Genomic DNA, 241,843 nt, shown 5'->3' with positions numbered 1-241,843 from the left:
GGGGGGGGGGAGAAAGAGAGAGAAAAGCACTTCTGAGATCGTGGAAAATTGTAAAACAGGCATGCATGACGACGTGCTGCGACAAATTCGTGGAAACATCATGCGCTGGCGATACGCGGCATTTTCTTTTTCGGGAAAGGTACTCTCGAGATCTCCTCGGACGGTAGCTATCCGGATGTTGGCGCCTCGGTTACGGTTGCTTTATAACTTTTTTCCCCCGTCTTTCTCTCTGAGAGTCTGTCTGTCACCGTCTGCACCGGGAGCGCAATAAAATTTCGTTTGTCTCAAGTTCCCCGAGGAGGCTTGATTACACGGCTGTCGGCGGAAGGTTCATTGTCAGTTACGTAAAGCGGCTCGTGTGTTGATCACGAGAGTAGAAAGTGCGGTCTGCATATGCACATGTTCGCGTGAACCGATCGCCACCGTAAGAACGTAACGCGCTGCTCTGTTATCGCGAAAGTGATCAATTTTGTGCGATAATCTGGAAGTATCGGTATTACGCAAATGAACTCGTGGAAATTTTACGAGGCTGTAATGTAAACGGCCTTTGAAATAAAATATGTTGTATACTTTCGACGTGTACATAGACGATGATAATTTCACCGGCGCGTTCACGCGTTCTAACATAAGACGTTCTAACATGTGACTTCTTAGCGAAAGTTAAAGTTAAGTTAAATTGTCGGACGTCGTAATTTCAATTTCTACCTATATTCGTGATATATTGCACAGACAGAAAGAGCCATAAAGCCACCGTAGAATTGTTTCGAGCCGTACAGTTACGGCTGCATTTTGGCGATGGAATTCTCAACAATGGCGTAACGCGTCTGGCTGATTGATGGGTAATCTGGCTTTAAGAATAATGACTCGTTGTGGCGCCGTTATGACAGCCGCGAGATCAAAACACCGAAAGAGATTACCCAATGCAAGTCCTTTTTCCGCGTAGCATTTGGAAATAATCTCCGCAACAATGAGACACGAAATTGCCGATGCAACTTTTTATTGCCTACCGCGCGGTAACTTGATAATTGCCTAAGTTTCGTTTATTCTCGTCGTATATTTCGCGATCGCGTTGCTTAACGCAGTTATTTCTGTCGGCGCGCGTAAAACTGTCGCTCTGACTTTTATGTACCTATATCCCAAAACTTTTTCGCGCTTGACAGACACGTGTGGCGTGCGACTGTAAAGCTGGCACATATTTAATCGCTCTAAAACTAAACGCTCCAAAAATTTCTCCACGTTTATGTAGTGACATCGTTTTCTTTAGACATCTCATTCCTTGCATATCCAAGCGATAAGCAAGTCATTAATAGAGTCAGGGATAAAAAAAATTGCTTCCGACAATTAGCATCGCTTTCTAAGTATAATTACGGATGCGCGACTCGGTTTGTTTAAAGAGCCGCTATCACATACGCTCGGACCGGACCAGACCGGATCGGCGCGCGGCGGCGCGACGCGAAGATGCTCCCGCCGGGTGTCACGTGTCACGCGGCTGTGTGATTGCAAGTTTCGCAAGTTTCGCCGCGGCGCGAAATAGGACGACGCGGCCAATTGGCCATTGGTGCATCCGTCGACGTTATTACTGCGGATATCGATAATGCGGACGCAGCTCGTGACCGGAAATCATTGTAAATCCGCGCACCGCGAATGTGACTTTGCAACCCGCGGGCTGCCCGTGCTGCAGCTGCATGCTTTCATCGGGCCGGCCACTTCAGCTTCCCAAGCCTTTCTCACTTTCTAAATCGCGGACGGACGGCCCCGATAATGATACCATAGACCGCGGCGACATTATTAGTTAATCATGATTGATTATGTCGCTTATGTAAAATAATTTGTGGATGTACTTCTCATTCTTTTAGTTTTCAATCCCATTACGCGGTATATTATACAGATACATAGTTTGAATAGAAACGCGTAATACTATTTTAGAATACAGATATGTATTAAACTGCGGGTTTTCGTATAACACAGAAAAAATTTGCGTGAAAAATCGAAAGCGCTTAAATTATAAGCACGTAATATATATTTTATCTATCTTAATTTACTATAGGCGTAAAGAAATTTGTTTATAGCTCTATTATGTAGAGAAAATATTTAATCCTAAAAATAAATATTAATGAAAAATTTATAACAATATAAAAGTAAAAAGAGTAGGCACAATGCGCGTGTATAGAATTTATATAGAGAAATCAAAATAACATTCTTGATTGCGGAAAATTCTTTTTAAAACAAATTTTATGGAAACAATCGCATTTTCATTCTTTTTCTCTTTCTTTCTTGCTCTCTCTTTATTTTAAACTCAAGAAATTCCGTTCAAAGTTTATGTTAATACTTCAGCGCGACTTGTTTGCACGACTTCACTGTTAATTCTCTTCTGAATTTCTTGCTGAGTGTCATCTTCAAAATAGTAGCGGCCAAATTTCATTTCCGTAATGCAGTATTCGCAGGAAGCATATGAAGTAAAGACTCGAGAGTTGTTGTAAGGTGTCAGGAAGTTTACTAAATCAAACGCTGTAAACTAGGTCAAAGCGCTTGGATCGATTGTAAAATTGCAAGAGTTTCATAAAATGATGAATTCTTTGATAACCAATAATTATGCATGTAACATAAATACTTTAAATTTTATTGATCCAAAAATATATTTCCCTAATTGATTACGGTTCTTCATTGTATCAAAAATGTTGTCCAAGATTTTTTTTTTATTTTGCTAACTTATTTATATTTTGTAATTATACTTTCTATTCTCTTTCTCTTTTTTCTTCAATTTTTATTAAAGTAACAATACATTTTTGTCAAAGTTTTTGATCCAAAATAAAATTAGAAATAAAGAACTTAAATTATTTTTCAAACAAGATACAACTAGATAAGATTTATACTGTTGTTATATTTTTGTATTATAAAAATTATCAGTGTAAAAACATTCCATTCTCGGGAAGTGTTGAAGCGATTTCGACTTTTATATTTCAATCAACCAGTTACTTACTTTTCGCCGCCCAGAGTTTCCCATCTCTCAATGCACTGAGAAATCTTTCCATATCCCTTCGACATTCATCCTGAAGTTCTCCAGGTACTCTGGCCCACCTGAGAGGATCGTAAAGATCAGCGAGCCATTGTATACTGTTGGCCGTTCTTTCGAGTTTCTCCTTCATAAAATCGACGTCAAGATCCCGATGTTCTTCCTCGTTTCCGTCGAACATCTTCAAGTAATTCTTCCAGTCCAACTCCGGGTTATTCTTGCTGAAGGCAATTAGAGACGACTGTTTGCCGGATTTATTCTTCTCTTTTGTGTATTCCGTTACGTTAAAGTTTGTCGTTTTTGTCCCGTTCGAAGCAACCTTCTGCAATCTGCTCAGCCTGAGGATGTTCGATTCTTTTTCCGCGCTCATTTCGTAAGCGATGCATACGATCACGAGAAGGTAACTCAACGGACGTGCCATGTTGTTTATTATTAAAGAATCCACCTCGCAGAATTCACTCGTGCTTTGGGAAATGATCGACTAGATTTTTTTTGTCTAACGGAGGAGATCGAGCTCACCGATTTCCGTCATTAAGGTCTCCAGATCCCGTCATCTTAGCTTTCGATGAAATTCCTCGTAGGAAGTCGTTGTAATGCCGTTGTAATGAGTGTTTACTCGACCAGACTCTCGAGCATGCCTGAAGAGATACGTGAATGCGGGAAATGCCGTTTCAGTGTTCAGAATTCGGGGAATTACGCTTAATCGTGGTGCTTAAAGTGCTGATTTTGGCGAACAAACGCGTGCGAATTTGCTACAGACTGCAATGATTTGAATACACGTCGCATTGATTGTCGTAATTAATCAATGGTTGCTTGCAATAGCAGTAATGATCGTTATTTTAGTTGCATGGAATATACGTATACATTTTTTAATTAACAGGCAACTTTTAACGAAAAGATCGCCATTATTTAAAATATAATATTTCAATGAAGCAATAATCCTTTTTATATCAAAAACTTTTTCGCTCTCGATAAATCCCGATGTCAAATTATGTTTATCAATCGCAACGTGTGTTTTCAAGTTTCACTGATTAAATTTTCGGTGAAGGATAACGCGAATCGCATGGGGAAAGTCTATTCGATCTTGGCGCACTTTGCGATTCGCACACGTTTTTTCACTTGATTAGAGAGGCGAACACATGGAAAAAAGTTACAGGAGATTCCTCCAGAGTAATGAGGAAGGTGCCCGCACATATGACAGACTAAGGATCACGCACTGAATGAAGCGAATAAAGTCTGCAGCAACGTTCACCCGCGAGTAGTGGGTTCCCCTTTCTCTTACAACGATGCACTTTACCGCCGTAAACGCATTTCCTTCTCCAGGTCGCGAAGAAATGTCGTGGCTTAGCCGGTTTTTCCACTGCTCATGGTAGAAAGACGTGTCGGATCGAATAACCACGTTAATATTAATAAAATGTTAACAAAAGGTTTGAGAATACCAACTGTTGTCCGGTTATTAATATTTATTATTAATAATTACGTTAATAACATTATTAATAAGATATTTGAATCTCGACTATTATTCCGTTTTATTAATATTTATTATCTTATATTTTATTACAAAACACTTTGGTACAAATTATTTTTTGAATTTCTAACGAAATTTCTAACGAAAGCGACATTTTGCACTCGTAATATCATCGCAGTTTCTACGGAAGAATGCACCCATATTGTCGGACATGCTCCATTTCTGATTATTAATCGACTGTTTGCGGTAATGACAAAGGATTGCTTTACATAATTGCAATAATGTGACGAGCCACTGTGAGACATTGCAACGTCAACGTAAAAGATTGCTTATATAAATAACAACTATCAAATTTTTCATGCAAAAATTTTAGTCGCATATGCCTCGTGTGTAACATATAACAACAATTATTTATAGCATCATATAGATATAGAGAATGAAAAATATGAGAGATACCGTTTGCTTCATACTAAAAATGCATAAAATAGAGATTAACTTGTTTTTAAAAAATCTAAGCGAGAACTTGTACTGCTAAAACACAATGTTAAAAACATGCATGTTTTGAATAAATAATTTTAAAATGCAAGGCTAAAAAAATGTATATTTTAAATGAATATTTTAAAATGCAATGCTAAAAAAATATATTTTTGAAATGGATGTTTTAAAATGCAAGAAAAAAGCGTATGCCAATAATTTAATTATGCTAATATTATGATTAAAGTAACTACTGTAATTATATATAAAATATTTTGTCTTATAAGACAAATTTTAGTATTTTCCTATGCTAATAAAATTTGTTGATGTAAATTTTATTATAACTAACAGTTTTTAAAATTTATATTAAGCGTCATTTTTTTAATTTTTACACTACAACATCATTTATTAAATAGATGAATAGTAGTATGTATTTTCTTGCATAGCCTTGCATAGTCTCAAAATTAAATATTACATAAACGTTACGAAATGAACTATGTTCACAAACATTGTTCATATATTTATACCGCTTATACTACCGCGTAAATAAAGTATTCCGAGATAGTTGTATATTAAGAAAATTATATACGAAGAGTGTGCTATTGCCATAATCTGATGGAGAAAGTATGTATTCAAAATTCGATTAATTTAAAGGGAGAATTCTTGTTTCTTTTTTTTATAACAATGCAGTTTAACAATTATTTATTATTGAGAAATAGGACATCAATTCTTTTATATTAAATTAAATCATTAATAAAATAAAATAATATTCTCGTATATTTTTTATTTGAAACAATAGCAACTGTAAAGTTTTAATTGATGTGCGTCGGCACTCTAGTTGAGAGAACTATAATTCAAGCGTCTAATTCTGAAAATGTTATTGTACTATTCTCGTCAAGCATGTAAATCAGAGGAATGGTTAATTAGTAAAAGGATCATATGGATTTCATTCCTGAGGCATGCGGTGGCTTAGAAGCCATTTACGTTACAATGCAAACACCCGTTTGTTAACCTATTGCGTAGAGAGCATTTGAACGATCCAATTATAGTTAATCCAATAATGTTGTTATTAATGGTATTAATTAGTATTAATTGCTCCTTTACGTCCTATGCTATTTGAGGACATTTATTTCTAGCGAGTAGGTGTCTTTGTGATAACAGTGTTAAATTTTCATTAGATGTGTCATGTACCAAAGCCGAAATTATTCATTATTAATGTTGGTTGGTTTAGCAACAAACAATTCACATTCGATAAACGAAGGGTAATATCCGCGAATAAACAAAAGTAAACGCGGAAACTGAGAAAATCCCTTTTCAATTTTACGAAGATGGAAAGATTCAACATTCTTATCAATGATAGGTTTACGTATATCCTCAGTTCACACACAAGAAGGGTCGGTTTCTGTCACCTAAAATAATAAAGTAAGCAGAGGAGATATAGGATGATTGATCTCGGTTGAGATTGGCAGCGAATAAGAGGTCGTGTCGAATAAAGGCGGAAATCGACGAGGCAAACATTTTTCCGGATAGCGTAGCCTGGAAAATGGTGAGAAAGGGGGCCCGAGGCGGAGGGAATTTTCCTCTTGAGAAGCATCTGGCTTATTCGGCTGTAAACAGAAGAAATATGAGTCTTGTATCTGAAAACAAGTGTAAGCTTTTTCTCACTGACGACGACACGAATACGAGGACAATACCGACAACGATGACGAAATGCCTCTTGTGCGAATGACACTATGACGACATTTGAATTTTTCTCTTTGTTCAATACAAAAGTCAAAAATCTTAATCATCTCTATTTTATTCATACATACAAAATTTTCATTATGCTATTAAAATGGAGATATATTAGAGAGGTAATATTAACCGCAAAATTCTATGCCCCGGTTTTCCATGAACTTTCCCTGTACACTTATACTTTTTATCTTCCCGTATTGTAGTGAGAGAATATTGAGGATCTAAGTTCTTGTCTCGGATGCAGCAACCGTAAAAATGCATGACAGTTTACAAATCGATTTTCGCATAAATGGACCGTTTCTTCCGATCGTTTTTTTTTTCAATTTAGGAGATCTATCAAATCTTCATGAACGATCTCATACTAGAGTAAGCAGGTGGAAAATGCAATGACCTGACAACGTTCACGATAATGCGCTAAGAGAGTATACACGTACGGTCGAGAAAAGTTTTTACAAAAATTAATCCCCCGGTATACATATAGTTGAAAATACTTTTGTTCCTTTGTTACATATCCTGCTGTGTTACTTAATGTTTCTCATATTTCACAAACTCGTAATGGACATTTCCTTTTTCGTTAAATCTCCAAGCGAGGAGGAAGTAATAATAACGTGCGAGTACCAAGCGAATCCAGGATCTTCGGCGAAAATTGAATAATCGAATGGTCTTATGCAGCGTTTTCACTTTTATTTAATGTTTACATAAGGTCAATGCACGTTAAATTGTTACAAACAACTTTCAGCGACTCTCACTGGCCACGACATTCTCGGTGCAACTTTGATAGTTTTCGAAGTTTCTCCAAATTTCCCAATCTATCCCTCTTCATCATCCGCACCGACGTTGCTCTCATCTCCTTCCCTTTCTCGGAAACAACGTCTGGCGAGATCCGGTTGTGGCTTATGCAACCGAGCTTTCTACGTGATCGACTGCATGCATGCGTGGTTCCGAACCAGTCCTTGGCCAGGAAGCGGGAGATCGGTTTCGAATCTTTGCTCTTGTTTTCGATGCATCGCGAAAGTATTCGTATTACGTATACCGGCGTTGAATCTTTCTCTTTTAAGTCACACCGATGCCCTCGGCACTTTATAACCAGTGGTTATCATTAAGGCTGGCGATTTGGCACGTTAACTCGAAGCTTAATTTTAATTTTATATCTCTCTGATCGCGATTTATGTAGCTTATATAAATGCAGACGTGGGTAATAAAAGAAACTTGTACATTTAATATTTATGTGAGATGATGAGAAATAATATATCGTTGTTCTTTTCGAAAGAATTTCTAAAGAAAGAAGGGATTATGTTTTCATAAAAAGGAGCTCCGGTGCCATATATATATATACATACTTAATGTTCCTTGAGCAAGGCAATATAACGTTGTAAAGGCTTGCGAAATATATGACGGTCGCAATTTCGAAGAATCGCGTATAGTCGAGGAATATTATGTATCAAGCGGAACCTACGCGACATTTCGAAAATAAATAACGTTCAGGGAACGATGCTATATTTAGATAAATATGCATATTTAGATTGATTACAAGGTCGACAACTCCCCTTAAGGACGATAGTCATGCTTAGTTAAATCGCCTAAGTATCGGAAAATAAATTATTTGCCTGACGGCAAAAATTACAAAACTAATTTAGCTTTTGCTAATTGTCGTGTTGAAGACTTAAAACAATCATCTTACTTGTAACGTTGTATACACTTGCTTATGTGGAAATCAAAAATTTGTTAAACATTACCGTATTTTTCCGATCGCTATATTCCAGGCAACAGAGCCTACGTCTGACATAATCAATTCTACAGATGAAAAAAAATTAAAAAAAAAGTAATTATCTATGGCGTTCTAAGCCGGTGCGAATGGAAGAGAATGTTTAGCAAATCGGTCACATGTTGGTAGAAGTGTTACGCGCTAACGATGCGGAACGCACGTGGGGTATGTCAGCCTTCACACGCGGAAGTGAAAGTCAATATAACGCGGGATAAGCTTTTTCCTCATTGATTCTCCCAAGTGGGTCTTCCACAAGATTTTCTTTTGACCGACTCGACTGAGGATCGTGTATCTGCAGTCGGTGAAGCCATTTTCATCTTAGGCAGCTATACCTGTTCATTGATATATCATACACACGATCAATTGTAATAAGAATTCAGCAAAGCAGCGCTATTAATGTTTTAAAATATATCACTTGTATTAAGCTGTTAATTATTAGAATGAGATTAACTATTAGAGAGAGAAGTCTGAGAAGACGTACTCGCGTTTTAGATGACAGCCCTTTACTGACGCATATCTTTATGAACAAAATCGTGCACGTTAAACTATGTATAAGTCATAGATAATTTCGGCGGGTGTAATATATTCTCAATCTTTGATTTTGCTCTGTATCACGTTGTTTGACTTTTTTCCAACCAAATCCAGAATGTGTTACCCGCCGAAAATATACGTGGCTACATAGTTCAATGTGCACGCCTTGTACACATAGAGGCGCCAGTACACGAGTTCCATTTAAAACGCGGGCACATCCACACTCTTAGGCTTCTGTCTGGTTTTATAATATCACTTATTATAAGCTGAAGCTAATATTAACCATACAGCTAGTTTGACCTCATGAATACATAGTGCTCATCATTTATGTATTATATTATCATATTCTTTCTCTTAAGTATTATATTTCTCGAGAATTCTTTTTTGGTATAAATTTCTACATACACATGCAATATTCATCAATATTGACGTAAAATATAATTATCAGCAAATTATAATATAATTAAATTATTAGTGATATTTATAATTGTTGCTCCAAATTCCTGAAAATTTTTAATGCATTAATGAATATTTCACACATTGTCTATTTATTTATTAATGTTGTTTTTATATAATAACGTGTTATAATAACAATTTATTAATTTTAAATAAATATTCTATAATTAGAATTTTGATAGATTACTTCTACACTTTTTACGAACTCGGCTTTAAAGTCAGGATGGCCGAGCGGTCTAAGGCGCTGCGTTCAGGTCGCAGTCCACTTCTGTGGGCGTGGGTTCGAATCCCACTTCTGACAAATTTTTTTTATATTATAACATAGAGAGCAATAATCATTTTGCAAATGTTATTTATAATAAAATATTTCGTATTACTTATCTGTAGTAATTCGCAGGTAAATCAAAACAAAAAATTTCTTCTTTAATTATTTTGCGTCAATAAACAAACTCATAATTTAATCTGTACATATTTATTATAGTTAGTTCTACAATTCTACTGGGGTCATCGTATAATTTTAAATTTTACATTAGTTAAAACATTTGCGATTTACTCCAATTCTCTTGACGATGATTAATTAATTTTACGATCGTTGCTGCGGTTGTTCGTGTTATGGTCTTTATCGAATTTATCGAGCATGTCGAGACGTAAGAAAGAGCCAACGATAGATCGAGCCGTGGACGCAGCTCTGCCAAGTCCACCCTCCACGGAGCTTGCGCTGCTGTTGCTGCTCTTGATTTGAACGGGTTTCGTTTCTGCAAAGATGTTCACCGCGAATTTCAACTCGGCAACTAGCGCTTCCCACGGCGTGATCTGTACGAAAGGTGGTAATTAAGTTTCCCTTTAGCATATCACAGTGATAATGATGCGCTGTGTATAACTGACGTATGAAATTTAACGCTGGCATATAACAGATATAGTAAAATAAAAATTCGCGTAGCGTGTATTTTGTTTTACAATTTAATTTATGATAAAAAGAAAGAAGTGGAAATTTTATTACATTAAGACTAAACGATTTTTTTGTTAAAAAGAACAAGATTAATTTATTTTATTTATATTATTTATTACAAAATTGATAAGGGACAATAAGATAAAGTAAAGCTTTTACCTTCTCTCTTACAGCGACTGTGCGTATATTCCATAGAAATTCGCAAATTGCGATAAAGAACGACAAGCCGCAACCGCACATTAAAAGAACGAACACACCACCGACGTTAGCCAATCCCAATTCATTTGTGCTCACACTTTTTTCTCCTTCATCCTTTTTGCATAAACCTCCTCCTATTTCTACCCACCACTTCTTTTTCAATTGTTGTAATACACCTTTCTCTCCTAGCGTGAGGATCGCTCTGTTAATCGGTGTTCTATATGGAGAATCTGCGGAAGATGTTGAAAAAAAGAGCAGTTTATATAAAGATACGAAAAAAGGGAAAATATTAGAAGTGTGAAGAAATTATATTATTACTGCGCGGCATAGCAATGCCATATCCTTTGTTGTCGATAAGGCCTCCTATTTTGACTAAGTCACAATTACGTTCCATTTTATACTCAATGCTGACTGATTCCATTAGAAAAGCATATTGTCGTTTGCCCTTGATAACTCGTTCGATACCTAGAACATATTGCGATAGAAAGTCAATATATCTCTAAAAAATAGACTCTTTGGGAGGAAAAATTTTTCTGAATAATATAACTTTTTTCTTTTTGAAAAATTTTTATGTACACACGTTTGATTTTGAAATTGCCCACCTTCATCATTACTGCCCGTAAATACGCTTGGCCTCCAGTCCGACATTGCAGCCCACATTCGCTTGTACGTGGAATAATTTGAATTCTGCGATTAATAATAGATAATATTGAATCATATCTACATGGAGAGAATTTTTTTTTAATTTACCATGCAAATCATGTTAATTGTGAGATAATATAGTATTTAGGCAAATTTTACTGTGCACTACAATAAATTTTACTGTAAAATACTTATTGTACTATAGTGCACAGTAAAATTTGCCTAAATACTATATTGTCCCACAATTAACATGATTTGCAGGGTAAATTTTTAATTGCAGGGAAAAAAAATTCTCTCCGCGTATGACAGTTTGGTATTTTTATATCGAGCTAAATATGTAAGTAAATAAACTGCTAACGTACTTTAAAAAATGTGGATGTCGAACCATCCTTGAGTGCGCCGTATTTGATTTTTGTTTGCTTAGCGAGATCCTCAACTCCTTTAATAGGCGCATCCATTTGGGCCACAGTAAGAAAGGCGGCTAGATTCGCTGTATATGAGCTGATCATTATTAACGTGAAGAACCACCACATACTCGTTAACATACGAATACTGGGTGCTCTGAAAGTAATTATTTTATGCGTTGTAATACATTAGTTTCAAAAGATGGAGAGAGAGAGAGAGAGAGAGAGAGAGAGAGAGAGAGAGAGAGAATATAAAATCTGTAATTATATCTCATAATTAGCAGTAAAATATATAAATTCAATTTGGATCACTTGCAAAATATTCATATTGCAGAGTGTATTTTAATTATATTTTAAATAATGTATTTAAAATGACTTAGTTAAACTCCTATTAAGCTGGACCCCTTACCATCGCAAATTCAGTTCTGATCATTATTTTTTTTTTGCAAATTGATTGGAGCAAAAAATCAGGATTTGCGCGATTAATTAATGAGTAAACAGAAGATAATTTCTACTTAAGTCTTATTTGATTGTGCTGAAGTGGCTGCGGGAACTATCATCTCAAAGCTAGCGCAGTCATTGTTTTTTCCGAAACGGCTGGAGCAAAATAATAGGAGTTTTAGTTGAAATAATGATAAGGAATTGTGTGTGTTTGTGTGTGTGTGTATATATACATACTAACCGAAAATAACATAAATCATATTGCTATAAGCATGCATAAGAATGACGCAAATCCTTGATTAGCAAAAAGATAATTTTAACACAAAAATTTGCTTAATGTTTAAAATATATTTATTAATAATAATATATGATATCAAACTTACTTGGGCATTATGTCTGAACCCTGCTGCATAAGAGAACCAACAGTGATCCAGAACGAATTTTTGAAATTTAAATTATTTTCAAGTTCTTCAGGATCAGCATTGCATGGATGCGGATTGTCCCACTCTCCAGGCGCCATTCTAAATTTACGAAACGCAAATCATATTTTTAACAACGGTTTTTTTCACTATTAATTTCAGAATTAATTAAGGAAGGATAATTCTTATTATATTTTTATATATTTTTATCAAATTTACAATATTTATATAAAAAACTGACCTTGCCTGAAGAAATAACATTATTGATACGATGAGATACGCAGTTGCCATGTAAAACCATACCTCTGTCGATAGTGGCGATAAGAAAGAGAAAAAGTCTGGTGGTTTGTCTTCTGGTTTTGTGAAGACAATGCTGATACCTAATTTAAAATAAAATTGAAATACTGTCGTAAATTGTTATGTAATATAATTATTATATTTTTTGCTTTTTATTCTTTTTAGTATTGAGTATTAAGACTTTTAGTATTATTACCGAGATTCATGAAGGGCATACTGAAATCCACAGCAGATTTGCGTTCATATGTTATCGTTAGATCGCAAATAGCAAGATCGACTTCCTAAAATAATTTTTAATATATAGATAATAATTTAGATTCTGAAAAGGTAAAGCAAAATCGAATAGCTGTACTTTTATTTATTTTCATGATAAATAGGGAAATGCGGTAAAATTGGGTAATAAATAATTGTTCTTGATGGATCTCGTGGATTTTAGATAAATTGATTTTTGTGTTTTTAAAAATACTATTACTAATTTTTAGTATGAAAACAGACAATTCAATTGCTTTACACGTTTTTGTTCTACCTTTTCATAAAAGGTAATTTTTTTACTTAAATTAATTGGCAAAATAAGATAAAAATAAATTTAGAGAACAAATCTCCTTTCAAGTAAAGTTTCTGTGAAAATACAGAATTACTTTAACTTACATGATCTAGAACGCGCTTGATAAGTCCATTCCATGACTTGGTTTGTGGATCATATCTGCCATACTGTTCATCAGGTACGATTTCGTAAACAACGTCTTTGAAATTTAGATCCTTGGCGATAAGATCAATCAAATCGATGCAGTAGCCTTCGTAACGTTTTGTACCAATTAGCACTCCGTGCATTGAATTATCAGTGACCTCCATAATGTAGGGTGCACCCTAAATCGGACCAAGTTATTATATGTCTCATATTTTCAGCCATATTTGTATAATTTGTAATAAATTATATCATGATTTTACAAAATATCAAATTTTTTTTCGATATCTGATGGATAATCACATGTGATCTTGATATAAAGACTAATTAACTAGATAATGTTAAATAGTAATACCTACTATTCTTAAACTAATCTTGAATACCTTCTCCGAGATGGATTTGTACACATAGAGATCTAATTCTTTTTGAGTCCGTATGAGCTGTACACCGGTTTTGTTCCAAAAACCCGTTTGTATCATACCCGATTGTCGAAAACTCAAAATTTTTATGTTAAAATCGTGCCGATGACCGTTTTTGTCAATCTTCATTGTGCCCGTAATCTTTCCCATTGTTGACAACTATGTAACAAAAGTTTCATTTTGTTATAAGTAAATAATGAAAATTTAGGATTTGGCTTGAAGCTAAAAATTACCATTTTCCTACTGCAGAAATGATAAGAAAGATAAAGGTAGATTCCTTACCTCCCGCATAACGCTAATAATATTCGATCCTACTTGATACTTTCTAGTACTATTACAATAAAGTGGTACAGGATCAATAGACATATATTCCTCGTTGTTAATATTTCTCGCATTTCTTGCATTTAGGGTCTCTAGTGCTTTGTTCAACAAAAATACTGCATCATAAAGGACCGCCGAATCTAGCTATAATAAAGTCACGAATAGTTTAAGTAGTCAATTTAATTCTATATAAATTTTGTATTCTAAATTCTTAATATAAAACATCTATCTAATTCATTTTGAAATGTACAATGTAAATGTAAAATGTAAATGTAAATGAAAAAACGTTAATTAGATGTTGATCTGTTTGCTAAAGAAAATAAAACTTTCTTTTCTTAAGTGCTCGCGGGATAAAGAATTGACAGATATATTTCAGTCATTTTTTACATACTCGTCGATAATTATATAAAATAATATTTTTTTATTATAATTTTTTACTACTGCGAATTGTTCATTTGTTCGCGTTTGCTTGGTCTGGATTCGACGAGTACTTAAGAATTGTAATATGCAAAAAAAAAATGAATTTTTGAGATTATGTCATGATCAATATAACATTTACATTATATGCTTCTCTTCCTATCTATAGTCGTTAACCCGATCCGGGTATAGTGACCCCCTCAACGTAATTCTGTGATGTACGCTACTTACAATTTACACGCGGGACCTACAGTTTTAACGCTGGTTCCGAACGGTTTAATTAAAGGAGTTTTCATGGTAAGATATGCTTATTGCTGCTAATTAAAAGATTCTTGAATAAATACCCAATTAACGTCTTCTATGTCATTCTCTCTCAAACTGAGTCCGGTGATATTGACTGTACCATTTCGTATCTCGAGAATACGTAGCTTGGATGAATCCTATGATTTCAGTGAAAAGATTATTTCAGAAATTGTTTATGCTATTTGTTTTTTGGTAATCTGAGAAACCCAGGAATAATGTACAATATTTTATGCTTTATTATATTATTATATTCAAATTTTATTATTTTCTAATTATTTAATATATAGTTTTTTAAACAATAATTTTTTGGGACCTGAAATATGTAAAATATGTCGCATTCGGAAGTATCGTTTTACTATCGAAATTAAGTAATATACGTTATGTTACCAGATATGTTATGACGAAATGACAGTAATCTGCTAACAATTTGACATCCTTTGCTTGAGAAAGAACTTTTTTGATATTCTCCGGCTTGACATCAATAATTATGTTGCACACTGACAAAGAGCGTATCTCTTTGAGCATCGGGCGATAATCCGTCCCTTCGTTCAGCTGACGTACCGTATGTACAATCGGATTATTTTTGTCTCCTTTTAGAGTCAAGGTCTTCTGAAGGCGCGACAGTCCTTCGTCAGTTTCATAAATTGCTGCGAAATTTTGCCAGTGCATTGAATCAATGACATCGGCGATAGCCTGTATAATTTTATCGATCAAAAATAACATTACAAAAATAATAATTATATTTTAAATGCAACGTAATATCAAAATTACGATTGAACTAGTATCTCAAAGTCGCAGACTACGTTCGTTTCGATTAATTTTATGCATCTAGAAATCATTAAGTATAAACCAATAATAAATTGAATTATTACTTGCGCTGTTAAATTCTTTCAAAATTCTATGATTTTAACTTATTGTTAGTGTAAATTTTGTTATAGTGTTATCTATAAAATCGAATTTTTGGCTGCAAAATATTATTTTTTTTTTTTATACCGACTGACCTGGCTGACTTGCTCACTAGCAGGAAATATGTTTATGGTCATTGATGGAGGAGTCTCCATTTCCTCTTCTAATGGCTCGTTTTTTTCTCCTAATCCCTCGTTTTCTCGCCAGACATACTCGATGTGCGGTATATCAAATCGTGCAGCAATGCTCGCAACTATACCACGAGTATGCCGGCTTGCAGGCCCGAAAATAGCTGCCACACCTTCCTCAAGAAGCTCGCAAGCTATATGAAAACAATACAATGTTGAACAAGTAAATTAACAAATATGGCTCAAATTAGAAAAAATATGCCATGTAAAGCCTTCTTTATAAACTTTTTTCCAGTCACGTATTTGTGACTGTAAAAAAGATAATTCTCTTGTTCTCTTTAAATTGTAGTCATGTCGAATCATGATGCTTTGATAACATCTTATATTACGATGAATATTATACATATAATTGTAAAACTACTCTAAAACAATTTTCAAATTTCTATTCTTGGAATTAAATTAGAATAAGTATATATTATGAAGGAAAATATTGCTTTATAATTAATTATTAATTAGGAAACGAACTTGTTAATATTATGAAATAATCGTCATTCGAATTGGTTTTTTTTAATTTGCGTACTCACCAGCTAGACCAGTCTTAAAGCTATCAGTATTAACATTGATGCATTTATAAACAGGGACAAGTTCGAATGCGGGTGCAAAATTTTCGCGTTCTGTTTCAGAGATTGCCTTTTGGAATGTAGACATAAGATCTTCATCGCCATTATGATAGATAAATCCTAAAAAATATATTAATAAATAAATAATTAATAAAAGAATCCGGCGACGGTAGATTAATTAATGTATAACGAATTAAAATATAGTAGAAAGATGAAGGAATATGTACAAAAATATAATAAACACAAAAATAATTTTAAAATAAGAGAGTTTTAGAAATAAAAAATTAGATGTACTTTTTAAATAAATTATTAAAAAATGATATTTTTTAAGAATAAATATAAAATATGGCATGTAATTATGATGAAAAATCTGATTAACAAATATACTTAATTATTAATAAATAGATTTGTGTAGTCAATGATAATGATTAATTGAAGTAAAAAGATTAATATATAATATATAATTAATTTTCTAATCTGTGAATAATTATTATATAATTTACTTGAATAATAGCTGATATATTTGAATACTGGTTATTCTCTCTCTCTCTGACTATGCATGTATTCGTAATGTACGCGTTATGCGTGTCGGATCAATATTAAGTAACACGCGCATGTGAACATCGTTAAAAATGTTTCTCTTGCGTGACTTTGTGAACATATATTGATATTACTATGTGCAAAATTTATTAATACGAAATTGTAATTCTAAAGTTATTTTATCTCCGTTATAAATATATTTTTACTTTCATCGTATTGAAACCTTTTTTTATGTTAAATATGCTCTTTCCATTTTAATTTGGTTATGAATTCATTTATCGTATTATTTTTATGACGTAATATTTATCTTTTTTTTTTCAACAAAGTATTACGTCATAAAAATAATAAATATTTAATACATAGATAAAGATACGTAATAAATGGATTTTTAATCTAATTAAAATGGGCAAAGCGTGTTTAAAACATAAAAAAGTATTTCGATATGATGAAAGTAAAAATATATTTTATGTGTAACAAAAATAGATTATTATATTAAAAAGCTTTTCACATCCGTAAAATAAATTTAAAATTATTATAGCGATTTTAATCAACAATCTTTGCTAGTTCTGTCGTTAAACAATTTTTTTTAACGTAAACAAGTTTTCCATATATAGCAGTATATTTTTTAAAATTTATTAGTTTTCCAAGATGATCACTACTTACCGATTTTTATTGGTCGCTGGCCATGGGTGCGTGTTATCAGTACTAATAAAATTAATGCAATTGAAAACAGACACTGTCGTGGATCCATTTTAATAAATAGCCTGCAAAATAGTAGTGAATTTACTCAGCGTGAGATATGTTGCGCGTGCTAATTAAGACATAAATGTAATACAACGCGATATCAAATATTCGTGTATTCGTACGCCATGCAACTACGTACTGGAGTAATTAACGTATAAGAGCTAGGAATATATAGGATGGATTAGTTTCGGATTACTTATCGTGCGCAGGTAATCCATGTTTTTTTTCCTTCGGATGACATACACACTAATTTTTCGTTAGTTTTTTTAAGCTTTAACAATTATCAGATTTCTTCTTTTTGTGTATATTTTAGCTATCTCATTTGAATAGCAAAGTGTAGATATTAAATGTAGATTTTAATTAAGATTAAATTTTTTTCTTAAAATGCTTATTAACGACTGTTTAATAACTTCAATTTAGTGCTTTTGGATAATATATGATCGATCATGATTTAATTAAATTCTTTCTTAAATTCTTTATATTATAATTATAGATTTCAACGAATTAAAACGAGATCAGAATTAAATTATATACCGTTCTATACTATAAAGCTGTACTATCTTGTACTAAGAATTTTACCAGTTTTACCTTTCAATGTTTGTGTGTCAGCAATTGTATTCTCCCATTGTTTCGACGCAATTTTCTCAATTGGAATGAACTAAGATCTTTGTGTGTTCGATAGAAACTTCTCGAAATTTCAATAGAATGATAAAGAGAAAACCAACGGATCGAGGAACTGTATTCGAAGTTTCGTGTTCGATGTTGTCCTACCATACACTGATCTAAATTTGGATCTGTACCGTCCTATATACGTTTGGCGTCTGTTTTGAGAATCGTGTCGTACTACGTCACACATTTTTCCAGTAATGATATTCTATATTTATATACTTAAAAAAATTTGCTCAAGTAAACGCATTATTAAAATTACACAGATACTACTTATGCCGGGCATTATATTTGTTTAAGCAAATAAATTAAGAGAATTTTTTTCATTGCAATCTAATAAGTTGAGAAAAAGTTAAATTTAAATTGTAATAAATGCAAACAATTAATTTTCTGTTATTACTATTCGAACTGTCTTTATTGCAAAATATTTCGTAAATTTGTGATTCAGACATCTTTTATTTTATAAATGAGATTTAAAAAATATATTGTTAATTATGTAGCAAAAGAATTAGTGCACAAATCAGTGAATTGAAGAACATTTAAGCGTTACTTCATATGGTTATTACACGAAAAAATTTAGAGTATAAGTTAAGTTTCTACATTTTTATTGCGATCATATTGAATTATATAATATCAAAACGAATAATTATTTAGATACTTACAAAATGCTTTTAAAATATGTCAAGTTTTATTCATAAAAATGAAAATTAGTGACAAGAAGTTCGTCGACTCGGTTAAAGTCTGCATATCTACAGTCGATGAAGCAAATCCCATTTCTGTTTGTCCGTAAACTGTACTTGTACGGACTGTTGTAAAAGATTTTACAAGGTGGCACCGTTAATAACATTTTAAAATAATCATTGCAAAAGCTATCCACAGAATAAATGATTCACACATTCATTTGGATTTAATTAGCAAACTTATGGACCTGAGCTCAATATACTGAGAATCTTTATATACATCTATACATCACATATTCGTATGTATACTTTAAAATATTAATATTAAAAACTAGTTAAAAATTATAGATGCAAAAGTTGAAAGCACAAAAAGATAAAAATAAGACTTTGTTTAATCTAAATCCAAATCTATATGTAGAGTTGAATAGAATAGCACTAAACTCATTTTTATATTTTTATTTATTATAAACTAGAAATTCAACATTAAAGATTTAAATTAATTATATAACATAATTATATAATAAACTAATTTTATCTATAAAAAGTTGACTGAAATAATTATATTTTTGCTTGTAATGAAAAAATCTTATATATATATATTTATATTGACAATTTAGACTTAGCTTTAATCTCTATTTTTTAAATAAAGAAGCTAAGCAATAAAACATACGTCTCTAGTGATACTTTCACGAAACAATACGCACTGCGTCGCTTCAGTTAATGTTTCAATTGTTTACCGAGTATACAAACGTCGCGGTATATACAAATGTATGTAGGGTGTACCACTTGTCTCGGTAGCTAAGCAAGCACGACGACGTCGTTGGACGCCGACGTCTTCGAGCGGAACGACGTTCGCGGTTGTGGGCAGGGGATACCGTTGGTGTCGCCTGTCCACGGACGGATTCCATCTAGCTCCTCGACGATGGAGAGGAGATACATTATACGTGGTCTTTAAACGGCAACCATACGAGTGGGCAATTGGACAGTTGGGTAGAGTGAGCAAACGAGCGGCATCATTCAGCGCGCATTAAGCAGCGAATAATGCGGGCCGATATAATCTGAAGTCCGCAAGATTCACCTTCCTATATATATTTATACGCGATGTTCTCTTATTTATGCGCGAAGGGATTGGGGAAGTTTTACAAACGAAGCCGAGGAAGAATTCGCTCCATGTTAGGACATCCTGTTTTCTTGTTAATGTCTAACATATATTACTTTTTTTTTGTTTCTTATTACTGACAAGGACAAAGGTACAGGTTTTAGACCTTCTTTTAATATTGTGAAGACTTTTTACATATACATATTTAACGATGACACATTTTGACGTACCGAGATGGAATGTAAAATAAGCGGAAGTGGAAGGATGGGATGGTCACACGCGCGAATAGAACGGACGCAAGTAGTCTCTCCAAATAAGGAAAACCATATAACAGTAGTTTACTGCTGAAAATAGAAAATCATCAATCTAAAATTTGTACAATTAATGTAATATGTCGTAATTCATATGCAATTTACGTTTATTACTATTTCTTACAATTAGATTACTTGTGCAATTAAAACTGACGCCGACGTTGATAGAGTAATTTTGTTTTTGTAGTGTCTGAAAGAATGCGGTACATCATTATCGTACATTATACTTCGCGATTTTGCTGCGAAATACAATTTAATCATGCACTTCCTAGGTCGCGCGGGCGTCCGCATCGTAAATAATTATCGCAATAAATAGCTTCTTCCACATATCATTGCTTTTTATTCGCAGAGGAGAAGGGGCAGAGGCTTAATATTTACGATTTTATATTGATTTACTACACGGCGCTGGTTGCAACGCGCGCAAAGTTAGCACTGTGCCTAGGTTAGCGGAAATTGTTAATTCTTAGTACCGACCGACCCCGTATTAGCATTGATTACAGTAGTTTCAGTAATAACTAAGCTTAGAGATAGGAGCACACCAACGAACACATGGCCGATGCGATGCGTCGCGTCTATATGAACGATATTTAAATAAAAATTGAAAAAAAGATCTTTATTTTTTTCTAACGGTACGCGCCATTTTCTATCGTGATATATTAAAGATATAAAAATCGAGGAAAACCAGTTTTGCTAAGCAATAGTTCATTCAGCAAACGGCAAAAAGTCCGTGGATGAAAAGCAGTGCAAGAAGCAAAGAAAAATGTTATATCATGAGAAGCAAACGTGTGAAGCATGAATCGAAGGAGAGAAAAATCTATGAGGAAGGAAATGCGAGCAGATGCGAGAAAATAGCACGAAACACAGGATGGCAAGAAGGCCGCGCGAAAACGCTTAGGTGGTGAATCGCGACGGGGAATCGCGACGTTTCATGGTGAATTCATCCGTTGAGATTGAATCTCGCCTCGATTCCAGGTTCGTCTTACTTCGTCCGATTTCTTATTCGCTCGTGATCATCGTCGTTCCACTTCCACTTATTTTACGTTACATCTCGGCACATCGAAACGCGTCGCCGTTCCAACAATCGACACCCTTCGATAGGAAAATATTTTCAACAAAAACGTCAGGTAGTTGTGAGAATGAGAAAGAGATACGATCACGTCGAATCGCGATCGTGAGATTGAGATATCGCACGCATATCGTAACATCAATTTTTTTAATTGGCACAAATGTCGTTTCGTGACAGAATTTTAATTCTTAATAATCAGCGTCATTTCGTGCAATAAAATCAAATCGATCATTTAGCTGGAATCTTATTTAGGCAAGCAAATTCGAAGCATAATAGATTGCATCTTGATTGTATATTTGACATACTTATACAAGAAGATTAGCCGCCATTGATGTCTGACATATGGCTTTTTTCATCGTTTGTCGCATTTATTGACGATTTTGCGAATGTCATGGTGTCCACGCACACACTGTAATAAAATATCTACGCGGTATTGCTTAGTGCGCATACAAAAGTCGTTTTGTAGGTAGCAACATCTGCGTTCTAGATAAATTCAGCCGCTGGATGGTTCGTTTAAACGAGGCATAAAGTATCGGGACAACGTGAACTCGTAACCATTTACGGTGGTCATTTTATTTATTGCCTCGTCATTTATTGGGTATGAATTTGTGAATTCTAAAGTAGCACTGAACTCAAAAGTTGTGCGACAGTTGGTTTTTAGATGCTCCGTTTGCCTAATATCTTCCTAATATGGCGACATCCTGAATTCCTACTTACCAGCTCTTTCATTTCTTCGCTACACGTACTTTGTCTCACATCGATGTTGCACGCTAATTTATATATCTAGGATACGATATACAAAACCAGGCGGTTTTAATCGAATAATTTGATGGATAAATTCTATATGACACCGCATCAATTTGTGTTTTTGCGCCCCTCACTGCTTTAGCCTAGAAATATTTATCGACGCGCATTCACAGCGCGGCCCCGTTTTCATCCTCGTTTCACGCACGCCGCAAGGATGTGCTCTGCTCGTGTCAAGGTAACTGTACTGCAGTATCGCAATCGTTCCACATAACGACGCAGCGCCGGCCGCACGATCGGTGCCCCGATAGATCCTTGCTGATCGTTTTGTCCCGCGGTGCAGGCCGCGATTACGAGGATTAGGTGCATCGGCAGTGGTGATTGCTGCTCGCATATTCGCCGGTGATAGCACCGATTTCGAACCAACAGGATAAGAATTTTACGACACGCCAGATAAGAGCACCATGCCGGAGTCAGGGAGGTTTGTAAATTCCTCTCGCAGATCCCAAGCACTTTGCCTATTAGTGGATAAGAGCAGTCTGGTCAGAGGAGCAGCGCGATAAAGTGACCCTTATCTCGAAGGACAAAATAAATCGAAGTAGCGAAATGTACGGCTACGAATTACCGCACGAATTATGTAATCGAGCCTCGTACATGTTATTCAATTGATCGGGTGTAATGCGCGCTTAAGTGGATCTTGGCGCGATAAATAAGACAAAACATTACTGCACGATTCCAGCTGCGAGCGAGCGTTAGATCGTTCTTTAGTCGATTTGTCTCGGAACGTTATTTAATACTGTACCGTTTTAATGGCAGTTGGACTTGCAACGCATTAGTTGCGATTTCACGTAAGAGAGGCGTTTACGATTTATCTCATTATAGCGTGCGTAGCATGCAGCATCGAATCGGCACGCACAATATTTATGCCATAAACGTCTTTGTAACGAATTTTCTAAATTAAATGAAAATTCCGAAGCATTTTATTCAGGCCCATTATATTCTAACTTAATTCATTCTTTTTCAAACAAAAAACTAATTAAGAGAATTTTATACTAAATCAGCTTTTTCCTCTATCCAATCTAATGTAATGTAATGTAATCTATAATCTAATTTAACGGAAGATTTAGCATTTTTATATATATAACTAAATAAAGAAATCAAAATTAGTTACACGCGTTAATTTATCGCTGAGAGTATAATGCGCTTTCAAGTTTATACATATAATGGCAATTTAGCTAACTGATTCTTATTAAAGGTGTAATGCCACGCTTCATGCAAATCGCCACTCTCGCTGAAATCTCTTTTGCCGTTTGATGTTTCAAGCGCTTTTTTTGCTATAGCAGAGTGAGAGCTAGTAATTAGATTTCAGTTGATTAACAAAACATCTCGTTCGCAAAACTACATCGAAATACCGTCTTCGGTATCCCGGTTAAACCGTTAATGGCGCCTGTAATAACGGTTACCATAAAGCGCACGTTCGACGTCTAATTCATGAATGGTCATAGGGGTCGTGCCTAATCACGTACTCGTCAAGAATCTATAACACGCTCCGTCGCGACTAACGTTCCAAATGATTAATGACCGTTTAATTAGAACAGTGCGAGCGGACAAACCGATCGCGTTTTCGATTACCCCCTTACACCGCGTGAATGCGGAATGATGAATGACTGTGCCGTCAAATAAAGATAACACTGTAAATATTTGGTCAGTGTCACGCTTGGATCCTTTTTGGGTCGTTTAAGGATGATATTGTATTATTGCCTGCAAAATTTTGTAGCAAATTTAATCTGTCCATTTTTCGATGGCTCATTTTAATAATTATAATCCTCGACGTGAATATTGCAGAAAATTTATTCGCATTAAGTTGCCCTCATTACACGCTGTCGGTGACATTTTGTCTGGCTGTATAAAAGTACGGGACGCCATCGAGGGCGCAATATTATAAAGTATTAATATCATCATCATGTCCGTCTCTGACGGACGAGAGCCACATAATCGATGGAGTAAATTTTTTTTGCATCCATCAGACGAGCTTTCAATCGTTCGATATCGGTTAATTTTGTGCCGGAGGCGGGCGTATGTATGTCGTATTACGATGATCGAAAGCGATTACGGAGGGTGCGCGTTGCTGCCGTTATCCGCGAGATTCGTCCCTTTTATCCGCCTCTTGTTACACGAGCGAATTACCCTGCGCGGTAAGGGGGCATCTTAATGGCGTACGTGTGGATGGCCTTAATGGTTGTGGCACGTCCCTAGCGATTTGCGACGGTTCGTATTCCCGTCGCTCCTGATTGCCAATAAAACCCTCTTCGGAATAGGGCCACGTTTTAGGGCCGAATTATACAGTTTCAACGGAGAATCTAAAATAATGAGCGTTGCCTTCGTAAAGCGGACAGTCTTCACTGATTCGCGACTTAATATTGAAAATCCTATTCCGCTGCATAATTTCATTCTACCGTACAGACACGTTTGAAAAGATGCTAATAATAATAATAATGTACGTGATGCTACCACGTAATATCACTCTTTCAATTTTATTCGTGGGTATACGAGGTCCTCCAAATTAAAATTAATGCAAGAAGATGCTTGGCATTGAGCGGTACGCAGATGCACGACGCGCACGAGCGAGATTAATCGTCGGTAAAAGTTAATCGTCGTGCTTGGAAAAGACCGCGGTGGAAACGAATTTATGACGTAAGTAAGCGTTCATTAGCATTACATCGCGCGTGCTTTCGCCTCGGTGTAATTCCGATCCGCGACCGGACCGTGTCCTGGCCTCGATCTCCGTCGGCGATTAGTCAAGAAGGACTCGCGCGCATACGGCCGCACTTCCGCGGATGCGTACGTACTGGGTCGATACACGCTTCTACACGCGCGTACACGCTCGTGAATATATCCTCCGGTACCTCGAAGGACACGCGCGAAAGAAGGGGGTCGCCGCTGAGAAGGTCCACAGGACTGCATCCTATTCGTTAGACCGAGTTTATGTCCGAGGCTTGAATTAAATTATTGCGCCCTCACGCGACCCTGCGAAGGATACAAAGGGAGGTTACGACGCAGGACCCGCGGAAAGTTATGCGCGCACCTAGAGCCCCGAGTAAGCGACCGGCTAATGGACAGATGCATAATTTCATGTAGATTTTTTATTTCCGCTGCATGCACGGTGGTCTGGCGCGCAGATTCGACTTCCTCTCCGCCGGGGAAGAGAGACAGAGAGAGAGAGAGAGAGAGAGAGAGAGAGAGAGAGAGAGACAGATCTTTGATTTCAAATTAAATTACCGCTGGCCCCGCGGCGATTTGCAAACACATTCGATGGATGTTTCTCGCTTGCATGTACATACGTGCCGCGCCGGCACGTATAGGGACTCTGGTGCGGGAATATTCGCGACGATGGTAATTTCAACGTTGCGAGCCGACGCTCGAATGAATTAGAGACGCGGCGACTGAAAATCCCGCATACCTATACTCTCCTCGCGAGGAGAGACTCTGCAGCGGGTACAGCTCTTTATCCCTCGGCTTTTCTGCCCCGAGGTGTTAATTACGGGCGTGACCACCCGCCGATTAATGCAAGTCTCGTTGTACGCGGCGGCGTTAATTTTTTCATCGCCGCTTTGCTTTACAATATGGGAAGATGGCATTTTCTCAAAGCGCCCATTATACGCGTTCGTAGATTATTAGCGAGCGGGCAGAGCATTATTAGCCGGCTATCTGCTCGAGCATCTATGCCGCCACGAACATCTTCAGCGGGACCTGTCAATTACACAGATTTATGATCTCTCCTCCTCCCACTCATTTCGTCTCGCTCGCTCTTATTGCAGGCCCTCCCCGACCCCGTGCGGCCATCCTCTGTGCGTTCCTGGCGCATTCGCACTACGCTCATTAATACGCCGGCGAGGGTTTCGCGTATCCGCCTGAAATAGCAAATAATTTTTGATCGATGATCGCCTTTAATTGCGACCGACTTAATTACAGGTAAATACCTTCGCGTCGATTTATCCCGGCGCTTTGAGGTTCGTACGCCTATCAATCCCTGCATCCTGATTAACCCTTGGAGATCCCACGGTACCATACGGCACCGTTTCGTAGCATGAACTTTGCCCGTATCGATACTTTTTTCCTTTCGGACGCACAATAGTACTGTTAGACTCTCGGCTCGCGCTATAGCCAATATTCATTCACCGATTTCCTAACGTTTATTGCTCCCTGTTCACGTTGCACGAAATTCAACCCGCCCCCTCGTTTCTTCCTCATTCGCGAGTCATAATCGTGACTCTTCCGCTCAGGACGAGGCTGATGTAAAATTTTTTTCTAAGCTCGGCTGTGTATTCTAAAAGGGTTAATTACGCATGTCATGAAAAATTGAGAAGTTAATCAATAAATTAATATTCTAATGGATGTTGTTGTACATCCATCGTATGATCGACACGCGCGTCTAACAAACGAGCGTAACGTTACTTGTCGGTGATGATAATTAGCGCTCTTCCCTCATTTCTATCGATCTCTCGCCAGATACGGCTAGAACAGATAGTCGAGCTGCGCGAGGGCATGCAGTCGATATTTTTTCGCGTATTCTCGCGATCGGACGTAATCGGAGACGGATGAATATGCTGTCGATGCGCTTGCAAATTAAATCGCGATTCGCGCACACTTCCCAGATCTCGGGTGATCGCGGGTCAGCGATCATCCTGTTGAATTAACCCGCACGTAGGGCCGCCGTCATAGATCGCGCGTCGTACCCACGGCTCGTAACTGTACTCGGGTTGGCAGCGATACGGCGATTTGCATAAGTGCGTTTGCGTAAGAGTGGCGTGCACGACGCGTACACCGGTAATTACGGTAATTAACGGAATCGCCGAAACGCGGCGATTAAACGGTGTCTAATGAAGCGCGTGCCACTGTGCGGGAAGTGTGCACATTCTAATATGAAAAATTAAGAGTTCGCTATGCAAACGACGTTAATGATTTCTTTGGTGAAAATGTCTCTTTTTATCTATTTGCGCGAATAAATCGTGACCGCGAAATAAATATTTTATAGAATTTTATAAATTTTATATAGAATTAATTTCTTTTTGCTCTTAGTTGTTTGATCGTAAATTATTTTGAGCTTAACAAAGTTTCACGTTAAAGCAAAGTTTCTCGTGTTAAAACGTAGTCGCGCGATCTGCTGATGATTTAAGCTTACAGCTGGTTGATTACAATCGCGTGTTTCTCGGCACTGAAATTGGTACTTGAAATGCAATAAAGTATAATCCAATGGTTCGAAAGGTGTGAAAATAACGATGAATAAAAGTGATGACACAGTTACATGCGCTCTGGCAATAAATCGCTCTCCGTCAAAGATGAATCGTGTGAATCCGTTTCGTACTGATTTATATGTACAAGCCACTTTTCGGCGATAACAGTTCATTAATAATCGGTCGACAGTATTGTACCGCGATGCTGCGTGTTCCGGTAGATCAGTTTAATGAAGGGACGTGCATCGAGAGAAAAAGAGAGAAAAAGAGGAATACGAGTAGCACGGGTGTTGCCGATTTTTATCAACCGATGACAAATCGATAATGCTCACGCCATCTTGGCATTTAGACCGGTTCCGTGGGGCCGGGCAGACCTTTCCGTACCTTCGTAGTCCGCCTGCTTTTAATTAATTCCCCATGGCTCGATCGACCCGATGCGAACGCGAAAAATATCGAGCCGCAAAGGGAGACGGAAAGAGAATAAATGTTCTGATCATCGGATGCATCACGAGGAAATCTCTGTTAGTTTTCACTTCAATGCGGGTATATCCCGAGGAAGGGAGAAGAAAAATCTATGATCGAACATACAAGCGATTCCTGTACATCGAGGAATTCGATGATCATTCGCGTATTTTAATAATCGCGAAACCGGTCGGCGGTCTTATCAAATTGATATTGCTGAATTACGAAACTTCGTTAAGCTAACCGTTTACGCGCATACTGCGTGCGCGTTGGATTTTATTCGCGTAATTCGATGACCGGTATTAATGCGGGGAACCGTCGGAATAAGTTACTGACTGAGTTCTCCGTAAGCCGCGCGCGTTTCACGAGCCAGGCTTCAGGATCGTCTATTCGACGTCGCGAATCCGTCGTTGTCCCGGAACGCAGAGTTTGCCCATCGCGATAGCCGCTTAAGAGTAGGTGACCTTAAAGGATGTCGATCTTTCAGTTGGAATAACTGTATCGACGTTCTCGAAGGCGTCCAAAGGCGAGGCTGCATATTTGTTAACAGGTGTTGGATGCTCCGTGTCGCCTCCGTGTCGCCTGTTATCCTTTCAACTGCACATCCCGAGCACAAATGTCTCTCTTTAAGAGAAAGAGAGACATACACGTCGATGACGTCGCGTTTTCTTTCCCTTCTAATTAACCATTGCGCCAGCTGGTTTTCATCGGATATCTAACTGCTTCGCGATCGATTGGACGTCGCGAATTGTTTATCTTGCCTTTAGGCGATGTTGCGTAACGTTGTTATCTTATTGTTGGATATCCTAATTGCAGATAGTTCTGTTGAAGCCAAGACAAGATTACCTTAACTGAATAACATTTTTTCGATACATTATTAATTTTATAATTGAATGAACGGGACACGTGATTTTTGTCGTCTATAGAATTCCAGGCTTTTTTACCGTGTTTTGATTTATCGTACTTTTTGCGCCGTGACTTCAATTCCTCTTTTTTTCGATCTTACGCGGCTCCGTCTGTGTACGAGCAGCTTGTCTAACGACGACGATACGCGTCGGATCGTCGGGCGTAAAAGTGCGTCCCTCTCTGTTTGCGAGCTTTACGGCGCTCATAGTTATAGTTCCGAGCGAAACCTTGTACGGCGAGTATGTACCTGCACCGAGTTTTGTGGCCGGTCTTTACGCGGCTCTCCGGCGCGGTATAGCGAGCACAAGAAGCACGGGAGACCACCGTGAAAAAGGAGGAAACGCCGGGGATGCGCCGGGGGATGATGTACCAACCGAGGGGGCCGTAATCGCGAGTAGGTACGCGCCGGCCGGTCTCTCGCCGCTCGTTTTACGACGCGATTTAATACCGCGCTCCGCCGGCGCACGTCGATCCTGATTAATCGCGATACGTCAAAACGCCGTCAGCTGTTCGAGGACGTAAAAGTACCGCGCGTCTCGTATTTTACGTTTCCCGACGTGCGTATAAACGTTTGCTCAACGCGGACGTCTTGCAAGAACCAAAGTGAAGCTCTTAACGCAATAAACTGCGATACCATTCGTGACGTGAGCCTAATTTGCATTCAGCGATATTTTAATTTGAATTAACAAAGAACGCGAGGAGGAGTCCGCGATCGCAATTATCACATTTGCATTGCAGCTTGACGTTGCAGCAAACTTCCCCCGCAGTAGCAGGTCTCTTTTACGCTATATTCGTGAAATGTACATATCCTCTCCCTTTGCAATATCAACGTTGTTTCGCGCATCGTGGCATATTTTGCATAACGAAGAGTAGCTCGACGTAGTTTTGTTATAAACCCGATATACTATTACGCCGCGAGGCAGGCGTGTTGCAAAGATAAACGGCTTAATATATTTTTTCCGCTCTCAGCCCTGAACTTGGCACGGCCGTGTATTCCCATAGGCGATGCACATCCAGACTTGCATCCGCGTTTACTTGGCATTTACATACGTAGATAAACACGTATACGGCGTATGAGGTAAGGTAGCCACGAAGCTGATCGGAGCCGTTCCAACTAGAGCCGAGTACTTTCCTCTGCGTATCTACGAAGGTCTACGCGAATGTAACGAGCCCTTCTCGTCGACGTAACCGTCGATGCACGTAAGAGAAATACCTGGAATGTACCCACGTAGTGCAATTTCGAATATATATATATATATATGGCTGCAACCCAGCGAGAGCAGCAACCTTTTTACCATAACGAGTACATCCTAACAAGTAGTCGCGAGAGATACCATCTCTCTGGTTCGTAATTAATACCGTAGTTATAATGTTTCTAGCTAATAGAAATTTAATTCTTCCGAAATAAGAGCACGTTTAAAGATGAAACGGGATTCATCGCGCGAACAGCTCGGTAAGGAAACTCTCGGAAGCATTCGCCGCAACTTTTACCCGGTACACCGCGGTGCAATTAGCGTTATCTCATCTTGATAATGCGCCAATACAAATCACCGGCGATTTAATCAGGTGTGTTTCCGCGAAAGCGTCACGGCGTTCTTTTGCACGCGTCCAGTCCATGAAGAGAAGTCCAGTATCGGAACCCCTCGGGTTCGTAATCGGGAAGGTGCGATCGTGTGTGCGTGTCGTCGCGGTCGCGTATAACACCATGTAGATCGGCTTTCCAATCACGTCGAAGACGCGCATGCAACGCGGAATGACGCGTGACCGCGTAAAACTTGCGTATGGTGTCGCGCGCACTGAATACACACCGTACCGCGTTTATCTTTCCGCGTAGCGGGTGGCTGGATCCGCGGAATGTTTCTCACGAAGACGTTATCGTCTCATCGGAACGCGCGCCGAGTGCCCCGTGCCGTTAATGTTTCTCGCACGGTCTTAACAATACGATTAATATAAATCCGACGCGCTTCCTGATGCGCCACTCGTGCGGCTTATATTGCATACGTGGCGTAACAGCGGTCACGTGTTTATGTGAAGAATATCAATTTTCTTGCGTGAATGTGGAAAGTTCAAAGTGCCGACCGCAAACACCCGTGATGGATCAAGTAATTAACGTCTTCTTGAGATCGAAACATTTAATTTACATCCTCTTGTGTCTTGTAGTAAAGTCAATATTTACCAATATGGAACTATGAAGTTACAATGCGTAAACGCGATGGTTTATCTAAATATAGCCTCGGCCGTCCATATAGAGGTATTTTTTTTTTCCATTAAATTCAAACGTAAAACGCCCGTTGTATTTTTACGTGTATTTATGCGCATGATATGGCCGCTTTAATTCATGCATCGTTTATTGTGTATACTTGCGGAATTTGCATACGCGGGCACACGCGTATTTATACTGCCCGTGTGCGCCAATAATAAAGTCGGGGCCTGCGCGGAGTTTTATAATCGCAACACACCCGACGTCGTGCCACCTGTTTCATATCGTAGACATAAATAACATACGCTAAAATGCATCGCACGCGAATACACCGCTCGTAAAGATCCTTATGAATCTTTTTCCCATGAAAATGCAAGGCATACATATTTAAAATTACTAAATCTTTCTCGCAAGTTGACCTTATACGTGTGCATGCGTGGGTACGCGCGAGCGCGCGCACAAAGGAATTCTTTTTTCAAATTCTCGCCGTTTTCGTATGCCGCCCATATCGGTGTGCAGCGACGCGCCAGAGAGTTCGAAAGAGATCTTGAAAGTCTTCACGCCATGCAGTTCTCCTCATTGATAGTCGCGACGCGCGACATTTCCCGAGAGCGCACCGGGAAGCGTTCAAGGCGCGCGTGAAAACAACGCGCGGCTCGCTTAAACTTGACCCGCTAATGAATAATAAGAAACGGCTGCTAGCGTCGTTACATGCCGCTGAGTGCGGAACGGTAAAGGCTTAAAGTGAATGGCTGAAACTTAAGCGATGTGCACGCCGGTCTAAATGACTAAGCAGCCGGTGCGTACGGCGCTTTGAAGGATCGCCGTACATTCCAGCCTGAGCCACTTTTTTGCCGACTTTAATGGCTCCACTTAGACTACTGAAAAGTGTAGATGTTTCCGGCGGTTCAGTTAGAACGTGACTACACGTTCTATTATCCCGGCGGTACTTTGAAGGATTAGCAATTTCTAAACGACCTAATCAAGCCGAAAATGGTCGCGCGAACGTGGATTGCAAATGTGAATTGTTCCGTGACATGTATAATTACGAGACTACAAACATCTTATACGATACAATATGGTTCATTATACAGCCTATCTAGAGAGTATACGATACAACATAAAATAAATAACAAAATTCTGAAGTTTAAGAAGACATAAATTATGGTAAAAAGCAGTAGCGTTAATTTAACGATAAAAATTATGTTATCTAAAAAAAAAGTTGAAAACATTATCGTTATCTCGAAAAGAATGTTGTATACAGGAATAGAATACGGATAAAAAAAACGTAGACTATTTTAAAAACGTTCCCGACTAACTGTATCTATATAGTGTTGCGAAATAGCTAGTAGAAGCGATATCTTATCTCGTAAATTTCGCACGCCACGTGTTTTTCCGACAGTTTAGTAATCATCAGGTTGAGTAGAAGCGATCATTAAATCGGAATGACGGCGATAGGCGCAAAACAGAAAAAGTATTGACGGTACGTGACGATGAAATATCGTTACCTCTTAATTGAGTAGAAAAGTGCAATGCACCTGTAAATTCAATTTGCAGCTCGCTTTCGCTCCGTTATTCATTACGTTGAAAATGGGAATGCCACTTTTTGAATGATGTTACGTATTGGCTATCAGGTGTGCGAGTTAAATAAATTTTTTAAATATGTTGACTGCAAATGAAACAGTTAATGAATTCTAATAATTGCTTATACATATCAGGCACACGTAAGAGAACAAAGTCGCTGTAACTTTACTTAATCCAGTTTGTTAAATATTGCGAGATAAGGTGAAATCGATAGTGCAGATATCATATAACATCGGTGAACTGGAAAGGGGAACGATCGCGAAACCGACATCAGAAATTAAGTAGAAATTAAAAGACTTGTCAGAACTAACATGACACGCTCCGTATATTTCCAAAAAAACTAACATAAGTCTATACCGATCCACTGTTTTGCACTCTGCAGGAAGATACATTGCAGCTGTTACATATTTGACAGCAACGAGGTGTAAATCGAATGCAGTCTTGCACATCGTTTCCTCTGCTTTACTATATTTTATTTTAATTGTTCGGCGCCACCGCATGATATAATTACCGTATAATTTTGCTCACTCGCGTTTCTACGACTCGAAGCCATCCATCTTGGGTTTATTAATATGCTAACGCTGATAGATTCGTGTCCGCCGACATGAAATTACATGGTCTCATCGTAGCCAGCAAAATAGAGTTTTTTGCACTTCAAGTTTCTGATGATGTCAGTCCATACCGACAGAGAGAGTATTAATGCGTTGAATGCTATGCTAGTCACCGGTGATTAACGCTTGAACTTTCAGTAGTCTTGTGCCGACTACTTATAGTTGACTGGCGCTAACCGGCGCTAAACATAAAACTTAAACATAAAACTTGTAAAAAATAATATTTATAATTCTATAAATATAATTAATATTGAGATAATAGTCTAAAATAACAAACGTGATGTACATGATAATTTTGCAAAATAGAATTATATAATATTTTATCAAATTATGGATCCAACACTGAAAATTTTACTCCATCATTGCTAGAGAGATAAGCGAATTAAGTTCGGTATTCAACATGTTAATTAATAAATAAAGAATATCTCGTGAATTTTTGACAAAGGTTGGTGAATCATATTTTATTGAACAGTTATACGTGATAAATAACTCCTATTTCTTTGTATCCTAAACATTTTAATCGATAATACATTTGATTTTCTTATGTATAATTCATGCCGCTCGCATTAGCCATTCATGTCACAACCGACGTCTAAATATTTCACATTTTCTGAGAATGCTGTCAAGCATGCGATAATTAATAGTGAATAAATCTTTACAATTGCGATGCGATATTCCGTCGACTTGTCATGTCAATCGTTAACAGTTAGGTCTTCGACATATTCCTTCCTCTCTTCGTGAACGTATCAAACATCTGTATAACACTTTGTACCCACGCGCGATACATACCACGCTATGTAGGTTCAGGTATGAGCGCTCATTAGTATGAGACTACTGCCGTGTTCGCACCGCGGAAGATAAAGCAAAGTTAAAATGCGGGGACAAAGAAGTGGAATGCTAGCTACGTGTCACAGGGTAAAAATTAGAATACTCGCTCATGGGAAACAGACGAGCGACGTGAATTTCGCGCACGAACCGCCGCGTCGAGAATTTCTGCAGGACTTGATGTGCAACGCGACATGTAACAGGTTCCACATTTCAATTACGTTTACATTTCAGAGTAAAATTTTAATTTTAAGGCAGCAATTTTTTTATTCAGATTATATTGGTTTAGGATTTTATGATCAAAAAGGATCAAAGTAATGTGCGTTATAGATATTTAGATATTATTATTATAGACATTTTATTGTTAAGAAAACTTTACAGAAAATTGAACACATATAGTAAGGTCCAAAAATTTTCGGTCTAAGGATATAAAAAAAGATGTTATAAAAAAGATGTTATAAATAAAACAATTATTTTTATTCTTCTATATATATAATTATAGAGACTCGGGAACTTTTGGATCTAAATAATTGCTTGTCAAAATTATTCAATTACAACTGCGAGATTGAATACAAATTACTGGTTTCATCACGCATTACGTCCAACGACTCCGAGCCAACCTACAAATTTTCATTATTACCTGTGCAGTAGGGAAGTCGTTATTATACCGCGAACGTGGGCGGTTTTTGTCTCCGCGTAATTTAACGCTTATTATCTAACTACTGTACTTAAAAAGCGTCTTCTCGCGCCATTACGGTAATGACGGCGAATTTTAACCTTTGCTCTCGACGAAATTGGTGAAGCTGGTGTTCCTTGAAACTTAAAACAGCATCCGAACTTGAGCTACGTGACCCGTAATGGACCCGTAGCCGCGGGATGTCAGGGCTCCACGGGATATTTTTGACGTTTCCGCATAGCTCGCATCTTAACTTCGACAGGATAATGCGTCTTACTCATCCTGTGCAAATTCTATACAGAGTGTTCATTTACTTATCTATATATTTCATGTCACGCGAGATTAAAATAATTCGTTTTTTAAAAACTTCCAAATATGTACCGGATGCGAGAGATCAGTACTTACAGCGTCAAGTTTTATTTGTTGTATCGATCGTCTTTGCTTTGAAAATTTACGCGTTTAGATCGTGATTTCTCCGTTATTCATATTTAAAAAAAAAGCGCATTTAAATCAAATATATTTACATCAAATATCGGAAGAATTCCCCGTAGGAAAGGCTCCGAGGGAATTCGAATTCTGCGCGGTCGTTGGCGTTCGTCGCGAGAAAAGAGGAGCGAAGAATATCGTGTAAAGGGAACCACGGAACCGTTGCGGCACGCAGCTGCCGGGGCTGTCGGAATGTTTTACGAGATTTGCGGAATCTCGAGATCGCCTGGAAAAGAACGCACTGCGTTCCAAACTACGTCGAAGGCGAGATAACTGTATACGCCTCCGAAACTTGGATAAATATGGGCCAGCACGGTTGCCGGCCGAGGAACGTGATTTTGCGGTACATTTTCCGGGTCTCCACACCTACGCGAGCCGTTTAACTTTTGTCATTATTCACGTCTAGACTGGTTGACTTAACCGTACTTCGAGTGTTTCTCCTGCCTCTCCTTCTGGATTATAATGACCGTTCTCAAATGAATAGCAAAGGTTTAATTAACCCTGATTAGCGCTGGTAGATGTTGGCGATATTGCCGCTGTTATCTTGGCGTTTAACACTTACGGTACGCGCTGCATTCTGTTATCGTTATGAATCGTGGCCACGAATTTATTCGTCTTTTATAATCTTAGCTTGAACATTGCGCAATTACACGTTGAGAAGTCATTTTAGCCGCCGTATGCTGCTCGAAATATTTAGATAAACATCGGAAATTCATGACGCAGACATACACAGATAAATGGGTTAAAACGGATTCCACTTTCTATTACCATGTCATTTCCGTTGAAAATTAAAATAATGATTATTTATAAGACTTGTTACTAGAAAATGAAATTTTAATTACTTTCTTTCTTTGGAAGATAATAATTTTTATTTTATTAAGATTTTTGATTTATACTTAAAGGCATATAATTTCAATTCTCTCAAGATATTAAAGTGGCATTAAGCGGTAGTAATAATAAATAAATTCCATAAATAATTCCATAATTTTACGGTAAGTTACGTCTACTCATTAAAAAAATATCAGATTGAATGTACAGCTATGATATAGGCATGCATCGAAATTAATCAAAAATGTAAAAAATGGATATTCGATATGAATTTATTATAATACGTTGTATAGTACGTTGAAGAATATAGAATTGCAATCAATATTTATTTTTTTAATATGTTGTTTTTTATACCTTGCTTTAATGTGGATCTTTTATTTGTGTTACAGTATCAACGTAGTCGACAACTCCGTTGTTGCGCATCGGTCGGTGAGTGAGAAAATTTTTTTATTGAGGTAAAGGATCTCAAATATATTTATAAGTTTGAAAAAAATGTATAAAAACCATGTTCTAATTTGTAAACACTTGATTACATTTTCCGAATGTTAGAAATTTCTGTATATATTAATTTCCACAAAACAAATAGAAACCTAATAGTAATAATAATTTTTTTAATAGCATCAATATAGCAAAAACTTTAATAATGTTTATTTATAAATCGCGGTAAAAATTGCTACACACGAATCGAAAAAAGCTAAGGTCCACATCTTTGTCGATTTATCGATTCGAACTAATTTCAATCAAATAAGAAATTCAGAAATGAGATCCAAATAAGATGATAAATTTTCCATATATATAATTCTCATGTAAATTCATTATTCATGTTTACCTTTAACATATTAATTTAAATATTTTATTACTATATTGTATATACTGTTAAAAAATTATTTTTCATATATATTAAAAATATATACTATATCCAAAATTATTATTTATTAATATAAAATCGTGATTAATTCTAAAATAATCTATTCAAAAATTTCTTTTGTTTCATGATGGAATATTTATTGGATCTCAAATCATTTTATTTTACCTATAATAAGGCCCAGTATAATAAAGCCCAGTTATTAATCAATACAAATGGATAAATTACACAAAAATTTACGTTACAATTAGCGCGTTATATAAGAGTAAATATTTTTACTCACATTGTCTGTACAATTAACACAATTTTATATCATGTCTACTGCTATCTCAATACGATTATTGATGCAATATCCGCTAAATTTCACATTATGGAAGCTTTATTCTCTAAAGATATCGCGATTACAGCTCGTTCTCGACGAAACTGCCATTTGCATCAAAGACTCGTAATTAACGTTATGGGATAAACACGAGGTGGACGGATGCCGCGTGCTGCTAAAGATCGTCGCCACGCTAACGCGCGCACGGCGGGGAGTAATCATCGCCATAATCCGAGCCGGTCCGCAAACATTACGGCATTTTCAGTGCGCGCCGGAGTGTCTCATAAAATAAAACTGTGAGTTGCCGCGAGTTTACGATCCGCAGCACTTTAACGGGGCGTAATCTTCGGGATAAGGTGTCGCAATTCGACGATGAGCAATTATTTCGGAATCGCCAGACATTTTTCGTCGCGCGCCTGCATTCTTCGTCGCGTGAATAGAATACCGCCGGGATCATCCAAGATGGCAATTACTTCCGAATATAAATCTCGTGTAACTTTATCGACCATGCTGAGACATACTTTGCTTACAATTTAAGTAACAGATTTTATTTCGGATCTTCGAAAACTCGTCAAAGTATTATATAGCAATAAAGTAAAATCTTAAAACGAATACAAGAATTAATGTAAATTTTCTTTAGATATTTACAGTTGCAAGTATCTGCATACAAGTAACATGTGAAATTTAAAGAGCTTTCCCTGAATAAATACAGATCTGATGTTGAAAGAGCTAACCGATCACTGTTATTTTCGTAAAACCGATCGTCTTTACAATCGCTCGCGCATAGAGACGCGTTGCAAAATGCCATCGGTGTTAATAAGGTATGTGCATACATGACCTAAGACTCCATATGTTTTGTAGCGCCTTATGCGTAGCGGCGAAATGTTTAAGTGAACGACTATACGATGCTTGCGTACGTTAAATGTCATAATTAGTTTCAAGTAGGCAGGTATGACAGGGAAGAAACGTGCCTGCGTATATTACGTCAACGCGGCAATGGCTAACGGTAATAATCTGGAAGGTTGCAATGACGACCATGGGCTCCAAGTCAAGTTCAAGATCCCAAGGTTTCGCTCGCGTACGAACGGGAAGTTGATGGTCGCGAGTCTTGAGCGTAGGCAAGAATGACCAAAATAAACTGTGACTATACTGCCGAAACGACGCGCGTTATATAATCGTGCGATCATTTCGAGATTCTATTTGTAAAATCTGTGGATACGTTATTCTAAAAAGAATACCGATAATCTTACAACATATTCTAATTAATCTAATTGATGATAGAACTTATAAAAATCATGAATTATTATTAGTATTTAATATCGAAGTAAAATATACGTGTGATTTTCTTATAGAGATCAACGACCGAGCGTGAAACTGTCGCGCGTTTTGCAATGGTGACATAAGCGTATTTGTATGCGAGTCGAGTGGCAGTCCACGCTGTGTCGCTAAACACTGTTATGTAGTGTGAATCACGCATTATATATATGTTCTTACATATATATGCTCCGTCACGATAAAATATTCAGATATTCAGGCCACCCACATTTTAAGTAAGACGCTAACTGTTCAATGACATTTTTGACATGCTTATTGCCACCATGAAATTTAAAAAAAAACACCTGCCTTTTATTTCCGGAATGTATTATATATAATAAAGTGGATAACTTCTTATAGTCGTACTAAAAATGACAGAAGTTTTAAAATGATTACCTCTGTCATAGCCATATGGTTACGTATAAATTATGAAATTAAATATTACACACACACACACACACACACACACACACACAACTACGATCTATATTTTTATATCTGTGAATATAATATAGACATTAGTAGTTCCTTATAGTCTCATACAGGTGGCTGATTTTATTCGTATAAATAACACGTAAAAGAGTTAATAAAAGGGTTAAAATAAGATTCATGTTCGCAACAATGCATTCGTCATTAAAAAAATTAAACGCCAACGGCAATTTCCGGTTCAGAACCTTATAACGTACCGATAACATTGTCCGATTATCGGCTTTCTGTGATACGATAATCTAAGTAAATCACAGAGGGGGAATATTTCTCCATTTCCTTCCTCGTTTGCGCGAAGGATGGTAGCCAGGGACGCGAAACAAAAAGTCGCGCACTATCGATTTCGAGGTATCGAGAGAAAAGACGACGCGGCCGTTTGCTAGTGCAACGTCCTAGCTAACCATGGTGTTTGAGGTGCACGCTTGATAATGACAGGGCTTGCCAGTACGATAACTGGAAGAAGGAAGGAATTATAGGCTATGGGCATCTCGTAAATATAAGCCGTATAGCTAAAGCTACACTTTAACGTCATCGCTTCTTCCTGGGAACTTCGTGATTTTCGCTTACGCGCGTATTTGTTGAGAGAGGCAATTCAGCCCGCGAGAAGACTCGACGATTGTTTTTCCGGAAGATGATACGCGATAAATTCATATTTGTATTTGTCTTTTATCCTCTCGGGAATTGATTGACAAGCTTTCTGAACGTGATGATCTTTGAATATTATCTTGATTACATTAAAGTCTTTGAAATATATTATTAATTAAAAAATCTATTTTGCAACAAATTATAAAATATAAAATATAGTTCTCTTTATACAAATGATAACGAACAAGTTTTTATTTGAACTCTTGAATGATGCAAGCAGAAATCTCTTTCTCTTCTTATCTATTCGATTATAATTTATCGCGAATAGAAATTTTAATATTGTACGGCTAATATATAGTATGTTTATCGTTTCAATAATATACTGAAAAAAGTTCCAAGGCAGAAAAATTCTGTTAGAGATATTTTGATCATCGTCACGTTGACTTTAATAGCGGAAGAATTAAAAGCGATATCCCAGCTCACTTCTTACAAACCTGCAATGCATTATGTATGTAATGTAGCGTAACCTGTAAGGCGATTTTTCAACACACGAAGGATGTAATTTTACGGTTGGCTATCATCGCCTTTTGTAGCGGAAGGATTAAAAGCGATATTCGCGTACAATATTGTAGCACACCTGACCTTGCCTTATATCAATTTTGAATTAAATTTCTTCCTGCATGAAATTTAGCCGCGTATACACGCTTTATCCTTTGCGTCATTTTGTTCATGAAGCAATTCAAGCTATAGAACGTTTTTATTTCTTTGAGTACAGTTGTGAAATTCAAAGCTCGGTCAAAAAATTGAAAAGATCATTAATCAGCCGTTTTTTTGAACTCGGTTGTGTCAAGCCGAAGAGAAACGCTAATGAAATTTAACAGCACGCATGCATGCGTGTCAGTGACAAATCTACTTCATCTTTTGTAGGATCATTTCCGCGTGGCCGTTTTACTATTGTCTATTATTGTCACCTCGAAAAGAATCCTAACAATTATTCGTCCCACAGGACTGGACCGATCCACATAGGATTATTTGGGCATAGAGAACTCACGGACTCGAGCTCATTGTACAATGGACATTCACATACATTTACACATCAAAACTATATTCTACTACATGCACTTTTGCGAATGATAATGTAGTGCATAGTTAAGCAAAAAGAGAAGTAAAAGATAATTTAAACTAAGAGGAAAAGGAATAAGAGTAGATTGCTTAGATGTATATTTGTTAGGAAACTTTATTAACTTGGAAACGCTACAGGCCTAAAGAAAGACAATCATCCACGAGGGTCTACGTCATGGGTGAGATTCCTACTCCGAGTGCCATACGGTTTATCAAGATTCCAACACGTTTTCAAGCACGGGGATTACCTTTCAGCAAGTTGCTTAAGGAGCTGTTGGCGGACCGCGCAATCGTGGGCGGATGATTTATATCGCGGGTATGTATATGAATAAAATAAATTTACTGTCAGCGCACCGCTATAATATGATTTTCGACACGAGTAAGTTTCAAACCCAGGTAAATTCCATCCGTCGTCGTCGCAACATCGAAATAAGAACGAGCGAACTGGCTTGCGTCGCCAGTTTCGCCACATAAATTTCGTACGCCATTGCCAATTCGCGCGCCCCGTGCGAAATTTACGACATAATTTCGAGAAACGCGCGTTCTCTTCTCGTCGCTATAATTTTCGCTTCCACGTGCTCACAATAGCAAACTTAGACGTGTTAATTAATGGGTTATTAATCATTATATTCGCAGCTATTATTTGCGCCCTGCACATACTGTACACATTCACGCTTTCCAATTGAAAAGATTACAGTACAGCTCCGAGATCGCACATCGTAATGATTGAAATCATTAGAACCACGATCACGCGCGTTCGTCTTACCGTGGTGGTTAATTCGACGGCGCGCCGCGATAAATCCTACAAATCGTTACAACGGTAACGGCCAGGTAAAAAATCGCCGTCGTGATGATCGCTCGTATCCGAAAGCAACGAGTACCTACTCAGCCAGCGAGGAAATCTAACGTTAATTCCTCGTGATCGAGCCGCGCTTAATCGCGTTTGAACTTCCTTGGGTCCTTGACCATCCTCAACGGTACATTACAAGGTCACACGATGCGAATTTATCCGAGCGTCCGCAGCTGGTTAACCAGTCGGCAAACATGTGTGCACGGTTTCCGTAAAACTCACCGTGTGATTTGTAACACTTATATATATACACTTTATCGGGCGATATATCGCGCGCTCTTGCATAAACCTTAAAATAAATGTACATGAAACATTGCGTTTCAATGACCCTTTCTGACCGTGAGAGAGGCGTATGGATAAATTAATTATTTCGGCTATATTCTCACGGCTCTTTTCACGAGACGACGCGGCGTCGCGACAGCATCTCACAATCAGAAAGTCAGTCCCTTGGAAATGAAATCTCTTCGGCGAGCTGAAGACGCACGTGCGCTAGTCTACCGAAGTCCCGGATGCTGCTTGAGGGGCACGCGAGAGGGAGAGAGAGAAAGAGAGCGGCGGTGGACCGGTACACCTATCCCCGCCGTGGCATGTACCAGATGACTCTATAACACGCGAAGGCAATGTACCATTTAATAGCGCATACACGATCCTCGGCTTATTCCTCTCGCGTGCCACTCGCGCCTTCTTGCGCCGAGCGCCGCCGCCGGCCGACCGGCCGCGGCCGACCGGCGCCGCTGATTGCTCTATCGGCCGATATCGATTTCGCCGCGGTAGCTTTTTGCACCGCGCCGGGAAATATGCGAACCGTCTGCAAATGAGCCGCGCCGCTCGAAGGGCCCGGCTGATTGTTGAAGCGTTTCTGATTTAAGCCGAGCCGTCTCTCGGGGGATATACGAGGATTACATTTTAATTGCGCGCCCCGGCCGCGTTCGTCCCTCGCGTGCCTTCCTACCTATTTTTTTTCACTTTCTTCGGGTCGTTCTTAGAGACGCGAGAGATGAGTTTGCCGGAAAACGTCGATCGACGTACGCGGCCTGCAGTAATATGCCCGTAGACATGTATAGTAGGATATAGGGAAGTTGGTTCATTAAAGGGGCAATTATGCCCGCTTTTTCATCGGTGTCGGTTGCATAATTTACGGATGTTACGCAAACACGCTTTTTCCCGCGTTTCGCTATGGATCTTATTTTATTGTGCTCGACGGCACTATAAAATCTCAGGAATACGCGCACGTTTTTATTCGTATCGAGGCGAATGCCGGAGGTACAGCACCGCTATTTCTGCAACGTGCGCGCGTAGCAGATGGTGCGGATCTCGCGGCGGTATGCAACGCGAGCATGTAAACAATTCGAGTTTACAATGTCACGTATCCGCCTTGAAGCCTTGAACGGTGCATTTCAGGGCGGCGGCCTCTCGCATGTTATCGTGGATTCTATTGACAATAAACGCCGCGCGCGCGCGGTTACACAATACGCGCCCACGTAACTGTACACTACAGCAATAGCGCAGCGGACAATAGCGCTACGTAGGAAAGATATTCATATAATCCGCGAATACCACTCGCGTTTCCCGCAGCCAAATGCTGCGTCACGAATAAATCACGAAATAAGCTGGACTCGTCTTTCGCGCCGTTCACGTGAGAATTCGTCCGCGATATTTTTATACGATCTTACAAAAACCGTGATATAATAATGGTATCCTCTAAGTATCTCATCCTGCCTTCCTCATTGTGCGATCGTTAATAAGGTTCCTTAGCAATTTAAATACAACGCACAACTAATTGCGGAAGGTGGTACTATTACATTTATTACCATCCTCGTGTAAACTTGAATTTTTATCATTAAATATGCAAGTCGTATTATCATTAAAATTAAAAATTATAATCAATTGTCCGGAGATGTGTGACAGTATAAACATCGTCGCCGCGTAAAACGACATATCGCGATTTATAGAACAATGGCAGCGCCGTATTTCGTTTGATAGTCCATGCGAGATAAATAATATGACTTACACGCGCATCACATTGCCGGCTTTACACGCCTCAGGAATTAATTCGAGCGTACGGGAGCAATAAAACGAACGACACAGCTCCCGCAAACCGTAACGAGACAATGACGGTGGTACCGCGTATCCCTGTGTGCAAATTTAATCGCGCAACGGTAAAGGATTTGCACGAGCAAAACGTCTCCGGGATTTCTCCTTTTCCTCCCGGGATTGTTTTATTATCGTATTATTATGACCGAGTTTTACAGATCGTCAGACTCACGTGCTCTCCGTTAATTTGGTCCACGCGTGGTCGGCCTAATGACGTTTAAATGGCGAAATACAGCGAATCGTTTTTGCGAAAGTCATACCTGTCCTCCTTTTTTTTTCCTAACGCGAACGTATTATCTCCTGTTTATAAATGTTGTCACTTATTTACAGATTTAACTTCTTGTACTATCATGTTCTGCAAATCGCTTTCGAAACAGTCGCTGCAGTCACACATGTACCTGCGTGTCTCGGAGTTAATACGCGTAACCAGCGCATTTTTCCAGGTGCGTACGAGCCACGTCACATCCCGACGTAACGCTATCCACAATTGAATGAGATATGAGCGACACGCAACTGCCATGTGCGTGAATCTACACGCGTTTAGGACGCGCGCGCACTCACGCACACGCAGACGTCCTGTTCATCCTGCGAGCGTCTCCGCTCGTCGTCCTCTTCCCGTTTCGTCCCCCTCGGCGATGTACATTCATCTGCCTTAATAGCTGTTCGCGTACCGGAAGGTCGGCGGATAATGCTCCATAAATTGCCGGAGATTAATCCGACTTTACGGCTGCCCTCTCGTCCGGCATCCGCGTCGATTTAAGCTCCCAGGACCAAGTGCCAGGTGCAATGTAAGTACCTCGGCTCCCTTTCTTCCGGATGATCCGGAGATAATTCGATCATGAGCGGCGATTGCAAACGTACAATGTCTCGGAAATTCCTCGGGCATTGCCGCAGAAATGTCAGAAGTTTTCGCTTTGATATAAGACGGGATAAAACAATAGAAAATAATAGACAACCGCTGGACGCGGGGGAGTAAAAATTCGAAAATTATTATTGCTTAGGTCGATTTCGTTTTCTTCTGTTTGAATGCACACGAACAACTGCGGTAGTTGAATTGTATAACGGTCCGTGATAGTTGTGAGATAAAGAGAGAGACGAGAGAATACATATGTATGTGTTTTTTATATCACTTTAGACCTTTGCCAATTTGGGGGAGGCATTCCTGTGATTCATAAAAGATTTTCCTGCGCCGCGCCACGAGCGGGCATAGAAAATTGTGCTAGCTGACGCGATTGTAACGGTATACGACTCGTTTGTACGCGAATACCATTTGATTTGACATCAGAGACCCGGTGTATGGAAAGGCAATTTTATCCGTATTCATCGCGATGAACTATAATAAAGTCTCATTTGAATCGTGCATACAACGTGACTCCATTTTACGGCGATTTCATTTTCTTCCAGGTAACTGTATTCTGTTTAACTATTTAGAAATGCGTACATTCTTAACCATTAAATGAATAAAAATGCGTACACCACGCGTCGAGTTATATATATTGGCCGGCGATTACTGTCGAGATTGGCAGCGATGTTTCGTGTTTGCCGCTTTTTTTTTTTATTAATGGGAGGATCCACTCAAGTCTAACGAGAACTCACAGCAGTTTTCCTGAGCGATGATGCCTGAATTATTCGATGAGGATTCTAACTGTGAAGTGTCCGTGGAAATTCCTGTTTAAATAGTTGGTCTACATCAGTGTGAAAAAATTTCTCGGATAATTATCATACTCGCGAAGGCAATTATCCGAGCTGTGATGTGCCCCGTGCAATGAGGGCACGGCTTGTGGCGCGTCCCCCAAACGCGGTATGCATTTCAATCTGAGTTGTGGAGAAACTGATTAAAGAAATATTCTTTTATTCGTATTACCGTTATCGAAACGCGGAATATATATTCGCTTTACTCTCGGAAGACACGCCGCTGAAGAGGTTCACTGAATTTTCTATGCCGGTCGGTCTTCATGTATCAAAAGGAGATGCTTCGCAATGCGACCCGTCACGTGCCGGTAGTATCTTCCTAGTAGTTCGTGCTTAGAAACAGCCGTCCGAACGTTTCGCGATGCGGACCGCGCGGAATGCACAAACGCGAGGTGACAGCAATTATCGATCCGGCGGAAACGTCAGTCGCGAGGAAACTTCTGAAAGCGCGGCCGCCTCTTAAGAACAATTGACCCCTGCCCCCTGAAATTTTTTATTTACCGGCTGGACAGACGCGTGGCTCGTCGCGAGCAGCCTCAAACGATAAGGGAATAATTACGGTCCAATCTCTAATTGAGACGCCAGCGTGAAGGTACTTCGACAATCTTTGACAAGCAATATAAATTAGATGAACGAAATTATAGTAATCGCATCTTGTCACGATGAAAGGTGATTAATTTTGACAATTATCCTTCGCATAAGTAAACATGATAGAGATGATGCATCTTTAGTCAAATTAGGGATTTATCTACAATTTATTATAATAACCGAATAATTTTCTAAATAAATAAGAAGTTTTAGACGGAGCGCGGAATATTATATATAGGTATATATAGCTTCATAACGTGAGACATCATTTTTAATTTTTAATCTCTCGTAAAAATATTTTTATATAACAATCAATGCTTGTTTGTCTTTTGATTTTCTAAACCAGCACTATAACTCGTTCATTAAATAGTATACGGTACTTATGCATAATTATTGTCACTTGTTGCAAAGGGATTTTCGACCTCGCGGAGCACAAAGTTCCGTTCCTATAATATTCAGATGATATTTTACGGCTTAGCGTTCTAGCGGTATTCTTAAGTGCTTTGAAGTATTTTTAGGACGATTCTTTTCGGCCTTCGTTCTTTCCGTTGAACGGTATCTCATTGTAGCCATGAGTCAATATATATACATATACATACATCATTCTTCTGAAGTTTTGTATTTGTTCCGTTAAAACTTTCGATTATACGTACAAAGAATATTAGCTATTTTATGAATTTCCGAGCATCTATGAGATGTAATATACTCATAAGATAATCAAGACATAAAATTTCATAATCGCTGTTCAGTTTTAGAAGATAGATTGTATCATAGATTGTGTAGTGAAACATTATGTACGGCCTATCATGCGCTAATTTAACATCCTACTTGTTTTTTTCTTATTTACACCCATTTTCTTCATTACCTTATGTTAATGGGGTTACATCAACAAGGAAGGAAGTTTCTGATTCCGACGGCACTTATCCACCATAATCCATGTAGAACGGCAAGATCATTTGCATAGCATCCTATTTGCAAGATCGTAGTTCGTTAACTGACATCTCGCGATCTAAAACACGAACGGGGCGTGCGACCAGAAAGCAATTATTTACATCGTTAAGATTGCGAAACAATCGAATAATTTGCCGGTGAAAAAAAACGAGGATATGCCGCGCGGAAGCCTTCCGTGCGAAAATTGCAAATTTCTTTTCATCTTTCCGACAATAAATCCGAACTGTCGGATGTATTATGAAATAAATGTATTGTTATAGTTCTCATTATAAATACAAATACTCTCAAATTTCGTGTATCAAAAGACAAGTAGGAATAATTGAATCTTTAAAAATGCAATTAAAAGAAAGGATATATGCTGACTTTTATACAGTAAATATGAATTAAAATTATGCCATCTTTCCGGATCAAAGTACTGTTTTAAAAAATAACTACGAATTTTAACTATGCGATTATACACCGAACGAATACAGGAAGGTAAGAAGGATGTGCTACCATAATGAATGAGACGCCATAATGCGTTTTATCGCAGGGTGATTCTTTTGTTCCATATAATCGCGGCTTACAAATTGAACCTTGAACTCAAATTGACTGTTAAAGGCGATGAGTTAATTTTCCCTTTATGAAGCAAATCATTAGATATCTGATACGTTCATTCTATTAAAACTAGCTATCGTAGAAATCTTAATCTGGTTTATCGTAATGGTTTTTTTTTTATTACAGAAATGTTTGAGTGACCTACCGTTTTCTAATTGTTATTCCACGCAATTTTAAACATAGAATAAAATATTTTTCCTGCGGTATAAATTTTTCATATAGACGTTTTGTCCTTTGTTCCATTCGTGAAGCTGTACGCTACCGTTCAACACATCGCGGGGGCAATTAAGAGCAAGCTGCGATCATGAGGTTTATCTTGATTGCAAGCGAGCGACGTCGCCCAGAAAATAATTGCGGGTTTTACGTTGAATGTTTGATTGTCACCGGTGCGGCGGTGCGCGTGAGCCCGCGACAAGTGTGACCACGACGAATCGAGTACCGTAATCGTCTTTTGTTACGGTGGGACGCGTGGCTTCGATAAGTATACACGTTACATTGTCCGCGAGCGTGTGCTCGCGGTCGGAGTAGTACGCACACGCGGGGCCCCCTCAATTAATAAAAGTACTGTAAAAAAACGGGATCGCGATTGTAATTAAAGCGCGATACGGAAGCTACTGCTCCGCCGAGCCGCTGCGCAGAGCGGTGAGGAGAACGCGAGAGAGGTGATTCGCAGCGAGAGATGGAGAGAGAGAGAGAGAAAGATAGATGGGAAAAAGAAAGCAGAAAGAGAGAGAATAAAGGATGAACGAGGAGGAAAAAGAAGAGGAAGAGAAGAGTGGACACCGGTCACGCTTCATGCCAATTTAACTCAGCCTGGATGCACGACGACGACGGGAGACGACGGGAACGAGAATGAAGAGAAGAGAAAAAAAAGGAAAGGGAAAGAAGTATAAGAGAATGGAGAGAAATGGTCGCGCGTCGCGAATGACGATTTATGAACCCTGTGCGCAGTGACGTAACTCTTACTCACGTCGCGTTAACACCTCTCACGGCAATGTGTTTATTATCGATTGATTATAATTTACTGTTTCGTATTGACACGAAGGGAAAGATTTCTGGAAGGTTCTTCGCGCGACTGTAGAAAATTGCAGGAGCACATGAGAATTGTATAGAATGTAGACAATAGAGAATTTAATTCTAATTGAACTTTATTTAGACGGAGATCCAATTTACAACTTAATTGTTAAGCTATTTTGTAAACGCGGTAGACATGCCGTATCATCATGTGCTGTACGTATATTACATACTGAATATCATTCTAACGGGGGGGTCGCACACGCGGAAGCGACAAGTGCAAATCGGCGATGGAAGAATGACACGGAAAGTTGGAAACAAACAGGAAGAGGAGCGGAAGGTATATACGGAAAGGTAACGAGCGACGAGCGTGCGAGAGTAAACCGGATGGCGAAACGACTTTTTGAGCGAGTAAACACTCATACATGACACTCGAGCACAAAACGGTACCGTTTTTTCCTCGCCTCCTGCGTGCTACTCATTTAAATAAGATTTATCTTCGCGCACGTCAGATGAAAGATTGCATGACGCGGCGACGCGGTCCCGCCATTAATTGACACGATGATTATTTTCCCCGGGCGGCAGTGTAAATTTCTTTTGACGTAAAAAACAAATCTTGGGGACACGTGTATAAGAGAACAGGAAAAAAGGACGTCGTCGTAAACGAAAGTTATTAGGCACATTAAAATGTGCGGAATAATCAGATCGGATTAACTTCATTTGCATCCTAATGCTTTTAATATTCTGAATATTTATTTTATGCATATTTTTGCCTTGATGTACTCTGTGGAAACGCCTCATGTGGAGTGCCTCCGTAATTAACACCTGAGAAATATATAAAGCACGAGTTTCTAACGGGTTAATTTATCAGTAGTACGGTATTGTCAATGAAATATCACATAGTTTCGATCCCTTTCGTGAGCGCCGAATGCAATTAGCATCGTGTAGCCGGCGACCATTTCCGGAGCCGATGTAAATTGATGACACTACAGAACGGGCTTAGTGAACCATGGAAGATTATCGCCAAGTGTCGTGATATTACATCTGGGGACCCCGTCGACTGCTTGGACATCCCCCGGTGTAATTTATACGAGGAAGCGAGGAGATTTATGCTACCCACAGGAAGCTGCGTAGCAACGTCGCGGACGATTACGCGAGAAGTGTCGTTTTCGAGGAGGTGCTTTATAACGAGGGGAAGTTAGGTTCGCCGATCGAACACACCGCAAGATCCATTACGAATCTCTATCGCCTTTCTCAGTTATCTCTTTAGACTAGCATCTAACCGCGATGATCTGTACGATCAATTTATAGTTTTTCTTCGCGCATATCTTGTTCGCATGATAAGGCGTCATACTTATCGCGAGGACGTATACAGATTAGTGAAAGAAAGTCTGTCGTTAAGAAATAACGTACGAGAAGCGGGACGGCGTGATCTCGGGTGTCGGTAAGACGTCCTGGAAATCTCTTTCGTACATTTTTGATTGAAGGCATCGTGTATGGATTTACGACGCGCTCATTACCCTTTCTCAGAACACCCGCGAGACTCCGAAGCGCATCTCCACGGCAATTTCGCGCGATAAGGTACGACGATAAACCGTCGCGATAAGTGTCACTCGCGTGGAGTTGTGCCTCGCTCTCAAACACAGTCGTACGTGTCGAGGAGCGAGACCAGGCCGGTGCGGTAAAACGTGACAGCGATGTAATAACTCGAACCCGTATACGCGCATTTATTCCGCGGCTCTATTCCGGTAGTTTTCACGTAAGCGCAACTTCATTATCCCAATCTTGCCGCGCGATCGCGGTCAATCTATACGCCGGGGGGCCTCCCGTATAATGCGTAAGACGACATTGCACAACGGCGAAACGATCCTCTACGTTGCCATACGCTGTCCGGAGATGGAATCGCCTCGCGCCGCTACGTAATTCGAAATGATTTTCTCGCGACGACGCCTCCTCCTCTTCTATACTCCTTCTCTCGCACCGGTGCGCCGTGTCGGCCGTGACACACGCTCGACCAGATTCCATCCCGCCGAGAGACTCTTCTTGAGGGCCCCCTTACGGTGCCCGCTCGTGCGTGAATCGTACCTCGGCATAATACATCGGAGAGGATCGGCCGTTTTATATTATTAGTCAGCAGGCCGAGGGAATATCTCTTGGTTGAGAAGCCGAGCCGCGAGGAGAAGAACCGGGACGGACGGGAAAAAGCCGGGGCGCGGCACAAGAAAGGGATGACAAGGATCGAGGGAGGAGAGAGAAAAAAGGAAGAAATTTCCGTGCACTCGTGCGATTATAATTAGCACGCGAAATTGCCGCGTACACAATTATAACGCAGATTGCGATACATGCGAGTCATCCCGCGAGCTGGGGCCATGGACAGCTGCGTGACAAGTGTTAATCCTGAAAAGGAAAGGCCGATGAATTGATGAAAACTTGTAGACGCTATTAAGCGTATAATTTGCACGATATTGGATGACGTAAGAAGAGCTCTGCAATTACAAAATATTAGGATCCGGCTGATTCGCACGACCCTTAGGACGGGAGAGAAGAAGCCCGGAAGAATATCATGGGCAGGCGTGTAACGGCAGGACGACCGGAAACGGGCGAGCCGCATGAAGAAGTGTTCGAGAGGAGCCGAAGAAAAATGGACGACGGGGCGGAGCGACAAAGAAGCAAGTCGAGAGCAGTCCTTCGATTTTATCGTCATTACACCGCGCGCTCGTATTTGTCGGCGGAATAAAAAGGGAACGACTAGACGGGATGTGCCCAGGAGATGCACGGAGTAGTGCAACTTGGTGCAACTGTGGCACCGGCGAGGAAGAGAGATAAAGGAAAGTAATAATGCAGGCCTTGCGTTTTCTCGCAACACATCCGCTCTCGACTCGCCTTCTTTTCAACGGCCACGCCGCGCCGAAGGTCGGAGGGGATCAGTTTGTTACGAGCGTTTCTCGAGTCCAAGAACCTCGGGAACGACCTTGGACGACCTTGAACGACGCACCGAGAGTGGCGGTAGCCACCGTGTGACTTCTCGCGCTTTGAGGACGCGCTGATTCCGGTTCGCCAGCCTGTCGTTTATTCCGAGAACTGCGCTTTCCGTGACAAATTATACGTTTATAGAATATCCTCTTTTGAATAAACGAGAAACTGTAAATTCTTTTTTTTATCTCATAGAAAAGGAAGGCACACTAGACATTCCATCTACGTAACAGCACTCTACTTTATTGCACAATATTTGTAAATATTAATGGCGCGAATTTAACGCGCCCTGTATCTCTCTTTCTTGCTTTCAGCAGCTGTGCATATACAAACATAATTGCCCTATTATTGGATTCTTGCTCTCGAGAAGCACGTTAGAAAACACATTTGAATGCTCTCGAATGCACGGAGAGTTTCCTTTTCGTAGCCGTATTCCCGGGATTTGCAACTAAGAAACGTAGATTCCGTGTTCTCGGGCTATTGAATGCAAGAAGAATTTGCTTTATGTACCGCGTCGTGAAGATCGGATTGTACTTCAATATTAAACGGAACTTCTGGTTACCTTCGTCCGGCTTGTTTCGTTGTTAAATGGATTGCGTCGAATGCGGGAAAGCGTTCCCTGCTCTCTCTCTCTCTCTTTCTCTCTCTCTCTCGTAGCGTGAGATGATCGCACGAGGTCGGTAACTCGCCCGGGTCTAGCAAAACCGTGTCCAATCTCCACAATCGTGTATCTCCATTAGGTGTACAGTTATGATATATACCGGGCTGGTATCACGTAACTGTACCGCATTAAAGTACTTACGGTCTTGACAACGAGTCTTTAAACGTATATGACGATAAATCAATGTTCGGAGCCGATGTTTTGAGAAATTGTAGGTCGGATGTGGGTACTTGTCCTTGTTTGTTGAGACTTCTTTAACGAGGAATTCCTTTTCTTGTTCGTTGTCGAGTTACCGTGATACTACTAAAACATCAGACTGTAAATCATTAAACTAGACCACTAATGATTCATGCAGGTCAGTTGGCCTCGTACAGCATTCCCGTACGAGAATATGTGCCATGCGTATACGTGAAATTTCGCTTGAATTTCTTTACTTATTTTAATAAACACAATGATTTTTTTAATTTGCCCATTGATTCATATATTGTCACAATGATTGAAAAATATTGAGTAAACGTTTCTTTTTCTTATTTCTTTATAACAGATTTTATGAAAATGTTTGAATTGTTTACGCATACAATTTTGCGAATAACTAATCTATTATGTAACTCGATAAAGCTACGGAACATGCAAGTGACAGGATCATAATTTGCAATCGCGACCAAATGCGGCTCCGCGCATTCATCTTCCAATTCCAATTTTCCGTAATCGATCGACATAGTCCATCCATTAGCGGGTCCATCATACGCATCGAACGTCGTAGCGAGTATAATGACAGTGCACGTATTAGCCCGACCCACGCGAGAGTCTCCCGAGTTAAATTTCCCGTTTCCCACAGTCGCCGCCGTCGCATACAGAATTCCATGAACCAACGACGTCGCCTAGGTTTTCAATCTTTGGGGTCTACGGAGTCCCTACGGGCGTATTCGACGCCTTCCGTGTTCCAGCCGTGGACGAGGATTTGAGGACGACGCAGCGCATTAGAGACGATTAGACGTCGTAATGTCGTAGATTACATTGCCGACTTAACGAGCCTCGACCTCTCGACCGGCGCTGCAAGGTAGTAGATATGCCCCGAGTCAGGGTCCGACCAACCCCGCTATATTCAGTCAAGCATCGACAATTTTTGCAGTTTGCACAGCCATATTTACAAGTATTAACGTTCGCTCGCGAGAACATTCGCAGTGAAGCTGAGTATCTTTGCGACCAGTCGAGGTACCCTTTTATTCCGTAGACACGCCTTTCATGATCTTAAGATCTCATGACTTTATGCACTTCTTCCGCGTATAAAATTCGCATCTTGTAAAAGAACATATGGAAACTTCGAGAGCATCTACTTTGGTATTTGAGAAAAATCTTCCGCTGTGCGTGTAAAAGCTCTTTACTTCTCGGAATCTTCTATATTCTATAACGTAGTTTCCGTGTCCCGGAGATGTCGGAAGATGATGCTGCGCATTAAAGGACGATTGCACATTGGTAACATCGTAGGCAACATTAACAAACTAATGAGCTCCGGCCTGCTAATGGCAGATCCGAACTAATTACCGGGTTATGATAATCCTACCATAATTGATAGGAAATGATCTTTTAAGTGCGCCTCATACGAATTAGAATTCAAAGCTTTGACGAGAAATGCATAACGGGATCTCGTGATAATCGTATCTCATATTTGCATTTCCATAAACAACGTTTCATGAAAAATTAAATTCCATAATTCCTTGAACAATTATATTATGTGAATTTCTCTGTAATCGATTGAATCAGACGTACATTATATATTATCGCAATTTTCACATAGCTGAATCGATTTCGTTCCTTCCCACGTTCGTATCTCGCCATCGAATCTCGCGAAAAAAAATTGTAGATTATCAACGATTTAATGCCTTGACGATTCGACCTTTTCTCCTTTTTCTACTGATGGGATTTACATTTCTTCTTGCGTCGCAGTTGCGGAGGTCGGCGACCTCCCGGATCCAAGCGTTGTAGGTCTTAATCTAAATACACGCGCGCGAATGCGCGAACGCACATGGCACGTGTTAGTTCGCGGCGAATGTTCTGTCAGGTCTAACCCCGACCGTGCAACATTCACGAAGCGTGTCGTCCCGTTCGCGATACGCCTGACGTGGACCAGCCGCTGGTGACATCCGAGGCTCGCTTGTCGCTTCCTCCTCCTCGTAATTTCCTCATTCCATCGCGAGAAGAATTCCTGTTCTCCCTCTGTTCCACCGAGCGTGCTTCTGTTTCTTCTGCGTCTCTCTTTCCCTCTTCTTTTTCCTCCCTTTCCTCCCATTTTCTTTCAGATCCGTTAGTTACTTTTCTTCAGCGATCTGGAAATAATCTGCTGTTTTCTAACGATAGATGTTTCGCGTACACGGCATTGCGGCATTATCGCCGTGACTTATTTCGGTTTCGATTTTATCTCGTGCAATCGCATTCTTTCGATTTCTTCCCCATATGATCAGCGACTTTCATACGCATATGCCGCCGGAACCCTCGCGTCCATGTGTTCTCTGTCATAATATTTGCCGCGTACTCATTGAGATACCGTACGGTTGACGGCGCAAGTCCGCGTTTTTCTTCCGGTGTGCTTCTGTTTTTTTTCCACGCGTTGTCTTTAACTTGATTCCGCTTCGACTAGTATGACGTGGGCGCCCGGACGTTGACCACCCGACGAGTTTACTTTCCACCGTTGCTTGCCATCCACATCGGTGGTCGGGAACTTTGGAAAAAGATCCTCCTCGAAGTACACGGGTGATGTTACAAGTGCGCAATCTATCTTCGATATTAATAGTCTGCTGTCAGTGGAAATCATTCGACAGCCGTAAATTGCCGTGATGCTATATTAACTAAGAATACATACGGTCGTGCGCTCAATCATTTCTATTACGCGTCGCGTTTAGCTGTTTATTGAACGTAACAATCGAGCCGATTAATAATAAGACAGCTGCGTAGCCTGCGGAGTCTACGGTTCGCAATTAAAATTTAGATTCTTAGAACGTTATTTTAAGCGTCAGGTATCACGGTACCATTGATCGATAGCTATTTACTTTTCCATATATTACAGAATACTCATAGACATTTCTCGATATAACAAAATTATGAGAGAAATTACTTGCGAGAAAAACAAGTAGGTCAGATTTGCCATTTTTAATCAAGGTCACGAAATTTTATAAGATCATGCATTTCTTTCATTCGGGATACATAAATATTTCTTCCGCGCGGCTTACTGTCGACAGCCAACAATGTGGCGGCGTGAAAAATGACGATTTCGCTTAATCGAAAGAGCGGTTGCGTTCGTTGTCCCTTTCTCGTGCCGCGACTATGAATCCACAACGAGCCAATTATTTCCAGGATTTCGCGAGCACCGTTATTGGCGATTCTCGTCACGCGTATGTCTCGTCGACGCGAGACGTACGCGAGGAGCACGTCGTTCCAATTTAGAGACAAGGAAAGTTGTACAGAAGAGAAGATCTATCGTCATAGGGACGCGAATCAGTGACCGTACTGACCGTGCTCCCCTCGTTCCCTCGCATCTTTATGGGGAGAAGAATAGAGACACAGCGAGAACGCAGAAATTAACGACTGAAAGGCTGGACGAGCGAAATTAGTAGTCCCGCGAGCGATCGTTTTTCTGTGCCTTGTATTTTTTCCCCTCTTCTCAAAGATTATTCTTGACAACGATATTGGGTGAAATTTATGGCATGTTGTCGCGTATCTTTCTTGGTGAATTTGTTATACACAGTGCTTTTTGTTTCGCTATTCTATTCTTTTTACTCTCGATCCTTATATAGAATTGGCATTGATATTTTATTTCGATCATGGAAGTTAGTTATTATTTATTTCCATGATATCATGGATATAAATTTATGTCCCGGTTCTCTTCGCTCGAGACAAAAGAACATTTTGTTGAATTCGCTTCTCGTTATAAAGATTGACGACAGTTGTCAATTGGAAAAGTGAAACGAGGTAAGTTAGCAGCTTGAAATGGACACGACACAGAATTGTTAGGATAGTCAGACAAGTGTCTTCGTTAGTTCGACTTTTTCTGTAGATTGTTCCCTTGAAATTGCTTCGAAGGTAAACGTGTATAGCGAAAGAAGCAACAGGAATTAACGAGAAGGCGACAATACGCTAGTTGAGATAATTGAATGAAACTTTTTATTACGTTAGAATTCCGCCAATTACTACCAATTACAGATCAAGGCAATTTAGAACAAAAAATCTGTAGAGTTCAATCTTCGAAGGAGTTAACACATTCAAGAAAGACGTGCAAGACTTGATCGAAAATCGCGACAGATGGTTTAAGTAAAATTAGTGACTTCTGACAAATTAAGCTAATCAGATTTTTCCAGTAAATAATTATCTATAATGCATGGCTTATTTATGTGGTGTTCTGTGTGCGTCTCGAAGATGGTTACTGAATTAAGCCTCATCAGTCATCATTAGAAATGGTCGCTATAACTTTCTTCGCAAGAAACAATTACACAGCTGATATCGCCGCGCGTCCAGGAAGATTTATGAAGATAGCCATGGCTGCTTACGCCCCTCTGTACTTTTCCCTTCGTTACGCCGAGGCTAATGAAGGGAGAATGCGGTTGAAAAGCAATCTTCTTCTAGGAGGGCCAAGGGAGGCTATCCGGGAACGAAACCACGGTAAACCGCTATCGTGAAACGTTGAAAAGAGCAACTTATCGACTAATCGTGTAAGGCCGATAAATGATTCGATAAACTTAATACTCGCGTTTCATGCCCGCTAATTGCCAGGCGACTACTAAGAAGCTACCGTGCAGCTGCTTCTTTTCGATACGCGTCATCGAAGGAAAGAGGAGCTTCTGACACGAAGATGAAAAAGGAAAGAGAGAGAAAAGTAACTAGTCGGATCGTTTTACGTGCAGGATATTGAGACGAGTTCATGCTACTGATCAAATAGCAAGCTGTATAAACAAGTTCTCTCTCTCTCTCTCTCTCTCTCTCTCTCTCTTTCTCTCGTTGACACTTTAATAGATTTGAAATCTATCGCTCAGGATACTAAATACATTAATTAAATTTATTAAAATCGTGTCTTTATGAGGTAACAAGGAATTCAATTTGCTTTTTTTTTAAAGCGAGATTTTCTTCTGACTCTCTTTGAATATCGCGCTTAATTCCCTATGACAATAATTTACTAAGAAAATTTACTTCTCACGATATATCATTTTACCAATCTCCACAGAATTATTCTCAACCACGACTATGAATCATTTTAATTTCTTCATTTTATGATCTCTTACCCGGTGCAAATGAGTCATACGGTAATAATCAACCCACCGTCTCTTCATTGAGACTGTTTCAATTTTTAGTTTTCAGTCTTCAGATCTCAATTGTTGCAACTGTAAATAATAAATTCTTACATTTTATTAAACTGATACAAGAGGATTTGGATTCTCTGAAATGTTTTTTATGTGTTGTAAAGATAAGCGTTTATGATCGGTGGAAAAATGTTAAGATCCAATAACACGCGGTGGCGGAAGAGAGAGAGAGAGAGAGGAAAGAAATGCACTTATTTACTCGCCGTTTCCTGCGGTGCCTTATTACAAAGGTGTTTTGCGTCTTTATAAAACAATGTACTCCCGCGTTGACGCGTGTCATTGCTTGCTGGAATCGATTGGGTGGATTTCAGGCGGAGAAGGGAAACCGGTGATCTGCGGTCTACCGTGACAAGAGGAGTTGCGACCAGCTGCGTCAGACGTGCCGGTATTCAACGTGACGGCTGCGACGTGATGTTTAAAGGCTCGAGCAAATCATCGGATCTCTCGATCTTCGTTCGAACGGATGATCGAGAATAGTCGGAGGATAGTTTTAGCGGGTGATATCGACGCGTCCGACGCGGAACCGTGAAATTCGAAACGACAGCGAGCGCGAGGCGAAATGATACGTCTGAGATATTGCAGATATGACCAATACGCACGTACGCGCAGATCGATTTATGTGACGCATGCCGTCGTTATAGATCATAGAAAGTTTGCACACTTTCGCATATCTTGATGTATCGTGCTCTTCGATACTTGAATAATTTGTTGTACAGAAGTTACTGATAAATCAGGGTAACTCCCCTTCTCACTTAATTCAATTAACGTCGTTATCTTGTATTAAGCTGGATTCTAGCTACTATTAAACGATTAATTAACTATTGCAAATGATCTCTTCGGTGGACAGTAGTATCCTGTGCGCAGAGATTGCGCAAGTTAATCCGCGAGCGGAAGACGTCATTAGAAATAAACCAATCGCGGAAGGTAACGACGTCCAGCGGTTTGCACTGATAGCGTCCGCGGGACGCGTTACGCGCAATAATCACGACGACGTAAATTAAATATCGTGGATGTTAACTCGTGTAATATTAGCATATATACGGCGCAACGGAGTAGAGTGTCCGCGTGAATTTTTGCGCGAGGAGGCGGCGCGCGAGTCGTGCATTTTCATTAATCAAAACGCGTAATTTGCAAAACCCGTAATCTTCGCGAGACGCTTACGCGAGCGAGCGAGCGAGCGAGCGAGAAACGGATAGCTAAAACTTTTCGCATTTGTTAGCCGGTGGCAACCAACCCGACAGGATATCGCGCTCCTCTCGGAATCGGGCATTACAAACGAGCGTTTCCTTTCGCGGAGCGGAGAGGCACGTAAGCGGGACTCGATGAAGTGGAGAGTGCATACCAACCGGAGCTTCCGGGCCGTGATAGAACGCAACAAAGTTATTGCGCATTACCCAGAAGCGCTCTTACGATGCCGCGCGACGTTTTATACTGGAGTATTTGCCGTTGCTACTGACTGCCGCATGCGCGCGCGCGCCAGCCACGTGTGCATGTACGCGTTGCACGCGTTGCAAACCGTACAGAATCGCTGAATAACAAAGTGCACCTGAGAGGCTCCCGAGAGTTTGCTTTGCGTCACGTTACGTAATGTCAGAAGTCGCGAAGGTACACGGTGGAGTGCAAGGTGGATTATGGGGCCTCGGAAGCGGTGCCCGGACAAGTTTGCTTTAAGTTTTTACGCTCAGCGCTGTGTAAACACCATTTTCTCGCATGAGTCGTAGAGCTGAAGCAACAACCTTTTAAACAGCAATAATTTTGAGTAATGGCAGTCGTACGTTATCGCAACGCCTCTCGTCTCTTCCGTATATTCCTGCGGCGTTCATCATACCCTTTTCGTAATAATCTCGTGCAATTTGCCACAAAGTAGATCGCGACGTATCAGCGGCGAATCGTAAATCCCACCAAGCCATTGTAATCATAAATCCTTACCATGCGCACCAAGCTGTAAGCTTGAAGGCGCGCGCTATCAGTGGAATCTAAAACGGAAGTCCTTCTCTGCCATCCTCGCGGCTACTGACAATAACTCTATTGAGCGTTCTCGCGTTGGAAAAAAAATGCCACCGTTGCTCCACACAGAAGGATACAATCTGAGCCGCCGCGCGATTGGCGCAGGAACAGTCGAGGTAGGGCATTCTCTCGCTAAAACTCCGCATTCATCACTCCGCACTGGCAACTCGCACTGGCGCATTCGCGTGGACAGGTTATCGTGTTTCTTCTTCCTTTGAATCGAAAGGAGCATTTTCCTTCGTGGAACGGATTGGCGCATAGAGAAGCGATTTCGTAGCTTCTCGGGCGAGCGCATAACCGATTTCCGCGCTCGTCCGGAATGCACCAGCATCATCCTCTTTCCTAGCTCGTCCTAGCCTTTGCCGAGCCGCCGCGACGACGGCGGTCGTCGGTTTTTTAAGACAGCTCTTCCGGGTCATTTTCATGCTCGGTTTATGCTACCTATGCGTAACAACGGCAGCGCTCGATCGCCCGTATCGTCTAAAACGCTGCCGCGCGTATGGCGGAACGGCCCTCTCTGCCTATGGAGGAACGGATAGAAGCTGCAGCCGCGATGCTGCAGCCGCGTCCTATAAATAGACTCGTTCCGCGGCGGTAGACTGCGTGACCTTGGCGAGGAAATCACCTTTAGACCCGCCGTAGAAAAGCGAGCGACGCGAGGGGTGGACGGGGGAGCAGGGGGGGGGGGGGGTAGAGGAACATCGTGCGTGAAAATGAGGCAGTTCGATGCGGACGACGGTTCGATGAAAAGGGAGAAAGACCAGAATGACCGCCACGTTTCTTGCGAGCCTGTTATTACGTGCTCATATGAGATGCTCGGTGCATGTCACACGCTTCCCCGAGTGAGTGCATGTGGACGTGTGCAGGTGCCAACGAATCATGCGGAATGCGGAGCAATTATCGTCTAGTTCGACGTGGTGACCTCATGGAGGGGGTTTTATTTATGGGGGTAACGCACAAACGACTCTCGGGACGTATGAAAAAACGTGGGCAGTACGCCGGAGATAATAATGAATCGTCGATGGCGCGATGAAATTGCCATGAAGGCGGATTTATCGAGCTTTGAGGGAGCTTCGATTGGATATATAGCTCTCTCAGGCGTTTACCGAGCGACAGCCGGAAAATAATCAATTATTTCCACTCAGCTTGGGCCGCGAGATTACAAATAATTTGCACACCCATCTTGTGAATGTGCCATTGTATAAAATCAATTTTTTTGTCATCACCCTGACGCGAAATTAGTAAGTGAAAAAAGGTCAGTAATGACACGGAACCAATCAAGCTGGCTTATTCCCGTCACACGTTGCAGTCATTTTCGTCGTCGATGAAGTGAAGAAGGCGTTAAGTACATAGGACGCGTAGTTTCTCGCGGCGTACCTACACAATAATTACACCGATATATGATACGCGGCTACGTTACTTCACAGATGCGATGAGATAAGAACGGATATGCTAAACGCGAGAGTGCCGTAGCGGGGGGAAGGAAAACTTGTTGAACGGTCGTCGCCCCGCGTGTTCGATGAATCGATCTTCGGTGTTTATTGCGTGCAGCGAGGCGCTACGAAAGACTAACGTTAGAATGTGAGAACGATGGGGACAGAGCGGAAGTCATTGGGAAGATTAGTGCGGGAGATAATTGTAATGAAACTAGATAAGAGAGCGACGTGCTTTAAAGTCTTTATCGCATCCGCGCGCGGCGCGGCCGCGGCCGCGACGACGGAAAGAACGAGCACCGGCAAAAATAGCAACCGAAAAAGAGAAAAATAATTGTCGGTCGAAAGAAAGATTTGCCCTTCACCGTTCGACGAAACCCAAGGATCCCCCGGAGGGATACGATCTGCGGGAAAATAATGAGGGGGAAGCCCCCATCTTCCGCGTCCTTCGCGGTCACTGCTTGCTCGTGACCATCGCCTCCGTCTCGGGCAAAAACGGAACCTTCATTTGAACCTACAACGGACTTAATAACTAAGCGCCGTCCGCATCCACCGTAACCGGAATAATCCGCCGGCAGAATCGGATCCTTCCAGGATTCGCGGTGATATCGATGGTGTTTTTGCACCGAATTACGGCATTGTGCGCCACAGTAACGTCCATGGGCTGGCAAGTGTCAGTAAAGTTGCTTACTGCTCGGTAATTCACGGTATAATGAGTAATAATGAGTAATGACCGTAATTATCGCTGGTGACGACCTTCGCGAAATATTGAGCGTCAAGCTCGTCGGTTAGCGAAAATGACAGGGTGATCTAGATGGTCGCAAACCTCCCTTTCTGAAGCCTTCTCTTCGCGCCTTGTAACCTGCGCCAACGTAGTGCCAACATTGCGCGCGAGTCCTTGACCGGCCCTGAACCCAGAAGAGTGGAAAGCCGCCTGGTACTCCATTGGCTGCCGCACGGGAAGAGTCAATGCCTTTCGAACGGACGCGAACTAAAATATAGTGATTGCGAGCGGGGGTGGGTGTGGGAGGACGAAGCGGAGGAGGAAACTTATGCGAAGGAACTAAGAAATCGTGAGGAACGACTAGCTGAAGGAGAATCGGCGGGGAATATCTAAATGGGTTGTTCCTTTCGCCGGCGGTCCCTGTCGGCTCATGCCATTTCCGTCATGACGAAGGGAATTGATGATAAGTCGCCGGGGTATGCAGGAACGATGATATCATCTGATAGAGATGATATCAAGAAAATAATTTGTTACTCTGAATTTTTCATCAAATTCTCGTTACATTATTTAACCCCCTAACCGTGAAAACAGCATTATACACATATGAGTATATAGTATACGAAAAGTTTATAAAAATAAATTTTTATTCGCGCATTGATAGCCTATTGAATAAAATTTAATTGATTTATTAAATGTAATTGCAATTATACTTCTTGAATAACATTATAATACATATTAATATTTTATTATATGTAGAAATATTTTTAATTTTACTAACGAATGATTCCAAAATAGTTCTTTCATTTCTGTTGATTTTTGACTTAATTATTATTTTTTTTTTGTATTATTAAATCAGTCTTTCAACATATTTCAATAAATTGAAATTCTCACCTGATTTAATATTGCAACTTTTACATTTTACTCTTTTTTAAGATATCTATGTATCAGAACATGATTTTCGATAACGACATAACTCCCATCTGACGATCGCAGAACTTGCCTAGTCACTTTCTGGTCGCATCTATCTCTGACGTTAAATTATTAATGTTCGATCGATGTATATTCCTATCTCAGACATTTTGCGCCCAAGAAATACGAATGATTCCGACTCTAATCTACGATCTTCTAATCTTTATCGATAGTAATAGTACATAGCCATTGGTTTAGAGTCTACATGTAGTAGTTTCACGCTCCTTAGCGGACCGCTGGTGACAATAAACCGCGGAACAAAGTTGCAGAACAGCTACCTCCATAATATCATATACGCGAATTATATATATAAGCACACAGCGAATTCTACCTTATTCTTTTTAATTTTACTTCCTTTACCTCGCCAGAATCCCACACTCATCACGGGGAGATTCCCGTTGCGGAGGCCTTTCGTCTCTACGATTTCGTGAGGTGTCTCTGTTTTCTAACGGTATCGGGACACATCGAGCGATCATCTAATCATAAAACCGATACGGTGGCCCGTTCCGAAAACGCCGCGGTTACCCGTCGACAATCTCATCCCAATTTCATAGCCACAAAGAAGGATCGATCGATCGAATCAGTTCGCTTCACGAACCGATCGCTCGTGCCGATTCGTACGGGGAGACGGCATTCTTTTTCTGGGCGTCCTGAAACGACAGGCATGAAGCGCGATTCGCGGCGCGGAACGAATTGTCTTGACTGGACGACAAAAAGTCTCCTCGCCGCGATAGGAAGCGCGCCGTCGTCGCTCCTTTCGATTATTCGCGGCTCCCCGTTCGCGAAAGAACGCAGCGTTCTATCCCAACGTCCTTCTCGTCCATGTGCTAGGTGCGCGAGCGTGAGAATTCAGGCTCTCGGCAGGTGGGTACGGCTTAACGGTGATCGATTGTTATCGGGCCGCGATGGTATATTCGATTACCCGATTACGCGCCCAAAGCATCTGGCTCTCGCAACACTTCCGGGACTTCTTGCAGCAACATTCCTTTCCGTTCTGTTCCACAAACGGCGATGTGGCTTCGTGAGTCGCGAGTTTGCGCCGCGCGGAAATAAAGATCCCGAATATGATGCGTTAATCGCGAGTAACGTTTCGCAAAACCAGTTTGCGTACGCAAATTAAGAGACCTCCGCGGCGCGGATGCAACCAGCCAAATGTGGATAGGCGTTGTAAATTCAATTACCATCGCGTTACCGCATCTCCGTTCCCGCGGGCTCTCGGCAACAACAGCGTTGTTGCCGACAATATATGTATGATCTAAAGATGCTCTCTAATAATTCCAAACGTGAACCCGGGGCGCGATAAATTGTATTAGTTAGACTCATTCCAAGACCGGGCGACTTTATTGCATCGCCAGGCACTCCAGTTAATCAGCCATAACTCTCGTTGATCAGACCATGTGCTCATCTATTCTATTATAGACGCCAAGACAGGAAGACGTAGAAGGTATTCGAATGAAGGTATTCGACGGACTCCTCATCACGCTAGAGACGTCTCATTAGATTAGATTGTCCTTTTTCAGCAAACCGTGATAAATTTAGTTAGCTCGATCTCTTCTTATTCATCGTTGATGCTGGGGATAAAGCGTCAAGCTCTTTCCAAGTTTTACTTTTTACAGTTAGAAATAAATCAAATGCGTGAGATTATAGTATTAGATTAAACCTATTCAAGCTAAACCTATATTGTTTAATTAATTGATTTTAATTAATTGCTAATACCTAGTTCAAACACTTTATCTAACTCAAATTCGAATTATATCCTCACTTCCGATATCGTTAAACTACACCGGTATTGCCGGTAAGAAGTAACAACATAAATTGAAAGGAAATGGCGATAAGAAGCGGATAAATAGACGCTACGTAATAACCTGAGATCATATTCGCGTAACTAGCTGAAATATTACAAGTGAATCCCGCGCCTCGGTGCGTGAGTATTTGAAGATTAAAGCGTCTCTCTCGCGGATCGCAGAACCGTGACTGAAAGGTCTCGCTATTTCTTCTGACACACTCGCTTCCTCGACGTTGCACGTCGGCCGCGTAACGAACGATCGAGCGAATCAAATGTGTTGCCGGAGTTCTACAACAATGGTGTAACGTCCGATCTTAACGAGCGTGGCGGGATCGGCTGTTGCACTCGCGCTACGTTGCACCCGCTCAAGGTGACGCTTCGCAAGTATTACAGTTTTTGCCGTAACGTCTAACGACTCGGTGCGCCGTGACGAGAAGAGCGCGTCTTTAATATCTCTCAACGTTAACAATGCATAAACAATGTTTTGCTCTTTTTTTTTTTTAAAGCGGATGCACGTGCAAGGAAGATGCGGACGCAACGGCCTAGTTCTATCGCTCTCGTAATTACGCATTATCGTAATGATCCGAGGATCGAGAAACTCCGTAAGGGAATCTTCCGCCGCGGGAAGGTCGCCTCACTCTGCGCCAAGTGCGGTCGTTTATCCGCCACGCAACGCGAGTCGCGCGACGCAGACAAACGATCGTAAAATCTTGAGGGGCACCACAGTTAGGCAGTTGACCCCGCAATAACCCCTGCGCCACCACACACGCTCCTTTCGTGATCCCCGCACGCCTGATCAGCCGCATTTTCCACGCCCACGCACACGGCCGCGTGCGCAACAAGCTCGTAAAGTACCGAAATGCCACAGTTAGACGCCTCGGCCTACCGATCATCGTCGGAATAACTTCGCACGATCGACACCGCGCGAGAGAATGATGCTGAGAAAGACGTAACACGGCCGCCTGATCCCTTTCGCCGAAGTAAATGCGCGTAACACTTTCGCGCGGGATATAATGGTCGCGTGCAGGTAAACGCGCCCGTATATCCGTATATATACGGCCGTTTTAAGGATGCATTTATACAATGAGCTATTAATATAGTTTATCGTGCCGGTCGAAGAATCTTGCACGCCATCGCACGAGGATTGAGAAATAAAATTTATTCCAAGTGTCTATACAAGTGAGAGAGAGAGAGAGAGCGGTAATCTACAAAAGAAAATTCTCCGAGTGTTTCCCTTGGTATAACGCCTGACCCACAACCCTCATCCTGCACACCTTCGACACGGATCTTACGCGGATCTTACGTGGTTATAAATATATAAGAAAACCGCAAATTCAAGAATTGCTTACGCAGATTTTGTAAAAGGGTAATTTCGCTCTACGCTCTAGCGGTCGTACTTTCTTGTCCGTTCGAGTCAAACGCCCCTACGACAAACCACGCATTCATTATATTGTTAACAACAGTGTTATACATCTTCTTTGTACCGTTGCAATATTTACGGCGTAAGCTCGTGAAAACGGTAGTCGTAGTTTATTGCATCCCGTAGTTCCGTCGTGATTTCACGCTCTTCTTCGGCATTGTCCGACCGTACGTGGGGCTAAAACCGCGCGGAAGTTTTATGATCGCGAAAATTATAATAAAAAGGAAACGGGCGTGCCTGCCTTCGCGTCGCCAAAACGCGTCGAGGATAGTTAAGCCGCTTGTACGATTATTGTCGCAATAAAAAAAGGGCTCGGGCAAATGGCTTGCACGAGATGATCCACATCGACATTTACGTCAGATAAATGTTAAGAGATAAAAACGTATTCCGCGCGGCATGTACGTCGCCGCGTCTGAACGCGGAAACGGTCGTGCGCATTTTAGAGCGGGACTAGCAAACCATAAAACTCTACAGTTAGACACCTAACTTGATTTATAGGAACGCCCATTTGCATAGTACCACATGGACACCGCCGCTAATGCGCGCATTAGATCACCGAGCATAAAATTCTACAGTTAGGCACTTAGACTGACCAACCTCGCTGATTTCGGTTGGTCCGTGTGCTACGGTTCTGTTCATGGTCGATGCTCACGTTGGCGACCGTCGTAAACTCGTCCTAGGTCGCGTAATAATCTAGCTGTGCCATCAAGGTAGCGATTTATGTTACCAAAAAGTTTTGCAAAGCTTTGTCAAATTTATTAGCTCCGTGTTAAGTGTAAAGTTAATTAATTAATTTTCAAATAAAAATCTTTCTTATTGAAGTCATTTAAATTCGGAACATAACCATATGATTTTATCATTTGTATAACAAATTATTTTTTGGCAATTCTCCTTTCCGACATTTAAGTACGTCTCGGGTATCATCTTTGTTGAGAATCGCCGCAAAGACTCGTTAACGAAGAGAGCCGAGTACGAATACCTGAGAAGAAGAGAAAGGGAATAATACGAAAATCACTACTAGGAAGGGATCAGCCGTAAAGGGATCCTGCCTCTAATGGTTACACAGTCAGCACAGCGTCTACTATTATATACCTAGGCCAAAGAGAAAAGAGTGAAGATAAAACAAAAGAGAGAAGAGACGGACACAGGACCTTCTAAGTTAGAAAGGAAGGTGAGGGGGGGGGAGGGAGGGGGACATACGAAGAGCCTAGTGACGGCGCGCAAGACAGAGACCCGTTGAATAATCAACGATGGTAGCTATCCAAGGTTAGCGGTAACTCTCGGTTAAATCTTGGCTCTTCGTCATTGTCGTAACCCGATTTGTTCCCGACGAAAGTGCCATTCACTTCTTTTTCGCGTTTACCTTTCTTTTTATGAATGATCAACTTTACACAGATCTCTGATGCAGGCTTCATTAAATTGCTCTTACTCTTTGCAGACTCATTCCGTACCCGCGATATGATATTTCTCCGCGGGGAGTAAAAGTGAATTGATATTCATCTGTTTCGCATCCGTGAGAGCTTTTCTTAAATCCGCGTCATTAGCCTTCTGTCCTGTTTAAGCAATTAGAATGGTGAATATGGCCGACCTCCCGTGGAAACGTAGATGAACCCGCGTTTCCCTCGGAGATTTTCCTTTGACAATTCCCGCGCGAGCCGGTAACGATGCTTGCGTGTGTATAACGACTGGTATTAAAGCGAGAATCTTCAATTTGCTCCTCGAGTTTTTCTTAGAAAAAAAAATTCTGTGGGCAACGGGGTAACGAGTCAGCAATATTGTTCACAGGGTTTCCTTGCTCTTTTGCAACTCTTAACGACATCCTCAAAGCGCACCGCTCCGCAATATCGCAAGACTATATTTAGCTTCGTCAAACGTGTCATAATTTAATCGTTCGTCCAATTAATCGTAACACACTGTAAGTGAAAATTATCCAATATACATATACATATGAAAGTATGTATATACATATACGTGAGCGTTATTTTCATTAAAACGTAAACATTAAACGCAGGCTCTTTGGATTTCATTGCAGAGATTGGAACTCAAATCTTTTACGTGCACTCTAAGATGCATTCACGATTGCAACATTCGTGAAAGATAATGAGAGAGAGAAAGAGAAAGAGGCCTCAGTTTCAATTAAATTTTCCCCAGGTTTAATCTTAGTCGCAATGTTGAGCAATAACATGTGGCATAATTTTACGGCTGTATTAGCGGCGAGTGCTTTCTCTGATTGGTACAAATCTTCACAGTTATTTCGAGCATGAAATCGACCGCTTTTAACAGCGAGTCCGTTCGAACGGTTGCGAGAACGCGGCGAGGCGATACGATGCGATAAAATGATGCTTCCTTTTATTCAAATAAAAATCAACCCCTTGCGTTGATTGATATGGCTCATAATGTTTGCAATTCTAGCGACGATATAAATATCCGGTTAACGATCGGTTCGTATGCCTAACGATTAAAGTGGTGTACGTTCTGGTAAACCAGATACGCTGCTCAACGACAGCTCGTAAATTCAGATCGTCCCGCTATTAATCGGACCAGTAGCATAAGCGAGAATCAATCTGTTAACGAAGGACAAACTTAATCTCGACATATAAATGTATAACACGGTTCTGTCTCTTTTTCCAAAAATAATTTACGGGATTTTCCATGAATAATTGACGTTTAAAATTATATTCTGAAATTCTAGTAATATGTTTTACGTGAGTATAAGTACACACATGCAATTCTATACCGAGCTTGAGATAAATCACAAGACAATTTCCTGAGGGGTTATATATTTCCTAGATGGCATCCCGGAGACCGAGATGCCGTACAGCCTAGAGTTTGAAAAGTTTGTTAGCGAAAATTACGTCGACCCCGAAACTCGGAGAGAAAGGATCGTTATTTCGGTCGATTGTTGGCATTCCATCGCGTCTGAATCTATCGACTCCTTCGCACCGTTCAAGTTCGTGAATAACAGTTTCACGGCTGACGGTTCGCGACTGCCATTACGTTTACGGTGCCGCATAGATGCCGAAGTTACGAGGCATCTCTTCTCTCGTGATGCCTCGCAAAAGTCGTTGGTTACACTTCGTGCTGTTTGTGAACTCTGTGTCGCTTTTTAGCTCGTAGCCTGAAATTATACGTTTGCGGCACCGATGGTGGCCTACCGGGCACGTTTACATTTGTTTAGCGTCAGGTTTACATTAATGCAAATCGTTTCTTATACACTGCATGTCGCAATCGAAAATGATGTACAGTATAAGCTATCCGTCGTGTTAAACGTCGCGTTAATGAGCAATAAAATATTATTAGCATAATTATTCGCGTCAAATGCCGTAAGGCTGATCAGTATGTATATTCAAGTCTGAAACTTGTTCCGTGTGGCATGTTCTAATATTGCAATTCCTTTTAAATAATAAATTATTAATTAATATAATTAATGCATTAACTTACTTTAAATAATTCTTGGTTTATTAAAGTTTATTTTATTTTTCTTTATTACCTTGAAAAAAGTATTAAGAACAGTTTACCGATATCATAATTTAAAATCGACTTCTTTTTATTTTGTGCCACACTTCCACTGTTATTATACTTAATCCATATGCCTGACGCGCGCGGTCTAATTTTTCTTTCTTGACGTATCGGTCGATCGATAATACGATCGAGGAGGCCTTAAACACGGAACAGGACAGAAAGAGAGGGAAAAACGGTAAAATGTCACTGTTCCCTAATTACGCCGGGTAACTAGCCGGGCCGTAGGAAGAGAGACGCATGGAAACATCGCGGCTCCGCGGAGGCAGTCGATCCCCCAGGATGGAGTCTCGCGGTACCGCTAGATTTACGGGCCAATCCGTGGACGCCTTTAAGCGGCGTTCTCCAATCGTTCTCCAGTTATAGCCGGCAACCAGCCGCGACCCACCACTCGACCCACTCGGTTTATAAAGTCAGGCGGATGCGCTGCCTCGAAGACAGAGCCGTGCCGACAGTCCAGCTAACAGGAGCGTCTTTTTTTTTTCTTACGTCGAGAGAGCGATCGGACGTCAAGTGTTCAAGTCGCGTGTGATCGGCGCGGTGTCGAAAAATTTTGGCGGAGAGATCACCATCGAAGTACGCCGATATCTCCGCCACCCTCGCTCGAAAGACAGAGACATTCCGGGCTTGACAAAGTTTGGGGGAAAAAAAACCGGTTCCAGTGATTAGAACTAATCAAGTGATTAGAGACCGGGGTGAAACCTAGGATCTGGGATCGCGGTATCAGTGGATAGCCGGCTAAGGTACGTGGGATTTTGGTGCTAACACTAGTGCGAAAAGTGTCGCGTTCGTTCTCGCGCGGAAGGCACGGCCGACAGGGTACTCCGACGTGATAAAAAGTGTCAACGACCAAACGGGTTCGTTGGGTGCGAGACGTCTGCGGATGGAAGATCGCTTAACCGCGATTCCGCGGATCTCGGTTCCGCGAGATCTCGAGAAGTGATTGCGCGTGGAAAACGTGCAGAAGTTCACGGCGAAGGTCCCGGCTCGTCGGCGGTGCCTTGGGTGAACGTTCGTCGAGTCGATCGACCTCGAATTGCGCGATGCAGCGTACCGATATATCCCGTGTAGCAGTGAGGATTTTATTATCACAGTGCTCCAAAAGAGAAAGAAAGTGGATATATGATACATAATAATTTGCGTTCGACGAAAATAGGATTAAATCCTTTTTTTTTTTTAATAAATCGGAAGCAAATTTTGAATAATGTCGAGAATATAAATCTTATCTATGTAAAATATAAGTTCGTCGATCGCACCGGCACTTCTCGCGGCCGCCATTCCCACGGTGAGAGCTCGGTTCAAAGTCAGGGCCGTAGCTGTTGAGCAACCGCGCGGTAATAGCACGCGGACGTTACAAAAGCGCATAAGCTACGCCCAGGGAGAAGGTCTCTCGTGTCTCTCAAGGATGAGGTGATTAATCCCCTTGTATTCCGCCGAGATGCATCCTATCGCGGGCCTCATATATCTCAATAATAACGCAATGTTGAAATCTCTTTCAATATTCGATAATGCGCGCCGTGTTCCCCGATTTTATACTTATATCTCGGAGAAAAGAAATACTGTTAATTTTTATTAGTATTTCATGTAGGCGTCTACAAGATACGGTTGTACGTTGTGACTACAGCGCTTCAAAGGGTTATTGTTACATACCAATGGCTACGTACGCAAGAGTACGGGATTTTTTTTTAATGCGAGACAAGTGTGCGGAGGCTGTAACCGAGGGCGCGAAAACGAAACTCATTTCTCTTAAGCGGCGTGTGACGCGTACGCGCCGCTCGATTCTCGGTCTCGTTCACGGCGTTGATTTGCTTCGCGCGTTCATGGATTAACCCTGCACGCGTGTAACGAATGGGAGAGAGCTCGAATAGAATAGCTCTTCAAGGTCGAAGAGATTATTCTTAGTTGAACGCGAGAAAATGGACGTCTATAACAGAGACTTTGATGCCGCAATATTGCCATTTCTATGTTGAGCTTCATCCGTATGATTTATTCAATAATTTTCAATGATTTTTCGAACTTTAGTCCAATGAAGCTGTACAATGTCTATGAAATGCCTGTATAGCTCAGCGAGAAAGAAGCGTTGTTTTAAAAAACGAGTTAAGCGTCCAATTTCGTATATTCGTTTTACGTGTCCCGAATATTCATGCTGGTACCTCTGGTTGCTCGTGTATCGCCAGTCCATCGACCCGCTCAACTTATGAGTCAGAAGACAGACACTTGTTTGCGAAATTGATAAATGTTATATTTTCTAAGTAGAGTATGAAATTAAAGAGAATACCGCGCGAGATACTCAAAACATTAGTTAAAATAAATTTCAGACTTGTGATCGAGAAAGTAAAATGTATAAGTAAATTATTCCTATTCAGATATTATGACTATAGATATTATAACAGTAAATTAAAATCTATTCGGATGCTATTTATTTGCTGAGCAATTGTGCCGCGAGAGTTTTATGAAGCTACCAGCTGGTAGCTTTCAGCGATGGAACAGTTCTCGATCTGGAGAGTTCAACGCCAGGGAAGCGTAACGTCTTCCGATACTGTTCGCGCTACAAAGAGATTCTTCCACGAAATTTATGAATCATTTGCCTCTAAAAGTAGCACAGCTCTTTTTAGTATATGTGTATATAATATTTTTTAATGAATGCAGTTCCTTTTATAATTGTAAATGCGAATTGAATATGTCATATTAATTTCATTTTATCAATTTAGTATTGCCAAAGAAAAGAATATTGCGAGGCTATAAAGGCAACACTTGTCATAATACGTAGGTTGAACATTTACTACTTTCAAAGTAGATGTAATGTCCGCCCAAGAATCACACACGTGGGATGGGAATTCGATGAATTATGCAGACGTTTATGTTACACGTGTGCGAGCGACGTGACGAGAGTTTTGAAATTTTGCTGCTTTGCACAGTTCGGGCATTCCGTGTGAAGAAAAAAAATTTAGGTTTCTTTTGATTTGCTTAAGCTTTATAACAGTTAATAGGAATATCTTGCTTATACAAAATTAACAAGATTGAGTTTATTCATTTTTATTTTTTCATATAATTCGTTATATATATGACAGCTTTATGATAGATAATATTCAGCAAAAAGATTTTGTTAGGACAATCTGAGATCAAAATTATATGCAATAGAACTATGTGCGAACTTAAGTCACGTATAATTATAAATTTACTCTCATTATGTAGTTGTAACTACTTATGAAATGTGCTTTAATTACGAATTGCGTTTTAATTATCTACGCATAGTATATTGTAGCTTGCACGATCTTGATTAAATCTCAAACGAGATGAAAATTGCTAGACACATTTTCCTACGATTCTCGTTACGCGTAGCAATTCTGACCGCGTACTACATTCACTTCTCACATTTTGCTGTTAGGTTATGATCAAAAACTTTGCAAGTTACTGATTTAAAAACTGCTATTATGCTGATAATTACTAGTCTCTACTAATGAGTATCTTTTTACAACGCATGTTTTTCTTATATAATTTAGATTCTGGTAACTCCAACCATAAAATTCAGCGATGCTTAACTGCTCAGCGCGAAATATCACATACAAAATTAAAAAATGGACGATGTAAAAGATAAATATCTAGTTGTACTCGCTAATTCATTTCTGTCTATTATATACTGTAAATTAATGTCTATCATTGTCCAGATTTTTATCATTAGACTCTTTTAAAACGTAACAATATTTTTATTATTATATCACATATATTTTATAAATTGATCCGGTTCGCTCTTTGATTATTAACTCATTGTAATTCTATAACTGCTACCTCTTATGATATTCCGCAATCATCTTATGTGATACTTACATCTTTCGCATTGTTTCTGTTTTTTTTTTTGGCTACCGTATGCTTATTAGTTACACCTCAATTTACTTTGGTTATTACGTTTCCTCCACGATCGTATAATGTCTTTAGAAAACCTCATTGCGCACGATCGCTGTAAAGCGCTCGGTTTTATTGGCCGACTGCCCCGAATGATTCCCTGCAATTCCGTCATGTTGCACCGAGCGACCTTCGCTTATAGTGTATGCTTGAGCGATGCGCTGCTCGATCATTGGCACGGTATCTTGGTTTCTCGTAATTGCCCTACCTCCACGTGGGGCACCCGATATGAAAATTCCATTAGCGTATAGACGAGATTGGAGATCGCGACAATAGACAATTTAAACGAGGAAAGGGAGGAACCGGACACAAAATACTTTATCCCCAGGTGCAAAATCACCGCGGCGTGACCGGCTCGCTTCTCTTCGTCATCTTCGTCATCGACGTCGCTTCAATCAGAGCACCAACCACGATCAGTTTTTGCCTTATCGCCGCGGTGAGATTCATGACGTTGGACCTAAGTAAGAGAGACGAGATATCTTTAATCTGTGCGTTTTGTCGCCCTTTGATGACGCTCACAAATGAGATTTTTTTAATTTTACGATGAGTCGACGTATCGTTCGTTTAATGAAGTTGCATCTTTATGAGATGGTACAGGCCGTGGAAGAGGAAACATTATTCTTGCGATTAAAACTATAAGATGTCATTATGCCGAGAATGAAGCAGATTAAATGAAAGGGAATCGAATGCACGCGATAACGTGAATTTTCTGAGACATTTATTGCGAGTTTGCATATCAATTTTTAAATATAAAATAGCATTAACGGAAAGAAATAATATTCTCAAATGAGGTACACGGAAATGCACATAAATGCGACAATAATAATGTAAAAATCTCTGCGTCGGGATGTAAGTGCTTCTCGGAGACCATTATGACACGTTGATGGCAGCTGCGTCGGCGTGAGATTAATTTCGAGGCTTTGCTTAAGCCGTGCTTAAAGTCTATTCGCAAATCGTTTACCTCGTCAGAAAGGATTTTGCATCGGGCTGCCGAGATATCGCGGTATCTAAGGGGCGTAAGAACGGTTTCTCGCGCGGCGCGCATCCGAGTCCGCGAGTGTGTTTTTCGCGTTCTCCTCCTCTACCTTCGTTTTCCTTTTTCCCTGACGTCGTTGCAAGCGCGACCTGCCCCACTATCTTGCGCTCTCGAGCGACGGAGGATCTTGCAGGCGCCGCCTGGCCGTTGACCCCGAGCTGCCAACGGCCCTGACCAAGACTCCGTTTAGCTTGCACGCTCCTTCCATCTCCATCGACTACTCTCGTACAAACAGGCCGATACGTGCCGAGTACGCCGTGTGTGAATACGCACGATCCTCCCCTTCGAGCTGGAAAGAAGTCAAAGCCATGCTCCACCTGTAGCGTGATCGGCGGCGATTCCGAACTCTTGCTCAAAAAGACGACTTTGCGTTATCGGCGGAAGGAAATCGCCGTTTATTTCTTGTTACATCTTGTTACCTTCATATCTTGAAGAAGAGATATCCTGTCTTATTAAGGAAATTATAGGTACGCGCCTCTTTATTCGCGGCGGAGTTTTAAGATTCCCTGGCGCGGCGTACGTTTAATATTTTTGATTTCTCTGACAAAGACGAGGGGATCGCTTTCTCATACGCGCTCCCGTCACACCGGCCACTCTTACGTGCTTGAAGCAAGTAGAGGAATGAGACCAATAATCGTAAAAAGAAACGCCCAGAAGATACCGCGGGATGTTCGAACAGGTTGTATCTCGGTTGACTACCCGTTTCTATACAGGTGCTCGTCCATCTGGCTCTGCAGGAAGTATCACATAGACCGAACGTAGCTTGAAATTAACTCCCCGCGAGTGGCACGCGAAACGTATCTGGAATAATAAAGTATCGGGAATGATGGCTATACGTTTCCGAACGAGTAATTCCGACAAAAGTATATAGAGCGATAACTAAATTCAATTCACTGCGATAATCTTCAGCATGTGTGTTACTTTTACCGGCACGTATAGGAGACCTCGATTTTCCGCGCGACGAAAGCATCATTAGAATTCCGCAGATTGTAACTCTACCGCGATCCACGTCAGCCTATGAGAATGGACGGATCTGCAATCCGTAAATTGCTCTGCCTACTTCTACCTTACATAAAATTTCAATCTTGAAGACAATCGTTGACACTCGAGACAATTGCTAATCTTAACACCGTTAATCTTAATCGGCTTAAACGCTCGTTCGCATTCTCCGACGTCGGAGGCAAATATGTCACCTGTCCGGGATGATGCATAGCGAGGTCCAGCTCGCGCCGGCTTTTTCTAAAGAATGGCATAACGGTCGGCGCGCTTGCTTGCAAATGAATTCGCAAGTGAATTCCCATCCGCTAACAATAACGTGCGGCGCGTATAATCCCGGGATCGTGAACCGACATATGTGAGCGCTCTATTCATCGGTCGGCGCGTCGAGTGTCGGGTCAAGGCTCCCGTACGCGCAAACGCGTGTAAGACGGTGCGTAAAGGGCGAACGAACCTGTGTGGAGAACGGCGACAGTTCGACGCTCGTTATTAAAGCGCTTAGCACGTTTCAAAGTCGCTTCCTGGCGATACTCGACGCCATGCAGGCAACGCAACGCAACGCAGGGCAATGCAACGTAACGCAACGCAACGCATTGCACGCGCGCGATTACATAAGTGCAGTAGTAGTGCCTTGTAGAATGAACCTCGGACCGTAATAATTTCGTGTTATCTCTGGTGTTTCTTCCCCGATGCGTTTTTCGCTTGAATATACTAATTGCCCTCGCGCATTTAAAAATAACACAATATGCGCGGCTGCCTCGCGTGCTACGTCGCGCTTTGACGTGCGCACAAAGTGCAATTGGACGCCGATGCTGAAAACGGAAATGGATACGCACGAGAACCTTGTCCGATGTCTACTTCTTGCGAGTCGTCGTTCAATACGTTCCCGGAATCTCGCAGCTAAACGCGAATACTAATTTATCTGGTTAATTCATCCCGGCTATTTCTTCGCTATTCATATTATTCCTCTGAAACGAATTACTTTACGCGTAACTCTTAAAACTCCTTCGTGTCCATTGTCCATATCTCCGGTGTTACGGTCCTCTATCGCTCCACCAGTCTGTAAAATGCTTACCTCACACAAGTAAACACAAATCACACCATACATACACACATCATGCGCGCGGAAGATGCATATGGCACACCACGCAGCCGGTGGAAACGTCATTTGGTCGACTCGCTAAAGAAACTAATCGCCGCTGCGCTTCGTAGCGGATAATAAACCGTGCTAGTGGGTCATCAATATCGAACCCTCGCTCGCTCGGGGCTATTAGGCGGACACGTAATAATCAGTGGGCCCCGTACGCCGCGCGGGATCAGGTCGTGCAATCTGCAAAGCCGGCAACGTGCCTGGCTACACGGCAAAAGGCAAGAGGCGCCGATCGAAACGTGCGCTTTGCAAATTGATCGATTAACGGTACGGGGCAACGAGACACGGCGTGAAAGGGGGTCATCGACGCCGCGGTGAAGATATATTATCGGGACGCGTGAAACGCGGGGGGGACGGCCGCGTGCGACAGCGCGAAAGGAATCTCTCGTTCCAAATAGTTTGTTCGGCTCGACTGATTTTTGAGGACTGCAAATAAAGAGGAGACAGCGTTGAAACAGATTGACACACGCATTCCTGAGAGTACAGAGATGTCATAATAAATGGAGGACGTTTAACGTGTATCCGGGACCGTTATTAAACTAATCCGCACTGACAGTCGCACGACAGAGCAACTATAAATTATCGGCGAGCTTCGCTCATCGCGAATCCTGATATCTGAAATGATTGGAGATAAATCTGCGTTTACGGCTCGTCGGAGATAATCGATTCCGGCAACTGTGAATACGCGCGACTCATGTTATATGTGAGCATGCCGGTGTGATAAAGATATCTGATACGCGATCGGTACGATGACACCGGAAAAGTGGAATAATCCGCTTGCTGGTGATATTACACACCGCGCGAGGATCGGCGTTTATTTATATTACATGCCTTTGACCTGGTTAGACGGCAATCTCTCGAGCAATTTCCAACCGAATAACTGCCCACACACACGCTCATCCGCCTTGTGCTTAGCGGTCCTCGAGACCACAGAATCTTTTTTCCATTTTGAATCACGCGAGTCGTTTGCTCGACGGAACTGCTCGTCCCTCGTCACCGTCGTGACGATTTAGCCCATCCGCCGCGACCCAGGTGGAGGAATTCCGCTGCGTCTTATTGATATCTCGAGATGCCGGACGCGCGGCGTACTGCGGCATTCCTCTCCTCGGTGAGAATAATGAACGCGGAAGATGGAGAACAGCTGGGCGTTGTGAATAGATTATGGCCGAGACTCGCTCGGTGACAAAGATGATTCGCGTTCGAACTACGGTCTCGCGATCGACCGCAAATATCGGTCCATCCTCTTAATCGTTACCCCGATCGCCGATATTCGAGACGCGGAAGCACAGTCGCCTGGGGTTATCGTTCCGAAAGAATTCGTAAATAGGATTTTACTGTGTTTATTTCATAGAACACATATCTTTTGAATGCTTCTGCAAGAATGACTGATTCGTTGTCACTTGAGCTTAGCGCACTTACAAAGCCAAGCTCTATTAATACTCATGTTATATAGATACATCATATTCATTCACATGTTTTTGTGAAAATAATACTGTAATAGCTATTTAAAAAAAAGTGGAAGCAGTCTACATAATTTAATTAAAAAATAATAGATAAGAATAAGAATAACGATAAAAACTAGACCCACTTATGTTTAATACTCACAGAATAGCGAAAGTTAAAGCTCATTTTTTATTTATAAATCTTAATTGAAAAGAAAAAGAGTTTCTTGGATGGAGATATGAGATCAACGATGTTCATACAAACGCGTCAATTTTGCAAATATAGTAAATTATAATAAATTGTGATAATAAATTATAATAAAAGTGATAATAGCTTCAGATTGAGATCCTTCAAATACGTTTACGAAATTTTGATACCGTTATAAAAATTCACGCGGAGATCCCTTGCATCTGATATCTCCTGTCTGTGAATCTCTCAACGTGCTCACTCCAATTAGAAAATTGCTACGGTCTCGTCGAGCATTCGTGTCACGTCTATGATTTTATTGAAATAAGTGACTCATCGTCGTTTCATTTTCTAACTCCGACCACAGCAGGTAGTTTAATTTGAAACGTTGATTTGCGTCAGGCCTCTGCTGCGAGATGAGTGCTTCACGCTACTTGATATCCGCGTCGATAATCGCATACGTGACTCGTGGTGTTAATCGGTATTCGTACGATCGCTTAAGTTAGATATCAGAGACCAGAAATAACGGGAGAAATAGTCTTAGATAACAGCGCTATTCACGGTTGATCCACGGTCAAATTGCGGCGCGAGCCGCTAAACGGTAATTCGAACTTTCTCTTTGAGTTTCGAGATGAGCTTGTGCGGGTGAATGTAAAAAGCGTGTCTTCTCTCGAGCCGGACGCCGCCATTCATTTTCGACACGTCGTGCGAGTTAACGGCTTTAGGATCCACGTTAAGTAGCGTTATCACATAGGGGCGATGCCACGCGAGATAATACGTTGCACCGTGGAGAATCCGAGTGAGAAATATATCCCTTTCTCGGAATTTGTGGCACGGCCAACGGTATTCGCGTCCGCTGATGAATAGAGAGAGAGAATGTTCCCGAATCCATTCGGGGGCGGTCTCTGCGAGGCTCGGTTTACGCTCCTATCTCGTAACTTGCGGGCTGTGTACGCGTGTATCGCCCCGTTGAATCCAGACATCATTATGCGCGGTCCGATATAATGAAAGAGCTATATCCGAAGAAGAAGAGGAGGAGGAATGCCGAGTTGTATAAGCGTATGCAAACGTGTCACGTGTGTGTTTTATGTGCAATACCTTTGCAGATTGTAACTCGCGAAACGATCGTTACATCCTTAGAGCGAACCATATGGTGATACGTATGGGATTATCGAGGCTTTTTTTTCATTGTACGGATTCTCTATTGAAAATGTCCTTATTTCCGCCGTATTGCGCAACTTAGCCCAATTAATAGCGAGCATTCATCTCGAATTGCGCCACGGTCTCTTATAATAGAAATTCTGTTATATGACCCGGCGTGCCTCTATTATTCCGACGAATGGAGCTTTACTGTACTTCTCGTGATGAGCAGTCGTACGAGCTATATTCAGATCATCAGTCGTTCGTGTGCGGTCACGATGCGCGTAACGAAGGCGGACAGACAAAGGAACGAGAACAGGCGATGGAAAGCAAACAGCGGCACACGACTCCGCCGCGACGTGGTGCATGGAGATATCTGCCGGGCCCCCGAGAGTTTGTGGATCGCGCAACGGTAACCGCTCGTCTTCGATTCTCGCTGCTGCATTCGAAGACCGTTACACTCTCCAGTCAGTCGTCACCGTTGGAGGTCCACGGCTCGCCGATCCGCGCTTTACTTTCCGGACGAATCGGAGACGCTGCTCTTGGCGCGCTGCTCCGTTCGGCCACTTTGTCGGAAAACTGTGCTTTACTCAGATTAAGATGGACGCCGAACGTAGACACTAGATAATGAATATATTACAAACAGCAATTACCATCGCATTTAACGGGACGACGCGTCTATAACGAGCGTCCGAGACTGGTTTCAGCTCCGATTAAAATACGCGTCCATTACGATAACTGTTTGCTCTTAATCCTGTATTTGCACTTAATGCGTATCAAGTCGAATTAAAACTCGGAGATATTAAGTCTCCACGTAAACCGTTACAGTCGCAATCGCAATCTCTGTTCATTTCCGCGGGAGTTAGTGTAATTCCGCATCGCTCAGGCGCGTTATAATGGACAGCTGATGAATGCGATTCTGCAGAGATGCCGTGCTTTACTCGCTGCCTACAGCCATCACTTTCAATTAAATTGCTCAGCCCGTCGCCGATAAAAAATTCAGGGATTAAGTGCGCGAACGCGCCGAACGTTGGCGCGCAAAAAGCATTTCGCGAGTAATTCAATCGAATTGACACGTTTTTTTTTCAAACCGGTCGGTTTATGTCCGCAAAGTGCTTCCTGGACGGGAGGGGGGGTCGCCTCGAGGATAAAAACCGCTCGTTTCAATCCACTCCAATTAGCATCATCATCGATACGACGAGCAAGCGCCCATTTTAGTCTCTCGTCGAAGAAGCAGAAACCGCTAGTCACGATTTTAATGGTAACGTCCGCGAGTCTCGTTATTCCAGCTGTCGGAGGGACAGGACGAGAAACCATCTCCGGTAGTCTCGCGCACGCGAGCTGGTAGTCCTTATTCCGAATGATATCATCACAGCTGGACGCCAATTTAGCGACGCGCGAGATTGCGAGATGTCGAAACCCGCGACGAATAAGAGAGACGGGGTAGAGGAAGGGAAGGGGTAGGGAGAAAGAGAGGAAGACGTAGATGCCCCAACCGGATGACATGGAATTTCCGTGAAACCTAGACGATCTGCGAAACGCATCGAATAGGACGTAACATTGCCGTAATTTGCGATCCCGATATTCGCGTATGAATTTTATCGCCCCTAAATCGAGCGAGAGTCCAGTTAATGACGGATCGTGGCGCATCATAACGAGCACGAGAATGGCTCGTCGGACTTTTATCGCTTCCTCAATCCGCCGTGAATCCTCGAAACGCGGTTTCGGCGGCCGCGGTTCGCGATTATCGTTCGTGAGATACATTTTGCACGGCGGCCACGACGCTTCCTGCTTCACATGGCGATCCCACCGGCCGTCTTCAGTACCCGAACGACCTTGTTCTTCATGCCTCTTTAGGAGGATCGTTACGCGCCGCTACATATTGCATTAAACTTCCCGGTGAAACGGAACTCTGCGAGATACGCAAAAGAATGCTAATTCTAGAAAGACACTATTACCGCTTGATGAATTGAATTGATGAGTAAATTTAGACGCGCAATATAGTTAGCACAGCAGTTATGGGTAATAAATAAATTGTGCAGATCGTTCTCATCGATAATGTGGAATCTGGACCGATTAATCATTCTTAATCCCGCAATCATCATGACCAATTACGGTTTCAGAAGGATGTTTCGATTTAAAAGAATAATGTCTGCGACACACGCGAGGTACTTATTTATGTACGCGGTCAAACTAGATCAGCGTTATTTACATAGTGCACGAACGGCATCATTAAGCAATTAATTCAAACCGCGGCTTGTCCGACGAACGGGAAGCTTAAAGGATTATATCGGCGAGCGGGACGGTCGAACGGTGATGCTCGAATTTACTGATACGACCGGTCGATGACGCTCAACGATCACGATGTTGGAAAACACTCTGTCGTTTTGCAGCGTAGTCGAGTGGACGACCAGGTTTAGCTAAGTCCGCTGTAACGGCGATTCACTCGAGGCGTTGCCGACTTCCTGGACGTTTCGCGAAAGCTTCCTGGTCTGGATTCCAGGGCGGTGGAACGTGGAAATATAAATAATATGGGCGCGGCATCTCCCGGGTTTTTCCTGGCCGATACGTGATAATCCAACGCGAAATTGCCGACGAGAGGTGGGTACGAGCTAAACATGCGTGATCTTGCGTTACGCGTGAGCGCCGCCTAAGATCGCACACCCGAGTGGGAGCGCGCCGGGTACTGCATGGCAACTCCGACTCTTATTAAATTAATTAACCGGCACTGATACTCATTATCACGTTTGTTTATAGTTTAAACGCGCAAACCTCCTGGTTTTATTTGAAAATGTAGCAAATTGCCGCAATTTATGTTACGGCCTACTTTGTAGGAAAAAGCTTAATGAAATACGAAAACCTTTTTCTTCTTCGCATAAACTGACACAAATTCTGAGATTTCTCAAAGTTTATTAAATCGATTGCTTTTGCGTGAAATGATCCTGCATTAAATGCTTACACAAAAATAAGCTTTAATGAGCGCGCTGTCAATGTAGAGAGAGAAAATGCAGATCGTAGTAATGATATCCCGGCGCGACGGCAGTCAATGCCGGGAGCAATTCGTAATTTACGTTTACGTGCGAGACCGTTATCGTCATTTCCGCGATGAGTTTTACACTGAGATCGGCGATTTAACGCAGCAGGCGGGCCAGGTGAGAATCGGCGATCTGGATTCCGCACAATGTGTATGTAGGTAACTGTAAGTCGTAACTGCGGAAAGCGAACAATCGGTGCTAAGTTTAACGCGACTTTAACGACGACGACGCCCCGGCAACGTTAATAACCAGCGCGCGGTTGAGGTTTCCTGAGAATCGCGCTCTCAGAATCCATTGTTTCTCCGGCAACTCGTATCAGCGATAATGAATTCAATGAGCACGTACTTTTTTCAATTGTTCATCCGCATCTCTAAAAAAATCCGCGTGATTACATGAAGCGTACAAGCGTTGCTATGAAATTTGCAAGATTCTCTTGTGTGATTTACTGTCTTATTGGTCGGCACATTCAGAACCCTTCCTTCCTCTCGCCGCGGGCCTCCCGAAGGTTTAGGCATTTTTCAATTTCTTTTTCTTCGCCTCTTGCTTGTGCCGTCCGTCCGTCGGCTTCAGCCTCTTTATCTTCTCTCCCTTATTACTTATAATTCTTATTTTCATTAGCTACGAAGAACGATGGACCCCCGACATCGAAGGGTATAATTTAAGGACGATTGAATTTGCAGAACATAGGCCGTTGCGTGCCGCGCGTTTCGAAAATATTTTTCTCGTGCGTTTTGTCGGTAAATTATTTTTACCTGTCGCCCGTGGACACGTGTTTTAACAGCGTAAATTTTTTCGTTACAAAATTCCGCAAAATTAACTTGTGAATTATAAGTAAATGGATCATGATTAATGCATGCAACATACTGCTTGTCGTTGCATGAAGTTAAGTATTTCAAGTATTGCCTAAATATACTCGCTTACTTGAGTGCTCGAAGTCACGAACTAATTTTTCAAATATTCAAAGCGTAATACAGTACCTGTCTAATCAAGAAGGTTAAACGAATTTAAAAATAATAGAAAATAATGGTAAAAATATTGGTTTTTACACATTTTCTCGAAAGATAAAAAAATTATAAAGATTGGTGCACAAGAATAAGAGCATAAATTATTACAATTTTATTCTTCTTTAACATAGAATTTCTCAATTCTTGGGAGTTGTATCAACTGTTATACTCGACCCCTCAATTGCACTAGAGATAATGATAATTTTAAACCGACAAGGACTTCCTCGATAGTTACATTCGTTGCATTCTACCATCGCATGTTATCGAGTTCACGCATGAATTCCATAACAAGCGTTGACCATAAAAGCGCCGATAGCGCGGTACACGAAACGACCGTAAATGCTGTAGGTAAGCTGTGCATGTGGTAACTCTACAAAAAAAGAAATTATCTAATCCCGTTAAACCCGAGCATATACTTTTGATTCCGCATTCTCATTTTTTTCTATGAATCGAGCACAAGAAAGGATTTTGATATATGAACTAAATTAAAGAATTGATCATTATATTATATTTATACACACAATTGCTATTGTAATCTTTGACAATTTGAAATTCTATAAAAAAAAATCCAATTAGCGCATACGTACACGCGAACCTTTCGGAAAGGATTGATCGAGAGGAACGGCAGACCAATCCTAGCCGATCGTCCCATATCAACGTCTGCTCTCAGCCACCAAGCACGTCTGCGATTAAATAAGCATAGCGACGTAATAGCTACCTTCGCGAGTCACGATATACTTGCGCGTGACGGCACGTCAGTCGCACCGGAATTCTCATCGCAGAACGATTCATTAATTGCCGGGTTATTTTGCATTCAGGTGATATGCACCGGGATCGACGAGAGATGATCGTCGACACTTTTGACAGGTTTCATCGTATTGCTTCCCAGATTGGCACACGCACGAGCAGAGATTTTTTTTTCAGTCGAGTACGCTTAACACATTTCACGGTGTTTGCGTACGATGAAATAAAATGAGGACGATTATTCATTCCTCTTAAGCTTTTTTCGCCCAAATATTTAAATTATCAGTATTGATGGCATGTTAAATATTAATATCTTGAAGAAAACAATTTTTCACGTCTGTAAGTGCTGTTTTCTCAACTCAACCTGCTCTTTTTAACGCAATAAAAATACTCCGTGTCAACGGTATCATACGTCATTGCTAATCTCGTAAAAAAACAAACGTCGCGGCAATTTTGCAACAGGCGCAACGTGCCTCGATATGCGGTATTTCCACCTCGGAATGCGATTCAGCATAATCCGACGGTTGGCTACAAGACAAAAAAAGGGACATTTCGCGCCGTAAGTCGTAGTTATGAAGTATCTGGGCGGTGGTTCCGGAATCGTGAGGAATTTTTTCGACGTCGAAAGCCGCAGAAAGTTGCGACTGCGAGAAGTCTCGTCGTGATGAACCGTTCTCCGTAACCATCAAGTAGGCGGACAAAGCGTAGGAGGAGGAAAAGAGAAGAAAGAGGAGAAGAAAGAGAGGGAGGAGGAGGAGGAGGAAGAGGAGGAGAGTTAAATAAAGAAAAAAACGATCTGAAGGAGAAAGAGGTGCGCTCGCGCGCGGGTCTACCGTTTTTCCTCCTCCTTTTCGCGGTCGTCCTCTTGCGTAACGGTACCTTCGCTTCGTGAGTTGAGGCGAAATCTGACGTTCAAAAACTCACAGTCGCGCAACCTGGGAGTCGTTGATTAATTGTTCGGTGAACACCCAGCCGTCACAAGGAGAGAGCGCTTAGGCCGGCCGTTTCGGCCCTTTGCGTACCGTTACAATCACGCACTGGGACGCCTCGCGGTCTTTTTGTTTTCGAGGCCCGTAAGTAAGGGCCAGTAATTTATATCTCCCGTGCAGTCTCTTCATTCAGTCGCTTAAGAAACGGCAGTTAGCAGATCACCCTTTGCATGAGATGTCCGAGAAGGCAATTCGCGTGTGACTGGCGATTATTCATAAGTAATTATTCATAGAGAACGCAAGTGTGTGGCGTTAAAGCCAATTATCGAGTGTTGCAATACAGCGGAAAAATAGGAGCATCGCTCTCGATGAAATGCGGTTCACGCCCGTGAACCGCTACCTAAGAAAGCGTTACTTAGGTATGTCGTTAGTCGTGCGAGGCTGGCAAGAAGCACGCAGTCATCTCGCGGATTGATTGCATGCTATTGCGAGCCTACATCGCGCCGCGTCCGTCCGCATCCGTCTTGGGAAATATATGGCCCTAGATTGCTTTTAATCCGCCTTTTTTCGCGGTATACGTTGCCCCCTGACGGTGTAACGTTTATACACTGTGTGTGAGATATACATACCGTAAGAGCATCCGGCATAGTTGCTATGGGCAAGAGGTAGGTAGCAGGCGCCGTTCTCACAGAAAGTACAGGGATCTCGCCTACTTTAATTTACCGCAGGCGGTTATTAGCTCTGACAAGGGAATTGCCCATTAAGATAATTAGAATAGTATTCCAATAATTACGTAATTGGATAATTGGAATAATATGATAGTAATTCGAAATCAAGAAACTCTGATACATCACTAGTCGAAAGAAGGAGAAGAAGAAGATACAACATAGAATGAAGAATTCGTCGAGGCAATCGTGACGAAGGTCGCCCGAAAATGAACATCTGCGTCTATATTGCCTTCTTTAATTAACTATTAACTGAAGCTGTAAACCTTCCGTCTCGAGATGGGCAGTGGAATAATCCTTCTGCGAATTGTAGGATGAATAGCTTTACCATAGCCGGAATTCCATTAATTTTTGTTTATAATTTTTTGCTATTTTTGTTCGTATTTATAAAAATTACGTAAAAAAAGGTGGGAAAAGACAAAGAGAAGCAATTTTATTAAGTCTTCGAAAATTTTACTTGAAAATTTAATTCTAATCTTATTTATGTGATTAAGTATTAATTTGCTATTATTTCTCCCTTTTTTTTCTCTTTCTTTTTCTCTATCTTTCTATCGCTACATTTCCTGACGATATTTCTGACAATATCGTCGCGCCGGAGGCTATTAGTTACAGCGAATCGGGAAGCGCGCCTACGGACTGATTACACAGTGTGCAGCTCTTGTTGATGCAGCCGGTGCATCCGGCGCAATGACGACGTGGCGGGTACAATGAATGCAATTCCGGAGGATAGCAGTCGTGCCGACGGCAAGGCGAATTGTGTACAGGAAGGCGCAATATCCTCTCTCTTCCCTCTACACGGAAAACTTATTCCAAAAGGACTTTTCCGGCCTTGCCCACGCCGATTTCTCGCCGACGCGTCTGTAATTCCGCCGTTGATACTGGCTATCACGGCGGACACGCATAGGTCAATTCAATTCTGTTCGTGAGATAGTACCGCCGTGGCGGGGTAAAATTCAAGATCAAAATCAATCAAATAAGAAATGAACGTCAGTCCATAGGTTGGCAAATTGATTCGAAGCTACAATGTATTATTCAGCGCCTCTGGCTGAATGATATAACCGACTCGCTTGCGCGGAGTTTCCTCGATGTGTTGATCGACCGTGTAATCCTTAACTCTCCCCCTGGGTTCATTTTACATCATTATCTTTACGTTACGTCCGTATAAGACGCCCGCCGTGCTTTGTACCGCGAATTGAATTGCGTTGATTACGGGTTCGTTGATTGTATATCACGGTTGTTTTGATACATCAACGATAGATGCGGAAGATGCGGAATAAAACGCGGCACGTTATTATAACAATTTCTTTTTCTAACTAAACAAGTATCGCTCCGCGATAAAAAGCTGAAAAAGTATGTTTCTTACTTTAACGAGGTGTTGTTCAGAAAACGCATTACGTTCTCCGCATTGTGTAGTTTTATTGCGCGTCTATTCGATACGATGCGAAACGAACGAGTACACGCGCGTTTCACGATGTGCTGCCATCAGCCTTAACTCGCGCACTCGAATTAAAATAAGGGAGGCACGCAAAAAAGCTCACACGTCCAATTATCTCGCGAATGTAATCGCGAGACCCCCGACTTTGCGGGATGCCCCGTAAAAACGTGGCCGTCACTTTCGCCCGTTACCAGTAGCCGGCGAATCAGCCAAAACCGGTCACAGGTGAGCATCGGTGAGCAGCTCGGTGCCCAAGGTCGTTCGCGCTCGCGCGTCTCGAGTGGCCGCACCGCGTACGTACACGCGCCGCAGATCTTCTTCGTGCCGCACGAAGACGCTACTCATCTCCCCGGAACGACACTCGCCGCCCATCGCATCTGCATTCGCGCCTCGGCGGCCGCAAACACTTGATTTCGTTACGTGCATGCGTCACGCCGACTCCACGGTAACTGGCCTCGCGCGCTCTCGCGCGCACTCGCTCGCGCACGTTCGTCAACCGAGTAACTCATTAACTCGAGATCATTTCTCATTACGCGCTGCGGCTGAGCGGCGTACGACGGTTCGTTTCGCTCACCGCGGGCGGCTCGCATAATCGCGCGTCCCGATTACGCCCGCCGCGCTATTTCTTTTCTTATTCCGACGGTTCGTTTCCCTCCGCGGAGACGAGACCGCTTGTCGGAGCTTGAACGTCGAAGGTCGGGGTCTCGTCCGTGAGCTCCGTGCAAGGGACTTCGAACCTCCTGAGCTCTTACGTGGCAACTCTAGATAGATGATTCGCATACTGAGACACGAATGCCATTGTTCTCTCGCGGCTATTGCATCACGTAAGCGGGATAATCAAGATTACCTCGAACTTGAGTAAGCATAGTGAAAGTCTCTCCACCCGCCGCGATACTGACCCGCATTTTAAATGATCGCGAATCACCGCCGTGTGACGTTTTGTTATACATAAATATCCCGTGTCGAAATTAACAAATTGTATACGCGCGGTTCGATGTTTCTCATGTCGTCGTTTTTTTCTCAGATCAAGCCCGTAATTGCGGGATACATGCATAGGTGTTCCTGTGAGCAAGACGTCGCGGTATCAAGTGCGCTTGCTTCGAGAGCACGCGTGATTATTATTCGTTCCATTAACATGCAAATTACGTACACGCGGGTCGAACGTCCGGCCTGAACGTCCAGCGTAAATCGCAATTGCAATTGCATCGTTCATAATTAGATTCATCGTCTAATCCTCGGATAATTTATTATTTAGCGCACGATCGCCAGCGGCGCGACCGGCCGTGATAGAAAAATATCTAACCGGACAGGATCATGCCGATTGAACCTGATCGCTTTTCCCTGTCTAGGCACGAGCCTATTACTCTAGGCTCGGAGCCTGTTACGCGCTTTCCCGCGATGCAAATCGCGATAGGCGCGAGCCACGAAAAGTGCGCGCTGCGCCGCGGGTAGGGTAGGGTAGTCGAGCGGGACGCTAAATCACGCCTGGTCCGTTCTAAATAGCCATTAGTCGCCCGGCGAATCCGTAATTACCGAGTATGAGAGACTAGCGTCTGCAAAGTGGGGAGAATCGTAGACGCGCAATTTATCGACCGGTTCGTTGAACCCCGGGCCGAGAGCGCCGGTCGTTTGCGTCAAGGAAAGCGATGCATCCCAGAAGGAAGAGCAGGGGCCCATCCGTCGCGCTCGATACGAGCTGCCGGCTGACATTACCGCGGTCCAGCGTGCCGTAAGTTAAGGGGGAAAAAAAGATCCGGTTGAGTATTAATTTCGAAAAAGGGAAGGTAGAGATCACGGCGCGCGGATAGGAGCGTAGATTAGTAGCTCCGGCGCGGCGGCCAGAAGAATCGTCCCTTTGCGAGACGATTAACGCGGAATTAAGTGGAACTACCGATTCGCCGGTACGATGAAGGCTCGCGCAGATATTTATTATGCTTAACCTTCTGCAGTGCGCGAGCGTAAATGCGTTTCGCAATCGCGAAACCGCGCTTCACCGGGAGCGCAGCTCGAACCGGTGATGCCGACTAGAGGGACACGGGATGGAAAATTATCCTAAGTGTTGCCGTCGGCGAAGCCGCCCCCAAGAGCATTAATTTATCGCATCTGCACCGCGATCCCAAGAGACGATAGAGAACCTCCTCCTCGTTCTCCTCTCTTCGCTCGTTCTCAACTGTCGCTGGGCCGCGTATTCTGTTCTAGGATCGGTAGACCTCCGAGCTTCTCCGCCGCGGTTAATCGAGAAAAATTCTGCGAACAAGCGGTTTCGTGTAACCATGGGACGTGCACCAGGATCCGCGAATATTCCTCTCCTCGGCCCCTCCTAGTCATAGACTTCTTCTCTTTTTCTTCTTCTTCTCCTCCTACCGTTTCTTCTATCGCTTGTCACGGAGCCTGCTTTCGAGGTGGATCGTGTCCTTGAGCGGTACAGCGGATCCCTCCTGGAGATCGTTTTGTCTCGCCGTCCTGCCTCGCTGGTTTTGCTCCGAGCTCCTATTCCCGGTCATTCCATTTGCATCGACCAACCGGAGGAGCCGGACGAGCATGATGAGGAGATAGAGAGAGGGAAAGAGAGAGAAAAGACAGTACGGCGAGGGAGATTAGCTTGGGATGCCGGACGCAAAAATCGCGGAACACGCCGGGCTGCAACGGCGCCCGACGAGGGGACAAAATGTCGTCTCCGTCGCTACTCGAGATCTTGCATGAGCACGACCGCGTAATGTCCTCGGCGACGACGGTAGGATCGGCTACCGGTAGCGTGTATCGTTTGCCGGCAGTTGTCGTGTCGGCAGTTTGCAAACCGGTGTTTCCAGCGTAATTAAATTTATATGATACCGCGACACGAGACCGCGGTGCCGAGTCGCGGTTCGCTAAGTGGGTTAGAAGTTCATTGAATTTAAAATTGCTCTGCGATGCGTTTCTTTTTCCTCCTTCATCGTTTTGAAAATTAAGTTTTCGAACGGCGATTTTATTTTCGCTAGAAGTAAGAGTGAAATAATTATAAATTTTGTTTAAAAAAATATAGATAATATATTGGATGTACGTATATGTTTTTACATGTGTTTTGAGTCTCGCACTTTGTCGCATTCTTCAAGATTCTTTTCTCGAGGGCTGCACTGCACATGTACGCATGATACTGCACCCACTCTCGTTCATCAGCGAACGTGATCCCGAGGCAATTTCAACATGCGACTCACGTTCGTAAGTTACGTTAGATCGCTGGCGTACGTCGGCAACGGTAACGGTCGACGCGGTACCACCTTGGCTCTGTATCTCTGACATTATTCTCGACCCTTCTTCTTTCTCAGGATAAATTTCTTGCGACTCTTTATGGCGAGCATATCACCGGGAAATGCCGTGGTAGGATTAAATCCGCTATGACAGCGACTTAACTGTAAATGCGAGGACGCGCACCGGACCCTGGCATCCTTCAGTGCTGTCTTCAAGTTTCGCACTTTGTCTCATTATAATACGGAGTAACGGCACAGTGGACCGTCATCGCGGTTAATTAAATCAATCTTGCCCTCGAGAAATGTAAACTTGCCCTCGCGTTTTCACCACTCTCTCCATATTCAGACTTGGGTAATTAAGTCGATACTTTTTATGTAAGTACCAGAACAAAATTCTGACTACTGCAGAACAGTCAAGTATTTATCGAATCAAAAAATGACGTCAAGAGTATTAAAATAATAAAACATTTATCTGTTTATCTATTTATATATTCTATTCTATATCTCTAAAGAAAATGTATTTGACACCGCTCAAAGTAACTAGTTATCGTTATCGGTTGAACTCTTAAGATTATTAACGGAATCATTAAGTTGCCGATGTCAGGTCTACTTTTCCAACCAGGAAAGGACTGTTGCCTCAAGGCCGTTTTTCTCGAAACATCTGTAAAGTAGCTTATTACGTGATCGTCCGCCGTATAGGATTGAGATAGAGGTAACGGTCGCTTAATTATCAGTCCGGTCTTCCAGATGTGAGAATTTCCTCATCGGCGGCTTCTACTTTTCAAGTTGGTGATATCTTCAAGGTCGCCGCTTCCGTGTTGCTTGTAAGACAAGTTCCTGACAAATTCTTTCCACCCGTAAACCGGAGAGCGATGTAACGGAACATTCCCTCCGCGCAATGCGACTGGTTAATTAACCAAACGATTCATTATGTTCGCTCAACGCGGCTGCAAGTTTTTTTATTAATAGTCGGCGTTCCTTACTCTTATGCGTCGATGAGGAAAGTCGCGAAGATTCCGACGAAAATGCTCGTTTTTTCCGCGTGAGTCTAGTTTTCGAAGGGTTCGGGATTGCGTTATCGTTCCATCATCGCGATACAGCTGCTTCCTTCCCTTGCTCGCTACGGATATTAAGATTATCTCGTGCAAATGGAGCGAGGAGTAGCCGCGGGCCACTTTGTTTTACGGAGAAGATAAGCGCGGCCTCGTTGCGGAAGGACTTCTCGTTCTCTTTTTCCTATCCCCGCTAGTTTTCTTCTGCTTCTCCTCCTTCTCTTTTTTTTACCGTATTTTCCTCTTTCCGCGAGCTAAATACTGTTATCGAGAGCACGATAATTCATGCATATCCGCCAAGCTAACATCAAACTGATAAAACTGATATTTACTTCCTGAAATCCATTCGCTCGGTTTTATTTCCTGTCAGTAACATCGGAGGGCTTGCCATAGATTTAATATTTCATTCTGACCTGATGCTGACAAGATGCTGTCTAATAGCTCAAGCGTTTATCGATCCTTCGTACGGAATGTTCCCTTTAATACCCTAGGCGATCGTGAGGGAAAGATAACTTTATTATTAATTTACAGTTATCGTTTCACAATCTTGTACTACCTTTATTTTAATCGCTTTAAAATATTATACCTTGATTGTACCACACGTATAATTATTTTTTAATCTGCTATTTCTACTTTTTAAGTCGTTAAGTTTATCTTGCCGGCGGTGGTTTAACGTGTTCGCATCGAGATATGACTGCATATCTTTTTGTTAAGCCTGGCTTGTGCATTTCTTCGGTAGTCCGCGAGCATTTAGTATAATCGTTGTCCACTCTCAGGACAGGAATGATTTACACGTGCAATCCGATTTGTGGCCACAGAAAAGTAATCTCTCTCTTTCGTGTCTCTTACCTCGCCGCAGATATTATCCTTCACTGTCTCACGCGAGTTGACGTTTACTTATTCCGGTTTACGTGCAAACCGCCACTTTTAAATACGGGACACATCCGTGCGCTCTCTCTTTCTCTCTCTCTCTCTCTCTCTCTTTTTCTCTCCCACCGTAATTCGCCACGAGGTTAATTTCATCGAGGACGAAGAAATCCGGGCCGTGCCTGATGCGACATGATGAAGTTGTCTGCTCGGTAACTTCTTCAACCACGCGAAACCCTCAATCTAAGATAAACGTGGACATCCTTCCTGACCGTCGCGTCGCCTTTCCTGCGCCTTCTTTAGTAATTAATTCGTCTTACTTAAACGTACGGCATTACCATTGTCGATGCATCACGATGCCGTCGACCTGCTCGCCACGAAGGACGGAGCAATCTCGTTTGAATAATGCGCAAGATCGTCAATCATGAAATGCTCCTAATGTGAAATGTCGGTGGAAGAGCAAGAAGTGTCGATCCGAAGGCTACAGGTGGCATGACTTGAAGGTCATCATATCTTCTCCCTTTTCCGTTCCTACTCTATGAAAAACGAATGAAAATTCTCTGAAGTGAAATCAGACTTCTATGTTGAAATCTTCGTTTTGAGAAATCTGTTTGCTACATGATTGTGCCCATGTTGGAATTCTAGTTGCGAGGAAACCCGAAAACTTTTGTCAAGGACCCGCTTGTTAATACGCTCAAGAATATACAAGATTCTTTGAAAACAGCAATTTATCTTGTTAACGTTTCTGCAATGCTTACAAGAGGCGAGCTTCGCCAATCGTTCGCTTTACGCACGATAGAACCTCGAATAATCTCCGCGGAAAATGAAGACGAAGATGAAGATGCGAGTTGAAAGGCCGTTTATGAGCTTCGTATGATTACTGCTTCCCTGATATGAAACCTTAAAGTACAGCCGTAGATTTCTGTGTACGCGTCTATCTTCGGTCTTCGCTTGAATGTTTCTTCCCATCGTTAAATGTCAGAGTTTTCCATGATAACGTGGCTTCTAGCGGAATACACGTCTGCAAAAGTTTCGCCTCTATCCTCTTAAGTATCAACAGGATGTGATCTCTTCATAGCTTCAAGAGCCAACCGCCTTCGTAAGATAACATTTCCCACTTCTCTTACTTAGCGTGCCTCGCTGTTGCGCGTAAACTTGACGCGAGACACGACCGTGTCTCTTAATTTTTCGCACAATTCACAAAAGAACGAGAGGAAGCCGTCCTCAGTATAAGCGTTATTTCAGACCACTGATTTATAGAACTCGTTACAGCGACGATACATCATTTTAATATTCGCCGTTGTGGGGGACAAGTCTCGCCGCGTCGGAATAGTACATTTACGGCATCTACCTCGGATAATATCCCGGATGGATGGAGATGAGAACTCGAAAGGTCGGCCTTCTCTCTCGCCTCCTTGATTATTATTCCCGCGCTGTGATAGCGCGAAGAGGGAAAGGGCTCCTACGCCGCGCAGGTCGTTGCACCAGGACGAAGTCTTCCGCCGCGGGGGAGCATAGCAGCGTAATCATATTTTTCTTTTTTTTTACTTCGCTTGTTCCGTCTTCGGTTCGTCTGTCTTCGCCCGTCTTCTGCATGGTACACCGACGACGATCTAGCTGCTAATTACTTGGAGGATTTATCGAGATCGCTTGGTGTGCATTCCAATGTACGATCCGTTGGTTCGATCGATCGATCGATCGATCGGCCGATCCCAAGTTATCATTCGCCTTGATCGCTGAAAGGCAATGGATCCTCGGGTTCCTGCGCCCATCACGCTTCTCACGGACTCGTCGCGGTCGCGGCGAGTCCCACGCTATCTAGAATTGCAGAGGCACACACAACGTGACATACTTTTTTATATCTAAAATCAACGTGCCTTTTGATCAATTATAAAGAATTCGTTTCAGAAATTTCTCGTGCCATTATATTGTGGTGTAAATTTACCGACTCTTTTCTCACGGAAGAAAGAGGCGAATTCCACGTCAATTTCACGGTCCATACGACGGATAAAATATCGGAAAAGAAATTGAGCATCCGCGAAAATCTTTCTGAAGATCCCAGCTGCTCTCAACGAGAAACTTACTTAAGCGCGATTTACGTGCCTTCATTGTTTATGAATCCGTCTTTTCACGCTGGTTTTCGCCTCACTTCTTCTTTCCTATCATTCTTCTGCTTCCTTCCTCCTATTCTCGCGTTCCTGCGAACTCATTATTTATGAATCCACACTGGTGCTACGTCGTGGGGATACCTACGTAGTTCATCGAGTTCATCGCGGTAACCCGGTGTTGCGCGCAAATATTTAACGACTCGTGAGCTGCAGATACATGTGACAAAAGGAATCAATTCCCAGAAAACCAAGTTTTCTTTCAGTCAATTTATTTTCGATTCTAATCTCCCATATTTCTCTACTTTGAAATAAAATAACATACGGATAATTTAAAGATATATATATATATATATATATATATATATAATTTATATATTTATACATTTATATAATTGTCCAAGAGTTTTCTAATTACTCACAAACGCCGTGTATCGCATTACCTCGTGCATCGCTATTTACTCGGGCGAGCTTCACATTTCTCGTGTGCCATGCGCTCACACGAAAGTCTGCTTTTCGCTTTCATGTAAATTCCAGTCGTAAGCAGACTGATTCATCACGAAAGCGGATGTAGTATCGTGACGGGAAGCGCTTCGCGCCGAGAGGGTGTGAAGCGACCCTAGACGAAGGAATGATTCCTCTCCTCGGAACGCCGAGGAACGTTGGCGCTCGCCCTATCGCAGCATCATTCGGGAGAGAAAGAGCGAGGTATACATAAGACGAGCCGACGGTATATACGTGAGAGTGCAACGTGTGCGATATATGTGCTCTTAGCAGAAATAACAATCCTGCCTTTCCGTAAAACTTTTCCCCTTTCCCTTTCGCCGACGTCGGGGATGCAGCAGCGAGTAAACAATTTTCTCCACCGTCTAATCAGTTCCACCTAGGTAACCACGTAGGTCGGAACTGGCGAATGTTGACGGAACGTCGATTCACATTCAGTTGATGCCTTAATCGAGATAATAGTACTTCATTCACAATGTTTTTTTTTTACCGAGCAATTATTATCAAGCTTCGTACACGCACTTATGAGAAATTATTCTGCGAAATACTAGACATTTAACCGCCGACGTGTTTTCTTCTGTTGCGATTCTCCACAAATATAGGAAATAATAGAAAGAGCAAGCCGGCGCGCCGCCATCGTCTCTAGTATTCTGAGAGATTCCTTGGTGAAGCCATTAATTCGAAAGGCATTGACGTTGCATGGGACATAAATCTGCATGTTTCAGTAGCCGAAGGCTGTGTTCAAGCGCGTCTTCCTGGCGCATAACACAACGATTACGATCCTACTTCTAGGCAGTTTATCTTACGTTGCAAATCGTCTACGACGTTCTCTAAGAAATCTCCAAGAAGTTTTTTTATAAGAAAACGGACGTTATATACAATGTAAATTGTTTTATTATTTTTCTGAAAGCAGTAAAATAAAGTTAAATAAAATAGTAGGATGGTTTAGTGCATTTTCCTGCAGTTCACGGTAATGCATCTCTTTAATGTACGCAGAACGGATTTGCAAGAATCATAAACGACCCTATAAACGCCCGATCCGTTCTCGAAAAGACAGCTTAACTCGTGACGCCGTAATTGAATCTTCATGGACTCTCGAGAGCCTGTCATAATTATGTAGTACAAGACCTCCACGACGTTACATTATCCAAGGATGGCGATCGTGACTCGGTAATTAACTGTCTACGAGGATTTCTGGATTCTGATAAACGTTACGGGCATACATCTAACCGTAATAATCATTAATATAAAATTACTTAATTGTTTGTCATGCGATTAAACATTATGTATGTTGAAAAATGTTCAGTGATATTTTTTTCACTCGACTTCTCGTTTAATCTGTAAATGTGCCGTTTTACGACATCGAAAGCAAACAATACACGATCGTCAAACCTATAAAAATCCCATTTTTCCTCTTCGCTAATCGCTGGACTGTTCTAACAATCTCTTATAATTGATACTTAATCATGTATCCATATATCATAATGATTATCATCGGCGGTATCGTGGCGGGAAGTAATCAAATCCTTTGCTATTGGGGAACGCATTTCTGAAAAAAGGCGACTCGTCAAGTACGGTAGGCGTGCGGTTCGCACGGGCGCATCGACGATTACCGGAAGTGTCGATCTCGCGTGGCGAACGCGCCTTGGGCGCCTGCGGAACATCACCAGCATGCGAACTCGTCGACCAGGTCTCGCGCGAGACGGGACCGGTTGTGACGTAAAGGTCAGGGGCATCGTGCGTACGCGGAATAATTTTTTCCCGCGCCTACGACGGCCGGAGACACGATGTGCACCGTGAGATCGTTAAGGTCGTTGGTGCTACCACATTGCATATCTTAATCGCCGCTCGATATAAATCGACGCGAATTGGAGCACGAGAATATGTCGTAATTGTAGCTAGAGATAACGAGGAGTTCGTTTATCCTTGCCTAAGCCGCTCGATTTCGAGCTTGCGAACTTCAAAGCGAGATGTGTAACTGAAACAGTGCTAATTTCACTAAATTTTGAAATTTTTTATGCCCTTTATGCGCGGATATAAAGGTTAGGTATCGCGAAATCCCGGAAATCCGAGTTTCTCAGGTAACTCGTGACCTCGCGGAAGACGAAGAAGAAATCCGCGCTTCTTCCGCGCGCGCGCGCACGCATTTCTTTCACCTCGGTAGTCGCATTAATCTTCGTAACAGTGCATCAACCTGCCTACCGAGCGCGCCTAAGCGCATTCCTCATTGTTAGCGCGCGACTTTGCCACGACGTGCATCTCGTGGGTGCGGGATCGCGAAGAGAGGCTACGGGGCCGCAGATGGGAGAGGGGAGGATGAACCTTTGGCCTCGGTGCAGGCCACGATGTGGCTCTCCTTCCCCCTGGCGATCTCCAATGGAGCTCTATTATACTCGGTGACCTCGAACTCCACGAAACTACGTGGCTGATCTCGAGCCCGTTCGGGTATGATGTTCACATCTGCATTCTTGTTATCGCATTATCGTAATGTAGGCTGGCAAATCAGACGTGCATGCGAACGGGAAGAAAGTTGGTCAGCATAGCTGACTCTTGTTGTGAAATCGGGTGAGCTACAGTTGCGCGAAGATTTACGTAATAATGGCATTGCTCAGAGTCTTAGAGCATCCGCGAAGAGTATATTCAGTGCCAAAGAGACAAAAGAGGTCCATGGAATTTTATTGTCTTGTAGAAGCATATTATTAGGACAACTTTATTAGACAGGTAGATGAATGAATATCGATATGTAGAACATTTTACGATTTGCAGACATTAGATTCTTATTTATTACTAACATTGCGCGCACATTGTATATAGAGAAATTAAGGGCGATAACGAAAATGCGGTCGTGTCTCAGAAATTACCTGCATTAGCGTGACATGTCCGCCACGGGCGAAGGAAAGATTGATTGTGAGGTAACGGAAAGACGCACGTTCTATTTTCGATGCTCACGCATGTCGGTCGAATTATTTCTTGTGCGCGGCGCTGTTATTACCGCGAGATAAATTATTCGAGATACCAAAGAGAGAGCGTAAACGTAAAGCCGATCTCAGGAGGCCAGGGGATGGAACTTGTCCCGGCAAGGATCGAGACGCATGACATTGACGAGTACGGAGAGAAGGGCGTCTCCCGCATAACCAGATGCGGGAAAGGTACGGAAAGAAAAACGGGAGAAAACTAGGAAGCGGTCTTGTGAAACACAAGCAAAACGTAGTCCTGTGCGGTGAGCGAGAAGTTGCAGCATTCGCACGCTCCTAACTAGCGCGCGAACAGATTACAAGAATACAACTCGGCAGAATGGCGAACACGATGCGATTTTCTTCGACTGTATCTCGGCGGAATTGTCTTTTCGAGCTTTTGATGAGTTGCTAAACTCTCGTTCAGCAAACGGCAATCACGTCTCTTAGCAGACTCTCCACGCGTGATGAGGCGTGTAACCAGGGTGATTAACTCTAACCTTTCATTCTCGGAATCTCCGTCTGATCAAGAATTATGCCGGATTAACGTGTATTCGATCACTTGGAAGCGTAATTTGCCGGATTAGCGTGCGAGCGACCGTTTGCATTAGTATTCAGGTATTTGCTTCGTTGGAGAAGCAATGCTACGCGTATTCTTTGTAGTGCGTTTACTATATACATTCGTGTTTTTTTTTTATTTAAATTATTATTTAACGTACGTATGTGGGGCAAAAATTATTCCTCGTGTTAGCACCGCGCCAACTCGAGGAACAATACTCGGTCAGGCTGTGATTCTAATTGCGGCTTCTGTAACTCAAGTTTCCTCATTCTCATTGCAGATGGGCTCGTTTGCGATCGGAACGGTAGCAGCCACGGCCGCGAGCCTGATATTCATGGCGCTGTTGGCGAGCGGCAACGCTGCGTTGGGTAAGTTTTTTCTAAAATTAGTCGAGGCTTTCGTCATTACATTCTGATGGGAATTTGCGTTGAATAGAATTCTATAAGAATCTTCCAATTGCTCATGTAATGGAAGTAACTACTGGGGATGCAGTCTGTAGAGGCAAAATTGCTTCCACGTTTCAGCCAGAACGGCGTTCGAGAAGCTCACCGACTACGATTACCGCGGCACTACCTATTACAGCGTGAGGAATCTGTCGTTGTACGAGTGCCAAGGATGGTGCAGGGAGGAGACGGAATGTCAGGCCGCCGCGTTCTCGTTCGTCGTGAATCCCTTGGCGCCGATGCAGGACACCCTCTGCCAGCTGCAGAACGAAACGGCCGCCACGAATCCGGCCGCGCAGCCCCAAAGGGCCGCCAATATGTACTACATGACGAAATTGCAGATAAGATCCGGTGAGAATTGGTGCATCCATCAAGCATTAACACTTGCATTCACTTTTGACACCTACATTCGTTTCGCGTCTGATACTTGAACGTTCCTTAGATAAAAAAAAACACATTGCTTTTGTTAATACTCGTTAATGTCAACCCAGTACCTAAGAAGCGGCGGATGAAAGCGTAGTAGACGGAAAAAGAAAAATAGCAAATAAAAAAATAATAATTTACGCAAGACTGAAATTTTTACGATGGGAAAGACCGTTACGATATTTATGTGCGCGGCAAAATAATACGAAGAATAGACCGTGAAATACGATAATCTGAGTTTTAAACTCAAAGCGGGCGGATATGCCGGCATATCGCAGCATAGCCGCTCTCACAAAGCGAATGCTAGCTAATGGCATTTCGTCGAATAGAAAAAAGGGTCACCCGAACAAACAATACAACTGTCAAGTGCGGCTAGCGAAAAGAACTTAGCGATTCGATTTGCTTCGAAGTAGGTACAATAAACGTCACGTATCTTCACAATTAAGATACATTTAACAATAAGTCGGACATCTAATGCAGGAAATATTATTATATTATTTATAATATATTAAACGATAATCAAGCAAATATTTTATTACTTAATCCATGATAATTAAAAATTATGTATATATTAATATTGTAGATAATTTTTAATTATCTATAATAAGAGAAAATATATAACGTAATATATTATCGATATATACTGATAAAAATGACCAAGGAACTTATGTTGGAAATAATATTTTAAAATTAATTTTACTTTAAACAATTATATTACAGTAATTATTATAGTAATTATTACAGCAAACGTTGTAGTATCAGGTTTAAATGAAATATTAGCACTTTTCAATTTTTTTTCTTTAAGGAAATGTACAAGACACTTCTCACAGGTGACCAGGTAGTCAGTTCTTTGTCCATTTTTCGACCCTTCGTATTCATGCAAAATAGATTTTGCATGAATATTTTTCGGTAGGTTTTCTCATCATAGAATCGAACCGTTTGTAACAAGTAATGTGCTGGTTCTGTGGAACTGTGCCGGATACATTTAAACAGAATAGCTGTCACGAGTTCAGCTACCTGCAGGACCACAAAAGTTCTTCAAAATTCCTGAAATTTCAAAGAAACTCTAATATTAGTTTAAGCCTGTTCAATGTCTTTAGATGTGTACCGCACAGTTAGTTATTTACAGAAACGTTTTATCAAGTTGGACCACTAACCGAAGGAGTTTTAAAGAATCTCTCTGTTTCTGCGAAATTCATGATAAGTTTCATATATGAACATATGCGTCGATATGAAATTTAATCGCATTGAACGTTCAATGATATCCGAAGGGAATATATTTCCAGTTATTTCTTCTGAAAAAAGCTGCTCTACTGTACATATACGCAGACACTGGCCTTCGAGAAGCTTATTTATTTTAGTTAATTTATTGGAGTACATTTTTTCATTTTTCTATAAATTAGTTGCATATTTTTAATGATTAAGCATCTTCATGAAATTCTTTTATACTTTAAACATTGGCAATGCCGGATTTTATTCAGGATTTTGACACGCGAGGATAACCCAAGCGGGAATTTCCGGAGGAAAATTTCTTGCGCTTCAAGAAATTGCGTGTTGTCTATTTAACGAGTAGGGCGATTTTCTTGGCGAGTTGTTCCGCGTCGTGAGGCACTTAGTTGTTCGTCATAAAACCGCTTGCTACTTACTTCGAGTTACGAACAAGACGAACGAAAATTTCGAGAAAGAACGGGCTTTGTTTCGCTGATCGTTACAAATCAGCTTGTTGTGCAAATCACAAATTGTGCAAAAGAATTTTACGTAAGCTTTACTTTTCTTCAGTTTTCGTGGAAAGAAGAAACTTCATTCACTAGTTGAATTCGCCCTTGTGCTTTATCCCCGATCGTAAAATATATGACAAAGAACCCCGCACAATTCTTGAGAAGACAGAATGGAATCGGGTGAATTTGAAATATTTAAAACGTGTTTCCAAAAATATTAGTATTTTTCCAATGGGAGCACGTTTTAGGAACGAAGGATTTCCCTTTTCACGGGACGTTTATTTATACATACATAAGAAATAATAATTAAATAGCTAGCATTTGTGAACTTTGACCGTTTGTAGAAAATGAATTTATTTACAGAGAATGTGGCGATGTTCGTTTTTGATCAATATTAATTATAAAATTGCAAAATCAATTTTATTATTTTCAATAAAAATGATGCGAGGTGTTTTAAAATTAAATATAGTAAATATTTAATGATTAATGCAATAATCGTCGCCTGATTAGCCTGACGAAGCTTCGTTCAGGACGATTTGTCAACGGCCGTGGCCAGAAATTTACACGACTGGCGGTGATTCATCCGTGAAGTAGTCACGCGTCGCAGCGGTTCGTTGGCATCGCTTCCGCCATCGGCGGTAACTCTAGCGCCGGTTTTGAGGGCGGAACAAAAGAAATTGGAACGCCGAACGGGCTCGGCCGAAATACATTCCCAGGCCCTTGTGCCAAAGAGCGTAGTTACGTGCGTCATCGTCGACATCAGATCGTGATGCCAAGTCACATGCTAGCATCTTATGATTTTTCAGTGCAGAATCTTCAACGGTGGCTTGACAATTCCCGCCTTTTATTACGCATGCTAAGCATTTCATCGTTTCAAAGAAGAAAACAGTTAGTTAAAGAGTAAATTATTAATAGTGTCTTTATATAGTTAATGATTTAATCTTTTATCTGATTATTTTTAATATTGTAACCTCGAATGTAAACTATAAATTTATTTGAATTAAGACTATAATTTTCCTGGTTTTCATCCGAAGATTTAGTTTTTTCTTTAATTTTTAAGGACGAAATTTAAAAAAATCGGTAGGTTAAATATGCCTAATATCATACATGATGCAAAAGAGAAGTAAAATTATTTCTATAGATATATATTATATATATATATATTATTTTAGAGAACGTTTGTTTGCGACCTTGGGCCTTCGAGCGCATCCCGAACAAGATGATTCGCGGATTGGACAACGCATTAATTTACACATCCACAAAGGAAGCTTGTCTCGCGGCTTGCTTAAACGAGCATCGCTTCACCTGTCGTTCCGTGGAGTATAATTACGTGACGCTCCAGTGTCATCTGAGCGATTCAGATCGTCGAACGACGGGTCAATACGTTCAATTCGTAGAGGCGCAAGGAGTAGATTACTTCGAAAATTTATGTTTAAAAGGTAAACGGTCGTGAAGAAAATGTTGGAAAAATAATTCTAGATAATCTCGAAGAAAACAGAAAAATAAATAAAAACTGTCTATTTACTCGGGCGCTGACAGGAAAGGAGGCCTGTAAGGCTCAAAGGATCTTCCAAATGCCCCGAATCGGCGTGGCGGACGATAAGGTTGCACAATACGCGGGCCTGCACTATTACACCGATAAGGAGATGCAAGTCCAAAGCGAGTCCGCTTGCCGATTAGCCTGCGAAATCGAGAACGAGTTTCTTTGCAGATCCTTCCTTTACCGTGGCGCACCTCAAGGGTCAGCTTACAATTGTCAGCTTTTCCATTTGGATCACTGGACTCTCCCGGACGGACCTTCGACATATCTTAACGCGGAGAGACCTTTGATCGATAATGGAGAACGAGTTGGCACCTACTTTGAGAATTTCTGTGAAAGTAAGGGATGTCTTAAAAAGAGTTGAAAAGTGTATGCACGATATATAACATGTATGTTATTTCAGAGGGTACCGGCCCAATATCAGACCCGTTGCCGGTTGTTTTCGAGACCACGGAAGATTCTACGATAAACAATCTCACTCGAAACGACATTAATTGTGACAAGACCGGAACTTGCTACGATGGTACGGAATTAATATCTTCTCTAATAACGGAATATCTTATATAAAAATGTAAATATCTTAATGATTAAAATTCCAGTGTCGGTCGACTGCAAAGATACTCGTATTGCCGTCCAAGTTCGTACAAATAAGCCTTTCAATGGGCGTATTTACGCTCTCGGACGATCTGAGACGTGTAATATTGATGTTATTAATAGCGATCTCTTCAGGCTCGATCTGACGATGAGCGGACAAGATTGTAACACTCAGAGCGTGGTAAGTATCATATGAAATGATGATAGTAATATTGAAAAATATTGTAAGTGCATTTTTTACCATTTTTTTAGTTACAGTTATTTTTTCAGATTTTTGATTTATATTTTTCTAAGTTCTTGTACGTGATAAAGATTACAGATTTGCAATTACAATATTTTTTATTGTTTTCGAAATATGCCTGTTTAGAAGTAATTAAATTAAGCAATTAGCACTCTCGAAATGCAAACACTTTATCATATGTCCAATATTCTTATATCCTCGATCTATTACGTTTTTTTTTATCGTTGACTAACACTGCACAATTGTATATCATGCAATACACAACTTCAAAAAATCTTTTATCACATCTATTTATCTTTTATAAAGTCGATAAAGAATTTACAATGACGCACATCCCTCTTTCCTTGAGTGCATAATCTCTGTTTGTACTTTCTTTTCATCATGGCAGCGTGACGGTTTTCAGACTGGAATATATTCGAACACGGTTGTACTGCAACATCATTCCGTGGTAATGACAAAGGCCGACAAAATCTACAAAGTTAAATGTACATACGACATGTCCTCGAAGAATATTACATTCGGCATGATGCCGATCAGGGATCCGGAAATGATAAGTATCACTAGCGCACCGGAAGCACCTCCACCGAGGATTCGCATCCTCGACAGCCGATCGCGAGAAGTTGAAACTGTACGCATTGGTGACAAATTGACGTTTAGAATCGAAATCCCGGAAGACAGTAAGTTTACACTTTCAACAAATTCATTATTTAAAAAAAAAACATCAATTATCTCAACAACGATACGATTGATTCATGACAATTCACAAGAATTAATATTGATATTTTGCAGCTCCTTACGGCATTTTCGCTCGCAGTTGCGTAGCTATGGCAAAGGATTCGAAAAGCACATTTCAAATTATCGATGACGAAGGGTAGGTCGACTGTATTCTGTTTAACGTTTCCCGATTATGCTGGGCAAAAAAATAAAAAGCTAACAAAATTTTAAACATTTAAATTTTCAGATGTCCCGTCGATCCTTCCATCTTCCCCAGTTTCACTCCCGATAATAACGCTTTGCAGTCTGTATACGAGGCCTTTAGGTTCACCGAATCTTACGGCGTGATTTTCCAGTGTAACGTGAAGTACTGTCTAGGACCTTGCGACCCGGTAATTAATTACTTCTTCTCGTTTCTCTTATTATAGAAAAAGAAAGTGTTCAACAATCTCTTTCATTTCAGGCCGTTTGCGAGTGGGGACGTGAATCCGTGGAATCGTGGGGCAAGAGACGCAGAAGAAGTATTGCGAACTCGACAGAGGAGAAAACCGAAGACATGACTCTGTCTCAAGAGATCTTGGTGCTTGACTTTGGCGATGAGAAGCAGTCCGATTTTCTGAAGAGTGATGCCAGCATAGACTTCAACGAAGCAGGTAAAATCGCGAAAGAAGCCTCACCTCTAAGCCCTGAGGAAAATGTGACTCGCTACAAACTGAACGCGACATTTTATTTCCAGATAAAACAGTGACCATCGTAGAGCCATGTCCAACGAAAACCTCAGTGCTGGCGCTCGGGGTAACGTGCGCTCTTCTGGTGCTCATTTATATCTCCACGATCTTCTGTTACTATATGAAGAAGTGGCTGACACCTCGCAAAATGATGCCTTAAAAAATGCAAAGGATTCGTTCGCGGAGCGCATTTGCAAAAGTAAATGGAAAAAAAAAACGATGGGAGAGTGCGAGAGTTCACACATACATTCACACGCACATACACGCATACTCATGTCGTAAGTTATCAAAGGATTCATACTTCGCCCTTTCATACCTTATTGTATGTTCATTTTCATTATATCTACAATGGATAAAGCGCACGCATAAGAAGATGGAAGATAAAAGATCACTATCCGAAAGAGGTAATCATATTATCGTAACGCGTATCGAAACTGCCCTTAATGCATTTAATATTCTATGCAACATCATTGATAATGATTATAGAAATCGATTATATGATGTCCGAGTGAATACTGATATTATCAGTAACACTGATGCTCATTAGTATAGACCGACATTTTTAAAGAATTATTTAAAGCTATCAATAATAGAACGCGCGAAAATAAGTCTGCATAAATATTAAAAATTACTTTGACTGACGCGATGAAGATTATACGAATTTCTTGTACTATACATATATTGAAATGCAAACACCTACGCGAGCTCGGGACTTTCGAACGAAGAGGATGACTCGACTCTTCTAAGCTGAAGTAATATTTAGCAAGGCTTACACAGCTCACGAATATCATAACTTTTACGAAGGTGGCCGTATTTTAAGACGGTCACAGATTATATAAGAAAATGCATAAATTGTAACAGTGCAATATTACATTTTCGTTTAATTCTAAATATATTAGATGACTGCCAGGCTTTAATATACATATTCACTTCGTGTGGACGTGTGTATTTAACAAACTACTTATTTTTGGCCACCAAAATGTGCCGAAATATTGTTGAGATAGCAATCGCGACTGGATTTTGCTGACGCGATTTATCTTTGACGTATGAGGAAAGCACAATGCTACATCAGCGACTGTGATTGAAATTTGAATGATGGTTTGCGCATGTCGGACTTTGAAGGTGTTTGTCGAAAAGTTGGCGACCGACTCTTTCCGCACACATACATACAGACACACGTATACGTACACATACGACATACTTCGCGGAGCTCACTCGCGACTAAGACCACCTTGAAAATGCAATCAGTAGACTTTATTTAAGAGAATATTCTTAGAAACAGCTAACTGTGTCCTCTAGTGGCTACTTCTGATCGGGGTGCAAGGAGAACAGGAGCGAGCGACGAATTTATTTTTCGTCTTGCTCAAAGTAAAATTTTCGGCATTGTCCGAACGATTGACGCAGTCCCGGGTTTTAGTTAACGGAGATCGATTTGTAACCCGCATCAAGACTAGCGGTATTTAAAGGTTCACGCTTCACTAACGTCTTTAATGATACAAGTAGCGTTAAGATAGTGATTAAGCATAGACGAAAGAAGGGAAAAAAAATAACCGAGAAAATATTTTCTTGGATTTAGCGGATTCTTGAAGCTGTTCGTACTTTTTACTAAAAAATTCCTTTCGATGAAACTTTAGTTTTTGAAAAAAAAAAAAAAAAAAAAAAATTACGATAAACTTTATTCACGCGTGCACAAATTTTATTTTCCAGTACAAACGTCAATATTATAACGATTAATTAGTGTTAGCTGAATCGAAGGAAATGTCTGAAAGTATGAACCTCTTACGAGAAGCCGCTGAAGCTCTTTCAAGACTTACAAGCGAGAGTACCTCTACTCGTGAAACTCGTACTGATACTGGAACTGATGAGAGAAGAGAAGCACTCGATCATTCGGTTACTGAAGTGTAGATAGTCTTCTGCGTGTTTCCGAAGCTCGAGGGCCATCGAAATTTTAGCTGTGCGTGTTCAGAGTGTTAAAACAAAAAATACTCGAGGTACAATGTACTATCGGCGGGATAAGTGGCTGAATAATTCTATAAGGACAATGATATTTTCTCCCAGTTTATCTCAACTCCACTCAATTAATTAATTCGCTGAATATCTTGCTAAATACTCTTTTCGTTTCTTCAAATACTGCCATGAATGAATGTGAGTACGCAAGTATCTATTTTGAAAATAGAATCTTTATTTGTTTTTAAAATAGATATGTAAATAAATACTTCAATATATTGTATTTTGTTAATTTATGGCGTAAATGTTGAGACGGGAGAAAAACACATTAACATTTGTAACAGCATAAAAATATTTGGTTCCAAAATATTCTTTCTGTAAGAATAAATTTTGCAATTATTTTATTTCCATTAATTATTAAGTAATTTAAAAACACATATTCATTTGAAATATAATACATTTCAATTTGGTATTAGGGACGGATTTTTTCCACTCTACAGATATTATATAATTCATAAACAGCACAAATTGAGTGGAGTAAATTAAGACTTCCGGTTAAGGTGCTTGCTCTAGAAGGGTCACAAAAAATTTTTTAATCGAAAGGACGAGGGAAGATTAAGAAAAGTAGCTTCATTAATAATTGAATTATATGAAAATTTTCTTAAACTTACAGGATATTTTAACGAGATGATAGAGAAACGAATTGAAGTAAGTTCTTATTAGAATTTAAATTCTTATCAGATTTATATTGTGTTAAACAATGTTTATTTATTTGAAGAAACACTTACGTGACTCCTTATGGTATACAAAACAATTTACAAAATGTATATATATTTATATATATATATATAGATATATATATGATATACATATATATATTATTAAGTCGGACTGTGCAGTAGACATTCAGAAATGAACACACATACGCATCTCAATACGCATCAATCTCACATATATTTGTACCCTATTTATATACGCGAATGTTTCAATAATTAAACTCAGATCAGTTTTGACAGAATCTTTTTTTTTTCTTTTGTTACCATTTATTTACAGCTGCTTGTCAGAAATGGTATAGTGCCTGCAGGATTACCAAATTGATTTTTGGCGAATAAAAAATAAAATAAGATTCGTTTCCCTGTAAAAGAATCAGTAAGAATCGTAAGTAAAAATGTTATTTACGAAAACTTTGAAGCTACAGAAAATATGTCAAGGATCGTTTGTTTCAGAAATTAACCCGTTAAATTAAGGTAGATCCGATTGTCGATCGGATAACTGGTATTTTACAACTTCTCCTATGTAAATAAATCATCGCGCGGCCTGGCCGTGCGCCAACAAACCGTCACGTCGAACTAGTGACTAATCGATCTGAAAATAGAAACATATATATCGATGGTGCACATGTATGGTACGTTCATTTTTGCGATGAATAATTATAGACTGATATCATTTGACATGCTTAAAGATAGAGCAATTGCATTTGTTTAAATAACACCTAAAAAAAAACGCAAATCCCTATAAATAATTTTTCAAACCCCGATAACGTTTGCCTTCCATATAATGCAGATTTCATGCAAACGCAAAAAAAAAGATTTATATACTTTTATAAGTTAACATTTATTTTTTTATGAATATTTTGTTATGAAGAAATTCTTTTTATTCACGCTGTTCGGGCTCTTGTAACATTCTTGTTACGGCTATCTCGCAAGAGAGTATCGATCGACCAAACCATCGATAACACGTTCCACGGATAAAACAGCATCTTTTTACTGCGCGTATCATTTTTTTTTAATTGCTCGGCCGATAAAGCGAATCGCCGTCCGAGGGGGTTTGCAGCGCGTTTCGCGCCGTCGTGAACCACCCGCGATCGAAATTGTGGGGTGATGTGTTTCACCCTCGTGGAATTCTACTTTCTCGGTAGGATAAGGAAAAGAGAGACAGAGAGGAAGCGAGAGCGTTGGTCAACGCGCATTAAATCGTCGAGTCTTGATACTACAGCAAACAACCAGTCAACCTCGATTCGCCTTCGCCAATGATAAGATAAAGGTTAGTGCGTGTGCGTGCACATGTATGTGTCAAGCTCGTCGTAAAAAAAAATACGATCATCGACGTTGCACCGCGATTCCCTCATGTGTGCGTACGTGTGTCACGTCGGTGTTGAATGTCCACACTCGCGTGATAAAATCTCACCGCGTTTGCGGAATTCTTCCGCAATCGCATCGACCGTTCTTCCGTCCATGCATTCGTGTATATGTCTTTCCGGCCGTGCGTCTGTCTGTCGATTCGCTCATCGGGTTTTTTCGCTCTTGGTTCGCTCATCCGCTCGTTCACTTCTCAATTGTCCGCTTTCGCAGTGGCTGGCTCTCGGCTACCGGCTGCGCGCGACGAACGGATACGCATAGAGACAGGCGTATCTCTCTCGTGACGCACGGACGGAGGAATCTCGGTGAAACGAGAGTTTCGTGAGCCGTTGCGGAGAGCGGCTCCGCCTGAGGTTAGCCTGTTCGGGGGCTGCAGGTAGGTAGGTATGCGCACGAGTAGGCGCCATCGCTCGACCGCCTACGGAAAAGGTATATTTCTACACATTGGCGCATTCAACTACGCAGGCTGAACTCGAACGAACACGCAGCATTTAACATATGCGCGTTGCATAATCAGGGACGCTAGTTCAATGAATTTATGAATTGGATAAATTTATTCATCCGTTGCTTTTGAGTTTGAAAAAAACGATCATCCTCGACTATAGAACAAATATAAGTACATATTATTGTGAAAATATAATGCAGAGTTAATAGAAAGCTGGCGAATTGTTAATTGTTTTATTCGTAACGAAACAAAAATTGATAAGTAATCATTATTACCATGCTGCTAATTCTCTTATTAACATTTACATCCTAAAATATTCCCTCCATTCAGATCAGTGGAATATAAATCTTAATTTAATTTAAAAAATATATGAACATTTCGATTAGTCGATCCGTCCCTGTTATATGATTAGATTCGATGCTATGCACACATACACGACATGTAATGTACGTTGCATGTATGCACTCACACATTAACGCAACTGTATGCGTATGATGTACGTATATTGCTCTCCCAGTTAGTATACACATAAATAAGTAGTTTAGCTTATAAACTGTATGATTACGATTTCAACGAGTGCCGCTCTTTATTCTGGATAAAAGATGAGTATGCGCATATACAAGTTGTTTCCCAATGACCATGGTCGCTTATCGCACTTACATTCGCAACGTGTGTCATAGTTCACGAATTCTTTCCGCAACCAATCCGCTGTTATCGAGCGATTGTACTCTGGAATTATATACACGATATCAACTCAAAATGCAAATATTCGTAAAACTATAAATACAAAGCGTAATATGCGGAAACCTTGCACAGTTATGAAAAACATAACAGAGCCCCAGTACTAGATATCAGTTATTAAATTAAAAATGCAGCATGTCTACTTTACAATCTGTATTATACATACTTTGACAAACAATATATTCATAGCTAACATTATGAAATAAGAAGAATTAACAACATATATTAGAAATAGAATTTGATGTGGGGAATGAAAGTCTAAATGTGCGAAACAAATTTTGGCAACAACGATCAGTACGAAATATACAAAATAGAATAACACAAATTTTTGAACGATGGCCAACATCACAGATCACTAAAACTTAACACGATTCTGAGATCAGATTTAATCTATCGCCCACATGAAGTTGAGCATTTGTAGGCGAGCACCTGTCTCATTTTTGCCATCAAACTTGATCCTTTCATCTCAAACGAGAAAGTTGAAAATCTATCTAATGTGATTTTCGTTGCAAATCACCAAACTTATTCTTCATTTATTTCGTATTTTCTATGCAACTAATTCTCGTTGTTCAAGTAAGACACGTATGGCCACACGAGTATTGGATTAAAGGCAAAGTATCTCGTACAGGACATTGGTAAATAGAGACTTGGCTCATCTATCTTTTTCTTCTCGTTGTTCTTTATCATTCCTATAGAACCTCCTTTCCGCCAGCCGTGCTTGTGCATAAGTACGTGGAAGGAGAGCGCGGAAAGCGAAGGCTATAACAGCCGCGTGAGCGAGCGCAAGGAAAGAAGAGAGACAGAAATGGTCGACGTACATCATTTGGGCGCCGAGAAGTCTGGCGCGACCATGCCAGGCCAGAGGCGCGTCTTTGGTTACGCGACTATTTGGGGCGCCAAGCTGGTGGCCGCGGCTGGTAAACGGGGGATCATGGAAAGACGGCGGGGCAAGGAGAGGGTGTAGGTAGGCGTCCGAGCAACGTCCACTGCGTTGAGAGACTTGCAGGGCCGGCGAATGAGGAGAAAAGGGGGAGGTTGCCGGAGGGGGCTCCGCAGGCCACATTCCAGAAGAACGCGAGTTTTCAAACATGCCTGGCCTGCGTGAATGTAGGTCCATGACCGATCCTATAATACGCACACAACGATCTCTTACAGGCTGCGTGTTGTGTTCGTCCCTCGTCTCGTCTCTCCTACGTCCACCGCTCGAACGATTCCCCCCATAGCGCGTCTCTTCCCTCTTAGTGCTGCTCTATCGCACACAGACGTGTATACATATACGTAAACTCTCCCTTCTTCCTTCTTCGTCATGCTCTCCCTTTCCTCGTCCCTCGCGCTAACCCGGACGACCAGGCCGACCGAGCTGGCGACACCCTGTCTGGCAAGACCGGCCGGCGGACAAAAGAGGGGGCGCCTGCTGTGTTGCCACGTCCTCTGTCTTCGTGCTGCGCCTACCTTCGGCCCCAAGGACAAATCCGACGAGCCGTGCCAGCCATCGTGCCGCACTAGGCGACTGCCGGTCTGCTGCTGCCTCGATGTTTTCCTTATGATACTTGTCGCCAATATTATTATCAGCGAATACTTTCATTTGCTCGCTAGAAACGCGAAAGACAGGATATGTAGAATGGATGGATAATAAATGAAATAGATGGATAAGAGTAGTATGTAAAGAAGTTGCATGTACATCGCTTTAGTCAAGCATAGCATAAAACAAATAAAAAATTTAGACAAATTATTTGATAGAACGGCTAACATATTGCCGTACAATTGATATTATTATCAATTGCTTACATAGCATACTGGCGGGAAGACGATTTCTCGGTTTCATGGACGCAGGTAGTGGAATACTTGAGCGATGAGTCGTGCCTATATAACTACACGAAGGCCGATCTACGCGAGAAGGCAGGTGCCTTCTTGCTGCACGGCGGACGTGTTCAAAAGCAGGCCTCATCGTGATCAGCGGGCACAAGAATAGCCGCCGTGATTCTTGGAAATAGAGTAGGGTGCCTCTTCAGAGAACTGCGAGAGGATTCGTCGGCATCCTTGGTTTCTGCTGGTGGCGCGAATCGTGGAAATTTACGAGGCCTCGTCCGCTTCTTTTTATCGGTCTATCTTGCTCACGCGCTCGTTCATCGAAGTATATGCGAGCGTACGGCTTGCGTCATTGCCTCGCGGGTCTCTCCGCGCGTTCGTATGCGTTGCGGCCTACGTGTGGCTAAGAAGAGACATGGCAACGGTGCGTGAAGCTAAACATATTAACTGTCGGCTCACGCCACAAAAACAACATGATCTCATTCCACGGCGCATATGCAAGAGGCTATCGTATACCTCAAAATTTCATTCAAAAACAACTCCAACAGCATGAAAGGAAAGAAACGAAAGAAAGGAAAAGGAGAAAATAAAAGCGGGATTCCTTTCATTAATAAAAGATTATATAAGTACGAATGTATTGATAATAACGATACTTAATGATAAAATTGAAGGGCCACTAGTTTCAACTAGAGGAAATTATTCCAATTCTACTTTATCGTAGAGTTATAAGACAGGCGATTTCTAATTCAATAAGCCTAACATTAGCTGTAAGCCATAAGCGTTTTTCCTGGAAGGCAAAATCCCCTCACCCACTAGCCGCTTTACCTGACTAAAAGTTCCTGTGTTATCGCCAAGTTGGACATGCACACGATATATATATACCCATAATGTTCATATCTTGACATACGTTAGCGACCTGATCTAAATTACATATCTAGTTTTTCGAGGAATAGATTTTGAGATTGATTGTAATCCGTTTAAATTTTATGCGATAATACTATTTCCATTTTTTTAAATCTACGGACGCTGTATATAATGCCATATAATGAATTATAAAAAAGCTCGGAATGTTACATTCCGTGCGTGTTCGACCTCGTGTTTTGAGAAGTCGAACGGAGACAGGATCAGCTTGAAGAGAAAGGCGAGCAAAAATCGGGGCTCCATGCTGGCTGCTACGGCGAACTGCTAAGCGGCACGCAAGCAGGCAGTCAGACGTTCGCAGACAACATGGCGCCGAGAGCGTCGTCGTCACGCCGGCGTGACGTTTCCCGCGCGCGTCATTAACGGAAGTAAGCCTACAAAATGGCGGAGTTTTACGGCGCTGAGGTGTGAAAGGGAAGAGAGAAAGGAGAGGACGTGGAGGGTGTCTATGCTTGCGGGCAGTTAGGTAGGCGATCGAGGCAGAATGACGAGAGATCCCGTAGAAAGAGAGGAGGTTAGGTCGGTGGCATAGAGAAAGAAGAATGACTAGTAGCCGCCTTCAGCGGTAGACTAGCATGCTGTACGAATGGGGCAACGATGTGTCGAGGGGGCGACCATTAGATAGAAAGAGGGAAAACGATGCAAGCGATACGTTGAACGCAGATAGCGCTAAACGAAGTGACGAGCGAGTGGGGGTACGTAGAGGAGAGGCAGGGAGTGCAAGGAGAGAAGCTCGAGGGAACGAGAGAGCAAGAGATGGCGATAGAGCGGAGGGGAAAGACCAGTGAGAAGCAGCGGCAGACTCGCCGGTGGGGATGAAAAATTAGTTACGGCATCCAAGACCTAAAAGGAACTCCGGCGCCGCACGGTCAGATCGCATCGTGCAATGTTAAGCGTTAAGGTAGTCTCGTGCGTCTTTGACAGTGCCGGTTTCGAAATTAGCTACTACCTGCATCGTCATTATACTTGGACTCGTGGTCGACGTGACAGCCATTGCTATAAGTGCGACAAAGTTATGTGTGTGTAATATTTTAAATAAAAACTCTATAACGTGAGTGAGATGCTCAGTGAGGATAACTCAGTGAAAATGATTCATTCGAAGCACCAACAATCAGTGCATCAACAACATCAGCAGCAGAATATGCGAAAATCTGTGGGCGTTATGGGTACCAGACGTATTTTTACAACAGCTTTTAAAATCAAGGTTTTGGATTCCTATAGAAACGACAAGGATTGCCGGCAGAATCAGCGTGCAACTGCAAGAAAATACGGCATTCATCGTCGTCAAATACAAAAATGGCTGCAATGTGAGGAGCAACTCAGAAATAGCATCGAAAATGGGAATACTGGGACCGTCTCATCGACAACTGCCTCTCCTACGAGTGTTTCTAAATCGGATACTGTGACGGAAGTTACAGGGAGTACCGTGACTCCAGTAACGCCGGCCTTGAACCTCAACCTCGCCAGACAGCACGGCGACGAGCTGACTACACAGCAAGGGCCCCCACCTTCTCATCCTCCGCATGGCAGTGCACCCTCCTCGCCCCAATATAGCCTTCAGACTACTACCACCGGCACAATTTTGCCCTTATGTCTAGGGACATCTCGTTATCCAGGATATTCATCGGAAGGTCTTCGTTTATACGAAGAACTCGAAGATAGAGTTCACATACCAGAGGTTCATGGATACTCAAACACGCAGTCGGATCAGGACCGCAATTACTACGTATTAAACGGAGACGGACAGCAAGATGCAGAAGCAGCTTCAGCTAACTTTGATGGCAGAAACGAGATGAAGATATATCAAACTTTGACGAGTTACCATTCACCACATCGAGAGCATCGATACAACGTAAATGATATCAATAATAGCGCGCGTAATAATCATTCGCCGAATCATCATCCTCAGCAGCGAGAGCAGAGTTATGGGAATGTCGATTCATTCGACGGGAAATCGTATAGCCTGCTACTAGCGCCGTCGATGATAAAGACAGAGCCAGCAAGTCCAGACACAGCGGCGACGTCAGGGCCGTACGAACCGATGGACTCTCCCGGTGGCCCACGGGCCCCACTCTCGTCCCCAGTATCGCATCGAGGGGCTGATAGCGGTGGCTCTTCGTCGTCCGTTCACTTCGTTGATTCTTCACGAGCTCCTGCGAGCCCGTACTTGCACGTGCACGCGCATGAGCACGCACACACGTGCCCACCGTTGGATTCCGAGAAGCCGATCCCATCGCTCTTGCACGAGCAAGAGAGAGAGTCAGAGGAGACAACGCAGCATACCGAAGAGAAGAGAGAGGAAGAAATGCAGAAGACAGAATATTGCAGAACGTTGATTAAAGAAGAAGTGCACTTGGATGAGGAAGAAGCGTACGATGAAGGGGAAGAAGTAACTGCGTCCTCGTGCGTTGACTATCAACGACCACCTGTTGGTGGATCGTCACTAGTCACAGATAGTTCAGGATCAGTAAGCCTTATATACGATCGCAATAGTTACTCCTTGCCTTCGAGTCCTCATGATTGTGCTAACGCTGGAAGATCCAGAGTGGAAGGTCCAGGGGGAAGAAGCAGCTGGTCGGATAGTGAAGTGGATAGTGATCACCTCATTTCCACCAACAGCTTAAATTCATCCGGCAGTTTTACTCGCAGACGATCTTTTTCTCTGTGCTTTAAACTCAATGTTCTTGATGCTTACCATCGAGATAAGGAAGTAAGAAAAAATCAACGAGCTACCGCGAGAAAATTTGGCATAAATCGTCGCCAGGTACAGAAATGGCTGGATCAAGAGAAATATCTCAGACATGAAATCGCTCTTCGAGGAGATTTGCGTCAACGATTAGGTCCTATCCAGGGTGACTCACCATTGGATTTGACAACGACAAATTACGCTCCGTTGCGACAAGTGACGAATTGTGTTTCGTTGTTACGTGACCGACTTGAGATTGAACATGAACGATTGCCAACGCACATTCTTGGCGATGGTTTTATTTCTTCTCAACATCCCTTAAATTATCAACAGTGCACCGCAATAGAACCATCCTCTGAGATAGAATCCGTAGCGCCCTGCAATCTATCTTGTTCCATAGACAGTCATACTACGATGTCGACGACATCTTCTTATCAAGATCTGTCTTTAAGAGAATCCTGTTACACAGAGTCTTCGATTAAAACATATTGTTATTCTCCCAGAGCAAATTCCGTGATTTCCAATTTTTCTGAGGGATGCGAGCAAAGATTTTCACCTCTGAAGAGACAACATTGTATGCTTGCTGGCTGCTACGATGCGATGCCGTCACCGAAAAGATCTTGCGAAAGGTACCCAGATATGGACGACTCCTACGACGTACCTCCTCAAGATACACCTCTTTGTCTCGTAAAACCAAAATCCGCACAGGAATTCTCTCGAACGGAACTGATTACAAAATCAATCAATACTGTATCGACTTCGAATAATCCTGATGCCATCACTTTCAAACCTTACTTAGATAATCCCGTGAGCAAACCCGTGAAGAAATGCATCGTCCAGCGCGATTTATCTCCTATTAGTTATAATATCAACAATAATAACAACAATAACAGTAATTGTCAGATAATTTGTAATTTCAACGAGGGTCAAAATCTATCTCACAATTATGATTTTGAGCTTAATCTACGAGTGCCCTGGAGACCTGATTTAGACCTGTATAGACCGGGATTCCCGCAGAGGAGTGCGTTTGTTAGCGTGTCCTCACTCTACATGTAATTTCTTTTCGAGCTCCCATTTTTTAATGATCTAACATTGACAACAGAAAACTATAGGCTCATGAAACAATTATCCTTCAGGTCTATATTTCTTTTGTCCCATCTTATATAGACATTTTCTTTAAACGTAGAAAAAACACGATAACGATCGAATTGCATTAATTCAATTAGTTTGGGAGTGTAAAAATCGGACTCGCAGGTTTCTCAGATGAGAATGTACCGGCGAAAGATCGATTGGTGCGTGATCTACTACACGTAGCGCACCACGTAAGCACTTATCGTTTCCACGGATCGTTGGTACCGCGCTATACATCGCGATAAAGTCTTAATCGGCCATTGGACGACCAGAGGCGTGGAAGGAGATTATACATGGTCGCGTCCTCGGCTGGCATCTTCTTCTAACTTCATCAGACCTGCTCGACTCTCCCCTCCGCCATCCGCTTGCTCCTCTCGAAAAATTGTATAGATATCCTAGCAGATCTTTTTCCACCACTTTATCGTCGAGATTAGAGACCGGTGGTTATCGGCTAGGCCGTTTAGAGGTCGAATTCGTTTGCTATAATTACAGAATTATGTCAGAAAGCATCCATTGCGTCGCATTAAAAGAAAGTTCGCAGAAAGAAATGTTTGAGCCAAAATACCATGAAATATCATAAAATGTAATAAATTTGTTTTTACAGTATGATATGTAAAATAAGTAAAAATAATTTTATATGCATACGATCTTTTTTGCTTATCTAATCAAATTTTCATTTCGATTTTTTATAACGACATTGCGTATTGTGCTATACAGATGCATTGCATCAGACAAAACAATTTTCAGGTCACGTTTCTTTCATTTTGTCTATTTTCTACGGAAAGCTATCCGCCGACGGGCGTTGATCGCACGATTTCTTGGTAGCACGCCACCCATAGCTTTCTGCGAACTGGTCGCGCGATCGCATTCATCACTGATCGTGAATATGCATTCGATCTGCAGAAATCACTTAATTGCTCAAACAATTTCTTCCATGTGCGCACATATATCACACGCGTACACCACATTATATAATACAACTTTGTCATTTCTCTTCTCATTGTTTGACAGTTGTTGTCTATATTTTTCTTGCTTTCGTGTTTCCATTGTTCTCTCTTTAAATGGAGATCCTGTCTGTAAATATATAAATATATAAATATGTAAATATTGAAAAAAATTAGTAAGAATGTGACATTGAATTCCCGCATCAAAGACTATGATGCATTCAGAGGATATATGTATTATAGTGTTATTTGAAAATGTTTAGAGTTTAATCGATTCTTCCATTTGGGAGAAATAATCTATTTTTGTATGATTCCGTTTGAAAAAAATGAAAAAGGTAAAAAAACTATAAAAGGAGATAAGAATTCGAAACAATGAAAATGAACCACTTCCGCAGAGACCACTTCTCGTGCCTTCTTTTTGTCGATGTAAGGCAATCATTTTTCATACTAAAGATGTATATATTTATGTGCTTGTAATATCGCATATATTAATATTTTTAGAAGATAATGGATACGGTAGAAAGTGCGAACGGATTCACTCGTTGTTCACGTTGCTGTTTGCGAATTAATTTACTAAATAATGACAAAGGTATCATGAGATTAAACATATTAGTGACAGGAAGCATATTATTGCATATTTGTCGAATGCAAAACGATGGTGATTAATTTGCGAGTTGATAGTAAAATCGGACAAGGTGAACAAAAAGAAATAAAAAGACACACGAGAACGGCTCTGAAAGAAAATTATGTGCCTTATGTAATATATTTATATCTTAATTGTATAATTGCGCGTACGAGACATCGTGCACGATAAGACAAACCGATATGCATCAATTATATAATGTTAAATATATAGAATAATATTATATATGAGATAGAATTAGTATTTAGCATAGATCAACTTAGAAGTGATTGTTGATTATTCATATCATCTACAACTCATATTCAAATTATATAAGTTTTCTTTGCCTCATTCAACGCCGATAATTTAGACTAAAAGGAAGCTACATATCGGCATCGAATCAACTCCGCTGTTAAATAATATGTGAACAATAATGAGTATGATTAGTACTGTCGGTTGAAATATCAAAGTATCTGTATTTTGACAATCAACGATGATGCTTCTGTTCAACTGTCTCTTTATAGAAACTGTTCATGAATCTTTAAATAAAATTAAAAATTAATATAATTATTTAATTCTTAAACTTTACTCTTTATTCTAACTGGCCTTTGGTCAAAGACAAAAAATATTCAAATAGTAAGATACTCTTTATTCTTTTACGTAATTAACTTTTAACGAATGAATTTTTGAAATATACATATATTCTTCTTTGTATAATTATCTCTAGGTAATTATACGAACTTTCAAGATTTTTTTATCTATTTTATATTTTTTTATTTTATAAAGTTAGAGAATTCAGATTTCTAATTCTAAAGTTTTAATTTTGTTTATTCTTTCATGATGGGAAACAATTGAACAGAGAAATGTAATAATTATAGATAAATGTCTTTCGTAAAATGAATGAACTCTCGTTCCCAATACATTGAAATTGAGATGCATTACGATCCTCGAGTAGATAAGCGACTTCTTTCATGTTTGACTTTGCTGGCGAATTATCGGAGGGAAACTTTTGTGAATCATCATTAGTTGATCGTGAGGAAACTCGTATTAGATTGCAAGAGATATCTTTCTTAGACTGGAAAAAACCTTGTGATATCGATTAGTGTAATGTGGGTTTTCCTCAATTTCCTCGTATCAATCGATCAAATTCTGAAACAATCACGTCGCATTTAAAATAAATTGTTAAAAGCAGAAGTCATGGTAATTGAGATCATGCTTTATCGAGATCATTAATATTTTAATTATCAAAGTCAAGGAAATTGATATTGAGTGAATTTCTAAACAATCAAGCGGTTGCCAGGCGACAGGCAAGAAGGGCAATTTTGTAAATCACTGCTGCAGACAGGGCAGTTACGTTAATGTTTCAATATTCACGCTTAATCGAGCTTATTCATGGTGCGGCATTATCCAACATGATTGCCTGCGCGATCGCTTCGTACCGAGCTCTAATTTATCGTCTCACAAGTAAATTCACGACATGATAATTACAACAATTACAATCCTGCGGAACGATATATCATATCATATAATCAAAAATATTTCTTTTTTTTTCAACCAGAGAAAAATTTTACTTAACCTTATTTTACTTAATATTTTATGCTTCGAAAAGTGCATAATAAAAATTTTCAATTTGTTCATTTATTATTGTGCACAAAGGGGAAATATATCTCTTTCTTGTTGTAGAACAATTCGCCGACCAAGTCCGAGGATCAAAAGATAGAACAAGGGAAATAGATTTGTGCCTTGCCCGCGATCGTGGTAATAGTGGTCAAGGCGGCAGTGTACAATAAAAAAAATTTAGCGTAATCATAAGCCATAATAAATTATATAATGCCATAATACATTTTATATATGTAATAAGGGGCTGTATGACTGATAACAAAAATTTTGATCGCGCGAAAAATAAGTCGTCACGCCAGAGAGTGTCTTGTGTGCGTGTGTATTCGAGTGCATTCGAATGCGTCTGTATTTGTGTGTTGTAGTACGTATGTCACGTACACACCGTAGCCCACAAGAGTCTGTTAACGAGAGGCATAAAGCGTATACAAGCAATATTTTTTAAGTGTATAAAAGGGGGAATCTCGTGGGCGAGCCCCCGTGTTTTATAGTCCGTACAACACACAAGTAAATATGTTGTATGCATAATGTTATGTATTGTACGTGTACAAAAAATTTATATATATATACATATACATGCGTATATGTATATTTAAATAATAAATTTAAAGTGGATACACACATTATATACACAAATACATATATATGTATATATGTATACATACATATAGCCATATATATAATATATATCATGTGTATGTAGATTATATATATATATATATCGAAAATTATATTTTGATATGATCAACTTACAACGATAAATGCGCCTCTAAATTCGTCAGGTGCCTTCGAATTGCTCGTGCCTTACGGTTCTAGCGTGAGGAGGAATCGAGAACCAAAAGCATCGCCAAGTATCCTTCGCCGATGAGCGTACGTATTTATTGTAATGTATTTGTGCGGAAAAATAATGTATACCAGTGCCCTCCTCACGCGCAATATCAGTATTTTAACTATTCCTTATTTATTATTCTATTGTAACGCAATGACATGAAGATTCACCGATCTCACAACGAGACTTGGTTGGTAGATTTGGTGTAACTTCGTGTGCGCCGTCATCTCTATGCCTTCCCGATCACATATTTCGCAGAAATGTTGAGTTTCTCTTGTCACACTCTTGCGTGCAATAGGTGTGCAAGTATTATTCGGTTGTGTTGCTTATCGATGTATTATCTTGCGTTTATTGGCACGTATGTACGTGGTTAACGCCGAGAAAGAAAAAAAAAGAAAGCACGCAGTTTTTTCGACGTGTGGCAGCAGAAACGCGATAGTCGTAGAATCAAACGATTTATCAGCGTTTTCATATTGCAAACGATTACGATAATATTATTAATTCTGTATTTTATTATACGCTTTTTTTCTCATCGAATTTTGTCTGAATCGACCACATCCGTCATTGTGATTTATCGAGAGGAAACGAACGGGAGAAAAACAGAGAGAAAGAAAGAGCGTATGTGTGTATGTGTGGGTGAGTGTATGTACCACTGTGAGTATCGGAGAACGAGAGTGAAAATGTATAATCTTAGTGTCCGAGGAGTGCAAGAGAAAGGCATTGAGATACCAATCCTTTTTTTGTACGATAAGAAACGTAAGAATTATTGTATTAAATATATATTGTATCATATACACATACACATGCCTATAGATTGTATGAAGCGCGCCAAACAACACAAATATGTCCATTTTTTGGCACTCACAACGTTTTGACACGCTTTATATGATATAGAATCTTTACCGAATTTGAGAAAAAATATAAGAGATTATTTTAAAATAATTCCTTCTATTATTATATATTATTCTATTATTATTGTCCCTACTTATCAAATTTATTTTATAAAGTTGTTCACGCAACTGTCATCAGCTACGAATCTATTTTAGAATATTGTCTATCGCAGAGAAATGTAAATTAAAGCAATATTCTTATCTCATGATGATACGACCATTAATATACATAAAAAAATCAAAGTATAATTTATATGAATAATGAGGTACGTTTAACTCTCCAAACTTTACCTGAAAAAGTAAATCAAATTGATCGTTTTGAATTTATTTTATAAATATAAATTGACATGGTAATGTTGATCAATGATGGAAGCTATGCTAAAAGTTTTAAAATCAAATATTTCGTAATAGTATTACTTGTCACATTTTGTACAAAATTATTGATCATCATCGGCGATGCGATACTATCTGTCATATCTACGCGACATTTATTAATCTTTCCTATGACTCCGAAAAGTCATATGTATTTTTTTTTATCTGAAAAGACACGATTTTATCGAATGGCTCGAAGAAAGCATATTGCATTAGCGCATTTGACGCAATAGCTCTTTCTTTTACTGATATGATTCACGAGGTCTCTCTTATTCGATTCTACAAATCATACAAACATTTATCTTCCTGCCGAGCATTTCAGTAGTTACGCGCGTGACGCAGTATGAGAGAGAAAAGTTCCATTCTCTCGTTATATCGATTCATGATCCAGTATTTCCGCTTGGATCATGAAACAACGAGGAATGACAAGTCGAAAAATTTCATAATATTATAATTTACATTTTGTCATTATCGTCACTTTAACCTTTCGCACTTGAAATTATTTTTATCGTAATATTGATAAACAATTACGTCAATTTCTATCTCGTATTATCAAGGTCATCTGTGAATCTATTCAGTTAAATTAATTTTATTTTACAAACGTTTCAATTTCCGTCCAACGTTTTTTAATCAACAATGATTAAATTGTGCGATAAAGGAAGATCATTATTTTTATATTTTTAATTATATTTTTTTGTTTACATTTCAGAGAATTTTGCGTTTCTATAGCGATAGTGCAATTGCTTCTTGGTCTCAAAAGGATTGATAGAGGAAATCAGTTCTTAAGTAAGATATATCAAGTTGTGGAACTGCGCTCCTCTCGCAATTAGCGATTTACGTAATTTCGCGCACGATCTGCGCGGACTGCGCGGAGTAACTTGCGAGTTGCGGCGACTGCATTGCCGAAGAGGAACGCGCTCGCTCGTCTCGATATCTCGCCTCGGCTCTCCGTCTCGCCGCGCGGATTAGAGGCGCGATGGAGATAAGCGCGAGCCAAGTCATGGAGGCTCACGCACATCGGCTCGGTCTCCGTGCACCGATACCCTGCGCCGATGCACCGATTGCATTGTTTCCATTATCGCGCCCGATTGGATTGGCAGCTCGCGCAACCACGGCCTCACGCGTTCGGCTCTCCAGGCACGCATCGGCCGCTCGAATTCGCGTAACGCGGCGGCACGCACGCACACGCGCGCACGTTGCACGTGTTAGGCTTGCGGAGAACGCTCCTCGCTCACATTTACTTTGTTTCTCGTACAGTTCCCGATCTTCAAAGTCACACTATCGTTTAAATCCTGTAGATCTTCCGTGATCTTTAATTTTACGAATAATTTTAATTTCTTTTTTTTTTTAATTTATAATATGTGCACAGATTTATAATGTGCTTATATAGTTCGTATTATAGCTGTCTCGTACGCAGAAGTTCAAGTATCTCACAGGTAACGATGTAGAATGCATACCGCACCGTGAATTCCTGCTATGTAAATGCATGATTTATTGCCGATGTTTATCGTTGCGAGTCCGGTAACAGGGAATAAAACGCTCGCCATTAAAAGGAAAGGAAAATATAGACTGAATGACACACACATTTCCATACCCGCGCGCCGACTTTCTGCAGCTAATGGTAATAATGATTAACCAGTAAATGTCATTTATCCAATAAGTAATAAAACATTAACAAATTTATTTTCTAATTATCCAGTAAGAAAGTGCAAAACGTTAATGAACGTATTTTCTAATCACTAGTTATATCCGCAGATTTTTATTTGTATTATAGTTTGTATACAGTGATATGATAACGAATTTGAGCATATTAAATTGTTTTAATGAAAAAATATACCTCAACATTTACGTATAACAAAACTTGCATGAGCTAGCGAATATAAGAATAAACAATCTCTTGCTTTGTGTCGCAATATAAATGACTAGGTGCCAATGCACCTGAGCGAGTTGAGCAACTGTTACCTCATGCAGCAGCGGAAAGAATGAAGTTCAGTTTCACAGATCGCTACTTTAACGTCAGTGGGACAATTGATCTTAGTTATATATATTTTGAAATTTTCATCATGTAATAAAGTAGAGTCTTTTATAAAAATATTAACGAAATATTCATAAATGTCATTTTGAAACTAAGTTAATTTCTTCGATTAAATGAAAGAAATGAAGAAGTGAAGAAATGCGCATTATTGCAATATATATTAATTGGCGATATAAAATATTATTTGAGGAAAAAAATTAACAGCTAGTACATTCTTTGGGAGAATCTATCCACTAAAGTTTCACGGTTAAATCGCGATTATAATAACATTACCCATTTTTATTACGGCTACCGCGTGCGCGCTGAGCGGACCTTGAATCGAAGCATGACTGTTGCAACGCGCCAATCAACGCCAATAAATGTCACTGGCTGGTGCAACGCAATTAGGAAGGGTGCAGTGGCACGATAAAAAAAAATGACTGCGATGGAATGTAACATTCCGTGCATATAATATTATGAAGATTAAATCGCCGACGGTGTCGATCTCCGCTTTCCCTCGCCAACTTAACGGTTTCTTTGTACCTAAACTGCTCGACATCTAAATGGTTTGAATCCAAGTCATCCATTCGCAGGCATTATACGTGTCTCGAAAAGCGTTAAGAACACAATAACGAGCCGTGTAGCATTTAGGTACTCCGCCGTGCTCCCGGAATACCTTTCGGTCCGTTTTCCAACCGGAAATACAAAAGCACACTGAAAAGACTCTGGCGTTGCTCCAACGTCGTCCGAGCCGATGTGGCTCTCTGATTCTGTTTGCGGAACAGGCAAACAGTGCAGCGAGCAGACAAAAGTTTCGGCGATTATTTCTTCGGCACATCTCGTGCGGTCCGTTGATTTTTCTAGGACGATTCTTCAAGAACGCGCTGTGGCCGAGGTAGTAAACCGGCAAAGGGAAGTGTGTCAAAATGAGAAATCGGCATATTTTCGCGTCAATATAGCGATGTCAATATAGCGATCCTGGTAAAATAACGCGCTATTTGTCAAATACTATTATTACTCGTGAATCTTTTAGCAATCGCGATACCCCACGGCCACGGTTTCTATGTCCCACATAAAATATTCCTTCTCTCTCTCTCTTTGCGATCGTAGATTAAAGATATAACTTAAACGATATATTAAAGCTTCCTTTAACACCATTTCGATATATACGCTTTCAACTTTATTGACAAGCTGTGCAAAATAAATTTTCAACATTTGTGGATTTCGTGCATGCTATCGTTCCTCATCGTATGAAGATATTTTTTTAAATGAAATTCGTCGATATAGATGCGGTGTCGATTTTTTGAGCTCGAAATTGAAACGTCATCGCGATTACGTTAGACTCAACTATGATGATTGAGGGTTGAGATACGTAACGTAATCGCAAATCGATACGCGCGATGATACACAAATTGAGACAGAGTACTAAAGAGACAAGAATAATCTTTAACGTGACATCGAAACGAGTGTCACAGTTGAATAGTAATTCGGTCTGAGAGATCTTCAGGCACATAACACTCGAGCGGGAGAGATGCTCATTTTCACGATGGTGGCTAATTATAAAGCGCACTCCGAAAGTCTGTCTCTACGGTACACGTGTCTCGATGTCGTACAGCGCAAAAAAGAAAAAGGAAAGGAAGTCTCACGGAGTCGTTCGTCGTAATTCCTGTAACGGCGAGAAAATCACCGTTTGCGAAAGGCTAGCTTATGCATATTTTTATCTCGGCGAGAGCTCTCCACCTTCTTTTTCTCTTCAAGTTCCTTCGTCGTGTTTTGTCTTCATCGCTATCACTCTTATATATTAAATATTGAATTTATCTCTCGAGAGAGAAAGAGACTTATATATTTTTTATCTCTATTAACACTATCCGCATTTAAAAATATTTATATCTTAGTAAATGAATATCGGATTCGAGAAACTGCTACTAACCGGATTTATAATTACAGGTACGAAGAAGGCGATGTAAGCGTCGTCGTGGAGAAAGTACACGATAAATGTGCGAGCAAAATTATACGGAATATATATAAATGACTGCGTGTTATGAATCTCCAGAGGTGACCATTGTCTTGAGCAAGGAAGAGATTCATAAGAGATACCAAGATACCGCGATGATTATATTCAAAGTAAAAAAAAGATCGAATAAATTTAAATTAAACGAAATAATTAAACAAAAGTTTTTAATCGAGAATTTTTTTTATTGCAGGAAGAACAAGGCAGAAAGAAGGAAATTGTCAGTTACCTTAGCTTCGGAAACAGTCGTAGGACAATGGAATATAGTAACAACGGAAATCATCCCGTTATCATACGCAAACCTGCAGAGTCTGTGATTACGCGGAATGCTCACTTATCATCGCGGATATCAATAGAAAAAAACAAACCGGATGAGAGATGCGCGATAACTTAACGAATAGAAAATGTTATAACTATTTATTCAATAAATTTAGTTTCCATTAACATTACAGTATCGAGATTTCAGGTAAATATATTTTTTTCCCTTTACATCACCCTTGGTAGGCCAATTGATTTTGTTACAGGTGGAATTTTTATGGGAAGTTTTTTTTATGAAATAAATACATAAAATAATAAAAACAGTACATGATAAATCACAGAAAAATTATTTTATCACTGATAATAAAATTATCTGTTTTTCAATAGATATTATGATGTGACTACGATTAAATGTAGAAAATTATCTGGGTAACTTAAATGTTCCGACATCCATTGAAGCGGCGTTTCTAATGGTGGTACAATGCCATGAGTGCGCACTGTAACTATAAAATAAAATTAATAAGTATAAATTTAATTAAATAAATAAATATATATATATATATATGCACAATAGCATCTACAAGAGACACATTACGACACTGTTCAGAAAATCGATTTGATTCTCCTTAAAATATTGTAGTAAACAAAAATGTAAGAAATACGTTTTTTTTTTATATAAACAGTTGTGACATGTCTCTTATTAGAGTAACTTGTATAATAATACCATTTTCCTGATCTGGGAACACTTCATTTAACAAATGCTTTAAAGTTTTTCTTTGGCCTTCTTCATTCATTGGTTTTACAAGTCTTTGTATATATTTATCTTCACTTGTATAACAACGGAATGGAATATATTTAAATCCCTCTTCAGTACTGGCTTCCATAAGCCTACCATTCACAGACCAGAACTGATCGAATTTATCATTCATAATGCCATTCCATAACTGTGTGTGGTCTTTTTTTTGCATACTAGAAACAATTTGGCCTCTATGCTTCAAAACATCAGCTTCTTTTATACATGAGAGAAAATGTGCCTCTACAACTTCCCTAAAATTATATTTATATCGCATAACTATCAAATGAGCGAACAGAGCGAACAAATCGTGTTAATGTTACATAAAACTGTACTTTAAGCAAAATAGAATTTTCGGCAGAATGGCAGTAGATTTGCTCAGACATGTCAGAAAAACTGATATCAATTACGTCTGCATTTTTATATAGACTTTGATTTTGCAGAGAGTTCGACATAAATTTGACATGCGAGAAACGGACATTTCCTAATGGCAGTTTTGTAATATTCAGTGGCGCAGATTCTGCTCAATTTCTATTGTCAATCTGCCATCAGGTTCTGCTTGATTTGATTACTACCAATTTGCTGACATAAAATTATTACGTACTTGTTTTGACAGTGCATTAGAACATTCTCTGGAAATTTATCAAAGTGGACGACAATGTTCCAAGGTAATTGAACGTCATTGAAATAAATGTCCAATAAAACACCGATTGGATAGTGCCACTTCAACGGTATTCCATTAAATTCCAGCCACATCTCGTGCTCTTGTTTACTGTCGCTTTGTATATGCCGTATGAAATGTTTCCGGACCTAAAATAACATTCAATATTACAGATAAAATTATTCAGTCAGTCACGTACATTCGTAGAGAGTTATATGCCAATAATAAAATTCTTATAAACTGTGCTGCAAAGATCTCTTACCTTTTCTGTACACAGTGGAAAATAACTTAATCTAGATACCATCAAGTAAAAGGGATCTGGCCCTTGTAAGTCGCAAATTTCCTCAGAGTTGAGAGTAAAACAGATTGGAATCTTGCCATCCCATATTTCCCGAAGTACCTCCCGATCATTTGCCATTGTGTTAAGAATATTGCGTTTACTCTAACACAGCGTTTGTTAAATAAAATAAACTGTTTAATGACAGTGGAAGTTAGGTTATATTTTTGTCATAAGCCACACACATGAAGTAGAGGGGAATGTTCAACAAGGATGAAATTGCCATCTAGCGACAAATGTTGCAATTATAAAATTTTCTTGAAGACTATATGTAGCTTTTTTCTGTTATAATAAGTAAAAAATGAAGTCTGTATATGTCTATATATATATAAACTTATTTTTAAATATATCTACTTATTAAAAAATTTTTGAAAAAGATAATGGTTACAATATAACGCCATTGATTCGTTTTAATCAATAAATGTTGCAGTCGATAATTAAACGGCTTTATTATATTTTACAGCTTGAAAAAATAATTTACTATTTTAAAAATTCAAGTTAAATAATGAGGACATTGAAATTGAAAATCATGATAATTTATATTTCTATGCAATTTGCTATATTCTCGCTAATGAACTAATATTCTCGTTTTTATCGGTTAATTTTTTATTTTTTATGTTTTAAATACAGTCAATATTTTATATCCCTAAAATTCTTTTTGCAAACATTTTTTATTAATTTCATGCATAGTAACTTTATAAAAATTTTACAAGTATCTTTTTTTATAATATTATCGTATGCATTTTATTTACATTAATTATATTACAAGTAGCTATGAATAATTACGCAAATAATTTACCGCGAAGGAAAGGAAAAGAACAACACATAAATAATGTTCTTTTTTTATTTAATTCACATCGTTAAACGCGTTCTGCTAGTAGAGAAAGACACCTCAGACAAACACATGTGTTTAAAAAAACTTTCTGAAAAGACGTCTGTATATTATTTTTTATAAGACATTTTTTAGAGCATGTGCAATTATTTACATTGCTGTTATAACGTTTATTAATTAAATAGACATGGCCAATCTCAATATAATATAATTTATAAAAATGTAAATTTAAACCTGGCGTTCTAATATTTTGTATTATTCGGTGACATAAGGCGAAGCTTTTCGAAAAAGCTAAAAAAGAAAACGTTAACAAGAAGAAGAACACGAGAAAGATCTCGGAACTTGATAAGTGTATCAATGATTTAATATTTACATAATTTTATCGATAAAAATTTATATCTATTATAATATATATATCTTTATATATATATTTTAATAAATACATAGTATAATTAATACGTATATATGTATGTATATTGTATGTTAATACGATATACATACATTTATATATATATTTGTATATAAAATAAGAGATAGATTGTTAACAAAATTATGTATGTAAATATTAAATTATTGATAAACCAACGCTATTTTTTCATTTATATATTTTTTCTTATTAAAGTATTTCCGCATCACTAATGTTTACTTCGCAATATGTCTACAAATAAAAATAAGATATCTTAAAGCATTTTAAAACAATATTTCAAAGACGTGACATAAGACGTCTTAAAGATGTCAAATTCCTCTTTTTGACAATTTTATAGGACGCCTAAAAAATTTTAGGAAGTCTTTTAGATATCCTATAAGATGTCTTAATGTTCTCTGGGTACTTTACTCCATGTTACTTCATTTATCAATTGACTCGCCACACATACATATACATACATATAAATTTCTATATACATATGATACATATGTTTTGTTTACATAGAGTACTGATTATTAAGCGTCTTACATTATAAAAACTAACTCTTGAAATTCAATTCTAACAGAAATTAAATTACTGGGCAAGAGCCAATTATTTCACATTTTTGTGCGTACTTTTCAGATATATTTACAGCCTTATAATAAGTTCCCAATTTAACTTTTATTATTGTTTCAGCTACCTATCTGTATTAGTATCTTATCCAATTTTAGTAGCCAATTCGAAAGCGGGAACATTGTAAGTAATTACTCCAAGTAATTGATTAAAATTGTCGAGTTGCACTTATAGCTAGTCCGATTATTTTTCCGATTAACGGTTCGATTAGTGCAACTATTTCTAGACAGCTGCGGATTGAGCAAATTCTTGTCCAATCTTGGATTGTTTTCATTTTGTCATTTTTTTTCACATTATAAGGTATTAAAATATATTTGGTTTCGCAATACAATCGAAACTTTTCATTTCAATAATGCAGTAATTTTTCTTTGTTGATCAATTAAATTATACTGATTGACTGCGTTTAAAATCATGGCGTTTCGTTTAATTCGTATTTTGTCAAATGATAAAGATAAAATTCGTATTGACGACTACGAGCTTTTTGGTATGTTGATAGCTAATTGTTCGTTATTTGTTGATCGTCAAGTCCAGTGGCAGGTCTTGTTCCATCTCAGTGACGTTCTCGATTTTTACTCTGAGGTCTTTTACTCTGAGGTCTTGGCCGCATGTGTTACTAGTATCTACCATGTTGCTCCACATATTCTCCAGCCCATACTGCAAATCCACCGAGCCCAATAGATGCCGAAAGAGCGGATTCTGCGACTTGAGAATGAGATCTGAAAGGATTTTTGTTTTTTGTAGGATGCTGTCATTGCTGTGCACGCAACATTTGTGCCGACAACAACAGTCGCCGCTGGTGTCCTTCGATTCCTCTTTGAGTAGCGTCTGCTCGACCTCCATCTTCAGATCCTCCGCCCGCTTGATTACAGAGTGCCTCACGGGATCGCAACTGACCGTGTTTTCCTTCTTGCAGGGCGTACTATTGACGATCGATTCGATGTTCCTATAATCCACCGTGGTGGCCTTGGTAACGCTGTACTCCATGGGTTCCTCGGTCTTGATAGGCGTTGACTGCATCCCAATACGCGGCATCGAATCGGACACTCGACCGGGACTCGTATGAGGCGACGAGGAAGCTACAGAGCAGTCCTTGATGATGGTGCTACTGGAAGCGTACATGGGATTCACTTGAATCCTGTCCGGTATAATGTAACTGTCATCGTACATCCTAGGATAGATCTTCACATCCTGCTCGTACGGCTTGGGCGGGGTGACTTGCTCCTGTTCTTTCCGCTGTTCCTGAAGATTGTACATGTTGTTCCACTCGACAAAGTTTCTTTGCTCCTCGAAGCTGCTGGTCTTTGGACTGCAACCCGATACGCTTTCGATACTCGAGTCCTTTTTGTCCGATTCGGAATGCGCGCTGCTGCTCTGCTTGTCGGGCGAAGCATCGAATCTCGTTTTCTCCTGGATGTTGCTATCGTCATAGGTCTTCTCTTGGATCTTGTCGTTGTTGTTCACGTAGTGGCGGTAGGTCTTGACGTGCTTCCTTAAGGACGATGGATCGGTGTACCTCTTGGGGCAACCCGGCACCTTGCAATAATATGGCTTATCCACAGAATGAGTTCTAGTATGCTTGAATCTATCCGAAGAATTCGAGTAAGCTTTGTTGCAACCCTCGACGGGACAGACATAAGGACGTTCGCCGGTGTGAGAACGCGCGTGAATTTTCAGGTTCTCCGCTCTGCTGAAACTCTTGTCACATTGGAAGCAATGATGCGGCTTCTCATTCGTGTGTGTCCGTACATGGACCAGCATCTTGTACCTGCACGAGAGGAACGCAAAGTGTTCGTTAAGAATGCAAAAGTGATTTCTGTGTTACGCGCGCATAATATTATACAGCTGAAAAAATTTTACCTCGCGTTAAACCCACGCTCGCCTCTTGCGCATCCTTCCCATCCGCAATAAAACAGACCCCGCACACCGGGCGCTGCGTGCAATCTCCCAACGTGTCCTGCAAGTTGCTCCAGGGACGTGAACCATCGGCCACAGTCTTGCCATCTGTAAGAGAGAAATATTACAATTTAATTCTTTTAACACAGGATAAAGAATGTAACGTCAAGAACAACGTAATTTTATTATCTGTTTTTTAAATTAGTTACCACTTTGCGAAATCACGAATTGAGATTAATCAAGGATGATACGTAAATATAGCTGCTCGACGCTACTCTGAAGTATCGAAATGTAATTTGCGTCATATGAATGTTCGCTGGCTCGTCCAATTGATACCAATTGCGGCCATTTTGCAATTGCTGCCGTTTGACGCGCGCGCGCGCGCGAGAGAGAGAGAGAGAGAGAGAGAGAGAGAGACTCGAGTGCGGAGAGACTATTCCAATCAACGACGATTTTTTTTCAATTAAGAGGCACAGGGATATGTCCACAGAAGGATCATGGTAATCCTGATTTGATTAACCTGATTTGATTAGTCAAACATCCTTACCAATTATTTGATTCACAAATAGTAGGAATTATACAAACTACAATGTATCTTCAGGACAGATAATATTATAGATTAACTTTACATTATTACCTAACATGACCTTAAAATAATATGTATATAAAAGTCTCTAATCAACGATATTTTCCATTAAGATAGATTGCGTACATTAGTAAAAGATGCTATATTTAAAAATATATGGTTGATGTAATAAGCAAGTGTCTTGATAGGAAAGAATGATATTCTCTATGATCACAGCGAGCGCTCCGGCTTTCACGTGCCCACCGCGTGAAAGAAGTAATTTCTTCGTGATAATCGCGTCCACCAAAACTCCGCGATAGTACGAAGACCCTTTTTAATTTTTTATTTGCGTCGTGATAACACAAGGCAGAATCGATGTATCGTGCATATGAAAGATAAATTAACTTTAATGAAAACTATATATGGTACTATCTACACATGTGTTTAAACACGTACCATCCAGCAGTCAATGATTCATTGCTTTACAAAATCAACAGTTTCCTTCTTTCATTCGTTATCCGAAGGCAAAATCGCTATCGTTTCGCCTTGTGTTGAGTCTAAATTTTATCGAGAGAGCGCGTAGACTTTGAATATATAAATCGAGCCGGTCGCAAACCTGTTTACCATTAGAGATACCAATCCTCTTCCCGCGAGGGTAAGCTGTCCCCGGACAGAGCGTCGGATAGATCTGAATTCCGCGAAAAGGCGCGAGGAAGAAAACGAGTCCGCAAGTCGAGCTCTTAATCTCGTACGTTCCGAGACGGTAGATGCACTTGTCGAGATGAATTACAGAATTTTCTCCGAGTATCTGAGAAGCAGTAAAGACCTCCGCGCGATATCAGCCGAGATACGGAAAACTGGTTGTAACCGGTATGTAACCGGCACGTGTAAGCGCGTATGGACATGTGGCATCTATATCGAGAGAGATAAATTAGCGCCGTTTAAGAGGAACACAATGTCTACGACAAAGTGCAAAGTGAAGCGAGACGTCGACATTTGATCGCCTTGATTGCACTACTTGTTGCAATTTCTTGAGACGCGAAGGATAAGATGCGTGAAACGCATTATTTTGTCGTTTCATTTTATAATAGATTTATCAGATAAAAGTCGTTAGAAAAGCGTACGTGGAAAAATGTTAAGGTACAAAGGTAGAAAAAAGATAAGATAACAGGTGGAAAAAATGCATGCGCGCGGATTAAGATAAAATAATTGATTTGGATAAATTCGAACGGAAGAAAACGAGGAGAGATAAATAGAAGTGCTTAATAGGATTATATTGCTTGTCTTGCGATAAGAGAAAACGACGTCAATCAGGATTCAAGTATACCGACCGATACAAGAAATCTGTGTTGCATTTAGATAACGCGATTTCATATATCTCAAAAAACCGGAGTGGGAAACTATCTGTATCATACATTCTAAAACCGTAAACAAGTGCTAAACTAATGCTAAGTTTGATGTGATTTGAATAATCTAACTAAAAGCAGAAGTATTGACTTTTCCTGATGACGTTTAACGACGATACTGAATTTCTTTAAAATAACACGATGTCGCGACTTTATCTTTCTCACTCCTATCTTAATTGGTCTTTTAATAACAATAATATTGAGCGCAGTGTACTCGTTGAAAAGTAATGCCCGAGCCAATTAATCGATCCAGCGATCTGTTTCTTGGATATATTTAAAAATATATAATTTTAGCTACGTTAATCCAGTATATATAATTTGTAATTTATAATATATATTAAAATTTTTATATATCACATATATTTAAATTATTATATGTATAATTTTTTACTTTTTTGTATACTTTTTTTCTATTCGATTTATCTCGTGATTTTTATGTTACGTTTTATTACGAAAGTACAATAATGTAAACGTTTAATGTTTTTTTTGGTTTTTTACCTGCATTTTAATTGGGCGTTTTCGCCGGTCCTGATGGTACCTAGTTCCAAGCTCGAACTAGACGCGTCCGAGTCGCTGTGCGCCGGACTCGGGGGACCGCCGTTGCCAAGGGCGCTCGGAGACACCCCGAGGCCGGTCAAACCGGCGGCCGGCGAGGCTCCTAGTTCCTCCTCGGCCGGCATCCTCCGCGGCCAAACCGGAAGGTCCAGCGGTGGTTGATGCTGGAGGCTCCCGTAGTAGCTCGAGACCGGGCTGGTGGAGTAGCCGGAAACCGGGCTGTAAAAACCCGGGACAGCTCCTAGCAGGGTGCCCGGGTAACGAGCGGCGCCGTAGGGACCAACGTGAGTTGGCATTCTGCCCGGAACATAAACGATCATTTTTCTCATTAACTTTTGCCTTTGACTTTAATCAATTTCACCGATTTGCCAAAGACGTGCAGATTTCGCTCGATCGTCGCTTTAATTAGTGATTTCGTTTAATTCGCGTTTTATGCAGGCCTGATTACGCGCACCTGATGATGTGCGTATCGTGCAAATGTATACACGTGAATGTGCACGTGACGGTTGTCGCGTTTAGTGCCTCTTTCAAAGGAATTTCCGAGTGATTTCTCAACTTTGATCGTGCCGCTCGATTTTCGCTCTAATAATGATCTTTCACAAGCTGACATACAAGCGTATTATCCTCGAGCGATGTCGTTACTCTAGATAAATCCGTCCCTCAAAGGGAGTCTCCTCAGAACTTTATCGTCTCGCTAATGACTAATATTCGATTTATTTTTCTGTTTGAAACTTCCCTCAACAATAAAATTATCAACTGCCACAGCCTTTCACGGCTTGATAAAATTTTATAAGTCTTGATTGTCAATCTTAATTTTTTTGCTCAAGACTTTTTTTGTTAATAAAATAATTCGTCGTTATCAGTCAGATTTTTTTCGCTATATCGCTTTCTTGGCAAGCTTATTCCAAAAATTGTGATACTTTATTTCTTGTTAAAAATTTCCTCGACGATGAAGTATCTCATCAATCGTCATTACCAATTCAGTTTGTTCCGCAAACGATTTTTTTTTCCTCTAAGCTCCCGTGTGCCCCTTGCTCTCGAAAGATTCGCCTCACTAGCGATTTTCGATGACGCCAGTTTTCTGTCGCGTCGTCGTAGTCCGACGTACTTCCTCAAGCTCGCATCGCCGTGCAAGCCGATTCGGCCATTGGACTCTACAAGACTTTCCAGGTCTTGTCGGGGCACCCTCGTCTCTGCTTTCCTGAGCACCGTAGGTACAAGTCGCCCGTAGTACAATACACACACACCACCTTGCGCGCACCCTCTACCACGTAGTCCGAGTCCGTATCGTCAGATATATTTGAACCGGTTGGACTTGAGTATACGGTAGCTCAGGAATTGCTTGCTGTACTTGATCGAGAACATAACTGGGCTGGACAATCGCGGCGAACGAATCATAAAATACTGCCGTCGCACTTCCGGAGACAGTCTTCGCGCGTGTTATTTTCACCGAATATATACAACAACGATTGAAAGTAGCTGAGGTCCGATTAGCTGAATTCGATTCAGAGGACAGCGAACGATTTAATCGATGGTAATCGCGAGAACGGCTCAGTCGATGCTAAGAGAGTCCCATCTTTTCTGAGCGCGTATGGCTTGCCGCGCTTACTGACGATGGAAACGCTGCGTCGAAGAGAAAGAGAAGAAAGACGTAAAAATGGTCAGAGAATTCGAGGATGAAGAGCAATGAATCTTTGCCAATTGAGCTGTAGTTGCGCCGTCGCCTTGGCTGGTCCCTTTATAGCACACTGGAGGATCTGCAGCTATTTATTTACCGTACTTCTTTTTCTTTTTAATTATTTTCGCTCGAATGCTCGAGATGAAAGCTCGACGTGATCAGAATATCACACAAATGATACTGCAGCAAAACGAAACGGAAATATCAAACTGATGGCAGAGACGAATGTGCAAGCTTATATATTGTCGCGCTATCGCTTGCCCCTCCATGAGTATCACTAGCACAGAGAAGAAGACTGATAACAGTTTGTCGCGTATTAGCCAGCTTCGTAACAGTAACGCCTTAGCAGACGAGTTAATATCAACTCGATTCGACGTGGAACTAATTGAACAGCGATTTGTTATAAAATATATGTAGCCGATTGTAGATATTACATTGCGAAAGTAGAACTCATATGTTAAGAATTATTTTAATAATATAAAGACTAATAGTCTGTAACTAATGATTTTCTTAGATTAATTTTTAGAAATAATTTGGATGTTCTAGAAAAATCATAATGACAAAAGTAAGCGAAATGATATTATTAATAAATCATTTAAAGCTTTAAAATGGAATTATATGTTATTGTACGCATGAGCAAAAATTATAAATCTTTCTCGCTGACATCCTGTTGACAAAATGAAAATTGATTCGTGTTCCACGAAAAAAAGGAGGATAGATACATTTATCTCGTGAACAATGAGATAAGGACGCTCGGTTACCCCCCGCATGGTAATCACGACCCGCCGAAATTGACGTGGCCCCTATCGTTGATTTCGCCTCATGCGACGCGCTGCTGATCATCGCGGGTGGGAACAAAGTCCGCGCGTATCTTTCACAACGTGGCGATGTATTATCTGCCGTATTAACGCGTCGGTGTGAATGGGCGGGCTGCAAGCTGAGTCAACAGACTCGGTCGCCGTCGTTGGCCCGGTAATTTCTTCCCGGCGGCGGAGAATCACGCGCTCGCGAAAATGACGGCAGCGATCGACCCTGGACGACGGCCGTGGCCGCCGCGCCGCGCCGCGCCGCGCCGGGGGCACCTTCGATCCGGGGGGGCCTTCGTCATCAGGAAGTGGCCGCTTGTCGTCGTTTCGAAAGGCGATCCGGTGAAGGTCGCCGCGGTCTTGCCGGAGAACACGTTTCTGGCCCGATGACGTAATTGATAACGGACAGGAGAGGCGATTTGCGTCTTCGTGCGGCGCTTAAAAGGAACGATGATTAAAAGCGTCGGCGAGACGATCGGAGCGGAGATATTGGAGTGGATAAAGAATTAAACGACATCTGACCGTAGGCGTGAGCTTTCATAATTGGACGAGCACGCGCCGATGATGATGATGATCACGATGATCTCCGTGCGGTATGACCTCGGAGAAATCAACAGGATCGTTAGGCAATGCCGATGCCGCTCGGTAGTTATGCTCAGTGTCAGCCCGCATGGTATACTCTCAATTACGCCTATACGCAGGACTCCTGACGCACGGTACGGAGTCCAACATAAATTCGCGATATGGAAAAAGGGGGATCGACGCATCCGCTATCATCGAGCCGCGACGCGTTCCACGGCGCGTCACGACATAGAGTATCGCACGCGTAGCAGAGGAAAAATTCCACGTTACATAATCCGATTTGCCACGAATCATTTGTCGCGACAACATTTGCACCGAGCAATCATGCGATTGGCTCTCGGTAAACTTTCGTAAACATCGGCCAATTCCAGACCTTATCTAAATACTCGGAATTAACACGCTAATTAAGGGGGAGGGGGAGGAGGGACGATGACGTTTCCTTTGACCGACTAATCTCTCGAAGGCGCAACGCCATTAATCACTGGGACAAATGGTCAAGGTGATATTATTTTCATTCTCGGCGGCATGTTAGAATTATTCCACGTTATCTATCCACATTGGGATGTCGAGTTCACGTTCTCCGGATGTTGTTTCCGAATGCTCCGCTATTCAAACGCGCCACGTCTTTCCTCGGGGACATTTTGAAATTGAAATATTTCACGCGATATGAAGTTCAATGTCATTCTACTATATTTAGAAAATGAAGAGCACTTAATTTTCTCTTTCATTTCGTTTGTTTGTCACGTTATATCGCAACGGGCCGTAAACGCGTACGTAAATAATTAACGGCGCCATTAATCGAGATGCTTAACTCCCTGTTGTAAATCGTAACGCCAAAAGCGATTTACAAAGGCCACTTCGTTCCCGAGTGGAAAATACGCTTCTCGTAGACACAACAGATGTCGTAAACGCGCACCACACGCGCGTGAGATAATGGGTCCATTCTCCACGGATGAAAAGTCAGACAAGCCTCGTCCCGTTTTTCCATCCCGTGGAGGATGATCGCGCCGATCGGCGACGCGTCGCGAACAAAACCCGGGAAACCCGTCGACTTTCTTCGATCACACAAAGGGAAGATGGACCCGATGATCCGTGAGAAATCCTCCCTTTATCGCGCTATGCAAGCCGTGGCCTTTGTTCGGCCGTTGATCATCTGATTTATAGCGCAATCGCGTTGTGCGACGAGGCATCAGTACCGCATTTTTCTCTCTTCTATTTACCCATTTCTTTCTTTTCATTTAAATAACTCTATGATATTCAAAGATTTTTAGAACGCGAGACTTTTTCTCTATTGCGATTTATTTGCATTTATAAGCATCATCGAGAGCGAAATGCCGTCTGGTGACGCTTCTTCGTCGGGGTGCTAATTGAACGGCAATCTAATCTCGTCGCGACTCGTACGTCTGGCAATTCGAAGTAAACAAGTTCAAGCTTGTCGAGATCAAGATCCACCTGTTGCTATCAGCGCGAGCGGTTCTCAAGTTCGTGGAAAGGTTGTTCAACGTCTAACCGTACCGTAATTGAAGAAGACGCGACAACATCCAATTACTTGCGCCTTCCGTCACACGTACGCGTTATAAATTTATCCATAACGTAAGCGATTATTTACAGTCTGCGCCATCCTTTTTTTTTTCCAAGAAAGACGAAGGAATGGGTTTGCAAAAGCGCGAGGATACGTGAGCGTGCGCACACACTCGCATTATCGCGCCGCTGACTTGGCGATAACACCACTGAGGGGGTCTTCTTGCATTAACTGCTGATAACTGAATAAACACAAAATTAATGACATCCATCCATTACTTCAGTATCGCGGCTTAATATCGCGTATTTACCGTTATTTCTTACTGCTGCTTCGTCATATCTCGCAGAAATATTTTTTATCGAGGCTTAATATCACATATATCTCTTAAGATTCTCCAAAATAATTTCAGAATAAAGAAGCACGGTTCATTAAATTTTCTAAAAAAATTCTAGTATATTTTGAAAAAAATGATCGTTAAATTGATTGGACGATTCGTTTGACTAGGCAAAAGATGAGGATGGAGTCATATAATCTTTCTCGACGACAAGCCAGATGCCAGACGGTCGATAGCCGTTGAAAAAAAATGCAGGATTGACCGTGGAACACGAACGCTATTGTCCCGCGATCTTAACTTCGAAAATGATCCTCGCTGGAGCGTTGTGTTCGTCCTAAACGTATCATATCGTATCATCCATCTCGGATGTGTTTTATAAATTTTTATGGCGTGTCGCTTACAATCTCATTGTCAGGATAGCGAAGAGTTGGCGGACAGAACTGTAATACGCTATAGAAAACATTCATTTGAACAATATCGCAAAAGATAATTTTTTTATGCCAAGTCATTTATAATACATCGCTTGCTTTTGCGCATAAGTCGTCATTCAAGAATCGGCCTCATTTCCCGAAGGACTTTTAGCTCTTTTACGTGATGTCGTTATGGGGTCAGGCAACGGATTTTCTCCCCTCCCCCCCTCCGATCGATTTCACAGGCATGCTATGATTTATACCGCCACGCCGGCGATACTCAATTCTCGATTCATCCTCCAGAGAAATACCCCCAGCGACCTTACCTCGGCGCATTAATGAATATTGTATGGCCACCTTTCCCTGGGTGCCCTATCCGGCCCTTCCCCTCCTGACCCTTCCTGCAACCGCTCGTTCCCACCCTTCATCTCGGATGACACCCCACGGACCGGGCTGCTGGCGTCGGCGTGCTTTGATCTCGGGGGAACGCGGCGAACAGGTAGAAGAAATCGAGAGGAGGACGGGGAGAGAGAAAGAGAGGCGGAAGAGAGAAGGGAAAGAAGGAAGGATCCCGGCCCCGATGGACGTAGATTCCACGGCGACCAATGGTGGAGCCGGGCCTGACTCTAAACTCGAGAAAATATGTTCGGAGTCTTTAGATTGAGATCCGGGAGAGATAGCCCTACAACTCCCCCTCCCCCCTCTGCCCTCTTTCCTTCGCCTCCTACCTATCTTCGCCTTCGCTACTTATGATGCGTCCGAGGAACGCCGAAAGAGATTTTTATTTCTCCTCACCCCTCCCCCACAGATCTTTCATTTAGATTTAATTCCCGTGCTTTCCCTTGGGGATACTCATCGGGCCCCGGGATCTCTCGGAGACCCCCGGTTTACCAGCGAGGCGACCATTTCGGTAGCTGTTACGTCCTTTGGATCCTGTTTACGACGATTGTGAAAAATTGAACCGCCTCTTGCCGATACAAGCTTCTTTCGGCGGCACGGCGGTTTCGTGCTTAACGCCGCCGCAGCTAATAATTTGCTTTCGACATTCCGAATGCCTCCTTAATTAAAGTTACGTCGCAGGCGCGCGGTAGTAAAATTTGGCAGTACAAGCGCATCGTTATTTAGCGTTGAATTTTCTTAATTAATTAATTTTCTTAAGAGGATGCTCAGACGCGCTCGAATTTAATTAGTAAGAATTAAAAATAGATAGATCAGTTTCTTTCTATCGACTTCGATAGAATATTGATGAGACGAAATAGCCCGCTGCCTTCGCCGGCGAATATAGTTCTTCCGTTGAATTCATTCATTAACCTTAGAGCTTCCCATCTCGATGGGAAGAAAGCCCTACGGGAAGCCCGCTTTCGAGGGAGAAGCCTTGAGGAGAAAATTGGATCGCCCCATGCTCAGCGAGAGACCACTTTCAGCCGCGACGAGGTGGGAAACCGAGGTATATAGATCGCGTGGCGCTTTGCGTGTGGTTCACGTCATAAAAATACGTCGAAGGGAAGGAAGGAAGGGGGTGCCGCGATCTCTTCCCGTGACACAGCCGCCGTGGCACCACCGTGGCTCACACAGCGGGGGCTGAAATTCCCGCGGTCCATGAAGCAGCCGCCGCCGAGTCGCGCACGGTGCTTCTCGCCGTACTTTTTATTTAGTCACGCTGCGTCGAGGAGGGGGTGCAGGGGGTCTCTCTGTCGAGAAGACTTTGCCTTTTTTTTTTATCTTCCACTCTTTCGAAATCCCGCTGGCGGCGCGGAGCCGGCGGCCGATAGTCGCGCGGGTCTCTCGAGTGCCGTGAGAGAAACATATGGAAGAACGAGAGTCTCGGGTTTGTCCTTTATGAAAACTCCTTCAAAATTCTGAAGCGCGATTCTTGTCGATTTCCGTCGAATGAGCGACGATATGATCGGACGCATATTATTCGCTTCGCGCCATGTGTTGCGCATACCTCTTCATCTACCGTGCGAAAATTACCTTCATCCGTCGTGCGACTTGATTCTTTCGATATATATGAAAATAAGGGGCGTGGGATGTACGAGCAAAAGAGGCTGGCGGCGCGGGAATTTTCCTTCCGGGCGATCCCCGGCACGGTAGTAACCCGAAACCATGGACGGAGGTCAGCAAGCGGAGTCGGGGATGAACGACGTATTCCCCGTTGATTTACCGTGCTTAAAGACGGAATATTAATATCGCAATGGCGTGCGCCGATCCCGGATTCACCGGAGTGTGCATCCCACGGACGTGAGTCGCGCATGCACTCACACACACGTATATGTAACGCGTATTACGTACGGGACAGGAGGATGGCTACCGGTCGCAGCGGGAGAGCACGGCGGGGGTCCTCTACCTCCGCACCGACTCGAAACCTTGCTACCGAGGAAGAAGTGAACTTTCATCTCGCTCCGGCACCATCTTCCTTCACCATCACCTCCTCCTCCTCCTCCTCCTCTTCCTCCTTCTCTTCATGTATCTCCTCTGTTTTTCTTTCTTTCTCCCCTTACAAGTATACATATATCCATCGGTCTCTCTTTCTTTCTTCCGCGAGGTTTCCCCCTCGTGCTGGCGGCAACCTTCCGCCGATCTTTGTGGCGCTACCACGCGTTGATTCGTCGATCCTGCTCAGTCACGTGACCGGTTTATAAGGCCAGCAGCAGCAGACGGTGCGCCACTTGTTTGCCGCGCCTCGCCTCGCGAGCTGCACCGCACTTCCGTTTTTTTTGTGGGGTACCCCAAACCGAAATTCGGGGTACTGGTGCAACGCGGGCGTAACACAGTCGCCGCGCTGTAGGATGTAATAATTATGTCGACCCGTCACACGGCCACAAAAATGGAGACAATGAGATAGCATCTGTGCGTCAACGTAATTTTACGTAAATCATAAAAGAGCGGAACGAGAAGGACGCAATTATGCCGGGAGAGATTTGAAGAAATTACGCACAACATCACGCATGTCACGCATGTCTGCTCGAAAGCTATAATCGCGTCATCGATCCCGTGATTTCGGTCGAAAAAAAATCGCTTGTATGTGGAAACGCGATGCGTTTCTCTTCTTACAGGGTAATTTTATAATTCGTCTCATTGTCAGTCGTATTAAATGGAAAGGGCGAGCGATAAGATTGCCAATTATCTCGCTTATCTCTTAAAGATTGCGACTCGCATTCGTGTGAGAATATGAAGACATTATGGCGATACGAACGAAGGCGAAGGACAACAGAAGTCTGACCGATGTCGTGTAAACACTATGGGGGTCTGACGAAGCCCCCTGGGCCCGACGGCGGCGCGCAGCGCCGCACGGTCCGCTCGCTCGGCGCCAGGGGCCTATTAAAAATGATGCTTAAAGAACGAATTATGGAAATGAGCCGTTATTCCAGCTCCAGGCTCCCATATTACCGACGACTTAGTCCGTTCGCGTTGAAATTACAGGTTGCGAGCTCCTAGCCCCCCCCCCCTTCTCTTGTCCCCCTCCCCCCTCATTCTCTTACCTACTCGTCCACTCTCTAAGCCGGACAAGAGGGACCACCTCCTTCGGGGTGGAATACATTACGTTGATTTTCGGAATTGAAGATTAAATCCTCCCGCCTTGGGGTCTCCTGTGATCTCTCGTTCTTCCTGCATTCTCCTCGCGAAGCCGATCTCGTACACGTGCGCGCGATACACGATGTTCGCCAATTAAATAATTTTGCGATTACACCCGTATATCTTGCGGCGATCTTACATCGTTGATGTTATTATTGTAGTGATACTGTCTTGTCTTAGAAACGCATCGCAGAGTGACATCAAATCTACGATCAAGGATTTCAACGTTCCGATAAAATTCCCACGATAAGAAATGATAAATTTTTATAAGTAGAATATATTATCTTATATACTATTCTGAGACATGTTTTGATACACATTATTTATATTTGTCATAAAATTAGAAAGATTAATTGTTCTGCTCCTTTTGCTTAGCACAACTGATAAGAGTCTGTAGAAATAGATTCGAAGTTTGCATAATTTTATAGCGCTGTCGTTGTGCAATCAGATATTTTTATTGCTGTAGAAAAAGTATCTCTTTCAGTTTTAACTATCTTAATCAAACGATACAATGTTTGTATATATTTTTTTAATTTTTCGATTTATCTATTTAATTATAATACGATATTAATATACTTAAATCTTTTCTATCCGGAAATATTTTTATTCTATATAAATCTTTATTTCTATTGGATTTTATAAGCAGGTTTGTGAGATATGGTGACATTGTAAAATTAAAGTACAACTTTTTAGTAGACAATAGATGAATAGTAGAATTGCTTTGAACTAAAAAAATATTTTTTTCCCCTTTATTAAATTATTTAAATTACCAAATATATATTACAAATATTTCTTTATTTTCCGAACAATTAACAAAATTTAACAGCTGGCAAGGCCTTATTTCTTCACAAAGAATATTGTTCGATCGTAGCGTTAGCCTGTTTAAAGGGATTCACAGGAAATTCATAGTGCAAGTGTACCTTTACCTAGTCCCGGAAAATCTGAGTCTAAGGGTCTACGAGGTCAAAAATAAATAGAACAATGCACAGATACGTAGTATCCACAAAGGTCTCTTTTTGGTCATGCCGCGTTGTATAAATGCTCAACCATCGGGAGAAGATCGGAAATCTCACCTTCGCACATTTCTCAGTTTCTGAAAAGAGCGTGCTGCGTGCGGTAACATAGGAAGAAAAATATTTGCCAACTCCCCCCTGTTTGTACGACGCGCAGGAATGTCTCGGCGAATGGCTACACGGGAGGTTGAAGGAATATTTTTGCAAACACGACCACGTCAGGCTACGAAAGCTGCGCATTCTTCTTCAGAGAATGCATCGCCTTCGGAGATTTAGTTACGATTTTTGTGCAGTATTTTTTTAGAAGCATTAATGTCGAATGCTAATAATGGAAGAAAATAATTGTAATTTCTGTCGTGAAACTTTACTTTTAAGTTTGCCGTCGTTATTCTCAAATTGCGTGCGATAAACGGTGAATGACCACGTAAGGAGTAACGTGATCTTCCCTAGAAACCCACAGAAAATCACGATTCTCAACCCGCCTACGAAAACCGATAATTAATCACGAATTTCACACCTTCGGTAGACCGCAAGAAAGAAAACCATTTCAAAAGGACGCGGAAGGACCCCACTCTGTAGATCTCGGACCTCGGAAGGGGATCCGGAATGAAAAGAATCGAGGATCAGGGGGGATATCTCTAGACCGTGCCAACACCCATGGTATCGCTGTAGGACTTCTGTGTTGGTGAAACGAATTGCTAAACTGGACTGCATTGACAAATGATTCGAACATTTCGGTGTGAGGGAAACCATAGGACCTCCCACATTGAAACGCTGCCGTTGTACGTTTTCGTAGCTCTCTTCTTCCATCCTTCATTTCTTTTTTTACATTTTCTGTCGTTCCAAGGTTAAGGCCGTGCTGAGATGACACTATCAAAAATAGACGCTGTCCTTTCTTGCGTAAAATTTTTATTTCCATTGTTTTCTTTTCGACTGTTATGAGCGATTAAAAGTACTGCTATTCTTGCTTCATTAAAACGATATTTTTCTCTATCTTTGCTGTATCGAACATTTAACAATAATCTTTGCACTTAAGCATACATATTGCATTAATTAATAATTAATGATATTTATGTTGAATTACAAATTTTTATCGGTAATGAGAAAATGAATGCATTTTACTGGGTTTTTTAATGACAGCATATAATGGCATATACTCTTTAAAGTTAACACGGTAATATACAAATACGAGAATAAAGAAAGTCGTGACAAAAGTGATGGCATTGTTATGTAATATCTCTTAAGTATGTCTCAATGAGACTATCGTCCTCCTAACAATAATACAAACACTGCGCCCGCATTATGCTCGGCAGTTGAGCAATACGTAATGTCACCTGTTAGAAAACTAATGGATTCATAAAAGCGATTAATCAACTAATTCAATGGCCAACATAAAAAATCTGAATAAAATTATGTACTTATATAGAACTCTACTGAACAAAGGATAAGAAGAAATATTTCTAGAATCGTGAGCATGCATTTAGTTTCTCTAAATACAATTCTCAATTGAATTTACAAGAGAAAAGATCAAGGAATTCGTATAACGATATATACGTATTCGAGTCTGAGAATCCGAGAAATTCTTTGCGTCCCTCAAAAGTTTCGTATTATCAGCGTGAAACGTATGATCGCTTAGACAAATGTGAAAGAGTGCCTCGTAAAGAGAACCACTCTAACTTGAGGTTGGTCAAGTTTCATTTATGACACACGTTTAGGCAACGCACTAAATTCCAGATGTCAAGAGTGGTCACGACATTCAGATGATATCTGAATGAATAAGCAAAAAACGGGGAATGCGTGGTCCATGGGGTCCTCCAGTATCTCTCTAGGGGGTTTCGCATAGAACGTACGCGAGTCTCATCGTTCCGCGCGTTGTGTCTCGCATGTGTACGGAACCCTTCTCGGGCCTCCTCGTCCTTATGGCGTTTCGCATGAGACGTCTCGACGCGATGTAAGACACCGAGGCATACCACACACAAGGCGACACCTCGGCCGACCGAGTTGACCGAGGACTCCGGCAGGACCACACACGAAGGATCGTCCCTTCCCTCGTCGTTTTCCCTCTTTCTCTTCGCCACTTGCCTCCACGCGTTCTTCCTTGTTCCTCGGGAAAAATAAAAAGACGGGGGTAAGCAGCACCGGTGGAAGAACGCGGTGGCGGGCGCGCGCGGAGGAGAAAACCGAGAGGAGTCACTTAACCGTCGTGCCATTAACCACGCTCGAAAAGAGGCCTTAAAAAAAAACAGCTCCAGCAACCGTCCGTAACGCCTTGTTACGGAATCGGCATCGAAAGTCGCGAGTCGTACATAACTAAAGAGGTACTTGCCGTTTGAAATTAATAAGGACGATGCCGCAATTATCGGTTGTTCTGGAAAGGTCAGATAATACGGCACGTAATTTGAAACTCTTATGACTTTTTGGACGCATTAAATTTAGTTAATTATTCATTTGTTCGTTCGGTCATTCGGAACTGGATTTTTGTCGGTTACCGAGAGTAGAATATTTTTCTGAAATCTCTTCGATTATATGACGGCCGATGTTAACAAAGTAGACTGTGGTTTGATCGTACGATAATAGGATAAAAGTGACAAAGAGCAACCGTGGCGGGATTGCCTAGACAGAAGCTACATGCGGGCTAAAAAGAAGACCGTCTGATACATGCTTGGCGGGGGGCTTCCCGCATTGTTATTAATTGAATGTCTCTAAACGCTGGTGGACCATTGTCCCCTTTAAATTCAATGTGACAGCGAAATCTTACCGCTAACCACCTACGAGCAGAACTAAAAATATTGGTCAAAGGTTATCTCACAAAAGAACTACCTCGTCTACGATTACGGTTACGGGAACGAACAGTTTTTCGAACAGGTTGAGAAAAGAGTAAAGGTTGACCAGCCAACCAAAACATTTCATTGTTCCGTTTATGGCATGTTTTGAGTATCCATGCGATCATCTCGCTTATATGAAGGTTTATACCTACGAAAAGCAACGTGTCTCTCCCTTATGCCGTACGAGTGCACTGAAACGAGATGCTACCGGCGCAGACAGTCCGCAAAAACTCGTTGCAATGCAGGATGCAACGGGCGCAATCGTGATTTCCTATCAAACGTATCTGGCCGAAAATAGGGCGATTCCGGTTGTCGGTATCATTAATGCGCCGCGATACGGAACGCCGAAGGACGGAAAAAAATTATCCGACTGTCGCGCTCGTTCCGATACACCAGGAATGCATAATCGAGATAATTAAATTACTCGTGGTGACACTGTTTTTCAGTAACTGCCTCGCCATGCTCCCAAATTCCATTATTCGTATAATGAATATGTATAGATAATAATAATGTTATGTGCGCAATACGTGCAATTGCAGCTACGACAGTCTCCGCCAACTCGCAGCTCGCGTAGCACCAGAACAAATTCTTCCACGACAAAAGAAACCGTTAAGAGCGCGTCACTCTCTGGGCGACTTACCGGGGCACCGGTTGCCCAGAAGCCCGTGGATTCCCACGTGGGCCGGGCGTCGAAGGATGCGGGCCGAAAATATGCAAATTTATATGCGTATCCCAGCGCGCGATTCCTCATCTCCTGCCTGACTGCCCGGTTTACCCACTTGCGACCGGAGCCCCGTGAAGACCTATGGGAGCCGTGCCACTCTCTCTTTCTCCTTCTCCGAGAATCATTACCATACGTGACCATAAATGAAACCTGTCTCGCCTATCCCGCGTAACAATAGGACAATCGCTTCGCGCTAGACGCAAAGGCGTCATACGTGCGCATACATATGCACCCTCCCGTAGGTCCCGCCAACTTTCCTCGAACTCCCTCTGCGTGCCCCCGTTATCCTTCTTCCCTCCCCGTGCCCTCCTTCCGCGAGGTGTCCCGGAGATGCCAACGGTCCTGCGACAGGATACCGGTTCCAGCGCGCATCCTGAAGCGGGACGTTTCGTCCTGTTGCCAGCCGTGCGTCGCCGCGCTATTGTCTAGTCGAGATTAGGCGAATTCGAAAAATGACTCGGGCGAAGCTGGAAACCGTGTAACGGTCGCCGGTAAGTTCATAGGTGATCGTCTTTCTGGATTCCCTTTGAGCGAGTCTCGGTCAACGGCCGCACGAGGCGGAGATTTCTAGGGACTGGATTCGATCGGGGATCCTTCCACGAGCACGTCGGATGATTCGTTACGACGAGAGACTGAGCTTTTTTTTTTGACAACATATTTAACCAACCAATGCGCTCTCTTTGCGAAATGAAACTTGAGTAATGCATCAAAGAATGTAATATGACAATTGAATTCTAGTTTTAGAATTTTTTATTTCAGGACTAGATAACGAATTCTCTGATGTCAGCTCAGTTTCGCGTAAATAAATTCGTGTAGAATATTCTTTATTATAGATATACTTAATAGATTTAATTAATAGATTCGCAGCGATACGTCAAGCAAAAGTATAACGAAATTATGTTAGCGTACTTTATTCTTTGCATTAAAGCTATTTCATATTTTCGTAAGAGGATCTTTCTGCGCAGACTCCCACACTTTGAATGAGCTGCACGTATTTTTACGCAATTTCATTGAACCCGCAGTGGGTCACATTGTTGCTGGGGCACGATGCGTCCGGAGAATCTCGATTCTCGTACCTGACCTGAGATAATCTCATCCCGGTACCCATGTGCGTTTTATCCCAGGGAATCTGTTGCCCCTTCTCCTCCTTCACGTCTCTCCCGCAGATCCGAAAATTCCTATAGGGGTCCTGCACGAAAGTACCCCATTCTGGCTCCGCTTTTTCCTTTTATCTGTCATTTCTCCCCTCGGCCTGTCACACTATGGCGAATCTCGTAGCAGCAACGATCATGTTTGTCACCCCCTATTTTTGTCATTCGAAAATTCTAGGAAAAATTTTGCGTTTGCCTTCAGATTTGAAAAATAGATCATTCCACGATCTAAAGTCGATATTTCCCAAGGATTTTAGTTGCGTCGGAAATGTCAGCAAGGAACGCATGCATGTCAGATAAAACCAAGAACATTTTTCAAGCAAAATGTTGAAAATGTCGGACCAATTTCGAAATTCCAATTGATTGTCGAATTTAATGATGCGTTATGTTTTTTTAAATGTAAATATCGAGAGGTGTCTGAAATTAAAAAACGTCGGAAGGCGAACGAGTATTATAATCTGCACGTCTTTGGTCGGTTTTGCAAAACTGTAAAGGCGATTCGTCCTTCGCAACCTTTCTCACGTCCGCGAGCTTAGGAAACTGGTTTCAAAGGCCTTTCAGTGCTGTCGTTTCGTGGAATCTCTGGGAGATCGATAGCTCTCCTCGAAAATTTGATCACGATAAATCGTGGATCGATTTCAGTACGTCAAGAGAAAAACAAAAAAAATTATCTCTCGTACGGATGGCGCGAGATGACAGTCCTGAAAATCTCGTTCGACCAGTCGAATCCCGATGTGGTTTCTTCGTAATACGTATGTAAAATAAATTTAGACGAATTTGAAATTTGATCTTTAATATAAAAACATATTTAAGCTTTCTGTTTTGTCTTTAGCCTCGTATTACGTATATATAAATTGCTAAAATCACATTTTTCAATTTTATTCTCACCGTTTATTTTGTTGTATTTTAATATTACTAATTTTGCATAAAATCATATAAAATGAATATTGTATAATAATATAGAGAAGATAGAATCTGACTTTTTCAATGCATCTATATGTATAAGAAATCAAGACATGATTTGGATATCAAATTTAAACCGCTTAAATTTGACCGGTTTTTAATATCATTTAAATCACGGTAATATAATTAATATATACTAATTTATGATTTCCGTATGACAATCAAGAAATTGAGAAAAATCGAATCAAGAAAATTTATGGAAAATTTATATTTATCAAAGTAGCGAAGTAATACATACTGACTGACAGAAACAATTACAAGGAATTTACGGAATGTGCGAAAGATTGTCAAGGTAAACGTACAGAGCTCACAAATCGAAAACAAAACTTACTACTGGGTGTTCAAATCAAATTTATTACAAGTTCATTCGAGCATTTGAAAAAATAAAAGCTGTTTTTCTTCTCTTTCTTTTTTCAACACTGATGTCGAGGAATTTTTTTCAACAGCATTGATTAAAAAATGTTATTATACAAAAATAATGTAAGGATTTATGTATTTTCGATTATTATTACGACGGAAAAGAATTATGAGAGACAAAATTTTATTTTCAAAAGAGACCTACGAAGAAATTACATTGATTCTCGGTCGGGAAAGAACATATTTTGTAAAAATAATTTGTAACTCACCAACGATAGATTAACCGATTTTGTTGATCCTCTTTCCGATCATCGAAATCCAAGACTCGCGGGAAAAAAATCCCTCGAACGTCTTCACAGTGTCTTCACCGCACAAGGAAGAGAAATATCGAAGATTCTCGTTTCACTTGCCACGGAGTATTATTGTCTAGCGCGATTAACCTAGCGTCTAGTGTGTCTAGCGCACACGTTTCGTGTGCTACGCACACCGGTACAGAGTGACCGCAAGCAGATCAGTGAAAATCTCCTCCACGTGGTCGGACACAAGTAGTATGATATTTATGTCACGTGACGCTAAATCTCTATGACGTGAATGTTTCGCGGTTGCGATTTCATGCTTTTCTCGAAGACACGTGCGAGCACTAGGAGGTAGGAGAGGAAGAAAAAGATGACGGAGAAGAAAGAACAAGAAAGCGGGGAAAAAGGGGAAGAAGAGGATACGTAGAGAGTAAGGCACGACGATGAGGTTGAAGACTGGAATTGAACCGCCGGTTTCCAAGGATGCTCGGTTTGAACTGAGAGCACGAAGAGGTCCCTCAAGAGTCCCCGACTCGGGTGTGGGTTTTCGGTTCGTTTTTCCCTTTTTTTTCCTCTCCATCACTCTCGCTCTCGCGATCGGCCCTCTCCCTCGATCCCGCCTAGTGCCTCTTTCTTTCTCGCTACATGGGTTTGGTCTCTTGGTCTCCGTTCACTGGTTCGCTCACTTGCTCCTTTCCTTTCTGACTGACTTTCTCTCTTATTCCTTCGTCAGGGCCGACATTGCTGCGTTTGTGGGCCCCCCGGGCCCCTGAGAAGCGGTCGTCCTGCCATCAAGAGAGGGGGGGCTCTAACCTAACTTAACCCGGTCGAAACACTCCCCACCATGTGTTACCCTCAACCCCTACCTCTGCTGTGTTCCATCGCGGAACCCAACGAAGGAACGGAGGTGTTCGCCAGCTCGCCGGTGGTAGATACGTGACGAACCACGTGCGTTGTGTGTATATAGTATTTAAATACTAACTCTAGATATAACATATATGTAGTAATCTTCAATGTAATACATTAAGCATATACCATCTAATAATAATGAGACCATTTACTGAGAAATTGACGAAGACATTGAACAAATAAAATTAGACGGAACGTATTTCACTCATAAATAGAATATCTATTTCTCGACTATCGAGGTCAGAATAGAGCAACAGTCGCTATTTGCCCAAGCTGACCGCCAAAAATAATCCGGAGCTGCTGCGAATATCCCGCAGATTATAAATTTATCTCGCGAAATATTTATTCTATTTCTTTATCCACTTATTTGTGCTTATTCCATCTTTAGATCAAAACGTCGTTTGCGACACGCCTGTATGTACGAACGCAGCCAGGCTCGGCGGATGATGGGCACGGAAGGGATAAGAAAGCTGCAAAGACTCCCACAGGGCGACCCACACGCGTATACGCTGCACACATACACGCGCGCGCGCATACGCTCTCAAAGGGACATCGGCTTCCCGCGCTCGAGCTCCCGTGCATACACGCGCGAGTCCCTGTGCGTAACGCACACGCGTGCATCGCGCAAGCAAGGAGAAGAATCATCCTAATATACCCTGAGAAGACGTAGGCAGACCCTGCCCCCCCGCTTCGAATGCGTTTCACTCGTGGTGCGTGTAATGCGCCCGCTGCTGGGCGCGTGCATTCACGATGCGTTCGCCGTGAGATCCGTGAGTCAGTCCGAAGATTTAAGGTAGCCGAAAAAGATTTGTTGCGCAATTTAAAATTAAATCGCCACGCGAGAGCGCCCTTTGCGCGCGATCATGCGGATTAATTGTATCTCACGGAAAATGTGCTGCAATTGTTTTAGAACAGCTAAACGCTCGAAATATTTTTTTTTTAACGCGTAAACGAAACGAACCACGTCTCGTTTACACAGTGATTTCTATAACAATTCGTGATTTCGGGATTATCGAAGAATTATCGATGAAATTCAAAATCGGAATATCTCTTTCTTCCCGAAAGCAAATAACGTTAAAATTGAATGATACATTGAATGAATGTGTTTGCCAAAACATTAGAAGACCTACCGCAGTAAATCGGGTTAATTACGTGGGCGGTGGCATGCTGCGATTGGTCAATGAGGGGCCACGAGCACGGTGGTCCCAATTAGGTCACCCGGGATGCCGAAAAAGAGCTCGCATTACCGTCCTCCGGGACTGTGATGAACCAGCTGACGATCTGTGACAATCTCAGACAATCATATTTCTAACTAGTCATACAAAGGAGTTACGGTTCGATCGTTTCTTACAAAAAAAAGATTCCAAAATTTTCTTAAAAAAATAACTGACTGTCTACAATTAATTTTAAGATTTATATCAGAGACTTATGAGAGACTTATGAAACATCGGATTTCTGTTATCTAAGATCGATTTTGTGCTCTTTTCTAGGGCGATAAAGATTCAATGGCTCTTAGACTATAACAATTATGATATCTTCGAATTTTTGATAACACCAATGTTTTTTATATTCCAAAATTTTCCTACACTTCAATAAATGCGAGATAGATTTGATATCAGAACAAGTACCGATATCGCTCGAGCTTAAATCTTACACACTTGTGTATATATTTTCATACAAATATTGATTATTATTTAACTATTATATATTTAATATTTTAATTTAACAAAGTTATATAAGAATATGAAGAAATTCTTAAAATATTCGAAAAATATTACGTTTCATTTATCGAATTTTATCAATGATTTTTTTTATTAATTATATATATATTCGCAATATTACGAATTTTCTCAAGTTACATCAATTTTATTTAGAAGAATTATTGTGGAACTTGCATTGAGTATATTATATTTTAGTGTAGGAGAAGGAGAAAAGGAACATGTGTGCTCCAGGCTTTGCTGGGGGTGAATTCTTGATTTCTTCATTTATAAATAGAGAATTTATAATTAACGACATTACAATAAAATAAGAAGGATTAAATTTGTTAGTTATCTTTTTAGACACCTTTAAAGTTTTATCTTTTTTTTTGCTATGATAAAGTTTATTCTGAAATTATTTCGATCTTAATACTAGCAATAAATAATTTTTGGTATTATATAAAAACTGAAGTACAATTTACAGAAACGTTTATCTCTTTATTCGCAAGCACTTTGGGAAAAAATCTGTTGAGAGTCCCTATGGAACTCCGACGGAGCGAAGCATATCCTGGCGTGGGACAGGACGAGCCACGGATGCTGCGTTCTCTGCTGGGGGCGGCTCGACGCTATTCTTTTTTCTCCCTCTCTTCCCTCACTCTTCCCTCCATCTATCTCTTCAGCAATCCTCTTTTTGTCCGCCTCATCCTTCTCTGTCTTTCCCTTCTTCTGTTTCTCCTTTTCTTGTTTCTTTCTTCTTACACGCAGTGTGTACCTCTCATCTCTGTCCTTCTCTGAGCTCTTCCTTTCATTCCATCTTCCCCTCTCATCCCCTCGTCATCCTCACGATCCTAGGACTCGTCGTGCCTTCAGGAAACGGCTGTCCCACGTACATGCAGGCGTGTGCGTCGAGCGCACGCATATGCGTGGGCCTTTACTGCATGCGGTGGAAGACAAGGAGGGGCAACAGGTGGATGCGTACATACGTGTCTTGAATAATACGGGTATATGTATAATATGTACGTATGTGCGCGGTGTACGTGCGTGTACGTGCCGTCCGCCCGTCGAAGTTTTCCGTGCAAGATAAAGACCGACCGTTTTATCGTAATTATTGTTACCCACGCGGATCCTCTAATCTGCGTGTCGTTAATTCGCCGCTAATGTACGATTCCGCGCGATTCAATCTCGCATGCGAATGCGTCTGGATGCGCAGGTATCAATACATCGTGCAAATGATACGAATAGAGGGAAATACTCGGCTGTTATTACGGGATCCATGTCTTTTCTTCTCCTTTCTCATTGCCGTTATTTTCTTTTTCTTCTCTTTTTTTATTAGCTTTCTCTCTCTCTCTCTCTCTCTCTCTCTCTCTCTCTCTCTTTCTGCAATCCGTGTCGCTGTCGTATATGTAAGAGGATGTGAATACGCGCCGCATATAGGCAACGCACGATCACGCAGGCAGGCACTTATCCTTTCCGAGATTCTATTCAAGGAAGCCGATCCTGAATAGGGGATCCCAAGGGCGCCTACGTAATCCCCCCCGCCATTGTGAGGACACCAACCAGTTTTCTTTCCGAGGCTCTTTTTCACGCTCTTTCCACCGAGCTGGCACAAAACGCAAGGAGCGCAGGAGGACCCACGCGTGTACGCACCGAGCGCATATGCACTCGTATGCAACCATTGTCGTTCGTACGAATGGCCATAATTCCCTCCTTCCCCATCTTCTTTCCATCTTTTCCCTGATTTCCGATTTACTACTCTCTCGTAGGGGTACACGAAATTGAAAAGAACTACAGTTTTCTTTGGTAAAGCTTAAGAGATACGGAGAGAAAGACAGATTTTTTTTGTAAATAATTTAAAGGGAAGAAACGTCCCTACTTCTTTTTCTTTAGTAAAAGTTCGCGGATTAAATGTATAATCCGCGCTATCTCTATTTATTAATTTGTAATTTAACTCATTAATTTGCGATTATCACTGTCGGTCGAAAAAATGATAACCTGAAAGTCCGGTATCGTACTGGGTCACGACAATTCGACTAGCTGCTCCGGTTTCTCAATCGTCTTCATCCGCGATCGTCGCGATGACGTATCATGTTTTTTTCAAATCGCGATCTAGAATGTTCGCTTTCGTCTTAAGGACATTAAGCTGGTCAAAAACAAATAATTCTATCTCCAAAAGAGTTTCAAATTGCAAGGAATTCTTTAAACTAGGAAAAGAGATTATATCGTCTGTTAGAGGGATTAAGATAGATCTATATATCTTTATTTGTTGTCTTTTATTTGCGGAAATCCCTCATAAAATCATCACTGCTTCGCAACTGACGCAAACGGATCTCCGGTTTTAACAATGCAAGAGAACGTAATTGAACGTCAAAACAATACCTGGAAGTACCTGGGAGTATACTTTGAAATATGGCCTGCTCGCGGTCGGCAATTATCAAAGGGTATCCCGAAGACCCGAGCCCTTTACGAGTCACGCTGAAGACAGGAGCCATCGTAGATCGTATCGCGCGCGCATCCCTCCCCTTTATCTCTCCCTTTTCTTCTTCCTCTACATTTATCTCGGTAGTTCCTACCCCGTTTGTTCGTCATCCTCTTTCCACAGGCCTTGTGTCTTCGGTTTTTTTCACCACGTTATTTTATTCCATGGATTTATCTCATTCTTAGATCGTAATTTTGAAAGGAGTCTTTTACTCCTTTTACTCATGACAGAAATCCCGACGTTTTTAAATTTATCAGTTTTCTATTTATTATTTTAGATATTGATTAATGTCTGAAACAACAGTTTACGAACGTACATTGTGCAGAAAGTTTAAATACACTTTAAATAGCCTTGCTTATCAGTGCGTACAGGTCGACGTAAATTAATTTGTTAACTTGCTTATCTTATTTCGCAAAGATAAAGTATACGAAAGAAAAATGCGTAAAGTTATTAGCATGATTGTAAAATATAAACGATCACATACTGCGTGTAATATCTCAGTACTATGAGATAATCCGAGATCTCTTCGTATATTGAAAATAATTAACATTCCTAAAAGTTAATATCTTAAATTACTTTTTGTTACGTACAGTTTACAGCACACATCGCACATGCGCATTTTATTTTGTTTGCATAATTTGTGCTGCTTTAAAAATGACTAAATATACATGTGATCAGTCACGCGTATATATACATACATATGTTGATAAAAATAATCGACGAATGTAGGAACGAAAGAAAGTTCGAAGTGCAACGATTCGAGAAACACTCAAACAGAGACGGACGCGTAGCTCAAGTGGAAGTCGATGGAATTGCAGAGTTTAGCATTCATTATCGCATTTTATTGCGTAGACTTATTTGCGTATAGATCTGTGTGGAAATTAATTGCATAATATTCGGTCGAATAAAACCCCCTTGCATAAGTGAGCCTGACATCGTCGATTTCTCCGTTTGATATGAATATGGCATACATGGTTCTTCTCTCATATTTAACGTGAATTCCATATGAATGACTTGCAATTTTCTTTAGACTTTTTCGTCGAATTATTCAAATAAACGAGTCTTAAATTTAAAATATACAAAATTCTTTAATTGATAACTTTATCATTGGGCATTTCATTGATATAATTAATTATAGATAATGATTTCATACTTTGATTGATAATAGACATAACTATAGACACAACAATATGTCTGCGAATATTTCTCGTGATACGATCTTTAATATTTCACCTTTAAGCAGATAGAAAATCATCTTTATCGCTTTAATTTAGATTCCCGTGAGCGATACTCGCGCTATCGTTCGTCAGAAAGTGTCGTCCCAGCCGGTTTTATTATTAATGTTATATTTCATATACATACGGTGCAAAGTGCACTGTCAGATCTGTTATTATTGTCGATCGGCCGGTCGATACGAGATAAAACAGACTCTCGATTCTCCAACGTGCTTATCGTTTACTTTGACTTTCGAAAAAAAAAGCCGAATGACTCAGTAATAATAATCCGTTGCCGATCGGATTGTTAAGAGACATTCAAAAATTCTTGCCCCCCGGCAGAACATTCTGTCATTAACAGCATGCAAATTGCTCGTCTCCGATAAGACCTCCACGTGTCTCTTACATCGTTACAGTTGTTGCGTATTGCATGACGTTGATCTTGCAGAGCTCGTCGAGATAACGACAGTGTGAGGCGTGAGAGTGTAACACTGTATCACTCTCAAATGATCAATGTAATAATTGGATTTTAATTGTTTTATATTAATTTTATCCTTACGCGTTGCGTGTACGTATATATAATTAGTTGAGAGAACGCAAAACTTCGCTTTCCCTGTATCGTTACCATGAGGTCATTGGGGAATTCGACAAATTTAACGGCTGAAAACGGGCGTGACAAGTGCGTGCACTGCGTCTGGGAAGGCGCAGGGAAGGGAGGTCTCGCGAGGTTTCTCCTCGTCATGCATGTTGCAAGGTGTTTGCGTTGGTAGTGGTAATGACGGTGGTAGTAGTGGCGGTGGTTCCTTCGCGGCCATCGAATTAATAGGCCATCTGCTTCCCTGCGCCTCCTTCAAGGAAGTCAATGTTTAGGAAGTCCATGGGAAGTGGCGACAACGGAAAGCCCCATAAAGCGAGAACCAGGGAGAAGACATGGGAACGGACCTTCGTAAGGAAGTCGAAACGGTCCTACATGGTGTACCGTCCCTCTTCTGCCCGCAAAGTGGACGCGGGGGTGTGCGTGTGAAGTCGTCCTTGTCGTCGACGTGCTCGAACGATCGCGGTTAAATTGCATAATAATGATATTTACAAGTACTGAATACTGCACCCTGCGCAAATCTTAGTACCGAATTCTGCATTTAAAAAAAATAATTTTATAATTCATGAATTATTGATACGAGTATCAGCTTGTCAAATTAGTCTGATTATGAGCGTCGTTGATGGAATTAAATATTGTATTCTACCGATAGAGAAATAAATTGATATCTTATACTCAATGTTTGAAATATTTTTTCTCTTTGCTAAGATGTTTCTCTTTCTGTAGGATATGACTGGTAAGATTCGGCAAGAAGCGACATTATTCGTCGGTATAATGAAGGCAAATGCATGCGTTTTCGTGTGCGTGCAACCGCAACGAAGATATACGGAATGAAGAGCTTGTTTGTATATTCTGATCTCATTGCGTGGCTTCTTCATCCTCGGTACCCTCCACGGAGTATTCGATATAGGAAAGAATGTCGTCCATCAGGTATATACGCACGCGATGATGAACGGATACAGGGATACTTTGTTGGCGAGAAATTAACCGTAAACTTCTACGACAGCCATTACCGTCGCGACTAATATCACAACGCATTACAGAAGTTTTACGTTTTTTTCTTTTACGTCGAACGTTGGATAATGTCTGGAAATAGATCAATTAGATCTGAAGTACACGATAATTTGCTCTAATTTATTCAAGTGATATCGCAGGATATATGTAATATTTGTAGAGTGTTCAGTGCGTCTCTCATTTTTAAATACGAATATAATAAAATTCCAATATTGCAGATTTTTTATTATTGATCTGTAGACTTAAATCTATTAAAGAATTTTTTCTGTATTGTCTTCTCAGCTGTAAAAATATTTATTAAAGATATCATTTGTCATAATCGCGTATTAAGTCTTGCGGAACAGACATTGATCAAGGGGATCATTTGCATTCCCTGTCTTAGAAACAGTTTGATTCTTTGAAATCACGAAACTTATAATTATTATGTACATAGTAAAGATCCACATCTGTCGTGATCAAATAATACGGAGGATGATAAGATATCGTTGCGCAGATGATTGTAATTAGAGATCTCGCAATTCTTGCCCGCGTGCTTGATGATTTTAAAATCGAGAATTTTGAAATTCGAGCATATGTACGGAGGAATTCGTCGCGGAAGGCACCTTTTTTGGTCTATCAGTCGTACAGCGACGGGCATGGGACCATGTTGCTGGCAGAACAAGATTAATAAATCCAAGGGGCTGCCGCTCGCCTGGTAACAATAACGAAACACCTTTTATGCACGCGTGGATTCCACCTCTTCCTCCTCCACGGCCGCTACCACAACCGCCATCTTCTTCCCGTCTCGCTTCATCCACGTGAAGCTTCTTCACATTCACCTGCTGCTATTCCGAAGATCAGCTGCCCTAACCGCCACCTTGGCAGCACCTTGCCCACCTCACTGTCCTCCTTCAACTCCACCGCCACAGACGGACTCTTCCTTCGAATCTTCTTATCCTTCTTCCGCTGCCTCTGATCTTTCCTCCACCTTTCCCTCTTCTTTCTCCATTCGCGCCTTGCCTTCATTCTTCATCGAGGCCGTTTTCCTTCGTCTTCTCATTTGCCTCGTTCTATTCCCCGTCTTCGCAGACTTTATCCTGCCAGTGCTTCGGCTTCTTCTTCTTCTTCTTCTTCTTCTTCTTCATGGCTGTCTCCCTGGGGCAACCGCATGCCCGCCGCTCGCTTGGGATTTTTTCCAAAAAATCCAGCTGCGCCGATCTTTTATGGGGGTCCGGCCGCTGCTCCCGCAAGTGCGCGTCGCTGCAGCTTGCGTACTTGTGACACGCATATTCCATTTTCGAAGCGAGACGGTTGTCAGATGGCCGCGGCCTTGCTCGTAATTAATCGCTCTACAGTATACCCTAGGTAACGAGGTTTTGTATTATGTGTACAGGGTAATCGGTCACTCGGTTATCGTTAATTTATTATCACCACGTTCTCCAACAAGTGCTCACACTGGCATTATATTCGCGACTGCGCTTTCTACTCATTTTCGCTGTTTGCTCTACACTTTACGCGCCGCGACTCTCGAGTAGACCGTTATTGAGAGAAAGTAAGTGTCAATTCGCGAGCGTTAGCGCCTCGCCGCGCCTCCGGCTCTTTCTTCTTTTTTCACGGGCATTGGACGCACGGTGCAAATTGCGTTACGTAACGCAACGATAATGTCAACGCGCGACGACACGGATAAGTAACATGCTTTGACAGAATTTATGCGTTATTCAGCAGGTGAGACGAGCCGATCGGGAACATGGAAGACCTACGAGGGATTACTCATCTGCGGCGCCATGAGCGTTCGGCGCGCGCGAATGTGCGTGTTTCGCGTAATTTAGATAATAATGCCTGGGTACGGGAATACGGTGTTACTTTCTTCGTGCCGCAAGTTACTTTGTAACACGCGCGCCCATCGGCGATAAGGGGGAATCGTGTCTGAATCGCTTCGCGCGCATAAACGTTGCTTAATTCCGTAGCACAAAACAGGCTGTTCAAAATCAGTTGGTAAATGTTCGTGAATAGCATTAAAAATTATAGATCACTAAATTGAAATTGACCTGAATTAACGGTGAAATTAGCAGCATAACACACAATGACGAAAACTTTTTTTGCTTTGGAGCGAAATTCGAGTGAACATAAAAAGAGTAAAAACGTATTCACGTATGATGATGTAACTAATGCGTGCGTTATGTTAAAAAGGTACGATGCGTAAAAATATAAATCCTACGATGATATAAGAACGATAAATCAGTCGGAACAGTGTATACATTTCTTGCGAATCGCGATTTTTAATGTCACGCATTTTTAATATGCGTTTATTCTTACTCTCGGCATTTAAAGTCACTATTCGCGGAATGCACGCAAGAAATCCAGTTTGCGGCGCGTTCCTGGTCGCTTCGACGGACACGGCAGTCAAGCAGAACAAATCCCGACGTGGCGTCGGGTCGTTTAATGAAATTCAAACAGGGTCCTGCCGAGCGTATCGGTTACGTTTCCACCCCCAAGCCGTCTTGCATGGCGTCTCGAAAAAAGGGTTGGCGCCCCATTTCTTTCCCACGCGTCAACGAGAATCTCGATTATGGGCGGCCTACAAGGCGGCATCGTTTTAAGATCAAAAGCGCTTTTGTAGATTTGTGAAAGTAAAACATTCATAAAATAGAAATAAAATTAACGCACAGAAAAGCAGAAAAGATTTTTATCTTATTAAAAAATTTATGATAAATTTGCGATGCATTTGACTTCGACAAAACAAAATTACATCTCGTTAGAATGTCCAATTGTATTAAATCTGTAATGTATACAGTATTTTTTTTCTTTATTTTCTTGCATCTGTATTTTTACGAAATAAAACAGAGGCCGGTGAGGATGTGTTCCAATTGGGAATTTGGAGAGCGAGATGAATCGATAATGATTAGATAATCATTAGGCACGGGCGGGCGCATTTGGCACAGCCATTACCTATTGATCCTTTCTTCCCAGCGAGTCCCGGGTCGGCGAAAAAGCCCTCCTTCGCGTTCCCCTCTGCGTGGAAAAAAGAGGAGTCCACCACTGTGGGAGATCGCGTACGCAGGGTGCAGGCCAGCCGTGAGGAGTCGTGAGAGGAAGCCTGCGCGCGGCGTGCGAGAAGGACGAGGAGAATCACCTGCGGTGCACCTGCTGTGCAGGGGGCTCCTTTGGTCCCGTATTAAAAGTGTATCAGACGCTCCTCGATTCCCTTCGTCCCTCCGTTCGCCGTACCTCCATTGCTCCTCCGCGTCCTCCTCCATCTATACACTCCTCCACACGCTACAGAGAATACCTGATGGCCCTTCGCACGATAATTGCCCTTCAACCGTCTTTCGTCTTTCGTCTTTCGCCTTTGGTGGAAACGATCCGGCTGCGCGTGTGCGCGCGATCGGGTCCGTTCCTGCAAATTGCGAGCCGTTAGCGATCGTCCTGCTGATCCGCGAGACATTGTTGAAGCGCGAAACGTGTAATCCTATAAATAATATAAAATAACAGCAATTATAAATATATCTTTTATGCGCCAATATTAATATACTTCTTCTCACGCTATAATAAAATACTGTTATATATTTTTGGCGCGAATACGAAAGAATTCCGCGACAATAGGGATCGCAGCAGCAAAGTATTATTTTTAAAGTGTGAAAGACGAAGGGTTTAAGAATTTTCAATGGGCAGTAGTATGTAGGTAACGCGCGTGCTTCTCCCGATCACCCTTTTCTTCGTTCGCTTCAATGCCTTTGCTACCGATGCGAGGTGGCCATTGGCCCGTTTGAAAATTGCCCTCGCAACCGATGTTGCCTGAGCGCGTGCTGGATCAGGCTGTGGAGGAGGCTAATAGCGTATGATTGCCAAGCTTTTGCCTGCTGAAAGAAACAATTTTGCCGCGTCGTCTTTTGAATGACTCTGACGGCATAACATTCTCGTTTGGCAAAACGTTCCTCACAAAAGCCTGTGATTCTGCGTTTAAGAAAGAATTCGCCAATTGAAATTTGCGCGCAAAAGAATGTTATTCAATGGAAGAAAAAGAACTCGCGACAATCTTCTTTAAGATATTCCTTTCTGTTCGAAAAACTTTTGATGTAAGCCCTTAAACATGCTTTTCTAACCGTGTAAATGAAAATGGTAGCTCCAAAATGATTATCCATCGATATTCGACTCGTTCTTTATTTTTATTAGCATATTCCTCCTTTTCTCCTGCCCTTTACCACTTCCTGTTACAACCGTAACTCCTAAAGAGATCGCATCAATTACTTTTTTTTTCTAACGGTCTCGAAGAGATACGTTTCCCGCACACGTACCGCGCGGCCGCACTCGCTCGCGACGGACAGCAGGAGTAGCGACCAACGGCCAACAGGTGTATAGCAGGTGCACACCCCGAGTGCCTTGAAGAGCGCTGCGGAGAGCTAAAAAGTTTCACGTCTACCTGAAGGTCCCACGCGAGAGGACGACGCTACTTTCAACCGTCGTTTTCGGCGGAACGCCATCACCCTTCAGCGTTCCCACCCCACGAAGGTATCGCACTTACGAAACAACGACGAAAGACGACGAAACTGTCTTTTTGTCTCGACGAAGTCGCGCTGTGGTCTCGAGAGGAAATACGGGAAATATGTCGCGATCTACAATTATAGGATAATAATTGCTTATTATATAGACTGTATCGGACAATAAATAAAGCGAAAGGGCTTTATCATTTTTGTTAGCAAATGGGTGTATGCAACGAAACTGTTAATAAATCGTCTCTATTGGAGCTCCCGCGAAATATAAAGTTTGACATAACAGAATCGTAATGCTACATTAAACGAAACGACGTTCGTACGCCGAGAGGCATGCAACGTAATAAACATCGCGCAGAATGGAGCGGCGAAGAAAAAAAAACCAATTGACGAGATCGCGATGATGAACGAAGAGATGGGGGGATAGTAATGAAAATGCGAATGGGTCAGTAAGAGAAAAGGAAGAGGAGAAACGCGGCGGAGGCGGGAGGAGAAGCTTAAAGAGATCACCGCATCGGTAAAAGAATGCTACAATGCAATGAGGCGAAAACGGTTCGAATCGAAACAAGAGAGGCGAAGCGGAAAAACGGCGAGAAGCAAGAGAAGCGGAACAAGGGGAAGAAGAGAACGAAATAGAGGAAGAAAAAGAAGATGAAGAGGAGGAAGAGCTCGAAACGGAACGCGCGGTAGAGGAAACGAGTGGGAACAATACGTAGCGTGGAAGAAGCACCTGCGTCTTATTATCGATCATCTATCGATCCGCTCGTCCCTATGCTCGCAGCTTACCCTTCGGAATCACTATATGCGGCGGCGCGTTGTGTTTTCGACCGTTAAAAACCCACCCTGTCGTGGAGGAGCCGTCAGGTGCTTCTTCCTGGACGGCAAGTGCAGGCGGCACAAGTGCCTTTTCGATTTAATGACACGTTGTCTCACACGAGCGCGGGCAGCCACGCATACACGCGAGCACCTTTCGCCTTCCTTGAGGTCCTTTCGAGTTTCCGTTGGCCGTGCCACCGGGCCGTATGTGGCGCTTCTAATTCTCCTAAGAAAAAGGGAGAATGAAAAAACCGAGAAACGCCTCGCGGAAGTCGCGCGGCGACCGCGTTGTTAGATAGAACCGCGTTACGAGCTGTACGCTACCGATATACCGAGTGATCTTTAATCTTTTGTTGCGTGAACGCACAAAATGACGATAAGTCGCGAAACGAAAGGTCATCGGCTTCGTTCGTTCGTTCGTTCGTGCGTGCGTGACGATCGCCGTAAAGAACGATAGAGGCGTCTTATTTCGAAACGACGTTGCTCGCGCATTTTTACTTATCGAAATTCAATTGAGTTAATGATCGCACCTGTACGTCCCTTTCTCTCTGCCGGAACACCGTCGAGACATTCCGGCAGCTGTAGCTGTACATAAGGGACCAACGTATCCCCCCGTGCTGGTGCTGGTACGTATGCGTGTACGTACAGGTGGAAGGCATGATCACGAGGCTCCTGCTCCTCCTCCACCTCTTCCTTCTCTTGCGGGCTTGTCTGCCTTTGTTGCGATTTTTCATCCGCCCTTTAGCGACACGGGCGTATCTACAACTGCTTCAATTGCGTACTCGAGTACCCATTAATTAAACATTAATGGCAACGAGCCGCGCGTTTCGTAATTCTCGTTGAAACTATAATTTGCCAAATGCGACAGCTCTTATTGCTCGAGGTTTTCGGCAACGAACTACCAATGAATTCAGCCGACGCGATCGATAATTCAAAGTAAGTGCACGTGGTCTCCTTTAAATCGCCCGGTGTCGCACAATGTAGGCTAACTTAACACTTTCAGCCATCTGCCCCGTATCGGGCATATGCTACAGGGATAACATCGAAAATGATCCGAAACGAGTATGAGAGAAGAAGAGGGAGGAAAACGGGCTCTCTCTATAAGCTATCCTGGCACTCGCTACCCGGCTGTCGGCGATCCACCTGTTGATTTCCAAATCAAAATAATATCACGGTCGCCACATTTTCTCGATAGTCGTCTTTTTCCCTCAAGTTTTCCCGCGAGGAAATATAAATATCGCGCCGGCGGAAGTGGGCGAAGCTGTAACATACATCGCGTCCGCGAGATAAAATTTTACGTCTTTGTCATTATCATATTGACAGACTGTTACTTCCTGTTTTTTTCTCGCAGGTATATCAGTTTCTTCTGTGATATTGCCAGAATGTGAAATGTTCATTGATAATGTTGATTCTGAAATTGTTACGATTAATTAATATATAACTTTTTGTCTAAAAGAAGTTTCTTCGTAACAAATTATAGATTATATAATGATAATCTTTTTATTGCAAGAAAGAATTTTTTACCATCAATTCCTGCCTCTCTCATACTCATAAAAATCGAACGATTGTATTAATATTGTGCCTGCGATAATTTTATTCGTCCGTCATGTTGTCCGTCCGTTGAAAATGCTGATTTCCGCAGCGATTTTGCTTAATCGCTTTCAGATTCCATTGTTGACTACTAGTGGAACCCCCATGAACCGTAGCGGACTGCAGGAGTGTAACGGGGAGCAGCGAGGGGCAGGACACTCTCAGGCAGGTCCTGATTTATGAACGAAATCTCGAGTAAATGCTCGTTTCCGCGCTCTGCCGGGCGTGAAATGACTTTGGGCGAGTTTCTCACTGCAACTAGGAGGGGGGCATCCGCGGCGCGACAGCGAGCCGACTATGCGTGCAGTTCCGGTCCCCGTGGGTGGATCGGAAGTGCCGGTTCATACTGACCGTCATAATTTTATGAACAATTATTTCTATCTATTGTTATGTCTAGTAAAATACGTTTATAACTAATTGTATTTTTCCTTTTAAATGCGTTATATTTGATGGTATTTTCAAAAGACGATATAAATAAAAAAAAAACAAGAATCAAGTATGAGATACTTTTCTACATTTTTCTTTTCAAATAAATAACAATTGAAGTTGTACAGTTAATGCAACATTTCAGCATTTTCATGGGCCATACGAAAGCCGGCCCAATGGGAATTGTACAAAAAAATAAGTATAAGCGGTACGCAATATTAAAGGCAATATTAGTACGTAATTTGCTGGTAATCAGCGATGTAATCGAATGACCGCGAGAAGGGAACTAACGACGCGCTATCCATTTTATTATCGACGGTACGCGCAATTGCGCCTACATTAAGCAAGATAATTCTTGCGATTCGGGATATAACAAGGGATTACATGCCGTTTGAGTTTCGACCGCGACTTCGGCGGCGGAGCCGGAAGCCCGTTCCCGCCACAATCAACGACATTCACATTCCCCCGCGGGGGGACCGCCGTGTCGCGCCGCCGGCCACCGTGGGCGCGGCCGATGACTCCGAAAACATCGAAATTAAAGGGTTACGCCGGCTTTTCACTCGGAAACAAAAATCCGAAATTACGGTCGTGTCATCTCGGGAACGGGTTTGACCCTTAATGGTTTCCCGCCGTTTCGCTTTCGATTAGACAACTCGATACCTCGACATCCGCAATATCATCGCTGCCGACGACTAATTTAAATTTCTTTTGCGTTTATATTAGTAATCTAATAATTGTGTACGATAAGCGTGCAATTTGTTTTTCTGTTTTTTTTTTTAGAAAATTGCAAATATGTTATTCTATTCGCGTTCCATTTTTTTCACGAATGCCTGTTTTTAACATCGTACTTGCATGTCCGCGCTTATGTAAAGATAGCAGCGCACCCCCCTCGTTTGCCAAGACGAGGTCGAGGGTCGGCTTATAAATTAAGCTTTTATTGCAGCCGGCTTCGTCGCCGGCCGCAGACGAAAAGCCTTTTATTCGTTCGATAGGAGTTCCCCTCCTGTCTTCGATTTAACGAAAGCGACGGTGGGAGAAGAAGAAAGAGCGGGATGACTTAGGACGGAAAGAGGAGCGACGAGGGGTTCCAGCGAAAGAGAAGGAGGGAGATAGGGAAGCAAGGAAAGAGAGAAAGAGAGGTGAAAACTGTCTTATCTGCTCTCCCATGATTTTTGCTAATTAACCTCGCCGCAGGCACCGCTTCATTTTTGTTGCACAAGAAGAGATTAGTTCGTTGCTCCCGAAAGGGTGCTCTTCGAGGAAGGCGGCGCTCTTTCTTTTACACTCTTTCTTCGCCAATTTAATAGGATCTAGATGGTCTGCGGCATAAACAAAATATTTTTGTAATATCTGATTTTGTATCATTTAATTGTATAATTTAATTTATCAATATATTTGCTTGTGCGCCGTGTTGTAACGGAATAAGACCCATACCTTCGGATTTTTCATCGGGACCATTCGTATGGAAGTTACATCCCTGATTTACGTACTCTCGTCTCGGTGGAAATCACATGCCGTGTTTACAATTTGTTTTATCAAGCTCGCTGATATCGAGCATAGACAGTCGGGTCAGCTCGTCTCCTCTTCTTTCTCGGCCGCGAGGAAGAGAAGACAAAGTATGTTCGCGACACACAAGCGCGCGCAGCTGTATGCAAAATTAATAGCATATCGCGTCGGCTTATTTAAAGTGTCTACCAATAAAGCGGCAACGCTTAATTAATGAACGCTGCGATAGATATTGCCGGCGAGAAAAATAAGCGATGCTCGACATGATGACGATAAAGGAAATTTTTTCTTGAGCGGAGACGAATAGGATAGAAACGTTTTTCACGTATTTTTTGATTGAATTCACGTTCCTTCACTTTTTTTTCTTAATAAGTCGTTTCCGAGACATCGAAGCATTATACAAGAATAGACAGAGAGAAAAAAAAACGTCGTTGGAGAAATATCATCGAAGCGACCTTACATTAGCGAAAAAAAAATTACGCTGATCCCGCAGACTATTATTATTATGACGCAAACGGCTGAATCGCGACGTTGCTCTATGATTATGTCGAGAATTTCGTGGAGATTTATTTCCTCGCGCGGCGTCTCGACGAAGACGTGAGATTTAAGCGAATTAAATTTTGTTCGTGCTTTTCGACACAGAGATAGGCTTGACTCCGTGTCTCCGTGGTGCCGTTAATATCCAGATTTCGTGTCATTACAACTTGTAATTGCGTCGCTGTACCTCCTTCCGTGACTCAACCGCGATTGTCTTCTTGCGATTAGAGGCCGCGTCAGGTGTTACCGGCCTCGATGCGGTTCCTAGTCGCATCAAGATTTAATGACCGGTATAATCGACGTCACGGTGCACGCACGTCACGGGTGTCTAAGTGGTCGGAACGACGAAGGGTTGGTAGGTTGGTTTTATCGCTAGGAGAGGGGAACGGATTTTTCGCCGCGGAAAAGCTTCTCTCTCGCGGGGTTCAAAGGTTCGACCGATAATACGCGCTCGCTCGACTGACAGTCCACTGTTAAGTAGATAACAATGCGATTCGTTTATTTACGTTCGTGTAAAATGGGCGCGTGTCTCGGTACTCTCGGATACACTTTCGCACATTATCGTACTTTTCTCCGCGTGAAAGAGGAAGAGGACGACTCGACGTCGCTCGAGACACACGCGTGATCGATTGTCGTGTTTTATATAATACTATTAACAATGTGATAGAAGTGCATTGCCACGCCGCGATCTTTGTGCTTCAATTAATCATTCGCTTGAAAAGCGCAAAAAAATCAACGATACAACGACTCGTTTAAATAATTTATCAAATATCTATGCATATGCAAAACAGCTCTAGCACAGATAATTCGCATTATATTTGTGGTCTATTATTGTTACGTTAGTTATACATTTTACATCTTATTATGAATATAATGTAAAATTTTATCTCTAAATAATTCATAAATGTGAGACAACACATTTTTTATTCAGTGTTTGTAACTACTACTTGCATTAAATTCTTAAATGTTCTCTGCTTTTACAAAATTTATAATTTAGTATAGGTATATTAATGTACTTATATAAATACACGTATTGCAGATATTGAAGAAATATATTTGAGTTACAATTGGTATAAATTTATCAATAACCGGTAAGTTACATTTCTCGGTTTACTAAATATACACTGAAGTATTACTCGGGAGAGCGAAAGACTTTTCCTCTAATATCTTTTTTAATTAATAATAGTTTTTATCTAGAGAAAAAAGTAAAATGTTTTTATCTATAAATAAATTATAACAACAACAAAATACTGAATATTTCTGTAATTTTGAATAAATATTCACGTTTGGCAAGAGTGGAGTAAGCCTCAAAGATAATTGCAGAACACCGACATAAACGATCGTCGGTGAATTAGTTCACAACACCGCAAACTTTATGGAAAACAGTGGGTTTTTTATTAGATAAATAATTTGTTAAATTATAAAGGATTCCAAATTTTATTACTTAAGAAATTAAAATTCTTTTTTAAATATAAATTTCTTTATTTTTGTGAGAAAAATAATATATAAATGTAAACAGAAAACAATAGAGATCAATTTTATTACACTTTTCTTAAAGAGCTGTAATTATGTTAATATCGACAAATAAGACTTTGTACATATGTTAGTATCGATTGTATTGAATTAATAAGTGTCCCGAGAGATAATACTAATAGAAGAAATGTAATATTAATAAATAAATATTGCTTAAACAAGTATAATGTATAAGATATAAAAATAACTTTTATACAATAATAAAAAACATGCACATAGTTATATATATGTACAAAGAATTATTATGTGGCAGTAAAATTTATTTGACGCATAACACGTATAATCCACGAACGTAGACGTTCGTAAAGTGTTAATTTCTTACGAGTTTCTCTTTGCTTCTTTGCTAAAGTTAGAAATACTTCATTCATTGACGGTTGAGCAATAGTGAAGTCCGTGATCCACACATATTTTTGTCTTAGCTTTTCGAGTTTATCAAACACATAACTGTACGAAATGCCACTTTCAAATTCGTATTTAAGAACACCCTATAAAGCATAGTAAAAATAAATATATTTTATATAAATTTCTTTTTTAGTTTACATATTATCAAAATTTTCCATATGCGTTCGATTTATTTATCCAAATTCGAATAGTAAATTAAATTCAAATATTTATTTACCAAATAACTGTCCTTGAATTTTATTGCTGGAAAGAATTCGTCAATGATTTTCTTAATTTTCTCAAGATTCGCAAGTTGGTATCCTGGTATTATTTTAATATTCAATATAAAGTTACGGCCATATATTGCTCTTAGATACTCGCAAGATCCAATTGCGGTAAACTGGCCGTTAACCAAAATACCTACGCGCAAACACATCGCTTCTGCTTCTTGCATACTGAAATTCAAAATTAAATCTAACATGTATCTCGTTTATTATAAGCTTATTAACTAACCTGTGTGTAGTAATTAATACAGATCTTCCCATTTCCCGTATCTGATGCAAAATTTCGCAGATTGCGTGTCTGGTCATTATGTCAATTCCGGCGGAAGGCTCGTCCATAAATACCATCGGTAAATCGCCGATAAAACTTTGCAGTATGCAAAGTTTTCTTTGAATTCCCCAAGGATAATGGGCGATTTTCAGATTTTCAAAATCTAACATATCTAGAATTTTATTATTAAATATTATTTGGCATTAATACTTTGAGTCATTTTTAACAAAGCGACAAATTTTTAATTTATTTTCGATTACATTTTTTTATACCTAATACATCCAGCCATTTGTTCACTTCGTCGTTGATGTGCTCGTATGGAACACCGCGAAGTGCCGCGTAAAGTTGCAAGTATTGTCTTCCTGTCATAAAATCGTTTAGTCCATCAATTTGTGGGCAGTATCCTATCATACCTACAAACTTTACGATATTTTTTACATAAAAAAATTAATTATCTTCTAATAGTTAAAGGTATAAAGGTAAATAGAAAGTTTATCTTTATAAAATGCTAGACACAAAAAAGTTACATACTTTTCATTAAATACTTTAGGATGTACTACTTGTAATAACTTGATCACATATTTTTAAGATTAATAAAATGATATTCACCATCTCTTGATCTCTTGTGAATTCGTATCCATATATCACTGCCCTTCCAGCTGACATCTTTGTCTGACCTACCAACATTTTATATATTGTTGATTTTCCCGCACCGTTAAATCCTAACAAACCGAAACACTCTTGGTTGTAGATCTGAATTAAAAAAATTTGTATATTTAATATTGCAATATATACAGTAATAAAAAAAGATACAGAAACAAATATTTTGATTAGAATTAGATAAATTCGTTTACACTAAAATTGATTTCTTGAACCACAGCCTTGCCAGCGTATTCTTTTGTCAAATTTTGGACAACGAGAGCAACTCGCGATGGAAGCAATTTTGTTTCATTATAATCTATATATGCAGGAAAAAGATATTTTCTAATAAAAATAATTAATAATAAAAACATTTATATATATAAAAATTATAAGCTTTAGCGTAATATAAATGCAGCTAATTTTTATTTTTATATTGACTCTTTTACGTTTCATATATTCCTCGACTTGCTTCTTTTCCTGCATAACTTCCGTCTCTACAATATCATCGTCTTTCACAGGAGGCATAAAATAACTATACCATTTTCTACGATTTTTTTCTTCAAAAATCTCCAGCAGTATGTAAAAGGCAAACATTTGGGATACCATTAAAAGTATGTCGTCTATGACCGAGTGATTATATTCGAAGCCGGATTGTTTAATCAGCATCATGTCCAATTGTTTATAACAACCTTTGTTTTTACAATTTTCTGAAATATCAGATCAATGTTGCATAGCAGAAACAATAATTTGTTACGATAATAATTTTTTTAAGCTTACGACAACATGAATCCTCAATATAAAATTCTGTATTGCAGGTATTGAAATAGCTGCATTGTCTGTTATATAAATTCAGCATAATATAATTGCTTAAAGCACAAGCTAGAACGTATGGTGGAAATATATGTATGACAGCTTCGAATACGTATCTTTCGGTGCTGCCGAGTGCATGAAATACCAATGGAAATATAATAGAGCTATTCACCAATAACACTGCAAAATTCAACGTTTAAAGATATTTTTATATAAAGATATTTTTATATATAGAATTAAATTCTTTTTATACAATGAAATTTATAAAGCAGCATAAAAAATTGAATCCTTTATTAAATTACTGACTGGCTACGATATTGATCAATATTATGATTAGGTACGCATTTTCCGGTTTTTTTGTGAAGAGTTGTATGAAATAACCTAATGGAATGGCGCACCCTCCGTAACATAGGAATATCATTAGCACTTGAACTGAAACATTAATTTAATCACAGGCATTGTAGATTTAAACTTCTAATTTTTATGTATATTTTAATACATAAATATATAATATTTTTGTTCTATGTTTTATTGCCGTAATATATGTAAAATATTTTTAAAAAACGTTGATTTTTAATAAATTTTAAAATACAAAAAATAAAAAAATGTTTAATGGAATGAAAAGATAAATAAATATTTCGCATAATTAAAATTCTTACCGATTTCTAAATTTGAGAAGTGTACTGTGCGGCGATAGATACTTAAGATAGTAATGCCAAAGAGTATTATAGAGACCGCATACAGAAGGAAATCAATAATATACATCGGAATCCAATAAATCTTTGTAGACATACCGATCGTATTAATTTGCAGCATTTTTGAGCGTGTATTTTGTTCTCGTATACCCATGTCGATAGAGGGTAGAAGAAGGAACAAAGTTATTATTATAGCGGCATTTTCCCAGTTTCGTATGCTGCGTGGATGGACCAACAAATGTTGCCACTGTAAATGCATATATCTAAATTTTTTAAAAACGTGGAGGATAAATAATTCATTTCATATTTTCTTATTTGAATATTGGAGATATTACCTGCCCCGGATAAATTAACGGTCGACTAGTCAATTTTATCCAACAATTGTCCGAACCGCAATGGTAACGCAGTAACGCATTGTGCAGTAAATTTAATGCAATTGGCCCACTATGTATTGCAATGGACGAATACATAAGTTGTACGCGTCCATCTGTGTGTACGTCGATAGACATCACGTAACGATCCCTAAACTGCTATAAAATTAATTAATTGCCAAATTTTTAGAATACATTCGTTACGGTACCTCTATCGAGTGCCAGTTAGGCTGAACCATAAGATCCGTGGCTGGAATGTTTTTGGAGATATGATAATTATGCCTCTCACTGTACGCTTGACTAGTAATGTATAACGTTACGAGAAAATCTCTCATGGATTTGTCATCGGCTGCGTAATATAGCACGTGAAAATTATTGTCCATGTAGCTCGTTAGATTCATTACTTGCTTACTACAGGAATAATTAAGTTTTTATTTTGATTTTTTCTCTTCCTTTATACAATATAAAACAAATAAGATTAATTTACGTCGTGTCGAAGACTGTGAAACTGCTCAACTCGGAGATCATAGTGGTCAGAGTGAGAGTAATAATCGCCAAGATTATCTGAAAAACGGCTTCGATTATTTATAAAAATATGTACCTTTTGGCAGAACGAAACGCAAACTTACGAAAAACGCATATATTTTCCAGGACGAAGCGATGTGCAATAATTTCTTGTAGAACATTGCGAAAACTTGCTGCCGCCATAAAGCGTCACCAGTCAATCGCTTCCATGGTTCAGCTGATTATATTTTAGATCAACATAGTTTGATTAGGAGTTTATAATATTACATAATATTAAATAATATATTACATATTGCTAGGTTACTTTACATAAGTTATTACGGATAAAAAAAATTTTACCACCTGTTTGCAATAAGTGTCGTCGCCTCTGTTGCACAAGAAGTTCGTATTTGTCGCTAGGTAATTTCACGCCGCGTTCCTTAAATTGACTTTCTAAACTTATTCTAAATACGAAATAATTAGCGTTGGTACAGGCCTATCTCTTAATTTTTAAAATATATTTTTATATCATTAAGAATTTAAAAATAATCTTTCTCAACGGTATATATCTTATAAATAAAAAATCTTAAGATTTAACATTTAAATATAAGCAAAAATTGGTTAATAATTTTAAATTGGAAATAAACGTTGATATGAAACCTAAATGGTTACCTAAGAAATTGACCTTCGATGCTAGCAGCACTTAATGTAATCGATACAATTTTCAATTCTTCTTTGTTGAATTCTAAATGTTGGAGCAATTTAGTGAATCGACTATTTCTTGGCACGTCAAATCTTATTACTAAACCCATTATACTTCGTAAAGTAATTGGATCTGCCGAAAATTCTTGTATTTCCATATGAATTTGCTTCACGTTGCAATCCTCTTGCACCAATAAACTTAGAACATAACCGATCCCTAATTTCAAATAATTTTGTAAGTTTGATTAACAATAAAAAAATTAGTTTGTCTTTTAATTTTTATAAATATTAACAAAATGAATTAATTTTATTTTATATTATTTATTTTGTTAATGAATTATGTCAGATCTACCATATCGACGATTCAGATACATTTTTGAACCATAACATTCTATCCTTCCGTTTGCAATAATAGCGATTCTATCGGCAAGAAAATCTGCAGCTTCCATGGAATTCGTTGCCATTAATATCGTTTTATGTCTTTTTATATCCTGCAAAATATGATTGTGCTTTATTTGATAGACTCTCTATTTCATATTAAAGCAATCTGCTCAAAGAAAATCACTCACCAAAAGTAAATCCCATATCTGTCGTTTGTGCTCAGGATCAATACTGTATGTAGGTTCGTCGAGGATGAGAATCTGTCAGAATTTATATTTTCACAATTTAAATTAAATAATATTGCTTCAATTTATCTATTGCTATTAATTTGATTAACGTCGAAGTAAAATCCGTATTTATTATAATTTATTATGATTAAGCTTTTAAATTAAAATCATGTACCTCAGTGTTGCCAATAAGTGCCATTGCTAAACAAATTCTTCTTTTCGCACTAAAGGAGCAAGATTTCATTTTTGTATCCTTTACATACTCTAAATCGAGCTGTTTCAACAATTTTAAAGATTCTCTATAAGCATCCTTATAAGTCATTCCTTTTATCTAAAATAAAAATTATATTATCGAGTAAACATTTTAAAAATTTGATAACTTTAGCATTAGTTTTAATTATATACGTATTGCGTATATATATAAACTTAATTTTTACTGATAATATTTCAGACTGAACTATTTATTTAATGATCAAAATATTTAGGTTAATTGAAAAAGAAATAATATTTTAATTAAAATAATTGTTAATTTTTATTCAATATTTAACACTTTATATGTAAAATACTAGACATTGTTTAATAACAGTAAACAGTTGCTACAAAAACATAATATATACATTTTTATACATTATATATATTATCCTTGCGATAACTTGAAGATTATCTGAATTCGAATGTGTAATTTATGTGGAAATATATTTTGTCACTGTACTTTTACAAAATATTAGTTAAGCAAATGAACTATTTTTTTTTATATCTTGTTTGGATAGTAAATTAGTAGTAGCCCGAGAAAGATAGAACTTGTTCTCTAATATTAAATCAGGCAATTAGAAACAAGTATTAGGAAACTCATATTCATATTCATGTTCATATTTAGGTCAGTGTAGTACTTATTTTTTTATACATAAATTTATCCTATGTTGTTATAGCTATTCATTTTTGGACGCTTAAACAAAAAAATTTTAATTTTTAATGAGAGAAACTTACATAAACGATAAATTGATAATTTATAAATGAAATAAGTATTTTACATAATTACAATATTAAAATATTTATTTCAGATTTAAAACATTATTTAAAAAATCGAAATTGTCATTTTTTAATAACAAAGGATATTTACCATGCCAAATATATAAAGATGCTGCACTGTCGTGAAATAATTTACCAATATATTTTCCTGCGGACAATAACCAATCGGATGTGTTGAATTTCCGTTCTCCAAGTAAACGTGGCCATGAGTCGGTTTGTACATTCCTGTCGCGTATTACAATTTCGTCAATATCTAAATGTCGGCAAATATCAGTTGATGCATTTATTTTTTATTATACCAATAATTATCTTTAACAAACAGCTTTTGCCGGAGCCATTGTGACCCAGAATGACACTGAATTCTTGATGATAAAAGTCGATTGTTATATCGTTTATAGCTGTAATGCGTTCGCCAATTTTGCCGAATTCCTTTCGAACACACCTCACTCGAACAGACGACTTGTTCACATAGATAAATAAATTATGCAATGAATCAACTAAGATTAATTGGCCAATTGAAATATAGATAATTATTAATGCTTCGTAGAAAATATTTTCTGTGAACTCGAATGATTTTTGTATAATTAATTACTTTTGTATAATAATAGCCTTTTGAAAGTAATATAAATGTTGAGATGTTTTTTTATTATGATATATTACTAATTTTGAATTATTTTACACATTAATTTTTAAAAAAGAACCTGTGATTTCAAATTCGCAAAATAATAAAAATCGTAATACTAAGCATATTTTAAAGTTATTTTAAAGTATGTAAATTTGTAAATTATATTACGTAATCATAAAAAAATGATTATATGCTTCATTGTTTTTATATCATGCACATAGTTGCTTTAAACAGACGAATCATGTTACCAGAATATCTGTATGTGAATTTAAAAGAAATACAGTTATTCATAGTTCGAGTTTATATTCAAGGTCGTTTTAAGTACAATCTCGAGTTGCTGCACGGTCATTTCTTTGAATAGATGGAATCTTAAGACCGTCCATGACCAGACTTAAGACGATTTTAATATTATACCTTTATGTACGATGGTGTATGTTCCACTGCCGACCAATTAGTTGATCCTCGGATCGTTAAATCATCATTATCATGAATAGGTTTCTAGAAAAATACTTTTATTTATGATTTGTAAATGCTACATAAAAGTAATCTTTATATGCTTTCAAAAACATAAATAAGAATAATTCTAATTATAGAGAAAACTATCATACACGAGTGTCACTTATACAAGATAAATTAAAGAGAAATAATTTTTATAATATATTAAAATTAAATTTCTTTTATATTTACTTTGAATAAATAGTACCAGGGTTTAGCGCTGCCAAATTTCCCCGGGTTAACATTATCCAAGTATACCGCTAGTAGAAACCAGAAAATAATATGCAACATCCAGGCAAATAGAACTACGCCAATAGGAATTTCTTTTGCGGCATGAATGACATCGTGGACATCTCGTAGCGTTATCGATTCAGAAAGCCATCGCGGCCACAAATACGAGGTAGGACTAGTGTAATTGCGCGGTTTTATTTTTTGCCAGATGCTTCTCGAATCTTTGCTTTCATCTATCGGCGTGAAAATAACGACATAATGCACGCTTTATGTTTATTAATAAACATGTGTACTAATGAACATATATAACGATTAACCTTCCTCGCAAAATATTTTTTTATAATAATAAATTTAAATGATAAGATTACAAAAATTTATATACATATTATAATTATGAATGCAAGTATAGTATTATGAATGAAGTAGTATATTCCTCTAGAATAACAAATGTATGAAAACATAAACTGCTAGTTAAAAAAGAATTATGATCAATAGATTGAAATATTGTGATAAACAGCCGTTCATTGAAATTTATACGCTTGGATAACTTGTTATGAGGAATGCACGTTATGCAACTCACATAAAATTTTCTCATTTTGCATAGTTACATAATTTACATTTTATACATAAATTGAGTAAGTTTATAAATAACAAATAAGTAATAAAAGTTTTATTTAAAAAAATGATATACATTATATTGAAAAATGCGAATAAAAATTTATTTCTTTATTTGGTTTGAATAAACATGATATTTGCAAAAATTAATTTAAGCATTATGAATAAATAATGTAATTTTATAATAAAATATAATAAAATTTTAATTGAGTCATTATTTTAAATAACTGCTATTTTATTTAGATTAAGCTTAAATAATAGATAAACTCACCGAAATCCGTGCGAATCGTGAAGGCTACTATCCCATAAAGCAAACCATTATGCGGCAGAAGCAGCGAACTGATCTTCCACAAGATAGATTCTCCTACCAAGAATTGGTCCAGAACAATAGTGAAGTGTGTCAGGAAGAGCCAAAATAAAACCGAAGTAAGCAATGCTTTCGTAGCTACAGCAAAATGACGCGCAATCATAAGATTAAAATTTTAATGATAAATATTTATTTTAATCGTCAGACTAAAATTTTTAGAGATAAAAATTGAGTTGTGTATTTAAAAAAAATTATATGTATACTTTAATATTGCGAGAGCGTCAGATTAATTTATCATTGAAGCTAACTTCTTCGTTTTCTCACACAAATGTTTGCGTGCTATATGCGCTCTCTTTTTTTTACATGTTTTAGTGACTTACAATGATTGAAAAATGTGCCGATGGTGAACATGAAAAGCGTTGAGAGTATATTATACATTATAATAAATATAGCGATGACTAGCGCGTTTGCGGATGAAAACACATGTGACAGGAGGATCGTGCATGCGATCGACACGGGTAACAAAATGATCATAAGATAATTGAGCCATCCGACATATAACATTGCGAAAGACATATTTGTTAATCTCATAAGACCCTGGAATAAGATTTTTATTAACAATAGGCAATGTTGTTGAAGATGTAAGAACAATTATATCGGCCAAAAGCAAAATTAATTTTGTTTAGCAGAAGCTCACTCGGAATCCGGTTTCTTTATCATGGAGAGCTTTTTTTAATGTTGCTACTGGCAGCAAAACGAAGGCAATAACCATTATGTAATAGATTATGTTTATGTTGGGTCGAATGACATATGGCAAGATTAAGAAATTGACTTTGTAAAATGGAAATCGACCTATAGTTAACTGTAAAGAAATCTCTCATTAACCGCTCTTTATTACAGTAATAATTTATGTCAGTTCCATTGCAAAATTTCATTTTTTTTTTTAAATTACTTACATTATCAGCGATCCTCGGTAGTGTCGGATCTGTCCACATTTCTACGAAGGATTTCTCAATCGCGATTTGTAGTGCCATAAAACCACTTAATATATATGGATCTTCGAAAATAAACATTAAACATTTTATTGAATGGTTTAACTACGTTGTGCTTAGAGCACACATTTAAAATTAAATTTAACTGCATCGTCGTTATACTGTGCTAATAAATTAGTATTTAATGTAAATTGAATTGAAACTTGTATTTAAGTAATTTATATTTAATGTCAATAATGGTTTTAAAATGCAAAATGTCTTAAAGTAAAAGTAAAAACATTAAAAATAACTCACGGATTAATTTAAGATTTAAAAAATGTCTAGCTATAATATTATTTATGAAGATACATTTAGAATACCTTTATGGACAGGCTCTTCGTCGTGCATCATAATCATTCGATTCTCGCCTATTTCAGACGAACGTATTTTATATTCCAGGATTTTCGGCTTTTCAGATGCAAGCTTATTAATCTCAAATATCGCCCATAGTACCTTGGACGTGTCATTTTTCGCGTAACGTGAATGCACTAGGTTAATTTCGCTATCGGCTGCTTGAACTGATATTAATATGTAACTTTTAATTTCTTATATAAGCACGTTTAGGATATTATCTTACTATTTGTACGAAGCATTTTCGCAGCTTTTAGCATTAACTCATCTACAAATGTATTTCTCGGTGCATACCAGCATTGCACGTCATCTGGCAATTTTGCCAGGATATCGTTGCGACTATATCGATCTAAATCCTTTATATAAAATATAAGAAAAGTAACATAAAAATATAAGTATTAAGTATAGCAATTATTGAAAATAAGAATTAAGTTGTAAGATTATTAGTCTCAAGATAAATTTGTTTAATCCAACTTTATGATTGCCAGTTAGGCTACCTGCGAATGAAGAGCATGTGACTCAAACATTAAACGTATCTGTAACGAAAAAACAATGGCTATAATTATTTCTAGGGCAGTGGTTATCCGGCTATGCAACCGCATAAGCACAGCTTTCCACATAAGAATCCGCCATTTCGTCCAGAATCTCCTCAGTTTTGGATGCCTGACGATCTTTCTCACTCTCAACATCTTGGTTCTCACCACAAGATAAAATCTCTTAAACAAATATTCACGCGGTTGTTTTATGGTCTGTTTAACACAAAGAGAAAGAGGGAAAGCAAGTACGTTTTCCGTACAGACAGGAAACCAAATATTCCTTGACAGCTACTTTTATGCAAAAATCAATATTTTCTGCGAGATAAAACAATAAAGCGCAATATCAGAGGAGCAAAATTACGTAGAAACTGAGTAGGCACTTTTATTTAATAACAAATTTTTTAAATAATTTTAGTAACTCAAAAGATAATTATATTTTAAAATTATCTCTAAGAAACATTTCAAAATTTTGAATAAGTCTTATTAAAAAAGAATTATTAAAAATATATCTATAACGTCTATGTATGTATATGATGCCTTAAATTATGATTTGTACATTTTCAAAAATTGTCTACATCTCTAAATTGCATTTCCGAAAAAGTGTAGCTTATAATAGGTCTTCATGCAATTATTTATCGAAAGTTTGAAAACTCTTCTATCGGTTGAGGTAGTATAGGTTATTCAAAAACACATCAGTGTATATGTATAGCAGCTATTTGAACTTAGAACATATATTAATATATTGTATGTTCTAAGTATTTGAAGAGGATCATTACCCTCTTCAGATGTCGGAATAAATTCTTTTTGAAACGTACACTATAACAAAAAATTACTAGACGGATAGTTTTAGAATGACAGGCATTTCGAAATCAATTTTGTTAAATTGATCCAGTGTGACAACCGCGAGACATGACAGAGGTATGACAACGAAGGTTTAAAATTACAAAAATAAAAAAATCTTCAAAATAAAACATCAATATTCTTTAAAAAGAATTAAAGCTCATGGCACATAGAAAAACATTTAGCAGTAAGACGTAAGCAGTAAGCAAATCGGTCAATCACAGTAGAAAACGTAAGGCAATAATCTTACGTTCTCTACTGTAATTGGCCGATTCGCTTACTGCTTACGTCTTAATGCTTTACGTTTTTGTATATGCCATGGACTTTAGATGAATAAATCACTAACTTTATTTCTGAATTTCATTTTTTTTCATAATTTAAAAACAAAGAAATGCAATTTCGAGTCGATTGATATTATAAATTCATATATGATGTCATGGCTATGAACTGTCAATACTGTCATTAGTTTAATGACATAGTGTTGTTAAAACTGCATATATCAACTGTATAGAACAACTTTCGGGATTCTTAAATAAACTGGTCGCCCCACCGAGACGTTTCGCAGTAGGAAGGAAAGTGATCGGCGAACAGTCTGTTGAGGCTTGCGTCATAAAATTATGGTGCGTTCGCGAGATTTACGAGCGGATTTTTCCATTCTGTTTTTTATAATTTCTATTTAGGAATTTCTACGAATTTTGAACGTTACATTTTTAAATTTTCTCCAAGAATTCGCAATTATCGCGATTAAAATAATTGTGTTACATGAAGAAGTTTCTTTCTTTATTGCACAATTAAATGTGAAATTTTTAATTAATGGAGAGAACATTGCATGAATAATGATTCATGAAGTTTATCTGATTTATATATTTTTATTTATTATTCCAAGATGAAGATTATTCAACGTATTTTCAAAGACATCCAATTGCACCGACTATTTCTGGATCTGTCTCTTTTGTCGGTAAAGATAAGTCTGGCGATGATAATTGCGACTTTCAGAATGATTGTACCATGTTCCATGAAACGTTTACTAGGAGAAACCGTTCTCGTAAGTTTATTCTGCTTTTCACCGAACATAGTCAAAATATTGCAATAACTTTAAATCCTTAAAATTTACGTACATCCCATCAAAAATATTTTATGAAATTAGATTACTGGAGCTGGTCATGGAATTGGCCGCGAATTAGCCATCCAATTGTCCTCGATGGGTTGTATAATTGTTTGTTGGGACAGTGATATTGATAACAATCGATTGACAATGAGAGAAGTGTCAAAAAATGGTGGTGAGGTAAGCATATATTAACCTGCTGTTTCATTTTTGTTTTCATTTTTTTAATACAACTTTTCGTGGAAGAGGTACAATCATGCGTTATCAGAAAAACTTGAGTGTAGCTGTTTTTAGGTTTACGGTTTTGTGGTCGATGTCTCAAAGAGATTGGAAGTGCGCGATACAGTAAGACTGATGAGAAAAGTCGGTGTGCCGGATGTGACGATACTCATTAACAATGCGGCTGTGTTGTATCATAAGCCATATCTGACTTTTGATTCGGATGACGTGGAAAAGACATTTAACGTTAACGTGCTTTCGAATTTCTGGGTAAACTCTTCTTCTTAATACTTTTAATTAAAAAACTTATCAATAATATATCTTTTCTTTAAAAATAATTAAAAAACCAATTTTATTGAGGTACAAGTAATTTATAATGTTTTGAATTTTCAAGACAATTGAAGCATTTTTGCCTATGATGTTGTTGAAAGGGAGCGGTCACATAGTAGCGATAAATAGCATGTGTGGCATTTATGGAGTGTCGCAAAAAGTGGCGTATTGTTCATCAAAATTTGCTATGAGAGGTATCTTATCAAGATTTTATTTATTTAGCAAATCGTAACAAGTCGTTCAATTGGTAGGTCTTATGGAGGCACTTCACGAGGAAATACGATTAAATGAAAGAAAACCCAATATCCATTTCACAACGATATATCCGTTCTACGTTGACACAGGGTTAGCGAAGGATCCCAAATACAGGTGAAAACATACTTAGATTCGCTTAATAATAAATACTACGTTTTGTATGGTATTATAGCACAAAAGAAAACGCACAAATTTAATATACACGTAATGTAATGATATCTCACTCATACGCATCACGCGATTGTATTCATTGTGTTATTAATTAAACGAATATTTTTTTAACGAGCATACATCTACGATATCCCTGATGAAATAGCACGTCCGCGTCTTCCGGCTAGTCGCGGTAATTTGCACGCAAGCATTGTATTTACGAAACGAGTCGTCTTTATCCAACGTAGCATAGTTGCGTGGAATGTAATTAGCACGCAGTAAGTGGAACGGTCTGATCCGTGAAGTAATAATGAGATTAGAAAAAAACTATTGCGTCTATGATTCACTATCTTCGACGATTTCTAATTTATAATATATTTAACGTTATCTATAAAACGCAATTAAGGTCGTGGATTTAAAAAATATCATGATGTATTAGAAAAATTTTATTACGCATCTTTTTTTTCTCATAGTAGAAACTTCTGCAGAATACACCTTTAAAGTGCAAATTTAATTTAAAAAATATATAGAATCAATCGGCGACACGATAACGATTATAGCAATTAAGATTAATTTAAATGTAAAGTTGACGAGAAAATTATAAGGAGACGAGTTTTCTTGTCTGTATAATGTTATATGACATGCTTTTTTACGCATTATAATCTGCACGATACTTTACTTGTTTTGTACTCGTGATAATAATCGATTAGGAATGGACTTTCATCCAGAATATTAATTGCAGATTTCCTTATATCTTCGGCGTCGTGACACCGGAATATGCCGCTCGTGAAATAATTAAAGCAATTCGAAAGAACTATACGGAATATTCAATACCGCGATGTCTCTTTTCTTTGAATGCAATCAACAGGTACATATCGGAAGTATCAGAAGTCGCGCAGTTATCACATGTTCAATCACATCTATTTAAAAATCAAATTTGTATTACCTTTATAGTTTATATTATTTCATTTATAATCATTCACCCATGATTACGTTGCGTTGATGATATGTTTAATATATTTCATTGTCTTCAGGATTGTTCCGGAGAGCGTAATGCGTTTGATACTAGACTTTTTAGCGGATGTCGATCGAAAACAGAAAGAAAGAGACGCAATGAATTCGAAATTAGATTTGATAAAAGCTTAGAAATTAAACGAAAAAGGTGCTTATATATTTTTTTTTATTAGATATGAATATTTTACGTAATGAATGAAACGAAGTTTGTAGTGTATTATAATCTATTTATGTTGTTTCTAGTATATATACATAATAAGCTACCTACGTTCGTAGTATATAATAATCTATCATTAGATTAATAAACGCATTTCCGTACATTTTACTTGCATTTTCTATTAGCGATTAATTTGAAAATTTTATGTTAAGTGCGAAATTTGTATTCTTTAAGAATTTCTTTAGTAAAGTGAGAAAAAAACGAGTACTACGTTGCACAAGTATTAATTTTAACTGTTAATGTTTGCATCAAAGGTAAGATTTTATAGAGGCAATAATGCAAATTATCTAGATAAAAAAAGAGTAACTTGGCATTATTACCTCTATAAAATCTCACCTTTGACGCAAACATTAACAGTTAAAATTAATGCTTGTGCGACGTAGTACTCGTTTTTTTTCTCACTTTACTAAAGAAATTACAGGTACATATGTAATTTACATACAGTACGCATACAATTTTAATTATGTGAAATATGTGGAAGATGTGTAATACTTGTTACGAAAAGCTGAAGGTACAATACATTATACTTTTACTTTTCCACGATGTATTCATATAAACATATTGCTACAGCAATAGGAAGATCAGTGATTGACTTGTTAGAATACCATATATCGAAAGGAAAAGTACAGCGTTCACGTATTGCTGCAGCAATAGTAGAACCAATGATTGGCCTGAAATACTTATATCGGAAGGAAAAGTACAGCGTTTACATGTTGCTGTAGTAATTGGAGGGCCAGTGATTGACCTGGAATCGGAAGGAAAGGTCTTTTAGAAAGTGAATTAAACATTATATCAAGGTGTACCGTTACAATCACGCTATTATCTTCGGTCTGCTCGATTATGTAATTAAGCGTGTTAGTAGTTTCGGTCAGTACACAAATTACTATATATCTTTATCAATTACAACGCGGTTTGCGGATTCCTAGTGGCGGATCCAGAGTTGTTTTGGGAGGGGGGCGGTATGACGAAATGTGAATATTTAGTTATTATTGCCGTTAATGTTATTTTTAATATTGTTTATTATTTTAAAAAAATTGAGTGAACATTATTTAGTCTCGAATAATCTCTGATAATTTTTTTTCTCAATTTATTTAAAACCGACTTTTTCCAATATACGAAATTTGTTTGAAGAGACAATCGCGACGTGGTTAATCGCAACGTGGTCAATTGTAACGCGTGGTCAATCGCAACGTGGTCAATTGTAACGCGTGGTCAATCGCAACGTGGTCAATTGTAACGAGAGTTCAAATGGGTAATTATTTATATTTCTTATATTAGATAACATAAGTAAATCTGAGAATTAAACATTAACTTTTATATAGAAAAATTTATATTATATCATAAAAACCACAATTATTTTTAATTAAATATGTTTTATATTATTTATAAACTAATTAATCTCACGCGATATTTAAACTTTCTTAGTTCTACAATTCTTAAAAATGTTTTATGTAAATTTAGCCTAACAAATTATAAAATTATATGTTTATATATACACATATATATATATATATATATATATATGTATATATAAACATATAATTTAACAATAAACATATAATAAACATATATATATATATATATAACAGTTATTAATATTTATATTGATATAATAATCAAATAATTCAGTCTTGTAATTTATAATCACCTAGTGGTAAAATTCTCATCTCATATATAGCGTACATCTCATCATGTCATATTTCTTAAAGCAAAATTCCCAGATTTGGACTTTGTCTCGCAATAACTCTGCTCGTAGAGCACGTAGTGGAAAAATAAAAACATTTTTACATTACTTACACTATTATATAATTCAAACCTAAGCTATTGACTGAGCCTACTTAGAAATTAATCCGTTCAGCCGTTGTTGAGATTCCGAAATTCCGAAATCTCGACTGCTCGCGACTTGCCGGCTCGCATAAAGAGGCACGAGTCGGTCCAGCGCATACCTGAGGTTGCACCCATCCTATAAAAATAACATTACGCACCTTCGTTACTTCCGCGTCATTAGGTACTTCTAATGGCAAATTTCTTGCGTTATAATTTTGCTACTTGAAACGATGCATATCTAATTTGTAACTGACGTACATGCAGAATTTTTATTGGTGATCTGACGATTAAATTCTTAATTGGAAATCTATTACTATCTTGTTTATGCGCATTTAAATACTTTGGACTTGTGAATTCAAATGATATATAACAATTTGCGGATAAGTTGAAGCTAATACATAACTTTTTTTTTTACTTTTCGTGTAACTTACGTAAATTACGTTATGCATTACGGATGATTTCTCGGAACGACTTATAATTAGATAAAGTCAGGGACAATGAGTGCAACGAGAATAATACACAAATATAGTAAAAACACTATTTATCAAATAAAACAATTTTTTATGTGGAAAAGATTGCTCACATAATATTATTTATTGATACCTTATAATGTATAATAATAATAATACTACTGTAATGTAAATAATTAAAATTGTATTCTAATTTTTAAAAGTAAAAAAAAATATCAAAACAAGAAAAGTGTTTACGCACATTTGTATGCATTAAATATACATTTTTAATTGTGTAGAATTTAAAAAACATCAAAGGTATTTTTACGTTTACTAAATATGTATGTAGCTTAAGAATAGCCTTGACTTTTAAATAGTGGATGAACCGACTTAACTGTAAAAAAAGTCAAATCATTATTTTCCTGTTACATTTCTAGCATTTCGACGTTGTTTTCTGAATTATTTTATTGAAAACTGTCTGACGTTACGTAAACACTTTGTTACCTCTTATATTATAATACAAATTCATGCTGTTACTTTGATATATTATTATATAATTTTGTTTTATTAATTATGAATATTGGAAAAAAATAAATACAATTTTAGTTAGAAAACATTATTAATTATGCAAGAATGATATGAATTTATCTCATTTTTTTTATGTCCCTATATGTAACTGACATTACAAATTGTGTAATTCCTTACAGAGACCTTTGCATAATCTAATTAATTCATGACTAAATGGAAGCACAACTGGTAATTGCATGAATTTGCATTATAATATAAGAGGTAAGAAAGCATTTACGATTGTGAAAAATCACTTTTCATTCTGTTAAAAAAAGGAAGTCTCTAATTACCGAGTATAGAATTCTATAGAACACAGAGTTCTATAGAAATCTCTTCTGCATTTCTGCAGTTGCATTATAATAATCATAAACTGCAATTTCTGCAATTTTTTAATCTTAAATGTGACTATATTTATTTAAATTGAACCGTTTAGAAAATGAAGTATAAATGCGAGTAAAAAAGTATAGATACGTGATCAGAATGAAACGTCACGGAATAACGTTGCTTCAGAAAACGTGACATTGTGTGGATTTCTCTCTTCAAACAAATTCAAATTTTTCTCGTACATATTTATGAGCTTACAGTAGTTTCCATGTAAATAATTTTTTCGAAAACTTTTTATTGTTTAAAAAGTTGATTTTTTACATAACGAAAACAAAAATTTTACAATGTTAAATATGAGTAATAAAATGTTATAAAATCGATGACTAATTTATATTCTAAGTATATTTATAAAATAATTTACATAATTTATAAATAACCATAATTTAAAAATCAATAATCAAAAACTTCTCTTTTTCCATTAAACTAAGAATGTTATAATTAAGAAGATCTAGATGCATTATTAATGTTGAAATCAGGCTGGAAAATCCTGTTACACCTGGTCGCGATTAATAATGCGTCGCTATCAGTATTCACACGAAGAAAATGACACATACGCATACGAAGAAAAAAAGGAACAAGTAAACGATAGAGAAGGAGACAACGACCTTGGTTGAGTCTTATACCTCGACTATTCTTGGTACGTTGTATCGTTTCAGTGTTCAGTCAAGTTCAAGCGATTCGAGCGTTCTGACCATTGACGTCGTCGTTATATTCGAGGAATTGTTGTTTTTTCACGTTCCCCACTGTTCACAAAACTGCCGAGTGACTTGGGGATCCCGCATGATCCAGTGATCTACGCGTCGCTCACGATAACGTTCCTCGCTCTAAGCGCATTCCTTTCGTGCGACCGTAAGACCGTGCATCGTGTTACATGCGGACCTATACAGTGCAAATTTGGATAATCTGTTAAAATAGGTATGTTAAGAAACAATTTACATGTGTAATAAAATTTAATACCTTCTAAATTGGCAAGTACTGTTAAAAATTTCGTCAAATAAGAAATATCAAGTTTTGTGTCTTTGTTTTGTGATTACAAAATTAATAAAATATTGTTTAAATTAAAAATAATATTTTAACGGATTATTTAATTTTCATTTAATAGTAGATTATTAGTAAATTCATTTGAAATAATGAAAAATATTTTATCTAATCTAACAAAATATTAGTTAATAATATTCATTTTTATATCGTAAATACAAACAGCAGCAACATGCTAAACTTTCACACAAGTTAATCTTGGTCTACCTTTATAGATCTATGTGTATTTCAAACGAATAAAATTTCTTGGCAATAAAATTGCAAGTACTTTTTTTGTAAAATATAAAATGTGTGTTCGGTGTAATGTGTCAAGAACGTGATGACGTAAACAAACTGGTTTTAAAAAATACACGCTATTATTTGGAATGTGTTTCTGTATCGTAAATCTCTCTACTTTAATCGATTTACCACAGATATTTATCCTAATTGTAGAACAGCGTCGAGCATAAAAATATATCTTTGCGAATCGACGAATCGACACGTGAGAACGAGTATAATGATGTAAGTTGTCGATTCATGTTATACCTATGCAATCGATCGATTCAGTGTTTATTTGTTTTTTTTTGTATTATTGAAAGGGATTTTCCACTGCGTTTCTTTGTGTTATTGAAAGGAATTTATGACAGATTATCTTTACCATTAGCTTTTTGTTACAAATTTCTCTTAAACATAATGCAATATTTAGCGATATATAATATATAACATTTTTTGATTTACTGAAAATACAATTAAAATAATAGGTACGAAGAAAGTTACATGATAGATAATCAGTCTTTATTGTGAGCTATTGTTTTAAAGGTTACAAGGAAATCCTCAGTGAGATTTATCTGTGCCAAGATATGTTATATAAGGAAAATGAAGTAGCTTGTTTAAGAAATTCGATTAAAAACTGGAAAAAGTTCATGACTAATAATTATTGGAAACTGTAAAAGTTGTCGATCAAAGTCAAGTGTAGATTTTCTTCATATATTTTGGAGAAAGATTATTATCAAGATGGTTAATTAGATTGTACATCGAGTTTATATATGCACACAGAGAAACTTTGATGATGTAGCTGAATGTGGCTCTGCACAATTACTTGAATGTATTATGAGATATGATCGCTTGTCAATCTTTACGCAGAATGCGAAAAAATTCAAATTTCCTCTGTGACTCAGCCTCAATTAGTGAAACGATATTATCGTAATTAGCCTTTAAGGAGAGTTAAATAATCTCACCTATACTTACGCTATCGCTTTTTGTGAGTATTTTGCAGCTACGATTATCGTTATTTCACATTAATCATTGTAATTCAATTCAAAAATTGCTATTATTCTATTGATATAATATTAATTATGGCGTTATTAATAACGACAAACAAAAAACTAATCCTATTTTATTTATCCTGCTTTGCGTAAACATTTATCACTTCCCACGGAGTGTTAGAGTTTTAGAGCTGGTCTCAGACTCACCTTTCGAATGGTAGCTTATAATTTCTCTCGCACATGTAGCGATTATTATATAACAGGTAATAGATATCTGATTGCGGCAAGTGCCCTGCCTGATTTTACTTACTCTTACTTGATGGAAAGCGGTGCACCCGAAAGAGAATATGTTAGTTATGTAATAAGAAAAATAGTGCTCGCGCTCTATAAGCACCGCGCCAAATTTATGGCGTTGCATTTACGTGAACTGTTATTGTGTCCCGCAAACGTTTCCTCATAGTTTCGCGTTTTTACACGAAAAAGCCATTCGCTTATGTTACAGTGTGTCTAATATTCTTCTTTGTTTGCGGGCTGAACAAGTGAAACCGCATAATGACGTGAAAACGGATGCTTTAACGGAATACAAACGGACAAGCACACTGACGTTTACGGGCGTTAAACCTCAATTTGATTACCACCTTTACCTTTATATTCTTATGTTGATTTTGAACAATCGATGACTTCCGTAGCATCGAAGTGTTGTTTTATCAAAGTGTGCTGCAAATTAGTCTCCAATTGCGCGATGGTACACTTTTTATACTGAAACTACATTGCATTAAACTACGTATTCTTACACGAGTACACGGCTTTTTATGCTGCATTACAAAATTGTTACACGTTATTTAATATTTATATTAACAGTTATATAAAAGTTGTGCTAAAGAAGAAGCTAAACATTTCGACAGCGATATTATTTGATTTTCTGATGCCAAGATTATGTTGAAATACGACATAAAACCAAAGTTTTATGTTATCCAAACAGAAAAAGAATGAAATGACAACTTTATGATTTGTTAACTGGCAGAACTTTAAATCTTCTTGAATTTAGTATACATATTACAAGTACATTCTTACAGTACGCTCAAGTCAGAAAGTTTCGTATACTATCCTTGGTAAAAAAAAGTTCTTAGAATTCTTCAAATAATTTTTCAAAATTTTTATATGATAATTTTTCTTAAAGTTTTTCTATTTCATATAATGATAACGTTTTGAACTACTATTCTATTTCTTTAAGATAGAATCAATAAAGTTATTTATAAATAATTACGCAAATCTATTTTATTTATATTATAATTAAGATTATAGTATGTAGCAAAAACAATAAATGTTTTTTCAAAATTAATGTTTTTATGTAATTACGACTAAAAGTAAGCAATAAATTCTGAATATTTACTGATATAACGTTTCTTAAACTGGAGATTACGTACTATTTGGTTTGACTCGTGTAATTTATAACTTTATTTTCTTCTTTGTGCAATAAAACTGTTAATACTAAGACATTAATCCATTATATAACACCAACGAGAATCCTTTAATGGTTTTATTGCATTTGCTAATTCTGCATGTTTTCATTATACTGATCTAATGCAGAAATAGAAGCGAACACATGTATATCTCAGCAGTGTTAAGTAATGCAAATTAATTTCCGCGTTCACTCGGTGAACTACACTTTTTTTTAAATGAAATGCGCAACAATTATGAATCATATCACGAATAATAAACTTTATTACCAAGTACTAATAAATTTCAAGCTTTAGTAGAATGTACTAATTAATATTGTATAAACTATGTAACGTAAAAAGTAGAACACATTAATATTAACAGGAAATGCTCTGCTCAAAGATTGAACGAGTTTTGCTATTGAAACAATTATACATGCAATTAAAATTTTTCAATTATATAATACTTAAAAATTGATATATGTAGGACAGATTAATATATGATCAATTTATATATGTCGACTCGTAGAGAATCTTTGCAACAGTCTGTGACATAACCGATGCATTTCCGTTTAATTTGCTTTCACGCCTCGATGCGATGATCGTAAATCTTTTAGGGTGCTTGCTTATCTATAAAGTGCTACGTACTTTATTACATATCGTGTGGCACATAGAAGTTTACACGTTACATAATCAGTTGCCCACAACCGCGTTGATACTTTCTCGCGTGAAAAGGCATTAATTTCGACAGTAGGTATAGTGCAAGTATAATTTGTCATGCTTCCTAGTAACGAGTAAAAGTTCGGTAATGACTTGTTTACAAAAAATCTTTTATGAATATATGTAGGTACAGTAAAGAAGAAAAATTAAGTATTGTATCGATTATGATAAATTTAGTAATTATATTGAGACAATATCACAACAATAATTTAAAGGATATTATTGTTGTAGTATTTTATAAAGTATTTTAATAAATATTATCAACATTGTATTTTAATGATTTTTAATTCTGTTGTTTATCAAAAGTAATAATAATAATAACAGATCGAGGTCTATTGAAAATGTAATTAATAAATTTATAAATAAAAAACGTAACAAATAAATGAATAAATTAACTTATAGTTTAAATTTCAAAGACTTCAAATTAGGATATCATAATAAAATAATTAATTTGTATTTTGCAGTGGATGATGCTACGAGTTAAAGACGAATCAGTGAATGCAAATTCAAGAACAGGCTTTTCGATTAATTTTTTATTTTATCTCAGTTTCGAATTTTTAATTGGCACTGTCATCTCTGGTTTCTTAGTCATCCTCGATGTTATAAAGTCTCTTCTGCCAAAACCACCAAGGGATTTGAGCGGCGATGTAGTTTTAGTATGTATACCTTCTATTTATAAATTTTAACTTGTACAACTATTACGCTTTTATAATTGAATTTACTCATTTAAATATTTACTTTAAAAGGTATATTTTATAAAATACAATGCACATAATTTGAAAGAGGATTGAAAGGAAGAAATAAATTCTGCATGTTGTACAGTTAAATGTAATAAATAGTTATCTTAAGATTTTGCATTCCTCTTTACCGCGAATTAATTTGATTTAAAATAATCTTGAAAATGTAGAGTAATTCTTTCTTAGTAGACAAATATTTCCTGTAACAGATTGCCGGTGTCTCGTCGACCCTCGGTGAATTTCTCGCCGAGGAATTCGCGAGGGGTGGATGTTCTGTGATCTGCGTAGATAACGACTTTAGATCCGTGGAGGAGTTAACTACCAGGCTAAAATTGCGTTGCAATAAAGTGAAGGGAATCGGGCCTGACCATAGAGAACACGAGCAGGAGACTGCAGGGCCCACAATGGCAGCGTACGAATGTAACCTGCTGGACCGTAATGCCATACGTGAGATCGCCAAGAAGGTCGAGGATGAGGTCGGTGGCATCGATGTCCTAGTGACCTGCGCCGGGCAACCTTATCAAGATATTTTCGATACAGCCAATACTACTCTCATGAGCCATTATTGGGTGAGCGTCGTGTCCAACAGTTGTGTCCTTGAAGCAATCATGTCACATGTCATATTAAATTGGCCAGTCGTTAACGACCGGTTTTAACACTACAATGTATTTGTAGAGAAAATTTGCTTGAAAATGTTATTTATATTAGGAATATATGATTTTAATGATCTAATAACGGATTTACATTTTTTTTAAATTTTTTAATAAAATGCAAAACGTTGACACTGATGATACCGCGAGAATAGAGGTCGCGGATTTATTTTCATCATATGATGACTTTTAGATATTAATTGATCTTTTTGATAAATGGAAATTTATTCTGGAAATTTGTACAAATATGTATGTGTAATAAAAAACCGATTTTACAATATCTTATTTTTAATATATTCTACACGGAGAGAATTTTTTTTAAATTTATCATGCAAATTTACCATATTAATTATGGGACAATATAGTATTTAGGCAAATTTTACTGTACATTACAATAAATTTTACTGTAAAATACTTATTGTAGTGCACAGTAAAATTTGCCTAAAGACTATATTGTCCCACAATTAACATGATTTGCAGGGTAAATTTAAAAAAAAATTCTCTCCGTGTATACGAATGAAATTTGCATATATTGATGTATTGTAATTAGTTATTCATGCAAACTAAAATGGGAATTACAAATAAAGATAATATCGGGAATAAAAAAGTTTAATAATTAAAAGAAAGTAATTAATAATAGTAATTAATAAGATAATGTAAAACTTTGTAATAATTTTGATAAATTATATATTATGTAATATAATAATATGCGCTTATCGTAAACAGGTTTTTCTTCTTTTTTTCTCATTCTAGATGGTGTTGGCATTTTTGCCATTTATGCTACAACGCGACAGAGCGCACATTGTCGGAATTACGCCAATTGCATCCACCCAGGATGTATACCTGAGCTCGAGGGCGGCGATCGCCGGTGAGTATAGTCGATCATAAAAGCCACTCGTCACATCGCGGTAAACAATAAATGTCGTGTTGGTTAATAGTGCGTGATTTATTTACATGTAGGTCTGATGGAAAGTTTGAGTCAAGAATTGAGCAATCGTAATAGTCATCTTACCTTCCTCGCGATTTCACCGACGACAACAAGCAAGTGAGCTTCTTCAAAAAGACTAAAAAGAAAATCTACTTTTAAGTCAACTAATTTTGAATTCACTAATCTATATTATAGCTCGACAAAACGAGAAGAACAAGAAATAGCCAAAGAGGTTGTGCAGGCGGTCAGAAGGGACCAGTGCAGCATTAGTATTAATTGGTGCTCGAAAATGATGTATCAAATAAGGTAAGAAGGTAGATTTAATTAAAGATTAATTAGTGCTAAAATCGATTTATGAGATATTATGTTAAACATTATATAGATTAAATATTTTAAGTTAAAATTAAATTTGAAGAAATTTTAAGAGCGTTAAACATATATATATATATATGTGCACTAAAAAAATAATAAAATATTATTTTAAACATAACTGTATGAATTTGCGTTATTGCACATCTTTTTATATACATTTTTATTACATTTATTTGTTAGCATATTAATATTTTTTAATTACTATTGAATCGTAATAGGTTATGATTTTGTGACAGTTAAATGCAATCTTTGATATTTCAATTCAATGTATATTATTTTTAATTGACTTTATATGATCTTGTATTTCAGTTGTTGTATCTATAGCGCAATAACAACGGTCTCACAATGGCTTCACACGCAGGGATGCGATTATTCCTTTTAAATCCTGTTCTTGCTCATGAAGCGTGAAGCATTCCAGTGTCGGCACCGACATGAGTGTGGGAATTCGCGTTTTCTGTTAGCGAATTCCCTCGAGATGGACAGCAAAAACCTTTAAAAGTGTTTGAAATTTGTGCAGCCAGCAGTATCTTCTCACGAGTATGCGAAGGAGAATTATTCCAATTAAATATTCACGCAGAGTCAAATTAGAATTGTAAATTGTATATCATATATTACAATATTATAGTACATTATACTATATAAAGAAGATCCTTGTAGCTTTTAAGAAAATAGATTTTCTGTTAATAAAAATTTAAAAATATTTGTCTTTCTTTCTTTTATTCTTAGTAAATGTAATGTAAGAAAATTACATGAAGTATTATTTCTTTTTTCTACAGAGATTATTAAAAAATATATTTAATTTTTTAATTATTTTAGATAATTATTATAATATAACCTTCTTTATATATTTACTTTTTTATACATCTACATTACTTAATAAAATCTTAATATATCGTGAATAAAGCAAATTTCAAATTAATTAAGTCTCAATAATTTTAATAAATTTAATATACGTATATGCTTCATATATTTCCCACCAATTATGCAACATAATATTTCTTATAAAACGCAAAATAGTCAAAGTTGTTAAAAAAAATTAGTGACATAAATTTTCATATATATATAATAATTTTATCGTTTATTTGATCTCGAGAATTATTTTAACTTTTAATCATTTTCATTAATTGCCACAACGTATAGCTTATTGGCCCATAAAGAGACTTGACATTGAATCGGGTAATAAGACATCGTAATGACCATTTTCGGAGCATCCGGTGAATAGGAGCCTCGCGGTTTCGTAGCTGATATTCACGCGGTTGTGAAAAACCAACTTGAGTTCGTATCTGCCGGGGAGTTCGCGATAGATAGAAAGATTCATGCGATGGAGTTTTGTGGCTACCGTGCACTCCAGCTCGCTGGCAAATGTGCCCACTAGGCTCATGTAATCGTAGTACTCTTGGCGATCCGAAATGTTCCACTCGGCTATCACGAACGGACCGTACTCGCGCCAATTCTCCTTAATGTGCTGCACAACCTGTCAAATGATTTATGGCTATTATACACGTCAACATATATCAATTACCGGCTGAGATCCTGTCAAGTCGACAACAGTAAAAATAATATTTAAAGGGTAGCGATATATATATGGCATCTATTCGATTTAACTATAATTATAAGCTTCATGTCTCCCGTCAGGAAGCGATTCTATTTTTAATTTCGTTACAATCGATCTTTGACATTTGTGATATTCATGTAGTGAATTTTATATGGTTACAATATTTACAAGGACAATTAATTACAATGACTGACCGTAGCTCGAAGCGATTGGTGCTCTTCCTCGTTTCGCCACAAAATGTAGCTGATCGCTCTAAACATGCAATTGCCATCTCCGTATATCTTGCGCACGCGAAACGTGCCCTCGTTACACCTTAGTAGAGCCGTACCTTCGAGGAATCCAAAGCATATTACAGGGTTACGTTTTTGGCAGCTTCAACAGTCTTGACGTTAGAAGCTTAATTTGGTTTCAAAAATCAAGAGGTCTCGCAAATAACGATTATCAATTATTCGTGCGTTGTCTATAGCAATTTCTACATTATGTTGAAATAAATAATAATTATGCGAATACTTTTGTGAAGTAAATTATAAATTAGATATGATATGTATATGTGTTTTAATATTTCGTAGCTTGAATGTAACAATTTGTGATTATCGATTATCGAATCATTTAATTACGTTTCTTCTTCAACTTTCTACACTCAAAATAAAATAAGAGTTATAATTTATCAAGTATTGAAGAGAAAAAGAAAAAAAAGAAGAAAATAAAGCGCAAAAATATATTAAAAATAAGTAGATTAACAGTTTAATTTTAAATAAATCTTATAATTAATTTAAGTTTGAATATAATTAAGAGTAATTGATATATAAAAAATTAATCAATTTGATTATTGTCAATCAAATAGTACTATTTTTTGTTTTTTTCCTAAAAAAATTGCTAAATAAATTTAATTATAATTAATAAATTTCTATTAAGTACAAAAACAGTCTATAAAGTATAGTTAATAATATTTACAATTAGATATTTGAATCAATCACTACAATCACATACAAAATTTTACCCATTAATCCATTTTAATCCATTATACATATTAATATCCATTTTCGAATATTGATCGAGTATCCGAATTAGTATTCAAATATTCAAATTATTTAAAATGAACACGCATTTCAGCAAAATAGATTGAATTCATACCATTTCATACCATTTCATTTTAAAGACACATTCCATTCTCGATGGCGGGGAAATTCGTATTTATAGTTTGGTAGACCTGACACAAGATTATCGCAATAGTCTCGATATATTTCGACCTACACTTATAAATTTGTAACTTTTAGCTTTTATTTCTTTTTAATACAAATATTTTAAATTATTGACAGCTTAGAATTACAATTCTCTGTATCTAAATTTATATCTTCTTTTTTTTTTTCAAGAGCGTTGTATATCTCTGCAACTACTCCTTCTAATCGAATAGAATCGAATAGAGACTCATAGCTCGGCCTCAACAAAGCAACACGTTATTTCGCACAGTTGCCACTTGCCACGATATTAAGGGAGGGGAGGTAAATTTCTTACACGTGCCGCGGTGGTGGCAGTCGTTCGCCAACCGTGACAAAACGAGCGTGCTCCGGTTGCCTGGCTACGCTACGAGCGCACGGTGCATGCCACTTGCGGCACTTGCGGTAGTCGTACGCTCGCACACAGTTATACCGCGCGGTAGGGGAGCGTAGAAGGGTAGAACAAGTGTTTCGGTCGAGCAGCAAACACGGGAAAAGCAAAAGATGGCGATGGCGCATCGGAACGTACCGCAGTAGTGATGCAGTGCGAGCGAGTACCGTCGTTGTTTGCTCCGATCGTACCGTGCGAGATCGCTCGTTAAGCGGAGCACGGCCAAATGACATGGGAATTTGCAGCAGAAGGCATTTTATACTGACAATATGCAGCCTGCAACTAGTGAGTGCACGTTAATCCGGATGCGTATGCCAACTTTCGATTCCAACCGCAACGTCTGGCTATGAATTGTTCATATTTACGTATATGTGCATTACTTTATCTGTATAGATCGCGAGTCACATATCTTTACTTTTTTCTCCTTGCGTGGATTCCGCGATTGTGATACGATACGATATGCGTTAGTCATGCTGTCCTGTGAACGGACGCGCACTTGCGCAGCGTCCATTGGGAGAGCTGAAGAAGAGCCGTTACCACATTTTTCTTATCGTCGATTCATGGATATCATTTTATCATATTGATCCGAATCGTGTTATTTATCTCGAGGGATTTCCCTAAAATGGAGCCTTATATTACGATTTTATTGCATCATTTGATAGTCGTTGCTCCGATAATATCGAAGCAATTGCACTTAGACGCATTTTTTATGTAGCATGTTACGAATCACTTGCTTTTTGTGTCAGAAGTATAGGAAAGTAATTGCAATTTAAGAATAATGAGTTTTCAGATTTCTTCTTTGGAATGTTAAAAGAATTTCTCTGTTGGAATGTTATATTTAATTTTAATATTTAAACGTAATGTTTGAAATTCTTTATATATAAATTGATAAATTAAAAACATACGTAGAAAATCAATTTGTGTGAAAGTTTAATAAATAAATTTAATGTACAAATATTGTATATATATAAATTTTTAATTGATAAACCTTATATTTCATATTTTAATATATTATAAATTTTTATGGAATTTTATTGATTAAAATAATTTAAAATAAATCTTTAGAAAAAGTTTAATAAATTATGAGTTTTGGACAATCTTTTGATGTAGCTATGTAGCACCATCAAATGCTATGACTCAGAATTACTAATTAACTGAGAATTTAGAACACAGAGCAATTGCCATAGATTAAGAACGCTCACAAAAGGAATCAACAGAAATTGAGATGTTCGTCACTTATTACTTTATATTACGCTCCATGTTACGTTTGGATGTTTATGCGTTGTGTTGCAATCTATTTTATATTTGCTTTCAGATTACCACTATAGAACGTCAAGTCTTCGACTTTTTGGGGTTTATGTGGGCCCCGATACTGGTCAACTTCTTCAATATCATTTTCGTAATTCTAGGATTTTTCGGGGCCTTTCAATATAGACCTAAATATATCATATCGGTAAGTGTAACTATTTTGAATATACGTAAAAAAGATTTTTATAAATATTCTGATGAGAATAATTTATTTTCTCTCATTGCAAAGGTTTATCGAAATATGCGAATACATGTATTTTCTATATATTTTTATTAATTGTTGAATTAATTATTTATTTTTATTGAATTGCTATTCTTGTTTTAGTATTGTATATGGAATACATTGTGGCTAGGATGGAACGTATTTATCATATGCTTTTACCTCAATGTAGGGATACTGGACAAAGTAAATAGACACTTATGCAATACATTGTGAATTATTGTGTACCTACGATCAATAACGAGTTTAAATTATGCAATATTATTTTTTAGAATAGCGATATACTTAACCTTGGTACTGGTAGCTTTTCATGGTGGTACGTGAATGGACCAGGTTGCAAAGCCGTTTATGACGTGACGGAACCGGAGCTTTTTCGACCCGCACGACCTACCAATGTAACAGACTGCGTACTGGATTACGAAGTGATAGAAATTTTACACGCTGCGACGCAATGTGTTTTAGGTGTAAGTGAAAAGTTAATTATCATATAATGCATTAAAAACTTCGTAGCTGATTATATTATTATCTTTTTATATGCATTAGTTTCAAAGTTCATCCATTTTACATATTTCAGTTTATGGCGATTGTCGGCGGAATTTGTCTCAGTAAAGTGTTCCTTGAGGAAGATGATAGCTGTGAGTATATTTAGCAATCGTATATATTAAATTTAAATGATATCACAATGATTTTATAATATCTGTCCTAAATTACAAGGGGAACGCAGTCAAGCATATTTAAAAATTTTATTTAAAATTTTAATGAAATTGAATGCATTTTAGTTTCTATATTTTAAAAGATACGTATATATTTGCTTGAAGTAAGAATTATCTTTCATATTTTACTGGCTTGTGGTTTTATGATAAGCAATTGGGAAGAGGTTGTGGTTATTATTGGAGCAGCATATTCGATAAGAAAAAAGAAATTTGAAGGCCGAATATCATTCTATACGTATTCAAGTTAAATAAGTTAAACGTGACAAATCATTATACTCTTATTTATTTTTTACAATTTACATGATTACTAATGACTTAGATATTCTGTGATTGCTACATCAGATTCCAGGTAGTTAAATTAAAAGATAAAAATGAAATGAATTAATTATCTATTCTTTTTTTAATGTAAACTGAATATATTTTGAAGAAAGTTGTATTAATCTTATGTATATAAACGCTAGATTTTTATCATTAGACGTACTTCGTCATATTATATTCCGAATACATATTCTTAATTGCACAGTAATGTATATTTTAAATTTGCACAAAATTATCCAGGAATTTATCATCGTTGATAGGAATATATTTTTAAAATTGTTTAAATTAGTAATAAGAAATTAGATAAATCTTCGATAATCACTAATTATGTATAAGTACACGCGATTATTTATTATTGCTTGAAAAGAGGGTTATCGGTTACAGTTGATTTCATTGGTGGATTTGATCCTCCATTTTGGTAAGTTCGCTTAATCATGTTCATCAATTGCACGCCATATATGTATATTCGACTATCTTTTGGCACGAGTAATAATTTTTCATAGTATAATTATGAAGAGCTGTAGAGTGTAAATTAAATTTTGATATGTAGCGACGTAAAACTTTTTGCATCTTGAAGTTTGTAATTCATATCTATATTATTATTATTATTGTTGTTGTTTATCATACGATATTGCTCAAATAGTGTTTCTTTATCTTCGCATGAACGGAATGGTGTTATCTTAATACAATATATGGTACGATTTTTAATTTTTTTAGCCAAGAATATTACAAATACGATTGCGAAGGCACAGCAAAATTAAGTAGACTATGCCACGTAATAGGACCAAATGTTACAACGAAAGATTTCGAGATAGGACATTTTCTTCTTCGTAAAACGTTATAGGGAAAAGAGTTTGGTTGTAACACATAATGATATCTTAATTCGGCATTACTCGTCGCGTATTCGCTTCTTCGGTCGATTCGTTAACGCATTGCTTATCTCCGGCTCAGTGGACCTCATCTAATATGATGGATTCTTGGATGATATTTCAGTTGACTTTGTTGGAGGTGATGACTTTGGGTTGGCAGGCCACACGCCGTTGCATCCTATGTACGTTAGCTACTCGGCTCTTCCACCACCTGCCTACTCCCTCAAAAATTCCGCTCAAAATAATTATCCGACTGGCACAGCTAGCTCACACCAATCTACCTATCGCGAATCGAGCTTTCCGAAACACGGCGAGAAGCTGCTGGGCGGCGGCATCGCGCGCGGCAAGAACAACGCCGTCGTCGGTCTCAAGAACGACACGGTCCGTAGTAACAGTAGTCGCTCATCCAGCCGCGATTTTCAGAACGTCGATTACTCGGTCGACTATTTAAACCCGGTGGACCATTTGCAGCGGCCCGTGTCGCCCGCGTACGACGAGTACGACTCGTTAGACAGTGCCGCTAAGCTGAGATATCAGAAAAATAGGCTGTACTATCCGCACTCGGCGAAGTACAGCCCGGTCGCTCGTATCAAGTGTCGCAAGGTCGCGACGCACGCCAGGAATCCCGTCAAACCCCGCGTCTTCATCGATCACGTACGCGACCAGCCACTGAGATCGTTTTACTCCGATCCGAGATTGGCCGTTGATCAAGCGTCGAGCGAGCACGACAGGTCGTCGTCTCAGTCGAAACGAGATAGCCGACCATTGTCCCTGTACGCGAATAACTTCTGAAAACCTTCCGCTTTTATACGCGACCATCTAAAGTATTTGCGTGCTAAAAGTCGATGACACTTTTCTCTTCGGTTCACGATCGGCAGATAAAATCGCCCGCGCGCAAGTTCTTGTCTTCTGCTCTCTTATAGCGAGAAGAGTAAACGAAAGTTAGTTTAATGCAAACTTCTATACTACCGCGTATGGCGTCCACCCCCGTGCGGTACGTGTAACATTATAATTCCTATACTTGCCAAATAGATAGAACAAGTTTAGTGTAGCCTAGCCCTGTAGATGCCTTTCCCATTGGCAATTTTCGCCGATCTAAATTGCGAGTTGTGTTACATAACATAACTACATAATATTTATTGACCGTGTTCTTCGTACTTTGCAACGAAACAATCGACTGAAGTCGAACTGTGTGTTCAATAGCGTTCGTACGAGCAAATCAATGCAGTGTGACTTACCTACTAATTCATAAATGTTGCATATTTATATGTGGGATGATTTGGAATTACCCTCCGCTCTCTTCACTACTTAATACATACAAATTAAATGATTAAGTTAAGATATCAATGTGCTGTAACGGCGCAAGATAGAATTAATTTTGGACTAATGCTATCTCCAGCCGCTACCTTAGTGCCGATAAGATTAACGGGGAGTGTGAGAAAGCCAGAAAAGACTAATTTATACACATTTATTTGTACAGAAAGAGTTAAGAGGAACGGATAAGCGTGAGTCATTCTGTACATGGTTCACTTACACGTTACTGCTCGTACTCTACGCATAAATTGATGAATACGTTTCTTGGTACATTTACTGTGATATGTATAGAAATTGTGTGTTTAAGATCACGCGGAATATTTATCGTTTTATAAATGTACGAGATTTGATTAGCGATATCTTGAAAATTGTATGCATTGAGAAACTTTAAAGCACGCTATGTATAGAGAAAAGTGTTGATAAAACACAGCATGTTGATTGAAACATCTTACTTGAGAGTGAAATTATACCTATAGCTTTATCAGTTTTTTAAATTTACAAAACCTTGACAGCTGACAGAAGCCACAATGTGTTTTGCAGTAGTATTATTTTTTTCTAGATTCTCTCTATATATCGAGATTAATGTATTTCTCTGTCGTATGCTACGTACATGGAAGGGTTTTAAGCTGGTACTCTGAAACGATTAGACTGCATTTAATTAGTTTATTTTATAGCTCAATTAAGGGTTTGACCCGGTGCTATAAAGAGGTTTTCTTTTTATTATATAATAATATTTAAAGAAACTTATACAAGGAAGCGCGCATGTCACGACTTCCCTTTGTTTAGTAGTGCTGCATGTAGTAGTTGTGGTTTCCTTCTTTTTTTGTATTCTTGATTTAGCAGAATCAAGTATTTTTATTACATGAAAGTCTTTATATTCGTTTTCATAGATATCTAAATGTATAGATTAAATTTCACTGTTATGTATGGTACACTTTTTTTTCACGTTTCAAGTTTCAAATATTCTTTTTGGCAATACGTTTATTCAAAAAAATCTTATTCGTTTTGTGACATTTCACATATGAATGACTGATCTTTTTTGCGTTATATTATAATTTAATAAGAAATCTGAAGTGACATCACGAAAAATATATTTTAAATAGATTATATTAGTTTTTTTATATAAAAAATAGAATGTAGCTGAATATGCCCAGATCATAAAGAAAAGACTGTTAAAAAAGAAATAGATATAATATATATATATTTAAAACAGCTTAATTTCTATATACAAAAAAAATTATCATTATATGTATATTAACATAAACCAGATATCTCTTTCTTTTGTACGCATATGCGTTATGTCGCAAAATCGTTATCTTTAATTTCAAATACAGAATATTTTATTTATATAGCATGATGATGGAGATGAAAATTACATCATTGTATATACATACTTATTTTTGCGTAGTACTTATAAAGAATAAAATTAAATGATAAAAATATTTATTTATTAGATATGGAATATTACTATTTCCTTATATTTGAGTAAATTTATTTATTAAATATGAAATATTAGTATTCCTTTATATTTGGTTTAGACAATTAATTTTTTTAATATAAGAAGTCGAAGTAAAGAGAAAAACCTTGACGCAGAGTTTCTTTGTCACTTCAGATTTAATATTTCTAAGTACAGTCTCTATCGAGCATTTCTCAAGTTTGTACAGAACGTTTATATTTTTTTAAGATCGTCATATAATCAGTTTTGTATTTAACCACTGTATCACATTATTTACTTTGGCGCAGTTAATTGGGAACAATAAATATGCAATGCTGCTATTTGCTTGCTTTTTATTTATTAACCCTTCACTCTTCTTTCTTTTCCTTTTTCTAACAATTTCCTACTGTGTGGTTTCTGGGGAACCTTTTTTCATTTTTTTTTCTTAATTGTTATTACATTTTTAGTTCCAAATATTTAAGTTCTAAATCTTTTAGAAATTGTTGAGATACTTAAATGCAATTATTATTTTTGCAGCAAAATTATTTTGATTAAAGAATTGATTATTATCAATACAATTATTTACTGAAAAATATGGATATAAAGACTGCAACTTTAGAATGCAAATACATTTATGACAATAGTACTAAAACTATTGATTAACATATTTCAAGACAAAACAAATGAGGATTAACAATAAGAAAAGAATATAATAATAGGATTTAGTTATGGATTAATGAAATAATAAATTTCGCTTTTCTTACACTTAACATGTATCGTTTGATCATCAATTACTCGATCATTGCGAGTGGACAAACAAAAAAAGGAGTCAAATTGACCGCATCGCAGAGTTCTGATTGCCTTTTTCTCTCTGTTTCCTCGACAGTACGAACTAAACGAAAGAAAAAGCAGCCACGGCCGTTGTACAGCATCGAGTACTCGCAGCCGGAACCGCCGGTGCAAGATGACAGCGTGTCGCCAAAGCCGATGACTCCGCGCCGGGTGAAACGACGCTCCGTGATCTCGCGGGATGGCACGCGGCGTTCCAACACGCGGCGCAGCTCAGTACGCCAGTCGCGCCGCAAGAACCCGGTGAACCGCATCATGGACCACCAGGAGAGTCTGTACGCGAACACGATCACACCCTGCATCGGCAACCTGACGAATCAAAATGTCAGCTCGTTGTCGCAGGGCACGATCAACTACGACCGGATCGCGGTCGGCTGGGACCGCGAGCGGAACGCCGACCGGAACTGGCAGCCGGAGGCGGTGAACATGGCAGTGTCGTCGCCAACCCTGTGGCCGCCGGCCACCCAGGACTCCTCCAACAACTACTCGAACGCCTCGTCCAGCTTCCCGGCCGGACAGAGTCCGCCCGTTGGTTGGGACCATCAGCATCCGACCACTAGCTCCACTCGCAACCTCACCGACAACTGGCAGGCGTCGCCTGGCGAGCTGAACCCCATGCAGTGGCAGGGTCAGAGCAACCCCACGTTCCAGCAGACCAGCACGCAGAGTCTAAATGGCGAGGACATGGAAGAGCTGTACAGCAATCGGCCGGCCAGCGCTAGGTCCAGCTATAGCAATTATCATGGGGTTAGGGCGACACCGCAGGTGCCTAATCGCACCGACGTTGTCAGACAAAGCCAGCGACAGTTCGTCCTAAGTGGACCGCCCGCTTATCAGGACACGGTGATCTGATACCACGAAGACCTGTACGAGTCTCAGGTGTTGCATCTTGCGTTGAAGACGATGTCGAGATAATAAATTGCAAGCGATCAAATTGGCCTTACACAATCTATTTATCAGATACAGTAAGTGAGATAATCGATTGTAAAAAGAATGAATGATAATTTTCATCTTCGCGATTGAAAATGGCACTATTTTTGATAGCGCTAGTCGCATGCGCGACGCCTTCACGAAGCGAAAATAACGAAGACTTAAAGAAATCGCAGCAATGTAATATGTATTATTTCTCTGTCGTCGATGTTTCAAGTCGTAATAATGTCAAACAGTTGCTTTAACTGTTTCAATAATTACAACACAGCTAAAGCGATTGTTTAAATGTGATTGTTTGAACAATGTCTGCAACTCATGATGGGAAAAGAAGCATCGCGGTTTCGCCAATTTTAGAGCTTTACTTGATACAGATGCGACAGATCTCTACTAGTGTTGCATCGTATTGTACTATAAAAAGTAACGTCTATAGGCAACTTTACTTAAAGACTCGAAGAGCCGTTTTCGCTCTCTCTGGTCGTTTCGCAATACTATTTTAGAGATATCCAAGTGGTATACGTTTGCATCAGTTGCCGATTTTTGTTAGTATAGACGACGATAGACGGTAAATCCGTACAGTCGACGTGATATGGGATTATCTTAAAAACGGCGTAAGTTAATTTTTAGATAACTTCGTTAAATTTTTAAATCGATGCACAGATCTTGCAATGTATGTTCATTGAAGCTACCTTTGAGGTAGATAATGAAGATTGCCTTCACTCTCAGGATTTATCTATCCGACATGTGTGAAATTAGTGTAGAAGAGATACGGAAAGTTTAAAACCGATCAAAATCCTAACAACGTTAGAATTTTTACGCGACATGTTTCTTTTCATTTTTCTTCTCGTTGTTAAAAGTTTTCTTAGAAACTTTTACACTTATTATCCTCATCCTATTTATATCATAGAATTAAGGATTCTCTTGTTCTGCGCATAAAATCAAAAACTCATCGCATCGTCTGTAAATATAGATTCACTCATCACTCTCGAAAGCATATTATCGACGACACTATACACGCAATTTTACTTATAATTTTTTTTAAGTACGATCAGCGGTTTACGCTATTTTTGAACACTTTATAATAAATTAAAAGATATTCGTCTTTTTGAGATTTATAATATTTTCTAATCAATTTTTTACAATTTTTTATACAACTCGTCTGTATTTGGACATTTATATGTATGCTTGATCATATACGATTACGCTACAGTCTTCCAAATCTTAGAAGATAAAAATTGATGCGATTCACCTTTTTGTGCATTAGTGACAAAAAGTAAACTTATAGAATAATAATGACATACAATATTATACCGCGTGCAATATTACGCATATGCAATACAATATCAGTGCACTGTCTGATCTTTATAATGTTGTGACATAATATAGTTATGGTCTTCGTATGCTCCGCTGAGAAATTGAAATTGACTTTGACGCGCCTAAGCTAATTCTATTTAAAGCGTACATATGTCATTTTGCTCAAAACACTCTTATTTGTAAGATTCTGTTAGAATTTGGACTTTTTCAAAGTGCCAAAAGTCTCTCAGTAATAAAATTCTAATTTACGTGTACTGTCGTAAAAAAAAAATAGAATGAATATCAAGAAATTGATTAAGATTTTCATATTACTCAGTTCATTAAAAAAATTTATACAAAATATAATTTCTTCATATTTCTTCTATTAATTACATATAATTTTTTTTCCATTGCTTATATATCTTTCATGCTATAAGTGTTGGCTCGTCTATAAATGCGTCGTGAATTATAGAGAGGAGATGGAAACCAAAGTGTTAAATATCAATATACAAGTAAGATCTATCAACTTAACTTGAAAACTGCCTCACCAGTTTCTGGTTATTGTATTGTATAATCTAGAATTAATTCTGAGACTTGTTGGATTAAATGAAACGTAAGTTACTTTGCTCCGATTACTTATAAGAATCTCGTAGTTTTCTAATTGTATACTATTTGCATTAACTGAGCGATTATATTTACAAATACAGTAGAATAACTTCAGGGCAGCTATCTTATCGATTGCAAAACACATGCAACACAATTATATCGGTGCACTTTGTTTTATTAAGATGACTTCTTATATATCACAGTTTTCATTACTTATAACATCAGGTTTAAACGATGGAAATTTAGTGATAATTGTTTGGATTACGTACAATTATTTATATAAGAGATTACAGTTGAGATTTACAATTATTATACAATACATTATATCATCATGTAACAATTGCAAGACAATAAATGATCAATGTTCATTACCTTATTTATCGATTTTTATAATCTGTATTTAATCCTTCATTCTATCCGTGCATTTTGATATATTATATTGAAAATATGTACTTATTTTTTAATTATGTTATTTGTTTCATTTTTGTTGTGCAATATATGGCATCATAAATTTAAATAATTGAAATGTATATTATGTATAATGTGATGTTTGCGCCAAAATTATTTTGCATTCACAAGCAGACTTTCCTCGAGATAACATCGACACTGTTTCGCGGTTTTGTTTCCTGCGGGATAATTCGTGCCAGTTATATGTCGACTGAACCCGTGACATATTCCGGATTATCTATAGCGAAATTTTGTAGCAACCTTAAATCGCGCATGTCCCGCCGGCCGGCCTTCCCTACCTTCTGTACGACCCTCGGTGCAGTAGACGCTGGCCTCCGGGACGTCGAGGGTCGTCTTCCGCCGGCGACATCGTTGTCGCAGGTAAAATTGCGACGGATGAATCAATTAACGAACGATAATAATCGAGAATTTATTAAGCGATTTTTGAAACGTAGGAAAAATTACTAAAGTGAATCAAATAGTGCAGGAATGAGTGGGCATCTTGCGTTTTAAAGTGTGAAATGGTGACATTTACTCGTTCGCGATATCGATCAGAAAAATTTGAGCCTTCAAAAAAGATTTTGTTTGGCAAAATATTTAATGTATGAGATTTAGACTGCAAATTGAAACATCTTGCTTTTACGGAATAGATCGTTAATTGTTTTCGTATCATTTATGACTTTCTAAATTATGATAAATTAATTGTTATTTAGTGTTATCGAATAAATTCATAGAAAGTTATCAGTGAGAAGGGTTTTAACACTGAGTGTTGTTGTAATGCAAGGTGTCAGGATGCTGAAGCTCGTGAGAATCGGGGCAAATGGGGTCAGAAGACTACATTCCACCAGCAGGGTAAGCATATAAAAAATAAGAAAGATTTAGAGGAGTCGTTAAATGACAGAAATTCTCAAGAATGAAAATTGCAACATTCTGCAAATGAGATAGTAGGGGAAATATTAAACATGGCGTTTACGGAAGTATTACGCAATAATAGAACACATCTAAAACTCGATATTAGCTCGTTTATTTAACTGTATTAGAACTGTTCATTATATTGTGATTCAGATGCATACTCTTAGGATATATAAAGTAAGAAAGACTACTGATTCTCGACAATTGCAGCCACGTGGGCGGCGGCAATGGCCTATATCGGTGACAAAAATACTTTGACACGTTATAGCTCGCATATGTCTGTTATACCAACGAGACGCTCGAATTAGACTATTACAGTTACTAGTGCTCAGTAAATCGCCGATAATTACTAAAAGTAATATAATTAATACATGGTCCATATTACAATTATTCGACTGATCGTCTTATATAATTTATATTTTTAATTATAAGCTCATTATAATATCACGTGGTGTACTAATAAGCATCTATTTAAATTATATCTTGAAAAATCTAATAATTGTCTTGTAAAAATTATGAGAATCTTATTTATTTATTTATTTATCTACTGCAATTGTTAAGAGATATCCGGATTTTATTATTAACGAAACATTTGTATCACTGCGCAAGATATATTAGAAGCTTATAACTAAGTATTGATTACATAACAAGACGCGCGACAAGAGTGACCTTTCAGAGACGAATCTCGCTCTTTAATCTAGCCGGGCTTTCAATTTTCATTACGCCAGTGTGTATGCCATGCAATCCTACTGATCCGAATTAAAATACACGTGGTAGGCTTCCGCTTAGAATACTATGATGTTGATTCATCGAAGGATCAATACAGAGCTGCCTAGCAACCAGTATGATCCCTCTCAACGCGACCATCTCAAAATGCTCGAGTCAGAAACTGTTCCAAATAATTTTTTTGTTGATAATAAGAAAACTGTTGTAATCTCCTAGCGATAGATATATATTTTAACATGTATATAGAAAGCTTTATTAGAAAGTTCAAATTTGATGAAGAAATAAGTAACCTATCAAATTAAATGCGCAATTTCACTTATTTCTTAAATATAATTATAAAATTTTCTTTTCTAATTGCCATCGAACGGAACATCTACAATTTTACAGAAACGTGCTGTACCGGCATCTACGAGATTCGGGAAAGCAAAATATCTGGAAGCCGCTTTTGAAGCTGCAGCAAAATTAGAACATTCTCAAACACGGTAGGAAATTATTTCCTTAAATTATTAGTTTAATTGTCACGAAGAATTGAATAAAAATATGAAAAAATTTAACAGACTGATAATTATTTCTATGAGCTATTTTTCCAGTATTCATATTTTTTTCATATAAACATGTAACGTAAGAATTTTTTTCAATCTTTTTAATCGCGTATCGCACGACCGCCTGTAGAAACATAAACGTAACGTAACACTGAAACGCGCAATTTGAACACAGACGAATGCGCGGACGGATAAGTGTAATAACTTGCAAACGATGTACGTAGAATTTTCTATAGGAGGCATAGTGATCGTCGTAGCAATAAATTTTTATGCGATATCGTCTGTGTGTTCGTGTGTGTATATACACCGCAATCTATTGACCCATTGCAATTGATTAGGTCGAGTGTTGTTATTGTCATTTAAGCCCGTTCAGTAACATGCGATCTCTTAGATCGTGATTTCATCTGTCGCAGAAAAACTGAAGCAGAAGAATCTCTCGAGATCGCAAAATATGTTATAAACCGTAAAATAATTTCAAAATGAATTTTCTGTGGTGACATTAGCCGTGTTTCTTTCATTCGGAATTATTAAAATCAGAACAATGGACGATTTTGAATTTAGTGGTCAATACATCGACACGATTGATGATTTCAAAGAACTACCAAGAAAAGCGTTTCGGTAAGATTATCTTTTTCTTAAGCGTGTCTAATCAATATTATTATTATTCAATATTTATTCAATTAGAATTTCGAAGCTTTACCTATATATATATATATATATTTTTATATATATATATCTATATATATGTAGTTATATAGCTATATAACTTATTGAACATTATATTTTTATAAAAACAATTTAAAAAGCTATCTAGACAAAATAAAAAACAGCAAAAGACAAAATTAAAAACGTAATCTCAGATTTTATAGAAAAGTAAATTCATGATTTTACGAGATAAATGTTTCCAATATTTTTTTTTTATTTTTTAAATGTAGTTTAATAATAAATTTTATTAAACATTGTATAAATATTTAGTATTTTATTTATTGTATAATTTAATCAATTTTAAGCACCTATAATAAATCCCAAACATAAATTCTCTTTCGATCAGCTGAGAGATTCTTTAGTCCTGTCAGCCTTTCCTTACACAGAGCTTCCTGCTCCAGCTCTAATCAACTCTAATATGCTAAGCAATTATTTGTTACCGGTTTCTGTTTGTTGCAATTGTTCGTCATCGAATGCAAATTGCATGTAGCTTCTCGCTCCCAAGATGTCACCTGCTCCAATCTGACGTAAATGGAGATACTATTTTGAGATGTATTTTTTCACTCTGTGGGGGGTAAACGAAGGTTAAAAACTTGTTTCTTTTTTCTTTTTCGAATGTTATAAGAACCCCAGGTACTGTCTGCGACGAAGTAATTGCAACCAGTCGACAAGACGGTTCTTTAGATTTTGCGCAAGAAGTCAATTACATTCAATAGAGTCTTGTGAATTTTTTTTAATTGTGTTATATGAAAAAAGCTAGTAACCTAATCGTGTTTTGTGATATGCTGCAACGCACTGAAAAATATTGTGTTTTTTAATTTTAACAATAAAGTTTACAAAATTGAAATAAAACAGTTCCAAAGCACGACAATCACTATGCCTTACATCGAGTCAATCGATTGCGATTCCAAAGAAAACTCTAATAATCTTCAGTTGGCTAATCTTTCCGAAGATTACGCAATTAAATCGAAAATCGCGTGTTCGATCTGGGTAGAGAAGAAAAATGATCAGTCCACCCGGATGTTGGCGCGCTTTCTTAGGTAACAGTCGCATTAACAATTATTATTATCATCGCTAATGCAAAATCGTTTGTCTTGCTTTTCGTTACAGCGAATACAGTTTCATTCATGACAGCCACTATATGTAGTGAGTACTATGCGCTACATTAATGCACGTCGTGATATGAATAGCTCGTTAACAGCACATTATTTAATATTCCGTGCCCATTTCGTTGATTATATAATTTCATTAAAGATAATCATTTTCATGTTTAACTTTATGTTTATTGCGCATTGAAGTAATAAATTTTATTATTCTGCTTATAACATTTAATGCATGGTGAGTTATATTTTTACGTTTATAAGTAAGATTTGTAAATAAAAAGTGGGATGCGTTTATTTTAGTTTTAATTTTTAAACAATAGAATGGCTTAAATATGATAGTAATCTAGTAGTCTTTTGATGTATATGGTTTTGTCATCTATGATTAAAATATAGAAAAATAGTGAGAAAAATTATCTGTTGATTATATTAGCACATTGTTTATAAATGCGTTATTCACCATTATTTAATAATTAATTTTACAGCACTCGAGATCAAGATCAAGCAACAAACGCCGAAGATGTTTTATTTGATATGTTCAAGAAGGAAGAGACTGGTCTTGTATCAGTGGGGGAGTTTTTAGCTGTATGTTTTATACATTTTCATAGAGATATATTATGAAATAATTATTAAACAATAAAAATTGACACATTTATATATTAATTTATTTAAGGCGTTAAGGATAACCGGCTTGCGGAAGAATGATCCTCGACTTCAGGAATTTTCAGACAATCTTAAGAAAGAGCATGCTAAGAATAGCGATCGCACTAAAGCTATATCACATGAAACGCAGAAACTAGATAGAGAACAATTCAGAAGGTGAGGTCTATGATTTAAATAATGATTTATATATATATTTTTTTATTATTTATATTATATTAAATATTATACTAAATATCATAATTTTTTTTTACGTTTAAATATTTGTGAATTTTTATTTTATTCTGAAATATATTTTTTCGAATTGTAAATTTTAAACATAATTAATATGTTATTTAAATATTAAAAGAGAAAAGCCTAATTTATAAATATCTAACAAGATGTAAGATGAACATGACACTATCTCTAATGCGTTGCTTTTTCTTTTTTCAGAATCATAAATCCCAATATCGTTCTGATCTCACGAGCGTTCAGGCATCAGTTCATAATTCCCGATTGGTCGGGTTTTACAAAGCACATAGAGGATTTTTATTGGAAATGCAAGACGAATACCGAGGGCAAGGTCGCCTCCTATATACCACAGTTAGCCAGGATGAATCCGGAATATTGGGGCGTATCCGTGTGCACCATCGACGGTCAACGATTTAGCATTGGCGATACCTCAATACCGTTCACCCTTCAAAGTTGCAGTAAACCTTTGACCTATGCGATAGCCTTGGACAGGCTGGGTCAGGAAATGGTGCATCAATACGTTGGTCAAGAGCCGTCCGGTAGAAATTTCAACGAACTCGTGCTCGATTATAGTAGTGAGTATTGATTAACTAATGCAATCTGAATAATAATAAAAAATATTAAATAAATTTAATTAAAAAATAGAGAAAAATTAAAAATTAAAATAAAGTAATATTTGATATTTTGCTACATTTTCAAAATTTTTACTTATACTTATACGATCAATTTCTGATAAAAATGGATATCTTTATAGAGAAACCACACAATCCAATGATTAACGCCGGCGCGATATTGGTTTGCTCACTTCTGAAAACGTTAGTCAAGCCGGACATGGGTCTAGCAGAGAAATTCGATTTTGCCATGAATTATTTTAAAAGATTGGCCGGCGGTGAGAATCTCGGCTTTAACAATGCTGTTTTTCTGTCGGAGCGAGAGGCGGCCGATCGAAATTACGCTTTAGGATTTTACATGAGGGAGCACAAATGTTACCCGGAAAAGACGAATCTGCAGGAAGTTATGGATTTTTATTTTCAGGTAAATATTTCTTCAGTGTGTAATTATTGAAGTTATTTAAACAAAGCATTGCAAGAGCTTTTTTTCAATTATTATGAATAAAAATTGAGATTTTTTAAAAATATTTTATGAGTATATACACGAAAATATAATTTTCTATATCTTTTTATAGAACAATCTCCTTTATATAAATTTTTAAATATGACATTTTAATTATTTTATTAATATAATTCGCGGTATATGTCTTTAAATTTCACGTGCCTACAATACTGAGGCATCAGAATAAACCACTTCTATTTCTATTTCGGTAACTTGTGCATACGCAACGCTCTGACAATAAATTTTATTTTTAATTAAGTGCTGCGCCATGGAAGCGAATTGCGAGACGATGGCAATAATGGCAGCCACCCTAGCAAATGGCGGAATTTGTCCGATTACTGAAGAGAAGGTCCTAAAACCAGACAGCGTCCGCGATGTTCTGAGTCTTATGCACAGCTGCGGCATGTACGATTATAGCGGTCAATTCGCGTTCAAAGTGAGTTAGAAATGCACGTGTAATTTTGGGAATTTAACTAATAAATGGTTTAAAGAGCATACAAGATTAAAAGATTCATATTTTTCGGATACATAAGTAACAATTGTGGCTTAATATAATTATTATAATTTAGTATAAAAATTTGTGCTTTATTATATAAGTTGATTAATATGCTTTGCAACTTATAGCACGGATAATTTATTTATTGTACGATGTTAATAATATCGACGTAAAACTTTAATAGAAATCAATGCTATATCGAAGAACATTATATATTCTAGGTTGGTATACCGGCGAAATCCGGTGTATCAGGAAGCCTTCTTGTGGTAATTCCAAATGTCATGGGAATTTGCACGTGGTCGCCACCCTTGGATCCGCTTGGCAATTCCTGTCGTGGTGTACAATTCTGCGAGGAGCTCGTGCGCGAATTTAATTTCCACAGGTGACGATACAGTTCATCAAAAATCATTATTTATCTTGAAAAGCAAAGGAAGTTAATTAGCAGTTATGAAAAATTATTTCAAGCCTTTACATTATTTTTCTTAATTAAGTGTTTGACTTAATTAAGACAAATTTAAATGTACTGTCTATATGTTTTATCATTAAAAAATACTTTTTTTCAATTTGTCTCAATTTTCTGTTTTTTTGTAATTTACATCAAGCGTTACACAAACTGGAACTTTTGTAATTTACATCAAGCGTTACACAAACTGGAACTCAACTTCTTTTTTTTCGTTCTGTCTATTTTGTGTTGCTCAGTTATTTCACATTATGACTACAGGTACGATAATCTAAAGCACGCAACGAATAAGAGAGATCCTAGACGGCACAAATACGAAACGAAAGGCCTCTCGATCGTTAATCTTCTGTTCAGTGCTGCCAGTGGTGACGTCACAGCGATGAGAAGGTGAGATACTCTTTTAAAAACCTGTTTAATAAAGATGAACGCGTGCGTCTCATTTTTTTGTCATATGACATTTTTGTATTTGAGAGAGTTTACACGAAGTATCAACGTGAAGTTTAACAGAGGCGAAAAGCAATATATTAGATTACAGTCGTATTAATTTTGATTATTATCGAACGCTCGTAATTTCAGACATCGATTGAGTGGGATGGATATGACACTGTCAGATTACGACGGCAGAACCGCGTTGCACTTGGCCGCCAGCGAAGGTCATCTAGATTGCGTCGAGTTTCTGATCGAGCATTGCGGAGTCCCACATGATCCCAAGGACAGGTATGATTTGAGTGTTGTTTCAAAAGTTATTTTAACAATTTAGTATTCTGGCAGCAAATTTTTCGCCATTATTATAAATAATTGGTCTGTTTCAAAGCTGTACATTTTTTATTTTTACGTTCGGAATAGAAAAGAAATTGCATATGTTTGCTTTGGCAAACTATTATTTTTTTCATTCAACTGAATTTAAAAATATTGTATTTTGAGATGGGGCAAACGACCGGTGGACGAAGCCGAGACTTTCGGGCACATGCAGGTAGTGGAATATTTGAACAACTACGCTCTCGTTCGTAAGACCGAGCTAGAAAACAAACAGAATGAGAGCATTAATGAAGACAACGACTCGTGTCGTAAACCACCGGAAACAGCGGTGCAATCGTGAATGATAAATGACGATGATGAATTTACGTCCAAAACTGGAGTGAGTCGAGGGTGAGGGTGGGAACAAGGACTTATGTGAAAGCCTCAAACTTATGTTGAATACAGAAAGAAACGAGATACAACGTATCGATCGTAATAATAACAGAACGAGGTCTCAAAAAAATACGTTTTTATTCTATATAATACGAATACTTTTTAACATTACTATTTGAATGATACAACACGTACAGATTATGTATAATATAGAATTATTCTATATAACTTATTTATATGTATAATAATTATTTTCAATTAGTGAATATATATTTTTGTTTCAACAACTTTAATATAAAAAAATTTACATCAGCCTTAAACGGACAATAACGGAGAACAATAATTATATTATTTTTTGAACACGTGACCTCGTTCCACTTACGCGCGATAGAGTTATCTCAGTATTGAGCAACCTCAGATTAAAACTAACTGTGATTAATGTTACGTATGCGTCTTTTTTTCATGATTTAGTTTAGTATTAGAAGACCGTGAAACTCTATCATCATTTCATTAATTTATACATTACTTCTACCTCGTATCCTTCACTATTGATTATTATGTATTGACCCTTTAAGGTATGCTTCGATTTTTTTCGCATTTGAAAAATTTCTAATTTACATATCAGATCAATAAAAGTACAATTAGATTATTAAAATACAAACCAAATGTTATCCGGTTCTTTAGAAATTGAATTTCTAAAGAATCTAAAGGTTCTTCAGAAATTGAATTTCTATGGAAAGAATTGAAATAGTTTTAGTTTAATCTTTAGCAAAATATTCTTTATGTAATTATTTATAGCTCATTAATAGATCACAACGGATTGCATACTTTATATCTCAATTATACATGTACATGAGTACATGAACAATTCTTAAAAATGTTTTAATTGTATTATTTATTACGTGCGACAGAGCAGGAATAAATTTTCATGTTTTTTGATGTAAGAGTGAGTCTGCCTTAAAAGTGAAAAAAGGATAGCTGTTTCGGAAATAAACGTTTGAGATCGATTTGTTGATAATAATGATGTTGCGACGAGACAGCGAAATACATAATCAGAAAAATGCTTACGTTTGAAATAAGAATTATGTAAATTGAAAAATCTAAATAAGTATATAGTACACGTTAATGTTAATACACGTAAAGTATTTATAAGAAACGTTTTATTCAATAATTCCGTTTTTTACTTTCTAATTTCTCTTTCTCTCATATTTTTAAATCTGTTTAATTTAAATAATATGAAAACAATAATTTTTAAGATATTGAAGATACATCGTCCCGACACAGTGGCGCTTATTATTCCTCTATTTAATTGTAGAAATAGTAATGCATTTTTCTACAATGGCGCATAAATAGATGGATAACGAGCCAATCGGAAAATACAGATGTTATCTCGTGGAAATTCTCCGTAACAAATCGCGCGTGAATCGTCCGTTAAACATATCTTTCTGAATGTGTTTTCCGTAGTAGTTTTAGAGATTCTTCGACGATATGGAATGTATATCCGTCTTAGAAAAGAATGTCTACTATTTCGCAAGTTAATATGAGCGAAACGTCAATAGGAGCGAAATTTTTGAAAAATATTACTTTACATAATATTTTAATCCATATAATATTTTATAAACAATGTCTCCTATTTTTTAACTATGTTCTTAAAACAATTTACGTTTATGTTAAAACTATAATTATATGTATCCTTTGTAATTACTTTATCATTTATATTATTTGAAAAAGAACAGATAATCTGCGCAGATAATTTTTATGTCATTGACAGTGAAAGAATTAGGCATTGACGTGATAGACGGAATACTATATTATAGTCTATCTCTTCCAAATAATATGTCGACTATGATACATAGAATAGTATATATGTTGTTTCCATATAGATAAATAGTTAAACGGATAACGCCAATTCCGAGTGCAATTATGTAATTATTTGTCAGTGTATGAGCGAGTACTCGGTACCGCCATACTGTTGTTATTGCGCTATTATAAATGTGCCGACAGATGCAAAAAGGCTGGAAAAGTCAATTTTTCGCAAATGCGTTAACTAACAATTAAGATTGACGCTAATGTAGCGATGTATATGCTACGTATATTAGACGACTATTTTCGAATGAATTAATTAGGATCGCTTTACGTAGAGGAAAACCTGATCTTATATTTTGATGAAATGAACAAAAGATGTGACAATAACATTATTATACGTACGTGAGAACGTAATCGTTTTATGTGAGAGGTGGATATATGATTCCGTAACTTTTTGTTAATAAAAAAATAGAATTTATATAAGATAAAACTGTTTATAATCCATATTAAGAGACGTATAATTTTTTTACATGATCTATTCGTGAGAATTAATTGCAGTATTAGTAGACATGCGACAGTAAGACATGTATTTTATGACGAAACCTTTACGTACTTTTCTATGAAGTCATATTAACATATGTGCATGATATTATGCTGTGGTTTTTAATTGAACAATTATTAAGAGATTCAACAATCTCAAATTCCCTACCTTTAAAAAGACGTTATTTGTAGTTAGTAAATACTTTGTATAATTTTTCCATCCAGACCAAGTATTTGCATCCACCTCTGTACTTGTTCTGTCTATGAAATAAAGTATCAAATACAAAACATGGTTTGTCTTTATTTTGATTACTACATTTATATTTTTAATATTAATAATTTTAGATAAATATTAACGACAGTTGTTAAATTTAATCTGTAAATATTAAATGTCTCGACGATTTATGAATATTTATAATGCGTAATCCACAATTGTTAAAAATTATAATTCCATTTGACGTTATATACACAGTGAAAATGTAAAAGTTTGCAAATAATTGGGTATATAACCAAATACAAATACATTATGCATTTATATTTAATTGTAAGATGTTAAATTCTAATCTTTGATATATTTATTATTTAATAACGAATGTATCGATCGAATGATCATAAAATACACAGAAATGCATGAATCGTCGTGATAATAACGGATAGATCGTCAAATAAACATTAAACGTTTCCTGCTTTCGTGGCGTAATATCTTTACGAAGAATATAGAATGCGTGACTAGGAAGAAGCAATAAATAATAATATTGAAAAATAAAGATTGGCTTTGACCTCGACATTGCGCGCAATATCAGTGATTTTTTACACTAGTCAAACACGTTCTATACGCGCGCTAACAGCTCCAAGCAAGCGCGAATAATTGTTGCAATTTAGAAGATGTAACAAAACGTTACTGTACTGATGATTGACACAGTAAGATACACTGAAAAAGATGCATGCAAAAGATTCACACATAACATATTATAAATGAATAAGACATACGATAATCGACGTTAATAATTAAAGAAGCTATACATTGTAAAACGTTAATAAAAACTATAAAACTATATATCAGTGAAAACTTTAAAAAAGACTTTGAACAACAGTTTTGGTTTCAAATTCAGTTGTAAAATTTATATAATTACTTTAGTAATTTTATAAATTAATTAGCATCTTGACTGAAGCATGTGACATGTGATACGTTATACATTATTGCTGTAAATTTTCGATGATTAGTAACAATTCAGTTCTAAACAATGGATGATTAATAAGTCCGCCGCCCACGAGAATACATGAATTACGTCATTGTTCGTCGTGTCTCGTCAGGTATAGTAAATACCGCAGTTAAAGCACGTAAGCCAAACGATTGGGTTTTCCTGACTGACACCAAATTTTGTCGCTCGGCTGAGCTGCACAGGTAATAGGGTGAGTCATTAGAAATGCTCGAAGATTCCCCGTGGATTTTACATTCACGATGTGACTTTATTCCGTAATATTGACATTCTCGATTCATTTAATATTGATTTATTCATTTTACAGCATCAACCAAATCATTGTTTTTTTGCGTCATGTATCTTTCTGAGCATCAAGTTATTAATTAAACCGTCAATTATTAAATCATTGATTGATATGATAAAAGGTATAAAAACTTTTTTTTATATTAATAATTTTATATTAAGGGTTTAAACAGATGATTTTAAGATAAAAATGTCGTTTACTTTACAAGCTGACACAAACTTGCCTTGGTTGTATCATGGGGATTCCCCGAAGTTAAAATGCACGATTAGTCCCTCATGGACCAGTTGACATGAAATTGCAACTTGAATTAAAGATTAGAAAGTTATTAGCTGAAAAACTCACTCATATAGGAATCAAGCAGCTCATTCACGTTCGTCATTCGTCGCATATTATGACGCAGATGGAAATAACGAACTACTATCACAAAGTGAAGATCGGACGCCCATCACGTATACGAACATCTATGTGCGCTTATGATTAGCAACGAGGCCGACCGTATTATCGTCAAAGATAATTGTTTATTTTCCGGTCGCTTGCAAATCTACTTGGAACGAAATCGAGCTCCGTTTGATTATTCAACTAATTCTGAGTAATGCAGTTTTTGAATTTATGATCAAAGGATTCCCCTTTTCTAACAGGGAAATTTGCAGTTAATTATGTAAAACAGTTACATATGTTAACTGATAACAAATGAATTTAGTACATTAAAAGAAAACGTTCACACTGTCTTATTCGTTTATTCCTCAGAAATTATTAGAGTTTCTATTTATAAGTGAGATAAATATTCTTTTATATTATATATTTTAAATTTCATTTGCACATATATTATTATAAAAATTTGATTCATAAATATAGACAAGCAATAACTGAATGCTAAAAAGAAAGTGTATCATTTTCTCTTAATCTTTCCATAAAATTAGTATAAATGATTTCAATATCCAATTACAGAATTAGTTAAAACAAAATATTACATAACAATATGTACAACAAAATTTGATAGACATAAAGAATATATTTGCATTTGTGAATGTAATATTGTACGACTAAATTAAATATTACTGATGCTAAATTGCAAGTCGTAATTTTTATAAATTTTAGGAGTTTTGGGCGTTACCCAAAGATTTCTACAAGCAGTTGTTAATTCATCGATGGCCAGTCATTGAACCTGACCTTGAAGAACCGGAACGATACAGGTTTCGCAAGAAGCTGGAAGATAGAATCTGTGAAATAGCATCGTGTTTGTGACTGGTTAAATCGACTACTGCTTCGTGCTAATTGATTGACTGCAAGCATTACTAATTTACAATAACTGATCCCTGGGCTAAATGTAAGCAATATTATTTAATAATTTTCCAAAATATTCGACGAAATATCATCTGTAAAGCACTTTAAATTTTTATAAAAGATTATAATGTTATAAAGATGTTAATACTGTAAAAAACCGTAGCAGCCAAGTTTAAACATTACATAGGATCAAACTTTTAATTTAAACTTTAAGATTAAATGTCTTGCAAAAAAATTAAATATTTTAACTATATAAGTGTACCAATATAATTATATAATAATATATTAAATATGCCAAATTTGAAAAAAACTCGAACAGAATTTATCTTTCTTTTCCGCTTTATTATATTCTTTCCTTGACCTATATATTGTAGAACCTCATCGTTGAAGCCATCAAGATTCGTTTGTCATTGCAAAAGAGAGTGTGTTTCGAGGACTGCAATTTTTATTTCCCCTATTTCAAATCATCCAGGTCGTTACTTCCATGCACTCATTGGTTTTTCCCTGCATTTTAATTTACTTTTTATATTCAATTCTCATATAATATAGTTTCTGATAATGATTATTAAATTTGATTTTTTTTATGAACGTTTAGCGAGTGATATAAAATATGGAAAAGACATTAATATTTCTGGTTAATATTGTCAATTTTATGTCTGTTATCAATTTTCCTCAATTATAACTACATCGCATGTATATAATTTGCAATCTTTTTTTAGATGCACGGATGGCGCTTACATACGACGTGTATCTGCGTAAGTTGATTACCATCATTTATGCTAATTTTGTGGAAAAATAGAGAAAAAGAATAATAATTCTCCTCTTTTATTGCATTTGGCTGTTGCTTGTCTGTATTTTTATGAGCCAAATTTTTTTCTGAATTCTTCTTTGCTGCACGAAAGATTTCTTTCTCAGAAGAATCAACGAAATTATTAATAATTTGTATAAGAGACGTTATATTTAATTTGTATAAGAGATGTTAGATTTAAAAACATATTTTATAAATTTTGACATGGTTATACGAGCATAGCTTTTATTAAAATGTTTCTCTTGCACGATTAACAAAATAATTAAAATGTCGTTTGTAAGTCAATAAGCTTTAGAAACTTGAATGTTTTTTATATAATTATAATTTCACATCCTCAAAAAAAATAAAGTAAGAAATATCTTTAATCATTTATCTAAGATTGTTGATTGCAGTAGTCATCGATATAAAAAGGAGACAGAATTCAGTGAAATCCGTACACGTGCATACGAGATATGTCATCTTAACTGCTTAAATTGCAAATGACTTTGTCACATCGTTAAAACTGTTTGGGAATCAATATTTTTCTTGTATTAAATTAATTTATTATGCTTATGCAAAAGCTGAGAATAATACGTCTTTATTTTGTCAGAAATAATATTTTAATAACAATATTTGTAATTATTTTTTCAAATAAGGAACTTTTAAATGGTTTATAAAAGAAAATTGATTTATTTAATCAGATGCATTAAAAAATTAAGAAGAAAAAACTAAATAAATCTAATATAATTTCCTTTTCACCCTTTCTTTCTCTTTTTTTTCTTCTTTTTTTTATACTTTTCTGAAAATTTATTTGTTAATAATAGTTAAAGCTAACATAAGATCACCCAAACATGTCTCTTTTTATTATAATGTTCCTGTTTAATCATTCTTCAATCGACGGAAAGGAATAAGTTTTGAGATTAAAAATGTATAAAATACTTCATCGAAATAAGCGGACCTTGATTATGAGTGACAATCTTGTTTTGTCAAGCGGCAAAATTTTTGTCGTTTGATCAGCTTTTACCAATCATTTTCGAAATAGATATTTAATGTAACGATTATCTCTAACGCTAAAATTGTATTAATTTTTAGCGTAAAAGTATAATATATATTGCTTTCAAAATGTAATACTTCTTGAAATCGATATTGATTTCGTGGAAATGAAAGATTATAGAGAATCCTAAACGAAGGCACTGGATCACATTGGAAACGCTACGAGGAGAGAAAGAGAGGGTCAATTATTGTTCGACGTAAAATCCACGCGTGTGTCGTATATAAGTTGTTGTCCTCGTGCGAGAGCTTCAGTCGCTCTTGACTCTCCGACCATCGAGATATCGGCGAGACAGAAAAAACAAGGAGGAATACTGTGTGTGATAGACGAACCGTTTAATTGCGAAAGTGAAAATCATTATGAGGTTGTTTAGATGTTTGGTGCCGGTGGTGGTGCTGCTGTTGATTAAAAACGTCTCCGCGAGACCTGGTGAGTTTCAAATTAAAAGGAAGTTTTTTTTCCTTTTTTTTTACGACGAATTCAAAGAAAATTTATGCCAGATTGATTTTCAGATATTTATATAATAATGACATCATTCCCGGTTTGAGAAAATTGTGTCATATCAAAATAATTTTTGTTCTTTTCGCGAAATTAAAAAAAAATCAAATAACACCATTGATTTTTTTCCGATAAATTTAAATATTTGTAGCAGGATAGTAAATTTTTAGAATAATTAACAGATGAAAGCAAAAAATTGTGAAGCGTGCAGAAAATAGTAAATATAATATATCAATTAATATCTTCGACAACTTATAGTATTTTATTTGTGAAGGTGTATTAGGCGATTTAATCCATGGCAGCAACGTCGGCCGTTTACTGGATCCGTTAGGAGTCTTCAGGCCTAAAGGTAGCAATGCTCAGGCTAGCAGCAACGCTCAGTCATTGGGAGGAAACCTGAATATCGGGCCTATCGGGATTGGCGGTGGATTCTCCTCGGCCTCGTCATCGGCATCGGCGAACAGCGCCGGTGGCTCAGCTTCGGCTTCAGCAAAAGCAGATGCTCAAGCTCACGGATACGGTGGTGCGAACGCGAACGCGAATGCGCAAGCATCTGCCAATGCTAATGCACAAGGTAGGCTCGCGTATCTGATGTATGTACATAAATAAAGACATGTTTCTATAGTTTTAAACTTTTGTTAACGTGCGGTTAAGTAGAATTTTATGTCGAAGTAACTCACACAACAGTCAAAAATCTATGGAAAATTCTACTGAAATTCTAAATGTCTCGAATATGTTTCAGTTACCATAAAATTTTTTTACAGTAGAACTTTTTATTTATTTGAATATATCAAAGAACAAAATAGTTCCGATAACCAAATAGTTCGGATCGAGGGAGGATTATCGGACTTTTTAGTTCCGATAATAAGAGCTGATGTTCAGAAAACTAAAGTCGAATTCTTATTATCTTCAGATAATAAGAGCTCAGGTATGAGTTTGTATATTTGGAACTGAATACAAACTTGTTTATATAAATGGAATATGGATAAACTGAGTTCTGCATTTGTACATTATAATAATTATATCTTATAAAAATATCTCGTGCTTTTATGTGGGATATCTTGAAGGTATTATAAATTTTTAAGAAGCTTTTTAACAAGATATCTTAACAAAATTTCAATTGTTTTTACTATGTGTTATAATACTTTGATAACTTCAGTTTTTAATTATTTGTAACTATTTTATTATTTTCTAACAATTAATTTTCTTATTCAGATTTCTGTTTATACGCTCGTGTTTTTATTTTTATTATTATCATTCTTATCATATTATTATCATCAATAACACATTACACGTTAATGAATGACATGCTTTTAACATAGGTTCTTCGGGAAACCCCGGGGGGTATTTTGGCAATGGCGGGAACGGCGGTTATTATCCTGGCGTTTCTCATCAACAAGTCAATCAACCGAATTACGGAAGTTACGGTGGCTCTCAGTCCAGTGCTAACGCTAACGCAAACGCGAATGCCAATGCCATCGCCAACGGCAATGGCGGAGGGCATCCGGTTGGTCCCTCTTATTATCCTTCTAGACCTCAGGGTATTGGCAACGCTAACGCTAATGCGAACGCGCATGCGAACGTCTTAGGTAGTGGCGTTGTAAATGTGATCCCCAACAAATATCCTGGCGGAGAAATAGATAGAATAGAAGTCATTGCCGTAGACACGCTACCGCTCTCTCAATCTACCCCGTCTGCAATCCATCCGATACCCCACCGACTACTTTCTGGACCCCAGACTTTCGGCAACGCTAACGCTAACGCGAACGCGGGTGCGAACGTCATAGGTAGTGGCGGCGTAAATGTGATCCCCAACAAATATCCTGGCAGAGAAATAGATAAAATAGAAGTCATTCCCGTAAACACGCTGCCGATCTCTCAACCAACCCCGTCTGTAATCCATTCGATACCCCACCGGCCACCTAGTAAAGAAGATGTGATTGTCGTTGTCGAGGAAACCCCGCAATATCCGCCGTATTATCGTCCGAGCCTTCCCCATCACCACCAACACCGTCGACCGCATTATGGCGGTAAACCGAAGCAACAGCCCATCGAGATAATCATCATCGAGGAATCGGGGCCTAATCCAGGTGACACTTCATGATCGAGCGCATTTGAAAGTCATCGCACGATTACCGTCTTGAAATTCTAATGTATACTAACTATGATGACAGTTCCATGAATTTTTTACACTCTCTTTATGTAATTCTTCATGGAAGTTATATGTCAATAATTAATTACTTCGCTGTGTTACTCGTCATATATATGTATATCTTATCGTAGGGTGTACAATGGTGGTAATTAACTGATGCCAGAATTAGAATTTAATAACGGCTACTCGAGATACTTAATTGTGAATAATCTGTTTCTTTGTGTACAACTAATTTTACTTAATTTATGTGATTAATGTGCATCGTTTCGTGTACCTTTTTTACTTCGCCGATCGAAACATCTTGTACAGATTTTATAACGGACGGAAGTCGCATTCAAGGATATGTAAACCGGAAGACATTTTCTACATTTGCCATAGTCGAGTTGAAGGTTGAAAATCTCGGTATACATTTAATAGAACATTCCTGTAATGACAACAAGAAACAAGGACGCTGCTGATAATGTACTTTCGCTGTTTTCCTCATCCTGACACGCACTGTAAATGGAAAAGACACGGAACGAAGAATTTGACGTTATGCGTGACTGAGACTGAGAGCATGAACTTCGTGACTTTCGTATCACGTGATAATTTAAATAGTTTTCATATCTGTAACGTCATGTTTTCATATATGTATTATATCATATAATGTATAATGTTATGTTATATAAATATAATTAAAAAAATTACATTTTAAAATATTTTTTTACAGCTAATGGCTATGGACATGGCGGCGTTCAAGAGACTCCTGGATATAAAGGCCATCTTTTTGGGGGATCAAACGCTAACACTAACGCCAATGCTAATGCTAACGCTCAGGCAGGTGCGGGCGGACACAGCGGAGGTGTTCTGGGAGGATACGGTAATGGTGGATACGGTGGATATCAACAAGGAGGTAGTTACCCAGCAGAATCAGGGCACGAAGAGCCGTTTGATGGCTCCAAGAATATTTTTCTGAATCCCGGCACGCCACTTTCCAGTGGCAATGTCGGTGCCAATGCCAATGCCAATGCCAATGCTAATGCTAATGCTGAAGCTGCTGGAGAACAACCGATAGGCGCGAATAATTTATTTCTTAATGGCGGGTCCCACAATGGCGGAGGAGGCGCAACTTATCCAGGAAGTCAAAACATTTTGGGCCAGAAACAAAACATTCCGAATACATATCCAGGACAATCATCCGGAGTAGGATTCCCGGGCCCGCTCGGAGCCAATGCTGGCGCCAACGCCAATGCCAATGCCGGCGCTGGAACCGGTGGTGTCGGAGGAGGATACGGACCGATAAAAGAACATCCGATAGGCTCCGGCGGACATGGCGGTTCTTCAGGAATGGTTCTTGGTGGTTATGAAGGTCACGGAACCGGTCCGAGCTTCGGTGGATACGGAGGACAAGGTGGTTCGTCTAGTGCTAATTCTAACGCCAATGCTAACGCCGGTGGTCATGGAACTATTCTCGGAGGATCCGGCGGTCATGGACCCGTTCTCGGAGGATCTGGAGGCCACGGAGGATTCGGCGGAGAATCTGGAGGTCACGGAGAATTCAACGGGGGATCTGGAAATCACGGGGAATACGGCGGAGGATCTTTCGGTGGTCAAGGTGGTGGACTTGGAAACGTTGGTGGAAACATTCACGGCGGACATGCTGGAGGTTCTTCTGGTGCCAACGCTAATGCTAATGCCAATGCCGGAGCCGGCGGCGGTCATGGAACTATTCTAGGAGGATCTGGAGGCCACGGAGGATTCGGCGGAGAATCCGGAGGTCACGGAGGATTCAACGGAGGATCCGGAGGTCACGGAGGACTCGGCGGAGGCTCTTTTGGTGGTCAAGGCGGCGGTGGATTTGGAAACGGTGGTACAAACATTCCCAGCGGACATGCTGGAGGTTCTTCCGGCGCCAACGCTAACGCCAACGCTAACGCCAACGCTAACGGCAATGCCGGAGCCGCCGGCGGTCATGGAACTATTCTCGGAGGATCTGGAGGTCACGAGGGATTCGGCGGAGGCTCGCCCAGTGGTCACGGTGGATGTATACAATGTGGTTCTCTAATCGTCGGTGAATATGGCGGAGGTTCTTCCAATGCTAATGCCAATAGTAATGCCAATGCTCAAGCTGGAAATTCCGGTGGTGTCCTTGGTGGATACGGAAACGGCATTAAAGGAACAGGACATGCCGGAGAATATGGTGGTCAAGGCGGATACGGCGGATCAGTCGGAGGAGGTATATATGTGTTTTTAAAAAATTGGTTGCTAAAATAGTTACTATTTCATTAAGAATAAACATAACTTCTTTTAATTGTTATCGTCATTATGTAATGCCTTGTTGACGTCTTTGACACGTAACATCCTATTATATGTAAATATCCATCGTTCAGACGAATCATCGAACAAACGATGCGTCTCTCCTAACAATCCCCAGCGTATAATTTATTCCGCGTATTCTAAGAGATGAAAAATTATTCAGAGTCTTATATCATTGTCGATTAATGACCGTGTTCACGAATCGTTCATCGCAAAATTTCCAAGTAGCAGAACATCAAGTATCACATTATCGCGCACGCTTCCAGCATCTTCGTTCATGGATTACGAATGCTATTGGATGGAAAGATGATAAAAAAGACTTCAGCATTCCGATAGGAAAATCCATCGGGTGCCCCATCTATCAGACGCTCCACATTCATAATTTGTGTTTGTATGTCCATTGAAATCATCGATCATAACAGAGCTTTTCGTGTTTCACTTTTCCACAGACCTAAGCCCCGAGCTCAAGGCGTCAGCGTCATCCATGGCGGATGCTGTGGCGTCGGGACTGATCGTAATTAAATGATTCGCTATCCCGCAGGCTCAAACGCCAATGCTCAGGCGTCCTCCAACGCGATCGCGTCCGGCGGTGGATCGGCATCAGCGGACAGCAAATCGTCGGCCTTCACCGATGGATCGGGATCCGCGAAAGCCGACGCATCCAGCAACGCGTCTTCATTGAACGGTGATTCAAAAAGTTCGGCTTCAAGTCACGCGTCGGCATCAGCTGACACCAGGGACATGCTGATCTTCAGTTAAACATTGTGATACGACGAAGCAGACCGATGAGGAAACGAGGAGACACTCGTTTGCTTGGCCATAAGAGCGACGTAATACTCCGATTTATATTTAAATGTTTCACGAAGAAACGTAACCAGTGCGAATATATGACATTGCCCAATTTCTGACGAGAATTTTAAATTAATTTAAAAAAAATTATATAAGTATATATCATAACAACTGCCTATTGATACGTTTAAATTTATAATCACGAGTTATAAATTTTAACGTATTCTTAAAAATTATGTATTGTATATTAGAGCTCTTCTCAGAATCGAAATTAGTTCGACTTTGAAAATGGATAAACAATCTTGTGCATTTATTAGAAAATGTGTAAGGGCAAGTATTCGTATTGCAAATCGCTTATTGGAGGCAGATCGAACATTATTTCGCTCGATACGATGAAATGCGTAAGATTAAAATTACAATACATTAGAATTTAAGACAATAGATTTTTGGCTAAACACGGAACTGTAATCTATAGACGAATCCGTTTTTAGATTAATAATGACGTATCTGCCTCAGATTAAATTACTTTTATACTTATCCGAGATATTCTGTGATCGGAATGATTTTAATACACATATATACAATATATTTAGACACTTAAAGCAACTTAATTTAATACTCTCTTTATATTTATAAGCGTACTTAAATTATATATAATTAGCTGCGTGTAGATCGCTTCCTTTGAACTCTGGATCTGTGATTTACATAAAACGTGCCAATGAAATATATAATAATAAAGATATTATTAAAGTTTTTGCAAATGTGATTAATAAAATTAAAAAATCCCGGTTAAAGTAACTCTATACAATTTATCTATTTATTCCTTATTTTTTTGTAATATCTTTTCATTTTATATAATATATAATATTGATATACGGAACAGGAAATCTCGTGTTAATTACTACTTCAGATCCCGAAGGATAAATGCGATCCTAACTGTGCCACTCGTAAAGGTAATACTCGATGATAAAATTGAGCGTGTTTTACATCCTCATACATTTTTACGAAATCGAAGAATAACAGCATTCGCGCGATTGGTACCGGTAACATCTCTCTTTGTCTTTATTCTCACGATGGCAGGCATCTCTGGAGTGTCGGAAACAACGGGGATAAAAACTCGTCGGACTTGTTCTGCGCGAGAGTACGAACGAGGAAAACGGAAGAGAGAATCGCAAAGTTGCAGAAAGAGAGGGAGAGAGAGAGAAAGGGAGAGAGAGAGAGAGAGAGAGAGAGAGAAAGGGAGAGAGAGAGAGAGCATAACAAAAAGAGAAAACTAAAGAGAGAAAGATATCAGAATCAATCATAATGTATATGATATTTATCCGAATCTACGAATTGTTACGCGATTGTCGCAATTAATACGTAATTATTAATAATCGTTTTTCACGCGCTGCGCATGTCATTTGTACAGTGGTTTCTCAGAATTACCGTTTATTATCACGCGTTATCGTTACACGTATATATATGTAAGTGTTTAATGGATTTGACGTGTTTTTATGCATTCTTATGTAATATATTATTGCGTGACTTGTGAACATAGAATTTAATAAAATTTATGACCTTTTCGACACCGATGCAATGTTTTAATTTTCGCAATCAACGTATTATCCATCTCACCTCATATCCATCTTCTTTTCTCTTTCAGATCAATAATAATTAATCAATAAGCGGCAACTGACAAAGAGATGTATACTTAAAAAAAAAAAAACATAATATGTAATATGTATAATATTATTGCAGAATATAATTAATAATATATCTACGACAAAGAAAATTTTCAAAAATGTCTGAAAAGATAAACGGCAGTCTTTATTCTTAAACAGATTTTAAATATTACCTCGAATTATCGTTGAAATAGGTATAATAACTATTATTATCACATTTTTCTCAATTGCAAAGTAAGTTTCCTTGAGCGATTTTGTCTTTCTTAGTTTACGAATATTATTAAACATACATCCCACAATTGTACGCGTTTTTTTAAAGCCAATATTAAATTGTCAAATTTTTTATATACATATAATTAATGGTGTAAAATTTTTCTATAATATTAATATTTCACGAAGTATTTAAAGTAATTCTGATATTAAAAAAAATTATTTTAATTTCTCTGAAAAGTGAAAATGAAAATTATATACACGAAATTATTTATATACAGAAAATATATAAGTCCAAATGGGCGTAGCAAAAATATTGTTGGACGTGTGGTCAAAATTATTACACATTAAAACCTGTTGTAAGAATTTTATCCGTGCATATATGTTTATCTTTAGTTTTTACTTCCTCTTCCTGTTCATGAACAGTGAAAGGTCGACTACTCCATAGAATTTTTTAAATATATTAATATAATTTAATATAATTAATATAATTTATGTATAAATAAAAATATATGTTTTTTCTCTTTCTCTCAAATGTTAAATGGACATTTAACGAATAAATAATGCAATATATCGTTATGTTTGTCGAATATAAAACCATATAATGATTATAGTGCATTGCATTAGTGAATGATAATATTTAAATTAATATTAAATTAAGAAATAGCGCACGCAAAAAAAAGGAGTATCTTCTTTTCCATATAGACTGTGAGAAGTATGTACATAACACGAGAGCAAGTTTAAGTGAATGTGTAATACTTTCGAAAACGCGCAATCGAAATCAAACTTGTGTCAATATCAATCGGCGTGGGGATTCCGTTTGTGTAAACCTATGCTAGTCTTCGGCCTACTTCCGGTCGTCCCTGGAAACGGCACGGAAGGTCGTCCACTTTTCGAAGACCAATGACCGTCTCTTAACATTCGAGTTACCGATATTGTGAAATTGCAAATGACTTTCCTTGAATTTCGACGGTGAAGGGACTATAAAAGCACATGAAACGGAAGACCACCTTTGAATCGTTTTTTAGACGTTCAACAAGTAACAGTGATACTTCCGTTCCACGATGAAAAGTTTACTTTTAATAATAGCAATTAGTGCCATTTTTTTAAAAGAATCATTCGGCAAACCGACGGAAAATGTTACTAATTCTGATGTGTTAGATCCCGTTACTTCGATTGTAAACGAAACATCCGAAATTGGTTAGTAATAAAAATTTTAAATTTAACAGGTTAAGATTTTTTGAAACAAATTTGTCTTTAGAAAAAAAATTATTAAAAAATTTTAATTACAAAAATAAGGTAAAAATGTTTTCATTTTTTATTCGCATGTATGATGTTTATACAACTTCTCTAATCTTTTAGCTTTATTCTTCTTTTAGAAAAAGTTGTATATTAATGATCTCTAAGATATCATTTAAACTAGGATATTATTCATATATAATGAAGTAAATATATTATTTTAGAAGTCACGAGAGAGCAAAGATCGCCGCAATTCGGTTTGTTAGGTGGTTATAGTGATTATGATTACAATGATGACACGCGCTATTTCCGTTACGGAAGCAAACGAAAGTATCATCACTATAAACCTCTTCATCACCATAAGCCACATGGTTTAATTGGAGGACATGGTTATGGCTGTCGTGGTTATGGCTGTGGCTACGGAGGGTAGAATATCATTTCACATAATTAAAAAACATAATAATAATTGCTATTTTACATATACAAATATGAACATTTAAATTATCTTATCATTTATAAGTTAAGAAAAATCTGCAATTTTTTACAATGTAATACATGGTGAACTGAAATGAGATAACCGTTTGCATTTTACTTCTGATTCACGCAGATGGCAACCGGACTACGGCGGCCATCACCATACCGGACAAGGCGCGTCTTTTGCCTCAGCATCAGCAGGATCTATAGGTGGAGGTGGTCCTTATGGCGGAGGACACAACCAGGCGAATGCACAGAGCGCGAGTTTTAACATCGGGCCTTTCTCAGCCTCATTCAGCGCTGCTCAATCCTCGTCGGGACAAAACGGATTCTGAATCCTTGAAACGGTAAGCATCTTGGGCTGGATCCTATTCTAATTATATATGGCAAACCCATAGGTATGTTTATTTCATTGATTATTTATCTAAATCAATTAGAGTCTCATTATACAAACGTTAAATAATATGATGCGATTATTGCCAAAATATAATATGTAAATATTAATTTACTGTATAATCAATTGGTTAATTTGTATTTTAATCATATTATTATTGTAATGTAAACAGATTATATCTTTCTTATTTTGAAAAATAGAAGGTTAAAATTTTATACATTCTAACAAACATTATTTCCGTTGCTTGTAAAAATTACATTCTATGCAAAAAAATCGAAATAATTTTATACTTTTTATTCTAAAATTATAACTTGTTATTATTATCTTATATTAGTATTCTATACAAATATTCACATATCATAGAATACCGAGAAGTTCGCATCTTTCGCATCCTAAGAAGGGTTAAAGCCCAAGGATGTTGCGCTGCAACATAATACGCTGCGGCCGCCCACGAAATTGCGCCGGACTCGTCTCGGGCATAGGTCAACGAACTCGAGGGGCCCGGAGGTCGGGTCCGGGAATCCGCGATTCGCATTATATTACCGCGATCTCGTTGTGCCCCCTGACACCCCGCGCTGCGCTGACCCTGCAACGCGGATGAAACGGGCCTGAAACATCTGTCCGGCGCGGCGGGCCCAACGGCGGACCCCGAAGACGCAACAATCTTTGCCGGGGATATACGGGTGTATTTCACTTTCGCTGGAGTATGCGCTTGTGTACGCGAGAGAGAGGCGTTTATAGCCGTGCAAATGTGTGCGTTTATGTATGAGTGTGTACGTGTGTGTGTATGTGTGTGTGTACGTGTATTCGAATTTACATATATGTGAGTGTGCATGTACGTTTATGGGACCTGTCCGGAAAGGCTTCGCGAATGTGAGCTGGCGCGACGTTCGCGCATTGTGCCATTGAGGCACACGGCCCTTTTCGGGGTACGTGTGAAAAAGAATGAACAAAGGGGAAATGAATCTTCTTGGTTCTCAGGCGATCGGCAGACGGCCAGACAGACGGATTAACTCGTTTTAAAGGGACAGCCAGACGCCATATTGTTGTTTTGGGACTCGTAGGGTTTAGGTACGACGCTCCCTTTCTCTCTCTCTCGGCGCGACGAACCGGTCTGTTTTCGTCTCCCGAGAGATGCACCTACACGCGAATCGGAGTGTCGATTATGCACACACTTGCGACGCTTGGACATGCAAGTAAATGGCTATTGTTCGTTCGAAGGGAGTCAGAGAACTCGGGGATCGAGCGAGCGAGTTTAAATCGGATCGTTTCGGATTGCTAACGTAGAAAACAAGCATAACAGGATTGATACCGATTTTTAAACCCTGAGCTTAACGATGCGTTTTACAAATCCGACGAGCTGTGTACCGGCGAATTATTTTATTTTGAATCTTTAGAGATCGGTTCTTTAGCTAATATTTTAAATTAATTCTACGTAGTTTTGTGCGATATATATTATTTCTGAATTTTTTAAAACGCGCTTGTAAGTCGGCATCTTCAACATTTGTTTTTTTTCTTTGCATAACTCCGTATAAACGTTTTATTACGTTGCACTGTAATCGGGAAACAATGATAGCCGTTTTCATAATGCGACTCTAAACATATGTAATCCTGTCGACGCAACCTTCGCTGCACAATCGTTAAATGTAGTTAGGAGGCTGCTAGAGGCTTACCTCTTTTCATTAAAGATGACTCAGCCGAACATGTTAAAAATAAAAACTGCTTCTTTTGCACGACGTATTTTTCCTTTTAAAAAAGCACGAGTATCTTTATCTGCCGTCTCATCGTTCCGAAGTCAGAGTTAACAAGCAACAGAAATTCTCAATTTTATCCGAAACTCTTTCTCTCTCTTTACTACTTTCAAGCAATTATATATTCGCGCAGCCGGTTTAGTAATCATATTAATGGAAGCGAACATAATACATGAATTTGAATGTTAAACGTTTCCTATTCTCCGCAGATCCCGGGAGCAGCTACGCGGATCCACCCCTAATTTATTTCAGCATCATCGTCTCTCCGCCATCATTGTGGGCCCATTGTTTACAAACATTCTACGTCACTCACTAGGAGCAAGTAAATAAGCCTAACCGCGTGCGCGAGCCACCCTCTTGCCTCCTGCGAGAGGATTTCCTGAGCGAGCAAGTTCCCTTTGTCCGCATGCCAGCCACCAGATGTTCTCCAAAATAAAACCGACAAAATATCGCGACGTAGCGCCGCGATTCGCGCGCGAACAAGCAAGACGGAGGGCAAATCTGACGCGAGAGGAACAAGGATGGAGGGATCACGAAGAACGGCGAAGTAGGGAGGAGACGCCGCGAGACGGAGGGTCGCTGGATAAACGGCACAAAGGGATAGGAAGCCGAAGGGAGGAGGGCCCTGTTAAGAGCAAGGGCTTCTGAAATCGAGATCCGAAAAGCCCCGTGCAATGACCGGACGAACCGTACACGCGATCTTCGCCGGCGTAGCATCCTCCGTTTCGAGATACTCTCTTCACTCTCCTCTCCTCGGACAGCCAGGAGGAGCGGCGCCCTCGAGGATGGATGCATGAGATGCGCTTGTTGAAGAAAGTCGTGAATATCTTCGGCGAGAAACAATTTATTTGTTATTTAGCGAAGAACACACCAATGGACCAATCTTATAATTCTAGTGATCTCTACTAGTAAATGTTTAATTATCGCAATCTTTTTAAACGACGAACAAATAAAAATAAAGAGACTTGTAGGAAAAAAATAGAAAAACAATTTTATGAAATAATAATTAAATTAATTGATCCCTCCTTGTTCTTTTTCATGAATAATAATCGCGAAAATATTCGCCAGAAACAGAGACTGAAGAACGTTTGAGAAATTGCTTGCTCGTTAAAGATCCGCTGTGATATTAACCGCGGTTTATTGGATGAGGTACCCTGTTATTTCGTAAACTACGGAAGATCATTAAACGTGTTATCTTTTGCGCCCCGAAGTCGGCTAGGGTCCGCAAGAAACTGGAATCCCGTTTCAACTCTTCGTTAAAATACAATTGAAATATCAATTCAACTACTTCATTTCATTAGCGTCTCATTGTTATGAAATTCCTACTTCAATCAACGATCTTACATTCTCTTGATTTATGTAGAAGAAAAATTCTTTCCTGGAATCGAGCGGTTCTTAATTGAAATTGGCATTTTTGAATGTTAGCAACGTCCATCTTGAAGAAGTGACATCGACGACATCCGAGATGTGTCAAAAAGGCTCGTTAAAAGACTGTCTTGTCGTTAACCATTGTTTAGCCGCTCCTGGACACCTACGGCCCTGCCAGCCGGTAAACCAGTCTCTCCGTCTGAGTAAAAAGAGAGAGAGACGGGAGTACGAGAGTCGTCCAGATAAACAGAAGGAGAGATCAAATGAGAGAGAGAGGGAGAGAGGGGGAGAGAATCGAGAGGAAAAAAAATGAAATAGAAAGTGGTCCGGCCGGTGCAACAAACTACAGTATATGACGCCTTTAAAGCACCTCCTCCCGGTGGTACCCATGGATCTGTTCCTGTTCTCCACACACTATAGCATACCCGCGATGCTTTCTTGAAGGCTCCCGCGTCATTATGCTCGCATTTCTCGTGCGGTTGTCGACTCGGAAAGTATATCCTCAACTTATTGCCGGTAAGTCGAGATACGTATACTGCTAAGTACTAAGTGTTAAGTCCGAGGTCCATGATACAAGTAAGTGAAATCGCATTGGTTCAGTCTCGTTCCGTCGTTTCGCAAGATCGAAGGCGAGGATGACGCGCGAAGATAGCAGTGATAAGAATTAATCGTAGTGTTTAACTCGGTACGACTTACTTTTTCGAACGATACGGCACTTTGTATCTTTTTTTGTTCAATCTATATTATATTTAAATGTGTTCGAAAATGATAACACGATCAGCGTGATTAATTAATTATAATAAAAAAGAAATAGGCTTTCACTTTTTAAAAGAAAAATTTGAGTAAAGAGAAAGTTGATTAACGTTTTGAAAAAAATGCATGCAAATCGAGACCATTATGATTCGTACGTGCTTTTATTCTATTTTAAATATGCAAATCTTTTATAAATTCTTTCTAATACAATATTTTTTTAACTTAATAAATTTTTACTCGGATTTATTATAATATACTAATTACACATTATTAATATTTTTTGAAGATTATTATTTTCTAATATTTAATTATGATCTATAAGAGATCATGCTACAGAGTGATCGTGCAACTGCGATAACGTCATTGAGTTGCACAATCTTTTACTTTTACGTAAGATATTCTACCAATGCTGATTGCTCTAGAAAGTGACTCGATTAGTAATTCTTCGAACTCGCGCTCTTACGAATGGTGATTGCAAAATTGTCGAAGGCCGTTTAATGATTCTACCTGGAATTAACGGATGTTCAGAATTTCTGAATACTCAAGCATGACGCAAGAATAATAGTAATCAGTTAGCATAATGTCTTCGTTTGATGAAATTGAAAAAAATCGGTAATTTTTGCTATCGATGTGTGTGTCTGGTAAGTTTGTAAATATGTAAATAGTCTGTAAATGAAAGAATAAAAATCAATTTCCATTATTCGAGGATTTATCGCTTTGTACAACTTTTTTGTTTCATATATGCGTCGACGATTAGGTAATGATAAAGAAATAATGAGGTATTAATTAGATAATTATAATAACATATTTATAACAGATATATTAATAATAATTTAAATATGTTATTATAAATTTTGTTATTATAAAGTTTAATAACAATACAGCGGAACTTTGATAACTCGAATCTCAAGGGACCAGCTATAAAAAATCTTCAAGTTATAAAGATTTCGCTTTATCAAAGTTTGAGTAAAAGAATGTGTGAAAAATTCGATTATGGAAATGTTCCACCAAAAAATTTTATTGAAAACTTTGTTAATTTGTTTCTCATGCATTATTTTCGTTTGCTTACTTTGCAGGGTAACAAAAATTTCGATCCTTGGACATATTAAATTTCCCGTTACAAAATGATAAAAATTTTGGCCCTTTTACTTTTCACTTCAGTCTGTGTCATAACCAATGCTCAAGAGCCGGCATCTAATGAAAAACGTAAGTAATGCAATAAAAAATATATTAGTTACAGAATTTTTTAAGACTTTTGTTATATATTTTTGCAAGAAAATAAATTATATGCAAAGCTAAATTAATTAAATTTAATAAGATATTTTAAATTCTCTTTTGCACAAATTTAATCAATTAATAAAAACTTCATTTTCGTATTTCTATTCTTATAAAGAAAACCTTTATCTAAAAAATTTAGCTAAATTAGATGTAAATTTATGAATCTATTAAATTTAATTTTCTTCAGTAATTTATTAAATAGTTCACTTTGTCTTTAATTGCGTAGCATTTTTCGGCCAGCAATTTGATGAAATTATCGTATCATCGGACTTAAATGTCAGAAGAAAATCAAAAGAAAATCGTCAAGGCAAAAGTTTATTGTCGAATGTGCCGTCAGCAACTACTGGTCCACCGGAAAGACCGACTGCAATTGCGTCCAGACTCGTTTTCGCCGATGGAAGCCGTATTACGCCGGAAAAAAGAGAGAAACGTGGCATTACAATGCGAAGGAGGTAAAGAACTGTCTTTCTTGTTTATTGAATTATCAATAAAATTCCGATTCGAATTAATTGATGTCTAAAATATCAAAGTATTAATGACAGTTTTAAGTTTTAAGTTTTAAGTATTGATGATAAATTACAATGTATGTATATACATGCATGATTAATTTTTTTAATAAAGCTACGAAATCTTAAATAATAGTTATTGATATAATATTACTAAATCTTCAGCAATTATTATTCACCAATAGTTGAACTACAAAAATTGAACGAATAATTTTCTAAATAATTCTCGTTCGATAATGTAACTTTAAAAATATTAATTACGCTAAACGCAAAATTTTCGAAATAGAATCTGAGTTGTATCACAAAATTGGAGACATTTTATGCATTTAATTTTAAAAGCAATTAGTCAAAGACAAGACAATTTATACGCAGGATGTTCAAAACAAGGATTTTTATATTTATAATTTAGTTAATTGTATGTGAATGAACTTACATGACAATTAAAAAAGTTTAATTTAACAATTTCAGGTATCTGGATCTGGGCGTCGCGGGATACTTGCTGAAATCTCGGAAACGGTGAAAATTCTACACGCCGAGGACAACCGCACGACCCTCCACACCCTCATCTGTGATCACACCTCTTTCGATGAACTTTTAGGCCACGGTTCATGTAACAAAAAGGATAATAAAATTCTTCTGTGTCATAACATTCCTAGCTTTATCATTGAGCGCTCGCAAAATTATTCTTCTCTTTTGACTTTTTTCAAATTCGTCAAACAAGATGATCTTATTAAAACGGAATAATATTTACTTTAAAAATGAGAATCTATAAATAATTAAAAAATAATCAATTTAACGAAGTCATTGATATTTATTATCAAGTCATTATTAGGATTTTCGATCATACAAAATTAATAATTCTAAATTTAAACACATACCTTTGCGTATTATTATCGTTAACAAAGCACAGCTTCTTTTTTTTGAAAGAAAAATGGCATAGTAAATTTTCTTGAAACGCTGACAAACATAATTTGAATACGGTTTCTTTACGAATACATCCTTATTGACGACGGTATGTCACGATCTCACAATACGATCGCCGCAATGACAGGCCAATTGTCAGGCATTCCGCGTTTGTACGCGAGCCGAAAAAAAAGATTGGTTGGCTGAAATATGGCAGCCCGCCCTCAAAAGACAGCCGCTAGCACGATCGCCATGCGTCGTGTCGATGCACCTCGCTACGCGATGCATCTACGGCACGTGACACGCACGTCCAAAAATATTGTACATCGTTCTACACAATTTTTCATCTTCGAGCTCATTTGCTCGCGTAATATTCTTTTTGTTTCTTCAATTGACTTTTGCGCGATTAACATTAATAAGTAAAGTCGCTAAGTATATAGCTATAAGTAAAGTATCAGTTTCATTATAAAGATCATACATATATATAACGAGATTTATTATTTATTATATTATAAATTCTTAGTTCTGTAACTTCTTTATTTAGTGATTTTATATCCCTACAGCTTTTGATAGATACAACAATTCTTTGTCTTTATAATCGGTTGTCATATTAAATCTTCTGTGGATTTCTGACTTAATTGAATTCTGATTTTTAAATTCGTATCTTTTTTAGAATTTTATGGTTTTTTAATTTAATGTCTTCTTCACGTTTTATGATTACTCTTCTCGCGAATTTATTATAGATACACGCATTGTAATGTTTTCATTTTATTAGTCATACTCTTAACATTATCTTTCATAAGCCTGAGCAATAATATTGCGAAGTGATTTGTCGCGTATGCAAATTCCCCGTCATTAAAGAATGAAATTATATTACGCATCTGTTGTTTTTCTGCGTACGTAATGCAAAAGAAATCGCGGCTTTTCTTCGAATCAATCGGCTACCGGAAGACACCTGGAATTTGATTTACGGTTAAGCTGTAACGTTGCAAATAGTCGAGCGTTCGTGCATAGGAAACAGGAAAATCTTGTATTCCGAACAAAAGAATTCATATGTTATTTTATGATGATTTCGTGGCTAGATTCTTCGGTTCTTCACGCTAGTATTCGTTTGTCGTATTTCTACTTTGACGTTACTGCACGCAAGCAAGAATATGCTTGACAATTGATCGAAATCTACGTTGTTGATTTACGATTGCAGAGTTAAACACATTCTTTTGCACATCCATTTTGCACATTCATGCACATTCTTTTATAAGTTAATTTAATCAGTTCAATTAAGTTTTAATAATTTAAAAAATTAATCAGTTGATAAAAAGCTCGTTGTCACCGTAGTAATAATTCTTTCCTTCAATCCTTCAATGAAATTTTAAACTTTACTAGCAGTTCCTGGGCTTTGTACCAAAAAATTCAAGCGTGCTAACAATGTGTGCAATGTACGGCAGTAGAGAAAAAAGATTCGCGCGGTTCAGAAAGCCGGAAGAGCTTTTTTCGACCGGAGAAAGTATTATAAGTAGTTGTCCGCTATGCAAAAAAATTATGAAATTTTAAACTTTACTAGCCGTTCCTGGGCTTTGTACCAAAAAATTCAAGCGTGATAACAATGTGTGCAATGTACGGCAGTAGAGGAAAAAAGATTCGCGCGGTTCAGAAAACCGGAAGAGCTCTTTTCGACCGGAGAAAGTATTATAAGTAGTTGTCCGCTATGCACAAAAATTATGAAATTTTAAACTTTACTAGCAGTTCCTGGGCCTTGTACCAAAAAATTCAAGCGTGCTAACAATGTGTGCAATGTACGGCAGTAGAGAAAAAAGATTCGCGCGGTTCAGAAAGCCGGAAGAGCTTTTTTCGACCGGAGAAAGTATTATAAGTAGTTGTCCGCTATGCAAAAAAATTATGAAATTTTAAACTTTACTAGCCGTTCCTGGGCTTTGTACCAAAAAATTCAAGCGTGATAACAATGTGTGCAATGTACGATTGAAGTGATCTCGATCTCACGCGTTGATCCAGACCGGAAGTAGCGTCCCACGATGTGAATACAAATCCAACCGATAAATTTCTTCGGGCAGCAAGGAGAATGGACCGGTGCAGGTGTTTCGTCTTCGACCCGATCTCGCATTTGCATCGGATCTCTATCGTGATGCAAAATCCGTAGCTCCCGTTGCATGTGTATACCGTTTGCGTATACGCGCGGGCGTTTATGTCGGGGCTGACGATGCACCTGCGACTATTTTATGTCTTCCCTGGAAAAGCTCGACACTAAATCCTAAACGCGGTTATCCGTCGTCGATCCACTGACTGCTGATCACTAGCGTCAGTGGCGCAGCTAGAAGATTAGATTGACTATGCGGACGTCGTTTTATTCTACCTCGTTTTATCGAATTTTACGTTTTACGTTTACTTATAAGAATTTTGAAAATTATTTATTGTATTTGAGTATTATTATTAGAGGATGACAATTTTCTTTTTAATAACGATTATTTAATCAATTTAGAAACTAATTGTTTTTAAATAATTTGCGTTATTTTATTTGCTAAAATTTAAACAAATATGTATAACTCTATGCAAAATATTTTTCTTGTTAATTCTTGATTAAAGTAAATAATCTTTCTAGCTTTGTTATAGTACACTGAGAAAAAAAAGTGTAA

At 38.8% G+C, this 241,843-nt stretch overlaps 16 protein-coding genes, 3 long non-coding RNA genes, 1 other non-coding gene and 1 pseudogene across 55 annotated transcripts in view; 14 read left to right on the top strand and 7 right to left on the bottom strand.

Annotated features, from left to right (window-relative positions):
- Positions 1-4,261, bottom strand: part of LOC105450050 (nose resistant to fluoxetine protein 6) — a 26,813-nt gene extending 22,552 nt beyond the window's left edge. Inside the window, exon 1 of the mRNA XM_011689653.1 lies at positions 2,981-4,261. Within this exon, the coding sequence (XP_011687955.1) occupies positions 2,981-3,434 (454 nt within the window). The 5' untranslated portion in view covers positions 3,435-4,261. The remainder of the gene's footprint in view (positions 1-2,980) is intronic.
- A 5,397-nt stretch (positions 4,262-9,658) lies between these two features.
- Positions 9,659-9,742, top strand: Trnal-cag. The gene has a single exon. It is a non-coding gene; the product is annotated as a tRNA-Leu (tRNA).
- Positions 9,743-9,897: 155 nt separating this feature from the next.
- LOC105450052 (glutamate receptor ionotropic, kainate 2-like) lies at positions 9,898-18,648 on the bottom strand. 2 transcript variants are annotated; one of them, XM_011689654.1, is made up of 17 exons: positions 18,463-18,648; positions 17,794-17,894; positions 16,555-16,710; positions 15,938-16,164; positions 15,324-15,629; positions 14,978-15,073; positions 14,178-14,360; positions 13,836-14,054; positions 13,440-13,658; positions 12,988-13,072; positions 12,736-12,874; positions 12,459-12,596; positions 11,593-11,791; positions 11,191-11,275; positions 10,907-11,053; positions 10,550-10,818; positions 9,898-10,254 (listed from the first exon to the last, which is right to left on the bottom strand). In XM_011689654.1, exons 2-17 carry the CDS (start codon positions 17,879-17,881, stop codon positions 10,015-10,017), a joined length of 2,796 nt encoding a protein of 931 aa, XP_011687956.1. In that variant the 5' UTR covers positions 17,882-17,894; positions 18,463-18,648; the 3' UTR covers positions 9,898-10,014. The 2 variants fall into 2 exon arrangements, with proteins under 2 accessions (XP_011687956.1, XP_011687957.1); XM_011689655.1 differs by having other exon boundaries at positions 13,860-14,054.
- A 20,620-nt stretch (positions 18,649-39,268) lies between these two features.
- On the top strand, positions 39,269-106,627 carry LOC105450054. 5 transcript variants are annotated; one of them, XM_011689658.1, is made up of 13 exons: positions 39,269-40,986; positions 41,082-41,259; positions 98,844-98,931; positions 99,088-99,357; positions 102,320-102,586; positions 102,687-103,025; positions 103,091-103,210; positions 103,287-103,462; positions 103,911-104,199; positions 104,312-104,393; positions 104,484-104,628; positions 104,700-104,889; positions 104,973-106,627. In XM_011689658.1, exons 3-13 carry the CDS (start codon positions 98,844-98,846, stop codon positions 105,122-105,124), a joined length of 2,118 nt encoding a protein of 705 aa, XP_011687960.1. In that variant the 5' UTR covers positions 39,269-40,986; positions 41,082-41,259; the 3' UTR covers positions 105,125-106,627. The 5 variants fall into 5 exon arrangements, with proteins under 5 accessions (XP_011687960.1, XP_011687962.1, XP_011687959.1 ...); XM_011689660.1 differs by having other exon boundaries at positions 39,269-41,259; positions 103,926-104,199; XM_011689657.1 differs by having other exon boundaries at positions 39,269-41,259.
- Positions 46,771-50,750, bottom strand: LOC105450053. Its single transcript, XR_974422.1, has 2 exons — positions 50,143-50,750; positions 46,771-47,176 (listed from the first exon to the last, which is right to left on the bottom strand). It is a non-coding gene; the product is annotated as an uncharacterized LOC105450053 (long non-coding RNA).
- A 1,158-nt stretch (positions 106,628-107,785) lies between the features above and the next one.
- LOC105450047 lies at positions 107,786-108,372 on the top strand. Its single transcript, XR_974420.1, has 2 exons — positions 107,786-108,069; positions 108,138-108,372. It is a non-coding gene; the product is annotated as an uncharacterized LOC105450047 (long non-coding RNA).
- A 357-nt stretch (positions 108,373-108,729) lies between these two features.
- On the top strand, positions 108,730-126,525 carry LOC105450046. 4 transcript variants are annotated; one of them, XM_011689643.1, is made up of 3 exons: positions 108,730-108,954; positions 126,018-126,194; positions 126,275-126,525. In XM_011689643.1, the coding sequence occupies exons 2-3, from the start codon at positions 126,099-126,101 to the stop codon at positions 126,473-126,475; spliced, it is 297 nt and encodes a 98-aa protein (XP_011687945.1). In that variant the 5' UTR covers positions 108,730-108,954; positions 126,018-126,098; the 3' UTR covers positions 126,476-126,525. The 4 variants fall into 4 exon arrangements, with proteins under 4 accessions (XP_011687945.1, XP_011687949.1, XP_011687948.1 ...); XM_011689647.1 differs by lacking the exon at positions 108,730-108,954 and adding an exon at positions 120,636-120,835; XM_011689646.1 differs by lacking the exon at positions 108,730-108,954 and adding an exon at positions 124,771-124,965.
- On the top strand, positions 111,015-112,123 carry LOC105450223 (annotated as a pseudogene).
- LOC105450045 lies at positions 113,777-118,042 on the top strand. The gene has a single exon (XM_011689642.1). The coding sequence runs from the start codon at positions 114,026-114,028 to the stop codon at positions 116,705-116,707; it is 2,682 nt and encodes an 893-aa protein (XP_011687944.1). The 5' UTR covers positions 113,777-114,025; the 3' UTR covers positions 116,708-118,042.
- A 2-nt stretch (positions 126,526-126,527) lies between the features above and the next one.
- Positions 126,528-128,358, bottom strand: LOC105450043 (autophagy protein 5). The gene is made up of 4 exons (XM_011689641.1): positions 128,056-128,358; positions 127,737-127,942; positions 127,064-127,386; positions 126,528-126,842 (listed from the first exon to the last, which is right to left on the bottom strand). The coding sequence occupies exons 1-4, from the start codon at positions 128,209-128,211 to the stop codon at positions 126,730-126,732; spliced, it is 798 nt and encodes a 265-aa protein (XP_011687943.1). The 5' UTR covers positions 128,212-128,358; the 3' UTR covers positions 126,528-126,729.
- Positions 128,359-129,568: 1,210 nt separating this feature from the next.
- Positions 129,569-151,237, bottom strand: LOC105450042 (transcriptional activator GLI3-like). 2 transcript variants are annotated; one of them, XM_011689640.1, is made up of 4 exons: positions 150,631-151,237; positions 134,364-134,717; positions 131,859-132,002; positions 129,569-131,766 (listed from the first exon to the last, which is right to left on the bottom strand). In XM_011689640.1, exons 2-4 carry the CDS (start codon positions 134,714-134,716, stop codon positions 130,509-130,511), a joined length of 1,755 nt encoding a protein of 584 aa, XP_011687942.1. In that variant the 5' UTR covers position 134,717; positions 150,631-151,237; the 3' UTR covers positions 129,569-130,508. The 2 variants fall into 2 exon arrangements, with proteins under 2 accessions (XP_011687942.1, XP_011687941.1); XM_011689639.1 differs by lacking the exon at positions 150,631-151,237 and having other exon boundaries at positions 134,364-136,349.
- Positions 151,238-169,643: 18,406 nt separating this feature from the next.
- On the bottom strand, positions 169,644-180,235 carry LOC105450041 (ATP-binding cassette sub-family A member 2-like). Of its 6 annotated transcripts, none has more exons than XM_011689633.1 (30): positions 179,886-180,235; positions 179,615-179,744; positions 179,358-179,555; positions 178,963-179,063; positions 178,704-178,868; positions 178,387-178,603; positions 177,971-178,144; positions 177,046-177,317; positions 176,773-176,856; positions 176,033-176,192; positions 175,825-175,958; positions 174,880-175,035; positions 174,666-174,737; positions 174,449-174,587; positions 174,067-174,313; positions 173,758-173,858; positions 173,520-173,632; positions 173,378-173,454; positions 173,100-173,301; positions 172,855-173,049; positions 172,484-172,766; positions 172,131-172,256; positions 171,792-172,004; positions 171,461-171,721; positions 171,227-171,330; positions 170,982-171,125; positions 170,633-170,792; positions 170,334-170,544; positions 170,059-170,275; positions 169,644-169,924 (listed from the first exon to the last, which is right to left on the bottom strand). In XM_011689633.1, the coding sequence occupies exons 1-30, from the start codon at positions 180,075-180,077 to the stop codon at positions 169,682-169,684; spliced, it is 5,091 nt and encodes a 1,696-aa protein (XP_011687935.1). In that variant the 5' UTR covers positions 180,078-180,235; the 3' UTR covers positions 169,644-169,681. The 6 variants fall into 6 exon arrangements, with proteins under 6 accessions (XP_011687935.1, XP_011687937.1, XP_011687938.1 ...); XM_011689635.1 differs by having other exon boundaries at positions 170,645-170,792; XM_011689636.1 differs by having other exon boundaries at positions 172,206-172,256.
- A 512-nt stretch (positions 180,236-180,747) lies between these two features.
- Positions 180,748-184,158, top strand: LOC105450040 (short-chain dehydrogenase/reductase family 16C member 6-like). Of its 2 annotated transcripts, XM_011689631.1 has the most exons (9): positions 180,748-180,842; positions 181,276-181,384; positions 181,651-181,809; positions 181,912-182,049; positions 182,164-182,358; positions 182,483-182,612; positions 182,670-182,787; positions 183,566-183,691; positions 183,858-184,158. In XM_011689631.1, the coding sequence occupies exons 2-9, from the start codon at positions 181,382-181,384 to the stop codon at positions 183,967-183,969; spliced, it is 981 nt and encodes a 326-aa protein (XP_011687933.1). In that variant the 5' UTR covers positions 180,748-180,842; positions 181,276-181,381; the 3' UTR covers positions 183,970-184,158. The 2 variants fall into 2 exon arrangements, with proteins under 2 accessions (XP_011687933.1, XP_011687932.1); XM_011689630.1 differs by lacking the exon at positions 180,748-180,842 and having other exon boundaries at positions 181,154-181,384.
- Positions 184,159-187,915: 3,757 nt separating this feature from the next.
- LOC105450039 (estradiol 17-beta-dehydrogenase 11-like) lies at positions 187,916-195,109 on the top strand. Of its 3 annotated transcripts, XM_011689628.1 has the most exons (8): positions 187,916-188,196; positions 188,752-188,820; positions 192,187-192,378; positions 192,669-193,028; positions 193,863-193,977; positions 194,070-194,154; positions 194,233-194,343; positions 194,719-195,109. In XM_011689628.1, the coding sequence occupies exons 3-8, from the start codon at positions 192,190-192,192 to the stop codon at positions 194,789-194,791; spliced, it is 933 nt and encodes a 310-aa protein (XP_011687930.1). In that variant the 5' UTR covers positions 187,916-188,196; positions 188,752-188,820; positions 192,187-192,189; the 3' UTR covers positions 194,792-195,109. The 3 variants fall into 3 exon arrangements, with proteins under 3 accessions (XP_011687930.1, XP_011687929.1, XP_011687931.1); XM_011689627.1 differs by lacking the exon at positions 188,752-188,820; XM_011689629.1 differs by lacking the exons at positions 188,752-188,820; positions 194,719-195,109 and having other exon boundaries at positions 194,070-194,150; positions 194,233-194,337.
- Positions 195,110-195,328: 219 nt separating this feature from the next.
- LOC105450038 lies at positions 195,329-196,547 on the bottom strand. The gene is made up of 2 exons (XM_011689626.1): positions 196,159-196,547; positions 195,329-195,883 (listed from the first exon to the last, which is right to left on the bottom strand). The coding sequence occupies exons 1-2, from the start codon at positions 196,222-196,224 to the stop codon at positions 195,551-195,553; spliced, it is 399 nt and encodes a 132-aa protein (XP_011687928.1). The 5' UTR covers positions 196,225-196,547; the 3' UTR covers positions 195,329-195,550.
- A 910-nt stretch (positions 196,548-197,457) lies between these two features.
- Positions 197,458-207,800, top strand: LOC105450037 (sodium/potassium-transporting ATPase subunit beta-1-interacting protein). Of its 4 annotated transcripts, none has more exons than XM_011689621.1 (6): positions 197,458-197,857; positions 198,888-199,025; positions 199,206-199,286; positions 199,373-199,564; positions 199,675-199,735; positions 204,636-207,800. In XM_011689621.1, exons 1-6 carry the CDS (start codon positions 197,804-197,806, stop codon positions 205,448-205,450), a joined length of 1,341 nt encoding a protein of 446 aa, XP_011687923.1. In that variant the 5' UTR covers positions 197,458-197,803; the 3' UTR covers positions 205,451-207,800. The 4 variants fall into 4 exon arrangements, with proteins under 4 accessions (XP_011687923.1, XP_011687926.1, XP_011687927.1 ...); XM_011689624.1 differs by lacking the exon at positions 204,636-207,800 and adding an exon at positions 201,125-204,090; XM_011689625.1 differs by lacking the exon at positions 204,636-207,800 and adding an exon at positions 200,516-201,118.
- A 360-nt stretch (positions 207,801-208,160) lies between these two features.
- Positions 208,161-218,581, top strand: LOC105450035 (glutaminase kidney isoform, mitochondrial). Of its 8 annotated transcripts, XM_011689615.1 has the most exons (13): positions 208,161-208,252; positions 208,656-208,723; positions 209,897-209,991; positions 211,867-211,902; positions 212,342-212,441; positions 212,530-212,675; positions 212,949-213,322; positions 213,502-213,782; positions 214,120-214,296; positions 214,578-214,738; positions 215,078-215,203; positions 215,393-215,533; positions 215,741-218,581. In XM_011689615.1, exons 2-13 carry the CDS (start codon positions 208,664-208,666, stop codon positions 215,913-215,915), a joined length of 1,872 nt encoding a protein of 623 aa, XP_011687917.1. In that variant the 5' UTR covers positions 208,161-208,252; positions 208,656-208,663; the 3' UTR covers positions 215,916-218,581. The 8 variants fall into 8 exon arrangements, with proteins under 8 accessions (XP_011687917.1, XP_011687921.1, XP_011687915.1 ...); XM_011689613.1 differs by having other exon boundaries at positions 208,173-208,723; XM_011689618.1 differs by lacking the exons at positions 208,161-208,252; positions 208,656-208,723 and adding an exon at positions 211,709-211,796 and having other exon boundaries at positions 209,906-209,991.
- A 501-nt stretch (positions 218,582-219,082) lies between these two features.
- Positions 219,083-221,969, top strand: LOC105450034. 3 transcript variants are annotated; one of them, XR_974418.1, is made up of 5 exons: positions 219,083-219,706; positions 219,821-219,920; positions 220,008-220,388; positions 220,898-221,126; positions 221,803-221,969. It is a non-coding gene; the product is annotated as an uncharacterized LOC105450034 (long non-coding RNA). The 3 variants fall into 3 exon arrangements; XR_974419.1 differs by lacking the exon at positions 221,803-221,969 and having other exon boundaries at positions 220,200-220,388; positions 220,898-221,339; XR_974417.1 differs by lacking the exon at positions 221,803-221,969 and having other exon boundaries at positions 220,898-221,339.
- Positions 221,970-223,178: 1,209 nt separating this feature from the next.
- Positions 223,179-229,416, top strand: LOC105450033 (glycine-rich cell wall structural protein 1.8-like). 4 transcript variants are annotated; one of them, XM_011689611.1, is made up of 6 exons: positions 223,179-223,350; positions 223,694-223,993; positions 224,742-225,509; positions 226,281-227,096; positions 227,298-227,786; positions 228,408-229,416. In XM_011689611.1, the coding sequence occupies exons 1-6, from the start codon at positions 223,281-223,283 to the stop codon at positions 228,623-228,625; spliced, it is 2,661 nt and encodes an 886-aa protein (XP_011687913.1). In that variant the 5' UTR covers positions 223,179-223,280; the 3' UTR covers positions 228,626-229,416. The 4 variants fall into 4 exon arrangements, with proteins under 4 accessions (XP_011687913.1, XP_011687910.1, XP_011687912.1 ...); XM_011689608.1 differs by having other exon boundaries at positions 226,281-227,786; XM_011689610.1 differs by lacking the exon at positions 228,408-229,416 and adding an exon at positions 228,316-228,401 and having other exon boundaries at positions 226,281-227,786.
- A 2,133-nt stretch (positions 229,417-231,549) lies between these two features.
- LOC105450032 lies at positions 231,550-234,750 on the top strand. The gene is made up of 4 exons (XM_011689607.1): positions 231,550-231,729; positions 231,993-232,194; positions 232,376-232,589; positions 234,597-234,750. Exons 1-3 carry the CDS (start codon positions 231,594-231,596, stop codon positions 232,575-232,577), a joined length of 540 nt encoding a protein of 179 aa, XP_011687909.1. The 5' UTR covers positions 231,550-231,593; the 3' UTR covers positions 232,578-232,589; positions 234,597-234,750.
- Positions 234,751-236,166: 1,416 nt separating this feature from the next.
- On the top strand, positions 236,167-238,941 carry LOC105450030. Of its 4 annotated transcripts, none has more exons than XM_011689603.1 (4): positions 236,167-236,271; positions 237,585-237,714; positions 238,013-238,238; positions 238,761-238,941. In XM_011689603.1, the coding sequence occupies exons 2-4, from the start codon at positions 237,633-237,635 to the stop codon at positions 238,810-238,812; spliced, it is 360 nt and encodes a 119-aa protein (XP_011687905.1). In that variant the 5' UTR covers positions 236,167-236,271; positions 237,585-237,632; the 3' UTR covers positions 238,813-238,941. The 4 variants fall into 4 exon arrangements, with proteins under 4 accessions (XP_011687905.1, XP_011687908.1, XP_011687907.1 ...); XM_011689606.1 differs by having other exon boundaries at positions 238,742-238,831; XM_011689605.1 differs by lacking the exon at positions 236,167-236,271 and adding an exon at positions 236,345-236,440.
- Positions 238,942-241,843: the final 2,902 nt, after the last annotated feature.

This window comes from Wasmannia auropunctata, unplaced genomic scaffold (assembly GCF_000956235.1).
Source record: "Wasmannia auropunctata unplaced genomic scaffold, wasmannia.A_1.0 LD336069.1, whole genome shotgun sequence".
Lineage (NCBI taxonomy): Eukaryota > Metazoa > Arthropoda > Insecta > Hymenoptera > Formicidae > Wasmannia > Wasmannia auropunctata.
Note: the sequence above shows the minus strand (reverse complement) of the source record. Positions and strands in the feature narration are given on the sequence as shown.

Coding starts and splice junctions, on each gene's coding strand:
- LOC105450052 (XM_011689654.1), bottom strand. CDS start 17,881: ATGGATCCACGACAGTGTCTGTTTTCAATTGCATTAATTTTATTAGTA. Junction 14,361..14,977: donor ACATAGAAGACGTTAATTGG/GTATTTATTCAA, acceptor ACTTTATTATAG/CTAGATTCGGCGGTCCTTTA. Junction 13,073..13,439: donor TCAAGCGCGTTCTAGATCAT/GTAAGTTAAAGT, acceptor AAATTATTTTAG/GAAGTCGATCTTGCTATTTG.
- LOC105450054 (XM_011689658.1), top strand. CDS start 98,844: ATGGGCTCGTTTGCGATCGGAACGGTAGCAGCCACGGCCGCGAGCCTG. Junction 104,394..104,483: donor CAAATTATCGATGACGAAGG/GTAGGTCGACTG, acceptor TTAAATTTTCAG/ATGTCCCGTCGATCCTTCCA. Junction 104,890..104,972: donor CATAGACTTCAACGAAGCAG/GTAAAATCGCGA, acceptor TTTTATTTCCAG/ATAAAACAGTGACCATCGTA.
- LOC105450045 (XM_011689642.1), top strand. CDS start 114,026: ATGCTCAGTGAGGATAACTCAGTGAAAATGATTCATTCGAAGCACCAA.
- LOC105450046 (XM_011689643.1), top strand. CDS start 126,099: ATGACTGCGTGTTATGAATCTCCAGAGGTGACCATTGTCTTGAGCAAG. Junction 126,195..126,274: donor CCGCGATGATTATATTCAAA/GTAAAAAAAAGA, acceptor TTTTTATTGCAG/GAAGAACAAGGCAGAAAGAA.
- LOC105450043 (XM_011689641.1), bottom strand. CDS start 128,211: ATGGCAAATGATCGGGAGGTACTTCGGGAAATATGGGATGGCAAGATT. Junction 127,943..128,055: donor TTCCACTGTGTACAGAAAAG/GTAAGAGATCTT, acceptor ATGTTATTTTAG/GTCCGGAAACATTTCATACG. Junction 126,843..127,063: donor GTTCCCAGATCAGGAAAATG/GTATTATTATAC, acceptor TTTATTTTATAG/TTACAGTGCGCACTCATGGC.
- LOC105450042 (XM_011689639.1), bottom strand. CDS start 134,749: ATGAGAAAAATGATCGTTTATGTTCCGGGCAGAATGCCAACTCACGTT. Junction 132,003..134,363: donor AACGCCCAATTAAAATGCAG/GTAAAAAACCAA, acceptor TCTCTCTTACAG/ATGGCAAGACTGTGGCCGAT. Junction 131,767..131,858: donor GAGCGTGGGTTTAACGCGAG/GTAAAATTTTTT, acceptor CCTCTCGTGCAG/GTACAAGATGCTGGTCCATG.
- LOC105450041 (XM_011689633.1), bottom strand. CDS start 180,077: ATGTTGAGAGTGAGAAAGATCGTCAGGCATCCAAAACTGAGGAGATTC. Junction 176,857..177,045: donor CCTGGTACTATTTATTCAAA/GTAAATATAAAA, acceptor GTATTTTTCTAG/AAACCTATTCATGATAATGA. Junction 175,959..176,032: donor TTTGTTAAAGATAATTATTG/GTATAATAAAAA, acceptor AATACGCGACAG/GAATGTACAAACCGACTCAT.
- LOC105450040 (XM_011689631.1), top strand. Junction 182,613..182,669: donor ATCAAAATTTGCTATGAGAG/GTATCTTATCAA, acceptor TTCAATTGGTAG/GTCTTATGGAGGCACTTCAC. Junction 183,692..183,857: donor TCTTTGAATGCAATCAACAG/GTACATATCGGA, acceptor CATTGTCTTCAG/GATTGTTCCGGAGAGCGTAA.
- LOC105450039 (XM_011689627.1), top strand. CDS start 192,190: ATGATGCTACGAGTTAAAGACGAATCAGTGAATGCAAATTCAAGAACA. Junction 192,379..192,668: donor TGAGCGGCGATGTAGTTTTA/GTATGTATACCT, acceptor TTCCTGTAACAG/ATTGCCGGTGTCTCGTCGAC. Junction 193,978..194,069: donor CTCGAGGGCGGCGATCGCCG/GTGAGTATAGTC, acceptor ATTTACATGTAG/GTCTGATGGAAAGTTTGAGT.
- LOC105450038 (XM_011689626.1), bottom strand. CDS start 196,224: ATGTTTAGAGCGATCAGCTACATTTTGTGGCGAAACGAGGAAGAGCAC. Junction 195,884..196,158: donor ACCAATCGCTTCGAGCTACG/GTCAGTCATTGT, acceptor ATCATTTGACAG/GTTGTGCAGCACATTAAGGA.
- LOC105450037 (XM_011689621.1), top strand. CDS start 197,804: ATGGGAATTTGCAGCAGAAGGCATTTTATACTGACAATATGCAGCCTG. Junction 197,858..198,887: donor CAATATGCAGCCTGCAACTA/GTGAGTGCACGT, acceptor ATTTGCTTTCAG/ATTACCACTATAGAACGTCA. Junction 199,026..199,205: donor GACCTAAATATATCATATCG/GTAAGTGTAACT, acceptor TTCTTGTTTTAG/TATTGTATATGGAATACATT.
- LOC105450035 (XM_011689613.1), top strand. CDS start 208,649: ATGCAAGGTGTCAGGATGCTGAAGCTCGTGAGAATCGGGGCAAATGGG. Junction 212,676..212,948: donor GATAGAGAACAATTCAGAAG/GTGAGGTCTATG, acceptor TTCTTTTTTCAG/AATCATAAATCCCAATATCG. Junction 215,534..215,740: donor CCACATGATCCCAAGGACAG/GTATGATTTGAG, acceptor TTGTATTTTGAG/ATGGGGCAAACGACCGGTGG.
- LOC105450033 (XM_011689608.1), top strand. CDS start 223,281: ATGAGGTTGTTTAGATGTTTGGTGCCGGTGGTGGTGCTGCTGTTGATT. Junction 225,510..226,280: donor GGAATCGGGGCCTAATCCAG/GTGACACTTCAT, acceptor ATTTTTTTACAG/CTAATGGCTATGGACATGGC. Junction 227,787..228,407: donor CGGCGGATCAGTCGGAGGAG/GTATATATGTGT, acceptor GCTATCCCGCAG/GCTCAAACGCCAATGCTCAG.
- LOC105450032 (XM_011689607.1), top strand. CDS start 231,594: ATGAAAAGTTTACTTTTAATAATAGCAATTAGTGCCATTTTTTTAAAA. Junction 231,730..231,992: donor AAACGAAACATCCGAAATTG/GTTAGTAATAAA, acceptor ATATTATTTTAG/AAGTCACGAGAGAGCAAAGA. Junction 232,195..232,375: donor TATGGCTGTGGCTACGGAGG/GTAGAATATCAT, acceptor TGATTCACGCAG/ATGGCAACCGGACTACGGCG.
- LOC105450030 (XM_011689603.1), top strand. CDS start 237,633: ATGATAAAAATTTTGGCCCTTTTACTTTTCACTTCAGTCTGTGTCATA. Junction 237,715..238,012: donor GCCGGCATCTAATGAAAAAC/GTAAGTAATGCA, acceptor TTAATTGCGTAG/CATTTTTCGGCCAGCAATTT. Junction 238,239..238,760: donor GGCATTACAATGCGAAGGAG/GTAAAGAACTGT, acceptor TAACAATTTCAG/GTATCTGGATCTGGGCGTCG.